This window comes from Phasianus colchicus, chromosome 3 (assembly GCF_987193195.1).
Source record: "Phasianus colchicus chromosome 3, bPhaCol1.hap1.1, whole genome shotgun sequence".
Taxonomy (NCBI): domain Eukaryota; kingdom Metazoa; phylum Chordata; class Aves; order Galliformes; family Phasianidae; genus Phasianus; species Phasianus colchicus.
In genome coordinates this window covers 62197846-62486203 of record NC_143438.1, presented here as the reverse complement: position 1 = coordinate 62486203, position 288358 = coordinate 62197846, and the positions used below count along the sequence as shown (strand labels likewise).

General features: G+C 39.7%; 2 protein-coding genes and 3 long non-coding RNA genes across 11 annotated transcripts in view; 3 read left to right on the top strand and 2 right to left on the bottom strand.

The window, feature by feature from the left end:
• Nucleotides 1-1653, top strand: part of LOC149918635 (uncharacterized) — a 5627-nt gene extending 3974 nt beyond the window's left edge. The window contains exon 3 of the long non-coding RNA XR_016465611.1: nt 1529-1653. This is a non-coding gene — a long non-coding RNA (uncharacterized LOC149918635). The remainder of the gene's footprint in view (nt 1-1528) is intronic.
• Nucleotides 1654-32286: 30633 nt separating this feature from the next.
• Nucleotides 32287-99360, top strand: SLCO5A1 (solute carrier organic anion transporter family member 5A1). Its single transcript, XM_031604814.2, has 9 exons — nt 32287-33287; nt 59932-60064; nt 64305-64531; nt 73387-73551; nt 77852-78050; nt 90166-90325; nt 93639-93880; nt 94780-94844; nt 96125-99360. The coding sequence occupies exons 1-9, from the start codon at nt 32360-32362 to the stop codon at nt 96568-96570; spliced, it is 2565 nt and encodes an 854-aa protein (XP_031460674.2). The 5' UTR covers nt 32287-32359; the 3' UTR covers nt 96571-99360.
• Nucleotides 99361-108002: 8642 nt separating this feature from the next.
• SULF1 (sulfatase 1) lies at nt 108003-233688 on the bottom strand. 6 transcript variants are annotated; one of them, XM_031604862.2, is made up of 24 exons: nt 233211-233688; nt 232063-232190; nt 212812-212882; nt 210524-210621; nt 174645-174704; nt 174142-174377; nt 168371-168610; nt 157053-157204; nt 154859-155028; nt 142961-143111; nt 141450-141625; nt 140537-140665; nt 140215-140271; nt 139122-139251; nt 124947-125163; nt 122191-122437; nt 120369-120465; nt 120189-120283; nt 119389-119454; nt 118754-118926; nt 116016-116158; nt 115753-115876; nt 114840-114873; nt 110426-110581 (listed from the first exon to the last, which is right to left on the bottom strand). In XM_031604862.2, exons 6-24 carry the CDS (start codon nt 174311-174313, stop codon nt 110551-110553), a joined length of 2604 nt encoding a protein of 867 aa, XP_031460722.1. In that variant the 5' UTR covers nt 174314-174377; nt 174645-174704; nt 210524-210621; nt 212812-212882; nt 232063-232190; nt 233211-233688; the 3' UTR covers nt 110426-110550. The 6 variants fall into 6 exon arrangements, with proteins under 6 accessions (XP_089993812.1, XP_089993811.1, XP_089993813.1 ...); XM_090137686.1 differs by lacking the exon at nt 114840-114873 and having other exon boundaries at nt 108003-110581; nt 174645-174806; nt 233211-233687; XM_090137685.1 differs by lacking the exon at nt 114840-114873 and having other exon boundaries at nt 108003-110581; nt 233211-233687.
• LOC116236245 (uncharacterized) lies at nt 216118-221229 on the top strand. Its single transcript, XR_004168515.2, has 3 exons — nt 216118-216201; nt 217857-218087; nt 220924-221229. It is a non-coding gene; the product is annotated as an uncharacterized LOC116236245 (long non-coding RNA).
• Nucleotides 233689-243091: 9403 nt separating the features above from the next.
• Nucleotides 243092-250530, bottom strand: LOC116236276 (uncharacterized). 2 transcript variants are annotated; one of them, XR_016465610.1, is made up of 4 exons: nt 250472-250529; nt 248364-248565; nt 247551-247663; nt 243092-245688 (listed from the first exon to the last, which is right to left on the bottom strand). It is a non-coding gene; the product is annotated as an uncharacterized LOC116236276 (long non-coding RNA). The 2 variants fall into 2 exon arrangements; XR_004168518.2 differs by lacking the exon at nt 248364-248565 and having other exon boundaries at nt 243093-245688; nt 250472-250530.
• Nucleotides 250531-288358: the final 37828 nt, after the last annotated feature.

The window sequence follows — 288358 nt, the reverse complement described above, 5'->3', positions numbered from 1 at the left end:
CAAAACTGTGTAAGCTGCATCAGGCAAAAGCAAAATGGGATGGGTCTCTCAGGGCAGTGAAGTGGCATAAATCACATTACGCCTGTTTTCCAATGGAGCTGTGACCATTTTCTGGTACTAATGCTCTTCTAAGTTTTGAGTAGCAGCCTCACTGCCTGTGTTGTAACTGTGGGTTAGCAGGGCTGAACCAGCTCTGACCTTGTGTGTCTGCTGAGGTGCTGTGGTGGCCAGGGACACAAAAGGCAGTTCTTCTACATGTTAATCACTATCCCATGATAATTCTTCTGGTCATTTTGATAGGATGCAGGTGAGTAGGTTTTAAAGGAATAATAAAAAAAGGGAGAGGGTCACAGTATACCAGACCAAAGTAAATATATTTTTATTCAAGTTCTCCTTCATATTTTAGGTGTGACAGTGTTCCTTTTTTTAATCTCTGTGTTTGCTCATTGTGCAGTTGCTGTATGCAGTGCTGTCTAGAGATGAATTTTTGTAGTGTCTCATCTGGTCCATCTTTTCCCTTGCCTATATTAGCCACTGGAGTCATCATGCTTAATTATTTAATGTTTGTAAAACTCTTCTGAGCTCTTTGAGGCACACAACATAATAATTACTTCAAGTCATGGCTGCTATGGTGTATGGTGTTTTTGTAAGCGTGTGTTTCTTGGTCTCTTGCTTGTCAGGACAACTAAAGATCAAATGAAACATTGTTTAGAAGACTGTAACCACAGTGCTTTGCTTATAATTAGTCAGCAAGTAACATTTCAGTGGGAAATGTCAAATTGTGCAAGATCTGACTTTTTGATATTAGAAAAGGAGACTGAAACCAACAGATTGTTTGGAGGATGTTGTCTGTCTGCGCTGCCCTGGGGTGATCTGCTTGATAAGGATTATCTGGTTGAACGTTAGATGGAAACTGGCTCAGTCTGCCAGGAAACCTGCCCCAGATTTGGCAGAGGTTCACTGAATATGAAGCGCTTCCAGATAAATGCTAGAGTGTGGGGTGTCTGTACCCATTCATACACTGGGCTGTGCTCCTCACCCCCCTACTTCCATTGCCTTCGGAGCTTATCTGACTGGAAAAGCACTGAGAACAGGAATAGAAATTACTCACTTTCCTGGTTCCATGAATTGAGATTTTATGAGCTGTCAAAATTCTCATAAAGTGATGTATTGTTACTGCCTATAAGATTTGAGAAAACTCTTTAAGAGAACCTCTCCCAGCTCCTCAACTCCTAGGGAGTTTTATGGTTCAGAGCCTATTCCTCAGATTGAGATATTTGCCTTAAGAGTCAGAGGCAGAAGAAGAGGCAGGCAGAGACACAGAACAATAAACTTCTCTTTCGTTCACAGGTTTAAAGTTCACAAGGACAAGCGAACAGTGGCACCTCTGGAAGTGCTTAATCCAAACGCAGAGGGGTCTTTGAGGCACATGTTAGTTATATTGGTATCAAACGACAATTCAGTTCCTGTGTTTCACAGCACAAATTTCGGTTGTGTCAGGTGTTAGCATGACCTTTCTGTCTTTTAGGTGACGTGATGTTGCCCTCTGCCGGTCATGCATGGAAATGCTTTATTTCATTGAGTCAAAGGAGCACAGACAACTGCTTATACGAGCCGAAGTCTATGTTGAGTTCCCCCCAAAATTAAAAGAACAACAATTATAAAACGCGTTTTTTTTTTTTTTTTAATTTCCTTGCCTTCTGGTTTATAAGTAAGTTTTCTGAGGTACTTCTCTATTTAAAAAAAAAAATCCCTCTAATTTTCATGGCAAAAGACCTTGTACTTACGGAGATCAGACCGCTTGTTTTGAAGAGCTGGGTTTGATAAAGAAAATTGAATCCTGAGACCTGCATTAAAACTGAAAAAAGAAAAAAAGAAGACAACATCATCCTCAATATTGAAAGATCCTAAGCTATGCTTTCATACTTGAGGTCACTTTGTCCCTGGTCATTTACTTCTCTGTCCTTTAGCACTGCACTGCAGAACATTGGATGTACTTTTTTCCCTTTTCTAGGCTATTTTTTGTATTTCATATGCACAACCAATAAGCAGCAGAAGCTATAGCAGCTTATTATTACCCAAAGTCCCATTTTTTTTTTTTAAAGAGGTTTTGAGAAAATACTGTAGGGAAAATTTCTGTTATTCCATATTATTAAATATGCCACTCTGGACTAGTGAAGATGAATTTTTGGTTTGTGTCTCACTTTTGTAGTATGTGTTTTAATTTAAATATTTGGTAACAAAAAGAACAATTTTTATCATTTTTCCTCACAGAGGTGGAATGAGTGTCCAGGCAAAGAGTATTGTTGCATACACTCAGATTTCTTCATCTGTGGCTGTTCTGTGCTACTGAGCAGTACTAGCTTGTTTCATATACTGCCAGACTTTGGATGAAGTATTAAGATCTCATATGCTTCCCTGATTAAAAATAAAAATAAAAATGAAAAGAGCTGATGTCTGAGAAGCCACAAGTTGGAATAGCCTTATTAGTGAGCTTTAATTGTATGAAAGGGCTTTTGAAACAGAAAATTCATCTGAAACCATTTCTTGAAGCAGTCTGTCAATGACACATTGCATTTGATTTTTCAGAAGCAAAGTGAACAATCCAATATGCTGTTTAGAAGAGGGAAATGAGCATCAGAAAAAACATTGTTAGCGATAATTTTAAGAGGAAAATTGTGATTGGCTCAAAAATGACAGAAGTCCTACAGGAAGACTTCTAGAGCCAGCAGAAAGAGGCCTCTGGTCATTCCTCTGTGGTTTAGCAGCACTGTGTAACTCTCCTGCCTCTCTGCAAACTCACCTGGCAGAGAGAGCCTGGGGGACTGCCCTGAGCACAGAGCTGTGAGCCTTCTGAGACACCCCCTGAAAAGAGTTTTGTTCTAAGGAAGCTGTTGTGAGCCACGCATATGTAGGGTGTCCGTGTCAATATGGAAGTAGGTAGGGAGATTTGACTCTGAAGTTAGAAAAGTAGAGAAAAAGAGGAGATTTTGAGATTTTGTTTCTTATCTTGTAATTTTCTTCATCCTATTCTTTCACTCCTAGCTCCAGAACATTGCACACGTTTAATGTGCAGTCAGGAGCTGGAGCCAGATATATGTTGCATTTGTTCAGAGCTGGAGGCAAACATGCATTGTGTCTATTCAGGAGCTGGGCTCTGTCATACTGGGCAGGATGTTCTTCCAGACAGCTTTCAAAGCCTCTGGGACTCTGATCTGCTAGTTCAAAGAAACTCATTTTGTTAATTATAGTAGAGCTTTATTTATTCTCTAGCAGAAAATGCAATGTTCTCATCATTAGAGTTGAATATATCATTCAAATGTGGAACTGGTAAATTACTTGGTGATTTAAATCTACTTTTGAGCCCACGTGTCTTCTCCTGTTAATGAGCTGGGAAAGACTTGGCCATCTCTCCTCCCAAATCCTTATTTCCAGAGCCAGAACTCATCCTGTCAATTGCCCTCAAACAGAGAACTGAAGATACACAGACACTGGTCATCATTTTTTACTTATACTTACTCATATAAAACTTGTCCTTCTCGCTGTCAGCCTGAGGAATTCCCACTGATGTTCATAGGCTTTTGGGACCAATGAAGTCCCTCAGAAGTGAATATCTGGAAAGATCTTTGCAGTGAGCCTTTTCACTGAGGCTTTGAGGGTTCATATGAACACAGATGTCCTATCACATGCTTGTGTGTATAACTTAAAGAGAGGTCTGCTGTTGACAAAGGTGATGTTCTCCACCTTTATCCTGCACGTGGGGAGCAATATCTCCACGCACCAGCACATTCTGTGGGTTGACCAGCTGGAAAACCACTTTGCAGAAAAGGAGCTGGCAGTCTTTATAGACACCAAGTTGTAAATGAGTCAGCAGCGTGCCCTTGTTGCTAAGAAAGCTAATTGTATGTGGGGATGCATTATGCAGTGTATTAGGTCAAGAGAAGTAATCTTTCCTCTCTACTCAGCATTGGTGAGGCCACAGCTGGAGTTCTGGGTCCATTTCAAGCCTTCCAAGCACTAGAGAGATATGGGCACCCTGATCTGGGTGTCTGCACTTGCAAGTGGACCCAGCAGTCCCTTCCAACCTCAACTATTCTGTGATTCTGTGGACATTCTCTGCTTAGAGCCATGAGAACTAGGATATGTTGTACCCTACGTAATTCTTCAGAAGTTTCAGTTTACCCAGAAACCATGGTTCAGCTTGTTTACTACACCCACCAATAACCATACTATTTTGAAGATGGCTGTGAGTATGGCAGCACTGCTTATTTCAGAGTTTGTTGTTAGGCATCTATGGTCTCTGAGACAGGAACTTAATAAATAACACTTTTGTAGAGTATTTACCTTAAAGAACATAAATAAATAAAAAATAAATAAAAAGATTTAGCTGGTCTGTCAATTATAATGTAAAATGCTTCATTATTTGCAGAACTTTTTCCATTAAACTCTTGAAAACTCTCAAGAGTCTCAGAGTAGATGCTCCTGACTGTGGCATTCATTAATTACAGATGGTCTCCTTTTCACACAGGTGAAGCAGAGTCACTGAACATCTACTTATATCCATTTTTTGTTGAAGATTAAGAGTTTAATTCTGTTTCTCCCCAGATCCAACTGAAGATTTTTTCACTTCCAGCTGATCCATGTGGTGTCACTTCAAGTACAACTTTGGTACATGCCTTAAGCTGAAACATAAATTCATTGGCTGACTAGAATGAATACCAGATATAGCTAAAATAGAAAGTGTTCGTATTCTTCAAGCATCAGATCAATATGTAGCTATTACAGTTCTGAGTAACTACTGCAAAATCTCCATTCATGATGCGTCTCCTAACCAAGAGATTTCTTCTTTGACTTTATTTATTTATTTATTCATTTATTTATTAATTTGTCTATTTGCTCATTTATTGTTTGTTTTAAATTCAGAGAGGTAAACTTGCAAGCAATTTCTCCAGGAACTCTTTCTATTTGGTATTATTGTCTCTATGACACCCTCTCTGTAAATTCAATCTTTTGAGATTGATACTTACAGGTAACTTTTATGTGGCAAACCTATCTATTTCAGGTAACAGCAGCAATCTGCTGTCCAAATGTTTGGCTGAGAGCTTTGTCAACGCTGCGTCGTAGCTGTGAAGATGATGTTCTCAGCTACATATTTCAGAACAGCAAAGATTTCTGGACCAGATTCTCAAACTCTCTTGATTGAATAAATGGCAAAATAAGATAGCAAATAGAATTGCATCTGATAGATGTTCTTGAATGATGTTTGTATCAGTCAAAATGCCAGGGTTTGCACATCTTTCAGGAGCAAGCAGAGACTGCAAACAGATGGTCCCAGCTGAGAGCAGCTGCTGGTTGTGTCAACATGTCCTTTCATGTCTTCTTAGTGTAGTACAGATAGTTCAAGTATTTGGTTGCAGGTACAACTGCAGCTGGGCTTGGAAGTTTATTGTTCTAATCTATTTAAAGATCATAATCGTTATTTCTTACCAGTCAGTCGGAAGAAAGGAAAGAAAGGACACCAACACTTTCTGAAATAGAGCAGAAAATTGAGGTCATTTTCTTCTTCCTGTCCTGTCCTCCTCCACCACAGCACACTCAAATGAGCAGAAGTGTTCATATTTCTTGAAGCTGGTCAGGTAAGAGTTGGAGCAAATGAACACAATAATGTAATGCATGAATGGAAAAGTAATAAAGTCTTGTATACAGATCACAGTAACGAATGCTACCTGCAGTCTAAATACAGAAAGAGGAAAGTTTTAGTAGGAGAAAACATTTCCATGGCTTTGAGTAATTTGCCTGTTCATATATAATGTATGTGTAACGAAAGAACTGATGTGGGCACTACACCCACAAACAGTGGATAACAGTTGTGATACAGTTATGTACACTTAGAACTAGGATCTCATAGAATATATTTGATGTACATACAGACTGAGAATTCTACGCTTCCACAACTCTATGTGCAAGCAGTGTGCAGTAAAGAGATATGACTTCCTGGGGTATCTTCAGGATCTTTTTTCTGACTTGCTGTCTTTGCTCATGAATGTAATTCTGCTCTGCTGTAAACCTGGACATCATGTCCTAGGAGAAATTCATTTCTATATTTCTGCTGTGCAAGTTTGACTTACATGACTTACAACAGCTGTAAAATAATTGTATAGATTTGTGATATAGATGAGTGTTTGGGACATGGCTTTCTTGTTTGGGATGATTGGATGTCTTGTGCAGGAACACAGAAAAATATTAGGAAAAATTTCTTCCCAGAAAATGAGGTGATGCACTGGAACAGACTGCCCAGGGAGGTGGTGGAGTCATCGTCCCTGGAGGTGTTCAAGAAACCTGTAGATGTGGCACTGAGGGACATGGTTAGAGGGCACGGTGGGGATGGGTTGACGTTTGGACTAGATGATCTCAGTGGTCTTTTCCAATTTACTCACTCTATGTTTCTGTGATTCTATGATTACCATATTTGTTCTGAAAAAGAAAGTAAGACAAAAGAACTGGATAGAAGCTCAAAATGGAAGAAGACTTCTCAGATCCTTTCCTTCTCTTTCTGTCTGAGAAATACAAACTTCAACTCAAAGTGTCAGATTATTTCCATTTTTGAAAACAAAGGAAGGGAATCAGTAAGGCATTCAGCTGCTCAGTTCTCATTGTGAAATGCAGTATATTTCAGTGGTGGACTCAGAACAAAAGGCCAGAGACTAGCCAAGAAAAGAGAAACTACAGGAAAAAAAAACTCTGTAGGCACTGTGGTGACTTCATTTCTGGATTTATCCTGGTGCGGACAGGAACAATCAGAGCAAGACATGAAATATGACATGTCCAGCTGGCACAACTGCTGTCTGTTTGGGCCTGTGATTCCCTCAGTTTTGCAAGATTATCAAGAGAAGGGTCTTGTCTCACCTAATTCTTTTCTTTCACTAAAAGTCAGACTGAGCATCTAGGCCCTACAATCAGAAGGAAGAGTCCCCATAGGGTGTACAACCCTATCTTAAATTGGCTGCCTAAAGTAAACTGAACTGCCTTCCCTAGGTGCCCATTTCTTTCCACTGAGTGAAAAAGGAATTTCACAAAACCAGCTCAGGTTGCATCCCTAATGTACAGGTGCACAAAATTAGATGAGTAAGATCCTACTGAGGTTGTCCAACAAAGCTAGGAAGAGACTGGGGTGCACAGAGGCATATTGCAGCAATTTCAAAACCTGCAGAATAAGTTGGCACACATTTGGTTAACTTCTGTGCCAGGAGAACCAGGTCCCTGATTACAGTCCAGCAGACAGTTAACTGCACTTTAAGTTCTTTCCTCGTTAATATTTCCAGAAGTAGGAAGTGTCGCCATAATGCTATTTTTTAATGCTGATTTAAATGATTTACAGTATTTACTGAGACTGCTTTGTCACTGCCATTATTGACCAGTGTTATATCTACCTCACTACCACTGCCCTTTAAAAGATCACAAAGGTTTTTATGAAAACAAGCTTTAAAAAGATTTTTGGAGAATGTTTTACTTTCCTTAATGCAGTCAGTTGAAAATACCCAGACTTCTCAGATGTGCTCATTTCTAATTTCCCCATTCTCCTCTCTCTTGCTGGGTCAGGGTAAGACTCGAGGCGAGTGCGTGTGCTGTGCAGGGTGGTCGGGGCTGTCAGCCCGGCTGTGTGACATGGTGAGAGGCCTTGCAGCAGTCAGATGTCAAGTGACAGCTGAGACATTTTGCTGGAAACTCTTTCCAAGAGGCTTTTGTGCATCTGATACACAATGAAACACAGGCTGCTGAGATTGAAATGTACGATGTCTCCATGTTTCCCCATTTTTCCTTTCTCAGGCAGAAACACATAAAGAAGGACAGGCAAATACGTGTACATGTTTGTTCATGCTCTGTGCTTCCCAGGTAATGATCCAGTCCAGAGGCTATAATTAAGAGGATGCACTACCTGCTTACCTCCTTAGAGACCATAAGAGAGTCTCATTATCTCTTTTTTCACCTGACAGATGAACACATCTCCTTTTTGCCCGTCAGTAATCAGGCAGACCAGGGCCTGATTACTGCAGCCCGCCTGTGATCAGGGTAAGGTGCAGCCACATAAAAAACTGGAGTTTCTCATATCACTGCAAACGCAGGATAAGACCCCTCAGGTCCATGTAGCTCCAAGTGATTTAGGACAAGGTCCTTGCTGACCTTGCAAGGGACAGAGATTTTTTTTTGCCTGTGCAGAACTTCACATGACAGCTTGGAGGGGTCTCTCCAGCCCTCACTAGCATGACTCAGTACTCCTGTGAGGCAGATGGCGGAAGTATCAGTCTCATCTCTGCCAGCCAGAGCAGCCAGCAAACCTGTGCGCAGGCAGCAGCTGCACCGAGGGAGGTCAGTAGGGGACTGCTTTCTGGAGCATAAGCCCTGGCACTCGGGACTTGCTCACAGGAATTGTAGTGTCTGATCTTGAAAATACAGTTGAAAGCGGACATGAGATGTATCTGTATCCACAGATAGAGCTGCTCAGATGCAGCATCACACGACCATGACTGTTCTACTTCTGTTCCTGGGCTGCCCAGTGCTAAACCAGTCCTTGTGTCTGTACCACTCCTGCATCTGGAGCCAGGAGCCTTCTGGATTAATCTGCCCTTGTTGAGGTGGGACAGGCTGGGTGGTGCAGGGTGCTCTTGGCTCACACCTTCTCCAGGGTCTCTGTAGAAGGCTAGGAGCCAGTCCTGGTGGCCCCAGCTATGCTGGGTAGGATGAGAAGATCTGCACACCATCTGAAGGAGATGTGAAGGCTGGTGGCTATGCGAGACTGTCTTGTTTGGGATGTATGCAGGGAGTGCACTTCGTTTTAACTTCTACCTGTACACCAGCTTGCAGAGAGCTGACCAGGAGTACCATTTTGTTCTGCTCACATTGTTTTGCCGTTTGACATGGGAGATGGGCACAAAATCCAGCTGAACTGGCACTGCAGGGCTTGTGTTTTATAGTTAAAAGCACTTGGTCATCACAGGACTGGATGTCAGTAAGCATAATGCACCAAAGCTGGTTTCAAAGAAGGCACTTGAGAGCAGAATCTGACCCTGTTTGTTTTCTCTGCCTTTTGCCTTTCAGGTACACAGTACAATGTAGTTACAAGGATGACTGCAATGTTGTGATGATACATTACTACCATTTGATTTATAATTAAGATGCTGTGACAGATTCCTTTCTTTTATAGTATTATTTCAAGAAAACAATGTCTATTTCTGTTGGTGTACTGCTCCTCAGTTTGATTCATTCCTTCTAGCCACAATTTTCAGAGCATCAGTTCTTGCTCTGACTGTCCCTGAGCAGAACTAAAAATCAGGACAGGCAGCTGTTACCAAATAATAGTCTTTTTAACACTGCAACTGCCATTCTTGGTTTAGTGAAGCATTGCAGACCATTGTATTTCAGCCTAAACTATCTTTCTTTGGAACATGGAATTTTTCTACTGGCCATCTCAAGGTGGAGTTCATAGTCATTCTTGTGACATTTATTCCAAAGGTTTCTATTGTGAATGAGACAGCTTCAGAAAGAGATCAGAGGCACTCTGCTGCCTATGATAAGAACAAGTATTTGTGTATTTTTTGCTTTTGTATAAATAAGGTCTTTGACTATATCTGTATACATGTGAAATCTTTAATGATAAAACATTGATACTGGGGGGTATGAAGACTAGAATAATAAAAAATTAATGGCTTTTGTAATTAAAGATTGTGTAAATCTTTTTTGATAAACACAGATTTCAGTTCCTAAATCTTCTTTGCTATTTTTCTTGCATCAGGTTGTTTAGGACCAGAAACAATCAAGTAGTCAATGTTATTCTCATCCAGAGCCTAAGAAATAATGAACTGGTTGGCATTTCTGAACAGAAAGGCATAGCATATTACAGAAGACTTTAACAATCACTAAATAATTGACAGTGATTTGGCTTGTTTGCCCATTGTTTTGAAGAGGTGCTGCAAAACCGTGCTATTGTTGATGATAATTTTGAAGTGGTTTGTCATCCAGCAGCTCTCTAGTGGCAATACCTCCAAGGTGACACTGGAAATAGCTTGATTGGATTTGGACAAACTGACTGCTAAAATCACAGCAGTACCCTGAGCTACCTGTTACAGGCTGCCCTTGCTGTGTTGAGTTCCTCTTTTCCAAAAGCTTTTCCTTCTGTTTCACGCCCAGGCTTGCAGCCAGAAGTCTCCAGTGCTGTGTATGTACAAGCCCAGGAGGAGATGGTGCCTGCCCTGGCTCTGCCCCATGTTGTCCCCAGGAGCCCACGCACATTGGCAGGGTAGCTCACCCTTGAATAACCTGTCATGGCTGCTTATTGCAGCAGAAAAAGAGGCAGCCCAGTGCCTACCTGATGGCAACAAGAGTACCCAGCAAAGCCCCCTGCTGCATTCAGTTACTGGTTTATTGGAGGCAGACTCCTGCCTGCAGTTTTGCAGTACAATTTTTGCTTATATCCTGCCTCAGCTCCCCAGGAGCAGCCAGGTTTATGGATACCCAAACTGATAGATGTCTGATACGCATTTTTTTAATAACTGTATCATAAAATATTCAGTAACCCCTACAACTGCAGCGCCTTGTCTCTAGCCATTACCCAGCATAATTCTCTGAGTAGCTGCCTCTCAGTGCCTGAGGGCTTAATTTAGAGTTCACTGAGGTGAGGAGGAACTTTCTCTTGGCTCTTGTGGGGCTGGATCTGGCCTGCAGGCCCAGATCCTTCAACGTCATGTTCCTACATGTGATCATTAAGGACTCTATGCATGACACATACGGAGGCATTCATTCTTACCATTATAACCTGTGGCCTTTCCAAATTTGAAAAAAATATCTCCAGAGTCTATTTCCTCATATATTACCTCAGTGGGAATTTGGTTATTTTTCCTCTGAGGATTGGGATAGGTAAGCACAGATAGAATCCTTGCTTGGGTATGGATAACATCTGATCTCAGATCTCGTCTGGGCATTCCAATGCAGTATCATGTCACGCAGTGTAGACCTATGAACTCCTCAGAGGTGCAGCACATCTGTTGACACGTCACATTTCAGCCTGCTTTGTCCATTACAGTCAGACAACCCCATGTTATGTGGTTGATGAAACATGCCAGAGCACCACAAAAGGCTCCTGCATAATCTGGAATACATACCAGGACTAACTCAGCTCAGAAGGCTGAGGAATGACTTTCATTGGTACAGAAAAAATTCCCAATTTGAAACTTGCCTGTTGAGTCTGTCTGCGTTATTTTCAGCTGTGAATTCTCTTTCTGCTTGGCTGCTCAATATCTTTAGAGCAGGTTCAGGGTAATGCAGTCACTGGCTTATTTGTGTCTTCCTTGATTATCGCAGCCAAAATGAATGCCTTCTGGAAGGTGTTCTTCCGGAGGATACCAGCACTCATCTAATCAGTCTTGCAAGCTCTTGTAGGGTACCTGCAGCCAGGCACAGAGAGGATGTAGGGTACCTGCAGCTACTAAACATTCTCTGCCCACTGCAGGAACAGTTTATCTCAAATGCTCTTCCTGGAAACGAGAGCAGCTCATAGCACCAGCCCAATTGCTCTTTGAGCAGCATCTCTGTGGAAGTGGCAAAATTCACTATTCAACAGTGTGCAATTAACACGCTTAATGACTATATTACTGTGTGCCACAGAACTGTTTCTCATTGGTTCTTGTGGGGAAGGTTGTATGACTTAACAGTGCATTGAGAGCCAAGAGCACAGGGTCAGAGCTGCAACGTGCAGCAGGTTAGAACGGCTGCAGAGTGGAGACAACTGGCTGCAGCTGTACTCAGCCGGATCTTGCTCTGCATTCCTGCATGTTACCTCCCAGCATTAATACAGCTTCTGTGTTTACTCAATATTTGGGCTACTTAAAGTCAAAGGGCCAGGTTTACAGCTTAATCGGTACAGATTCCATAAACTCAGTTGTGTTTGTACCACCTGACAGTCAAGCACTAAGGAATATATTTGAAGTATAACTTTGATCATTGCCTGCAGTCTGTACAAAAGCTATTTTTAACCACCAGACTGTGCTTTGAGCACAGGCTGGCCACCCAGCCTTGGTCACGGGAACTCAAAGCCCTGTTTCTGCTCTCCTTGCCCAATCCTTGTACTACTACACGTGCAGGAAAGAAGCCCTCTTAGGCTATCCTGCACTGTGTTTGTAGCCATGAGAAGTGCTCAGTGTCAAAGCCTGACATTCTCTGGAATTCCTGCCTTCAATATTCATCAAGCTGCCTCCTTTGGGAGGTTAAACTGGTAGGAAACTGTTGTCAGTTGTTTTCCAAAACATCAGTACCATTCACTGAATCAAATGAATCCATGTTTGAACCCAGCAGTCCAAATCCATTCTTTAATATCTCATCTTAGTTTTATATTCTTGGTTGCTATTTAAATGATTTCCTGTGTCAGAATGTTTTATTGCCAATGACACTGATTTTTAAATTCCATTAATTTTTGTTTTGAATGGAAAGGAAATCCTATGCAGATATGCTTAGGCACACATTTTAAGATTTCTAAGAACTTGCATATGGGGCTTTTAATAGAAAGAGTTGATCAGCCTTAGTTGTGAGTGTTGTTAATAGTGCAGTGAAGATATGAAACATTGTGAATGCAGCCACTGCACTGATTGTAGAGATGCTCAGATGCAGTAATCTGCCCAGAAAATGTGAATACACCATGCTATGTAGTAGTGACAGGAGAGATTACCACACCACCTTTTCTCCAGCATAATTCCTCATATGAATTTCTTCATTGGAACAAAAAAAATCCATCTGTATAATATAAGTACTTGACAAACCACATTTAATATTATTTTTGAGGAATTTTTTCATATATTATATCATATATTTAGTTCCTTCTCTGTCTCCAGACCTAACATTTTTCCTTTTCGTTTAAGAGGTTTCAGAGTGAATATCATTTACACCGATAATTGTTATACTGAGACCTGAAGTGGAGTGCCTTTGTGATGGGGAAGCACAGTGGGTGAAACTTATTTCTGATGTTCCCTAACACAGTAAAATCTCTGATTAATGAAATAACTTAGGTGTCAAGAATCTTTCCCCTGCATTTTATTAGAGGCTAAGCATTACACAGATTGTCTGATTAGGAGGAAAACAACACTCTATTTGAATTCCAGATAACACTTACAATAAAATCCCTGAGCAGAACAGCAGGGAAGGAAGATGACACACATCAAGTTAGACTGCAATGCTCCCTCAAAGGACCAGAGGGAGTTCAAAATTTATTTTCTTGCTTTGTTTATACTCACTGGCTTCCTGAGATAAGAGAAATACAAAATAAAGGATGAAAATGGAGGAACTTGCTGAGCAGGGGTCTGTTTGCTATGGCTGTGAATTTCCAAGGGACAGAGACGAAGCCGACACACCAGCGAGAGATTCATAATCTATTTGCTTACTTGACCTCTTTCCAACTCAGCATTCAGCTTTGCAGACCAGTGCCTAGCCATTTGCTTTGATTGATTTAATTTAGTCTGTTCCTTAAAAAAAACATCTAGCAGTAAGTCCATTCTCAAAGTAATCTAATAAAAATGATAAGAGCAGCCAGTTTACAGCCAAGCTGTCCTATCCTGAACTTCCTACCATCTAGTCTGAGGCAAAGAGAGGGACACTGTAAAAATGATTTTTATCAGGCTGCTAGTGTGTGGTGGGGACTGTTGAAAGCGGGGACCCTCTATGCAGAGGGAAGCTTTCCTTCGTAGGCATCAGGCTCCTATATGGGCTCATGCGAGGAGCCACTGAGGGAACCAGGGCTGTTTAGGTTGGAGCAAAGGAGGCTGAGGGGAGACCTAATATGAAAGGAATTTGCAGTGAGGAGGGTGATGGTCATTCTCTCATGTGACAATTGATAGAATGCAAGGAAATGGTCTGAAGTTGTACTGTGGGGGGTTAGATTGGTGATTAGGAAGAATTTCTTCAGGGAATGGGTAAGTGGGCATTGGAACAAGATGCCCATGGAGGCAGAGAAGTTCCCATCCCTTGAGGTATGTAAGAGACATGTGGATGTGAAGCTTGGGGACATGGCGTAGTGGTAGTGCTAGGTTGATGGTTAACTATAATGATCTTAAGGTTCTTTTCCAACCTAAATGATTCTGTGATATTTCAGTGAAGAGCAAGCACTTGGGAGGTAGATAGCACTGAAAATATTCATTATTGTGACAACATTTTTTCACTGTGACCTTTAAAATGTCCTGGGTAAAGGAAACAGGGAGGGAAGCATCCAGAATATGCAGTTTTTAAATCCTGATAACTATATGGCCACAGACAAAGCACAGTGGATGACTTTTGTTTTTTGCCCCCACTGTTTTAGTTTTGCCATCAGCTTTATGCTGGATGCAGAGCACGTGGCTCTTGGGGCACTGCTGAGGGATAATCTATTCCAGTGATACTAAAGAAAGTAATACTTCAGGCTGAGATTTTCTTCATTTGGTCTGATCTAGCTGTGCATTTTCTAGGAAGAAAATGCTAATTTTAAAAATTAATCAGCCTTGATTTGGGGATGCCTAACTTGTGGTAGCAGTGGAAGAACCAGAAAGCTATCAATTATTTCTATCTTTTCATCTGTTTGGATTTGTTTGAGTATATTAAGACTATCTGACTTGCTCGAGCCATCAGCACCACTACTAAGAAAATGAGTGAGAAGTGGAATCACAGCTCTTCCCATGCAAAGTTTGCCAGAGGCATCCTGTGTCATTTTGAACATTCTGAGCACATGCAAAATGGATGACTAATGCTCACAGTACAGGTTTTATTCCATTAGATTATGTCATCTCTAGTTTCAGTAGTTTCCCTAGAGGACCTCTTCATTTCTTTATATTTAAAGGGCATTTTTGCCTAAATGAACATTGTTACTTTACAGGTCTAGTCATAACTAGGAAAGACAAAGCATTAACAAGAATGGCAAATGAGGACATTTATTTCCTTTAAATAATGAATCCCTTTTGCTGATGTCTCTGATGGCAACCTCCTAAATGCAACCTACTGAAAAGCTATTGCACTGAGTTCGGGCACAGCCATATGTTAGGCAGAGCTCCTGAGAACCCTTGCAGATTGTTTCCTGTGATTTCACGCACAGATCAGTTTCTTCTGGGCTGCTTTGAAGCACACAAGATGTACTGTGCTGAGCTGTGTGCGGAAGGGAGACACAGCTGTCAGGGGCCAGGGGTTGCCTTTTAATTTAATCTTTCTTGCTCTAATTCACTGAAGTATGTTGTTTATGTTTGCATGGATGGGGGAATAACCTCATTTGTGTTCTGACTGTCACAGTGCAGCCTTTCTGCAGGGGGTGATTGCCTCTTGGTAGAGAGGCACCAGAGTCAGCAAAAAGTAGCCATTTTTAACATAAAAAGTAACATATATGTAAACAAAGAAGAGTCAGCCTTAACTCAGCTCTGTGATAACATGATAACCACCAAATTGTTATGATTGTATGGCTGGATTTCTTGTATCAGTTCCTTGTCTCTCGGTATCCTAGTTTATGTTGGATAAATACACTTGTCCCTTAATGTATTTTACCTGTGAATTATTGACTAGCACTTTCAACCTTAAATCCACTTAAGGATAGAATAGATTTCCAAAGTGACCATTATACTATCTTGTGTGTCTCCTTTATTACCCTCCAGACACTATATTACTTTTGTATATTTATATTTATGTACAGAGAAAGTATTTGAAAAAACCCTTGGCTGTGGACCCATGACTAAGCATCTTCTTATGATTGTTATCTGCTTTTCTCCTCCATTTCTTCTTGCCTCTTCATTGTATTCAACCTAAACCTGATTTGCTTTTTTTCCCCCTCCTTTTTTATTGACGTTTTTTCTTAAGAAGGAATTCTGCACATATTTAATGCCAAGCATCAGACACGAGATAGTAGCAGGTACAAAAATAAACTTGACACTTTTTATTCAGAGACAGATTAGGTAGCAACAGAGTTGTCACATTTTTCTGGTGAGGTAATTCCCCCTCCCACAGTCTCAGGCTCGATTATTTGGTCGATTTTTGTAAAAGAGTTCTGGTCACTACCAGTGTTTCCTAACCTTATACTAACTTGAATATAGTTCTGCTGCAGGGGGTGGTGGAGATTCATGATCCTTGAGGTCCCTTCCAACCTGGGTCATTCAGTGATTCTGTGTGATTCTGTGTTCTTTGTGGGCTGGCTTGAGAGTTTAGCCTCATCTCCATCTTGCTGTCCATCTTGCTTACAAGGGAACATGGCCTCACTGCAACACAACACCTGGTCTAGTGATTGGCAACCCTGCCCGTGGCAGGGGGGTTGAAACTAGATGATCTTTGAGGTCCTTTTCAACCCAGCCATTCTATGGTAAGCATATGAGCTTACCAGTGGGTTAACCTCTGTGCCAGCGGAGCTCTTTGCTGGGAATCCACCGACAGAGGCCTGAGGGCTATCATGCCTCTTGTTTATGCTTCTCCATAAATTGTTTTCCTTGCTGTAAATGTGAAATTATGTAAACCTCTGCCATTGATGACTGATTGTGCCTACTTTGGGAATGCTCTTAAGGGTACAAGGGGGTTTCCAAAGTTACCTCAAAGGAATGATATTTGGAAAGGAAAATAATATTTTCTTACATCATTTGCAACCACTGCAAATGGTTGTCTGAAGGTTTGCCTCCTAATTCATTCTTCTCCCTCACTCACAAAAGACCCCCAGATCTTTTAAATTGCTGCGCTGGCAACTGAGCCATTTGGATGACAATTTGATCTGTTTCTTTCTTCCCCTCCCCAGGCATTGTTAGGATCTGGATTTAGGCCTGTGTTCCTTAAATGGATAAAAATCGACACACTCAGCAACAGGCAAAAATGCATTTATAGATGGGTTAATCTCTTTGCCAGCTGAGTTTATTTTCAGGAAATCTCAGCTCTTTCCACTCTCCTGGATTTCAACATAGACAGCCCATGTAAATCTAGCAATATAAATCAGGTCAGCTCTGAGATTAGAGGTGTGGAAGCGAGACAAAGAAAATGAAATCAGTTCCTGTACACAACTGCCATGCTAATGACACAGTTACAAGGAGTCACTTTAATCCCAAGTGTTCTATGTGTTCTGCAAAAATGTGTTGAGTTGACCTGCCAGGATTTAAGATAAATCCACTGAAATGAAGTGAACCGTGGCCATTTATTTATTTATTTTTAAGTGGCAGATGTGAGAGCTTTTTTTTTTCTTTTTTCTTTTTTCTTTTTTTTTTTAAGCCCAAACTCATCTAAGTGCAGAGAGTTGAAATAAGAAGCTAAAACTATTCCAACTTTCTGGTATATAGCAGATTATCTGGTAGTACAAAATAATATAAAACTAAAAACTATGGCCAGAATAATTTTTTGAAACTAGATACATTTTAATTATAGCAGTGAAGAATGGAAGATAAACTAAACCTGTAATATTTCTGCAGTATGATCAGCATCACATAGGTTCAGGCTTCATTTGCCTGCAACAATTGTAATTCAGCATATGCAAACCTGCAAACAGGTTAGCTGGGCAGTTCTGTTCTGTAATGATTACAAACATGCATAATTAATATCTGGAAGAGAGAGAGTATTCTTGGTAAGAAGGTTTATTTTTAATTCTTTTCCAAGATCTTTTATTATGTAAGTGAAGGAATCCCAGATTGCTACTTCTAATTAAATCAGATATTTCTTCTGAGGTGTGCCTGTTAAATAACAGGACCAGAAAGCAGAGTGCCAAGGGCAAATTGTTGAACTTATTTTTAACCTCTTCATCACACTTGGTCCATCTTTCCTCAAATAGATCAGCCACTAATAGTAACAGCAACAAATTCCAAGTAACTCCTACTGCTTTGGATACTTGCTAATGTTCTTGTAGGTTCATTTTGGGTCAGACTGCCATTGAGTTTATAGAGAGAGCCCAGCTTCTTAACACTGATGGAGGATTTGTCCTGAAAATAATGAAGGCATGGAGACCTGGACCAGGATTTAAGCAAATACAACAGCACAGCACAAATGACAAACTCCCTGTAGGTATTTGAACCTTACTGGGTACTATCAGTGTTTACTCTATGTTTCATCAGGTGCATTTGTACTTCAATTGAAAATGCATTTCTGGGTTTTATTAACAGTGTTTGACTGATTCAGTGTAGCAGTGTAATGTGACATTGTACTGATGGTAGTTCTTGGGCTTACAGATTTTATGATTTTGGATAGTAATAAGATCAGAGAAAGAATGTGATGTTTGGCTGAAACAGGTGAATTAAATGGAAAAAATGAGGGGGAGTGGGAGGGAGAAGAGGATGATCAGATAATAACCAAATGAAGGAAGATTACATGGCAAGAGAATACTTAAATAATTAACTCCCTTTATCTAATAGGAGATTTCAGGAGGGGATCAAGCTTCCTGCCTCAGGATCTGGTTCTCTACTGGACGGGCACAAATGGCTTGGGAGAACCATGGGGTCACTTTGCTACAAGGCAAGAGATGTGCTTTGGGGTAAAGACCTGCTGCAATCACTGTGGTGCCAGCAAGGGAGAAGGGCAAGAGATTGTGGGACTAGGATGTGGGGCTGGGGAGATCAGAGGCTGCAGGGGGATTGTGAGCTGTGGTTGGATCCCTGTTCTGCAAAGGGAGAGAGCTGGGTTGGGCAAGTGGTAGAGGGGAGGATGGTGGCTTTGAGAAGGGATTGAGAAGGACTAAAGGGCAGCAGAAGGTATCAAAACTTGATCCCCCAGCCAGGAGGTCAGCAGAGGAGGAGGAGCTGTTGTGTAGGTCAGAGGAGCAAGGTGATGACATGGCAATATGGGAAACACATCATCAACAAGATTCACAGATCATCATTATCTATTCCAGCAGAAATACCAGCAAAACTTCTGGACAAACAATTAATTAATTGAAGGTGCATTTGAAGATAATGAGTATCACACACACACATTGTTCAGATGAATGTAGAAAATGATTATGGCTGGGGACAGGAGAAGAAATTAAGCTGAGCTTTTAATTTTAAAAGCAGCAGATATAGCCACAGGGAAATATTTGGGAAAGCTTACATTTTCATTTAGTTGTTTTGCTAAGGAACAGAAATCTTTTCTGATTTACATGAAATCAAATGACTATATGTGTACTTGTCTTTCTTCCTTTTTTCTTTTTTTCTTTCTTTTTCCTTTTATTTTTATTTTATTTTATTTTATTTTTTTACCCTTCCCCCTCCCCTCCCCCCCCAAGTTCTAAACTAATTGCATAGATTCTCAAGGAATTAATCAGATCTAGGACCTCAGGTCTACAGACTCTATTCAAGAAAACTACAGCATTACACTGTAGTTTTGTTTCCCTTGAGAACTAAGGCATGAAGGAGATGTCCTTAACTTCTCTGATTGCTGCTTATTGTCAAATCCCAAAGGGCAGCTGGATTAGGGCACCTTATTATGTTTCACGTACCTACCAAAAAGTATTTTGGAAATCTCTTCCTGTAGTCTGCTTTTAGCTTTCTCTGCTTTTATTTGAATGTGCAGCTTTCATTCATTTCTGTTATTTTAGAATGCTGTAGGTAGTGTTTTATAGTCATTGACCTCTCAAATATTAAGGCTATCAAATGTAGGGAATTTGAAGTGACTAAGTACAGGGAATGTTTTCTAACTCATGTATTTGTTCAGTGTCCAGAGGTACAAGAAAGGATGTAAAACTGAATGCTTGCATGTTTGTAAAGTTTTAGCAAAAATGATTAAGATCTTACTAATGCTCTGTTAGCTATGCTAGATGCAATACTGTGTTACACCATGATGCCTCTTTGATTGTATGAACAGCTGTGCTAAAATCTTGTTCTTTCACAGTCCATGCAAGTACCATGCAAGATGACTACTCTTCTTCTAGAGCTCAGAACTAACCCAAGTATTTCTCAGCATAGCTTTCTTTGCACAATGTAGATTTGCTCTGAAGGCCAGATTCAAGCCAGCTGGTTTGGCTGAACAAGAGAGGAGCACAGAGCTGTGTTACTGTGCCAAAGTTAGCAAGAGCAGTTTGTTGGCCCATGGTCCGCTCACAGTGCAAAGACCACATGCTGTGGGAGACAGACCTCCTTCTGCACACCTGCTAGATGAGTTCTGGCATCACTACAGGGCAATGGTACCAACCTCGTGGGAAGGCTGAGTGAGGAAAGGAATAGAGAAGGATAGCAGTGATGGAGAACATGAGCAAGGCCAGCACTAATCATTGCATTTTTTCAGTGACTTCCCTTAAGATCTCGACTAAATCTGAGCTGGAAAATATACCAGGTGTACAAGTTTCTACCTCTCATAACTAATAACCTAAATACTCTAAAATCTCTTATACAAGAGATGAATTGACCAGTACTAACACTGGAGGATGAGATATAGATGTAACATCTAGATAGTATGAAACAAATAACCAAAATATATATTCTCATCCATTTTAATTATGCATAAAATCCCACCAGCAATGAGTAAAACTCTTGTGAGCTCCTTCACTGCACTGAAGTTCTAGGTTTTTTCACACTGTAGTAACCTATTGTTCACTGAATGTCTATAAAGTAAAGAAAAAAAAGAGGCCTGGAAGACAGCCGTTGACTTCCCTCTGCATTTATTGAATATGGAGCTTAGTCAACCAACCCATCACAGATGTACACATTTTAGATAGTTACAGGTAGGTGAGCTGGGTTCCATGCATTGCTTTTAAAATCTCTTGGCCTGATACAGGGGGAAATAACCATTTTTTTCTCACAACCTTTAATAATTATATATATATAATATAATTATATATGTTTTTATATAATATAATTAATAATTAAAGAATAACAAGTTTTTCTTGCTCTATAGTGTCTGTCCCAGTCTTATCCAGTCAGTAGAGTTACATCTCTGTAACCTTGTTTCTGGAGACAAAACACAGTGTTTATGGCAGCAATATTGCAAAGGACATTGACACTGAAACTGGCAACTCAATGAAGTGGTGAAGGCCTTAATATGGAAATCTTTTGTCTTTTAGTATCCACACAGTTTTGTTCTGCATTTTGAGGTTTTAGGATTCATTAAGCTATTCCTTGCCGTATTCATCTGAGTCATTCTTCAGACTCGTTCCAGCATTCTGGTTTTGGTTAACAGTTATTAAGCATTATTAAGTTAGAACAGCTCTAATGGGAAAAATGACTATTTTGTTCTGGAAAATTGGAGAAGTTCTAACAGCTGTGAGTTTTCCCACGTTGAATCTGAGCATGGATAGCACAATCTGAAATGATGTTACCACCTTTAAAATCTGTCTCTCAGGAACATTGTTTCTTTTGCATTTTCATTATGGTTGCAAGCTACTATGTTTCCCCAATAGTTTATTTTAATAAGATGATACTTCTTTATGTTCAGTGAACAATAAACCTGATCTTTCCACTGTATCAACAATCTATGCTGAGAATAATTAAAGCTGTAATGCCAGAAAGAAGGGTAAGTGGGATAATCCAAACATCTGCTCTTCTTCACAAATGCAATGCAGAGATCCATAAACCCATCCAGGGAAACTCCATGCTGCTTCATACTTAAATTCAAATTAACTACCTGCAGAAGGGGATGTCTATCTGTTACTTATTGGAATGGTGGAGTTTCAAGGTTCTGAACAACGAGGCTCGGTACAAATTTCAGGTGAAACCATGGAAACAGCAGGAGCCTTTTTACTCAAAATAGAAACATCACGAATGACCTTTACATTTAAAAGCTGATGCTGCACGTTGTCATTGAGATGTGTGTAATGGGTATAATATCAAGTCCTCCCTTCCAAACCTGTTCCTGATCTTACAAGGAGGAATATTTGAAACCTGAGGAATCTCCTAATCTTCCTTTTTAATGATTGCAAGGTAGGGAAATCAGAAATACGTGGGAAGACCTGATAAGCTGTAAATGACAGCACTGGAACCTGAGAGAGAGGCACTCAGAGGGAGTAATTTGCACTTGAAGACTGAAGTTTGAATTCTGTGTGAAGATTCAGAGTATGAGAACTTCTCCCCTCAAGTAGTCACTTGTGAATGGCATTCTGCTGTCCTTGTGCAGTAAGACAATTGTTTTCTATCAAATTTGCTGTCTTTTTTTAAAGGTGCTTTCATTTCTGACAGAAGATAAGTAAATTCATTCTTTACCTTGTATCAGAATGCAGAAGAAAGCTCTGGGGGGCCCAGTCATGTGCTACTCGTACTTTTAAATTGTCTCACGGAGAAGCTTGCTTCCAGTAAAGACAAACAAGCTAACAGGGCCTGGGGGTGCCAAGATGAGCTCTCAGCTCCTGCTTTCTCCCTCCCACACATGTAGGGGTTTGACAGACCAGACTCTATGTCTCCAGGTATTCAGATAGAGCTGAAGACACTCCCAAGGAGGTTTCAGGTGCACGTAGATTTTTTGCTTCTCAGAAGACAAAAATGGGTAGAAGGAGACAACAAACTGGAGAATAAATGATTGATAATGGAAATACTACTTTTTGCTTTTGTTGGGCTAGGATTTTACTTTTTGCTTTTGGACAGCGTTTCACGTCCTGAGTGTAGCTAACACTTACAAAACCCTCTCTAAAGTCACTTCTGCCCCTACGTACAAATTCACAGAACACAACCCTGCATGTGTCAGTGGCATTTCTGTTTAGTGCTGAGCAGTGACTTAGCTAGCTCTGGGCACCATATAAGGCCAGAGCTGAAATGCCTCCTGCAGCTTGGTTTGCCTTCTCCAGTGGTTTTATACAGCTCCATTGAATTCACACTTTTTCTTTCAGCCTTCTTTTCAGCTCTTTCCCTTTATTTATGTGAAGTTTGACTGTTGTCTTTATGTATATGCATGTGCCTAAGAGCATGCTTGTGTGCAAATCAGTAATAATAGTTTTTACCACACTTCTCTTTTGCTTTGTTGAGTAACACTTGTACTTCTAGTAGAAATTTTAATACTTAAAGAAGTCTGCTGCCACTGCCCTTGAAGCTTTGCTTGCTTTGCCTTGCCCTTGTGCTGGGAGCAGCTCTTCCTTTAGGTGACAGATAGGAAGCCCATTTTTTGACATTTCACATCCAGCAGTGTCATGGCATGAACAGCAAAACAATAGCTTCAGGGACATTAGGGACAGACTAAAGAAGTCTGAGTAAAAATCTGCATTATGAGCACTGTTCTAGGCAGGATTTTCGTTTAAAAACTATTAGAGCTTACTTTAATATAACTTTTTTTGTTTGTTTGTTTGCTTTTTTTTTAAAGTAAACTCATTTAATTGTATTCATTGCAGGTTAATAATGTATGTTAAAAGTTGATACATAGCAACATTTCTTGTACAAACACATCTTCCGTTCCTGTTGACCAGAAGGGTTTCTGAGTAGTAACAAAAGCACTCAGAAATTCAAGTTTTGCATCTGCTCACAAGAGCAGCAGTCCCAGCAATGCCATACCTTACTATAAGAGCCATGAGGTCACACTGCAGTGTGCCCTTTAGCATTGTGCAGCAGGAAAACTGTGACATAGTCACCACCACTGAAACATGGTGGAACCACTCTCATGACTGCAGGGCTACAATCAGGGGTTCAGGGCCAGCATGTGTTTGTGAAAGGCAAGTCCTTCCTGACTAACCTGATCTCCTTCTGTAACCAGGTGACCCACCTGAGGGAAAGGCTGTGGATGCAGTCTGCCTAGACTTTAAGTAAAGCTTCTGACTCTGTCTCCAACAGTATTCTGCTGGAGAACTCGGCAGCCCATAGCTTTGGCAGCTGGCTGGATGGCCAGGCCAGAGAGAGGGGGTGAATGGAGTTAAATCCATCTGGTGACCAGTCATGAGTGGTGTTCCCATGGGTCAGTACTGGGGGACATCCTGTTTAATATCTTTATTGATGATCTGGATGAGGGGACTGAGTGCACCCTCAGTGAGTTTGCAGATGACACTGACTTGGGTGGAAGTGTTGATCTGCTTGAGGAAGGCTCTACAGAGAGATCTGGATAGGCTTCTCAATGGGCTGAGGCCAATTGTATGAGCTTTAATAAGACCAAGTGCCTAGTCCTGTATTTTGGTTACAAAAAAAAACCATGCATCACTATAGGGTTGGAGCAGAGTAGCTGGAAAGCTGTGTGGAGGAAAAGGATCTAGGGTTATTAGTTGACAGACAGCTAACATGAGCCAGCATTGTGCCCAGATGGCCAAGAGGTGTCAACAGTTAACAGTTAAACTCCCAGTGCCCCATATGATGTTATGATGTGGAATACCGAAAACCAAAAATCACAAAACCATGACAAGAGGTCTAATGGAATCTTAGCTTGTATCAGAAATAGCATAGTAAGCAGGAACAGGTAAGTAATTTTCCCTCTGTACTCAGCATCTCAAGTGCTCTGTTCAGTTTTGGGCCTCTCACTACACGAAAGACCAGGGAATGTCCAGAGAAGGGCAACGAAGCTGTGAGGGGTCTGGAGCACAGGCCTCGTGGGGAATGGTTGAGGGAACTGGGATTGTTTAGTCTGGAGAAGAGAAGGCTCAGGGAAGATGTAATTGCTCTCCACAATTACCTGAAAGGAGGGTGTGGCGAGGTGGGGGCTGATCTCTCATCTCCCAGGTAACAGTGACTGGACAACAGGTAATGGCCTCAAGTTCCACCAGTTGGATATTAGGAAAAAATTATTCTCAGAAAGAGTGCTCAGACATTGTAACAGTCTGCCCAGGGAGGTGGTGAAGTCATTGTCCCTGGAGGTGTTCAAGCAACATGTTCAAGATGTGGCACTGAGGGACAAGGTCAGTGTGCATGGTGATGATGTGTTTGTGGTTGGACTAGATGATCTTAGTGGTCTTTTCCAGCCTTAATAATTCTATGATTCTATGATTACACAGCACCTTGGTCTTAATGATCCCTACTGACATTTAGGACTAAGTCAACAATTAATACAAATAAATTTTTATTTTATTTTATTTTATTTTATTTATTTATTTTTTAAGAGAAGAAAAGATTACCGTCTGGGTAAAGGAAGGGTTTTGGTTGAGATGAATTGTGTCTCGGACCATCCTTGAGTCAAAAGCCTTCACACTGAGACCCTCAGCTTTTTGCAGGTGGCATTACTGGTCAGAATGACATTATTAATGACATTATTGCAGATATAACAGATCAAATTTACTGAGTAACGCAGGCAGGATCCAATTGTCAGCTGGTGTAAGTAAAGGATGGGGGCAGCTGGAACTTCCCTCCACAACAGTGTGGGAACTGTGTTTGCAAAAGACTGACTTGTGGTCCCTCAGCCCTTCTTGCAATTCCCCTTCTGACAATGTCTGGTCTAGTCAATATTTCTATTGAGTATATTCCATCTTCCTGATAAGATTTAACCTGTTGACTAACACTAACATGAGAACAGACCTTCCCCTGAATGTCATGACAGTATGTTTCTGATAAGTATCTGTGACCTTAGGCAGAAGAGTTGTACAGGGATTCTCTTGCTTATCTGATACAGAATGTTATCACTCAAGGAAGCACTGGCACAGTTACATTCCTCTTCTTGATAGCAGCAAGATCGCTGGATCACACTGGAGGCAGCAGGAGAGCCTGAAGTAGGAGATGAGGGCAGAAGAAAAAATGGGTCTGTACTTTTTCCCCTTTGGGAAGGTGTCCTCTCAGTCTGAGATATCTCCATCTGGCTTTCTTGACAGCATCCCTGCTAAGACAGGACCCACCAGCTCATTGACACCGCAGCTCTGTTCTGCTCTCTGTCACTTCAGCTCCAGTGCTACAAGCTTCCCCAGTTCCTACCCAACCCTTAGTGCCAGATTAAAGTTAGTGTTCACTACAAGTGAAGCTGTGTGAAACTGAAAATGAACCCTGAGCTGTGTTGCTTTTACCTTTGCTGGTGCATTGCACCATAATTGGCCACAAATGACCTGTCTTTTGCTTTTTTCCTTCTGGCGTGGTGTGAGGACAAGGTGATTCTGGCCCTTCTCTCACCCTAGAGGAGAACAGGTATCTCTATCTATGTAGTACCTTCTTCACTCAGGGACTTTGGGGCTCTGGTGCATTCCCTTTAAGTGCTAATAGAAAGCAGCATCTCATGCAATTGAGCTTTTTTAAGGCAGAAGAGCTGTGCAGCTCACAGTGCTAGTGCATAGTCTGTGTTTTACCACTTTAGAGAGCTACTGAACATCCCCAAATGCTTTACATCCTCCTGCACAGATGAGTGCCCCACCCTGTGTGCGGTTTCATCTCCTGTAGTAGAGTGGTCTTCAACAGAGTCTGGGAGGCTGCAGTAGTTTGAATTTCCCATTGGATTTCATGTTAAGCCCCCATGACTGCCTTGCCTGAATGCTTTCTTGGGTCACCAGCTGCAAGAGGCTACTGCATTCTGAAATAAGCTTCCAGAGTGCCCACATGAAAAACATGTTTTCAAGGATTAGAAGGTGAATAATGTTTCAGCATATGGTTCCTCTTAGAGCATTTCCTTTGGCTCTTTTTTCAGCCTTATAATAATAAATACATAACTTTGGGATAATTTTGCATGCATTCTTCTAAGAGGCCTGTGAGTTTTATTTGTATAGAGACCCTTAGGCTGTAAAATATGCCCTGCTGGGCAAAACATCCTTTCTATAAAAACAACAAAAACCTGCTCTTATATCTGGCCTAAATCTGTTTTGAACATTGGTACATATTCACCAGATGCTGTCCTGGCTTCTTTCTCTATCTCAGCTTTTTACACTGTGTCACTGCAGCCTCCATATTTGCCAATAGCCCACTGCATTCTTTCCTGGTTTTCATATTCTGGGTAGGAAATTTGGTTTAAGCGTGGGAGCTGTACAGTAGTCCCAGGGCTTTAAATGGGCTTTGCAATTCCAGATGTAGGGAGTAGAACTCTTATGAATTTTCTTAGGAGGAAATGTTTCACACAGAGGGTGGTGACACACTGGAACAGGTTGCCCAAGGAGGCTGTGGATGCCCCATCCCTGGAGGCATTCAAGGCCAGGCTGGATGTGGCTCTGGGCAGCCTGGTCTGGTGGTTGGTGACCCTGCACACAGCAGGGGGTTGAAACTAGATGATCATTGTGGTCCTTTTCAACCCAGGCCATTCTATGATTCTATGATTCTGTGATTATCTCAGATTATGGTTTTCCTTGTTTCAGTAGTTTTCTCCCTTTTCAGATCTGCTAAAAGAGGAGGAAGTTAACTTCTAACTTCTGTACAAGCAATTGAAGGACACTTTTAATGTTCTTAGATTTACCAAGTCATTGATATGAAATGTGTTTCATGTGAGTGTATTCTCATCACTCCTTCTCCTAGTAAATCCTGTATTGCGCTTATTTTTGCTACCTTTTACTATATCCATCTGCTTTCAATTCCTTTACTGCTACTCAGAAATCAAACTAGTCTATGATTTTTAAAGGCACTGCTCTGCACAAATGCTCTTTTCCTTTGTGTCAAGGCACAAGCACTGATTCCAGGCAGCACATTCAGAGACCTGCATGGTCCATAAAGATGGACCTGATGTGCCTGTGGACACACTGTGGATTAATTTAGATATTGGCAATGGAATCGATTTCTTTCTGTTTAATGGTGCATTATAGATTTGGTTGTAAAGCCCCCAAGTTTCTCACAGGATGAGTTCTGTGGTTGATGATGCTGGTGTTCAGGGAGTGCTGTGGTCACACCAGACTGAGAAGGATCCTGCTGTGGTATCAAGAGGAAGGGGAGATGATCCAGGAGCTTCCAGACATGTTTATGTTCCTCCACACTGACTTGGGGAGAGGATATTTTTACTTAATGGCATTCTTCCATGTTTCTTCTATTGTCGTGCTGATATTCTGTGATTTTGCCAGTGCAATTCCCCTGAGAGAAGCTAATGATCATGCAGGGGACAAAAACAATGAGCAAATGTTCTATTTTAATATGGAATTATGAATTTGGATATGGGCAAAGAATTCAAGCAGATTCAAACTTTAATTTTGATTTTGTCACTTACCATCTAAAACCAGCATAAAGGCATGTAAGTGTGGAAAGGAAAATAATGTTTAAGGATAGCTGAGGTCATAACGCATACATTAACTGAATATAAATACATCAGGTTCTACGTGAACACAGAATTATTGCCAAGAGGCTGTGGAAAGGTGACATTGAAATAAAGCAGCAGACACTGAGAAGCAAGATCCCTGTGAATGAGAGTGAGGAGGAAACCTGCTTCGGTCTTTGCTTGTGACTTTGATCCTGGGTTCAAAGAGTGCTTTCCACAGTTTCAAATGAATGTTTGCACCAGTTTAAAAGCAGGATGTAGTAAAGGAACTTTCAGAGAGAAAATGTGAACACCAAGAGTGAAATAGAGTAGAAAGGCTACATATAAGTCCCTTTGCCTCTCCCATTTATATTGTGTATCCCATGCCTGATACCACTGTGTCACTAGGACAAAAAGGTTTAAAACTAGGGGTTTTAGGAAATAACTGTAAGCACTAAATGTGCCTTTACATTCAAGGCATATATCACAGCACATCTTATTGGTGCTAGGATAACACAGCAGTGTATATTTTTCTATCAGAGTATCCTGGTGTTTAATAACACAGGTCAGAGGGAAGGTCCTCTCCCCTCCCTACTGCAGGTCTCAGACCAGGGGCTGCCTCCACAGAGGTGTTTCCTTTACTCTGTGATCTCCCTGCATCCCCCTCTGGCTTCTGCCCACCACACACCTCCTGGTACAGTCAGACATTGCAGCACTGGGAATTACAGCCCTTCTCTCCTTGTTCGTCATTTATCATTCATCAGGATGATCTCCAGAGATTCACAGCATGTAGAAAAGTAAAATGCACTTAGTTTCTTTCTTCTGCACTTTCCCTTCTTGCTTTTTTGAATTATAATTGTTTCATTTTATTATTTAAGCTCCTTGTGTTTAACAAACACCCGAGACATTTTACATTCAAATTTGTTTTTCTTCTTTGTGTACTCATATAGAACACGGACACAAACATTTGAATACTTTTGGTCCCATTTTCACAACGATTAAGAAAGTCCAAGACAGTGAATTTCCAGAGAGAGTCCAGAGGAGTGCCACAGAGATATTAGTGTCTTGGAGCATCTCCCATATGAGGGAAGGATGAGAGAACTGAGACTGCTCAGCCTGGAGAAGTCAAGTTTGAGGAGGAGTCTTATCAGTGCTTGTAAATATCAAACGTGCAGGAGTCAAATGGATGGGGCCAGGCTCTTTTCAGTAGTGTGCAGCGACAGAAGAAGGGGCAATGGGCACAAACCGGAACACAGGAAGCTCTCTAGAAATGTGAGGAATAGCTTCTTACCTTGAGGATGACAGAGCGCTGGAACAAGCTGCAGAGTTTCTGATGGAGCTATTCAAGACCCATCTGGACACTTTCCTGCACAATCTGAGTGTGGCTAAGCTCATTTCTCGTACTAAACAAGTTCTTTAGTTTAGAGTCTGCTGTCTGAAGTCTTGAAGAAAAATGGAGCTGCTCTCAGAGCTGCCCTCAGGGGCTTGATAGGACATAGTCTTGCTGAGGTTCCCTGAGGAGCCCTCACTTGTCCTCTCACTTTATGCTCCCAGTGCTTGCACTCCAGGAGGACCCACAACCCATTAGCCTCCTAATGCACATCCTGTTTTGCTTATTGCTTTATTAATATTGGGCTGAGAATGAAGAGCAGATGTTACCCAAAAATGGCAGCAGTGTTAGCGAAACAGGGAAGGAAGAAAAGCTGATTTATTGCATTTGTGGTATAGTGGCTAGTGCAAAACCTGGCTGCACATGTGAAATTCTGAAGGAGAAGCAGAACCATTGGCCCCCAGCACCTTCAGCAGGGCTCTTTATTCTCCTCATGGCCTGGGACAGACCAGGGTCCAACACCTCACCAGGCGTCAACAGCTCCCTGTGCCAGCAGAAGCATGTGACTCCCAAATCCATCATAGCCATAGCATGTGGCCTTTGGTCAGCCCACATCATTAACCTCACAAATGGAAACTATGTAGGTCACTCCAAAAGTAAGGTCTTCTATTTATTTCCATGATAACAACAATAGATACAAAGAGTAAAATAACACTATTTGATAGAGCAAATTCTCAGCTACAAAACACTGTTTTTCATAGTCACCACCATTAGCTGTGCATTTTTCCCAGTGATGAACAAGAGCCTGCATGCCGTGTTCTAAAAAAGTGCACCAGTGGAGGTGACCCACTGTCACTGTGGTCACTGCTGAAATGCACCACCCACCGCCTCACTGTGCTTACATCCACTGTTCCATCTCCAAAAATGTGTGTCAATTAAATCAATGGGTGTGATTTTTTCCACATGGAATAATTCAGTGACACACCTTTGCTTCACAAGCACTTCCATGTCAGATGCCATTCTGTCGAACTGCCTCTCTGCAGCCATCTGTCATACAGCAACAAAATGGCACACTGGCAGGAAGGTTCAATATCTACTGCCACACCACCAACATCCATCACTGTTATCGTGGGCAACATAATAAAATAGGAGGCATTACTCTCAGAGCATATTACTCTGTATATGCATGTATCAGTGATGGGTCAGGGACCTTGTGTAGAATGAAGCATTGAGATGTGATGGATCCTTGAGAAACGTCAGCATTAAAGGCCCAACATCTGCTGGACTCGGGGTACCCTATTAACAATAGAAGTGGGGTGAAAGCCTGGAAGGAAAAAGCACGGCTTGGGCTGTGCTGCATTTGAGGATGCTGAGTGCTATGTGGGCAGAAACAGCTACTGAGAACCAATCTAAAATAGACAATGGGATCTTATGGTCCTATTGACCGGGATTATGTGTAAGTAAATCAATCTAATGACTCGGTCTTAAACACTGCTTTTGTTTAGAGGAGAAACAAACCAAACTGAGATCCTGCTGCGCATCTGAAAAGCACCGGGTCTGATCTCTTCAGAAATGCATAGGATATGATTTTCGCACAATTCTTTAGGATTATTTTATGGTAAGGCTTAGGTCACAAAGAGGAACGTCTCAGTCAGTGCACCGTCTGTCAAGGCACAACACAGAATCACAGAATTGCCAGGGTTGGAGGGACCTCAAAGATCATGAATCTCCAACCCCCCTGCCACATGCAGGGCCACCAACCTTCCCACCTAATGCTACACCAGGCTGCCCAGGGCCCCATCTAATCTGGCCTTGAACACTTCCAGGGATAGGGCATCCACAACTTCTCTGGGCAACACACGTCACAGCGTGCAGGAGCTTTTAAACCAGAGGAAACGAAAAGCAAGTGTGACTGAGGACACGGCACACACCGGGAGGAGGGCACCTTGAACTGCGTTCCCCAGGTGTGCGTGTATCCCACTTTCGGGCTCACGCTGCAGACAGGACCCTGCACAGCGCGGGACGTCGGGTGCTTCTTTATTTCCCCTACGGAATCCCTTTGTTCTTTCCTCTCACTTCGCAGCATACGCTGTAGTTGGTGTATCGCCCTCCGCAGATTTCACCCCCTGACAAAGCACAGCGGAGCGCCCTCGGTGCCGCCCGGCGCCGCCTGAGGTGCCCTTTTGGCGGCGGGCCCGTCTCGCTCTCACAACGGGACGCGAAGCGGCAGCGGGGCGGAGGTAGCCGGGCAGCAGCCGGCATCGCGGCTCCGGGCCGAGCTGCGCTCGCGCCTGCGCTGCCCGGAGGCGGAGGCGGCCGAGGGGCACCGGGCGTGAGGCGCCGGCGGCGAGGGGCCGCGTTCCTCCCCTCCCGCCCCGAGTCGGAGACAAAGCGGACAAAGGAGCTCTCGCGCCCCACGCTCGGGTAGGCAGCGCTGGGCGGGCTCCGGGGGGGCACGGCTCCCGCCCGGCTTTGTTCCCCTTACCCCCGCCCGTGCCGCTCCCCCCCCGCCGGGTGTTTATTTCTGCGCGGTTATTTTTAGGCTCGAAAATAAAAAGCGTGGCACGGCGACCTTTGGCGTAGGGTCGCTCTCCGGGGACACGCCTGTGCCTTATGTAAACCCGTGGGGGCGGTGGGCGCTCCCGGTGTGCGGAAGGGGGGAGGGTGCAGAGCGCCGGGCGGTGCGCTGCTGACCGCCGCGTTGCTCTCCGTCCCGCAGCTCGGCGGCCCCCGGAGCTCCGTCACCGGCGGCGCGGAGGGAGAGAGATCTCGAGAGCCAGAGCGAGCGAGGAGGATGCGGGCGGCGGAGCGGCGGGCGGATGCCGAGCGCGGCCGCGCGGCGGAGGGAGTCGGGAGCCGCCGGCAGCGGGGCCGTCCCGGAGGGCGGGCGGCCCCTTGAGCGCGACCGAGGGAGGATGGAGCCAGAAGCGGCTCGGGCTGACACGTGCGGCCGCGGCTAGGGCCACCCCCGTCCCCTCCCTCCCTCCTCCCCTCCCCGCGATGCTGCACTCCCGCCGGCTCTTTCAGCGCGTTCGACGCGCGGCGGCGATGGAGCCGAGCGGGCGGCTGTGAGGCGCGGCGCGCAGCATGGCCTCGGCGGACGACGCGGCGCAGCAGCGTTGCCCCGGGGCGGAGCGGGCGGCGGCGGCGCGGTGCCGCAGCCTGCCGGCGATCGGCGGGGCGGCGCCCCGGGGCCGCGGGGCCGCGCTCGGCTCCCCCCTGGCGGCCGGGGGCGGCGGCGGTGCCTCGCCGAGCGCCGGCGCCCCGGCGGCTGCCGAGGACGGGCCGCGTGCAGCCGCCGCCGTCGGGACTGCCGGCACCCCGCCTGCCGCCGCCGCCGCCGCCGGCGGCATCGGGAGCTTCCCCCGGAGGACGGAGCCGGCGGCGGCCGGGAGAGGGGTGTTCCCCGGAGCCCCTCCGCCGCCGCTGCTGCTGGCGGGGCCGCCGGGCAGAGCGTGCCTTCGGGCCGTGTTGGCGGACTCGCGCTTCTTCCTGGTGTGCATGTGCTTCCTGACCTTCATCCAGTCCCTCATGGTCTCCGGCTACCTGAGCAGCGTCATCACCACCATCGAGCGGAGATACAGCCTGAAGAGCTCGGAGTCGGGGCTGCTGGTCAGCTGCTTCGACATCGGGAGCCTGGTGGTGGTGGTGTTCATCAGCTACTTCGGGGGGCGCGGGCGCAGGCCGCTCTGGCTGGCCGTCGGGGGCTTCTTCATCGCCCTGGGGGCCGCTCTCTTCTCCCTACCTCACTTCATCTCCCCGCCGTACCAGATCCAGGAACTGAACTCTTCTGTCAGCAACGAGGGCTTGTGCGTGACCGGCAACGGCACCTCCAAGGAGCAGTGGGACTCGCCGGCCTGCATCAAGGACTCCGGTGGGAACGATCACTCCCTCTATGTAGCTTTATTCATTTGTGCCCAAATTCTCATCGGCATGGGCTCCACACCTATCTATACCTTGGGACCAACCTACCTGGATGACAACGTCAAGAAAGAGAACGCCTCGCTTTACCTAGGTAAGGCATCTCTGGCTGAGCTCTGGGTTTCTGAGGTACCATCTGAAGGTGCTTCAACTCTGTGCCTTCTGAACAGCACCAGGTTGCCTTCCAAAGGAAACTTTCCAAATAAAATTGCCGTGCTTTCCTGTGATAAAATGCCCTCTCCCCTCCATCCCTTTTCTCGTGGGATGGTGACCAGCAGTGACAGGTGAAGCTCAGGCAGTGTGTAACTGTGGAGCAGAACATCAGAGAAGGTCGCCTTCCCCAGGGTAAGCAGGTGACTTCTGCAAGCAGTGCTACAGTTAGCTCAGCCCCTTCAAGAGTGTTCTTTTTGCTAATGCAGAAAAAATGCATTTCCAAATTTCGACCAGCGTGCTTTTCGTTTGGAGTAGTTACAATGCTGATGTTTTATCGATACTTTGACAGATTTTTACATGTTTTGTTTTACTTTCTCAGAAGTTATTTAGCAATGAATTTTGGCAAGCGTCAATAAATTATGTGGGTACTCAGTTGGAAAGAACTTGGATATAACAGTAAGTGACACCTTCAGGGTTAGAGCTCAGTTGTGTGTGGGAGCTTGAGGAACACCCCAAAGTTACAGCCCTCTGCACTGGAGTTTGGCAGGTACAGGAGGTGTTCCTATCATGCAAGAAAGGATTTTCTTGCTTAACTATGTACTGAACTTATTTGGGGATTGGAGATGATAGGGAACACTGTACATTTTTGATAGATGTGTGTAATACGAAGGAGGATTTGTTGTTCCCTGCGCTCTGCTGGTATCTTATGTGATTCTGTGAGAAATGAATCTCAGCCCTTTAAATCATTCTCAGATTAAGGGAGGCATTGATGGTGCTGGGAGAGCTGCTAAGTGGATGCTCAGCATTCCCATTGCCAGTTAATTTGCTGCATCTTTGCAATAACCTTGGAGGTAATCATTCCCCATAAAATAGACATTTATGACAGGAACTCACATGGTGTGAGTGTAATTACTTTGTTAAGCGAAAGTAATGATCCACATCGGTGTTTTTTCTTCCCTGTGACCTATTCATCAGCAACATGACTGCTCCCTGAACCATTTTAAAGTCAGTTCTATGTGTAGTGTCTTGAGAAAGCCCCGAGCGTTTTTGGGCTTCACAAGGAAGTGTAGGTATTAGCTGTGTTTTCTCTGCTGTTCTCACAGCACTGCTGATCTGCCTGGTGAAATATTCTATACAGCGTTTTCCTGCTCTCCCCAGCCTCTGAGAAAAGTGTGCTGGGATGGAAATTCAGCTTAGCCTGGAAGAACAAAGTGTCTCATTGCTGAGGTCCATAGCTGTAGCTTGGAGCAGCAGAGAGTGGGCTGAAGATTTTGGCAACAGGTAATTTCATACCATTCTTAAAAACAAGGGAAAAAGAGGGAATTGGCTGCAGGTGAGACATGAAGGGCAAAGGAGAGGAGTGGAGCGAGAGAGCCCTAATGAGGGGGTGGCAAGGTTATTGGAAATCCTCACTGCAGGAGAAACTGTGCTGCCATGAATTTCTGCTGGCACAGGAAGTCATGGCAAAGTGACTCAGGCAGCTTTTAATTGCTGCAGAAATCAGCCTTAAAGTTAGCAAAGGTAAAAGACACCAGCAACTGCTGGAAGGCTGTGGGTGAGCCGGGAGCCAGGCAATGAGTGCTGCTTTGATCTATACTGGGAATGCCCACATAGATGGGATGTTTGTGTGTAGCAAATGAGAAAAGTGAAGGTGAGATACTCAGCTGAAGTGTGAATGTGGGTTTTGTGCCAGCCATCTGATCTGTCCGCCAGGAAGCAAGTTAACATGAACACAAAGCACGTTTAAAAGATTCACCAGGATGTATCATTGCTTCCTGTCAGTTTTTATGCTATACAGTATTTAAGTGCAGGAGTAGGATCTGAGTGCTGTGGAAAGAAAAAAAAATAAAGATCACTGTTGGTCATGCTGGCATGAGCAACCTGTGCTTGGTGCTTCTCTGAGGTTCAGAATGTTTCAGTTCTTGAGGAGAGGCCTTCATAGGCAGTGGGCAGCCTGGCCAGGCATGGTGTGGACCATAGAGGCAAGTGTGTTGATTGCCGGGGCTCCGTGGCTGTGGATGTGTGTAGCCAAAAGCTAACCAGAAATCTTGGGCTGGGCTGCTTGGAGGTTTTGAAAAGAGAGCCTGTGAAAGCATTCCTTTCACACGAGGATGCTTCTCAGTGAAGATGGCTAATTTCAAACTAGAGGTATCCTCTAATGCAGAGTGTAAAGTCACCAGTGTGTTTTGTTGGAAATCAGGCTGGTACTGCATGCTGTGCTTTTTTAATTAAAACAGATTTAAATATTCAACTGAAAAACATTTGTTAGGAAGCATGCACATGATAAAAGTTCCATGGAGCTGCACAACTTGGGAGCACTTCAGCCCTTCCAGTTTGCCTGCTGACTGTTGGATAGTGAAGCCCCCTCAGCATCACTAATCCTGATGCTGCAAAAGTTCACCTTATGTGGATGTGGAGGCTATTTTATTTATTTTTCAAGTTAATCCAGCTCAGGGCTCGAGTGGCAATAGCATATCCTCTTAAGTGTAGGCATGCAAGCTCAATGCGGACAGCTGTTTTAACATTCCTGGCTGGAAGTCCTGCTCTAAAAAACATATTTGGTGCTTATACATAGTCTCTTGGCTGCCTGCACTCCAGTCCATCTGTCGGGGTGGCCAGGTGCCAGTTCGCAAGGTGGTATGTTGCTTTTAGTAGGACAAAGGTGCCAAGGGGACGCGTGTTGGGGCGCCTGCACGGCGATGTGTGAGCTCACTCCTGCGGGATGTTTCTCCCTTGTGAAGCTCGGGGTGCTCAGCCCCTTGGCCTGGCGGGGCTTTGATGCTACAGGGCTGACCTGGAGAAAATGCATGGCATCAGGCTTGGAAGCAAGCCGGGATTGTAGCAGGTGTCTGGAAAATGCAAGAACTGACTCCCTTAAACTGACTCCCATAGATAATGCAAAATGGAAGGTACACACCTTCTGTAGAAACTGCTGAATCACTAAATTATAGAATCATTGAATATCCCAAATTGGAAGGGGGCTCATGAGGATCATCGAGTCCAACTCCTCGTGGCTCCACACAGGACCACCCAAAAATCAGACCACAGAGTTGTCACTGTCTGCTCCTCAAATCTTGTCCCCTGGTGCTTGGCTGTAGGGTAGCATGCCCCAGCATGCAGCTTGTTCTTGAAGGTACACCAAGGTGAAAACCCTTCCAGTTCATTCAGAGTCAGATTAGACTTCTAAAGGCTTTTTGTACCCTGCCTCAAATTCTGAAACTTAAACACAGTGGTGTTTTTTTTTTTTGTTTTGTTTGTTTGTTTGTTTTTTTAGGGATCTGATAGTTTGTCTTGACTGTGAGGTCATTCTGCAATTGTATCGTGAACTGTAGGAGCTGTTCCTGGAATTAGCTGTGGCACTTGGAAGGTTTCATAGTGGCATTATGGTGCCTGAATAATTTTAAAATGTTTTACTTCTTTTGCAAGTGCCTATTGTAATAACAAAAGAATTTACTTTGAAAATTCATACATTAGAGGACAATATGGGAATTTACAGAAGTATTGCATTGATGAGAATATTTCAGCATTCAGAAACACCTGGCTTTCGCTGGTAACCTCCAGAAAGGAGTCTAGATGGATTAGTTGTTATGCTAAGGATGCTCTATTGTCTTATTCAAGAATGCTGTTAGCTGGTGATGATGGGTTATTAGCAAATGGCCTATGCAGATTTAGCAGAAGGTAGGCTTTCAGTAGTTTAGAGAACAAATGATAATTACAAAATGCAAACATAAAGCTTGTATGAGAAAACAGCAGAAAAAATGTATAGATGTGTGTAACTGAGGTTGGTGCAGATAATGGCATGAGAACTAGGGAACTAAAATCCTTTCCTGCCCTGGAAGAAGAATAAATATTTAGACGTGTTTCTAAAATACTTGGACTCCGTCTTTGTTTTCAGGAGGACCATTTGTGGATTGCTATTTCTAACATTAGCAGAAGAGTATCAAAGCTGAAATTGGCAAAAGTGCTCACCAGCGTTTTTTATTGCTCGCTGGATTTCCTGTTTAAAAGAGCAGTGTGCTCAGGTTATTCTCAGCTGCAGGATCGGTTTATCTGAGTGAAAACTACACCTTAGTTCATCCGTGGGCTGATGCTCAGAGCTGCCCATGAGCAGCTGTTTGCTTTGAGGGAGCAGGGCAGGCTGCAGCTGGGCACTGTGCTCTCAGTCCAATGCAGCCTCTCGGGGTGCAGCTGAGGGGGCTGCATGTAGGCATGGATCGGATTGAGCTCTGTTCCCACACAGATGATTTATTACTCGGAACACTGACTATTGTGCTTCTCTGGCATTTCTGTAACCTCCTTTATGTTAAAATGCTGATCAGGCAGCAGACACGGTTTGTAATAATTACTTGAAGTTCAGCTATGCAGTTTTATTACCTTATTCTACAGCTGAGGTGGGGCCCAGGAGCACGAAGCTCCCGGAAATACCAGCCTCAGTAGCTGTATTTGCTTAGACCTTCTAGGTCTGGGAGTGCCCCTTCTACCTGCTGGTGCTCAGGAATGCTGCTTGCTCAGAGCACAGCTCCTCTCTTGCCAGGAGAGTTCTGCCGCCGACCTGATTCTGGCAGACAAGTGTCTGGGCATGCAGAGCTCCCCAGAGAAGCCTGGAAACTTAGACATGAAAGCAGCCTTTGAGCACCGGCTTGTCTGTACCTTCTCCCAGGGACTGAAGGGTTGGGATCCAGTGTCTAGTTACCCTGTGGCTGGAAACTTTAGCTCCGTACACTGATTGTTTTGTAAAGAGTCCCTGTAATTGTTGCTGCTGCTGCAGGTGGGTTCGATTCGGAGTTGCCAGGGATACTTTCCCTTAACTCTTATGCAGTGGCCCCGGTACCTTGCCAAGCTTTGTGGCCATGTAAGCTGTAAGAGTGCTTATGCAGTCAAAGGGGAGGAGAATCTCATATAGGTGGGCAGACGGGGTTGCTCCGTCCCATCACACAGAGCTAAATAGCTTTCTGATTTGGCTGCATAAGGAGTGCAGGTGGGGTTGTAAACCAGGCTGCCAGCATCTCCAAGTTTTGATCAGGAAATTTTTAAAGCAGGTGAGTGGATTTCATCCACAGATTTTAAAGAAGCAGAAAAGTGACTCTGTCATGTGAGAATCTTTCTTTGGTTTCACACTTTGCTTTTAAACCTGTTCTAAGTCTTTCATCCTGATAACATTTTGAAAACCTTTATTAAGCATAGAAGGCATGAGCTCAGTTTTGATCTTCCCTTTTAAATTATTTTTACATTTCTTTTGAAAGCAGTCGAGTAGTAACCATGCAGAACCAGCTCCTGCTTCAGTCAGTTCCTCAGGCACTGCTGCCTTTACTGACGGGGGGTGCTCAAGGCCAGGTTGGATGGGGCCCTGGACAGCCTGATCTGACAGGTGGCAGCCCTGCCCACAGCAGGGGGTTGGGACTATGTCATCTCTAAGGTCCCTTCCAACCCATCTCATTCTGTGAGTCTATGAATCTGCAGTGGTTGGGGTGAGCTCGGCCTGTGGCTGCTGAGGGAACAAGCCACAAGCAATTGATGCTGTGTATGCTGAGGGCAGGACAGGCTGATGGCCTTCCTCCCTGTGAATCTCCCTTGGAGTTTGTTGGAGTTTCAGCTCCCAGCCCAAGGGTGCCTCTGCTAATCCATCCACAGCCCACAGAGGGGCCAGGACTGGCAGCTCTTGATGCAGAATGGAGATTGTCAGCCAGTCAGACCCGTGCCCCAGCCCCTCCTGAGAGCCCAGGAATAAAAAGGCCATTTCCCATGATGGGAAAGAATATGTCGAGTGTGCTGCAGCACAGAGAGGCATGCGCTATGTCTTGCTTCGTTGCTGAGTTTGTGCATCTGTTGTGCTGTCACAGGGCCAGAAATCCATGCACGCTGCTAGTGAGAGAGCTTGTGGACATGGGTCTTTCCTCCTCCCTTCAGCCTCTCCACAAGCTGAGAGGTGTGAGCACAGAGCTCTGGTGCTGCTATGTGCTGCTCCTGCACTTGGCAGTCTGCTCCCAAGCACCAGTTCTCACCTCCTGATTGGCACTGAGATGCATAACATGGTGGAAAACATCGCACTCCAGTGGGAATTCCATTGTGACTTGTCTGCTGGGGAATCTGGAGGAGATGCCATTAGGGAAAAAAACCAAACCATGGATACTTATACCTGTGATTTGAACAAGCTGATATGGAAATTATTGAAGGAAGATAAACGTTCCTGTGCTGTTCCACTATGCTTCTCCTCTCCATTTTCCTGTACACCTTGCTTTGCTTTTGTTGCTTTGTTGGGACATTTTTTGATCTCCATTTTCCCTCTGCCTGTGTTTATTGATTTTAAGGCTTGCTTCACCTTGCAATATGCACAAGACCTCAGCTGCAGATAGCTCTGCTCCTGGGGTCTGCGCCCATCAGTGCTTACAGGTCCGGAGTGACAGTTTTGGGAGTCTCAGCATTTTCTTAACAGCCATTGCTACTCTGGAACCAGCTGCCAGCTCTCCGCTTGTTTGAATTCAGTCAGCTATTTGTTAGACTAGTGACTACTTTCTATATTTATGAGTCTGTTTTCAGTGAATTTATTCTATTAGATAAAAGTAGATCCCATAGGGATTCTCCTTGTTGCATCCTTTCCTTTCTGGATTTGTTAAACTATATTCTCTGCTGGGCATGTCCTCTGGTGGATATTTGGCCAGGGCTTGGTGTTTGCTGTTATAGTTTATCACCGTGTTTTTCCCAGATCTACTTGGTGTTTTCCTTTGGGTTTCATGCAGGCACTTGGAGATGCCAGAGTGCTCCTGAAGCCAAGGGCTCTGAATTACACTTAGGTTCCCACTGCTCCTTTTCCTTTTTTTCAATCTCAGGTTGAAGTTTGAATACTGGACCTCCTCAGCAGTCCTTTAAAGAAATGTGTTTCTATGTAGATAAAACACGGCAGGTAGTGAAAGAGTTGTGAGCACATTGTGGAGGCTGCTTGACCTGTGATTACTCACACAAAATGTGCTAAGGAAGCCTCGTTTGTGTCCCAAGCATATCTGCAGAGGAAACACTCTGTAAGATATTATCTGAGGTTGCTATATAGCAAGCGTTCCTTGTCCTTAAAGAAAAATTGCTCTGTTCAGCTGAGCTGTTGTCTGGATAGGTTTTGCTGTATATTGGACAGCTCAAAACACTGTCTTTTCCATCAAAAGTCCCAAAGGAATGAGCTCAGAGCCTCACAGGTCAAATACAAGAGAAATTCATGAGGATGCTCCTTAGAGAAACCAGGAAATGTTAAAGAGAAGGGAGCGTTTCATGTTAGTGGCACAGGACTCATCATGCTATGATGGGAAGAGCTGGAGGTGATGCTGCCAGTGAGTACCAGAACATGGCTTACCCACCCCTGGTATCTCTGTATCAAAAGAGTAATCAGGAAAGTTTGCCATTTTCTGATTTTAATCTATTTTTATGTTTCTGCTCCTTACTTTATTCCAGCGAGGGAAAAAGAATTTTAGTAGCGATGCTGAAGTCAGCTGCAAGGAGACCACCAATTCCCATTTTAAGAGGTAAAAAAAAATCACTTACTATAGAAGACAGCAACAAAATTTTGCAGATTCTAAATTTTGTAAAACTGATGGGCAGTTTGCATCGACTTGATTTAATGCAGTTGCTGAGTGGTAGAAATAGTGAGGGTATCCCTAGAGAAATTGTGTAGTCATAGGGGAATAGAGATAATAACACAAGGTTTTGAGTCTGCAGTATGGTAGTGCTGATGCACACAAGCTGAGATATTTATCTGGTACATTGTGTAATTGGCCTAAAAATAGGAATTTCAGAAAATTAAGTTTCTTCTCTTAACGCATGACTGAACACAGAATGTGAGCCTTTGGGGTTGTCCACACAAATGGGTGTTACTTTGTTACCCACCTGCTTTATAATGAGAGGAACATTAGTTCTGTTCTACCCCCAGTGTAAAAGGTGCTCTGAACCCAGCACCGCATCACTGTAATGCAGTGTCTTACCATAAATAATTTTTAAGGCAGAGCTGAGGGATGAATTTGATGCAGTTGCAGTATTTTGGTATCTGGAAGCCCTGTGTATGTGTTGGTGTCATGGTACCTCTACAACTGAGCCTATGCAGAATTTCGGATAAAGACCTTTCTTCATTAGCATTGGCTTCTTTCTATACTTGATACATATTAGCAATTGATCTGTGGCACTGGGGTATGTGGTTTGTAGGCGTGGTAGTGATGGTTGGGCTAGATGATCTTGGTGGTCTTTTCTAACATCAATGATTCTATGATTTTTGCTTAGATTTGGGTGTTTTTTGTTCTTATTTGAGTTTATGGATAAGAGCTCCAGCTTTGGACATTCAGAAGCAAGTAGGACACAGCAAGCAGGGAGTCATTCCACCTTGAGTGGGGAAAAAGACCAAAAAAAGACTGGATAAAGGAACTGTGCCTGTGCTCTTGAGCTCAGCCTTTTGTGAGAAATGAGGTGAAAGTAATTGTCTGGTATTTGCCCAACCACCTAACATGAAAGGAGTTGAAAAAAACCTTCACACTTGTGCAAGAAGGGTTCTGTACGTTTGTGCCTTTTCAGCCTGTGGTAAGGTTAGGAGATTCAGTGTACAAGAGAAAAACAGAATAATATATGAAGTAATGTATTTGAAAGAGTTTCTACCCTGATTTAGTTAGAGCAGCTATTATTCCTTTGGTTAAATAGCACTATTTTCACTGGAAAATGGACTATTTGGGTAGGGTGAAAATGAACTGTTTATGATCTATATTTAACTTCCCTTTATTCCTCTTTTCATCCTTCTCTGCACCTCCGTTTTTGAACTTAAAACCTGCAGAAGAAGAGCATTAGGTGGACTGAAGCAGTGCAATGCTTTCAAGAAAACCCCATATTTTGTCTCTCAGAGTTATACTGTATTTCTAATACATCTCTTGAGGAAAAGATCAGGAAGAAATGTTGCAGTTTCGGGTGACATTCTCTCAGTATGTGAGAAATAACATTTCACTGTTTTGCTATCTGTGGGGTCAGAGCTGACGAGTTCCTCATAGGAGGAGAAGACATAACTGGCACAGACAGTGGGAGGACTGATGGATGGTCATGGTAGAAAAGTTTGATAGCCACAAGGTTTACATTAGCAGATAGACATCCTACACTGTGAGCCAGCTGCTTTTTGTTTGAATTGTGCCCGACAGTGAAAAATAAAGGTGTAGTATATTAGGAATGCAGTGAATTTCCTATGTCTACCTTAATAAAATGCTCAGATGGGTTTCTTTGTGGTCTGAATACAAAGATTTTCTGAAGTATGACTTTTGGGCTAAGCAACTCTTCTATAGCTGGATTAATGCCTGCTGTGTAGCCTGTCCAGGGATATTAGAAGAATTAGTAGTGTGGCATTAGAAGAGATGGTAGCATGGCTCTTGTGACTGTCAGAGTCCCTGGCTGCTCTTCAGATCGTTTTCTGCTGCTTGGGTACTGAATAGAAGGCGGACCATGAGAGGCAGAGTGGTTATTTTTGTATGCAGAGGACTGCAAAATAATACAACTCTGCCCTTAATTTAGGCGATATTGCATTCCCACTGAATTAAACCCCAAAGGCTTGTTGACTTCTTTGCTTTTCCCTCCCTCCATTTCTTTGGATCTTGGGGAGTGGACAGCTGGTTGCTTTGTGCTGTGGGAGCTGTGCCTTAGAGACTGTGTGTGTGGGAGGGATGTTACGAGGCAGTCTCTTAGCACAACCCCTTGGTTATGTGCTGTATATTCTTGTTATACACAGTGCCAAAATAGACAGTAATCCTCTTACGTGGGATTGTGAAGCAAGTAATAATAGAGCACAAGTCAGAGTCATCAGTTCAGGGCTCGTTTTTTGGCAAACGCATTTGTCATTTGTGTCTTCCAGATTCCTTGTTACTTCTTAATCTTTATATTAACTAAAGTCCTCTCTCCAGCTGAAAATATTAATGTTTCACAGTAGTAATGTCAGTTGCAATCAAGACCTTTCTATTCATGTTTCTAATTGGTGTGCTTGCTTTAAAAAGGCCACGGAGATTTTCATTTTTGTAATTCAGCTTATTTCCTAATGTAAGAAATTCAGCTGAAGAAAAAAACTAGATCACTTAGGTTGCATAAAACACTTCAGCTGCCTTCGGAGGCACCCTGAAAAGCCCTGAACACTCTGGATTCCTGTCTCCAAGCTGCTCATCTGATTTAGAACACATGAGGCTGGCTGCTGTGCAGCAGGGCCCAGGAGAAGTGTATACTGGGGGGAGAAGCAATTAGCTGTGCACCAAGGGGATTCAGAGCAGAAAGGAAGGGCTGGAGGCATTTAGTTAATATTAATGCTTTCGTGCTTCTGAAGGCCAGAGCCATGGTGAGTTCCTGCTGTCTTCTGCCCGTGGTTCTGAAGATTGGCGTCCAATGAACATTAGATTTAGAGAAGCTTTTGAGAAGAGTTAATAAATCGCTGCTAACTGTAGACACGTGCATCTTCCCTCTGAAGATAATGAGGCACACCTGATACTGAGTGGGAGCAGGAGCAGATCTGTAAAGCTTTTTCATTCTTGAACAGATAGCGTATCCTCTTGGAATTTTTGTACAAAATTTAATTAATCTGAAATAATGAAAATGCATGTGGTCTATTAAAAATTTATCTACTCACCAAGCCAGCTAGGGGAAAATAAAACAGGTGTCTTTTTCTATTGTGAAAACAATTTGGGAACTCATGTCAGTTCTCTTTATCTGGATTTGATGGCAGAAGTACTTTAGATGGAAAAATGTTGAGCTGTCATTTTGAAATGCGTTTTTACTGTTCATTTCTTGTTACTCATTTCAAATTTCTTCTGCTCTTAGTGTAAAATAGTCACGTCCCTGTCTGAGGACCACGGCTTTCCTCCTGTTTTCATCTAGTACCTTGTTCATGACATTTAGACGTTTAGGTTAGGCTAGAGAGAAAGAAATTTTCCATTTGCTCTCATTGGGAATGGCCTGTGACTTCAGGCTTCCCTATTCTGGCACTTTGTAATTATTTCCCTGATGGGTTTCAGAAGTGTGTGCTAATAAGAGGCAATCTGTGTTGAGTTGCTACCTGTGCAGTACATCCATTCTGTGTTGTACTCAGTATCACAGAGAATTTGTATAACTGTAAGGAATCATCCACAGGCTTCTCAGGGCTTTTCTGAGAGATTACCTATGTTTAGGTAACCCTGTGTCACCTCTTCTACTGATAAGCACTTACCTGTATTAACAGCTTTCTTGTTCAGTTTTGGGAGCAAACTTCTATATAAAATTGCTGTATTGTGCTAATTGTTTATTGCTAAATATATTCCAGTTCTGCATGTATTGTGATTAAAGTGCTCCTACTGCACTTTCCCAAATGGTCAAAGATTAACATGTCAAAACAGTTCATCTATACTTTCTCTAGGGAATAAATCAAAGTTCTGGATTAGAGTCACAATGTTTAATGATAACGTCGCAAGAAAAAAAGCTGAACAAAAACATTTGGATTTTCCTATTATGAATGGATTTTTAAGTGCATAGCACTTCATTTCCTTTGTCCTCAGGGACTCTCCATCTGAATGTTGTTAATACCGTGGTAATGGCTTACAGGTCTGGCCAATGAACATTAATGGTTGAATTCTGAATTATGGGCCCATCAGCCTTGTGCTAAATATTCCAAAGATAGGAGCCTGATGTGGTATCTCTGAATTGTTTCTCTTGTGGAGAAGAAAAGGCAAGCTGTTGGAATTTTCTGCACAGTTGAATGTGTGTGAAACTAAGAAGTAATATTTTTGTTTGGTTATTCAGCTGTATTTGCTGAAAACAAATGTCTGATTCTACTGTCATCTCTCTGCTAGTTTTTCACTGCAGTGTTTTGATCTTTCAGTTGCTAAGCTTTTCCCAGCAGTTTTAGTGTTTTAAAACCATGGTACTGTGTTACTCTCAGTTTTCTGTTTTGAAAGAAACAGTTGCCTGAGTGGTTTGTTATATGAGTTAGCAGATGGTGATTTAACTACATTTGATCCAAAAAGAGTTTTGGTTCTGTACGTCTGTCTCAGGCTCAGCAAAATCTCAGCAGAGCGCTTGCGAAGTGAGCAAAATAGTGCTAGCTGTAGTTGTGCTGCTGATGGAGCATGAAAATAGCAGCTGTGATGTGTTTGACAACAAATTCTGCAGATTAGGAGGTTAGAATTGAACCCTAGGTTGTGTGTTCTGTCAGTGTGCCATACATCACTGCTGCCACGTCAGTGTGTCTGGTGTCATGAGTTACTCCAGTGATGGGACGGGGCCACTGTGTGGTGGAGAAGAGGAAACCCCTACAAGAGGCATCTCAAAGTTCAGGTGTACTCCTTGAACTTAGTGTGCCATTTGTGACTCTGCCTTCGGTATGAGTGTTGCTGAGATGTGCTATTTGAAATAGCTGAGGAGCTTCACCTGTGTCCGAGGCAGCAGTAAGCTGAAGGTCTGCATGTCTCAGAAGTTGTGCAGACACCGTTTTTTGACTTGTGTTGTTATTCCTGATCTGTTAGTGTTCTTTCAGTGCACTGGCAGCAGTGATGGCAAAAGTAGGCTTGTGATGTTTGAATAATTTTTAAAATTTATTATAAATATGCAAATTAGATGATAGAAAGGAACATGTTGGATAGAATTATAGTATCATGAAGGTTGGAAAAGACCAATAATATCATCAGTCCTGCCAACAGCCCATCCCCACCATGCCCACTAAACCACACTGGTAAATGGTGACATTTTGGTATTTGATTATTTTACTTTTACATTATATCTTCAGTAGCAAAATAAATACATCTTAATAAATACTGGGAGTGCTGCATTGAGTCGATACTGAATTTATGCCGTTATAAAAAGATCTGATTACAATATAGTTTATTAAAATTGGACGGGGGATTACAGTTATGGTTAGGTATTACATAAACATAGAAATGTATTACATTTTTTGTATTTGCTCTTTGAAGGAGTACGAGATGCTGATTTTTTTTTTTTGGTCATTACTTTTACTCTTTTCCCCCTATCTGTAAACTGTGCTTTCATTTGTTTTGTGGGCAGATTTTCAGTCTGAATCTGAAAATTTAGTTAGGGATCCACCAGTATGCAAAGTCATCTCTCTTCTGTCACTTGTAAAATTCTGCCATAGAGTGGAAGGATGCCAAGTGGATTGTCACTGTGCTTGGAGCTGTGGCGACCACCAGTAACATTGTCTTGGTTATTGCAGGTGACTCTCCTGTGTCATTCTTTGATGACTTCCCTGTCAATCTCTCTGTCTGAGTAATTTAATAACTGAGCTTATTAAGATGTTCCAAGGAGCCTGAGTAAGTCAGAGACCCAACTTTCAATGAATTTCATGGGATTTAGGGCTCACATTTAATCTTCCGTGCAAACTTAAGCCTAACTTGTCTGTGCTAAACCGATTAAAGGTTGTGATAGTTTGCAGATTGCATGTGCGACGGTAATCGTCTTCCAGCAGAATCTTCCTGATGTAAATAACTCATGCAACCTGGAAAGCTACAGCTGGTCTTGAGCCCACCCATTGTGAGGCTTCTTCTAAAGGCTGAACTGATGGTCAGGAGCACCACATATTGAGCATGGGGCCAGCTCTGCTCCTTCTCTTACCTGGAGAAGGGCTTTGCAGATTTCTGGCGGTGGTTTGGTAAGGAAGCTAAAGAATTTTATTGGCTCTTGGAATCATTCTGTCCGAAGGATGATGACTGTGTCTGTAAAGTCCACTGTGATAGAGCTGAAAGGAGAGTATGTGGGGTAATTTCATGCTTTATTGGGCCAGAAAGGACTATCACGTTCAGTTGCTCTGACATCTGTTGAATTAGATTTCATTACAGTGCTATCCCTATGCAAAGCTCTGTATCCATAAAACCATTTAACTTAAAATGAACCTCTCACAGTTACAGACAGCCTGCCACCTCCCTAGGAAGATTGCTCCAACAGTTAATTATCCTGTTTAAAATGTTACTGCTACGGAGGTGTGCCTAAAGTTGGCTGAAAGTCATTTGTCCATAGCCTCTAGCCACTATGATTTTCATGTCTGTTTGTTAAGTGTGAGAGAATCTTTTACTAATGAAAAATAGCAACGTGCTTAATAATCTACTAATCTAAGTAGCTGAGAAACAAGACTGCCATGCTTTATTCTACTCAAAGAAAGAAGAAATAAACAGAATAATCAGATTTTATTAAAAAATACAGCTAAAATAAAAGCATATTGGCCAATTTTCCTCAAAACGTGTCAGCTGAGTAGTTATCTAAACAGTGAAAGTAATTAATGCTCATTATGAATTTTTCAGTTTTCCATCTATGGGCTTTTGAAACATCTTGGAAGGATTCTCGTAATAAAAGTCATTTTTTCTTGGAAACGCTAACATTGCAAATTAGTAACACTTCTGTCTTTTATTAACATATTAACATATCTTACTGTGACAGAGAATGAGCTCCAAATGGAGTCCTAAATCACAGTTATAGTTTATATCTTAAAAAGGAAGGCAGATGTAATTATAATAGTATCATTAAGGAGAACCTCTTGTAACAGTAATTACTTTTTCAGTGCTGCACTCAGTGTTTAAACAATGACATTTGGTTGAACCAATTAAAGTATTCTGATGCCTTTTTTTTTTTTTTCTGGCAAATTATTACGCAGTTAAATCTGATTTTTGGAATATGATTCAGTCGTTTTTTTTTTCATCTAGGTAAAATGATTTATATTTGATAAGGGTGAAACGTTTAACTTTTGATCCTTATGTGGTAATATAAACATTAAAATAGCATTAAAAAAAAATTTGACGCACAAATTCAAACCAACCCAAAATATGTAGAACACGTTATCTAGTAATAAAAACCACAGATATTTTCATTTTTTTAATTTGATTGTTGACTTTACATGTTGATATCTACTTTTCCCCATGAGATGAATATTCATTTCTTTGAGGATCCCAACTGAGCTGTGAGCAGTCTCACTTATTTATAGAATCAGTTAGTAACAAATTATGTTTCTGGTGGCCTTCTGTCTAAAGTAAAAAATATAAATTAATTTTCTTCCTTTCTTTCCTTCCTTCCTGCAAGATCACATTCCTCCTTTTTCTCTATGGTTCTGTGGGACTCCCATCTCTTTTTCCCTTCATTTCTTTCAGATCTCTGGCTATTCACATTCTTTGTTCTATCCAAGTTGACCATGGCCTTGTCAATAGCAACAACTTGTTGTTTCTGTGTCCAGTGTTATGGGACTGTCACAAGCATGTGAGGCACTTCGGGAACAGTTCATTTCTATGTGGGCACTCATTAGCTCAATATGGGGCAATTTTTGTAGGCATCTCTCCCTAGGCTGGGATGTCTGCACAAGGACGAAGATAACCCATTTGTCAACTAAGGATTATTTCCTGAGGCTGTTCAGCAAGGAGTGGAATGGCTGTTTCCACTCTGGCCAAGACTAAGGTTAAGGCTCCTGTGCAGGTTTTCAAAGTAGATCTTCAATATCACCCATTGGGTGGGACAGAACAGCACATGTTTGTGTCACAAGTCTTGTTAAAGTGATTCTTCATTAATTAAGGGTATTAGATCATGGTCTGGAGCAACTCTTTTCATTGAATCAATGTCAGGGCCTGAGAAACTCACAGCACTTCCAGTAGTTGGAGTTGCTTGTGGGTATACAGAAGTTTCTTCTGTTTTGCTGTCATAAGGCCATGTGGTACACACTCAGGCTTGGCATAGACTGGGTTCCCTGCAAAACTTGTTATTTAGATCACAGAATCACTGAGGTTGGAAAAGACCTATAAGATCATCCAGTCCAACCATCCACCTATCACCAATGGTTCTCACTAAACCATATCCCTCAGCAAATTAGGTCAAATTAGAACTGCAAGACTTGTTAGTTGGCTCTATGTTCTAGGCTCTGAATTGGCTATCTGGTGGTTGAAGATCTGGCTAAGCACCATCTCTTTATAGGTGGTTTTAATTCTCTTACCTGAATTCTAATAGAAATTGTGGTTAGAGCCATAAGAAGATTTTACTGTTGCGTGAAAGCCAAAAGCTTTTTGTTGTGGGTAGTGGTAGAGGAGACAACCTGAGATCTTCGTCATCCGTGTGCTGTTGGTGTGGAGACTGCTTGAATTGGATTTGCTTCTCACTCTTCTTAGTGCTGCAGTGAAAAACTCAGCTTAGTCCAAGCAGAACAGAGATGTGAAAGAACTCTCACTTTTGTCTTGTGATCCCTCTATGGAGTCATGGGAATGGAGAGAGACACATATCCAGAAACACGTATCCAAAACTTGGGTTTTGTTGCAGAAACAAATACTTCAGTGTAATTGAAGTTTTGTGATAATAATTAAACAGTGCTTCTTAAGAGAATAAAGGGTAATTTTTGATACTTCATAGATTTTCATGAAATGGTGGTGTTTTCCTTTAGCCAAAATAAGTAGCTTTCAGAATTTTTAACATATGGATGACAATCTTTTTTTTCAGAGTCTTCATTCTGTTATAATATTCCCAGTATGGTTTCAAATATGAGTATAGGGCTGTGCATTTTGCTTTCCCAATTGTTATTTAATACTATTTTATTCAGGGTATTGCAGATTTTGTCCTTTTGTGAATGTAGAAAAATAACTTCTTTAGCAACACAATGAACATTAATAAAGCTAACAAGGTCATCTGCAAATTACTGGAATAATATGCTTTTGCTTACAGGCAGATTTTCAGTCAGATATGAGTAATGAACTGTAATTCCTGTTGTTTCAGTTGAAAGATGAAAATGTAAGTACAATTTGCAAGGAAAACAAGAAAAAATGTTCTTTGCTATCTATTAGTAGAGGTAGCAGAGGGAAAAGCAATCACCAGGATTTTCAGTAATTAACCTGTGCCTCCTAGGCATAAACCAATTTTTGAAAGGAAATTAATTGTGAGAGAAAATGATTGAAATAATTTCCTTCCTTACATCTTTGTTCCACTGTCTTGCTGGTAGGACCAAAGAAAAATAAATGTACATAGAAATTCTTTGACTATCAACAGATAGTCAAATATTCTTTTCAGGGAATGTTTAGTCTTTCTCTCTTTCTTTCTCAGTTAATTTCCTAGGCACAAGAGGTCTGGTTTTTGCACAGTTCACAGAATTTGTGTCCTACTATGCAAATCTCAAACTTGCATGTCCTTATCTGATTTGTACACAAAAACCAGTAAAACCCATATGTGTTGACATTAAGTACTTAAGGTGCGTAGATTTTGCTAAGAAATTGGCAAGTATTCCTTGTTCTTCCTGGATGCATGATGTCATCTTCTCAAATCTGGTCCTATGCCTGAAAAAATCTCACCGGCCTTTTCTCCTCTGTTCCCAGTGGGAGTGAGTGCCCTCCCTGCCCAAAACAGGAAGACCTGAATGGTGTATTTGTGTCTGCTCACTCTGCCTGAATGTGATGTAAAGCTGTGACAGGTGCAAGTATTCTGAAATACTCCTCTGGGGTTCTAGTGATGTGGCTGTGCACCCAAGTTTTCTTGCTGCAATTTGAAGATCACGTAATTTGGAAATACTTCAATCTCTTACATTTATTTATTGGTGATCGATATGATAAGGTCTGCTTGCAGAGGCCAAATTTCAGCCGTCACAGTTTGTTCTTTTACAGTTATGAGAATCCAAAGAAGAGGAGGTGAGATGCAAATGAACAAGCCAGCCTCTCTCCACTACAGTTAGAAGTGTTGTTCAAGAAGGAAACTTTGTTTGAAGAGATTGGGATCAGCAGAGTCCATAAGCATGTACTTAAAGTTACTCTTGGGAATAGTCCTCAATGAAAATTAAATGTATATGCATGTGCATTCAGCTGCCAAACAATTAAAAAAACAAAGCAAAGCAATTAAAAAGCAGAGATGAGATATTCCCACTCGACATGGCTTAACAGAAACAATGACTATTAGTCAAGGAGCAGCTCCAATATCTCTTTAAGGCAGCTGACAGCTTCAGCGTCATTCCTGTTATTAAGAATGTAGCTGAGTAATACGGCAGAAGCGCCTGCCTGCCCCATGAGAGTAGCCCACTAATTTACAGAATTCTGCTTGAGTGAATAATGCTTTCACTAGCTTTGTGTTTGAATGAATGGGAAATAAGACAAATTATTTAAGAAGTTATGACTTGGACTTTGGAAATCAAAGTTTTAAAATGATTTGCAGCAGTAGTTTGGTTAGAATTTAGGCTAATAACTAAATATATGGTAGATCACTTTCTGTATGGAAATGTATGTTACTTCTATGACATTTCCTTGAAAGTAATTTTGAGATGCTGAGAGGTCAAGAATTTGGAAGGGACTTAGGAGGAACTCAGTAGGTATTTACAGAGTGGTTGATATCTTTGCCTAGTTTCACTGGTTTAAGGCATTCAAAGAAGAAAACATCTCAAGTAATGTGCTTTTATGAAACGTTGGAGTCTCGGAGCTCAAAGGTAGTGGTCATCTTGGGAGTCGTTATCTTATGTTTATGACTCAGCATACTGATAGAGATTTGATAAATTTGGAGGTGAGATGTGGAGGTTTCTGGTAACTGATTTCCATAAGAAAAACAGCTCAGAGCAAAGTTTTACATTTCAGTTCATCTTTTGAAATTCTCGTTGCATCCAGTACAAGTAGTCTGTGTATTTGTCTGAGAGCTAAATTTCAATAAAAGTGCATTTCCACATCAATATTTCCTACACATGGAATAAGACCTCAGAAGTTTAAGGAAGACTGTTTTGATTTTTCTCTTATTTATTCATTCAAGTAGCTGTTGACACTTCTGTTTTGTAAAAACATTTCTTTAGGGAACGTAAAGCGCCTAATACCTCTTAATCTGTGGAGAGAATGTCAGAGCATCTTTGTTTTCAATCTTGGTTCTGATCATGCAAGTAGAGACAAGCTCATCTTTGGTCACGCAAACCGTGTACGTCTGTGGGGCTTTCCATATGCTTAGAATCAGAGATAGCAGTGTGTGCTTTTGTAGTGCTGTCAACTGAAAAATTCTTCCCTTAAAAAAATTTGTTTAAAATCTGATAATGCATGCTATGGTTAATTATCTGATCCAAGATTTTTCTTGTGCATGATGTCTAAATTTGATTAACTTCATTGATTTCAAAACTGCACATGAAATTTCAGCTGTTTCCACTAAGCTCTTGCAGCAGATTTATCTGTCCTATGTTTACTTAATAACCACAAGTTGTGCTCGTACCAGCAAATGTTTGTTTATAGGTGAACATAAAGACAGAAAAGTCAGGTTTTGCAGAAAAAGAAAAGGTGTAGTATTTGTGTTTCTAAATGAAGCAGAGTTATCTCAAACAACAGGAGTCTGCAGTTGGCTCTTGAATTTCTACTTAATAGAAGTTTGAAGTTATTAGAAATAAGGAACTAAAGAAAACATTTTAAGCACTAGAGTAGTTTTTGTTGGGGCAGTCTTTTCTCAAGCCAGGCTTCCCTACTGCTGAAATAGCATGGCATAAATACAAGCCTTTATTCTTTGGTATTTTCAGTTTTTTTAAATTTTGCATCGGATGCACATAATCAGTAGTGTAATCTAATGAGTGCTGTGCTCTGTAGCACAGTGTGTGACATGGAGCAGCACTGCAGGGATGGCATGTGTGAGAGGTACACACGGGGATAGGCAGCTCATATTTGTGTGTTCAGATTGGGCTTATCTCCCTGTTTTGTGACACTGGGTTTGGATCCTGTGAAAATGACTGTACTCTTAAAATACAAAACATAAAACAGTTTAGAAATAAGAGCTTTATATGCTTCATAATGATGCTGTTTTGATACAAGTAACAAATACATGAGCAAAAAGTAAAAGTTTAAAGCTCTTCATCTGACATTGGCAAGTCATTAGGCATATTAGTATTTCATTTAACTTTCAGATTTTTTTAATGAAGTTGTGAGCTGGTCCATTCATTTAATTTTGTGTGGTAGGCATGTAAAATGGTGCCCTGGCTTTGCTGCTCTAAAAAGGGGTTTCTCAGATCTGTTGCATCTGCTTGCAAAAATATTAGCAAACGTTTTCTATACAAAGATCAAGTCAAGCTAGTGGAACAGCTTTCTTGCTCTGTTTATTATTTTGTGGAACCCTGGATCTGATAGACTTAAAGTTGTGGTAACACTAATACGTTTTGAAAGGAAATGATTTAAAGATTTGAACTTTACTTTGTTAGCTGATACACAACAATGCTTTGAGCATTTTTTTTTTCCTGAGCAAACAACCACATAAAAGAAAAAATCCTAAATCATGTATAGGTAGGATTGGCTGTGTTTTCATGAAGAAAAGAAGGAAGTGAACTGTGTGATTTCCTGACTTCAAGGCTTTTGTGAAGAATTCTTGGGTTCTGCTCATATGTACTCTGTTTACTTTCTTCAGGCTCAAAAGAGTGGTTAAAAGTCATGTTTTTTGGGTAACTTCTCTGTGGGTGAGTGTAGAACAGTGGAAATAAATGTGCCTTTTGACTGTGAGATCTTTGGAAGCTTTCCACTTGTTCCTTGCTACTTCATTGCTGCTACTGGGACGTAAGAGAGGTGGAGTGGTTCTGGGCTGAGGTTTGGACGTGTTCTCCATCCTGGCCTTTGCCTTCCAGCATTGTGCTGGGCTGAATTAGGACCTGCTCCCTACTGTGAAGGAATATCCTGCTGTTTATTTTTGCTGTGACAGCACAGCTCTTGTAGGAAACATGCTGGCAGTAGGAATCACAGAATGGCCAGGGTTGGAAGGGACCTCAAGGATCATGAATCTCCAACCTCCCTGCCACATGCAGGACCACCAACCTCCTCATTTAATGCTAGACCAGGCTGCCCAGGGCCCCATCCAATCTGGCCTTGAACACCTCCAGGAACGGGGCATCCACAACCTCTCTGGGCAGCCTGTTCCAGCACCTCACCACTCTCTCTGTAAAGAATTTCCCCCTGACGTCCAACCTAAAACTCCCCTCCCTCAATTTAAAACCATTTCCCCTTGTCCTGCAGTTATCTACCCTTTCAAAGAGTTGATTCCCCTCCTGTATATGGGCTCCCTTTAGGTACTGAAAGGCTGCAATGAGATTACTCTGCAGCCTTCTTTTCTCCAGGCTGAACAAGCCCAGCTCCCTCAGCCTGTCTTCACAGGGGAGGTGCTCCAGTCCCCTGATCATCTTCGTGGCCCTCCTCTAGACCCTCTCCAACAGTTCCCTGTCTTTTTAGTACTGGGGACTCCACACTTGGGCGCAATATTCCAGATGGGGCCTCACAAGAGAGGAAGGGGAGGATGCTACTGTATCATGACAGTGCTTCTTTTGCTTACACAATCATAGAATCCTTAAGGTTGGAAAAAACCACTAAGATCATCTAGTCCATCTGTCAGCCCTTCCCCACTGTGCCCACTAACCATGTTCCTCAGTGCCACATCTACACGTTTCTTGAACACCTCAGGGGCAGTGACTTCACCACTTCCTTGGGCAGCCTGTTCCAGTGCCTCACTACTTCTTCTGAGGAATTTTTCTTAATATCCCATCTGAACCTCGCCTGGCACAACTTAAGGCCATTACAAAAATCCCAGGCTGGAACAGATATCCCCTTGTAGTTCCCAGATATGGAACTACATATATGTAAATATTCAGCCCTCTGATTCTCCCAACACATAGACAATTCAGTCATATAAAGTTATCTTGTCATTTCTATTAAGGCTCATTCCTCTGCTTGTAAACAGGTAACCTATAAACACGGGCCTTTACTTAGGAATTCGTGAGTGTTTTCTTTTTGAGCCATTTTTATTCTTCCCTTGCTGTTCTTTCAGGATGAATGCTGTTCAGCAGGCAGAACACAGTTATTGCTTTGGGGAAGTAAATTGTACTCCTGGCCTTTCCACTCTGCTACATAACTGTAGGTGATTCATTTTATCCTTTGTATCTCTGTTTTCCAATCTACAGCTTCATTTTATGGTGGCAGTTAATCTTTTGGAGTAAAAATTTGAAATCTACAGATAAAAAAAAAAAGATTATATCTCTGTCTCACTAAAAAAGTATCCTGCAAAATGAAACAAAATTGCATTACTGTCCTGACAGGAAAAAAAAAATAGGCGTATGAAAAAAAAAAAAAAAGCAAACCAAAAACATCCCTCCAGAATGAGCACTGTATGTTTTGCAGGATTTTGCAAATTCTAAACTTTAATTGAAAGTAGAATAAAGTTCAAATTCTGCTTGCCTTACACATGTATGAAGTGGATGGTTGTACTGTGGTGATGTGCTGCCAAGACTGTAACAGTGGGGTCTTTCAGAAATGTTCCTCTCCATCCAGTGCTAAACTTTGTGTGGTGATGTTTGTGCACGCAGAGAACAGGCAAGGGACTGAGCAATATATTGCTTTGTTTTTACTTTTTAAACAAAGTAACTTGTCTAGAACCCAGGAGCCAGATGGCCTGGTGTAGACCACTAATGTGGACTTTCTGTTCATTTAGGCAGAACATGGTGCTTGCTACTTTTATTGGTGCTAGCAATTACTAACATGGAAAGGCACGGTTGAAGGGGTATGCATTTTATGATGCCACAGGGATATGTATCCTCATACTCGAAATGCATAGAGGCTGGTTGTCATTTGGTGCCATTGTAGGAGGAGAGGAAAGGGACTTTCCAAGTACTTTTATGACCTTTGCATATGTTTTTATTGTGTGAATAGATTGAAAAAATACCTTCGGTAACCATGTTGTTTTATGCGTGTACTGTAAGCACAGGGATTTTTAGACCCATAGAGGATTCAGTCCGTCTTACTGTAATCACAGTGGCTTTGCTACAATAGGGTCTCTGTAGATTCTTCCTCTCTGGAAGGAGAAAGTCCTATGATCAGAAGCAGTAGACAATATTTTTGTTTTGTCAGAATGGAAGTATTCATTGGAACATGTACTAGGATAAACTTTTCAATGGATAAAAATGATATTGCTTAATTCTCTTTTATTTGGTAGGTAAATTCTGTGTGTGATTCAATTACTGTTGTTCTGACTATCTTCTTCTCCCATCTAGAGTCTTGGCTGTGATACATGTCTGTGGCTAAACTAGCCATAGCCAGCTGTAAGTGGAAACTGTACGCCTAGACTGGGTGGTATGGTGTTGCACCTGACATAATGTGCCATGCCAGTGGTATACTCAGTGAGGCAGAGGATGTCCTCAGGTTAAAAAAAACCAAAACTTTGTGTTTGTGAAGAGAGTTCAATTTTGATGATGCCCTGGCTGAATCTATTTCCAGTTTAGTTTCCTCTGTGTATCATCTGGTAATATTGGTGGCCTGCTTGGGTGCATTGTCATGGAGTCTTTCAGGGCTCCAGAGCAGGCTGGCTGGCTGACTCCTGGAATCATAGAACCATTAAGGTTGGAAAAGACAACTAAGATTACCTAGTTAAACCATCAACCCATGCCCGCCATGCCACCAAACCACATTCTTTAGTGCCACGTCTACCTATTTCTTGTACACCTCCTGGAATGATTACTCCACATCCTCCCTGGGCAGCCTGTTCCAGTGTCTCACCACTCTTTCTAAGAAGAAATTTTTCCTAATATACAACCTGAACCTCCCCTGGCTCAACTTAAGGCCATACCTTGGATATAGCTTCATTTTCACAGCAAAGTTTAGCAGTTTGGGACAGATTTTGTCAAGTACCTCATTTTGAAATATCAAAATACTTTTTTTGCCACACTCCACCTTTAGTCCTATTTAGAAATCGGGATCAATTTACTACACCTAATATCTTGTCTTTGATTGTGACCATTATTAGGTACTGAAGAAGTTGTTGCAGTGGCTAAAATAGCAGTTATGAAACCCATGAGCTTATTGTTTCATTTATGCCCTGAGCCAGACGTGGGATATCCCTGTTTTCTGAAATATTTAGAATGTTGCATGTTATCTGTAAGCTGTATTTAAATAAATAAATAAATAAATAAATAAATAAATAGAGAAAGAAAGAAAGAAAACTTGAGCAGCAAAAAAAACCTTCTGAAATGGTTGGCAGCATCACCTCCACTAATGGAACGTAGTGTTCACTTATTTTTATCTTTAGTGCACAGAATTTCTGCTTATAAGAACAGCCTCTGAAGTTACCAGGTGTAACATAGCACAAGTGCTGAGTAGTGCTGCTGAGCCCAAGCAGCTGCTGCATTTTCCCTGTTTCAGTGGTGGACTTGAAGTTGAATAAATGCAGTGTAAGTATTTTTTCTGAATGCTGAAATGAATGGATTAGGTCACTCTTTTACTCCCTTTGTGTTTTCTCTCTGTAAACTTTTTAGAGACCTGAATTTACTGTACTTCATTGAATCAATTTTCTAAGAAAGTATTCATTGAACATAATTTATTACGATGTGTTTTTTTTTTTTTTCCCTCTCCTTATGACATGAATTATACAAATAACAGCTACTGTGCAGTTTAACCACTTACTGGTGGTAAATAGCGGTGTTATAATGTGTGATGGAGCATTTTACACATGCAAAGAATTGTTTGCAATCAAGGCAGAGGGGAACATGGCTGGAATAAATTTAAGTAGTGAACACAGTTCTGGAAACCATTAAGCAAAAAGGACCTTAGAGAAATCTAATTATTTCGAATTACAGCTTCGTAAAAATTGAAAATGTGATTTAGAAGGAGCAATTTAAAAGTAATAAATACATTTTGTAGACTGAAAAATACTTTTTATGCAGGCAGTTTACCTTTTGTAGCAGCTTTTGTGTCATTTTTTTTCTGCAATATAGGTCCTTGATAAACAGCCCCTTTTTACTCTTGAGATTATTCTCATCTTTCTCTTTTAAAACACGAGATGAAAATGTATGAGGTACTTTGGTCTAAGCAGGCAGATTTCCTGATTTTATTTATTTTGTCTGTGAGATATAATTTACTCTAAGTACTGTCAAGAAAGGTGGGCTTCTACAACTCCATTGTGCTCCCTCAGTGGCTGCAGCCCCAGGATTGTGCTTGCCTGATCGAAGGTGGGACCAAACAAGATGTGGTCTACCAGGGAGGCTGACTGCTCCACTGAAACCATGTGGAGGTGGAGATGCCAGAGCCAAGATGATCATTTTAGGTGATTAGATTGCCAGGTCTCTTTTGATGCGCTGCGTGTAGTGAGACTGCAGCACTTGTGTTGCTGTGCTGCTGGAGCTTGGGGTTTTTGTGGTACCTATGGGTACCACAGGCAAGTGTGCAGCAAAGATTGTCCCTTATAATCTATTGGATCTTTCATGCTTTCATGCATGGGATAAAAACATTCTAAAGGGGATGGGTGCTGCAGCATGCATTAAGGAGGGAAATAGATCATAGAATCACAGAATTTTCCAAATTGGAAGGGATCCATACGGAGCATCAAGTCCAGTTCCTGATTCCACACAGGACCACTCTGTGTCCACGGGTGGAGAATAGGAGAAAGGTCTTGTTTAGGGCTGTGATAACTGACCTTGGCTTAGTTCAAAAGTTGACTCGGGTTTTGCAGAAGTAGGAAAGGAAGGAAGCAAAATTGATGGAGCTTAAGGGCAAGACAACTGACAGACTTCAAATTATCTGCCATTCAAAAACTGGAAATGGAAACAGGAGTTCTAAATTTCACCGCTTGGATTCTTGTCAGCAAATAGCAGATGTTCTGTTGTCTCACGATTCTGTCTGCACTGAGAGATGCAGAAGGGTTTCCTGGTTCCCAGGCCCAGCTGGGGTTCAGCCCAACACCAAGATGAAACACATTTGTAGTCTGTTCCTGCCTCTGTCTCTTCCTTGTTCCTGACTGCACAGGCATGCAAGCAAACAGAAGCTGTGACGCTTTCTCAGAAATGCCCTGGTGTGGGTTTTTGAAGGATGAGGACTGGAGGCTCTCTGCAAAGAGTGTCTTGTAGAAGGCATTGCAGATAGGAGCCCACTCTGTTATTTCAAGTGATAAAGATTTTGCTTTCATCCAGCACTGAGATGGTGAAGGTGTTGTAAAATGAATGTCTGCATTGTTGCATGTGAGAATTTCTTTTTCATTTAACTAGCTTTTTAAATTAGGAAGTTTCTTTAATAATAACATTAGAATTTTAAATCTTTTGAACAAGGAAGGAGTCCTGTGGAAATATGGTATATGTGGTCTGTTGCTGTCAGTGTGTACAACAGGGCCAAGTTGGTGACTGCATGAATAAAAACTGTCATTCTGTCAGTCTCCAAAAATTGGAATATTTGATGTCTAAACTTTGGTTCTTTTAAATCCAGTATTAGTCTGATAGTAACTATTCTGGAATGTTGTACTTTGTGCTTTCCTGCCTTGTATAAGTTTTATCCATTGCTTTTTTGTTTGCGTACTGTTGATTATATTTTATGTTTCAAATTCTGTTTTTATTCAGAGAAGATACAAATGTTACAAATGTTGAAAAATATTGTCAAAACCATATATGCTTCCCATCCAAAATACCAAAATAGTGTACTTTTCCATCTGTAATCTGAAAATGTGCAGAAAACAGTAATGTTCTTATTAATACTTTGCTTTATGCAAAGCCTTTGAAGATTTTTGTTTGTTTGTTTCTTTGAAGGAAATTCTGGGTACAAAATTTTCTGCTTGATGAGACATCTTTTACTTTTGGATCCCTAATTTACATGTAAATGAGTAATTAAGTGTTCTTTATACTGATTTACAACTTGGATCTTTTGTTTCCTCAGCCATCATGTATGTCATGGGAGCACTCGGTCCTGCAGCTGGCTACTTACTGGGAGGACTTCTCATTGGTTTCTATGTTGATCCTAGGACAACTGTTTATATTGACCAGAATGATCCCCGATTCATTGGAAACTGGTAAGGGTCAAGCATTTTTCAGGGCTACTCTTGCCAGTAGGGAACTGAGGTAGCGTGGGCAACTGTATCCCTTGAGGGCATATTTAGGTCTACGGAAGGAGGTCAAGGAAGAAGAGAGAGATTTCTATTGATTATTGCATGCTAGGTCTTGACAGAAAGGAAATGCTTGCCACAGAAACATATGTGCACATTTAATGAAAAAATCTCCTGTTTTGGCTGTGCCAGGAGCTGCTCTGACTGACTTGCTGGATATGGACTGACAGCCCTCAGCACAGAAATAGCAGGACAGGATACTGCTATGTTTAGGAGACTTTTGAGATCACGGCTGCGTAGGGTTGAGTCTTTCCCAGTAGAGGCTGGATACATCCCTTCTTTGGCTTTCCAGCATGTCTTTGATAGGGTTTTTCTGATTCTTGACCCTGGTATGGTATAGAGTACAGTTTCATATCTGATGCACTGGATAAGTACTTATCACGATGACATTTCAGTCAGACCATATCTGCTTCTGTTTAACCTACAATGATCAATCTTCACAGTTTGGTATGAAAAATTCATTCTTTGGAGTGTGCCTAGACCTCTGAAGATTTATCACTGCTTTATCTGCCTTACTTAGCCCGAGAGCATTGATGCACGGGACTGTTTGGATGAATTTTCAGTGAGAGACAAAGAAACCTGAGTGCTTGGTTAACCTGAGCTGCTCTGTGCTCTCATTTATATCTCACAGAAAAGATCTGTGATGTGAATGTACTGCAGTGTTAAAGAAGCACTCTGGCTAATTTTGAATAAAAGATTTTAGACTAGCGCAAAAAATTATACATTTTTATTAAAATTCTTATGCTTCACGTGTGTCTAAGGATATCAGGATTAGCTACTTATCAAGCCATTTGCACCAATCTATGTTCTGCATCAGATGGACTACCACTGTTCTTGGTTTACAGCTGGGTTTGGCTACATTTATAAGAGAGATTAGCCAGAAAAATGCCTGTCCTTGCTCATGGATTACAAGTTCAGCTTCCCTTCCTCAGAAGAATGACTACCAGGATGGGTTCCAGATATCCTGCAAGAGTGGTTGTAGCCACTGAGCAGGAGTGGTGAGGGGTCACCTCATACAACCTGACCTGTTCTTAGGCTTTGAGAACATCTACTGTGCCAGATCTTGCAAGTAAGACAGAGTCCTGTTTGTACATTTGGAAGATGTTATGTTAAACCACTAAATGGATTTTATGTATCTCCAAGGCTTAATATCACTTGGACAGATATCTTGGTGATTTCAGTTTAGCAGAGGAGTGCCTGTAGAAGTGATACAAATAGGACTGAAGGAAGGGCAGGAAATCAGCTGTCATAGTTGTCATGTTCTGTCCTGCCCAGAAAAGTCAAAGTTTCCTTTTTCCCTCGTGCTTATTAAATCTGTGGATTAGCTATTGCTGAAGGGTGTTCCAGTATTATTCTTTTGGTTTTGGCACTCTATATTTTTTCTCTTAACTTTCTTAAGATTTTTGCCTGCTATCACATCTCTCATAATTAAGTTTCATGTGGTGGCTTCTAGTGATAGTTCAGTGGTTTCAGAGCATCTGTGCTTTATTTTTTTTTTCTTTCTTTCTTTTTTTTTTTTTTGAAAGCTTTATCTATTAAAATGACTCTAATGGTGTGCCTGCTAGTCCTTTGTCCCTTGCTACTTAGTGATTGCCTGGTTGCAGAGTGCTCTGGAAGTGTTGACTTTCATTCCATTGAAATCTATTTTCTGGGACTGTGACATTTTCTCCTTGCAGGGAAGTGCTGCGTAGCCAAGTTTATTTTTATTTATGTAATCTAACAATTTGAAATGTAAGAGTAGTCTAATGCTGACTTCAGAGAGCTGATATGCTTTTCAAAAGTAGGGTGCAGTTGAGATAAGGTAATGGCCAGTCATATTTGAGATTTCTCAACCTTGTCTTCTTTGAAGTGAATTAATGTCTTTGATTTTCATCTTTTCTTTATTACAGCTGCAAGGTTTCTCACTCTACTTATCACAGGGACCAGTGGAAAAATTCCACTATTAAAGCAGGTTATCTTTACAGACAAGATAGTAAGTAAAGCAGCTATGATATACGGCAACAAAAATTGCTCCAAGGTCTATTTTTTTTTACTTAAGCAGTTCCTTTCTAAGAAGTATTTTGCATGTATTCCGGATGGGCAACTTTATCTCATGTCAGACCTGATTAAGTAAGTGCTGCTTTTGGGTTATTTCTGATCTGTTGCTTCCTTGTTTTGCGCAGTTTGGGTTTACACACCTGGGATTTTGTAGGTGCTCTGGACTAAATTACAGGCCAGCTGTCTTTGTCATCGCATCAAATATTGAAAACTGCTTTTTATTCAAATATGGTAACTGGACATCTGTAAGAAATCATTTGTCATGTTGTTGTCTTTAAAAACTGCTAATGTGCTGTATAGAGATCTCGTTAGTTGTGGAGTAGCCCTTGGCTGTCTGTCAAGTGCTTTGAATCAACTTTTCTTTTGCTGACACTTTTCTGTTTGCCTAGTTCTGAATCTGTTTAATACTTGGAACTTCTCATATTGTCTTTCATCATCATTCCACGCAAGAAGTTTAAAGGAATTCCTTCAGCACTGTCTGGTCCTCCCTGAGTTTTAATTGCTTTTATCTGAGGTCTTTGGATTTCTGCAGATGCCTTTGAGGTATTCCACTACATATTTTCTTTGACTTTAGAACACAGGAAATCAAGGGCTTTTTAATTAATCTATAGATCCTATTCTGACCTCTCATTTTCTATTGTAGGTGTCTTTATTATTTTTGGCATACTCTTTTGTCTGTTTTCCAGTTCTTTGATACTTCTCCAGGAAGATGTGAAATGTAGACAGTGCACATAATTACATACAGTGCTGCATTTGTGACATCTCCAGCACTTGGTATGCTTCCATACAGATTGCTTTGGATTTCAATTTTATCTCATGATACATCACAAGGCCTTGTCTCCTTTGCTGTTTCCCCTCTGAGTGGCTTCAGATTTCTGCGTATTATTTCCACAGATCGTTTCTTTGATCAGTGCAGCTTCTGCCTTTGAGATCCTGGAAGGGGTGTTACTGCATTTTTACACATTCTACCAATTTATTCCCCATCTGATAGTGCTGATTGATCCTCCTGAAAGTCTGGTTTCTAGCCTATGTATTCTATTAGCTAAAATGAGTCAATAGAGGATTTTCTGTTTATGTAATATCAAAACTAGTGAAAGCTTTCAGTAACTTATATTTGCCTCAGAACAGCTCCTTGCACAATCTTTCTAACAAAAATGGTGTTACACGTGAAAGTTTGTTTGGTGTTTACCTTTGCATAACCATTACATATGCATATGAATTGACCTTTATTTAATGGTACAGTTTGTAATATCTTTGCATTGTGAAGGTGTTGCCAAACATTTCTGTTTATTGTGCAAGTAATCCTGTCTATCCTGGACTTCTAAATGTTTAAAATTTGCACAAACATTTAATTATTAGCCTCCTGGAATAGCTTCTTTTTTTAAGTGTAAATGATGTGCAAAAACATAACATTTCATCTATGTGCTGTGATACGATATCAAAGAACTTCAGACTTCTGTTGTTGAGCTTGGATGTTGGAGTAAAGTGGCTGAATTCAATGAATGTTCCAGGCACGAGTGCAGATTAGATTAGCGTCTGAGGAGAATCGCACTTTCAGGACATTGGAAGAACTCTGGGGGTGACTTCTGAGGAGCTTTTCATTGGAAAGAGAGAGAGCTGAACAGTCAGTGCAGTGAAAAGTAGGCACTGGAAAGCAGAACAGATTTAGCTCTGATATGTCAGTTTGGACATTATATCATGGTTAATGCCAAAGATAAATTTTTGTGTTCTCCAGAGGAATACTGTATTGCTTTATTGCAAATATCCAAGAAAGGCAAGGTAAAAGTGAACATCTCCTTCTCAGGATTTAGTACTGAATAATTATCAGAAGAAAAATATTCAGGAATTTGAAGCTGACCCTATTTCATAAATCACTTGGTGGTTGCTAGATAAATACCTTTATCAGTAGAAAAGCCAACAGAAGAGTCTTCTAATTAAGTGTTTTAACACAGTGAGTGATCCTCTCCACTCCATTAATTTACTCTAATTTCAGTGTTGTGTATTTTGCAAAGATGTCCTTCCAGCTAGTACAGTCTGTAATAATCACTTTGGTATATTTATTTCATGTAATGTATTACCTTTCATTTCTGTTCCTATCTTCTGGCATTAGGTGGAGTGGATTTCTTCTTTGTGCCATTGCAATGCTCCTTGTGATATTTCCAATGTTTACCTTTCCAAAAAAGCTTCCTCCTCGACATAAAAAAAAGAAAAAGAAAAAGAAAATGAACTCTGATGATGTTTCAAGTGATGATGAAGTCATGAAAGAGAAAACAAATAGCAAAATACAAGCAGACAGTGCAGTTCCTGCTTCTATGGGATTTGGAAAGAATGTTAAAGGTGAGGCTGTTTTTAAGTTTCATATGCTTTACATTTTGTGTACAGGTTCATCTTCTAGTGTTGTATGAAGTGTAATTGGAGGCAGAATTTTTACCTGCCGTATTTAATACTGTGTTTTGCTACTGATGGTCTTTTAAAGTTATGAAGTGCAGTTATGAGGGAAGGACATCCTTTTACCTACACTATTGAAGTGTTTACACACACTAATGACAAATAGGTGGTCTGTTTGCTATAGTTATATGACAAACAGGAAAATCATACAACTGTATGGCCTCCACTACCAGGCACATTTGTACACCTTACTGTTTGCAACTGTCATACTTGCTTAAGCTATCCTTCATACAAGAAAGACTCTTCTGAAGATTCAAAACAAGTAAAAAGAATTCTAGTGAGTTAAATTACTTTCATTTAAGCAAGTTAACTGGAGCAGGTTATTTTATTTCTTATGCATTTCCCGGCTGTTGTGTATTGCAGGCTGTTTATTTTCTAATGGCTAGGATGAATTAAGTCTGTGCTAATTCTGAAATGACACGAGTTGAAAAGGTTGACAAGCAACGTGATTTTTACTTTATTCAAAGAGTAAAACCTTAATGTGAAATTTAACAGACAGTAATAATGATTGATAAAATGCCATAGGAAGAAATGCAGTGTATTAAAAATGAATCAGTACAAAGCAAATAAATTAGAAATTTACAGTGTCATCATATTGAATAGTACTGGACAAGAATAAATGAACCTTAATGCCACTGTATTAATAATGTTGTTTTGCCCACCTTGACTTCCATTATACGTATGTTGGCTGTGCCATCTTTATGACATTCTGATGCAAATGGAACTAAGAGAAATCATGAAATTAATGTATCATTTGACATACAAAATCATTTGTATGCATTTAATGCATATGTATCATTGTTGCACTTGGGTTGGAACAGTCTGATATGTGGAGAAGGACTGAGGGATTCTGGTAGACAAAAAGCTTGATGTGAGCCAGCAATATGCATTTGTGGCCCGTAAGGCCAAAAGTATTCTGGGCTGCTTCAAAATAGAGGCAGCCAGCAGGGTGAGGGAGGTGATTGTCCCCCTCTACTCTGCCTTTGTGAGGCCCCATCTGGACTTATATTGCATCCAAGCCTGGGATCCTGAGCTGATGGAACAGGTCCATAGGAGGCACAGATCAGAGGACTGGAGCATCTTTCCCATGAAGAAAGGTTGAGGGAGCTGGGCTTGTTCAGTCTGGAGAAGGTGTTGAGGAGACCTCACTGTGGCCTTCCAGTACTTGAAGAAAACTTATAAACAGTGATAGGACAAGGGGGGAACAGTTCTAAACCAAAAGAGGAAAGATTTAGGTTAGATGTTATGAGAAAATTCTTTCCTTAGAGAGTGGTGAGGCAATGGAACAGACTACCCAGACAAGTTGTGGATGCCCCATCCCTGAAGGTGTTCAAGGCCAGGTTGAATGGGGCCCTGAGCAATGTCATCTGGTGGCTGGCAACTTTAAGGTCCCTTCTAACCCAAACCATTTTGTGTTTCTATGATTGACAGTTATTTTAATGGTAGGTTAATGATCACTCCTTATATTGAATGAACAAATCCTAGCAACACTCAAACTAGTGTAATTCTAATGTTTGCCCACATACATATTGGTTTACTTTATGTTGCATTTATATATATATACTCTCAGGGTAATTGAAGTTACTATTAGCTCCTATAGAAGTAAAAAGAAACGAGATGAGACTATAATTTGCTTATGATTATTGTATTAGCTTACAAATCAAAATCTTTTTAAGGCACAGAGTGAGTAAAGTAAATCTTCAGTATCAGAATTTCAGAACTACATTCTCCATTTGTCTTTTAGTGGTTCCTGGTCCAATAATCTGCGTAGAATGGCTCTAAAAGTGTTAGAAATGTGTGAAAAGCATGTTGTGTACTTCCTTCTTTAAAAATGGTATTCCCATATTATATACTAGTCCTTGTATATGTGATGTTTTCTCCTAAATCCATAAAGCTAGTTGTGTGGTTTTATTTTTTTCGTTTTTTTTCTTTCTTTTTTTCCCAATTCAATCTTAGAGGCTTTTGTCTATCAAAAGCATTTCTGGCTTTTGATGTTCACGATTTTCTCGCTAACCTAGGGAAATGGGAAACATATCAGTCCCTGATGGGCTGATGGGCTCCTCCTTAACAATTTCAGGTCACACAGCAGAGGGTCTGCTTCAGCCCGTTGCATGCATGGAACCGTTCAGCCTGTTCCGTGCATGGAAAAGATACAGGCTGTCAGTCAAACTCTGCATCTGGATGAGTTTGCTGATGTGGGTTCTCTATCTCTGAACATAGTTTCACCTTCCAGGTCATGTTGTATGTTCCTAAAGTGTGTATCAGCCTAAATGCATACCATACCTTCTACTAACAATATCCTTGGTTACAGTATTAATTATGCTACCAAATTAGAGCTCCTTTATATACAAAACATTCCATTTTTCTCTAAAGAAGAAACTTCAGAGTGTGGAACATTGAAAAACAGCATTGTATTCCACATGTCAGAAGGACACCAAGTGAGTCAAGATAACGCAGAGAAAAGAATTTTCCTATAAGCTGTTAATAGCTTTTCCATTAGGTGTTGTCATTTACCTTAGCAAAGAGAGTGTGCGGCAGGAGCGCGCTATCATTTAATTATTTTTCAAGTTTAAGTGGGCTTTATGGAATGACATCATGCCTCAAGCTTCTCAGTTGATGTAATTTCATTTATAATGGGAAGGAAAAATAATCACGTGTCAAAGTCATTTAGCATTGCTCCTTCTGAAATGCAGTGTTCAATTTCCCACTGAATTTCAGGGCTTTCTCTTTTTATAGAATGTTAGGCAAAAACTCCACTTAGGCAGTAGCCGGAAGACTGGTGATTTAGTAGGTCACATCTTCCATTCTCTACTAATACCTATCAGTGATGTGCTAGTCTGTCATGACAGAGGTCAGTGCCATTAACCTGTAAAATCTGTGCATCTTTGCTAGGAAGTCTCTCATGGAAGAAATTGTAATTTGATCTTCTGATTACCTGGAAAGCTTTGTCCTGCTGTAATTTCATGTCCTGTCCTAATTTCATGTAAATTAATTTGTTATGTGAATGAAAAGGAATTGAAAAGTTGCGATAGGAGAGGGCTATGGTTATTTTTCCTGAAGTGGACGCCAGGATAGACTGAAGATGTAGGACAAAATTGGTTCCTGCTGCAAGTGTCTTCCAACTTCAGTGACCTTGGCTTTATTTTGGTCCATAGACCTGGGATCCTGAGGCAGGTTTCAAAAGCGTTAAATAGGTTGTAAGAGGGGATTTTGTTTACTGAGAGAAATTGAGGTAGTATAAATAACATGAGATAGAGAAGATGTATGATAAAGAAGCCATAATTCAACCCCATACATGAAGATTAATCATGAATTTAAGCAAACAGAAACACTGTTGTCACTTATTACGTGGATACCCTTAGGGTTTTGTACCACGGAAACTCTCTGCAGTCCCTTTTACTTACCATTATAATGAAGCTTACTGTGCAATTGGGTAAAGGAGCAGTTTAAAGGAAGCAAGTCTGTATATTACTCATCTGAAATGTTCTGTTCCAAACTAAGAGGTGTTACTTCCATACATTTTCTACTTTTTAAATTTTAATTTTTCCCCCCAGTATATGTGTAAGTAAATCCATGTTATCTACAAGCCCAGCCCACGTGCAATCTTCCTGTCTTTTTGTGTCTTCTAGCTGTCATATGCCATACCCAGTCAGTCCCTACCAGGGCTTGAGACAGGATAATAATGCTTGTCAGGGTATCACCAAAGTTAAAAGAAATTCCTGGGGGATGTGAAGTGCTCAAGTGCTCCCCTGAGGAAACTAGCTGAGGTTTCTGCAGTGCACCAAGAGCAGTCAGAGAGAATCAGCACAAGAGGAGGGGATGCTGGGCTGTGTGCCCAGGTGAACCCTGTAAATGTCAGAGTTCAGGAGACCAAGGGCTGGGTTACCTGCCGTGCCACTCACCTTAAGCACGTCACTCCCCCTGCTGCTGGCTTGTGTCATCCTGGAGAACTCAAAATAGAAAATGTTGTTGCAGCCCCGTGCAGTGATGAATAGCGTTAGCTGGAGTTTGAGAAGCTGCTGGAAAGCAAGCGAAGAGTCATATGTGACTGAAAGGGTTAATTTCCATTCTGTTAAACAAAACCATGGATGTTTATAACACCAAGAGTATGGTGCTGTAGGAGTGGACATTTTATTCCCCTGGTTGTATCCACTCTATCACCTTTGGCAGTTAAAAGAACCGGGATAAAAAAAAAAAAATAAATTATGAAGGAGGTGAAGTTGGAATTAATGCTTTTCTTTAATTAAAATCTTGTTTCCATTCTTTCAGAGTTTTGCTTAGAGCAACATTTACAGATACTTCTATTGCTTGCAGATTTTTCATAGGCTTATCCATCAATCAAGTAGTGGTTCACCACACCAGTGAAAAAAAATGGATACTGACTAGAGATAACATATTTTCAAAGAGCAGGAGGGGAAGAAAAGTGCTACTAGACTCTCGAGTCCAGCAAGGCAGGTTCCAATTCATGTTTAGTTACATACTATGTTATTAAAAAAAAAGAAAAATGTTAAGATTTGAATTATTGCACAGTAGAGTAAGCGTATTTGCAGATATACTAAATGATTGTTTCAGTTTCAGGAATGTAATTGGTAGAGAGCTATTTGTTCAAATGACCGAATGAAGTTTGTTTCTACTACACACTTGCAAAAATGACAGATGGTTTTTGAAGGCCTCCTAAAAATCAGAGCTTGACAGGTTTAATAATGACCTTGAGATGAAAGAGTAGGCCTATAGCTAGTCACGCAAAAATAATTTGACATTGAAATGGTTTAAATGCATGATTGATTATATAGTACAAAGAGCCTTTAAAGATTTTATCTTTCTTGCTTCTTATTGGAATTAATGTGGTTGGAAGATGTGAGATTATTGTGCCTTTTTATCACAAGCTTCAGGAGTTCTGTTGCATAAGATTTTATTGTAATCATAAGAGGAAAACAGAGAAAACTGAATTCCGCGGAAGTATTTTTATTTGCCAGATTCTTGGTGTATAACAACTTTTCCTTATACGTTCAGGAATCGCAAAGAGCTTCAAGCCTGAGTTGCTGCAGGTGGTCTGTGTTAGTGCTGCATACAGGAATAATCTCTGTTTTATTTCCTGCCAGAAATTAAAATAATCAGAACTGTTCCCTGGAGATTCTTTTGCGTGAGTTTAAGAAAACTTGTGCTTATTCCAAGGCACTCTGAGTTTTATCTATTTAGCAGTACAAATCCATCTTAAATGTACTAATTAGTTTTCAAATTAGTAATGACCTTTAGGCTAGGTGCTTAGTACCCTGAAGAATATAAGTAGGAGTTAACAGAAAGCACAGCTTTACATCAGAATGCCAGAGCAGAATGTTCATTAGCTCTGCAGTTGTTTACCTAATTATTTCTTTAGTATCTTCAGACTGAAAATTCTAAACCATACATTCTCGTGAAGTTCAATTTTTCCAGGAAGAACTAAACTTTAGCAAGTATTATGGTCCTTTAAAATTATGGATTTAGAAAAAAATCTTGGACTTTAAGCTCTGGGCCAAAGACTTTCAGTTTCTGCGAAGACCACTAAGTTCATCATCATAATTAAATGACATTTCTCTCCGTGGTGTCCAATCTTCTGAAAGCTGCTGTTGTCTTTCTTCTGCATTTATCCAGCTCAAGTGAACAGCTCTCTGCTATACGAAGCCTTTTATCAGACTTACTCAAAGTCACTCTTCCACCAACAGTTAAGCTAGGTCATTATTATCAGGTTGAAACATGAAAGACTATTTTCTTCTTGAATATTTTTGGGTTGTTTGTAACAATTTTATTTTACATATATATCTTACACCATCCTAATAACCACAAACAACGTCCAGATATTGCAGTAGATGTCAGCATGGCTGAAACTAATACCATTCGTTCTTATTGAACAAGCACCTTCACTTTTGTAAAAAGTTTTCAGTAGTGTATCTTTTTTAAAATTTTATTTGCTACAATTTTGGCAGAGAAGATAGAACTGAAGAAACATCTGCTCTCTGTAACTACCTGATTAGAGGTTGTAGGGAGCTGGGGGTCGGCCTCTTCTCTTGCGTAACTGGTGTTAGAACTAGAGGGAATTACTTCAAGCTGTGCCAGGGGAGATTTAGGCTGGATGTTAGGAAATACTACTTCTCTGAAAGAGTGGCCAGGCACTGGAATGGGCTGCCAAGGGATGTGGTGGAGTCACCGACCCTGGAGGTGTTCAAGGAACGTTTGGATGTTGTATTGAAGGACATGGTTTAGTAAGAACTGTTGGTGATAGGTGGATGGTTGGACTGGATGATTGTGTAGGTCTTTTCCAACCTTACTGTTTCTGTGATTCTGTGAACAGAGATGTCTCGTCTATTTTCTACATCTGAAAACAGGGAAAATGTTATTCTTGCTGAGGCAGCACTGACGCACAAAAAAGCTGGTAGGGGCCAACATGGAGTCTTAGAAGATGTTTATTTGGTTTTTCTAAGCAAAATCTTTTCTCTTTTTGTTCTTCATTCCTCTTCATATGAGAGAAAAGACCTCATAGATGAAGATGTGTTTGTTTATGGGGAGGTATCCTGCATTTGTTAGCTCTGGTCTTGGTGCTGTAATGAACTGCCTCACTTAGCTTGTGGTTTCACTGCCACCATTTCTGTCATCTCATAGTGAGAGCTGAGTGCTGCTGCCTATGTTTCAAAACACTCAGTAGCTCAGTTTTCAGCAAAATCAATCCTGGCACTCTCTTTTGTGATTCCTTTCATCCAGTGGCAACAACACGATTATAACTACTTGCTGCTGTTTCGTGGGAATGGCGATCAGTCCCATGCCATGTCCCTAAGGAAATGCTGCAGCAGCTGTCCTGTGTCAGCCATTTTCTTAAACTGCATCATCTTGCCCCATGAGAGGCTTTGCAAAAGCATCTTGGCTCTTGTTTCTTTGGTTTCTTTTTGCATCTGTGCCCTCACTGGCTAATCCAACACAATCCAACCCCAAAATGAAAGCAAAATCTGGTGAGATTTGATGACGAATGCTTTTTTACACCTTTGATGTTTTTCTCTTTCATTTCCTCTTGAATAATGAGATTCATTTTGATCATCTGTATTTTGAGCTATATCTGATAATAAATACTGATAAAGTTTTATTTCGTTCTTGCTACTCTCATGCAGTTTCAGCTGATGTACAGCTGATTCACAAGCTTCCATATATTCACATTGATATTGTATTGTCACATACTTGTGTTTTCTTGGGTTTTTTTCTGTTCTACTATTGTAAACAGTGCTATAATAATTTAAAAAAAAAAAAGCAGTAAGTGGTTAAAAATGTTAAGATTCAAATACATGAATGCTTCTTAATAAGACTTATTTATTACTTATTTCCACCAAATTTAGTATTTTTCTTCATAGAGGCAGCAAGAGAGCATTTGACTACATTAAAATGATAAACTCTGTTTGCACAATGAAATCAGTATAATTTTTGACAACTGGCATAAGCTAAGACTGGATGCAATCAGACAACCGCAGTGCTAATTTGCAGTCTAACAAGTTTTGACGTGACAAGTCTAAACTCTGTTTGCTTTTATACGCATAACCTGCTGAAGTCCGTGGAGTAAGTGACACTGATTTGACTTGATGACTTTCAACATCAGTATCATTCTCACACAGAAGTTCTGCTGTTCTGCACTTATTCAGCTGTTTATTTCTAATGAATGGTTGTGTCACTGGGTTCAGTGGACTCTGGTTCAGGCAGTGTTCAGTTCTTGTGAAAAGTTAATGAAAAAACTCAAACTTTATTGGGCTGAATATACTTGTCTTGCTTGGACACAACATCTGATCTTAGCCCCAAGAGAAGAAAACCCAACCACTATTTAAAAATTATGCCATGTAATCTGAAAAAATTAACTCTTAAATAGAGTTATCATCATTTTGTGATGGTAACTTGATATCTCTATAGGGCTGCATTTAAAGTATTCAAGCGCTTCTTTTAATGACAGTCTGAATTTCATGGGGTTTTGATATTTGATTTGAGGGTAATTACAACAGCTATGAATGGTTTTTAAATTTAAGCTAATGATATGTGCTCATTTTTAATTGATTATTTTATCTCTTCTGGAACACTAGAGTTGTGTGAGTTCTAGAGTTGTACATATGTAATATACGTTGAGATTAATTGATACTGACATCATTTTCTCAGTATGCTTTGTGTGCATGCACTGCAAATATTTTTTAATCATGTTTAAAAATTTGTAATCTAAAATCTTTTGTTTTCCTTTTCAAATTATAATAATATTATCTCACTTTTCCAATGGTGGTCCTTTAAGCAGAGAGCTACAGAGGTGTATGGATTGTTTTTCCTCATGTGGAATGCAAAATTCAGTATTGTTTCAGTAGCAGGTTATGTGTTATCTCCTAGAAAATTTCAAAAGAAGACATCAGAATAATTCCTAATTTTCTACTTTTTCTTGCTGTTTTTCTCTGCTCTTTACTGTTACTTTGTAGGTCCTGTTTCTTCAGACAGTGTTGTTAAAACAGACCTCAGTTCTGTTTGTGAAAAATGGGACTGCAGCCCCAGGCAATGCAGTGAGATAGTGTAAGAACAAACAGCAAAGAGTGCAATGCGAAATATGCACTCTCCCTTCCGCTCAGCAAATGGAGCCAGATGCTAGCAAGCCATTATTTACAGTCCATCTCAAAGGAAATCAATTTGTTTTGTTCCAATTTGCTTTTGTTTTTCACTCATTATTTATAACATTCATTTGTAATTTTGTCATTTTATAGAGCTTCCACGGGCAGCTGTCAGGATCTTAAGCAACATGACATTCCTTTTTGTGAGTTTGTCATACACAGCTGAGAGTGCCATTGTTACAGCTTTTATTACCTTCATTCCCAAGTTCATCGAGTCACAGTTTGGCATCCCAGCATCCAATGCCAGCATCTACACTGGTAAGGCATTGCCAATGAGTGTAACATTGCAAGGGTTGTCGTTCTTTGGCTGATGAAGTAAATCAATATAGGAATGAACTGAAAACATGGCTTTTAGGAAAGGTGATTTGATCTATCTTGGTGCGCTGGTTTGGGTATTCAGGCTGCTCATTGATGTTTGCTATATTTTTTTTAGTAAAATGTCAACCAATTTAAATTGTTGGAAGGCTGTTTTGTGTGTGTGTGTGCAGACACTGACCTTTTATAATATGTTAATAGCCTGTAGGGGGAAAAAAAAAGGCAAGAAAAGCAAATTAGAAAACCCAGGAGCGTTACTGTGATGTGTGTGGCTTAAAAGGTCTTTTAAGTGTTGTTATTTGATGTGAATTTTACTTTCTTTTTGATCTTGAAAATATCCTAGCCTTTTTTTCTCCCTGGGGGCCATCTGTTTATCCACCCTGCCCTTCCCTTCCTCATCTCTGCCCCAGGTGCCTGTGCTCTTCTCCCCATGTCCCTGCCATCATGGAGCACACAGCGGCACGGCCTAGTCAGGATGGCTCCCCGGGCCCTGGTATTGCTGAGGCCCTGCTCTTGCAGTTATGCCACTTCCTCTCCTGCCACAGTGTACAGCTACATCCAATGCCTCCTTCAGCTTGAGAGCGTCGGTTCTGTAGCAAGGAGGGATGGCCTTCAGCAGCAGCTTCCCTAGAGGAAGGGGCCAAATTCTTGTTCAGAGTCATGCCTACGGCATGCAGATCATCACCCTTCTCTCCTAGCTACATCAGAGGCACTTGTCTCCATCTCTTCTTTTCCTTTTCTAAGCATCTTTTTGCCTTCTCCTTACTCATAGAATAGCTGTTCATTGCTAATTCTCTGCTCCTCCATTCTTTCAGATAATACGCCTGACAAGGTGCAGTGGGGTGGAGAGTGAGTTGTGGGAGTGTAGGTGAGGTGCAAGGAGAAGAAAAAAGGCAGCAAGAGAAAGGGGGGCAAGTCACTAAGTGGGAATCATTTGTCACCTACGGTTTGAGGAAAAAATGCAGAGTCTCTCTAGAGTGTATAGGAGAAGCATCAGAGAAGTACCACGAGTTGACTTCTGTTTGCAAGCTTGATGGAGTGAGGGCATGAAATCCCTTGTACATAAGGAGAAAATTTGATTGATGGAACCATGGTTCTATTGGAGTTGAGGCTATTTACAGATCCACAGGAGTTTGCTGTTTTTTAGGAAAATCTGGAAAAGGAAACTTGGAGATTCTGCATTAAATTATATTAGTTAATTTAATAAATAACATAACCAGTTTACAAAATTTTCTGGTTAACAGAAGGAGGACTTGCAAATTATTCATATATCTGCATCTGTATTTCATATATACGTTACCTTGCTGAATCCCCTTGTATGTGAACAGTAAGAGTTTTGTATTAGTTATTTTGCATGCCAGTGCATAAGCAGCAGTTTCTTAACTAAGTTTCAATTTATTTATATTTTTAAACAAACACAGCACTGACAGCAGCAAAAATTCTATGTGCCGAATTTCACATCTTGAACTTCTGCAGCTTGTGCTAAAATCTTGTCTTGTTTGTAGATGGGTTTAATTTTGACTTTAGGTTGGGTTGCAGATAGATATTAGATAAATACAAAAATATAAAAAAATTTATGTGCTTTGATAGAAGATATACTTGTGAAAAAGAGTTACAATTCAAGTAACTTGTAATTGGAAGAGCTGCTGTATTACAAAACCCTGCTCTGGTAACTTCTGCTAAAGTGAAGACAAATAGGTTGGATCTACCTTTAGGTCTAGGAAAGATGTAGGGTGTATCTCAAACAGAATCGCTTTGAAAATTGTCCATGCTATTCCCTTCGGAAGTACAGCTCTCTTAGTAGATATTGCAGTGTTTCTGTTACCAGACTATTAGTAACTGTTAAGATCATCTTTTGCCACTGTGGAAAGCCTCAAGTGTTGCAGTATACTGACAACAGCAAAAAGGACAAAGCCTGAAAATTGCTGACTGAAAGCTGATATTGCCTTGGAGCACTGTCTCCAGGAGATTTTTTGGCACATGCACAATTCCTGTAAGCCAAACTGTCATTATGAAATGAAGGAAAGTGCAGTGCAACGGCTTATATCAGATCTTAAGCTTTATTCCTCTAAATGGCTTTGAAAATGAAGAATGCCTGTCCTGATTAGATGTACATGCTTGGCTTTGCCCTGCAAGCTCTTCTGGAAGTGCACTGTAGTAGCAGCGTTCCTTTGACAGTATATCACTTCTGATTTCACATCCCCTGCGGAGGAGGAGAGGAGCGCAGGGATGAAGAATTTGAGCTTGAGGCAAAAGAACTTCTCAGGCTTCCTGACACACAGAGAGGAATGAGCGCTTCTGTCTGCTGCTAAATCTGCTCCTGCCCTTCAAGTTTCTCCCAGAGAAAGGTTTTTCCATCCTCTCTGCCAGTTTGTGTGGAGAAATATTTTTTTCTATGTCCTTTTTGTAGGTTTGCCTTTACTTTTTTGCCCTTCTGAATGAAAGGCAGCCTTGGTGGGCAGTTTATTCATGCTCATCTCCTCTTTTTTATGTTCTGTTCTTCATGGTATGGCAAAGGATGGCTGCAAACAGGAGCACAGAATAACTCATAATGGAAGACCCTCTCACTTAATTCCTCACAAAATACCTACATGCTCAATTTCGACAGGGTGCTAGATGCATATGATGTTGGTTCTAAGGAAAGGCTTTTCCAGTACATTCAAGAGAATAAGAAAGAAAATATAAATTCTGGTCCAAAAGACGTTAAGAACTCCAAGCTTTGTGAGGTGGAAGGAAAAATAAAAAAATTATATTCAATAATCCTATACCTGGCCTTAGTTCATGTAACTGGTGTAGCCAAATATTTGGTCCATGGAATTTGATTCATCTGACACAAGTGTTTTAGAAGACATCAGAAGTGATCCCAGTCTGTGTTTGGTGGGTACATGGGCTTCTCTGGTACATGCTTCTTATAGCAGGGCAGGCATGGCAGGCTTACACGTGAGTCCCCATTTTCATCTAAAGAGAAGATTTTCAGAGGCAGCAAAAGGATTGGCATGTCTTTCCCTTGTTCGTATTCAGTCATTGAAACTTGAGAGAGGTTACAGCTTTGAACTTTGTGAAAATAGTTTAATTCTCCTTGAAGGACTTAGAAATTTAAATTCTGCTCCTTTGAGAAAGACCGTTTTTGATTCTGTGAAGGGTTGTTATTAAGAATCTTCCTTATGAAATGACATTTTACTTTATAATGCCATTGGTGATGGAAGTATAATTCAGGTGGCAACTATTTTTACCTCTTATTTTTACTTTCACAATCTCAAAATTTTGATAAATGTAATGTCTCTTTCACCTTTAGACAAATTAGCAGAGAACAAGAATGCTTTGCAATATTATTAAAAATATTTTGACGTAATAGTTGCAGGCTTCTTTAGAAACAAGATAAATTCTTTAAGAATTTGTGTTATTAATGTAGCTCTTTCTCCTTAGACAATGCTGCTGAAGGTTATTCGAATTCTGTATTTATATGGAATACGTCTTTATTAACAAAGGTCTTATTTCTCTTGTGTTATTGGGAAGCAAAGCCAAGGAGAAGCTTGAAAGAAATTCTCTCACTTAACTATGCCTCTGGCCCTGTGAAGTAAGGACAGCCCTGTGACATACTGCCAGACAGCCACCAATTTAATGGACATGTATTTTGTAGCTTAAACTAACAGTGTTTGATTCTAGGATCTTAATTTCTTCATTCTTCATGTTTGATCAGTTGACACGTTGAGTGGTTGCGCTGAAATGAATGGGGCTACTTATGTAGGAAGGCGCTGATCCACTCGAGCCAAGTTACCACAATGCAGAGCTCTCAGCCAGCTGCGTGCATGTGCTGCCAGGTGGACAGGCTTCAGGGGTTCTGCCCTAGGTTAACATCTATGCTTTGCTGGACTTAATCATGAGAGTAGGAAGAGGAAGATGAACGTCCAAATTTGGATTTCACATTTTTAGTGATTAGGAGCAATGTGTATCCCTTATCTGCATGCTGAAGTAAATACAAAGCAATGTTTCTGCTTGTAAATACAATAGTTCTCTTATAATGCTTTGGCTGCTGGTAATATCATAAGGAAGCTTTTATTAATTCTTGGACAACACTCCAGAAAAGTCTGACTCAGTTTGCTAGCTAGTAGAGAATCAGACAATGGAGATCTTAGTGCAGCATTTGTAATCATCTAGTTAGGGAATTAAATAAATGTTATGTTATTATTTATGCTATTTCTGTAGGTCCTGTTTTAATGTCACTCAAATTTCTTCCTGGCAGGTGTAATAATTGTTCCAAGTGCTGGTGTTGGTATTGTCCTAGGTGGCTACATAATCAAAAAACTGAAACTCGGTGCAAGAGAGTCTGCAAAGCTGGCCATGATCTGCAGTGGTGTGTCTTTGCTGTGTTTTTCAACTCTCTTCATTGTTGGATGTGAAAGCATTAATCTAGGGGGAATAAATATACCTTATACGACTGGGTAAGTACCTTTGAATTACTGGAGTTTTCCAATAAACCTGGTGACAAAATGTAAAAAATGCTGATGGCTGATGTTCTGAAGAATCCGCAGAGTCAAAATGGGATATGGTATTAAGGTATGAACACATACTATGTGGCCCTTCTTTTTTACATCTGGTTTGTAATGAAGCCTATGCAATAACTCACCTTTCTGATGGATGGGAAAATATGTTAAAATAGACTTCAGCAATTTTCAAAGGAAAACACTAATATGCTGTATACATTGCTCAGAATTTAGTGTTTTGGAATGCTTTCTCTTTATGAAAATTGTGAAAATATTAAAGAGATTGTAATGTTTATTTCTGAATAGGTTTGTTCAATATCTTAGGTCTTCAGTCTTACGTGGGCATATGCTGTTGATTTTAGTAGTGTGCATTGCTTCTGAACCCCTTACGAGTTGTACAAACACCATCCATTGCTTGCCAGGGATGCTGACCTGATTATAACCTTTAAAAAAGACTGTCAGGAAAAATAAGATGTGGATGTGGGAAGATAGTGGGAGTGAGGGATTTAGGCTGTGACATCAAGAAAAAAAATAAGGATATTTGGAAAGTGTAATAAAAGTTGCGAGAATTTATTTCCCTAGAAAGTAGTTCCTAGGAATCCTGATCGTGAATGTTTTTCACTTTCTTATTAAGCACATTAATTTCTTGCTAAAATTCCTTTCTTCATATAGCTTAAAAACAGGAACAAACTAAGAATTTGAAGAGTGCAAACCTATCTGAAGCAATGTTTTTCACTTTGCTTCTACATCTGAGACAATGTTTGCCTGTTAAATATGACTATTTGTTGGGTATCAAAGTCATTTGAATATCTTGCTTTCAAAGTCCTCTCAGCTTTGTGTGTAACATTTTGAGGATTGGAAGAGACTAGGAGAAATATAGAGAAGGAAAATAAACGATCAGATGGACAAAAAAGAACTAACCTGGGGCAGTGAGGAAACCAAATGAAAAACAAAGAAGAAGAATGGGAAGCAAGGGAAGGAGGGAATAGGACAGTTTACACAAAGAATATTTTGCATTGCCTGTTGCTGTGTGTTACTGAGTTGTTGTCAAATGATAATAGCAGGGCAAGGAGCAAGAGAAAGCCATGAGTTGATAGAAAGCTTGTATGCTCATTTGTTTGGTTAATAACCTAGAGTGAAAGCTTGATGCCAAAGGGCTAGCTATGGAGTGGAGTAGCATCGATGATGAATCCTGGTCTGAGAATAGTGGGCTGAAGGAGAAAATGGGAATAGAAGGTGGTTAGAATGCCTTGATTGTCCATCTTCTGGTGATGTTTATTGACAGCTTGTGGGAGCAGATGAAGAAAGGAAAATTATTAAGAGATAAAATGTAAATTTTATTGTCCCCCCTCTACTCTTCACTCCTGATGCCCAATCTGGAGTACTGTGTCCAGGTCTGGGGTGCCAGCACAACAAAGATGTGGAGCTGATGGAACAGGTCCAGAAGAAGCAAAGATCAGAGGGCTACAGCGTCTCTCCTGTGAAGGAAGGCAGAGGGAGCTGGAGAATGCTCTGGGGAGACTTCATTGTGGCCTGCTAGTACTTAAAGGGAGCTTAAAGAGGAGAGACCAACTTTTTGAAGATAGTGACAAAACAAGGGGGAATTATTTTGAACAAAAAGAGAGGAGATTTAGATCAGTATTAGGAGAATTTTTTACTCAGAGGATGGTGAGGCATTAGAACAGTTTGTCCAGAGAAGCTGTGGGTGCCCCATCCCTGGAGGCATTCAGGGCCAGGTTGGATGGGGCCCTAGGCAGCTTGAGCTGGTGGGTGGCAGCCCTACCTGCAGGAAGGGGTTGTTAACTGTATGGTCTTTAAGGTCCCTTCCAACCCAAACCATTCTGTGATTCTCTGAAATTTTTTGTAACTATTAACTGAACTGTGGAACGTGAGAATGTCCCTGTCTGGTTGATGAAAAGGTTGCTGTTTTCTGCCAGTGAAAAGGTTATTTAGTTTAAATCTATTTCCAAATTAAAATCAGGTAAAGCTGTTGCTATTGGAACATTCAGATTAGAATTGTGAGTGCATCTAATTCATTTTTGTGGTAAACAATATTTACAATAAATATGAATTGAAACTGAAGTCTCTTCACAGCTGTTCTGCAAGTATAATCACATCAGTTCTTGACCACATTAATCTAATTCTTCTTACTGGTACAAAAGATGAGACATAATAATTACAAATTTTTGTGAAGTACTGATGTGTGTCAGGTCTTCAAAATCAGTATAAAAATTAGTGTGCTTAGACTAATGTCATCAGAAACTTAGAAGTGCCAGCATGTGATAAAGCAAGATTCACGTGTCTGAAGCCTCAGCCCTGTATAAGTTTTTTAGTGCAGAGATAAATAGGGGTTAAAGACGGTAATAAATAAGCAGCACTAATCATAAATTCATCTTGTAAATGTGATGTAACAAACATTCTCTTATTCATCATGGTCAATCATTTGATAGCTTCATATAATTTACTTAGTAAGGAAGTCTTCTACTCAAACATCAAAGAATGTAATTTTTATGTAGCAAAAAATCATGCTTTCATTTTGATTTAATAAAACACATACTTTGTTCTCTAGTTCCTGTGCTGTTCAGTGTACAGACATCAAAGCCAGTTCAGCATGCCTAGATGAGAAATGGGAAACACTACAGCTGTTTGTTTCAGGATAAATCATCTTCCACGATGCTCTGCCTTACCATGACTGTGCCAGTCTGATGTCTGGGCTACCTGCTCTGGCAGCAGCCTGAGGATCTCAACTGCACTGGGCAGTATAGACATACCATACAGCACAAACATATCATGTAGTCTTCTTTGGGCTAGTATGTTTAGTTCTACTTTCTTCTTGTCTTACATTTAAAAAAGTAGTTCTTTTCCTTTGAACTGAGACCAGCCAGTATAGAAGAGATAGATAACTTGGGTCTTAGTTAACACAGAAATATGTGCAAATCAGTACTCAAAGATGTAGGCAGTGATATGTCGTAATTCAGAATGTTTCATAACTCAGTATTTTTCTCACTGTACCAGCTCAGGGACCCTGGAGGTGCACATAGATTAGAATACATTCGCAAGAATTCTCTGCTTTTTTACGTTGGAGACAAGCAGTTTTTCTGTTGTTGGTGTGTCATCAGCAGTTCTGTTATCAGGAAGGTCAAGGACACCTCTGCTTTCTACATCTCAGCATTTCAGAATCTGTTGTTCAGTTCCTCAGCTTCGTCTCTGAAGGCGTGTTTGATATTTGATATAATGAGCCTTGTGCCAAGCTCTGCTGTCCAGCATTCCTTCTCTTGCATCATAATAAACATCTGAATGGGAAGTCCTAAATCAGTGAATGGTCTCTACTTGCACAGCACAGAAGTGCTTCCTGATGTTCAAATGGAACCTCCTGTGTTCCAGTTTGTGCCTATGGACTCTTGTCCTGGCATTGGTCACCATGGAAAGGACTCGGGTTCCACCCTCTTTGCACCCTCAGTTTGGATATATTTATACACTTTTGTGATCCCCACTGAGTCTTTTCTTCTCTGGAGTGAACAGCCCCAGCTCCTTCAGCCTCTCCTCACTGGAGAGGTGCTCCAGTCCCTTCATCACTTCATGACCTTTCACTGAAATCTCTCCAGTACATCCAAGTCCCTACTGTGCTGTGGAGCCCAGACCTAGACCCAGCACTCCAGGTGTGGTCTCACCATTGAAATAGCAGAGAACAGCTGCTTTGGTGGTTTGCAGACTTGTTCTTTCTATGTTTTGTGATATTAAGTAACTAAAACAAGCTCCTAGGGAGCTTACTCATAATGACAGATTCCTGGATTATTTCATTTTTATCTCTTGTATTTCTGGCATGTATTGAATCAAAAAAGTCCCCTTCTGATTGCTTTTTGTTGTTTTAGTATAATTAAAGTTTAATTAAAGCATGTAATTGAGTTATTGAGGCACTTATTGTAAGAAAAAAGAGAAATTCTTCCTCTTGTACCCTTTGTTTGTGTTTCTGTTACCCTTGTATCTCTTTCAGACCTATCAGATCTCTTAATTTAGAGTCAGTGACTAATTGGATCAGAACAATGACAACAAAGAAGGAATCCAACTAACGCAGTGAGAGGGTCCCTTGTTTGACAGCTACACAAAATTTGCTTCATTGCTGCAATTTCAGCTGCTTGCCAACTAGGAGCTGCAGATCTCTGCCTTTCAGAATGTCCTAGGCCTTAAAGCTTCGATACCAAACCAAAAACATTGCCACCAAGTTAACTCTTTTGATCATATAGCTCAATTTAGAGAAATTGTGAGAGATTTTCTTCTTTTGTTTGTATTTCCTTAGTGTACGGTAATGTTGGTTACTGCAGCAGTCCAAATAACATTAATAAAAGCATGTCCAAAGCAACTCTTTGTTTAGATGTCACCAAAAGATAGTCAGGCATTGGTTTTGTTTATCTTCATTTTATTTAGATTGTAGTTTCATGGATGAGGGTCCACCTTTTTCCAGTATGTGTGCATAGACTGCCAGCATAAGTGGGGTCCCAGTACAAGTCTGGATATCTGAAATCACAGCTCTAAAGATTCCAGACAGTATGTCCTGCCTTATTCTTTCCCTTTTCTTGCTTTATTCCAAAGCCACAAACCTTCCACAGAGTAATAGTTGTAGAGGTGAACAGAATTTAGACAATGTTAGGAACAAGAGTTGCTTTTTTTCCCTTTTTTTTCATCATCCTCATCTAAGAAAGTTCTTCTCTTCATTATCTTTGCTAGTACTGAGTCATGGAGACACAGAAAAGTCTCCCTGAGAAGGAAACAAATGCAGAAATTGAGTTTTATCCCAGTATGCATGTTTAGCAAACCTGAAGTTAAATGAAAAGAGCAGAGTCATTGCTTGTAATTGAAAGAATAGTTCAGGAAATGTGTCTTTTGGGGCTGGTCTCTGTGCGTATATGCACAGTTGCCTTTCCATGACAGATGCCTCTGGCAGCTCAGATGAAGCAGCACTGCGTGTTGACAACATCTGTGCCACTGACACAAGTGGGGCAGGTGTTTCTCATATATCCCATGTATCTATTGCAGTGGATGCACTGAAAGTAAGCTGCTTTTTTCATGGCCCAGCTCACGAGCAGGACTTAATAGCTCTGGTTCAATTTACTTAAGAACCTGCTTTTTCTGACCAGCGTGGGTAAATCTGTGATGTGCTGTGCAGCAATTCAGAGCTCACTGCTCTGTTTTCCTTTGGTGAAAGTAGGCAGCCTCCTAGTGTCAGAAGATGCTGGTTCAGCTTAGTGATGTAAAAATGTGTGCTTGTACTAGTGGGAGAGGTATTCACAGAAATCTGTTATAATGTGTGCTGCTATATAGCAGATGATACATGATGGAAATGGGGTTACATGCATATTTGTCAGTAGAGATTTCAAGTCTTCAGCATCTGTAGTCCTTCATTAGTTTCCCATCATTAAAAAGGAATGAACAGTGGATGAAGACTGAAGGTAATAAAGATGAAAAGAGGGACCCTTAAAAATGTCTACTGATGAGCTTTTGGAAATAGCTAATGGCTGATTTTTTTTTCTATTACATATTCTAGAGAGAATTAAAAAATTCTCTTTTTGTACAAGGCATTTGTTGTAAGCAGCAAAAAAAAAAGGCGAACAAATACCCAAAATAAACCATACTGTAATTTATTTGTACAAGAGGTGATGAAAGCTGGGGAGACGCAGCTTGCAGTAACTTGTTAGTAACTTGAACATACTTGCTTTGTGTATCTGTAAACTTAAATCTTCCTTCCGGCAAAGTAAAGAAGTCCCTAAGATTAAATTTTCACAGCACTCTCAGTTCAGTTTCCGGGTTCATGCTTCTAATTTCTTGCATGCTTGATTTCATTCACCTTTATTTTTAAGCTGATTTCCTAACCTGTGTGTCATACTAATGTTCAGCAATACAGTTCAAGCAAGTATACTATGTAATCAGAGCCACTGGGAAGCAGCCCAAAACTCATCCATTGCTGAGGCAGCTTTAATGAGAAGGGATAAGAGGTCAGAAGAATGCATTTCACAGATTGGGAAAGGCTGGAGAGGGGAACCTGAGCTTTGCTTTTCCTGGCAGCCTGAGATGCCCTTGGTCTTGTCCACGTGCTGGAGGCCAGGGCACCATCATGTGGGTTTCCTGTGCAGTTTGGGAAACTCTGCTTACCCCAAATATTTAGGCATCTGGGACATCCAGCTCAGCAGGCTGCCAATGAGCTTGTTGAACTCCAAAAATGCTGCTTCTCCTGTTTCTGTGATAAAATACTGTCACATCATTGCTGAAGTCAGTATGTTCACGAGAAATATTTTGGTGATTTGGATGTTTTCCACCAGACAAAAAGTTCTGGTGGGAAATTACTGGAAGAATCTGCCTGGTGGTGTACGACATGTTGCTGCGTATTGCTTTCTGAAATCTGGCGTGATATAATGAGACAAGTTTCAGCTGATAGCTGAGAAGGCAATAGAGCCAATATCAGTCCTTCATATTCAATTTCCTGCTCAAGCTGCAACATGTTTCTAAAACTGTACCTTGTTTGTTTATGGCATGAGGAAGAAAACACTCAGAAAGGCTTTGGTTAGCATCCAACTAGACCACAAAGTGCAAAGTAGCTCCAATAGCTAAATTTGTGGACCTGATTTGTGTAATCAGTAGACAGTCAATAAATATTTAAAAGCTACTTAGCAACATTAGATCAGCTGCAAAAGTGCACAGCTGGAACGACAAGCATATTCAGCAAAAGCAAATAGTGTTTAAATACATTAGAAATGAGTCAGGTGGAAGTTACTAAGCAGCTGTTGTACCGCTTAGCATCACTAATGATGGGAGGTGAGGTGACAAATAACATGGATAACAAGCATTATGTGTGGAGTTGTTCCTCAGCCAAGCCTCTGATCTATTTGGGTATGGAAGATAGGAGCAGAAGAACATCCTTTATTGTCCACAGTGTTGCTGGGAAACAGTAAGTTTGATGGTAGCTGTTTGCCTTTACAGCTGTTGTAGCTGAGTATTACAGAGCTAAGGTGAGCAAACAGCAGCCACAAAAACAGTTCAGATTCCTGTTGAACTCCCGTGTGGCTGAGGAGGTGCAAACATCCTCTGGATACCTACTGTTCTGTTTAGAGAAGACACTTGAGCTGGCTTGAAATAGCAGTGGCCTCTCTGTGGCACCATTGAGCAATACCAACAGCAGGGCAAACAAGGCAGCACAGTTAATCCAATATTGCACTGCAGTGCCTGGTGTGGATGTTATGCATACCAACATAATTCCCAGGGCAAGAGTTTTGCTTACAGCACATATGCTAATACCCGTGCCCTAATGGATCTCAGTACCTAGTTTGTGTTTAAAAGGGCCAAACTGCCTTTTTGGACAGAAGTTCAGGTCTTCTGGGTTGGGCTGCGCTCAGAACACAGGAGAGGGTAGGATGGTACCTGCAGCCCCCTTTACACTGATGTAAGAAGATGAAGATCATGTTCTTTTCCTGAAGTTGGAGATTTTCATTAATATATTTTAATGTCTGGGAAAAACCTTTTTTTTCACTGCTGCAGCCTCCCTATCATGTTCAACCTCTATCATGTTCAACCTTGCAGAAATTATCTCACTATTCATTGAAAACCGGCTTTTCATATCTTCTCAGTAGACTGTTGGATAAATGATGTAATAGAGGACACTGTTAGCTTCCAACTTTGGGGGGAGAGGGAAAGATCAAAAGCCAGGAAGAGGAAGGAGGGAAGCATTGTGTTACAGGGCTGTGCAGAGCTATCCTCCTGGCAGAGGATCCAGAAGCTGTGGGTGAAGGCCAAAGAGACTGAATGCTGGTAGAAAGTGGCACACGGAGTGCTCAGAGTAACCTTTCAAACTGACCTAATGATACACCGAAAAGTTCTGGTACTGTTCATTTCTGTAACAATAGCCATGACAAAAAAAAAGTTATCCAAAACTGCATTCTGAAAACACCACCTCTCTTCACTGTTCAGATACTGTAAGCTCTGACTACAAACCAAACCAGTGACAGTCCTGGTGCTCTCTTCTGAGCTTAAACCACATCTCCTGCTGTTCTGACCTGTAGAAGGTAAAGAAACATTTTCTTAGTGCAGTGACTGAAGAATGATGCTGGGACATGCGTGGAATATCCAAATTCTTTCCAAAACCCAGATAAAGCAAATTTTGTACTCACAAATCTCAGAATTTGTGCTTTTTCTGGATTAGTCGAATAAGCAATTGTTTTTTGTCCAGACTCCTGGAAATGCCCAAGCACAGGTTCTCATGCATTTTAAGATCTAGGGCAAGGAAATGGAGATGTTCAAGCTTCTGCAACTCAAAGATAGGAGGGAAGCATTTGAAATACATCCAAATCCACAAAGTTTATATGTATGTTCCCCAATAATACCTACTTGGATAACATTGACTACTATGCCTAACAGTTTTTGTGAAGATGGGAAATGTCTGATAGAGTGTTTTTGCTAGGAGATAAGAAAAGGAGATGAGTTGCTTACCTTCTGCAATTTACCTCTGGCCAGCAATTTTCGTAGACAGTACCTGACTCTGAATTCCTGATGTCTGCAAGAGCACCATAGCCATTGCATTGGTTCGGTCTTCTGGTCTCCATTCCTTTTGTGAAACTGAAGCTGTTTTGTAGCAATGGCCATATGATACAGGGGAAGAGAAAAGAAAAAATGAGGAATGGATAGAGGTACAGAAGAAGAATTAGAATGTAAGCTGGAAAAGAATCTAATTTTAAAACCTGCTGAAAGGAGAGTTCCTTTGGGAGAAGTGGCTTTGAGTCCTGGAGTCTGCTCCAGGTTTTGCTTACAAATATGGCAGTAAAAAATCACTGATAAGGAGACATGAATGGGATTGGTATTGAGTTCAGTTTCAGCAGGTAGAATGGAAAGAGACTCAAATTTGGAGTGCTGATAAAAATGCCAATGAGGAGGTATAAGTCTGAATCCCTTCAGGATGAGGAGGATCTTGAACCTCAGTGTTCCCAGCTCAGGCACTTCCGTAGCCAACAAAGAAAAGTAAGCTTTCTCCTTCAGGAGAGATTTTCTTATGAAGTGTCAGGGCGTGGGGCTCTTTCCCTTGCTTCTGCAAGCTTGGTCACTTATGTTAGGGAGCTCAGGATCAGCTCTGTTGAGTTGTTCTGATGAAAACTGGAGGTGAAGGCTTGCCCTGCCTTTCTTTTGAGTCTTTCTGATCAGGTCTTGCTGTCACTCCCAGTTCACCTTCCCTTGCAGAGCAGTCATGTTCCCTCAGTTCTGTGTTTTGAACTGTTGGAGGTCTTCAGAAGTGCCAACTATATTCATACCCCTTTGGTTTCACCACCTGGATGGCCTAAAAACTTTTAGGTTCAGATATTACAAACTACAACCTATAAAGTAAGTGGTTTCAAAATGACTTTCTGTCTTTAGAAGAGTTTCAGTTTTGTAGACTTACAAGATTTACACTAATGCACAGGAAAATGCTACTTAAGCATCACAGAAAACTATAGATTGCAGTTCTCAAAAACATAATAAAATTGTGGTTTTCCTCAGTAACTGGAGAAGCTGTAGTTGAAAACATCAACGTCAGCTGCTTTTTAGTTCTTGTTTGTTTAGAATAACCTTGTTTGGTGAAGACAGAGCGTGGGTGTGGAATTCTAGAATGTGGAATTCATTAAGCAGAAAGTTATTTAGGAAATAGGAACTGGAGTTGCCAGGCTCAGCCAAGGTTGCCACTTGCAAATAGATTGGTATGACTAAGATTTTTCAGGTAACTTTTACACTGGCTTAATGCCTTCATATTGCTGGCAGTATTTTAGAACCAGATGAAATTCCAAATGATTTGCAGAAAATTGAGTCAGCAATAAACCACACTGCAGAAGCTTGCTTTTCCACTTAGTAAATTAATTTAGCAACCTCAAACAAGACAGATATTATGGTAAGTCACTGGTTTCTGGTAGTAAAAATAGGTATGAATATAAAACAGACTATTTAAAAGTTAATGTCTGTTATATTTTGAATGTGTAATGACCACAAAAAATGACTTACATTTCAAGGTATGTCTGTATGATATATCTAAAGTGATCAGTTGTTTCCTTTTTGATCTAGCATATTCAGTAATATAGCATGAATAAAAGTTAAAATTTTGTGCCTATACCTTCAGAAACGTTGCAATGGATACCCTCATTTGTCATGCAGGAGTTAATGTTAAATGTGATTTATTTAGTTGCAATTACAAAATATCACTAGAGTTTGTAAATGTTTTTGCATTGGTCAAATGAACCCTGAAGTTTATATTTTTTTCAGGACCCTTCATATTTTCAATTTACAAGCAAAATAGCAGATGTAGGGGCAAAGCTCGAAGAGTCAGATTCAAAACAAGCAACATCTCATGTAGCAGACGGTAGGCTGCAGAACGGTTCTTGCTGTTAGATGTTGTGGGTGCAGAAGCTTAGTGTTAATGGGAGAAATATATCGGGTTTATGAACTAGAAGACTCCATCAGAAGAATGCAGTTTTATCATCACCTAATGAACAAGGAGGTTCTAGGAAAGGCAAACTGGACACCTTGCCTCCAGCACACTGGAACTCATATATGAACTCAATTTACAGAGTCTAATTGTTACAGTCTGTTTTTAGTTTATGAAGAAACAAATGAGTATCCATTTTATCTTTCTTTAACTTTATTTTTTAAATCTTTGTTAGTATATGACCAGGATCTGTATATGAATTTATGTAGGCGTTTTATTATTCTCTTTCAGTGAGGTTGATATGTCTGCTAATATTTTTCCTCATAGAATCACAGAATCCTTAGAATTGGAAGGAACCTTTAAAGGCCATCTAGTCCAACTCCCCTCCAATGTACAGGGACATCTACAGCTAGATCAGGTTGCTCAGAGCCCTGCCCAGCCTGATTTTGAATGTCTCCAAGAATTGGCATCCACCACATCTCCGGGCAACCTGTCCCAGTGCCTCACCATCCTCACTGTAAAAGACTTTCTCCTCCTCTGCTTTGCACTCCAAGTCCTCACCATACCCAGAAGCATTAAAATTCCCCTGCCACCATGGTCATTGCTTCAGGGCAGGAAGCAGCTGGGTCACTCTCCCAGTAGTTGCTCCCAGAGCTGGCAGTTTGAGAGTGACTTGGGAGTTGTTCTGGGCAGGGCTGGAATGATGTGGTGGACCAGGCAGCAGGTGGAGGAGTTGGTCACCATCCCACTTTGTGAACTGGAATCAAAACCTCTTTTTGTGCCATCTGACTGTCAGTTGTAAGCAGAGCTGCTTTCTAAAAGTAGCAAAAAGTAACATTTGACCAGTGTGCTGGTCTTCTGATGATGATGAATCTGTGATCTTATGAATATGGACTCTGCTTTTACAGCCTTTGCCACTTCTGGATTGAGCTGCCGTGGTAGCGGTGGTAAAGCAGGGCCACAATGGGATAATTTTTTTGGCAAACTCTTCATTCCGGGTGTGAGCTGCACACTGGAACTCACTGGTTCAGAGCTTATAGCCAAACTCTTTGTGAGAGAACTTAGAAAGTCGGGCTTTGGCAGTATCTTTGGGAAAATTCAGAAAAAAGGGAGATGGCATAGTGGTTGTTTTCAAGATGTTTAGTAATAGCATGGTGATCTTCCAGATGTAGAAGATCAGGGAGATTGTTGTATTTTTCAAGTGTGCATATCAGTTAAACAAGCATTGCCTTTCTGGAGCAGTTGTTGGTATGTTGGAAGAGATGGCTAATTAGTTCACATGATGCTCACGTCTCATCACTGGGCTCTTCACTACTAATCAACTGCAAATTGCTGCAGCTCACTTTGTATAAAATGTCTTAACTCTTAAAAGGAAAAATAAGGAGAATAAAATACAACTCTTACCCACACAAATGTACAAGGTTTAAACTTTGGAATTACTTTTATATTGTTCTTTCAGTTGTTGGCAGAGATATCTAAGGCTTTCATCTATGTAGTTCAAATCAAGCATATGACCTAGGGTTAATGCAGTCTTTCTGTAATCATCAAGTGTAAGTTCCAGTGTTAATGATTAGGATGTTTTCTCCTCTGAACAGCAGGATACCTGTGCTTGCTCTACTAGCGTGTTCTTTATTCTTTCTTCAGTCCCACTCTTGCCATGGCCCACAGGAATCTCACTGGGAGCTGTAACGTGAACTGTGGATGTAAAATTCATGAGTATGAGCCTGTCTGTGGATCAGATGGAATAACGTATTTTAATCCTTGCCTGGCTGGCTGCATCAATGGTGGAAACCATAGTACAGGGGTAAGTCCTTCACCCACCAACCTACAAACATGAGTGGCCCCTGACTGGAGCAGATTGAAGACTGCTCTGTTTCTAGAGCCAACATCTATCCTTGAAGCATGCAGTCTTTTCACAAGTTCATCAATATCATTTTTAATAGTAGTTGGGTATTTTGTTGTTGTTGTTGTTTCCTCTTTGAATGGAAGGAAGAACTTAACTCTTCAGGTAATTGGAAAATGTTTTAAATTCCTTTGTGAGTTTTATCATGGCCTGTTGAAAGCCACTGTTTTTTGTGCTGGGCTCCTTGTTTCACATAAGTGGTTGTACCACCTGCACCGGTGCATTGAAGATCTTTTGTTTGTGTTGGTAAATAAAGACTGCCAATTTATTCTGCTCTTGTAAAGCAGCTTTGCCATCATCCTGACCCTCTCTAGACCCCTTCATGGTATGTGATTACCTTTGAACTCATGTAACCAGAAACTAAAGGATGTTAATAATCCACTTTCTCTCTTGGATATGCATTACCCGTTACAGCCCAGTCTTCCAGTTATGCTGGGCTGGGGAAAGGCATCCTGCTGGTAAAGTTATACCATGGGAATCTTGCAGTATACTGGACTGAAAGGTACAATTTGACCCTGCTGATTTGCAGTTCTGAGCCAGCCTGTGAACAGGAGGGTAGTAGTTCCAGCACTTCCCTGTCTAAAGTTTGACTGGATAATGTTTCATAAATGCAGGTTCTTGTGTAGATTCCACTTAGAACAGACTTAGAACAGTGTTCTTGTTTGTTTTAATTTTAATTTAATTTTGCTTTTTATTTTGAATGTCTTCCTAGTTTGTAGTAGAAGTTCCTTTGGCTCAGTTGTGTAATCTTTGCTGCAATTTATCTGTTATCAAACAGACACTAATAATTCATTTAATAGGGAAGTATGTTGGTAATTTGTACTCTTTAACACAGATTTTGAAACACAGTATTTTCTACTATGGTTTAAGAGAAGATTCTTCATGGCCTGAAGGTAGACAATGGAAAATAGAATGAGTAGGAAAATACATTTCTTGATAAAATAATGTTTTATGTAGGATGCTTTTAGAAACGACTACAAGCCTCTGTCACTCTGTAGCACACAAAATGTTGCTAAGCTATACCATTGGTATTTAAGCTTATAAAATACAATGCTTTCAAAATTAGCCACTTAAAAATTGGAATTATGCAAAAGGATGCCCATGTGGAGTTCAGAACTGATTTATGTAAACTCCAGAATTTCTGTTGCATAAGATCTCTGTCTCAGTGCGCAAACTTGGTTTCTCTGATGATGAGCCAAGATTGTGTACTAAAGAAGACTGTTTTCTCTAGGAGGCCTATTTGAAAGCAACAAGGAGATTAAGATGAGGACTGTAAGAAGAAAACAAATACTTGCAATTTTAGACAGTGGAGAGTTACCTTGAAACAAAGAACCTAAGAAACTGGATTCTGTTATTGCTTCCATTCCTAAACGATACTGGGCAAGTCATTTAGACCAAATTTATTCCAGTTGGTCATTAATTTTTTATTCTTCATATTCTGGATGATCAGCATGAGCAGTAACCAGAAGTGTCATTTGCAGAAGCACTGAGTGCCTAAATCTTCATCTGATGGCAGAAAAAGTTGTGTTTAGGAAATGCTAAGTTGTATATAAGGAAAAATATTTTGGAAAAAAGGGATCTTGGTTCCCTTAAATTTGCCACTCACATTTTTGAATCTTTAGATTTGTTTCAGTTACTTAGCTACGAAATAGAGATAACACCATCAGTGTCTCATTCTCATCTCAGCTGTTTTGAAGATAAATTATACCTTTTTGAAAATGTTAAGCTATAATAATGAGTTTGATTAAAAAAAAAAAATCCATATGAAATATGAGCCACTCTATAGTAGAGTTCTGTTAGTGTGAGGAGAAAAATACTTGGGATCCTATTTTAAAAATGTGTAGTAAAATACTGGATAAATTCTCATTAGGATGTTCAGCTAAATCCCATGGAAAAAAAATAAAAATTAGGCAATGCCATAACACAACTGTGAGTAGGAGTATAAATTGAAGTTGACAGGCAACCCTAATTCGGTTATTTCCTGATGTCTAAGTGCTTAAATTTGCAATATTAAGATGGTCTTGTAATGTAGATTTTGTGCATTTGTGGTCCTACATTTATGAACGTGAACATAAAAATCAAAGCTTCTAATGTTACATGTGCCCTGATCTGCTTCCCTAACACAGGAATATTCTCATTCACCACACAAACTTCTGCCATTAAAAAACTGTAGTAGAAAAGATGTAACGGGAGGCTATTTCTGACCTAGCTTTTCCTCATATGGCTCAGATCATAGTACCCTTTGCCTCTGAAATGCCAGTTTACTACACAATCTTTTCATGCTATTTTCAACTTTTGTCTATTCAGGAATCCCTTGTGTCTTCCAGTATCACTATTTAACTCTGTTCACCTTATTCTCTGTTTTTACTCTTGTCCACATCCCATCCATATCCATACTCCACACTCAGCTGAAAGTTTCTGGGTTCCATGTGTGAAACACAGCTTTCTGCTCTTTATCCAAGTCTGGATAGGTTACCACAGAGATAGCAGAAGATACCTCCTGAAGATGACAGCGAACAGCCTGCCAAATAGGCAGAATATAGTATTGTCAGTTCTGCTTAAAGACTGTTTCCTCATAGTTTTGATAATATACTAGAATTAATCTTTTCCTCCAGCATCCTTCTCAGAAGTGATTGAATTGTTTCTGCAAAGTTTTCAAAAACTCTTATTTTTATAAATGCTCGCCTAACTGTTGCTTGCCTAACAACTGTTTATGAGGGTGGATAGCGATAGGACAAGGGAGAGTGGTTTTAAACTGAGACAGGGGAGGTTTAGGTTAGATATTAGGAGGAAATTTTTCACACGGAGGGAGGTGATGCACTGGAACAGGTTGCCCAAGGAGGCTGTGGGTGCCCCATCCCTGGAGGCATTTAAGGCCAGGCTGGATGCGGCTCTGGGCAGCCTGGTCTGCTGGTTGGCATGTAGCAGGGGGGTTGAAACTAGATGATCATTGTGGTCCTTTTCAACCCAGGCCATTCTGTGTTTCTATGGACTGGTGGAAGTCATGAGCAATGGCAAAGCAGATCTATTATGGGGTATTTGGGCCAACTTGGTAATCTTGACTGTATCTGGGGTCATGATGCTGGAGGCCATAGAAATCTGATTAGGAAGCAGTATTTGATGCCTGCTGAGAAGGTTACATAGGACACACCATGTCTTTCTCACAAGAGTTTTCATGTGGAAATGTTCTGTTTCCCATTTCCCCTCTGCCCAGGTAAGAAATTACACAGAGTGTGCCTGCGTCCAAAGCCGCCAGGTTATCACACCACCAACAGTGGGCCAGCGCAGCCAGCTCCGGCTGGTCATCGTCAAAACCTACCTGAATGAGAACGGCTATGCTGTTTCTGGGAAGTGCGATCGAACCTGCAACACACTTATCCCGTTCCTGATATTTCTCTTCATAGTGACCCTTATAACAGCGTGCGCCCAGCCGTCAGCAATCATAGTGACACTCAGGTAGGAACAAAGATATAGGCTCCTGTACGTATTTTTGCTGTGCTTGCTGTCACCAGTGTCTGTGTCAGAAGAATGTAGAATATTCACATGATAATGCACTTTGGGAAACAAGAAATGTCCAACAATTTCTAGACCACATAGAGAGAGAACAAATAAAAATGTACCACCTTGATATTCCACTGTCATTTGGATACCTCGGACTGTATTCCTTCTCTGACTTTTCCACCTGCACAGTAAGAACAATAATAACACATTGTCATTGTACTGCAGTTATGGAAAGGTAGATTGCAACCAGTGAACATCAGTACTGCAGAGAACTTCACTCTAGTGAGATACATAAGGGAAATATTCAGCAGAATTTGTAATGTTCATCAAGGAAGAGAATGCCTCCCTCGCACTAGTCCATGGAACAGTGATGCCAACCATCCCAAACCATGTACTGTGCACAGCGTGTTGGTCCAAGATTTGTGGCCCAAATTATTTCTCTGATTTTTCAGTTTCTGGCTGAGTGCTTGGCTTGAAAAGTTTGACTATTTGACTGCAGTTTTTCTGTTTGTTCTTTATCTTATATTCCACTGTCACTACAAGTTGCCTATCTGAATTTCAGATATCTTGGTTAAGATTAAAAAAATAATTTGTGATTTACTGAAGTTGTTTGTTGTGGCATTGTGAAATATCACTACTCTGCGTACAGTCCTTTGAAAGCTTGACTTTTTTTAAAAAAAAAACTATTGGAAGGAATCTCATATTGCTTATGTTGAAATGGAAGGATGTTTACATAGACTGTTTGGATGTTGACAAAAATGTATTACAGCTCAGAAAAAAAGCCAGGATGTAAAGTCAGAACTCTCCACAGTGACTATGACTAGTTTGTAAAGAAGTTTCTTTTTGTCTGCTAGGTCTGTGGAAGATGGGGAACGGCCCTTTGCACTAGGAATGCAGTTTGTTCTATTACGAACTCTTGGTAAGTCATGTAAGCTACTAAGCTTTCACAGAAACCACAGAGTTTCCAAAAGGTTTGTGATGTTTGCCTTAAATGTAACATCAAAGTAGTAAAATTCCATAAATATGCCACTAATGACCGGATTAATTGTATTAGGAACTTAAAATTAATAGCTTCTGAAAATGTTGTAACTGAGAATGTATTTAAAATATTTATTTTTATTATTGACTTTCTGGAATGATATTTTTGTCCCAGAAAGAGGTATTGTAACAGTTTCAAGTTTTATTTAAAAACCCTACCTGACATGATTTGGTTTTTGACAAACTAATATTTTCTTCTGACAACTATTGATAATTTCCTGATCCAGTTAGATGACACAGTAAGAACAACTTTGGTCTTCTAAACATTGTCCATAGCAGGATTGTGTCTGTCTTCAGTCCTTCTCCTCTCCTGTAAATAATATTGTGTATTTGAGGACAGAAACAAGAGTTACTTGGAAAAGAAGATGAAGTGCCAGTGCTCATCCTCTTGAACTCCTAAAATCCCAACTGGTCCTGGTGTTCAGCTACTACCAAATAGTATATAATCAATTGACTAAGCAATATAGTAGTGAAGAGAGCAAGCAATGACTATTCTAAGTGAGAACAAGAGGAAAGGCACTTGTGGCTGCATCTGGTCAGTAAAGTAAGAGTTTTCTTTGAGGAAGGCCCTTTCTGACTCATCTTAAAGGTGTCGTATTTCCAGGGAAAACAGAGCATTTAAGGGTCTGGCAGTTTTAGATGTTAAATTCTGTTTCTGAGGAAGATATCTTCAAAAGAGAAATTGAAACTCTAGTGGTCTTATCACTTCCATCCTTCTTCGGTAAGAGAAACGTTTTGCAATTTTTTGTGGCTTTTTCTCCTTAATCTAAAACAGCAATCTCCGCTCTTTCCCAGCTTATGGGTAATGGATGTTCAACAAGTAACACTGTGGAGATAACATCTCATTTTTTTTTTCCTGCTGATTTTATTTCCTGAGAGTGCTGGAGTTTCTTTGGGGGGACAGACAGTTCATGAGGAGCTGGCTGGGCTCTACAGAGTGGTGCAGTAGCTATTGTAAGGTGTTGCTGCGCTGTTTTTACTTTAACACTGTCACTTATGTGGTGTTCCTTAAGTGGGATAAGTACTGGTGGTGGGAAGAATAGAGGGGTAGAAATCTCGGAACTTCTTGACCTACACCTGTTTGGCTTACATACATAGTTTCTTTGGAAGTCTTCCTCTATCTGCTAACACGTATTAATTCTGTTGCTATTTTTATTTCAGCTTACATTCCCACTCCAATTTATTTTGGGGCTGTTATTGATACCACATGCATGCTTTGGCAACAGGATTGTGGCGTACAAGGATCTTGCTGGGAATACGATGTCACCTCATTTCGTTTTGTCTACTTTGGGTTGGCTGCTGCTCTCAAATTTGTAGGATTCTTTTTTATTTTTCTGGCCTGGTACTCCATTAAGTGTAAAGAAGAGCAACTACAGAGACAAAGATGGAGGGCTTCGCCAGTGAACACTGTGAGTGAGATGGTTGGCCAAGCTGGACTCCAACAAAACTATGCACGGACTAGATCCTGCCCTACCTTCAGTTCTCGAGGAGACATTGGTATGGCACAAGGAATGAACTGCATAGCACAGACATACCCTGGCCCCTTTTCAGAAGCAATAAATTCCTCAAATGAAAATGCATTGGAAGAAGTCACTGCTGAGATATAGACCCCTGGCTTGGTAATGTAATGTTTAGTTTTGTTGGTTGACTTAATTATGGCGCCTTGTAAAACACCTGTGCCTTCTATTTTTAATCTAAATGTAACACATGGTAAAACCAACAAAGCTTAATGCATACAACCATAGTATGTTCCTGAGGGCTGGATACCTCAAACCAACCCAAGTTCTTAATTCTCCCTTCCTGACAATGGAGTTTTAAAAATTGTGTTTGTAATTATTTCAGTTGTGTCCATTAAATGTCCATGCTCTATCTAATATCAGTGTAAGGGTGAGGAACAACAGAAGTCAGTGGAAGAGTGACAAAAACTCATATTGTTAATGTCTAGATGTCAAAAAAATGCTTAAATGTATCATCTTTCACATCTGCAAGTAATATTTTTAAGAGATGAGTAATTACTGTGAGTTCTGCTACAAAGCACAACTAAACTTGTTTAAACTATGCAACTTACTCGGATAATTGTATGTGCAGCAAATTATGTTTAAAGTTTGCTTTTAAAGACATAACTGCAAGTCAATTTGAAAGGGGCTATTTTCAGATATACATGTTAAAATAAAAAAGAACATAACATTTAAAGTACTGTTAATAACATGTTAAGCCATACAAAAGTTATGCATCAGGTAATGTTTTGCAAATGTTGAGACATAATATCTTTGTTCTGTCAAAATGTGCATTAATTTTCATTTGATAGGAAGCAGTCATTCTTCACAAAGTACACAGGCTAGGAGGGTATAGTGCTTGGAGTAAAAAAAGCACTTAAGTATTAATCTGTGATAACATTAAGGCATAGGAACCACGTACACATACCAAGTCAGATGTATTTCTGTAATGATATAGGTCACCTGGGTGGCCCTTATTAACACCAGATCCATTTTTTTTCCTGAAAAAGAAATTAACCAGCTATGGCTTATAGGAAATTCTTGGCTGTGCTTCAGAAGTGCATGCCAGATGAGTTCAGCTTTGGTGAGGGAACCTCTGGGGAGAGCTAATGGCCTCGTTTTGTTTCTTACTGCCTGTTTGGAGCCAGGGTGGCACATCTCTCCACGAGACCTAGCAGAGAAACCTTCAAGTGGACTGTGAGCATGTGGGCTGCCCCCATGCGCAGCATGAGGCCTTCATCCCAACTGCTGGCACCTCTGCGGTGCTTCTCCCTGGTGCTCCTGCCCTGGTTCTGCCTCTCCTGTTTCCTGCCTTGGAGCAGGCTGCTGGAACCACCCTGGAAGCTGTAGGTGTATGGTTTGTCCCACACGTGACCAGCCTACCTCAGCTTCATTTAAAGCTTTCTGTGAGGACAAAGGGCGAGTTGGCTCTCCTCCACCCATTCAGGGAAGAGCTAAGAATATAAATTGTCTGTGAGCAGGGACCCATGAGATGTGGTGTGGCCTTTACTTATTCTAAACTACTACGGTGTGTTTTCTCTCCTGCTCTGAGCATTTCATATATTGCTCTGGAGACTTTGTAGTGCCCTTCTTATGATGTACTAATGATGTCTCAGAGGGCAGGGAACGATTTCAGTGGACACGAGGAAATCAAAGCTGTATTTGCCCTGCAGGGAAAGCCTTACTAGTTTAGGAAATTAGAAGCATTAGAAGAACTCAATGATGGGTAGACTTGGATTTTGCTATGTGTGTAGCCTGCATGAAATCAAATAAGAGAAAGAAGAACTTTGGGAATGTAAGAAGGATTTTCTTTCTAGTTTAATTTTTAATTTACAATTTGTAAGATGATTAAACATATATGGAACCAAGTCCTCTTCCCCTTGAAATAAAAGGGAATACTCTCTTGGGCATCAGGATTTGCTTCTCCTTTGCTGATTGCCTTCCATCATCCCCTGTCTCTCCTTGACCAGCATGTGGCTTTACCCACTGGCTTGGTTCCCCTGCTCATTTCAGAATGTCTCAGTCCATTTATGTGACTTGTTATTCCATTCTCTGTGGCTGCAAAATACAGCATAGAGGAATGTCATTATAATCACCTTCTGCTTTTCTGTACATACTAATAGCTTTTTGGATTCAAGCCTCAGAATTTTTTTGTCTTATGCAGCTACTGGAAACGATATATCTGCAGTCAGTTTGTGCCACCTGGGATTTTAGCTTCTATACTTCTCATCCCAAGGAATACATTTCCTTGTCTCAGAGGTACTGGGTACAATTTATTTTTTACATAGGAGATCAGAATAGATGATAGAAATGTCTCCTCCTCCAGTGCTTCTTGCATCAAGAAATACATGTCATGACAAAATTTGAGGCAAAGTAGTAGGACGAAGTGTAATTGCAGCCCATCACCCATCCACTTTAATCAGTCATCCATTTTAATCCGCATGGGATGAGGTGAAAAGAGACAATCTTCAAATACCTCAGAAACAGAGCGTTTAGGGAATCATAAATGATATGATAAAGAGGCTGGAGATGAATCATCTGTCCTGATCTACTCTATTTCATGCCTTGTGTGCACGTCTTTTCCATACAAATATCAAGTGAGAGCAGCTTAGGCTTGTAGGATTGTCAGAAGCTACCACTGATCACAAAGAATGAGAGTGATGTAAGTGACACATCTGCAACTGCTGCAGCTTCTGAGCTGAGCGCAAGGGAATTCAGAGCTTGTCAGAATTGAGGATTTCTGTTTTTTAGGAAATCCTGACACCTCAGCTTCTAAAAGCATTTTTTTTTTAAATGTCTGAGAAACTGGAACATAGAAGGAAGGATATTCATTTCAGAAATACTGAAAAAGCTGTGTTTGCTTATCTTCTTGTAGCTTTTTAATTTTCATTTCAAAATTACATACTTCACAAAAACAACCTAAATATTCATTAGAGTTTTTTAATCTAGATAATTTTGTCAATGTATTTCTACCAAATCATTTAATTAAATCAACATCCTCCGAGGGAAAGAAAACACAGCCTCTGGCCAACTTTTGATTTATTCCTGAAGAAGACTTTATTATGATGAAGCTGTAACAGTCTAAACTAAGCCAATAAAGGCACCCTGGGTAAGAACAGTAACTCACCAGAGAAGTCATTTCTAGCCTTGTCAACAGTGACAGAAATATAGGCTGAAATCTGCTGAGCAAACACTATTTTCTGAGACTACTATTCAGAAGGAAGCAGAGTTGCCAGAGAAGATGTATGCAGTGATCCTAGTCACCATCAATGCGTGATGCTAAACTATTTCACAGAGGAAAAGCTTTACCTATTATCCAGCAAGGGTGATCATGCAGTTTTCCTGTCATGAAATCATCTGATCATAAAATGTAAAATTCCAAAGTCATTTCGGGTTTAGCTGTTTTAAGTTCTGCCATCCTCCACTCTCCCTGCAAACACTGTAGTTTGGTTAGCAGCAAACACAAAAACACATAAAGCAGGAGTCCTGCCCTCCTGCTCATCCACACAGTGCTATTGGTAGAATATCGAAGCCTTCTACCTACAGCTAACCAGCCAGGGAGAGTAGGGAGCAATGACACCTAGAGTTTAACTGCAAGTCTCCAGAGAGCCATGATGTCATAAGGACAGCCCAGTGTCCTCTTGCACAAGTTATTCCTGCTTCAGAATGAGGGACATGAGAGAAGTAGTTCCAGTACATAGACATGACTGAAGAGATCATCATTTCTTATCTAAGGTTTCTCATTTCTCTGTTTCCTTTAAATGGGAAGACTTTAGAAAAGGAGTATTGATAGCCTCAGGCATAGAAGCATGGCTTATGAACCACTTTATTCATATTGAGTGGTTCATATAGATCCCAGTGGATGTAGTCATGGCTGAAATAACTGTATTTCCATTACTAGGCTTAGCCCTGCATTCTTTTAGTCCTCTTCTCATAAGCATACTGAATGTAATATGGTATAATTTGGAACTGGTGGCATTTTATATATTTTCAGTACAGTATAAGCAGCTACGAAAAATAAGTTGAATATTCTGATGCAATTTAATTGAAAGCTTTTGATTCTTTGTCTAGTCTTAAAAAATGCATGTAATAATTTGCTGTTCTTCAGAACATGCAGCTAAGTGAATTAAGGGTGCAAATCTCCTTGCAGGAATTAGAAATGTAAGTTTGAAAGCCCTTAAATTAATCAGAAACACTTGAGTGTAGTGTTTTCAAAAATATGTTTGCTTTTTAAAAAAATATAGCTCATAAATTCATAGCATAACCATTCATTATGGCTCTTATCCAGCAGAACACTTAAGTACATGTCTAAATTTATATACTTAAGTGATGCACTTAAAAATAATGCGTGTATATAGGCACTGGACTGAATCCCATGTGCATTCAGAAAGAAGTTCCCTTACCCAAGGAGTAATTTCCATGCTGAGATGTTTTTTACCCATGGATTCAATGATCATCACCAGAAGAGCACAAAATGGCAGTCAGGTACTTCCCCATGGCATTCACATGTGGCTACTTCTATATCTGGCAATGGAGGAATGCTTTTTATTATTATTATTTTTTTTTTTTTAAATAAATGACAGTTCCATGTAGCAATGCTCAGCATTATAAACTGTAAAATTTTTACTATAATTCTTTACTAGAATTGTTAAGTTCTGGGTGAAGGTGATTTCGTCGTGAGGGACATTACTATTCTGCCTAGAGAAGCAGAGGGCATTCCAAGCATGTATACAGCAGGCAGTAGTTGTCTAGCTCCAGAACAAGAATCATCTCATCACCCTGGCTGATGGGACCCAACGTCACCTCATCCAGCCAGAGATGGTGAGTGTCTGATCATCTCAGATAATGGTTGCTTCCATATTCAAAATATTTTGCGAACTTGCTCAAATATATATTCTATATTTAGTTCATAAAGCACACCATTTCCATATTTTACTAATTAATTAGATATTTTGTGTGGATACAGAATAAATAAGGGCATATTTTTGACCTTAAAGCCAATGAAATCACTTGTAATGCTGTAGGTTTGGACTGTGCCCTTTCACAGGATTTGAACCTAGAGGTTTGAATGACACATTAGAACCTCATTGCTGTATGGAACTCCAGTGAGCACGACTGGGGAGAAGGGTCAGCACCTTCTGTACTATTCTTGCAGGTTCTTCCCAAATTGCCTGAATTTTTGCTGCCTTACTACTCTTTCTGTGTGAATAATACCACAGCACTTCATGTTGTTATACTGACATAAAACTGATTAAATAGGTCCAAAGTGTCTTATTGCTATTTTGGAGCCAGATTCTCAGCCTCAACATTCTGATAATGAGGCTGAAGAACTGGGCCTGTCCCTTATGTTGGATATTAACAAGCTGACACATTAGTGAGTACAGGTGAACCAAGTGACATAAAGTGCTTGTTTAGCTTTTATACTCTGGTCAGTGTTTAGTACTACTGTTTTCATGGATGAAAGACAAAATATTCCCTTAGCAAGTTTATCTTTGTTTTTTTTTCCCCTCAATAATCTTTCTTTTATAACAGCATAAGAAATGTCATGCTGCACTATCTGTGTCCCACAGCTGAAGCCATCCAGCTGTGACTGCTTTCCAGGAGTTTAAAACACCTAGACACAGAATTACATCAGTCTGAATTGGCAGAGCTTTGAACAGTGCTTGCTGGTTGTAAATTAAACCTGTGGTAATACATTTCAGGTTCTTCTCATGTTGGACTTGATTTTTGAGATATTTTTATCCTTTAGAGCGTTTAGAAGATGGACAGTTGATGTCATGATGCTAGATTAATTGTTTGGTATAGAATTAGGATTTTTATTTATCTTTTTCTTACATAACTTTTTAATGTCTAATTGAAAAAAGGTTATATGTAGGCATTTTCACTGAGTTGAAATGGGGAGCCTTCAGTGTGGGGACAGGTTATGACCAGAATTCACTTGATTCTTCTTCCTTATTTTGTTATGAATACATGTTATTACACTAATATATGCTATTATGTGGGCAAAGCTTTGAAAGTGTACCTGGTCCTCAGGAAGGAGATTTTCCCTATCCTTTCCACAGAGTGTGTAACATAAAGTAAGGATGACAGCTAGCAAGATCTATTTCCAACATCCATACCCACATGTAGTTAATACCTGTAGTTTTTAGCATAAGTTCATAAGTGTCCTGTCCTTCAGATAAGCTCCTTTAACTTAATCTAGCCATTCAACACAGGTTTAGCTGTGCAAGTTCAAAATAAGTAGGCCACTCTAAAAGTCATGCCTCCTATTTGTTTCCATGGAAATTACAACAGATACAAAATGTAAAACACTATTTTCAGCTGTCACTACCATTAGCTATGCGATTTCATCAATGATGAGCAAGAACCTTCACGCCATGCTCGTAATATTCTGCACCAGCAGGGACAACCACTGTGCTGGTCAGCAAAGCTGCAATGTACCACCCACCACTTCACTGTGCTCTCATCCTCTGTTTGGTCTCCATAAATGTTCAGTAAGCATCGGTCAATGCCAGGGGGTGCCATTTTTTCCATATGAATAAGATTTCACTCTATTGTTCCATATACACTTCCACCGTTGTGTCAGACTGCCCCTCTGCTGCTGTCACACAGCAACAACATGTAAAGAAATATTGGTGGCAAGGTTTGATTTCTGCTGCCATTCCACCAACATCAACCTCTGACATCAATATAATACAATAAGAGGCATTACTTTTGAAGCAGCCTTCATAGCTCCAATCTTTGCTTGTTTTTTTTTTTTTTTTTAATTTATTATAAAATAGAATAAATGCTTATTTGTTCACGTTCCATTTTACTCTTCTCCATTTCCTTATGTTTTCTATTTCAAGTTAGCTGTCACAATGTTATCCTGCAACAGAATTTTATTCATGATATAGAATAGCGGAAAAGCTGTGGAATTCATGAAGGGCTACAAAAAGCATTCAAGTATTGTTCAGCTCAAGGAAGAGTAACCTTGATAATCTTTGGATAAAAGGCTAAACAACATTATGGTGCTAATAGCTAGTGAATAGCTACGATGAGGTATTCACTATGACTTCAGTGACACATGCCAATGAGACAACAGCATGTGTTTTTGTTCTTAAAGTCTGGAGTTTCTCCAGCAAAATCGGTGTTCATAGTTCCTAGTGAGCCAATTCACATCTAGCTCTTCTGTCCTTTCAGGAGGGAGTATAGGATTTGGCCCAGCACTAGAAGCTAAAGTAGAAGTTTTATAGACCATGCAAATCTCCTGTAGGATTTATTTATCCCTTTGGAGAATGTTACTTTCTTTGGTGGCTTTCTTAAGCAGAAACTGAAAATAAATTCTATAGGAATGACAGGAAGTGATGGCACCTCTTAACCAAGCAACATTAGTAAGAGTTTGAATTAAATCGAGGATTCAGATCTGAGATATTAATGCTCTTTCATGAAATATCAGAAAGAGGGGGGTAGAACAGGAAGTTCTAGCTCCAGCAATGGAAAAAGCCAAATCTGGCCAACTTTCAAGAAAGCTAGAATGCACAACTGAGATTTTTGGTGTTTGAGTCTTTAAGACAACGTTTTGCCTTTCCATTTGAAACTGAAAGATAATTCTTTTATGTTATTGTACCTGTACTGCTCACTAGGAGGAGGTATGTGTATCTTATATGACATGATGAGGTACTCCTCAGAAATTTTACCTCTTTAGCAAAGGTACATTTGAAAACATGAGGGGAGATGTCAGTGCAAAAAGTTGGACAAAATACTTCAAAACTGTTTCTGTACAAAGAACAACAAAAACGAATGTGGAGTCACTGTGATCCATGTGTCAGTGAAGGCTTTCCTTCTAACAGACCTGCTCTGTTTCCCACTTGAGCAAATGGGAGTTTTGCTCTCGGCTGCGGTGCTTACCTCTACCAAATGATTTAAGCAGCAAGAAAATAATCTGGGTAGCGTGGCAGGAACATGGAGTGGGCACACTGCCTGTAACTGTTCCGTTTTTTAAAAAAAAAACTCATTATTAAGCAAACGTGTAGAGTATTAAGGACATTTGTAGAGTATGTCTGACTGTATGAGTGTGTGGGTGCTGTGCTGTGGTAAAAAGAGACTAATTGGTTTATGCTTTTTTTTTTTTTTGCATACTTTAGGGATTTTTAATTGATATTTATTTCTCAGCAGAGCTTAGGATAATTTTAAAGCTGTGTAACACATTGTTTCATGAAATCTATTGTCGGCATCTGTTGTAAACATGTGTTTACAAAGCAAACTCTTGAATACTTGATATTGGAAAATAAAAAGTAGCATATCAAGTGTGTTTTATTTCTGATGAGAAAAAAAAAGAAAAAAGAGAAAAAGCAAAAACTACCTGGATCAGTGTGTGATCAGTCAGGTGATGACGTATTCCATTTTTTAGTGCTCAGTCAGACAAAACCAAATCCCTCCACTGAATTCTATGAGCACTGAATCACAGCGAGGTATTGATTGTGTAGAAATAAACTGTAAAATTTCATCATCTCCTCTAGTAGTAAATTTGATTTATACTGGCTACATGCTAAGAAAAACAAATTTGTTCAAAGTTGATATTGGCAGAGTTGGAAAAATACATAGGATACAAGTCTGTGTGCATCTACACACAGCTCAATATGCCAGGGCATGAACCCAAGGACAGGGCTCCTGATGTCTGCAGTGCAGTACTTACTTCACTCCATGGCTCCGATTTAGTCCACACCAACCCATTTCCACGTGCTTTGTGGTGTAAGGCTACGCCACAGGGAACTCCCAAAAGGCAGAATTGGCTGAGACAGGGTGAGTTTCCCCATTCCTGATGCCCCTCAGCACTGCAGGCTGTGCATGTCAAGGACCATGTCCTCACACAGCACTACACGCCTGCAGCGTCCACCTCACTGACACACAGCAAAAGCTGCAGTGGGTGCAGCACATCCTTGTAGTATGGTGGACATTTAAAAATGAAAACAAATGGAAATTACATTTTGGGTCTATGAAAACACAGAACAGCCAAGAGGAGCCCCTGAGCTAAGTGCTGTACAACATGGATACGGCCCACACAGTCGTATAGCAGTGTGGCTAGTCAGTTTTGGAGCTCTTACAGCCTGGGCTCACTTCTTTTATGTAAAAGCACAGATATATCCACAGATGGCAACTCTGTGGTGTGCCCAGCACCTTGCAGGTTAAAGCCCTCAGGAAGTTCAGTCAATGCATTACCACTGGGGAGCGACTGCTTCACGGACAGGGGGACAAACCAGAGGGCCTCAGCCTTGTCTGATGCTGAACTTGCACTAAGAATTCTTCATTTTCATTTTCCAAAACATATAACCAGATTAAAAAGCATCTGGCAGAATGAATGTCTCCACTGTCCAACACCAGAACTGTTAAATGAAGGATAAAGTTGTCAATAGTTTTCTGGCACACAGAGGCTATTGCTGCTGGTTTAAAACTGAACAAACGAACAACCTGCACTGCTGTGCGGCTCTGCACTGACACCTGCTGCCTGAACCCCCAGCAGCTTCAGGTGGCTCAGGCTGTGAGTGCATCTCCCCAGACTGGACGTGGTTTTATGGTGACTCTGCAGCTTGTATCCTTCCTACTGCACTTTGGTTCTCACTGCAGACTGCTGTCAGAGCACCCCATCTGGATCGCTTTTGCTGAAACAAAAGGAGGGAATTTTATTACAGGATCACACCCATCAGGCACCAACAGCCCATGGGCACTCGGGCTGTGAGAACCATCCTGAGCCAATCCTCTCTGTGAATGGCTCATGGCCTCTCTGCTCAAGTCGCTCCACCACAAAAACTCTCTCGTGCTCCCTTCAGTGAGTGTCAGTGCAGACAGCACAGGTATCTAAGAGGTTTTGGAGATGCTGAGGCCTGCACTCTGAAAAACACTCTGTTCTCATGTAAACATAGAGAAATTCACATTTCTTGAGGATTTTAGGTAGTGGGAGGTGTCAGGAAGTGGCTCACGCAGTTCAGGCGTGTGAAGGCATTACTAGATACCTTCTTTAAAATCTCAGGGGAAACACTTCACCTAACTCTGACTATTAGAAGAGATGTGCAAGCCTTGAAGATATTCAGGCCCTTTCCAGAAAGTAGAAAATGACATCAGGCATTTCAGAGAAGACACGCCCTCCATTATTTTGCAGATGAGACAAAGCCAACCAAGCAGGTCCCTCTCTCAGGCCTCCCCATGCAAAGACCACTCACCCACAAGATCAGATTAGGGCATTTGTTTTCTTCCCTAGCCTGTCACTCTCCAGCACCTCTAAGAGGTTCCTGACAGTCACACCATGTGTTGCTCAGCACTTGACTATGTCAGCTATGGGATAAGAAGTACTGTACAGGAAGAAATGAGACTTCACTGGGACAGTCACAGACTGTCTAACAAGTTGCTTAGAATATCCACTTAGGGATGTGTTAGCTTTTGACACCCTGTCTTTGGGCTGGTTTTATAGTTGATACTTGTTTCCAGAGAGCAAGGACCAGAGCACAGTCCTCCCTGTACCTCTAAGCTCCAGGGAGTCTCTATTTTTTTTCAACACATTACTGTAAGAGAGCTGCAAAGAGGCTCCCGCATAAACTATCTGATAGTTTGGAAGGCAAGGCACTATTTTGGAAGAAGGAAGGTCGATCGCTTTTACACTGAGGAGGATGCAAACTCACATCTTCCATTTCGTATGTGAGTACTTCAAGCTGTCACATACACAGGAAGGACAGGAAGGGTAAATGGATGGACCATGCTTTTGCACTGTTCCCTTCTCTCTCTTTGCCAAAGCTTTAAGAGAGGAAAAAAGCACCTTGCTAAGCTGTGTCAAAGAAACACTCTGAGAATGGAGGGCACATATTTGTTATTGGATAATTCCCTACACAAAGACACAAGTAAGATGGATGTATAGGACTGTACTTAAGCTTGCCTTTGTCCCTCAAGTTGTCTCTGACTTACTGGCTCAGCTTCTTTTGAAATGTATCCTTGGAGATTTCAGTGTGCCTTCCAGAGGCAGGTATCTCTAGAATTGTCTACCCAGCACTGCCATGATAGATTTTTAAGCATTGAGGCTCTCCATCGGTCCCCTCTCATGATTCCCACATACAACCTCTGTAACTTCAAGACTGCAGGAGCAAAGGTATCCAAGCGCTGTGTAAATGAAAGAAGAGGTCAAAAAGTGCAGCTTCAGACACAGATTTTAACTTAAGGAGCTAACTGTATTCACATGCCACCAAGGACACACAGGGCACGTGAAAGACAACCTTTACCTTGAAGCCTACATTATTCTTCATAGTCCCCTGTGTGAGGAGATGCTCCTCCTCACAACAGATCTGTGGTCCATTATCAGTGGTCCAGTCTGTGTTGCGCCCAGCCTGTTGCACCTTGCTGCTGTAGGGAGGGATCAGGGGATGGCATGATGGGACACTGCTTTACTCCCATGAACCACAGTTCTGCAGCCTTGTGCCATGACTTCAGGGAAGAAAGGATCAGATGAATTGGGATTTAAAAAAATAAATCACAGAGGGTCTTAAACAAAAAAATATATATTATTCACAATCTCCAGGAATAATTTAAAACTAACAGAATGTAGTGTGTTATTTCATTACCCATTGCTTTCAGTGTGGATGGATTCTTAAAGCCAAAAACCTTAACATATTTTTAAAATAAATCTGAATTGCTAGGAAAGCTGGATCATCTGGACTTCTCTGAAGCAGGTAAAGTAAAACACTTTTTATTTCAAGAAATATTGCTTCTAGACTTTCCCGAAGCCAGAATTGTTCTATAAAAGTATCACAGAAATATTATACAAGATTTAAAAACACAGCTGGTATCCTAGTAACTTGAAACCTATGTACAAATAGCATCATTCATGACCATAAATACGTTTGTTCTATCAATCAGCCCATGACACATACATCAGATAAAGAGCTAGTTAATTTTAACATATGTACAGAGTCCATCAAAAAGACTGCTTTTTAAAATTAATAAAATCCTACTAAAACAATCTTGTTTTTAAAAAGTTTCAACTGAAAGTACAATGTGATGAACGTAAATTTAACCTGCAGTGCTTGCAATAGCCCAAAAACACTCACTACAGTAAACAAGACGTAACAGATAGGAAAACACTCCCAAGAATCGGATGCTATGGAATTACATCTGTTTGAGGTAATTCTCTTTTGGTGGTATTGTGCTAATTATTTTGAATTTATTAAAAAAAAAAAAAAAAATACTAAGTTTCTAGTAGTACAGATTTTCAAAGTTATTTTTTGTGTTATACTTTATAAAATTTAAAGTTTGGTAAAATTCAAGAAAAAACTTCAGAACAATACAACAAAAAATATCTAAGCTACTATTTTTTACCCCATGTGCCTTTTGCATCTAGAATAATGTAAATCTAACACGATTTTATCATTCCCTTTAATGACTGTTCAAAACAACAAGAAAAAACAAAGTCTCAAAATGAAAAGAATGCTTTTAAGATATCATTCAGGCTAATAAAGATCAGATCTTGTGACAAAAGTATATATGAGTTGATGTAAACCTTTCTACCGGTATCAGATAAAAAGAAAAGTCAAAAAAAACCTCATGTGTTTTTAATACTGACAGTATCATATATAGGGAAACAATCCAATTTAAACAAATCTTCCTGTAGTCAACAAGTATTAGCCATACCTTTCTGAGAGTAGATTTAATTAAATCAAAGTAACAAAAACATGCAATATTTTTGCTAGAATGATATTCAAACAGTCTGTTTCCACAATCCATGCTGATTATCTCTTTCCTGTCAATCTATTTATTGGTTTCACAATTACATTAATCAACGAACAAACTAAGAACAGGTAAGCTATTAGATTCATAAATGGTATGGCATACAGATTTTAAAAGTGCAACATCATTTTAGTTAAAAGTGTGGCATTAGGAATTTCCAGTGGTTAAAATAATTTATCAAAAATCCATTATGCAGACAGATCGGGTGGACTGAAACATTCATTCATGGTGGGATCATTTGGAAATGGAGAAAGTCACTTGAACATCCTCGTCAAAGAAATTATTTTAGCTTACAGAGAATGTGCTACTGCATTAGAAAGTTAACACTGTTTCCTTCCATTAAAAAGCTGGAAATCTTGCTTTCCAGTGTGGAGAATCACTGTGAAAGTATGTATGTATGTATGTGTGAATAAAATACACACAGACAAATACTGAACTGGTCTTAATTTAGCTGCAAATTCTATCTACAGTGAACATGGAATGTCAGTTGTCATGATGACCTTTATTAGTCTGCTAATAAGAAAAAGGAGAATGCATTTAATGATCTGCAACTTGGTCTAACCCAAGGAGAGTGGAGATGAGGCACTGCCTTCTATATTTAGGACTTGTGAAGTTTCCCCTTTAAGACTCTGTTCCGTTTTTTTCAAAAACATTTCTGTTTTCTGGGTACTGATGGATGAACCCCTCATGGATACATTTACAGCCTGATGAACAACAGGTTGATCAGACCTCACGGGAAGATACATTTGATCTCCAAATATGTCTCTCATAGCATCAGTGTCCTGATGAGTGTCTTTTTGAGGAATGCTGATGGGTTGTAGCATGAAGCCATGCCGGGATTCCAACTCTATCAAACCATTTCCACTGAAATCCATATCAAAACGGTCTGATTCTTTATCCTCCAGCCATTTTTCAGCTTGATTATTTCTCCAGTGTGCGTCATTCAAACTACTTTTTTCAGGAATATCGTTGTTTAATTCAAGTTTTCTCTCTTGACTTAAATTCATGGTGCTCAAAGCTAGGGATGCAAAGTCTGTTGGCACAATAAGCTCCAATTCTTCCCCAGTCAGGCCGCTCGCCTCTTCTGCAGAAGACATTTCCACTGAGGTTGACGTAGATGATTCATCTCCGTCCCTGTTGCTTTGAGCAGTGTTAGCCTCGTCTGATTTATTTTGCTGGTAGTAACTGTTCAGCAGTGCAAACATTCTATCTACATCCTTCAAGTAATTAGTCCAGTCAGCCAGACTAAGTCTATAGTTGTATCTGTGTTCATATACACTTTCATTCACTCTGTACAAGTCTTCCAGTCCTTGCCAGTTGATGTCACCAGTGAAATCGGGCAGGTTAGCCTTCCCATCCATCCCATAACTGTCCTCTGTTAAAAGAAAGAATACAGCCTAATGGTGAACACCAGCTTAAAGGTGCAAGCAAAGCTGCTGCGTGCATTTCTCCTCCCATTTCCTTGAAAGCACCACTATACATAGCATATATATCTCAAACTGGAAGATGCTCCACATCTTCAGTCATCTTGCTAATGATTGTGGCTGCAGGTGAGTCACAGCTGCTACAGAACACACAGCAGTGAAATCCCTGTTTTCTGCTGCATCCTTGGACTGAATAAAACAGGGCAGAATCTGCCCTAACGGGGCTTTGTGATGTCATTTATAGATCTTCCCTATGGTATTTCAAGGCATAAGACTTGCTTTAATGCATGACTAATCCATTTGCCTTTCCTAAACGTTCCACCAAATGACGCAACGAACAAACAATGGTTGAGTATAATAGATGGGACTAATTCTGAAAGCCATTACTGATGAGAACTTCAACAAAGTCCATAGGAATTTGATGTATAGCTTGAAATATAAGTTCAGCAAAGCAACTAGCCAAGTATTATTTAATAAATTATAGTCTAAGGTAGTTTCTATACCTGGCAAGCATTCACTTTAATTTACATGGAGCACAGAGAAGAAATAAAAACTGTAAGTTTGGTGTGGATTAAGTTATAGGACTTTACCACTTGGTAGGATATTGTTAAAATTTATATAGAATACCTCCTAAAGTTTTTATTTTTTATTAAAATATCTAAGGTTTATCAGACAATATATCTGAATAATGAACAATGGAACAACTACAGTGACTCAGGTCATCAAATATACTGTGAAATCCATTTTATGCTGACAAGTTACACTGAATACAATTATTTCATATAATTCACAGCACATCCAAATATTTTCCCTAAAAAATAGCCTACGAGGAAAAAATAATTAGGTAATGCAGAAGGCATTCAGGGAAAGTGGCAGACCTGTCCTCACAAAAGATCTCATAGGCAACATTTAGCAATTAATTCACTGGGAAGAGGGCCTCACTTGGCATGGCCATGAGCACCATATACATAAGTTAGATTATGAATAATTTGTTTCCTGAAACAAAAACAACAAAAAAAATTAAATACTACAGAGGTTTCAAGAAATAAGTCTTACTGTTCTAGTGTTCAGAAGAATAAAAGGCTCTAGAAATGAATATAGAAAAGAACGTATTTTTGAGGAATTTAACTAACTACACTACAAATGCTACAAATCTTCTGCTATGATTTGTATTGATAATTTCATATATCCCTATCTATCTGTCTGTCTGTCTGTCTGTCTATCTATCTCTTTATCTATTTAATTTGCCAAATATGAGTCTGTAGGAAAACAAACTTCCACAAGAACAGTCAGTGGTTAAAGTGGTTTGATATATTATGGTAGAAACTGAAACTAGAGCACTGCCATTTGATCATTAACAAGTCTGTGTATGAACCCGGGCAGTGTGGGGCAAATCAGAGTCCAGGATGTTGGCTTTTGGCCTGGAAGAATCTCTGCTGCCAGTTCAAGGATGACAGTATGAACAGTGGGGATATTTTGGGGCTGGTGAGAAGGAGCTGCTGTTCCTCATGAGCCTTGTAGCAGGGTGTTGGTGCTGTGCTGCAGAGAAATTAGATCAGCAAAGAGCTTGTTGCATTTCTACAAAGTAGCTCAAAGACCGAGACCATCATACTGATTCTAATCCTTTCCCCCCTAAACATTGCATTTTTTCTGCAGTCTCAGTTTCTCCGCTGATGACTGAGGAGTTTCACAGCTGAGAAGGCACTGGAAATGGTTGCGTGAACTTCATGTCCATAAGATAAAAATAACTTGTTTAAACACATGGAAAAGAGGTAACTTGTATTCATACATGTTAAACAAGTAGGAAAGCTAAATCTTAAGGTCCTAGAGCTGACTGTATGTTGGTCGACTGTGCAAGTCATCTCACAGCTTAATTCCACAACTTAGTAGTAAGCATGATGTTTTCCACTGAAATCAAAGTATATAGGAAGGAATGGAGAGGAGAGAAAAAGTTTTCTCCTGTAAGAAATCTCATTACAAAAAGGTCTGAAACAGAGAAGTGGAGATGAGTTGCATTTGAGTAACAGCATGTCAGTGGTTTTCTCTATCAATATTTGGGAATCACTCACCTATATCACAGACCCTAATGAGATAAAAAGTATTGCTAACTGTTCATAATAAAACATCTTCAGTTTTTTTTAAATCAAGTATTATCTAAACTTCATTGACTTGTTTCATTGACTCTGATTATGCCTTAGAGTCCCATGATGCTATCTGTGGCTGTGTTATCCCCAAACCAATTCAAGATGTGGTTGCATCTCCTCCTAAACTAAAGGCGAGTAGGTACAATCACCTCCGTGGTGACTTTGAAAATTGACAGACAAGGAGAAAAGAGGAGATTGTGATTCCTACATCCTGTAATTAACTACATATGCAGAGTCACGTTCTATCTGTTCAAGGACACAGGCGACACACATTCTTCCCTGCAGAAGCTTTCTCCCTTTGTATTAAGCAAATGGCACTATACTGACTTTTTTCCATACAGGTCTGTTGCCCAGTATTGTCCTTGCAAAACTTGTAGTGCTGTACTAACCCAGGACATTTTAAACTGGAAACAGATCTAAGTGGAGAATGGAGACTGATAAATATTTTTTGTTCATTTAAAAAGATGTTTTAGGAAAAAAAAAAAAAGAATCCCACCAGTATAGAGCTTGAACCCAGACATCCTTGTGTGCTGAGAAGCTGGCTGTCTGGAACAGAGGAATACTGCACAGAGCAATATCACTGGTGTCATACTATACTATTTATCCCAGTAGCATAACCTTTATTGACTTGGTCTTAGTAGTTAAAACATTTTCATTAACACACTGCATAATGATATATAACTTAAAGATTAATTCCGGGTGCTCTATTTCATGCAATCCTACAATTAAAAAATGCTATTTCTGTTATATCTGTAGTTAAAATTGGGAAGAACATCTTCTAATGGAACGCTTCCAATCATAATTACAGGGATTACTCTCTATCGTTGCTGTAACCAGCTCCCATCAGGCTGTAATAAGCAATGTGAACCACTGGGATATGACCAAACAAAAGCTTATCATTTTCTACATCCCCAAACCACACAAGTCTGAAAATGCAAAATTGACTGCGTGGAAAAAAAGCTGATTAATTTGGAGGTCTACAAAATGTTGAAGTCCATTATCTTAATTGTTTCCTGGCTGCTGGGAGCAGTGACAAGGCTCTTCTCAGAAGACTGAAGAAAAGTTTTCCATAGACTTCTATACTCCTTGGGCCCAGTTTACACCTCAGGCATGCTATGTATATTAGGACCAACTCCACAGCAGATGGAGATGAAAATGTATAAGACTGATATATAGGGTGGAGATATCAAGTCTAAATATGACAGCCCTCTAAACGTTTTCCCCTTAACAAAAACGCTTGCTGAACAGCAAGTGCAGTACTGTAAAGATCTGAGTCTCATGAGGCTTTTGCTTTATGACTGGTTCCTCCACCAGAAGGAGGAGCAGGCTGGGCTCAGCATGATAAATATGTAGGTACCGTAAGTATACTTGTTTTGCATATCTCAGGTTTGAGGATTAGGAATAAGACATCTCACTCACTGCCCTTCCTGAATTCAAATATTGCAACCTTTTAAGAATACTTGGTCTCATGTGTCAGATCTGGTCTGAAAGCATTGTTCCCTCTGCCCAAAGGAGCCTTATCTTTATGCCTTGCTTACAGTGATCTGGATGCTACGCACGTGCTGATCAAAATGAGCACTCTTTTGCTTAAAGCAATATGTCAATATTTTCTAAAGCCAGTGAGAAGGTTTTACTTTACTTCTGTATGTTTGATTAGGCTCCTCGTACACATATATTTCAGGAAGCTTTTTAAGCACAGTTGTTTTTCACTTAAAGAGCAGCTGTAAAGAGTTCCTAAATAAAAACAGAAAGAAAAAAAGAATGCAACAACAGGAAAACAACCCAAAAGAGGTTATTCTTTTTGTGTCATTTTCCCTGCATAAATATCTAAGAAACACAAGCATGGAATACTAGCCGGATGAAGTCTTGCTGTGACAATGAGCTACGTTAAATGCAGAATGGTAGGTCTCAAAAACAATGGCCAAGTTCAGTGTAGTTAGAAAATGCATGCATCAAAAGATATTTTGTGTGCAAGATGGCAGGATACAGACATTAGTTGAAATGGACTGGAATCATGCAATTATTTGGAAAGAAGCTGCTGAGGAGAATAAAAAAGTGTGGATACCTGTGTGGATCATAGCTTCCTCCATCTTTATTTCCTGATATAGGAAAATACAAGAGTAACTTTTGTTAGTGTTTAGAACTTGTAAAACCATTCACAATGTAGTTTTCCATGCACAGCATCTAATTCCTAAAAAGAAACATTCTGTGTTAAATAAAGACAGAGCTGCAGTCCAACAAAGATTTCCTGGAAGTTTTATATAAAAGGAATGAAAAACCACAGTTTTTCAAAAATAATAAAACCCCCAAATGATTAAAAAAGAGAAACATTCATAGCTGAAGAAAGAGACACAAAGATGCACAACATAAAATATGTAGAAGGGAATAATCCTGTAAAAAAAAAATCACAGTTTCAAACAACCAAATTTAAGTGCAATGAATTCCAGACTTATGAAGTATAAACACCACCTATTCTTGTATTCAGACACACTTGCAAAGAAATACTGCTTTCCTCATAAAAAAATAAACAAAGGGATAAATAGATATTTAGTCTTGGTTGTGGTATAGCACCTGAGATTGTTCATACAGGTAGACAGCAATCAGAAATAATACAGGATTTAATACCTCATCTGCTACTGTTAGGTAACACCTAACCAAGCATCCTCTGCAACAGAGAAAGGATCTATGGCTCTGAAAAAAAGATCTGCATATGCTTGTTACTGCTAAGTGCAAATAACATGATACACTTGCCAAAGAATTTCTGTCAACTGCTGTTTGTTGTCATTATCTGTCCAGAATAACTTGTGCAAACTTACAAAGAGATTTTCTGGCCATGCAGTTATGTGGATTGGTGTATTTGGATCATTCCACCTCATTAAGAGCAACACTTAAGAAAATCACACCTTAAGGATACAATTAAGGAGATGACAATAACCTAATAAAATGGAAATAAATACTCTTTTCTATTTTTCTTGTACCTGTTTCAAGTCCCTTAGGCCTTGGATTGCACTGCTTATAACCTTGACAACTTCGCAATTCCATTAACTGTACATGTAATTGATTTAAAATGCCTCTTTCCACTGTATGTACAGTATTCGTCAGCTGAGAACAAGAGAAACGGAGAGAAAAAAATACTTACTAACAGAAATAATAATAATAATAATAATAATAACAATAATACAGCAAAAGGCAACTAGAGGAGTTTAGTCTGCAATATTTTGAAATAGGGAAAGGGATTTACCTGATAGGGATCAGTGTTCATATCAAAATATTCCAAGAAGCCAGTTGCAAACTCACAAAAGAGAAAATTGTGGGTGTCATTCACTGTTCTCAAACACCAATAAGTGTTGTTATTTGAGCTTGTGCAAGCACAGAAAGATCCCACTGTAAGTAATGATAAAAGTCGTTAGTTTAGGTGAAAAATCATATGCTTGTTTCTTATTCTAGTGAATAAGTGAATTTCCCTTATACTAGTGAAATTTCTATAGATCTTCATGTACATATACTCCAGATTATTTAAAAGAAAAAACATCCTATATTTGAATAACATTAGATTCTCATCTAAAACAGGTCAAATGCTGCTAACATGCAAATTTATCATACAAATTTTTCAAATATATAGACAAATAGAGCAGAAGATGATAGTAAGTAACACAGTTACTGGGGCATATTCTGTTCTGATTTATATATAGCTTTTGGGATTAAGCAGAATTCAGACCTTAAAAATGACAAAACAAATCCTGATCCATATCAAATGAGACTCATTGGAATTGTGTGCTGTTTATAGGGGTTCTATTATTGCCATCAGTGGCTAAAATGGTACCATTAGTAGAGTCTCTGAGATGCAAGTACAACAGATAATTACAGAGGAAAGTCAAATTGTTAGTATAATAAATGACATGCATAGAAATGACACAGCAGTCAAGAAAGGGTGAGGCACTGTATGGGAAGAAGGCAGGTGGGAGATTTGGTAGTTTAGGATTTATGACTTCAGGGAATGGCATGGAGTTTTGCAGCAGGGTGATGGTCCTTGTGAGTTCCTTCGAATTTAGGCTATTCTACAGTTCTGTGATTGTTCTATGAAGAGATGGTTTAAAAACAGGCAACTTGTCTGGCACTTGAATGCAGGTATGATGGTAGAAGCAAGATGGAAAGTAAGACCAATGGATAAATCTTATTTTAAGTACTAGTTCTCTCCTACTGGCTTGATTCTCTCAAATGTAGCTACTTAACAATTATGTATTCTGAACTACATTTCCTGATGTTATTTATTTGGTACATAAATAAGAGAGAAATTGAATCACTCAGTTAAACCTCTGCTTAGAAACAGCCCCAGGTAACATAACTGGATTACGTGTTATTATTTTTCAACCTGGGGAAGCCTAGGACAGAATTCCACTCCTAGATCCAGGTGTCACACATGAGGTAGATGTCATTACAGAAAGTTAAGATCTTGTCAGTACACTCAAGTGGAGTCTGGACAACTCTTCCACTGACCAAGCGTAGACATACATTTTAGCATTATATTGCAAAAATACAATTAATCAGTATTTACATATTTTGTGCAATATGAAAATTTAAAATATGGTAGCAGGTGAACTTCCTTTGTTTTCTTCTCAATTAACGGAAGTTTAACCAAAAAACTATTCAGAGTCAACAGATATAGTTTCAGACATGACTACTAGGAGATTAGTTTTAGTAGGTATGCTTAACAAGATGTTCAAACCTTTTTCCAAAAATTTTTATGATTGTTTATAATCTCATTCTGCCAGCAAAAAGAGATATCTCAGAAAGGTCTTAAAACAAACTGTTAGAAAAGTTTTGCTTTAAAAGAATATCTTTTTAATTCCAATGATAAAATATTAATAATGTGTTTGATTTTCATTTAATTAGTTCTGTGATTTTTTGTAATAGTGTTCATATTTTAAATACACTTCACAAATCTAGTAATAGTATTAGCCCTTTTTATCCACGTAATCAGAATCAATACTTCAATTTGTTTTTGGTTATGAACTGTGTCATAGGGACATTCTTTTACCCCATGACTGTTAATGGAGCATTGCCAGGATGTACAGAAGGATAAGAATGCTTTTTATAACTGTTTGCTACTCCACAGTTAAAAAGCAATACCTCAGTCTAATAGTTCTTTAGAACAAAAATCATGCATATAACTGCTGTAGGAACATTTTAAAATGTAAAAACATACTAGCAAAAGTTCTACTGCTATCAAAACAAATTACTAAGTAAGAGAGAGCATCTTTCTTAAACTTAGTATGCCAAATTTTCTGCTTGGAGTCAGTTATGAAGTCTGCTCAAAAAGTAGTGTCTCCTATGTTATTATGCTGGCCCATAATGTAAGAGATGGATGTTGGTGTTATAGCAGTAGTGGCTGAACTCTCCCATCAGTATTCCATTACATTTTGTTTGTGTGACAGATGGCAGCAGAGGGGCAGTCTGACAAAATGGCGTCTGACGTGGAAGTGCGTGTGAAGCAAAGGTGTGTCACTGAATTCCTCCACGCGGAAAAAAATGGCACTCACTGATACACACTGACACTTGCTGAACATTTATGGAGACCAAAAAGCGGATGTGAGCACAGTGAAGCAGTGGGTGGTGCATTTCAGCAGTAGCGACTGCAACAGTGGGTACCTCTGGTTCAAATTATTACGAGCTTGGCATGGAGACTCTTGTTCTTTGATGGTGAAAATGCATAGTTAATGATGGTGATTATATTGAAAAATAGCGTTTTGTAGCTGAGAATTTGCTACATCAGTAATGCTGTTTTAATTTAATTTTAATTTCATATAAATATGTAACACAGAAACTACAAACATACTCCTGAATACTTCAGAAAAAGTGTGTGACAGCACTGCTAAGTGCTGTTCTTCCACATAATGACCTGATGGACTGCATGAGGTGAGAACTCTTGTACAACAGATGAGAACCTAGTTCACATCTGAACACAGAACTAAGACTTACAGTTCCAGAAAGGTGCAGTTTGCCAGTGGTTGTTGTCATGGGTAAAACACGTCAGTCCAGGAAGGCTACACTCATCCCCTTTCTTCTGGCGCTTTTTCCCCTTCCTTTCCTTCTTCCTTCTGCGATTCTCTTTGAATAGCTGCAGTTTGCTGTCTACCTCCTGTGCTGCTTCTCTGTTCAGAAAGAAAGTTGGACATGGCTGGTAGAACAGCTTCTATTTGGTTAATAACAGCAGTTTTTACCTCTATCTGACTTTTCTGAAGACTAGATGATGAGAATATGCCCTTTGGGAAGCTGATCTTTCCAGCTCAGCTTTCACCCCAGCAATTATGACAAAGTGTCTTCTTCAGCATCTAAGAGAAATGATGCACTTTAGATTTAACTGGGTCTCTTTAATGATTACCTAGTCTATCAATTTCAGAAATGGTTAATTTCTTCCATTTCTAGTTTTTTCAATATTATTCATAAACTTTCACATATATGACCAGAAGTACTGAAGGTGTCTTCCTCGAACTGGCTTTATGTGACCTTTTGTTTCCTTCATGTCTTCTCTTCTCCCCAAGAACCCAAGCCATTCTTGATGTTTCTCTATTACTAGAATGCTATCTGAGAGAGTGAGGATGATAAAAACTTACTTGAAGGGATGAAGATGGCTCTTGATTTTCTCTTGAGCCTTTACACCTTTCTCTTTGTTGTAATAGCTATAGGGAAAAATTTTAAAAATTACAGTCAGGAAACAATCCATTTTCAGAACAAAACCAAAACAGTAACATAGCATCTTTGACATTTTGTCATAACTACACAGAATGACTCATGATTTTCATTTCATTTAAAGAAGTTATGTCTGTGTGAATGAGCTGAAACTATAGCTATGTTTAATATGTTAGTAGAATACAAACATATTTATTCTTAAAATTTGTACATGCATCTTCTAAGAGTAGCTTCTACTCTTAAAAGTGATCTAACTAAAATTTGGATCTGGTAGTCCTTCATTTTCAGCATTCCTGAATTAAGATACGTACCCTGACACTTGAATGTGTCTCCAGAAATAGAACAACTTTGATTTCTTCCCAGGTCAATAGAGAAATAAGTTCCATCCAGGAGAGATACAGAGCACAAATATTTACACTCCTATTATGAATCAGCTTCCTTCCTTCCCTGCTTTGGAGATGACATCTCAATAGGCTAACTCTTGTCATAGTATCTATAGTAGTTATAAATATCAGTAGCTCTTATATTTTTTGTCTTCCATTTCAGAAAAAATAAGAAAAAACAAAAAACAACCCACAAAAAAAAAAAAAACAAAAAACAAACAAACAAACAAACAAACCAAAAGCAAACAAAAAAAAATCTCAAATCAAAAGAGGAAAACTTGAAAAATACATAAACCTTATCAATCAGTGTAGCTGCCAACACTGAATGTCATCTCTCTTACCTCTGTTTAGTACAATCACATTCATCTGGTTTTCTTCTTTTTAGGTGCCCTCTAACTTCCCTCAAGTTCTTGATTTTGTCCTGGAGAGCTTCAATCTGCAGAGATCATTGCTCAGTCAGATTTATTCTTTGAATAGGTAGCAGTGCAAAAACTACATTCAGGTTTTAAAGTATCTCTTACCTCCTTATCAATGTAAGCCTTGTGGTCCTTCCAGGCTCTGGCAGATTGGTACAGCTCCCTTTCACAGTGAATAGTGTCATTTGGAAGAATAAAACACCTAGATACAAATTGGAAACAGAAGGTCATTGGTTTCCCAACTGCCTACTCTTTTATTCTCTTTTTCCCATCATTTCTGATAATTTCTTTATAAATAACCTCGAGAATGTCTTCTCATGCTGACAACAGTATAATTGTCTGCTTAAATCTGTTTCTCTTCAAAATCCATCAATCCATTCCTCATCCATGACACACGCTCTAACACATGCTCTGTGCATGCTAAGCAAAGAAGCTGTGAGATTCTTAATCCAATCAGAAATGAGACCATAATGGAATTAAAATCTATTCAGAATGAAAAGTCTTGTTAACAAAATGTACTCATTTAGCCACCAGCTCTGAGAAATATATTCCTTTTGTCCCATGAATGAGACACATCATCTGAGCATGAAAAATAGTTAAAAATACCATACAAATATAATCACTGAGTAAAGAAGATGCATATAATTAATAAATATAAGGATAACAAGGAACAAAGTTAGAGCAAAATGTTCAAAGATGTGGTTAAAAAAAAAAAAAAAAAGAATGTTCACATAATAAAGTGGTGCAATGACAAAAATATTCATACCAATGTTTGAAAAAATGGTGCTATCAAGAAACAAAATAACCAGAAGACCAAGGATGTGGAAGAAGAATCCAACAGACAACGGCCTGGACTTCCAAAGTCTCTAAGCTGACAAACAGAACATGCATAAATATGGGAATATTCCTATCTTATAGACATAGTCTTCCTTGGGCCCTGCTCCATCATAACCCTTCTTTAAATTTTTGAGAAAAGCAGAAGGATTTAAATGCTTATCTCTTCTCAACTTCTTCCATTATAGTTTTTTTTTTTTTTTTTTTTTTCCCACTTACAGAACTGGAATTCTGAAAGCAGTATTTAGTAGAAGTTAAAATCCTCTATAGGGAAATAGTCATTTTTCCAAAAAACCACCTAAGGCTTTATTAATGTCATGGAAATGATAATGTAAAGATAGGTAATTTTTACTTGTTCAAAATTAACATCTATGTGATTCTTGATGTTTCTGGAAAAAAAAAAAAAAAAAAAAAGAGAAATGCTACTTATATTTCAAATATGATAGAGGTTAAAATAAGAATTTTTTGCCTTTGTTTGCCTGACTTCAGATAAATCATATTACCACTTTTAAGAGAAAAAGATTTTGAAATTGTTGCCTTTTCATTTAAATTTAGTTAAGATTAAAAATTAAAAATGAATTGAAATTTCTAGGATGGAAAAATGTTGGGTCTCTTCAGGGATATATGAGTATAAAGAAGCTTAGTTAATGCTAATTTTTTTGCAAACAACTAAGTCATAAGAAAGATGGTGTAGCTGATCTAATGTGTCCTCACTTGGAGCAGGATTTCAGTCATATAAAATTTAGGCCTCTATGCTAACCTAGTTGCCCAGCCTTTATAATGAACAGCAGGAGTTTCTGCTTCATGGGGTGATTAATCCATCACAAGATACATATTTTGATGTGAAGGATGAGTTCTCCCTCTAGAGTTGCCTGCTCCTCAGAGATAAAAACAAAGCTTGACACTTCTCCCTTCAATGCACATATTACAATTGCATGATTCCACCTAAAACAAGCACAACTCGAGCATATCTAAAATTGTCTGCAACAACAATTATAAGTTCTTTAATACAGGAACTATAAAACAGTAAAAAACTGAAAGACTGAAATCAGAAAAAGAATCTAAAGGAAATAAGTAGAAAAAGCAATCGTACTTGTGTGTCACTCTGACAGAACTGGGTTGACCTATAGCATCAGTGCCATCAGCAACCATCGTGTCACCAGGAGCACCACCAGTTTCCTCTGCTTTTTTGTCATTTTCAGCATTGTGACGTTTGGTGATACTTCTGGTCTTTAGCACCTGCAGTTCTTCCTCTTCCAGGTTTATGTCATATATTTCACCTTCAAATTCCACAGACAAGGATCGGGTTTGGCGAGTGTGAACAAAACGTGGTTTGTATTCTGCAGAAGAAAGAAACATCCACAGCTGCATATACACATGAACATGACTCTTGCTCTAAACACCTAGCATATTCCAAAGAGCAAGAAGGCTGTTCAATATTAACAGCTTACTTTTCTTCTGTGGCTTTGCAGAAACTTATTTCATTATCTTTGATTAGATCAGGGCCCACCCTCTCATCAGTAGCATGAAATTCTGAATGCTCTGAATTTTGCATTTCATGCTAGACTGGTCTTATGCCACAGTTAGCATCTATACTTCCAAACAAAATCAGTATCTCAAAAATCAGGTATCTAGAATGCAACACTCAAAAAACCCAGAAACTACATGGTTAGAACTCCATTAGAAAATTAAGCCATTCTGTGTTGTGAAACAATGTCACCACCTGTAAATTGGCATGTATCATAAATTTGACTTATGCTTCCTAATTAAAATTACTTTTTTAAAAGGATCCTTTAAAAAGGCAAGAATCTGACATATATCAGTGCATACACTTGTGCATATATATACATATATATATACAAACTCTGACACACACACATTTCATCCGTATCTATGAATACAAATTTTAGTCCTCCAAAACCTTGCTGTGTTGTAGAGTTAAAGTGAGCTCTGTTTTCCATTTGTTGCATCCATGCTGAGCACACTTTTTGTTACCTAACTGCATTCTATGCAAGAGAATAAAGTGAGAGCTCTGGGAGAGTACTGCCTTTAGCATTTAGGATAGATTTTACTGCAGCTTTTTTTTTTCTAGGGCCTTTGAGAGATTCATACTGAGCCAGAAAAGGCAAGAATCTTTTGAAAGTGCAGATAGTGAATCTCATTCAACTTTTTACTCAAACAATCCTATCCTCCTAAACTGTTTCAGTGGTTGCCTGCTGTCAGGTAAGAAAAAAAAAAAAAGCCTTCCCAGTCAGTGAAAAACCATAGTTCCAAAGTACCTTTCTGCTTTATATAAATCATTAATGAAACAGTGAAGAAAGATTCACAGGATCAGATGGGAGAAATTCTGGCATTGTAACAGTGTCCGACTTAATTAAGTGACTAAAAATTTTTGGAGTACAAAAGCATCTTATCCAAGTGTCATCTGGAGGTCTGAACCAGTCGTTCCCTTGATAATGTCTCATCACCATGACTCTCTGTTTGTCTCAGATGCACAGTAAGGGAATTTTGAGGAGGAGAATGAGAGGCATTAAAGAGGATTGAAAATGTTGTAAATGTTGTAAAGCATAACAAATAGCTTTTTTTCTGATGTCCCCTTCATATGCTCTCAACAAGTTGTTTGCCCCTTTCCCATCTCTCCACATTCTCTCTCCAAGGCACTGCCCCTAATTGCAATCCCCATCCAACCCTTGCTGGTACCCTGGCAACCCTTCTCTTTCCAAGCTAAAGGTAGGAATCTCCCCTTGAAATTATCACTTGGGGGAACATTGACCAGTTTGAGGATCACTCCGGTAGTCGGTGACATGGAGACTTTTCAGAGGTCTGCCTGGGCACACTATGAATTTTCTTAGATCATACTGAACAAACAGAATAAACTATATCAAGGCAGCATTTAGTCTGAGCAATGAGAACTCAAGACGGACAATGCTGTGGTTGAATGTACAAAGAATACCAAGGATTCTTGTTCACTTGCAGAGTATGGCCGGCTTTAAATCAGGAAATATTTTGAATTATACTGCCATTTTCTTATTTCATAGACATCTGTGCAGCATCTTCTAGCTTTTGCATTTCTTATGACTCAACAATCTTCCTATTTTAGAGGCTTATCTCTATTTCATTCTCTGCTCTAGTATTCTGAACAGAGGACAGGAACATACAACCTGTTCCTGAGCAAAGCCCCTGAAATCCAGGTTTACTTTTATTGTTATGGCTACAGAAGCTCACTTTCATCATGGGGCAGACAGATTAAAATACTTGTTCTATTTAAAATAGTGTCTTCTTAAACAGGCTTTTGCGGTATAAATCCTTAGCAGAGACTAGTCCAAATACTGCTGTCTTAAAGCCTTCTTGTGCATTCCTTTCAGACCACGCTCCACTAGAGGACACTGCAATCTAATCTGTTTCCTTGCAGCACTCCCAGTACAGCCTGGAAGCTGCAGCTATGCAAAAATTCATTCTGCCAGCAGTCATGGCCTTTCAGTGCCTTGTGTAGAAGAGGTCTTAGGGATACCATCAGACAGCATTTGAATTTGGTATTAATGATGCAAGGAAACGCTTTGACTGTCTTAGCAAATAAAGGTACTGGTTCAACTGCAGATGACACCAGGTACGTGTCTGACCAGTGCGATAGGTGGCACCAATGCATCACCACCACAGCCAACCTGACCAGTATTCTTTACTGCTGTGCAGGGATAACTTTGGTTCTAATCGTTTTTGTTATTACAGAGGCATTTATGTAGAACCCAGCTGCCAATTACATTGTATTCATTGTATGCTGAGGATAAAACCAACCCTGTGAACCTTTACCCCTGTTCTTTACCCCAGCATACAGGAGGTCTGAACACTTACTTTGCGTACTGGGGTTTCTCAGAAACTGTCTTTGATTTTTTCTTTGGGTCCTGCTGTTTCGGAAATCAGTGTCTCCACAGTTACAGTCCTTATCTTTACCGCTGTATCCCCGGGAGTGGATGCTGCGGGTCCTTTTCCTGATGGCCAGGATGTCGCTGGATACCTTGCACTTGTGAATTCGAAGCTTGCCAGAGGCATCTTCTGTGCACTGCCACTTCTGCAAGAGAGGGACAGAAAGAGACATGTGAGGATGATTTCCCAGCTGCCTTCCAAACCCCTGCTGCTCTCAGATGGATTGCAAAAGATGACAAGCAAATTTCTTTCAAAACTAAGTGGTCTCTTAAAGAACAAACTGAGGTGGGAAACATTTTAAGGGACTAAATTTGCTCACATCCTTCTCAACATCTCTCTCAAACTAGGCAAACATAAGCTTGAATGAAATAGCCGTGAAACTGCATAAAGAAAACACAACTCAGCCAAAAATGATGTATAAATCAAGAGTATCTAGACTAAACACATCCATGAAAGAAGCAAGTAAAAAGTCTTAATTTACTGAGCCATGGAATACAGCTGTCAGAACTGTTTTCACCAAGACTCTTTTACCCTTTGAAAAAACAAACTTTGCCTCTTTGTTCTGCAACTCGGAATTTCTACCATGATTCACAGGAAAATAAAAAATCTCCACAGATGAAGAAGAACTGGTTCAACTGTGGGGTTCCTTGGAAAAGAGAAGGACAAATCATGGATGTGATTTACACAAAAATACTATGACACTAAGAGCATGTAACTTATTTCCATACCAGAGGCCAGAGTTAGGAACTACACCCTAACACATCCCTACAAACCATGCCACTCAGACCTGAAAATACTGCTGACTATTCATATGAGAAGCCTGAAAGCATAACTTCCCCAGACCCCTCACTCCCAGCAAGTGGAATCAGTGCAACAAACACTCCCAGAAAAGAGCAAAGGGAAAAACCTCAGGGACAGCAAATAAATAAATAAGCTTGGATAAACTCCTTTGGATTCGTAAGTCTTGAGATTTGTATCAGGCTGGTGAGAAAACAGTGCAGTCTGGAAGGAGTACCTGTACAACACTGTACATGTGCTGAATATAAGAGCAAGTGAGGGAGAATGAGAGGAAACAGAGATTTTTCCAGCTTGTCTGCACAATATCTGACTGACTTGATTATCAACGTGACTGAATCCAGATGGAAGAACCCAGGTGGATTTTTCCAGTGGATCCCACTGTCTCCACATTTCAAATAAGAAAGAAACAGAGACTTTAATTTCCTCTCCACACTGAACTGTGTGGTTTTTTTTCTTTGTTTTTTTTTCTTTTTTTATTTTAATGGATAGGTGGTGACAGATTGGCACTCTTTTGCCCATGTCCAAAGCTTGCCATATGTGGCTGCAGGTAAATAGCTGGCATGCATAAAACATTGCACATGCTAGGAAGCCTGTGATTCCAAGCAAGCTGTAGCCCAGTAAGAGAACTAGAAATAGCTACATTTACTTATAATACAACTACTACCCAGTGAGCTTTGTTCACTTACAAAGCCACAATAAAAAGACTGCATACAAAGTTATTAAGTTTGGCTGGATAGGGTTGCAACAGCAACAGCAACCACCTCTACTTGTTCAGATTTTTACAGGCCCTTGTTCTTTGCTGGTGAAACTGCATAGGTAGTGGTGATGATTATGTTGAAAAATAGTGTTTTATAGCTAAGAATTTGCTCAATCAATGTTACTGTGCTCATCATATCTGTCGTAGTTTCCATGAAAATAAATAGGAGGCGTTACTTTCAGAGCAACCTACATACATCTGGCCCAAGACAATTCCTCTTCATTCAGCGCAGCCCATGCAAACCAAAAGGTTTAACAATCCATGCTATACGGTGTCCTTTTTTGGTTCCCATGAATGGACAGCCTTAGGTTTTTCTTTCCTCATTAATAATGGCAAGACAGCTAGATGCTGGTCTTAATGAAGTTCCCAACTCAGTTTTTGAAATGAACACTAATATCAGAGCAGACATATTTCAGTAAGTCTCTTCCATTAGCTAATGACTGCTCTGGACTCTTTTGGTGGTGCTGTCAAGCTGACTGAAGAATGAAGAAAGAAAACAGCCTCAGGTAGATTTGCTGACCTGATAACCTGAGAAGTGAGTTGATGTGGTTGCACACAATAGAAAACAACTTCTGACTTACACATAGCAGTCACTTCAAAGAATAGGAAGGAGGAGAGGTAAAATTAATTATCAAGCATATACTTACAGTACCTCCACTCATATAACTGTTTGGGGCTTTCTGCGGTGCTTTTAATGGCAGAAGTATTTCTCAATTAAACACTGAAATATTGGCTCTGACCCACAGCCCTGTGAAAGCACACTTTGGCTGAGTGCAGCCTGAGCTAAAAGATGGATCCCAAACTGAGAAGGCTTGCTTGTGGTTCAGTGTGCCTTTGATCGCAGAACACCAAACCACGTTTAAATGGGCCTGCAGCCGTCTGACTGCCATCTGAGGAATTATAGTCAGGCCCAGACTTTCAGAATAAACCTACACCTACAAGTGACAAGGGGACTTTCTACAAGCAAAGGCGTCTGAGAGCTGTAACATTTTCAAGACTTTATTCTGCAACAGCAAGTGCACTCTCCTATCTCAAAAAGACAAACTTGCTACAGGATAAGAAGTGAGTGCCCCGTTATAATTCCTGTGTTTTTTGGGTATCTTACATTTATAAACATACAGCACTAGTTCTTAATGAGTCTCAAAAGCACCATTTGAAAGTAAAATAAGTATTTTCTTTGTCTAACATTAATTATAGCAAGAAGTTCCAAGAGTGGCTTCAATAGCCATTTAGATCATTTTTAAGAGTATTATGACTAACATTGAAACAAGACTCCCTGTGTCTAATATGAGCCAATAACAGTTCTCTGTTTAAAACAGGGATTAAATGTGATTCAGTTTTCCTTTTTTTTTTTTTTAAACTTTTAAATGTGTCATTATAAAGATGCTTCAGAGTTCTGAGATGGAATTTTTAGACTAACTTTCCTGAAACCTAGCCCATGTCAGCGTAATCATGAATTGAACTTGCATTATGCAGTAAGACATACTGATTCTTCTGCTCATCTTTAGACCTATAAATGCATTAATACACATAAAAAAAGATTCTGAAAGATGTGCTGTCCCTTTCCAGCCTACCTTCCTTCCTATTGTGAATACCAAACTATTCTTTGAAATCCAGAAGTATAAGGTTTGGTTTCTGAGTCTTTATTTTTTCTTTGTAAAAACTAAACTGAACAAAAATAAACTAAAACATTGCCACATATAAAAGCTAAGTATGTCTCCATTGACTTTTAATTTACATATGTTTTCTTATTCTCCCCAAATTTACTTTTCTTCCTGTGTTGATATTCCACAAAACATCCAAGCTGATCTGGAAATTCACTGCTGCCACAGGAATAAGGGATGGTCGCTGCTTCTGGCTGCATGCTGACTTAGGTTCTATCAGTAAGGGACAAGAGGACTAACTCAGAATTGATAAACAAAGCAAAAAAACCTCCACCCTATTGGGAAAGAAAAAGCAAGACCCTGCCATTTGACTGCAACAAGCTGTTATATCCTTTCAGTCACGTTATGAAACTTAACATGTGTCAGCCCTTTTTCCTGACTCATCTTTTCCTTCTTCCTTCTTTCTTCTCATTTCAACACCTGCCTCCCAGCAATGATTTTGCTCCTGCCTCATCTGTCCACCTTCAGCTTTCCTTCTGCCTCAATTTATTTTCAGAGGGGAAGTAAAGGTGGAAAAGCAACTTGCAGCAGCATTTTGGAGGATATAAAGGTTTAAAAGGACAGAGCATCACTTTAGGAGCTCAAGGTCCTTTCATCTCTGCCCAACATGAAGTTTGAATGCATAAGGACGGATGTCTGCTGCTTTATGGGAAGGCTCACATGGACTGCAGTAGGACAGCAGTAGGAGCTTTGCCTCTGGTGATGTCATTAGCATGACACATTTTCATCTGGGGCTAGAAATCTGCCCTTATAAAGTCATTTCAAAGGCAAAGAGGAGTAAACGGACTGATTAAAAGTATTATTTGTACTGGGTCATTTTGCTTTGCATTGCAGCTGGCACAGTTCCACCTGTGACTTCAGCTACATGAGAAAGTCAACAGCAAATGTTTCACTAGCTACCTTGGGTTCCAACTTCCTGATATCCACAGCCTTAAAGTCAAGTGAATTTACTTCATTACGAAACATACTTCAGGCATAAAAATATAAATTCAGCATGAGTCATTGTGCTGTGCAGCACTATGAATATCCACTTAAGCAGGAATTCAAATCAACATTGTTTAACTAACAGACTGTCACAATTTTGAGAGAGTTGATTCACATAGAGGGGAAATTAATTAGAGAATTCATGAAAGGTGTCCTAACGGTAGGCAAGTTAAGGATCTTGATAAAATGTAATTACTCCGTATTTGCAGCATACTCTTCAGTGTAAAATAGCTTGTCAGACTTGATCACAAAGCTATGAAACTCTGAAAAACGTGATCGGAAACACAACACAAAGACAATATTTGTACAGATGCTTTTTCATTTCAGTAACGAATGACTGACTTGAGTATTATTACTCATCCTAGGGAAGGAAAAGGAAGACTTCATGAACTTAAACGTGCCACCAAGATCAGATTTTTCTTTTTTTCCCCTGATTAAAAATATACGATTTAAGTTGGAAAAGGATTTAGATGAAAAGACATGGCTGTTATGCCTGTATGTGTGTACCACTTTCCTCTGTTAGCAATAAGCAGACCTGCCTGAGTGTCAGGGAACCTGATGTGACAATATCAGCGAAGGAGGGTGGGTTTGGGTGTGCTGCTGCAACAAGAACTGTGACATACAAAAAGTCCCTCTCGTGCAACATGCTGAGAAGTGCCTTGTAGTTAGCTGGCTGTGGTAAATAGTACAGATAAGCAGCAGTTTACTTCTGCTGAACTGGACCTGAACACTGAGAAACCTTTGTGGCGTAAGGCCATGTCCTCTGTGCACACTCGCAGTGTGGTCATAAACCTTGGTTCTGACCTAGGTTCCTACGTGACCCTGGAAATGTGATTGAGTTGTCACATTTAGACAGTGTTTGAATATTGCAAGCAAGTGCAGCTGTTTCACCAGGACAGTGTGCCAGATTTGTTCAGGGTATTTGGAACTGCTGCTTTTTTTGTGGAATAAAAATCTCATTTTAGAAGTGGTCTGACGCCACCCATTCGGGCAGATCCTGCTATCTTCGCCACTCCCTCATAATTGGACTGCCTTTTGTGGAACTCCCAGATCCAGAATATGTTCAAACATAATTTTTTATATATGGGCTTACTCTCTGAGAAAGTCTTTTGGAAAAGTGCAACGTTCAACAGATAGAAAAGCAATTTGTTCTGTAAGAATTGATGTAATACAAGGGGGAGAGTGTAGGATCAACTTAGAAACACATTCAGTTAAACACACAGGGACAGTACTGGAGGAGGTAAGAAGAATGAAGAAATTAAGCATTGTATAACAGAAATAATGATGTGAAATTTGCCAATTTCCACCGATCTCACAGTTTTTAAGAAACAGAAGAATGAGATAATATCTTAGCAGGTTTCCAGATTATACAATGTTGTATTCGTGACGTCCAGATATGATTGATTTTAAACATCATGGCTCTAGCAGTTTTCAATTTTATAAAAAATGCATGGAACGCAGTGTCAGATCTAGAAGTGTGGGCATTTAGGTCAACATATCAAACACATCACCTCCACAGCATTCTCTGCAAAATCCATTATCTTGTCTGTGGCAGCAGTTCAACATCAACAGACTTCTGTTGTTATTCAATAAATGTCTACTGCCAGGTGCAAGCATATCGATGACACTCAAAGATAAATCTAGCCATTCAACTATAAATAGGAATGTCAATAGCAATGGGTTCTTCCTGGGTCATACACATTTAATTTGCAGAGGACTTAATTTATGCTGTATTTCACTGGGTACTTCGGTACAGAAACAAAGGAGTACCATGGAAAGTGTTAAAAAGGATTCCTGAATCATCTGTTTTTTTTTTTTTTTTTTTTTTGTATAAATGCTTTTAGTACATAAAATTGCTTCTTAGGGTGCCATTTGACCAAGAAGTCCTTCTGTTAGGGAACACCGATAAGATGGCAGCAAAAACATTAAACACACTTGTGCTGTGAAAGAGATGAAGACGGTGAAAGGAAGATCTTCACAGACTGAGATATCTCTGGATTTTATCTAGATAGAACTGGTGCTCCAGATTCCAAATCACTTAGACTTGAAAAAGATCTGTTTCTGGAAAGAACAGTCTCTGTTCACTAGGAAGCTTAAATATTTAGGTTGAAATACAAAATGCCATTCTTTGAAGAATTCTCTTTGGAGATAAAGGAACTTATCTTCATTTTTGGTTCTATGTCGTAAGCAGGATGAGACTTTAACAAGGGACATCATAATTTATCCTAAAAAATTTATATAATTTTCCTAAGAATTCTTGAGCAACAAAATAGCAGGCTTGTTTCTGTCAACTATGAGAGATGATTCTGCAGGGTCTAAACTGAGCAATAGTTGCAAGAGCTGTTCGTGAAAAGACTGAAGTATATATTTAGTATTAAACACATAACTGGTCCCAAACACATACGCTTCCAGTTAAGCTTGCCTGTAGATGGTCTTCCGAATGATGTCAAGATAAGCCGGTACCGGTGTGCAAAGGGTAAGAAGAGCTGGCCTTGAACTGATGTTCTGGTAAAAAAGTTGATGGGATTAGCTGTTGCTGCCTTAAACCCAAACAAACATTGCTTCTATGAAGAAAAAGCTATTTTCTTTCTTTTATTAATCTACGCTGTCTTGGCTCCTAATATTTCTCTTTAGCAATGCTGTAAGAAGTTCTGTTTGAATAGCTGCAATATGATAGAAAATGGAGAAACAAGATGAGGCAGAAAGCAGCTTATGGAATAGCAATACGTTAATGCACTCCTGCACGCTCATGACCAGTGCCTTTCTATTCCTGTAATCGTCAGGAGGTTGTTCTGAAAGCAGGAGGATCAATGAGTGATGTTTATGTGCCATATCATAATTTTAGTTGGGTTTTAGTGGGTGCTTGGGGTCTGGCTGTCAGTTCCTGGCCAGCCATCTGACACTTCTGTCCAGCTCTTACCGGCTTATGTGTTTTTATTCATACTCTGCAGCTGGTCATAAAGCTGACCTTTACAAATGTATGGTCTGTGATATTTATTTTATGAGAACATAGATACTTGAGCCAAACCAGACTACACCTAATAAGCCACATTCTAATTTCCTTTACAATATTATCTGTAAGCTGATTGATGGCATGTATTCCTTCACTATTACAGACATGCTCATACCAAACATTGATATGATAACATGATAAATATAAATATGAATAATAAAATTCAGTACTTATGCTAGATTTTTAAATAGTGAAGGATATGTGAAGAATGAGGTCTGTACAGACTATATAACATGTTGTTTGGATCACAGCCAGAAGAATCTTGCACGTTTACCACAGAGCTGATGCTCAGATTCAGCAGCATGTCTCCGGTGACTACCTGTAAAGACTTAAATGACTGTAAAATACATTGAGACTTAATCTAACTAAAATTTCATTGTACAGTCTTCAGGCGTATTCTCCAGGCAGACATTATTTGTTTAGGGCAGCACAGGGATACATTTCCTTGGGAAGACATCCAATATTCCACATTTCTAATACTGAGGTGAATAAAAAGAAGAGCACAAGGAAGGTCAGTGACTGTGGAATAACATCTATAGCTGAGTTTGGGTTCATGGGCATGCGCTTCATACAAACATGTATAGCACATCACATTTTTCCATTCTGTCCACTGTCAGTGCTCATCTGAGCTGGCAGTAGACTACAGATCTTTACAAGTTTCAGACCTTTGGTGTTTACAAACTGGAAGGTACCGGAGAGCAGATGGTCAGAGATGTATGCCCATAAAACAAACAGACCTGAGTCTGAGTTTGGTTGCTGAGTCATGCAACCTAAGCTGAAATTTTAAACACAAAGCTTCACAGTCTTCATTTGGAGAGGGTGTTTTCTTTTTTCTTTTTTTTTTTTTCCTCCCTCTTGGGAAAATTTTACAATAAAGTTGTGGTTTGTGTAATTTTTACAAGAGGAAAAAAAAGTATCTTTGGCTATGGTCTCGATACTGATTATAAATAATAGATTGAGTAGTGCATTGGAGACTGCAGACCTATCAGCACAAGATCTAAAAAGGCAACTGCTATCCAAGAAACAGCATTAGGTCCCAAGAGTCAAAATCATACCTGAGGAAAATTCCTATGACTCAGATGCTGGAGAAAAAGAATAAATACTGATGAATTAACTCAACTTTCTAATTACATGTTTATGTAAGGAAAGGGAGAAAGAAAAAGCATAAATGAAAACACCATTAACATGCTCTTATTTGATATTTGCTAAGTATCCATAAGATTTTGGATCTAAGAAGATGGAGTGGGTTCAACAAAAATAACCTGCCAGAGGATTTAAGAGCAGCTTGCCTCTAACCCTCCTAAACTAACATATATTCTCATCTCAGCTTGTTTCAGTGGAAATCTGAGAGGAGATCTGTGTCACGATAAGGCTACATTAATCTAGAGAAACCTTTGTTACATGCTATTATTTCTGGTCTCCTGGAAAACCAATAAAATTTTAGTTAAAAATTTGCATCAATTGATTCCCATTTTGAAACAATAGTGTGGGTAACAATGATGCAGATGAATAGGTATTTCTGTAACGTGTACCTTATTAAAGTAAAACTGAGAGGGGAAATATGTATTAATGTACATAAAAAAAAAAAAAAAGAACTTGCATACCATTTAAGCAACAAAAACCATCAATAGCACTACTAAAACAACTGAGCTCAATCAGGTGACCTCAGTAAGTTACATCACATAACCCAGTGACAAATCTGGCTTACAAACTAAGACGGAAACCATGGTTCCTATCATAATTTCTTGAAGATCTCTCTGGGATGTGAAGCAGAGACTGCAAAGGAAACTCTTACCCCAACCCAAGCTCCAGAGCTGAGCAGAGCCCATGCTGCTGCTGCTCCCTGTGCAGTGGGAGTGACTCTGGCCAGTGTGGAACAGGATCAGCTGTGATGTCACTGAGCACAGGTCAACAACTGGGTTTGGGCAGAAGCCAAAAGCCAATTTGTTTCTGAATATGGCAGGTGACCCTTATCTCATGGACAAGACAGACAAAATTTATAGCACTTCCCAGGTTATGAAACTGAGGAGGACAAGGATAACAAAAATCCTCAAGCCTAGGAATTAAGCAAGAAAAAAGATCTGGAGCACGTGCAATCACTGGAAGGAACATCTGGAGGTCATTTAGTCCAACCTCCTCCTCAAAGCAGGAACGACTTTATTAGGTTTTGCAAATATCGCTGGATGGACCTTCCACAGCCTTTTGGGCAACCTGCTCTAGTGCTTAATCACTCTTATAGTAACATTTTTTTCCATACACCTACTCAGAATTTCCCTTGCTGCAACTTGACCACTGCTTATAGCCCTTTTGCTGTGCACTTCCAAGAAGTGCCTGGGTCTGTCTTCTCTCTAACTAGCTATTAGTTAGTTGAAGGCAGCAATTAGATCCCCCTTGCCTCTGGTGAAATAAGCCACTGCCCCTCCTGACCATCTCCAGGGTCCTCTACTGGATGAAATCCAGATTAACAGAGGTCCCAACCCAAATGCACACCGAGTAGAGGCAAGTGATCATTTCCCATGACCCATTAGTTCTATTCTTGCTAATGCAACTCTGTATGCATGGTTCTCCCTTCTGCAAGGAATCATGGTTGGCTCAAGTTAAAGACCAGCTGAATGTGACTCAAAAGTGAGCATATCTGTGCAGTCATATACATCACATTTCTGCTATGCTCTTGAGAATGTGACAACTTTTGGGAACCATTCTCCCATAAAGAGGATTATGAAAATAGCAAGGTGAGGATGGTCTACAATGAAAATGAGCCAATCTATGAATCTCCGAAAAAAAAAAAAAACCACAATAAAAATAGTTTAACTGTATTTTGCATGTGCATTTTATAACTATGTTTTCTTAAAGAAATTAAGTTTCTGTTTTGTAAGCAAAAACCTTGCTGATTTGCAGCTAACTGTACTCCATAGCCAAAATTTATTCTCTTTTTTAGACATAATTATGAAACAATTACAGAAATTACAAAGATGTTCAGTATTCTCTTTTTTTCCTTTTTTTGTTTAGCCACATTTGAGTAAACATTGGAAATTGAAATTGAAAAAAAAATATTGAAATTCTGAAATTTTCCATTTAAAAAGTGTCTTAACTATTTCAGGTTACTTACTTAATAGAAAACAAATTAAAACAATTGTTTTCCTGAAGATGTGATAGCTAGCAGGTCCCAGGATCACACCTCATTTTAAAACAAGAAAAACATTTTTTATTTTTCAACTCCCAATTGCATTCTCTATTCCAAATGAGCGGGATATTGAATAAAGGTAACATGAAGAACGTGCTCTCAATATACTAGACAGTGCATTAATTTGCACTGTTTTAGTTCTTTATAGTTCCAGACGTTTAGCAGCGACTCCCCAGTGACTAATAATTGCATTCTTTAAAAATCTGTCAGCAATCACATATTTTGAAGGTGATTTTAATTTAAATGATTTTAAGTGCAACTGAATAGTGTAAATGTAGGGAGTATTAGCAACTATCATACATTAAAATTAAGGTATTTTTCTACATATGCACCTATGTAATTGATATTAAAGATACAAAACTCAAAACACAAAATTAATTGAAATTAAGTTTGACAAACAAATATTACCTCCTTTTCTTTTCCAAGATGTGCAAAACAAGTAGATGAAATCTGTTGGAGAAACCTATTAAATGATGATCCCTCAGTATTAAACAATGGAAACCATCTGGGCTAACGTGAAATCATTTGGTCCATTAACTTTTAATTTTCTTCAAGAATTTTTCTAAGTGGAAAAATTTTGCAGACACTTATTTCACACTGCAATGCCTCACTGAAGGTTATGTTATTCCACTGCTGCTCTTTAGATCCACATCCAGTTTATTCTTCACTGTTTTGCCCTTGAGTATTGTGTGTAGCCAGTCCCTGCAGGAGAAGCTGCCCATGCTTCACAAGGTTGGAATGGGAATGAATGGGGCGTGAGATCCATGGGTTGTGCACCATGGATTGAATGAGCCCAGAGGACACCAGGAGGATGTACTAATGCATCTCAGGATGCTCTGTATGCAGGTGTGCTGAACACTGGTATCCCTGCAGGATGCCTTCAGGATGTTAGAAGGATCAGGGACAACTCTGCTGTCTTTGCTTAGGAACATAATTCATATGCACTAAAGGCTAGATCTGAAAGTTTCTCATAAGAAGATCACTTTGACCTTATCTTTTACTCAGCCGTAAGGGCTGGCTGCTGGGCTCTGAGAAGTCAAAGTATCTTCTGCATCTAGAAGTCCCATAGGTGGAAAAGCTGGTATTAAGCACCACTGCACTTGTCAGCTCTTTGTAAGTTCAAAGCCTTCCCCTTCCTCTGCTTTTGGATCAGAGGTGAGTCCCCAGCACAGGACATAAAGCCAAGTCTGCCACTGGGGACTGGGAGCTGGGTTACGGGCAATGCTCCCATCTGCTTCAGTTGTGATACCTTGTCAGGACACTTAACCTCATCTATTCACATGTGGAAAAGAAAAGTTATTACAAACCTGGATTTTGGCATAAGAGGTAGTAAATGTAAGAAATAATTGCAAAAAAAAAAAATTTAGTATTTTAAAACTAAACATTTTAGCGTCTAGCAGTCTAAATGACTCCACTGATCTTCTCTGGTTTTTATAAAAATATTCAGTCTTTCAGATTTAATCTCTGTTTACAATGGCAATGTTTGAACTCCTGAAAACTTTGCCCTTGGGTGAGACTGCGATCTTGTGCACACTCCCTTAAAAGTGGCTGAGTTTTAGGAGCATGTGTGAGGTGGGAACTGTGGCAGAGAAATGGACCACAGATGTGCCAGCCAAAACATATTCCCATCCAATCTGGGATTAATGGAGATTTACCGTAACACTACGCTCTAATGAGTGACAAGAGCAAGGTGAGGAAGGAGCACGTCTGTAAGCGCACAAGCTCTCCAGAGTGCCTTTAGGTTTCTTTTACAGGGCTCTACCTGCCCTGGGTGAAGCTCCGTGGGTGGCTGCAGATGCAAGCACTGCACAGTAAGGCTTTATACTCCCTTCAAAACAGTAGGTCGGTATTTCAGTGCCAGGCCTACAGCTGGCTGCAATGGTCTGAGAAAACATCTGAGGGGAAAGCGTGAGTGCCTGCCTGGGAGAGATCGCCTTGCACTCCTCAGGAGAGGTGTACAGAGATGGGGACGGGGGTGAAGACAGCACGGTGTGATGGTGCCCATGGGCCCTGCCTGCACTAGTCAGAGATGGAGTCAGTGGGAAGGCATCCCATCTGATTCTTCCCCAGAAAATTCAGCTTCATACACTGCTATGGATACAGTATTAATTGAGAGTCAGCTGAACAAAATTTGGGGTATGGCTCACTTTTTCTTAATTTCATAGAGTTACTTAGGTTGGAAAAGACCCTTAAGCTGATGACAACCTACCATCAACATAGCACCACCACTAAAACATGCCCCTTAGCACCGTGTCTACACATTCAGATTGGATATTAGGAAAAATTTCTTCTCAGAAGGAGTGCTGAAGCATTGGAACAGGCTGGCCAGGGAAGTGGTGAAGTCACAGTTTGTGGAGGTGTTCAAGAAAAACAGATATGTCACACTGAAGGCCATGGGTCAGTGGGCATAGTGGTGATGGGCTGACAGTTGGACTAGATGATCTTAGTGGTCTTTTCCAAGCTTAATGATTCTATGATCTCTTAAATACCACCAGGATTGGGAATTCCATCATTTCCCTGGGCAGCCTGTCTCAATCTATGTTCCAAAGGCTTTCTTCATTCTTTCCATGAAGAAATTATTCCTAATTATACAGTCTAAACCTACCAAGGTGCAACCTGAAGCCATTTCACATCCTATCACTTGTCACCTGAGAAAAAGCACTGACTCCTACCTTGCTACAATCTTCTTTCAGGTAGCTGCAGAGAGCAATGAGGTCTCCCCTTCAGCCTCTTCTGGATTAAACAACCTCAGTTCCCTCTGCTGCTCCTCATATTTCTTGTTTTCTAGTCCCTTCACCAGCTTTGTTGCTCTTCTGTGAACATGTTCCAGCACCTTAACATCTTCCTTGAAGTGAGGGGCCCAAAACTGAACACAGTACTTGAGGTGCAGCCTCACCAGTGCCAAGTACAGGGGCACAACCACTTACCTACTTCTGCTGGCCACAGTTTCTGACACAAGCCAGGATGTCACTGGACTTCTTAGCCACCTGGGCACACTGCTGGATCACATACAGCTGGCTGTCAACTAACACACTCAGGTTCTTTTCTGCTGGGCAGCTTTCCAGACACTCTTCTCTGTGCCTATATCATTGCATTAGGTTGTTGTGACCCAAGTACAAGACCAGGCATTTAGCCTTGTTGAATGTTATACAATTGGACTCAGGGCATAAATCCAAGCTATCCAGATCCCTCTGTAGGGCCTTTCTATTCTCATGCAGATCAGCACTCCTTCCCAACTTGTGTCATCTGCAAACTTACTGAGGGTGTACTCAATCTCCTCAGAAAAACTATTGATAAAAATATTAATTAAAACCTACTTCAAACAAAAATGCCCCCTCTCCCTCCCATTTAGTTCATTTCCCATATAAGCACTATAGAGCTGCTGGTATTGGTGTACTACTCAAGCAACAACACCACTTATTTTATGAGCAGGCATTTATATCTGTGTATCAGCATCAAGCATCATGCTGAAAATATTAAAGCTACAGGAATAAGAAGTAACATTTGAATATGAATCACTGTCTGATTCTTTACAGTAATCTTAAATAGTAAATATTTCCAAGGAAGGGGACCCTTCCACTAAAGGAGTTTAGATAAATATTAAAGCACAATGATTGCTAAGGATCCAAAAGACATATTCTTGAATTTGTTTTTACATGTATTTCCTTGGGGCACACAGAGGACTACAATTGCTGTCACTTACCTGTCCTGGTTGTTCACAGGCTGTCTGGTACCTTGCTTGTTGGCATAATTCTTTTACCCTCTCGTATTTTGGCAGTTGATTAGATTGCTGAGTGTTTTTATTAGCTTCCTCTTTCTTGCGTAGAAATTTGCTTTAAAAAAAAAAAGTTGAATATTTAATATACATTCTTCCAAACTCTGGAGATGATGAATTTAACTGGAAAAACAAAGCTAATTGGAAACTAAATGTCTTCAAAGGAAGAAAATCCCCACATTTCTGCTAAAGACCTTAAATGACAAAAAGTCATGTAGTGAAAAAAAGGCTCACTTGATTTTCTGGAATTTACCTGAAGAGAAATAAAAGCTAATGAAATATGTTTAACTGATAAAGTTCAGCAGCATTCACAAATAAATGTACGTTCCTTCACAAAGGACAACACTGTGAAGCAGTATTTATCTAGCTGAAAAGCCCTGCTGAATAGACTATGGGGCTTCCACACTCATTCAGCACAGTGTATCTAATATGCGCTGTTTTGTAGTACTCACAGAAGAGTTTCTTAATCTGAAAAACCATAAAATATCACAAGGAAATTGCTGAGAATTTTTTTAAACACAGAAAATTTTCACAACAGGAATTGTCAAGGTGAGAGAGTAAGGAAGTATTAGAGGAAAGAGTAATTATAGTCATAAATCTCATTTACATGATGATGAGCTAGAACAGAAATGAAGAATGCTTCTAATCTATGGTGGAAAATACAAAATCAGTTGATAAAAGGATATTGCACAGCTGGATATGAAACAGAGAATTGGAAAGAAATGAGTCAGATGATGACATAAGTGGTCACAAGTACAATGCTAAAGGAGGAGGAGGTATAGGCTAGGAGAGCTGCCAGAAAAACATGCTTTCAAACTTCTTAGGGGGCAGGGACCTCACAGCACAGCAGTATGCACAGCCAGTGGTAGGAAATGAAGAAACAAGTAGGTCTGTAAGTTTGCTTGCAAAATTTACAACTTCTCTGACCATAAAGGGAAAGAAGAGAGGGCAAAAAAGGGAAAACAAAAGAGTGTTCCTACCAGGCAGGCTCTCCCAAAACTCTCTCACCCCTAATAATTACCCTCTTTCCACCAGGAATGTGTCACGCCAGATTTTGGTCTTCTTGTTTGTTCGAAATCTGAAAACAAAATAATAATATTTACTGCTGACACCCATATACAGAACTGCTAGTGTAAACCATTAATTTTTTAAAGCACACCCCTCTGCTTATGTATACCTGCAGTTTTATAGATGTACTATTTAAGAGGGCTTTCAAATGAGAAAGATGTGGTTGCAAGCTTGACACATCTTATTTTCATCACATCTCTTTTTCCACTCTGTTGTTGATTTACTTAGGTGTTTTCTCCTGAATTGGCAAAAAAACCCACAAGCCTGAGACTCACCTATTTCCTGGTCTCTCCAAGTCTAGAAGCTTTAGGACAGATTTGCCATCCATATCTGGAGGTGTGTCAAGTCCTGCAATATCCAGAATTGTTGGTGCAAGATCAATATTCAGAACTATCTGAGGCACTCTGCGAATCAAGAGGAAAGGTCACAGTGTCATATGTTCAATATGGAAGTCTTCACATTGTCTCAGAATTAGAAAGGTAATTAATGTTTACCAGGGCTTTGAAGATGTAAAGCTCTACACAAGAGCTATGTTTAGAAACCCCTCTTTAAAGTCTACAACTGTGAGAGTAAGAGGTCAATACTGCAGAATATCATTTGAAAGAAAAAGCTAAGCACAATAAAAGGAAGAGGGGCAACTGCCATGTGATACTTTTCTGCTTGACAAAGAAGGCATACAGCCAGCCAGCTATTCTGCTGCAGAAGATGAACAGTAAAGATAAGCGTCTACTTTTTAAAGGCAAACCCAAAACCTTTACGGTAACCTTCAGGGCAAACCCTTCCCTCTTTACAGTAGGGGTGATGGAGTACTGGAACAGGTTGCCCAAAGAGGCTGTGGAGTCTCCTTCCATGCAGATATTCAAGACCTATCTAGATGCCTACCTGTGTGACCTATTGTAGGGTACCTGCTTTAGCAGGGGGGTTGGACTTGAAGATCTCTTGAGGGTCCTTCCCCTGTGATTCTGTGAAACCTAGCCTTACAGCAGTTATAGGTTATACAGTTTTCCCCTCTACATTATAACTTATTAATAATATGCAAAGTGAAAGACATTACTGTTTTTTAGGAGTCACTGTTCTGCAGTCATAGGGTATCCATTACGAAATGAAGCTAGACAGAGTGATAATTACAAGTACTCAGAAAAATTTTACATTAGGTAACAGCTTTACTAAAGACATAAGAGAACATACACTGATCCTGGCTCCACACTTGGACCACGAATAAAGAAAGGAACTCGAATATCAAAGTCATATGGCATTGACTTCCCCTTGACCAGTCCAAACTGCCCAATATGGTAACCATGGTCAGCAGTGTAAATAATGTAGGTATTCTCCAGCTCTCCCATTTCTGCAAGCATTTGGTATAACTGAAATAGAGCACAGGGAAAACTTTAAACATGGCAAAATGTGATTTCTGCATAATCATGTAAAACAATTATTTTACTATTTTAGAATCAAAGAATCAAGCATGGCATCAATGAAATTACTGAAACTGACATTTTGGGAATGGGCATTTTTACATCTTGTCTCTACTATGCTGATGAAAACATTCACTTAGAAGTTCAACTTCACATTTCACAGAGGGGAGTTTGCTCTGAAGACAGAGAAGAAACCCAGATAATTATAATGCCAAAATATGGTACTACTAATGTAGTTGCATTAGTGTGTCCGAAGTGAATGTATACTGAAACACAGCTTGGGAAAAAAGCTCTGCTACAGCTTTAGGGTAAATGTTATTCAGATTTGATTTACTGTGTTAGTCTACAGCTTTCCCATTCTTTACAGTTGTGGGCTGGGGAAAAGGCTGTAAATTTTTATTAAAGTTTGAAGAAATCTCTCCAGGGGAAGAACTTTGGTCACGGTGCTTGAATTTTGAACAAAAAGTCATGCAAACTATAACTAACAGATCATGTATCATATTACCTATAATTAGCAGTACACTGCATTGTGTAACTTCTGCAAACATGAGAGACTGTCACCTGTGTTGATGTGATTTGCCAATTCCCAAATTTCAGATGAAGGACTAACTGCGAAGGGACGGTGTGAAATGAAGTTACCATCTGCATCTATCCATGAGAATACAAAGGTGATGCATCTTTTGTTTACACCAGTCTTTATAATAGCCCACTGACTTTTCCATTATTAAAAAAAAAACAAAAAACCACCATTTTACTCACTCACCAATTAAAAGATGCAAGGAAGAGTTTGACACTACACTGAGAAGAATATAACCAGAATTAATTAGGTCTAGGAATATGTAGTGTAATTCTTTGCATCCCAGGGACTTTCCCCTTGCTGTGATTGGTGAAGGTAAGGAAAGAATTTGCTTAATTTTGTTACTGACTAGTAAGAATGACTAAATAGGGCCTAAGAAGAAAGCTGGAGAGGAACTTCTTTTTACAGGGCATGTAGTGATAGGATAGGAGATAATAGTTCTAAACAGAGAGAGTGTAGATTTAGATTAGATAGGAGGACATCCTTTACTATGAAGGTAGTGAGGCAATGGAACAGGTTGCCCGGGGAAGTTGTGGATGCTGCATCCCTAGAAGTGTTCAAGGCCAGGCTGGAGTTTTGGGCAATATGGTTTAGTAGAAAATGTTCCTGCTCATGGGAGAGGTGTTGAAGCTAGGTGGTATTTAGGTTCTTTCTAACCTAAGCCATTCTATGATTTTGAAGTATTCACAGCAGTTTTTTGAACTCACTCTTTCCATAGAGTCATCAACTGACATCAGGGTCTGAAGTCTCTTGCGTTGCAGGACGTTTGTAAACTCCATGTGGATAGGCAGCATGGGCCCCGTGTACTGCATGATCCAGTGCTTATCCATGTTTGGTGCGTAGTTATAGCTGGGGGTGCTGGGAGAAAGAGAAAGAAACTGAGCACTTGTGCAGTACCATAGCCATCAGGAAAGTAGGAACTTGTTTAATACAGCAACAGTCAACAAATGGTTAAATCACACATTATATGTGGTAGCTAGTATTCCTAATGGAAAATGTCAAACATCACTTCAGCGGCTTCCAATGCTTTACTTGTCTTCTGAGATTCTTTTCAGGCTCTAAGAATGCTAGCAGATCCACGTTATTATCTGGGATATAGAAAGACATATTTGTCAAAAGAATCTGTAATATTTATCTAAATGATGCATCCCATAAAGATGAGCAGAAAAATGAAATCAGAAATCCAAGATGGCTTCTGCTTAGTATGAACGTAAATTGTTTTGATGCTTCCAGTGAGAAAACTACCTTCATATAAGTTAAAAGAAACTCACAAGAAATATAGTTTCCTGTGAGATAAAGAATTTCAGTAGCCAGTGATAAGAACAGCAAGACCAGAGTTATCAGTTTTTAAGATGCTGTGAAACCATTAATTTTTTCCCCTCCCATCATCAAAGGCATATACAGGCATGGAAAGGACCCTAAGCATAACCTCAGAGAGCTGGCTGCTTGTGTGCAAGGTCAGGTCTGAGACGAGGCAGAGTTGCAACTGGTTCTTGTAACTTCAGATCCACGTTGAGCCTCCATCACTCACCCTTGGTTCTCACCTGAGATACATCTCAGTGATGCCCCTTAATATGGCTGGTGTGCAAATTCCACCCACACTGAAATGATGTACAAAACAGAGTGTACTGCCAGAGTAACATCAACTAACAAGACTGAACTAATACTGCTGCCAATACCAGTGCTGAGGAGGAGTATGGCACAGAGTTCTAATCAATCAAATAATACTGCTTTAAAAGTTTGCACCAACATTAAAGGGAAGGTTTAAGAGGGCTGTTCTAACCACAAACCTGTGAATTGTTAAAAAAGAGCAAATAAGAGTCAAGAATATCTTCCTATAAATATCACCTCTGAAGAAAAGGTACATCAAAAACCATGTGAAAAAAATTGCTATACAAATGTAGATGGTGCAGAAGCTCTCCATCAATCCTCTTCTCATTTTTAGTATACAAGACAATTAAAAGGTGAACAGAAACTAAACAAAACTCGAGAGGCTAGAAAGGTGGGCCCGGGTGAACCTGATGAGGTTCAACACTGCAAAGTGCAGAGTTTTGCACTTGGGCCGGAGGAATCCCAGGCATCCCTACAGACTGGAAGGAGAGGTCCTTGAGAGCAGCCCTGTGGAGAAGGACCTGGGGGTCTTGGTAGACGAAAAACTTAACATGAGCCAGCAGTGTGCCCTTGCGGCTCGGAAGGCAAATGGGATCCTGGGCTCCATCAGAAGAGGGGTGGCCAGCAGGGACAGAGAGGTGATTGTTCCCCTCTACTCTGCTCTTGTGAGGCCCCATCTGGAATACTGCGTCCAGGTCTGGAGCCCCCAGTACAAGAAAGACAGGGAGCTGTTGGAGAGGGTCCAGAGGAGGGCCACAAAGATGATCAGGGGACTGGAGCACCTCCCCTATGAGGACAGGCTGAGGGAGCTGGGCTTGTTCAGCCTGGAGAAAAGAAGGCTGCGGGGTGACCTCATTGCAGCCTTTCAGTACATAAAGGGAGCCTACAAAGAGGAGGGGAATCAACTCTTTGAAAGGGTGAGTGACAGCAGGACAAGGGGAAATGGTTTTAAGCTGAGGGAAGGGAGATATAGGTTGGATGTCAGGGGGAAATTCTTTACGGAGAGAGTGGTGAGGTACTGGAACAGGCTGCCCAGGGAGGTTGTGGATGCCCCGTCCCTGGAGGTGTTCAAAGCCAGATTGGATGGGGCCCTGGGCAGCCTGGTCTAGCATTAGGTGGAATGGTGGTGGCCCTGCATGTGGCAGGGGGGTTGGAGATTCATGATCCTTGAGGTCCCTTCCAACCCTGGCAATTCTGTGATTCTGTGATTCTGTGAAAATCTATGTCCTGTGATTTCTTTTACCTATGTATGACTGTTTTCCTTCTCTACCACTTGCAAAATCTAGGCTTTGCTTTTTCTGATGAGGTTTCTCAGTTTTAATTTTTCTGCATTTCTAATAATGCACTGCAGTATGTAATGCATATATTGTAGCACTACTTTTGAAAAATAAATGTAAAATGCAAATGAAGAAATGCTGTTGTATTATTAACTTGAATTGATTCCTATGGTTCTAATTTCAGCTTATAGTAGAAATATTGTTAATAAGTCTTTACATCATGATAATTTTACAATGTGCATTACATTAAGCCTTTTTTTTTTTCCTACAGAAATATTTATGTGCAGCTTGTTGTCCTTTCATAAGAGGTAGCATTGACCAATATCAGAACATTGTACATTGAAAACCACAGCCTTCCACCACGCCTTGATTTAGCTGTCACTTTTTTTCTGTTGTACACAGACATGGAATGGTGGATGCAATTATCTTTCAATATATGTAAGTAATAAAACTTATTTACATATATATATTATTAAAACATTAAAAAAAAAAAAAAAGCAACTAAACCATAAATCTAGGGAGTTGGACACCAATGGTTTAGTGAGCATGTAGTGATAGGTTGATGACCAGACTTGATCTTAGAGTTCTTTTTCATAACAATTCTATTCAATTTTCTAATTTAATTTTCTTAACAATTATGATTCTATGATCTTTTTGTTTTTGCTATAGTTTATTTAACATACAACCAGGTATTCTGAGCATAAAAATTGACTGAATGGACAGCATAACGCACTGATAATCAAGTACAGTAAAAAATGGACTCCACGCTTTAAATGGAGACCACTTTGAGAATTTAGGTGGCATCTGAGTAATACGTAAGTCTCTAGCATGACCAGCTGATTTTGACTGACCTACTTAGGCACCAGCATCAAGTGAGAACAGGAATGAGGCAATAGTATCATAGGATTTGTGAAAACTTCCTTGAAACTAGGAAGTATGGAGAGGTTAGCTCCCTACAGAACAAACACAGTTCTAAACTGGAAGTTCTTTTCTGGAAATTCTTATAATTCAAGGTTGAAAGTCAAAATCTTGGCATTTCTCACAGAAGTCTCATTTTTTAAAGGAATGTTTATACTTCTGCAAAATTAATGAACTTGAGCCCAAGAGCACAGCCCTCTAGGTTGTCAGCTAGCCCCTAACAGTAGCAGAAGGAGCCTTAAACCTTGAAGAAACAAGTCTTAGGAGCTCTATTCACCTATCAGGTATTAGGTAAGGACACAGAAGACAGAAAGTAAGAGTGTTTCCAGTGCAGTTTTCTCTGTTTCTTTGGAAGTTTGTCAAATGAGGTATTTTCCCATTAAAGTGCTCAGTCCTGATTAATCAGCATTTTCCAGCAAAATGAAGCTTTTTTTCTTTTTTTTCTCTCTTTTTTCCTCAGCAGACTCCCGTCCTGAGTGCTCCTGCTGAGGAGGGATGAGGTGGCTGTGAGCTGCACTCAGCCTGCTGCTGTGCCAGGAAGGAGAGCCAGCTGCTGAAGCAGGCTCAAGTCTCATGTTCCCAGACCACTGTCAGAAGCCTCCTCCACTTAATGGATAGTCTTTAAAAGCAGCACTCAGGGGTTTAGCAGGGCAGTTAAAACCTTTCACAGACACTTTCCAAATGCATTCTGAATTTTCTGGGTGAGAAATGCAGTAGGCAGAAAGTGAACACAATTTTCCTCCCGAACAATTCTTGCAACAGGGCATTCTGTGGATTATTTAATGCTGGGAACCAATGGGGAAAGGTGAGATAGGGGTCCTAAATGGAGGGGAAAGTGTAATAGGGAAGATGCAGAAAGGAACTCAGAAGCCCCATAACCAGTCTGTGTTCTTTACACATCCTTGAGTTTTGTACCATACAAAAGTCCATCAGAAAGCTACTTCTTGACAGGTGTCAGATCTGACATCATTCTCTGATTTGTCTACTTTTTTTTTCTTTTCCCCAAAAAACAAACAGAAATGAACTCTGAGGAGAACACTGCTTGTTTCTGAGAACCATTCCAAACAGACAGACCCCTTCTGTGTCAGTGATAACTGTTTATCATGACATTTTTTTTCTGAAGCAGTTGGTGATATCAGCTAAAAGTTCGGCTGTTAGAAGCCTTTGAAAGTGATCATGGGAAAGTCTGTCACTATTTCTACTCTTCCATTTTTGGGAAAGGCTTTGCTCTGTACTGATAAGTACTGCTGTAAAATAGAACATACATCTGCATTTATTCGACTCTTCAGTACTGGGAATATCTGGTTGAAAGCATCTGCCGTCTTCTACTGCCTTTTGTTGGCCATGGAGGCTATCTTATCTTGAGCCCACTTGTTGATCCATGACCAGAAGACTGTGCTAGGTACCTTCATTATTTTCAGCTTCTCCATGGCCTCCAAGTCTGTCAAGGAGCTGCCACTCATCTGCCTGTCAGCTTTCGGTACTACACTGCTTTGGTGCAGTGTCTGATTTCAAGGTCACTCTTGCCAGTAGATCAGCAAATAGAAAAGCACTTCTTTAACTTCTGAGTGTGTGCCCAAGAAATGCGTGAGAGTTCATTTTACATGTAAGAAAAATATATAACAAGAGGAAGTGCACCCCTTCATGTAAGTCAGTTCAAAATGACCTACAACATACTACATGAATATTAAATCCATAGAAAGGGTAAAGATTGATAAAGCAGATTACTGAATTAAAAAGGTACAGTACTTGCCCCTCACATGGGCTATAGTAGCCTGGGTAAATTTAGACAACTCACTTACTACACAGAGACTTTTGGCTCTCCATGACAGATCTGTTCTGGCAGTGTGCAGAACAGTGGAAGATGTCAGATTCGTAAGATTTCAAACTCAAACTGCTAATTTAACCAACAAAAAATCCCAAAAGCTTAACAGAAACAAATACTGAAACCAGTCAGGTCCTTTCTCATAGGGACTTTCTCAGTAAAACAATTCACCCTGAGACCTCGTGATCATTTACTTATGTGAATAAATAAACAGAGAAATCATCCCATTTTATGTATACATCTGCAAAAATACACAATCATAAACTAGCATTAGCCTTCTCTAGCATTAGATTACCTTCTCTTCAGAAAAGGGATGACTTCTGTCATTTGAGTTCTGTAAGCACTTCATATTTCTGCATCGATGTATATTGTTTTATTAACGCCACATCATGGTAATGCATTCAGTCTCTATCTGCTACCTGTTAGACTGCAGTAGGATGCAAAGGATGATAACAACATGTTCTGCAGGTGATGGAAGGAGTGAATATTTATAAACACTAGTGCACTTCTTTATTTGAAGAAAGATTCATTATGAAATCTACCATTTATTTATCTATAAGCATCAGTTCAAGTAGATACCTCAAGTTATGATGAGAGAAAAATAATTATATTGACATTCAGCTTTGTGGTCTGAATCCCAGAAGTCTAAATAACATTCAGTTTCATGAACAATCAGGATTTCCTTTCACAACTCTTGATTACTCTTACTGACAACCCATTTACTACGCTTGTATATTTAAATTTGAACTTCAAAATAGAAAAAGTGTCTTAGCCATTTCAAGGGTACCTCAATAACTTCAGGTTATGAAAGAAATAAACTAGTGGATGCTTGCACATGAGGACAAACTAAAATGGGATCCTAGCACAGCAAATCATTCAGAAATGAATCACACTAACTTCTGCTAGTAAATGAATGGCCTTTTGTGTGATTTTCAACAAAACAAATGCAAGAAAGGCCTTCTGATAATTGTTAGTACCAAAAAGCTGTTTTACATATTCAGAAAAGAATGGAAGATTCAGCTTGGCTAATGCTGTTTACACAGTTGTGGTGTCTACGTGGAAAAGAAACACAGTTCAGTACAGCACATTTTAGTACCTCCCAGAATTAAGTGCAACTACAAATTAAGATTTTTTTTTTTTTCCTTAAAAGTTACATCTATATGTACACTTCTATTACAGGTGGGTTAATACGGGAAGAAGCAAACATACCTGGAAACATTTGTTCAATCACTCATACTCAGAATCTGTGTTTGCCCCTATTTACAACCTCCTAATTCCCTCCTGTTTTTATTCAACAAAAGAAAATTATGTCCACAAAAATACTGCCTAAAAATGCCGCTTGTGAATACTTCCATAGAGTTCTCAGGGGTCTGTATCCCAAAAGTGCCTGGCTAATTTTCTGTTTGGATTGGGAGCCCTCCAGTTAGAGAAAATAGCACAGTACTTATATGCCTCGGGACCATTTTGCATTTAATAAAAATAAAAGTAAACATCATTTTAAAATAATACCTATGGTAAAACTGATGGTAAAAAATGAGTAGCTTCTGTACAAAATTAGCACCTATATTACTCTTTAAAATGTGACTTGCAAACATTGCATAAACAGTCATGCTCCTTCAGAAAAAAACAGTAAGCAATCAAAGGAAGCAAATATTTTATTTGCAGTTAACGCAGACTTCCTGAAGAAGCCTAAACCTGAAGAACAGGTTTAGACATTGTTCTTGGAAAGGAAGTCTAGGTTCTGTCAAAATTAGTCCACAAACTACGAACAGTGGCATGGTTGATATTAATACGGAGTTGAATTTCCCCATTCTGAGTGCATTTTAAAAGGGGAATCTTTTAAAACTAAGAATATTTCTATACATGGGGATGAGTTGAAAAAGTTTCACTCCTAAAGTGTAACATACTGCTGAATTTCAGAATAAAGTAGAAAAAGATGTTACTCATTAAACATAACACCTTTTTATTTTAGGAAGCATCACTTTGAGGTATCGTTAATTGTACATCTAGAATCTTTCTGCATCTCTAAATCACAATGTTTCTTCTGATAGGAAAAGGGGGAATGGTTTCAAACTAAGACAAAGGAGATTTAGGTTAGATATTAAGAGGAAGTTTTTCACACAGAGGGTGGTGACACGCTGGAACAGGTTGTCCAAGGAGGTTGTGGATGCCCCATCCCTGGAGGCATTCCAGGCCAGGCTGGATGTGGCTCTGGGCAGCCTGGTCTGGTTTGGTGACCCTGCACATAGCAGGGGGGTTAAAACTAGTGGTCCTTTTCAACCTAGGCCATTCTATGATCCTATGATTCTATGATTCTATGATTCTATGATTCTAGTCATGTTTAAAGTCACACTTCCAGTGATGTTTGAGATGATTCTGATTACTTATCTCTAAGTCAGCAGTCCAAGCAGGCTTAAGGCTATCACTGACAATAGACACTGATGAGTCAAAATTTATTACTGCTGCAAATGTATGAGGCCACTCTGGTGGGTGTCCACATCACAAGAAAAAATGTCATGGCTAGCAGATGTTTGAGATTCATCCCTGGCAGCAAGAGAGCAACCTGAATGTGTGGCCATTTTATACCCCAAATTCACAATTAAGATTGTTTTGGGATCAGGAAGTTCAATAGCATTGCTGTTTATACTTTACTGCTGCAAATGTACTGCTATGACCAGGCCTGTGTGTTCAGCACCTTTCATGCTACATATATTCGAACAATGAAAGCTTCTTCATTTGCCTTTTCTCACATTGTCTTGGGAAGCTTTCTAGTCTCATCCCAGATAGCATTTCAAGCTGCTTTTTCTAAGACCTTTAGCCTGCCAATAGGATTACTTCCTGGTAATCATAAAATTATGATTGTCAGTCCTCCTGCCAGCCTGCAAGCAGTGCTTCAGATTTCCATTTTTTACATTCTTCAGTAAATCTGCCTCCTGCAGACTTCTGCTTCTAATGTTTGTTTACTTCACAGCTTATAAATGGCTTAGGTTGGCTTCACAATTCCCCTAAGACTGGTTCACCCTAGAAGGTAAAGGGAAGTTAAAGTGCCAGAGGCCCTGAGCGTAACAGAGAAATTCAGGCTTTCATTAGAGCATCCTTTGAGCCAGAGCTTTCCTGCTCAGTTTTGTGATGAAACAAGACTGCCCTATAATAGCAGCCAGGGACACCTGGAGAGCCAACTCCTGTGTCATAGCATCACATCTAACAACAGTATTTCCAAGGTCTAGCAACTTCGCTACGCAACAGATGATGTTCATTACCACAGAAAAAAATCTAGACACTGCTTTCATCTCACACACCTTCTCCAGTACCAGTTGTTTCCACCTAAATCATTTCTGAGTATAGTTAGAGTATATGTGTTAGTATGGTTTGTTTTCAGAAAATGTACTCATTATGGTAGACAGCAGCCAGCAGCCAAACTTTTAGAAACATTTTTAACTGTCAGAAATAGGAATGTTTTAAGGTGAGTACAGCCAGGATGTTTGGAGTGATAAGAGATGCTTAAAAGCAATAGAGAGTTCCTGTTGCTTCCATTATAATAAAGTTTATGTTTCATCTTAAAGTGGAGCTAATGAGAATTAACAGGGATCATTTAAAATTAATGTTTAAACAGTGCACACATCATTACGTTTTTTGTCCTTGTAAGGCTTTGTATACCACTCTAGTGAGCAGCTTATACTGAGGAGATAGGACTATAAGGTAATGATGGTATGTAAGTCTTCCTTTCCTTTTTGCTTTGATTTTTTTTTTTTCATAAATATTATTTTTGTTCATAGCATTATTCTCTGCTGCACATACTTGATTTTCTTCTCTCTGTGTTGCTGCATGGGCAAGAGACCAACAGACGCCAGCAGTAAGGGCAGAACTCTCCCTGAACTGGAATATTTCCTGCCATAGCCACTCCCCTCTGCATATGTGCAAATGGAAAACATTTTCCAACAAAACTTTTTTTTGTTGTTTCTTTGGTTTGGTTTTAATTTATAAAGGCAATAGTTCAATCAAATGATAGGCGCTTCATGAGCAAAGAAATGTCAAATAATATAAGGGCCTACTTCAGTTACTGTTCTTTTAAGAAAAACTTCCTCTCACATGTGGTTGTCAGGCTATCTTAATTCTTGGTTTGTAGGTATAACCTTCCATCTCAGTTTGTAAAGCCAGCAAGCAGCTTTTGACCTGGTTTCCCTTCTTTGTTGGAGGTAGGCGTTACAGTAACATGATATAGCAACTACATTTTTAAAAACAAAATCCAAGGTCAGATGGCTGTCACCCAAGGTCAGGAAAAAGAAAAAAAAAAAGATGCAAATGGTACTTGACCACCAAGGAAGAAAACCTAAGGGTTAAACGTTCAAATTACACAAACCTTGGCAGGAAAGATTTTATTGTTCTTCTGTTGTTTTCACAGGGAGCACTGAGTACGTCTGTGTGAACTTCTTATATCTTTTAGTCGGACCATATTACTAATGTTTTTGGCAGAAAAAACAATTATTTGGTATCTTCAGCCACCCAAATTAGCCTTTTACCTTTGATTTGTCTCATTTCTTTGGCTGCAGACTGAACTCTAACACGCTGCCAGTCAGTGCACTAAGAAACAAAAAGCAAACCGGCAAGTCTCTCTTGAGGTTGCTAGAAAAGAAATTCTTTGCAAGAAGGCTGCCGAGAAACCAGCAACAGCAGAAGGTAACAAGAAGCACAGCTGATTCTCATATTTTGGGCTGTTTCACAAATAGCCCAGCAGAACAACGTATCTAGCCTCCAGGAGTCCATGCAAATAAAAAGCAATTTAAACAGGTACTCAGATGAGACTAAACCTGAGAAAACACAGCTAGGACCTTTAGTTCATCTTTTGAAGTGATGTGTGACTTGTAATAATGTGGAGAGGTCGCTAAACTTTTGGAGATTGGGAGAAGCTATAAAAAAGCAGGCTGAAAACACCGAGCAGCAGAAAGTTCCAAGAGCATGATAAACTGATGCAGGCTTATACAAGCACTCTTTTATCAGAAGACAGCTACCACAGAGTCTAAAATGAGCTGCATGACCTCAGGAGATGTTGGGTGAGACACAATGATGTGCTTTTCTTCCAGCCCCGGTCCCCACTGCTAAGTGGAAACAGTTTGAATCCAACTCCTCTTTATGATGGATTGTCTCCCAGCAAAGAGGATGGCTTGCCTGAGGGCAGGCAATCTGTGCCATGAAATGGCCAACAATCTGTTGAACAGAACAAGAACAAATAGATTATAACTCTCTTGCTATGAAAAGAGGTGACTGAAAGAAGACATGGGAGGGCTCTTTTAAATTTGAGGAAGTGAATATTCATTATGCCTCATAGGATGTAGGGAATACATAGTGGCATGAACAAGCCCCAGGTTTGAAAGAGCTGAAAAGACACTGCTTTGTCCCTGCATCATGGGGTGACACCACAGAACTGGCCACCACACCATGGTAGAGCTGCCACCACAGATCAAAGAGAGATCAGACTGACACAAAGAGGATGGGAAGCGGTGATCTGGATGCTTCACCTCATGGATGGTTTTCAGAAGCTGTAAAAATAGGAAGAAAGAATCTCATTTTTCTTTTTTTTCTGAAGCATTCCCTGCTGCCTACAGCTGGAGCACTTAATTCAGGATACTGAAAAAGATTTTTCATACAATCCAGTATGACAATTTTCATGTTTTTAAGTCCTATTTTATCTTTAGAACATAACATATTGATAATAATTCTAAGGGTTGATTACTAAAGAACCAGCTGCCCTTTCAAGCAAATATTTACAAACTAAAGTATCATTCTTATCACTTCTATACACAGGTATGAATTACACCGATTATCAAAGTAACTCCAAAACATGACTGGCTGGTTTGCACTACCTGCAGAATCTAGTCTCAGGAATGTGGTAATACTGAGAATGTAAGATCAGGAAAGTAGAGCTAAGAAAGTAAAGTCAGGGAAAATGGCATCTCTAGACAGTAGCAGACAGTAGGAGGCCAAAAAATCCCCCAAATTAACAAATACTTAACCATGTGCCATGAACAGAAAATGTCTTTTTGGCCTCAACAGTGACCAATTTATGCATGCAGCTTATGAAGTAACTGCTACTCCTTGCAATTTTAAACCAGTTAATGTAACAACAAATAACATCCTTGCATGTGAGCCACTTCAGCATTCAAAATGCAATGTATAAAGTAAGGGATGAAGCTGATTCCTCTTCATTTCCAGAGGTTAAATCAATGCATGGTCTGGCTAAAATATTTATTTTCTTTGATTTCTGTGTTGAAAGAGCACAATGACTTTGTTTAATCACGAATAGGAAGAGCAGTCCACATGCTCAAAGTAGACAGAAAAGCGTCTCCAACACCTCACTGTGAGAGAAAGGACCCAGAATATTGAAGATATAAAGCAAGTTGTGGAATCAAACATTAGCCTCAGCTTTTTACCTGGAGTTGGCCTTAGTTCTGGAAACAAAGCAAAGAGGGCTTTTTACTATTATTATTATTATAGTATAATCACAAGGGAAGATTAAACATGTTATTTAAAAATCCAGTCTGATAGGTTGTTTTGGGAACCTGCCAGTAGCTAGTCTATAAACAAATCTGGTGCACTTGAAAACTACAAAAGTGTGTTTTTACTCTCAGTGCATTCAGTAAGTCTGAGCCCAGGAAGTGCATATCTTAGAGGAATGCTAAGGAAGTAGTATCTTTCCAACAGATCCTGACCTGTGTCTACATATTTTCAGGGTATTGTAAGAAGCTGCCCTTACAAAGCCAAATACTGACCTTTTAATCTCTCACAACTTCCCAGGAGGAAAAGAGCTTCTCTCTGTTTTAATAATGGTCAGAGCTGTCAGTCTCCTTCCCAGAAGGCGCAGACATGGCCAAAGCAACAAGCAAACATCTGTTGCTTACTGCAGGTTTCCTATACTTTCATTCTCTGTTCATGCAATGTCTCCATACCCAGGCAGGCAGCCTGTGACTGTCACTTACATATGCTGCGAAGCGTTGGGGTACAGCTCTGAGAACTGCGGGGCCGAATCCTCGGGGCCGTGAGGCGCAGCGTGGCTGATGACCATCATTATGGGCCTATGAGGATATATCCTCTTGGACATTCTGAAGTAATTAATGCTCTCATTAGTGATTAGGTCTGTGAAGTAGTCCTGTAACACACGATTAATGTAAAGCAAAAGTTACAAAGTGAATGATCAATTAGATCACATACTGTCATGTTATTATGTTATTTTCAAGTCCTCATTAAAGAGCAGATCAGGAAGTAAAAACAGCCCATCAAAGAGATGTGTGACTCTAAGAGCATAGGGGAGACTGAGCAGTAATTACTTTCTTAAGTAGGCAATACCACGTAAAATAAGACTGTATTTTGCAAATCAGATACAATAGAATGCATTCAATATGACAAACAGATTTTGTAATATAATGCTAAGCATCCTTTAGAATGACAGACTATACAGACAAAGGTATGTTTCTTGACTTTCATAGACAAAATACTTTCACAAAGTAGTAGCTCCCAACTGCAAGAAATCATTCACCCTTTCATTGGTTTTCTATTCACACCTAAATTTCTTGCATGCTCCTTGTTCAGAGTACACTTTTGTGTATGTACAAACTGGCACAAGCTAAAATAAGCAACATACTACAAAAACATTTATCAGAGAAAGTGCAAACACAAATGCAGGGAGCAGTTGAATTCCTGCAGGCTGTGCTCTTTTAATTGTATAACCTAAGCAGTGCAGCTGCTGAGATTAAGGTTGTGACTTGCTAATAAACTGGCTTAACCCACAGCCAAGGTGGCAAATGGAAGCATACGAGGGGAAGGGAGGAAATGGAAGTAAGAAAAAAAGATGAAAACTTAAATTAAACCACCTGCCACCTTGGAGCATTCATTGTTGGCCTGGAGGTCTAGTGTGAGCTTCATTGAGAAAGTGCTGAGACAATGTTTGTAATTTCAAGCACTTCCAGGCATGACTAATCATATGTTGTGGATTCACGGCCCCAAACAGCTGCAAAAGCAGAGCCCGAGGGACAAGGTCTGTGTCGCATGTCGGTGCTCGGACAAGGCAGCCAGCTGTGACCTCCCTGCTCGCCTGCTCCCTGCCCCCTGCTCCTCTCCTGGGGCACGCTTGGAGCAAAGGCGCTGGCCCTGACTGTTACAGTCCCTGCAAGGGCATGGAAGCGGCAGCCAGCGACCCTTTGGTTTGCAAAATGGGTAATGATAGCAGGGCTCTGTGGTTCTGATAATTTTTGGTTTTGTGGCCTGCTCGAATGAAATGTCTGTATGACTTCTCTCCCAAAGCATCCTCTCCCCTCCTGTTTCCCTGTTTATTCTAGCTACATACACAGGGTGTGTAAGGAATGCCTAACTAACCAATACTCTTTCTTTTCCGTTTTTTTTTTCTTTTAACTCTATATAAATATGTAATCAGTATCATGTAATTTCTACGGGTGGGGAAATCAGAAACAGGCATCGCAAGCTTCCAATAAAATCTCATTACATGGGTCAGAAACCACAGCTGCAACATCTGTATCATCTTCCGTGAGCCTACAGTCTGAGGAAATTCCAGATTGCTTTCTGCAGGCTGGAAAGTCTGCGCCCTGCACTCCTCAGTCTTTTTGAGACGCTTCATGGCAGCAGGCAGGTCACCTTGGCATACTTTCCAAACTTTGTCAAGAGCACAAACAAGTCCCAAGTTTTCCAATGGCTGTGCTCTTGTGCTTATCTATTCTCCTAGTCATATCTGGAGTCGGACACCACAGACGCACAACGTATCTTTTTTACACTGTATAATGGGAAACAGCATTAACTAAGGTTTCTGATGTGGGTAATAGCTGACAATGCACAGTTAACTTTAAAGTTCAGTCGTGCAAAACATGCAGTTATTTGAAAAAAAGTTCTTTCTTTACTATTTGCTTCTACCACAGAATCAGCGGTTTCTAGCAGAGAGAAAGAGAGGGAGGAATCAACTGCACTGAAAAGCCTTTGGAAATCTTCTTCCGTCCTGTAGTTAAAATCCTCACACAGAAATTAATAAAAATGCCCTGGAGAGAAAAATGACATCTCAATTTCTTGGCTGCAGATGGTTAATTAATTAATTATCCGGTTAATTAATTATCTGAAAGCGATTTTTATATGGATTAATGCCGTGACATTTATAGGTCTGGAAAATACCTTTGCATAATCAAATCCATGCTTCTCTTTGTTACCATTGCGAGAAATGGTGTAATTATAGAAGCGAGAGTTCTTCACTAATCCAACCCACTCTCTCCACCCAGGAGGGATGTAGCTGCCATTGTATTCATTGAGGTATTTCCCAAAAAAAGCTGTGAAGGTAATAAAAAAAAAAACACAAAAGAAACACAAACACATGAGGCTTTGCAATCCGAGACTTTTAGTCTGAGTCAAAAGCATGCATGAATGAGTCAGAGTCACTCTATCAAAAAATGTTGGTTTTATATCTAAGAGGGCTTTGAAATTAAAATAAATTATTTCCAGAATTTTTATAATTCTACCATTTATCTGCCATTCTTGGAATCTAGCACTGATGTGAGTTTTTTTCTTTTAGAATTTATATGGTTTCCACTTGAAATCGGAATAAAAATTCAGTCCCCACAGGAAACATCTGAGAAACACATCTTTTGGTTTTAAGCAAATCCTATGATGTTTTAACTTTTGAAAGTCTGGGTTTGGCAACCTGGCTGCAAGTTCTGGTTTGATGAAAGCTCTGGGAAGCCTGGATCTCCATCCTGCTGGGCCCTGCCTGGGTAGAGCAAGAGGGAATCCCTGCTCTGCTTGGCTGCCAAAACTTCTCTAAGGCAGAAATAGCAGGCAGTGTCTTGGAGAGGTCAGCTACCTCTACCTGGTCTTCAAAACTTAGGTGTATTTCCATTAGGTAAAGATGACAAGGCACAACCCTCTCAGACCAAAGCTTTCAGAAACTGTCATCTGTCATCATGCCCAGCAAGTGTTCCCACAAACTCTTCCTGAAGAAGACTCTAATGTGACAGAAGAAAAACAGTCTCACAACGCAGTAAACTTCCAACTATTGCTTATGCCAATGATATGCAGGCATCAAGAACTCGCCAACTGGCCTTGGAAGCATGGATTAACCCTGGGACCCTGGCAAAAGAAGCACTATTGCTGCTTTTTAGTTGCGTATGTACTGTCCTTGCCCAAGATAAAGATGTTAGTTTGGAAGGCTCTGCTCTGCTTTACTTCTGCATGGGCAGAAGTAGTGACACATCATCTGACTCTACCTGCAAATTTGTTTATGGGGACTTTGTTGGCTCCATCTCAGCTACAGCAATGCTGCACATGGTGGAGTGACTGACTAACCCTCCTGCTTGCAATTTTAATTTTCTTAAAGTGTCCAAGCCCTTGGAAGGTCTTACCTGAAGAGAAATAAATGACAGAAACCAATCCCTTTGCAAGGACAGAGCTGTGTGTCAGACACCCATCCTGCTGCAGCCCCGGCCATCCCAGCCTGCCCAGCCCTGCTGCCAGGCTGCCCACAGACAGCTCCTGCCCAGCATCACTTCCTTGGCTGGGATCCGAGACACACGTCAGACACCCTTACATGTTTCCTACTTAGGAAATGAAGTCACTTTGGAAAACCTCGCATTCAACCTAGACGCATTCAATGTAACCAAGAAAAGCACATTTGCGGAAGGGCTTCAATAATTCAGATCTGATTGATGTGGGTATGGTGAACTCCTTCCTGGGAAAACTGGTGGAAAAATGAAGATATTCATAATTAAAAGTTTCTTGAGGCAACATAACTATGGGGCAATCGAATTTTTTAACTGCCAAATGTCACTAACCAGAGGTTATAGTCATATATAAGGTTTCTTTCCTATACCACGTGGAATGCGACATATAAACAAGTCCTGCAGACATTAGCCCAGACCTTCAGTTCATCCTCCCACAGCCTGTAAGAAAGCAACCTAGCCTCTATCCTTTTTTCCTCTGGGGCCAACCATAAGTCAAGAAGCTTGAGGTGAAGAGGGTAACTGCGGGGAGGGAATATGTGCCCAGTCCATTGCCTCCCGGAATGGAAACCATTCCTTTCCTTTAAGGCAGCCAAACTGTGTCAAACTCTCAGGGAGTTGGATGTTCAGGGAATGTGTAAGGATAAAGGCTGAAATATTGTGGGAAAAGAAGCCACAGAAAGAGTAGAAGGGAAAGAGAAGTTAAAGACAGACAACAGTGAAGAATAATAGAATGAGCATACTGAGCCAAACAAAATCAAGGACAGTCTGTGGTTCAGGGAAGATTTGAGGCCAATCCTCCTGAATGCCATCCCAGATCCACCACCTCCATGATCTTGAGGAAGCTCTATGTGCTGCATTCATCTGTAAAGACCTCTGCCAACCTGCCTCCCACAAAGATCAGAGACTCTCAAGCTGTAAAATGAAAGTTGTGGCAATTTATCATGTAGAATGGTTTGACAGTCCCACCTATAACTAACACTGACTAATACTGAGACCTGAACACTGCTATTTACAGGTTTGCTAAACTTCAGACAGTAGTGATGATAGTTTCCGTGCTATCTGAGTCAGGCTGGATTTTGCTACATGGAAACATGTAGCATGACTACATTTTAGCCAAACAGTCCTTCAATTTCCAAGAAAAAGGCTAGAGAAAGATAAATGAGTTCGTCCATTTAAAACTCTTTGGCAGGCATTTTTTTTTTGAGAAGCTCTAGTGTCTCTAGGTTTTGAGGTAGTGCCTTTGTAAGTAACAGAGGTGGCTATGAAAATCTGTCCCAGAATGGCCAGGCTCTAGAAAAAGCTGTAGCATACAGATGTGATCAAGAAAGACATAGCTTCTCAGCTTAATGTCACCATGGGTTGTTCTTTTGTGGACTTGAGAAAATCCTCAGAGTTTGCATTTTGACCCTAAAACAGTCAGCTTCTTTCTTTCCTGCTCTCTTCTGATATTCAGGCATTACTTGAGAGAAAGCCACCAGCATAAAATGCAGAGATGAAAAGTCCCGGAGCATAGGGATGGGAAAAGATAAATTGAATTTAGAAAGGGAAGGGAGGCTTGGAGCTGCTAGGGGGCAATTCATCTTGGAATTTCCTTACTTTAGATTACTTAATTTTGAAACTTTAACAATGTTTTGTTAGCTCCCCCTTGGCCTCCTGAACCCCATATTTTCAGCATGTTATGAGACTTCAGACTGACAGACTGAACCATTCACCTCTGTGTTGGCAATGATTTAGCATTTAATCATGAAAATAATCTGAGAAATGTCAAGTTTTAAGCAGCTCCTTGAGTGACAGTTTGCAGAAATAGATGTTTCGCTCTGTTGTGGAATAAAGCAGTTCCCATGTCAAACACATAGTAAAGACCTGAATACTTGTAGAAGCAGCAGTAGCTGTGATAATGGATCACATTTGCCAAATTGCTTTAACCAAGGGAGGTTTGCTGGTCAAAAGCTCAGGAGGATATAAGTAATTACACATATGATGGGAAAAGCCAGGTTTTTACTAAAACACAAGAGTTCAGTCATTTCACCATGGGGTTTTCTAAGTACCACTGAGAACTGGATAGGGGAAGCAAGTCAGAGCTGGAGCTCAGTGCCAGTGGTTAGTGCCTGGGTCTTCACACTCTGAATTAAGACAAGTGCCTGAGTAAAAGGGAAAGCACAGTAGCATCCACGAGGACAAAGAGTAATCAGAAGTAATCACTATGGGTGTCCTACAGGTTTTTTTCTTAGCCAAAGGGTAAGAACAATTAGAGGGATATAGAATGTGTCATGGGACTGCTCAGGAGCTTACACTGTGATAAGCAAATGTTCTTTCTGGATCCTCACATGCTTGGCTTATAAAGTCAACCCACATCCTTAACTGAGCTGTAGCTTGGCACTTGCTGAACTGCCCAAGTCTGAGTACAGACTGCAAATATTCTGCTTTAGAAGTTACTTATTCTCAGCAGTTCTAGAGTTTAGGAAGCCATTCTTGCTTCCAATTAATAAAACAGAGATTATGACTCAATAGGTAAAAGCCTCATTAAAAAGCAATGCTATTTCCAGGGACATCTTTTCATTATTGTGTGTAATGGCCCCCACAGGGATAACAGGAAAGATAAATGCCAATTTTTGCATTTTAATTAGACTGATTTTGTCTGTATTCTGGCAGTTTTGCTAGCTGTTCCCAGGACACATAGTTACTTTTTAATCACATGTAGAGTAACTTTGTATATCAAAATAATTGCATTCTGTGTGAACATGTTCAATTAAGTTTATGCAAATGATGCATGGCATGGGGAACAGTTGTACGGGCATCTATATGTCTCAGGAGTGGCTGCAGAATATATATGTCTGGTGGCTAATTTGAATAGATTCCTTAATACAGTTTTTTGTTTTCCTTTTAGTAATTAGCTAATGAGTCCTGAACTGGACTGAGATCGTCAGGGGGGCTGCAATTGGCAACAAGAATTTGACCCAGGGGATCTCTAGAATTTGAAGCCAGGATTCTTACAGCTTAATGTGATGCAAATTCTCACAATTCCCAGCAGTTAATTTCCCAGCACTTAATACAAGCATGTATGACTAATGTTTACAGCATTACACAACAGAAGTAGGCCCCTATCTCCTGTCAGCATTAGTGAATTAGCATACAGGTGAACTGGGCTGTGACTACAGGAGGCACATCTCTGCACTTCCATGGATCAAAGGACATACATTGTGCTCCTATACCCCTGTTATTTGTTTAAGTTTATGGGAATGTTCCTGATTTAAAACAAAACCAAGCCTTTGGAAAGGCATGCTGCTGTAAGGTTTAGTCACCATGACCCAGACAAGAGCTTTAAGCAGACAGCCCACTTCCTTTAACAAAGTCAGGAAACGATTTACAAGAGTTACAAAGCACTGTTTACATGACATTTCAGTGCTGACACACAGTGACTATGTGCTTTTGGGGACAGAGCCCAACAAAACTCCAGCTTCCGGATTATTCCAGTAAATTTCTCCTTGCTTTCTTCCCATTATGCAAATGATAGCTTCAAAATTGGGAAGTTTGATTTTTCCCATCTGCTGAATGATTGTAAAGCATTAAGATATCACATCATTAAACTGAAGAAAGTCAGTTCAGTATTCCAGTCCTCCTCAGGGAATGAAAAAAGAATGTCTCAACAATTATGTGAGGAAACTGAGGCACCGAGAGGTTAACCTCCAGCTAGGCCTAAGTCATGCAGGCAGCCTGTGGCATTGCCAAGAATATTATTCAGATCTCTCAGTTCCCTGTCTTGGAAATTAACCACAGCAGAAAACCTCAGGTTTTCTATTGTTCTCTGGTTTTGTGGGTCTTTCCCAGTTGCTGTCAGGTTTACCCTTGTAACCAGAAAGAGCATTAAAGGTTTTATAACTCAGGAGTTGCAAAAGGCATTAGGCTATAACTTGATATATCAATCGTTAGCCTGGGTGACGTCTTTAACAAAGCTTGTATTATGGGCCAACCTGGTAGCACTTTCCAATACTGATGTTGTCTGACACTTTTCATTATAAGAACCTGTTTTCAGTTGCTTATAAGTCTCTCATACTCGGACAGAAATTTTCCACACTGGATGTCTGCCTCAGGCTGAATTTTTTGAAACTTCTTAGCCTGAACAGTAGCCACCTTTGAGAACCACAGTAATGGAATTACATATAACATCTGAAAAAAATTATGTGGGCTTTCATTTGATAGTACTTCCACACTCTGCAATGAGAACACGAATTCTGTCAAAGACGTGATGGACTTTTTGTCAAGGAGGCATCTTTTATCGTCTTAGTAAACCCTGTCCATATTTTTGCTCAGTTCTGAAAAGAAGACTGCAGTTTGCACGGGAACCTTGGGGCATTCCCTGTCCACCTGCAACTGGTGTCAGCGGGCGGGAGAAAGTTGATTGAAATGCAGAGGGCAAGAGGTGAGCAGATAAGGACATGCAGTTTGGGGAAGAGCCCCAGGGGTGCTAGCAAAGGAACTGAGTGAGGGGAAAAGGCAGGGGAGGCTCAGGGGCCCCGGACAGGGGATGTGAAGCAAGAAACTAGAAAACTAGTGGAGAAAGGGAAAAGAAGGTGACTGACAAGGAAGGGGGGTGAGAGAAACTGATTTGCTGAGTGGACTGGGAAAGGAGATTGCTAATGGCAAGTGGTGGGAATAAGATGTGTCTGTCAGGATTGAGTAGACACCAGGCGGAAAAAAAGGGTGGAACAACTTGTTGACAGATAGGCTGGGGGACAAGGCTCAGAGAGGGGATCAGGAGGCACTGCAGGGCCTGCAGGCCTGAACATGTGCATCGCGGGAAGAGAGATTAAATGTTTGGACATCGGGAGTACACAACAATGCCTGAGTCTCACCAGTATCTTCTTTTCAGTAGCATTGGAACCATCTCACCATGTATGTGAACAAACCTCACTCTGCTTACTCAGCAAAAACACAGCAGAGTTTTGCAGAGAGGATCTGAGAACTCCATCCTTACCGATCTGGATGTTAGCATCTCACCTCCTGCTAGAGGTCTATCTTCTTTTTCAACAGAGAAAAATTAACCTTTCAAAAAGTGATATGTTATAATACATTTCTGTCATGTGGCCACATGAACAGGACAGATGGATTAGTTGCACACACAATGTTCTACCCAGATTTTCTGAAAGGAAAAACTTGAATGTGTAGCCTCACTAAAAAGCTTTTATTGTATGGTTTTCTGCACAAGATTTAGTAGTGCGGAGTTCTGTTTTAAGCGTGAGTAGGCAAATATGCTGTAGCTTTTGATGAAGTCCCGAAACAAAAAAAGTCTCACTTCAAATGTATTCATAAATAGAATAAAAAAATCTTGCTCATTATTCCCTTCAGCCTTTTCTCTCATCCATATTTCACTTTTTCTAGACTATTTGAATATATTTGGCATATTTCACTTTTACTTGAACATTTCTCAACTTGACTGAAAGTGTAATTTTATTCTGACATGTATAAGCATATTTTAAAGTATTTCAATTATTAACAATTTAAATGATGTTTGATGCTCCCCAGCCTCTTTTATACCAATTAAAGAAGAACCTAAAGTATGGGATTCTCTCTCCCTTTCTTTATTTTTACTTTAGAAATAAATAGAAATCAACTCCCTGTGTACTCATTCCCACCTGTGTATCACATCCTGACGCCCTCTCTGTTTTGCAGTGGTGTATGAGGCAGGATACAAATTAGGCCACTGAAACGATGCAAATTAAAAATAGTGTATGCTGGCAATCAATTGTACTGTAAGGCTACAGTTTCCTGTTTCCACACATGCTTTGCCTCCAGAGGAAATGTATAATCTATCTACACCTTCAGAAGGTGTCATTTCTGCACCTTTTTCAAAGATTTACTTGTCCAGTGTGTCAAAGTGGAATGATGTACAGTTTAAATACTCCTTCTTCAAACTGCTTAGCCTTCAATCTCATCACCTCAGCATTTTATTAGTTAGACCATTACACTAAGAAAGGTGTAACAATTGACAGATGTCAACTGACATACAACAGATGCTGATATAAACTGTTGAAAATATTAGCTAGATGTCAAGTAAAGGACCATTTCTGTTCATCATGACACAGTATTCTGTGAACCAGTGTCAGCAACATCTTGTCCAGCCACTTCTTGAGTTTTGAGTTTTACAAACATGAGTATTTAGAAACTAGCATCCATGTTGCTTAACTTTGGTATTTTGTCATTTCTGTCTTATAAAAGGCTGAGAATGCCATCAGGACAGTTGCATGCATGACCCCTAAATCTTATGCTGATCAGTTGACTCTTTTGAGCAAAGATAAAATATTGGGAAATATGTCCTCATAAAGACAATTAAACAAATTAGTAAGCAAATAATTGCCTAATTTGGTGATCTTTGGTCTTTCAAGTAGAATTGTGTAAGAGGAGAGCCTGATCCTGAGTTTGGCCTGTTGAGGCAGTCAGCGATTGTGGAACCAGAGCAGACTCCTTATCTGCCCTGCATGACTACACTGGCTATGAAGAGTTAAGAGGAGAGAGCGTTAGAAGGCAATCATTTTCTAAAGTAACGCTTAGCAGAGAGAGTTCTGAATGCATATTTACGCTAAATCAAGAGCGAAAATTTAGAAGTATATTTCTCTTCAGATATTCAAAAGGGCGAAACTTCAGCTGATAAAAATCAGCTGATAAAATCCTACAGCATACAAAGGATTGACACGTTTCAAAGCAATAAAATAACCGTTATATTTATGTCTCCTAGATATTGGCCACCACTAGAAAGGCCTAAACAAAACTTCTAACTCCTGCATCTAATAATCTTGCAAATAAAATTTCTGAATCTAAATAGCTGATGGGATGTTTCCTGACCTTAAAACTACAAGATGAAAGAAAACATGTCAAGCTTTTCTGACAATTTCTATGAAATTTGAAAGTAATTACAGTGACCCTCTTTCTTTCTCTATATGAACAGCTGAAGTCTATCTAATAATAACAAATGTTTCATCTCTGAAGTTCTCCAGAGTTGCTTTGTTTTCTCTTTCTACCTATTCTGTGTGTCTTCTCCTTCTATTTTCTACTGTTAGTCGGCATTCCACAAGTAGTAGTTTAATTTCACCAAGTTTGTGGACTTTTCAAAGTCAAGAAGCTGTGCAGCTGACTCACTTCTGCTTTAGAATAGAGCTTGTGACTAAGGAAAATGATAAAAATTGCAGCATCATTAATTATTTTTGGATTTTTTTAAAGATAATTAGAAGCACAAGTAATTTTGGTTTGGCAGTGATGTTACTGAATATTGTCTGCCCTGTTCCCACACAGCACTGTTCCTGCCTGTGATTTAGCACTGATGTTTTAAACAAAGGATGTTCCCAGGAAATGTAACATCTCCATTAGGTCACTTCAGAGTAGAACAGAAGTAGAACAGTAGAAGAGAAAAAGGAAAGAAAAAATATCTGTTTTTTGTCAGGTTTTCCCAGTGGGCTCTAATTATGACTGCAGTTTATTACAGCACATTTCAGACCTCTCTTTAAATGGACTGCTGTTCTTGCTTGGAGTCCTCGTGGCTTTAGCAGGACTCTCCTCATAAGCAGCCTGCCCTTGTGTGATCAATTGCAGCATAGAGGGTTTAGTTAAGGCTGAGGCAGGTTTAGACAGCAAATGCTTTATAGATGTTGGAAACTATCTGGTGTGAACAGAAGTAAGAACATTATATAAACAATCTGCCATTCCCTTATTGCCACTGGCTTATATAATTATTTGACCTTGTGCAAAATGTGAGAGCTAAATCCTCATCATTTCAAACAGAGAACCAAATTCAATTGTCTCAACTGCTGTATTGCACTGGGGTTCTCCAAACTTGTTCCTTTTAAGGTTGGCCACCAAACAGCAAGTGGCATTTGGCCCTCTGAGGTGGATACTGATTTACTGATTTACCTGCAGCTTCAGCACAGAGTCATGACGAGCCCATGTGTCGTGTAGTCACCCCTTCTCCCTAGCTGCCTCTTTCCTACTCCCAATTATTTTTGACTTCCAGGTATTCTTGAATCATTACAGTTTTATTAAACCTTCTAGCTGTGAAATGTAAATTATTAGTTGGTTAGTGGACTTTTGATGACTCTTTAATGAGGCAACACTGTCCTTGAAAAATGTATCATAAGTTCAGCTGTTAATTAAGCTGCCACTTCAAAAAATAGTTGAGAGGTAATTGGAAAGTGGGCTCATCTTATAAGGAGTAAATTAGTAAGTTCTTTAGGGCCACATTACTATGGGGTCAAACAATGTACTATGGTCAGAAACAGAGTTTCATTAATGTATTTTCATTTTCCATGTTGTTTTTCTCTGTCCTGCCCTTTGTTAAAACTCAACTGCCCTGCTTGTTCTAGGACTTGTGTACTTGTGTTCCCTCAGTTTGTTTTTGGAAAGGCTTTTTTTTTTTTTTTTAACCATTTTGTTCTTTTCCATTTAATAGAATCAATCTTGCATTTAGTAGACATCTCCACGTCTTCATAATTCACAGTGGCGCATATTCACCCAAGCAGAGCATTTAGCCCCAGAAGGGCAGAGGGCTACTGACAGCAAAGTCAACTGTAGCTGTCCAGTTTATGCAGGAGGCATTCAATTCTGCAAGGGTTAGATGACAAGTCAATAAGATACTGAACTTTTTAAAGAGCAAGAAAGGTAGATTCCACATGAAGGGGACACTAAGCAGAAAGGTTTTAGGGTCATTTCAGCACCTTTTCTAGCAATGGCTGTCAATTTGCTCTCCCCTCTCTTTTTCTCTTCAAAAGCCTTGGTTGCTGACCCTTACTCGGGTTTAGCCATGCTGTACTCTGACAGCAAGTCCACAGAAATCAGGTCTGTAGAGACTGGAATATTATTCAGTGCATGTGTTGGGCTCAGAGAAGATAAATATTTGTTTGTTTTAGCTTTTTAAACAGGATGCAGCTCTCCAGAACTACGGAGAGAGAAAGAAAGAGTGAGTTGTCTGTGCAGTGAAGAAATGATGGCAAACAGGCAGATAAATGTGAGCAGCATTAAGAGAATTAGCACAAGCAGACAGTGTGGAGACATTAGCCTGCTATATGTTTTGAAAGCAATCTGTTCTTGTGCCTAAACCACTGATAGGGAAAACTTCTTCCCTACCAACTACATTGTAAAGAACACAGTTGGCACTGAGATCTGTGTCTATGTGGTCCTGTAAAGGAGAGTCTTTGTAGTCAAACGATGCTTCTGGACAAATTGCACCCTGTTGACCTCGCAACCTTTCCGTACCTTGGGAAGGGGAAGTCAGGCTGGAGCCTAATGTGTCTGCAGATTGAATCTTAGGTGATAGGTGATGCATAAATGAATCAGGTTTTACATCAAGCTGAAGCACAGATGCAGGGAATAAGAAGAGTTCTTTGTAGGCTGGACAGGGATCTTCTGACTACGGAAAACCACCAGGAATTTACAAGAAAACTATCAAATCTTATTGGTGCACAGCAGAACAATCCTTCTTAAAGGCATGTTTCTATTCATTCTCAGAAAATGCAAATGAAATATCGCCCTGTGGCAAACTTTAAATTATAGCATTCACCTTGTTTCACTCCCATGACAGACACTTTGCTCCTGTGAGGTCTTTGGCACCAGTCCCTCGGCTGGCCTTGACACCTTCCCCCAGAACTGTTAGCAGCTGTCCACAAGCAGGCCATAACACTGACCATAATCATGGCTTCAACTGCCAGTTCAGACCCACAATGCCACGAAAATGCACCTCTTTCTCACTAGGTGTAACTGCATAACAGCATATTTCGCACCTGGGACATCTGAGCATGAAAATATGCTGCTCCATTACAAAAAAGGTTCTTCATATGGCTGTTAGCTCCCAATCTGTACCAGTAAGTCATGCTACCCTCCCTCCCCACAACACTAAACCCCTCTCTATAAACCGAATTCTGAACAGTAGTCACCTCCTTTTAGATGGTGATTCAAGACCCCATATTCAACATCCATCACCATTACTTGAACATAGAGTTAGTGTTTGCCTCTTACCTGTTCGGTACCCAGTGTTATTCAGATACACGGCGAAAGTGCGTGGCTCATGAGTGGCCTGCCAGGAGGGAGAAGAGCAGTTTTCATTGTTGGTATATATGTTGTGGTTGTGCACATACTTCCCAGTCAGCATGGAGGAACGCGATGGGCAGCACATTGGGGTGGTTACGAAGGCATTGATGAAGGATGCTCCTCCATTCTCCATAATCCGTCTGGTTTTGTTCATCACTTGTAAGGACCCTGCAATAGGTGGAACTGATTATCACTCTGTTGATAAAAGCAGCTGGAACGTACTGGATGCTATTTTGTCATTAAAAGCAGAGTATCAGCGATGACCTTTCTTTCAGACATCAGTCTCTATTACTCCATAACTTGGGTAATTTTAGAAGAAAATATAAAATCTTTTTTTATATCGATGAAAAATATTTTTTAGAATCCAGAAAGGCTTTTTTTCCCCTCAGGCTTCAAAACAAAGCAGAAGTGCAGACTAATCTAGAAATATAGCATTAGAACTTTAGAACTATATCAAATTTATAGGTCAACTGTTCTTCAAACACTGCTCTAGGAAACAGTATTTCATACAGACTGCATCAATGTGTCAGTAAAATACGTAAAATTCTGAGGCTGCTAATGAATCTATTACAATTCCTTCTCCTTTATCAGATAATCAGAGAGAGAGAGAGAGAGAGAGGGTGGAAAGAGGGAAGGAGGAAGGGAAGGAAGGACTAGATGGTTGGGAAGGGAAAGAGAGAATTTGGAAGTGATCTTCCTAAGAGGAAGTTTCTCTGGACTCAGGATCAGCATGGTTGGCTCCAAAACTAATACACTGTGCTCAAAATTAGATTTTGGAGATGAATGTGCATGCAAAAAGTATTTGCAAAATTCAGCACCTTTCTCAAGAAACTCTTCCATTCTCAACACACTTTTGCATTGATCCAATTTAAATTTTGGTTATCCAAAAGGGCAGAGATTGAAGGGTGAGTGTGAACGATGGGTATGTCAGTATGCAGCCAGGAAATGTGAATTTTAATACTTAGACAATTTTGGCTCTAAAAAGACAATTCTGGAATTCTACTTTCTTTTTTTTTTTTTTTTCCTTTGGTTTTACAGTTCATTTTTTATAATTGACAGCGGTCAGCTTACATGTAAAATTAAAATTAAAAGCATTGATTCCATGGATAGAATAAGAGTTTATCTTGATGGTTGTGCTTGGATCACTTAAAAAACAACAGAGTTTTAAAACCACAAAAGAAATATCTCTAAAAACACAGAACTGCCAACAAGTTCATCTTTAGATGTAAGCAGTAAAATCTTATGAAGATTAGCTGTTAGCTAATGTTCAGCATGCTCTGTTTTGATTTTGGGCTGAAGAGTCAGTGGTGAGTGTGAAATCCTTTACATCACAATTGTTTTTATTAAAAAAAAAAGAGGAAGAGGCAGTTCTTGAAATGGTTTATGTTTCTCGAGGGATGTGGTTAGCAGGCATGGTGGTGGTGACTAGATGATCTTAGTGGTCTTTTCCAACCTTAATAGATTCCATGATTCTATGATTGTTGAGTATTTCCTGGGGCAGTAACAATACCTGTGTCTTTAAGGATACATTCAGCACCCTGAGCAGAGATAGCCAAAGATTCATTTTGGATTCTTCCTCTTTCAGAGTCTTTCTTTTCTAAATACAGAGCATTTGCATTTGTGCAAATGAACTCAGTACAGATAAAAACCATATATTTAGAGATACAGAGAACTAAGAGTGATTGAGAGCTCCCTGAGCATGAAAGGTCTTCCATTTGTATGAGCGGGAGTGTTTCACTCAGTTGTTAAATTATAATCAAATGAGAGATGTTTCTCATTCTACATGCCTTTGTTTTGGACACATGATTGGCTTTTTCTTTCCCCCCCTCTTTTTTTTTCTTTCTTTTTTTTTTTAATAGCTCAGACATTTTTGAAATGTCAGTTTATGATAGAGCTCAGCTGCAAAGTGCTTGTAGGTGTTTGGATGGGAGTGCACTGCTGTGCTACTCTAATGCACAGTAGCAGCAGCAGGGCCACTGTGCACTTTCATGCCTTTCTGCATTGGAGATGAATAGTTGTTAGAGCGATTCCTCAGTCCTCTGCTTGGTCAGCCCTCTTCTCTTGCAAACCTGCTGTTTATGAGTAAGTTTTTCCTCCAGGTATGCACTTACTGACACTGATAATAGATTTAGCCCCTCTGGAAATTCTGAAACAGACACTTCAAAGCAGGTGAGACTTCCTCATTTGGAAAACAAAACATAAGCAGGAGATAAAACTTGTTCATAGAAGTTATAATCCTTTGCTGTCTGTAGCTCTCCTCACAGCTTGTGCTCTCTACCATCTGGCCCACAGTCTTCGGGGCACACACATTCAGGCACTGTCTGACAGCAGGATGCTCGCGCTCTACATGACCAAGTGGGAAGCACCTGAAGGGAACCAGATAACTGGGAACAGCCATTTTGGACACAGAAGTGAGCAAGTTTTGTCAAACACAAAATTCAGTGTCACTTCTCCAACTATTTTCCTCATACGTTGAGAAATGTGTGGTAACCAAGGTTTCATAAAGAGTAGTAAAGCTGGTATGGATTTTCACCCATATGTATCACAGGTGGGCATCTATACAGTGGGACAGCTAAAACCATCTTGTCTTAATTTGTTTGAAAGCAAGGCAACTGGAAGGTGATGGACTCTTGAAAATCTCAGAACATATCTTCATTTTTTCAGCTTACATTTTTTAGTGCTTTGAAATTTCTAATGAAGCTGGAAAGGAAATCAGACAAATTATGCCTCATATGATGTGGTCAGCTGTGATCTCTTCACCAACAGCTGAAGGCAAAGGATCCATTTATATGTATGTATATACAGACAGAAATCCATCCATTTATATGTATGTATATATAGTTAGAAATCCATTTATTTGGATTTTGTTGGATGGTGCAATAAGCTGTAAACAAGTGGGCAGAGGTAGTTATCTTATTTTAGTTCTTTGGAATTTTCCCCCCACTTTTTTAAGCTTTTTCATACTTCTCCAATATCTCAAAGGGCTCTTAGTTAGGAATACTGGAATTACCAAAGTATTCATTAGTTTTGACTCCTTTTTGACATTACACAAAAAACTGTTCACTGTCAGGATTTTGTGAATTACTGTGGAGTCATGGCGTGTGGGACTGATATGTAGAAGTACATAGGAGAAAGAAGTGATGTAGAAGCTTGAGGACTGAGGAAGTGGTTAAAGACGAGCATAAAGTTGGAAATCCCTATCCTCATTACTGGAATATAGACCTGACCTCAGTGGAAGCTGGGGCCATTGCCTTAAGGAGCAGCAATACACTCCACTCCAGGGGTGCAGTGGCTCCTGGCTCCTGTGGAACCTGGTGCTTTGTCTTGAGGCAAATTGCATCGATGTGCCAGTCTTGAGCCAAATATGAGTTTGCCTCAGTGTCAGGCAGTTCTGCCTCTTCTTTCAGAATCTTGGTGGGGGCTAGAAAGTACACAGAGGTCCAATTTGACCAATCAGTTCCCAGCCCTGGGACCAAAATTCCTGCTGATTTTTCTCAAGAGCTGTGGACAGACTGCTTCATACTGGTTAAGCCACCATCTTCAAGCTGATCAGTAATACCCTTCCTCTGTACCACATTCCTCCCAGCATGTATAAGAAATGACTGGAGTTGTGGAGAAATTTGGGGGTTTTATCTGATAAGTTGTATGAGACAGCAGGTCTGCTAAACTTCTTTGTATTCAGAATGCAGAACTCAGGGGGACAGTACAGATCAATATGTCAGCCTGCTTTGAGCACTAACTAAATGCAAGTTCTCAGGTTCCTGCAAATTTTACTTAGGATAATTCCCCTCTATATTATTTGCACTCATTTTGGTTCAATGCCTACACATGCTCTGGAGACAAATCTTTCTTGATTGAAGTCTGTAGTGCACCTTATATGCTTTTATGTTCAAGCATTCATTTAGAACTGCTTTTAGAAATGTTCATGCTGGGAATATAAGAGCAAATAACCCATATCAAGAGACTTTCAGTCTTGTAAGTTTTGGATCATCGTGCCCTAAGCTTTATTCTGTTTGTGGCATAAAGTGTTACTTCCCATTAACCTCTGGGAAACTTGAGATTTTTTCTCAGGAATCACAAAAGGGCAAGGAGATAATTCACACATGGAAAACAGTATGGCTTTGTTTTTCAAATAAGCAGAATGATTTATTAGTAGAAGTGCAAATAATGCAGTACAGTAAGTCTTGGGGCTGAATCCTGTTTCCTGTGGAATGATCTATGAAAAGGGGAAACCTGTGTCTTCATTCAATGCAGTGGGAATGCATGTATGTCCAGGCTATTGCTCAACTGCTTGTTAATAAGAGCCAGAGCCTCTGTGAGCATCCAGTGCGGCTTTCAAAGAGAGGAGCTCCACAAAATGAACAAAGTGGCTTGCCACATCCTTCCTGCTCTTTCACCACTTGCACACCCTCTCGCAAGACTGAAGACAGCTCATTGGTAACACTGTTCAGAGACGTGTGTCTGCTGACCTACCTTCCCTAGCGCCCTGGAGAACGCAGGCTCTTTCTGACCACAAAAAGGAAGACGTGACTTGACCCTTTTAGTGAAATTTTCAGAACGACTCTATCCAGAAGAAATGCATTCCTATTGTAATAGCTGTATTTTAGGCCAAAAATAGAGCCAGGAACAGCCATTCATTATGCAGCACAGCCAAACAGAGCAGACGTTTGAAAGAGCGAGAAATGAAATAGATAAGATGTACTCAGATCTCAGGGCCTGCTTGTGGAGCTGTGGGGGATAGCTGCTAAGTCAAAGGATTAACCCTCAGTCACAAAATACAATTTATTAGTTGTATTCTCACCATGCGTAAATTATTATTGTATAGTGACAAATACAAAAATGCCAATTAGTCATGAGTTTCCGGGGCTGCTTTTAGATCTAGGCCACCTTTTGTCTACAGGTTTCTGGCTGAATGTATGTGATCTTAGAAGAAATGAATTATTTTGTTACAGATGTTTTACGAGAGAAGCATTTTGATTTTTCAACCTATATGGCATTTTGTTTAAAAATCTACCTTACTTTTATTAAAAGCATGCCTTTCATTTAAAAATCCTAAGAATGTAAGATTTCATTTCATATTGATTTGCCATTTTTTCACCTTTTTGATCCTACCTTCCATCCCCAAAACTAAAATATTTGCTTGGGGGTAACCTAAAATGATCCTCTTTCTCTCCTTAATTTTTCACTTCAGGCAGTGAATGAAAAATCAGTTATATGCATAACCATTTTAATGTCTTTCTAACTTACTTAATAGAAAACATTCAAAGGTCTCCTGAAACATCATCCAAGTCTTTTAACATTTTCCAACCTAAGAATAAATATGTGAAAAATCATTCCTGGCTGAAATACCCAGGTTGTGCTCACATATTTAGTAAACTGGTGAAAGCAAAACTATCTTACTGTTATAAATGGACCATAGTTCTAATAGTTTTCAATTTCAAATATTGTAATAATTCACATAAAAATTAATCTTATGTGTCCTTTTACAGCTGATTTTGACAAGCATGTATTTCCAAAAGTCTGGAGTTAAACCTTATAAATACTATTAAATAATATTTGTTAACTCATTTTCCAAATCCATCCCACATTCTGATATTGTTTCAGAACCAGTACTTTCTCTGAATTTAAAGTACTTGCCTGGCAGAAATTACTAAAAGACACATGAGGAAATGAAGTAGCAAATAAGAATTTTTTCTCACCTAGCTCCACGTCTTGGTCATCTGTGAGCACAAGGATGATATTTGGTCTGATATTTTTTCGCTCCTGCTGCACACGGCCTCTGAACCTCAGGGACTTGAGAGTGGAAGAATGACTTGTCAGCAGTTCAGTACTGAGCACTGCCAAGAGGAGTGCAAACCAGGAGGTCTTCATAGTATTTCCAGTATTTCAATGAAAAAAAACAATTCAGAAGTGCCTGAACTCTAGTTTTCAAGACCTGCAAGGAGGAAAAGAAATTCTGTTCAAGCAATAATTAAACTTCCAGTCACACAGTGAGAAGATGATACTCAGGGAAGTCAAACCTGACACATACTGTCTGACATGACTATAAGCCATATTGTTGAATAGGAGCTTTAATCTATCATTTTCTAAGAATAAACTAGGTCCTTCTGCAACTACACTTTCTCCTGGTATATTCCTCACAGTGCTCCTTCTCCTACACCCCATGCTTCTTTTTATGCAGCATGTTCCGTACAATCAGTACCTGGGCACAGTACAAAATCGCTGAGATGCAGACGTGTTCAGAACATCTGTAGGAGGAGCCCTGCAAGAAGGAGAAAGCAGAAGGTCTGTCAGTCAAAGACCTCAGCGCTGTGCCTGTGCTTCAAAGTCTCCAGAACTGTTCAGTACAGCTTCTTCCTCTGTCCTGAAATAGAAGAATAAAAAAAAAAATTTGCATTCCCCTCAGCTCACCAGCTTAATTTAATACCATACATACCCATGCAGCGATTAGATGGCACCTTGGCTGCTAGAGATCAAGGACATATGCATCCTGTCATCAAACACAGGTGCTTTTGCAACATTTATAGGCAGCCTGAGATTCTGCAAATAAGAGTTAATTCCAGCTTATGGCACCTGGCAAGCAATAAAGCTATTTTAGCTTAACTCACCTGCACGAGCGGCTAAACCCTTACAAAGCAGAGAGGAGAGCAAGCCTGTCATTTGCAATCTGCACTGGATCACAACGTGAAAAGTCATCTTCTCTCTGACAAGAAAGCTCATATTAAGTGACAGTCCAGATGATCTTACCCAGCATTGTGAAGAAGCGTAACTGTCCCTCAATCAATCAGCAGCGGACCCACGTGCCTCATCCATAATGCACAGTAGTCCTGGCACAGCCTTGTCCTTGATACTCCGTTTCCAGACTCGGCTGGATGTGTTACTGGAGCCCCCTCTCCATGCCTGTCAGTCACACAGCCTTGCTTTTGTAAGACCCAATGCAAGCACACAGGCTTGCCTTCGCTGCAGCAGATTTAAACCTGCAGCTGAGAATGACTGATTGGCCTGGGGAGAAATGGGCAGCCACTCATTGAACATTTTTTGCATTACTGAGAGAAGCACTGCAAAACTGTCCCGTTACACAATGCAAGGGAGGGAATTTCTGGGGGCAAAAGGGAAGGGGTGGGAAAGAAACAGTGGAGTCAAGCCTGCTCCCTCTAAGATACTGACCTGCCACATACATAATGTTGGGGCTACAGATGAAGCACAGTGACATCAGTCAGTAAAAAACCCCCACCACCACCCAAGTCTAAGAACACTCAAGAAGTCTGCTTATGGGGAAGGCTGCACGGGAACTGGGGTGGACATGATATAATTAGACTGGAGCACCATGCAAAAGATCTGTGCTCCCAAGCTGAGTTGTGTATTTAGACAAAAAACATTAACAATAAACCTACAACTAAGTGCAAAGAGTGTAACAAAAGCAACACAGAAAAAAAAAAAAGAAAAAAAGAAGTCCAATCACTCACCTAGAAATATGTTAATAGGAAGGTGCTCTAAATTTCAGGGAAGAAGCCATAGGAGAGGGAGGGGAAGGGATCTGGTATCGGACTGCTAGGAAAAGGATTGTGTTCTTGTTTTCACATACACCTTTTATTTTAAGCTTCACAAGCTAAACAGTTTCATGCTTCTCACTCTGGCAGGCTGTAATTACACCAGAAGAGTGCGAATGTCTTTAAAAGGAAAATCCAAGTGTCTGATGCAGAGAGATCCTGTCCTTCATTGTCTCTGCTCCATCAAACATTGCAGCTTCTGACGAGCACTGTAGCACTGCAAAGCCAATATCGGGCTGGGCATTGAAAATTACATGCCATTTGGATGATTACACAACACTCAGGTAAGCAGACTGGAAGTCTGTCATTAGTCCAGACTGACTATTAAAAATACTTCAGTTTTCCTGTATCTTGTTCTAAGCTGAGCACAGAAGCCAACAAAAGCACTGGAGAACAAGATTACTGAAGAATTAAGCATTCTTCTGACAGACACCAGACACTCTTGGTGCAAAGGAGAAGTATGACTTCTCTACGTCTGATCTTTAAATAGCAAAACTTTGACTCACCTCACAAAGAGTGAAAGGATACCTTAAGTGAGACTCAATGTTTAGTTTCTTACATCAGTTGTACTGTACAGCAAACTTTTTTCAGACAATGTTGACCCAGAAAGTGCAGTCATCCTGACTGCACTGAGCAAACATTGGCACCAACGTGTTTGAATAATCCCCCATGGTATGAAACTGCAAGTTCCTGACAATTACACCTTAGTGCTAATAAAATTCACGCTAACGCAAATTAAAATTGACAAGCATTATTCATTTTACCCTCTTTGTGATGTGCTGGTTTTTATAAAAAATCATTTAGCTTTAGATTTTTTGAGCAAGCCAGGGCTATCTTAATTCTTTTATGGAAAAAGCATGAAGAGTTTCTTTTATCTAAAACTAGTTTTTTCCCCTTGATGGATAAAGGAAACGATAAAGACATATGTATGAAATTAGTTAACCAAGTTTCATTGAATTGTTCTTGCACACAAGCACAGTAATACCACCTTTTGTCACTCATAATAATTTCTTTTTTACATAAGACAAATCTTTATTCGGAAATATTCTTTGAGAACCTGCTCTCTTACAGTTCTAGAAGGAAATGAAGTAAAGAAAACTGTCAAAATACAGCCATGACAGGGAAGACAAGGCTGCAATGTTTGTGTTGGATACTGTCTGATAGTCTACAAGTGTCCCTACAGACACTGTAATTTGTCTTGGGAAACAGACAAAAATACGAGAAATTATAAAAGAGACCTTTTCAAATTCACATGCGGATGTAAACATACCAAATATTGTGTAGTGTTCAGAAATCAAGACTGCAATAGGAAATGTTTTCCTTGAGCAGAATTTACAAATACTGACTATAACTTCTATACATATGCTATTTTACAGATAAAAGTTACATTTTTCCAAAAGATTGTACCTTTGACAACTGAAACATTGTCAGCAAATAAATGAAACCAGAGCAGCAGGAAATCCAGAGAGACTATTTTTCCTCATCTGGATGTAATTTTTATTTTACAGTCACTTGTCCCCCCCCCTGCCCCCCAACCCTCCCAGAAGCACAAATTCATAGTTTGTACTCACCTTTAATGGGACAGAATCTGAAAACTTGGTTCTTTAGTTGGTTCTATGTTGCTAGTATTATAACAAGCAGTTCAAGGACTCGTTGGCATGGAGAATTAATTACCCGTGAAACTGGAATTACACTGGCAAAGAAGGGCCACTTTTTGTCAGTGGAATAAAAACTAGGAGGACTTTATTTCAAGGTCTCTTCAGTGACCAGGAGGAAAAGTGAAAGATAGAATAATATCTTTTGAAACTAGCTGTAGATTTTATATTCATTTTAGTCAAGAAGTGTTTAAGGGTTTTTTTTTTTTTTTTTTGTATTTAATTTGGAACACAAAAAATGACAGTCTATTTTAAAAAAAGATCATTTTCACTTTGAAAATCCACATTGTTTTGACATGCCCATATTTTACTGTGCTCACCCAAAATGCCACTTAGTGTTTGGCCAATAAAAATCTGTCCAAGATCATGCATTTTGTTTATTAAACAAAGTTACTGAATATCCTTAAGTGTATTTCTCCATTATAAGCTTCAAAGCTGTGTGGACTTCATTATGTTTCAAACATTTCAAATGTGGCCTCCACATATCCTTGTATTGAGAATCTGCCTTACATGAACAGATTTCTTTCTTGTTTGTAAATCTGAAGGCAAATGTGGGGATAATGAGCATGGCTTCTGGATGTATAGCTGTCCCCAAGACCATGACATACACAGTGCTCCAGACCAGTAATGCACAACCAAGTGGTAGCAAAGGGCTGATAACTTTATCTTCCCTACACCACATTTCTGGTGTTTTCTTACAACTGTGAAGAGGACGGCACATGATCCAAAGTCACAGTTAAAGTCTTACAAACAAAAATGGATCTACTCTGGACAAGGAAAGACATATTAATAATAAGACTAAAATATACTGTGGATTGTGGAGCTGAGAACTAGAATTCAAATTTTAGTTCCCCTTATGTTAGAAATATATATGCCCAGAAAATTATGAATGTGAGGTATAACAGTGATCCCAAACAAAGCAACTCCTACTGTGATGGCAATTTTATAGTTAAGTGCTTTGTTCTTCATTACTATCCAGTATCCTATTGATTATTACGCTGTACTTAAGTTTCCCTGATTCCACAAATTGTCCTTGTTGTATATAACTAAGATGTATTCCATATATAAATGTTTTGATACTTTGGAGATTTTTGAGATTTGCAGACAAATGTTAGAAACTTGGATGAACATTATCAAAAACATGGAAAAAAAAGCAGGAGATCTTATCATTGCACATGATAAATTGTCTTATGCCTTTTATGCAAAAGACTATTTTGGATAATTTTTTTTTTTTGTGTGTGTGTGTAAATAAATGGATAAAAAAGTCTTCAAAGACACAGAATGCTAAACATCAATCATGACAAGTGTATGATCATTCTTTCCTGATCCCAAGCAGAAGAGTACTATCATCATATGTATTTTATGTATGATCAGTTGACTTTACAGTTTTATCTTTAATGAAGATTTTTGACAGGAATATATCCCTAGAGTTCTCTGTTTCCTTAAAACCAGAATTTCAACAAGAAAAGTAGAAGAGCAATTCACAGCAAAAAGAATCCTGAATATCCAGAAAAGGCAGAGAAAGGAAGGGTGCATGTAATACACTGTAAGCTTGGTGCCACCCTCCTGCTGCTGCCAGATGGGGGACCACAAAGATGATTGGAGGGCTGGAGCATATCTCCTATGAAGAAAGGCTGAGGGAACTTCTATAGCTTGGAGAAGAGAGGGCTTGGTGAGACTTCACTGTGACCTTCCAGTACTTGAGGGGAACTTATAAGCAGGAGGGGGATCAAATTCTTATACAGTCTGAATGTGACAGGACAAGGGGGAATGTCTTAAAACTAAAGGAGATGAAATTTAGGTTAGATGTCTGAAAAAAATACTTATTCAGAGGGTGGTGAGGTGCTGGCATAGCTGCCCAGAGAAGCTGTTGATGCCCCATCTTTGGAGGTGCTGAAGGCCAGGTTGGATGGTGCCTGATGCAGTGGTCAGCAGCCCTGCCCGTGGCAGGGGGGATGGAGCTTAATGATCATTATTTAAGGTTCCTTCCAACATAAGCCATTCTGTGATATGATATGGTATTGACAGTGTTTTATAGTTTCCAATATGACTTTGGTGCTTAGTAACATTAGTGGGCACCTGGTCTGGTGCATTTGAAAAACTGGTGAAACTGTTCATAGGGCCAGATATCTTCATCATATGCATCATGTTAAATGGATTTGGCTTCACCTACCAATGTCCTCACAAAGGTCAGGATCAGTGGTTTATTCCTGTCACTTTCAGTTCTTTGCTTGAAAGTGAAACATGTCCATCTAGAAATCCTGCTGCACTCAAGAATGTTTTGCCTATGTAGGAACTTCAAGGTGAAAAGGAGTGAAGAGGGTTTTCTCAACCACATATGTACAGCTTCTCAGAATCTTTGATGTTTATGTCTAAGGGCGGAAGGACTTCTCAAACTCTGACATAGTGATATCATGACAGATAGGCAGTTAGTTAACAACAGAATCCAACAAAACACAACAAAATCACAAAATTAGTAATTTCATGATGATTGTACAGACAGATTGAAATTACGTAATAAATTTTCAGGGAAGTGACACCAAAGCAACCTAGCAGTTCAGAAATCTCTTTTAAAATCATATGGCCTGGATGACTAGAGGGTTGTAACGCTCCACAACAACAATAAGGCTAACAACTCTCAATTACACCAACACAGTGAAGTCCTTAAGTGGAAAAAGCTGTTGACAGATGACTGTTTTGAGTTTAGTAACGTTAATGCTTTTATCACATCTTACACTTCTATCTTCTATTTAAAAGGAAAACACTGCAATCTCAGGCTACCAGGCACAAAAGCGTAAGTCTGCAGGCCAGTTTCCTGTGGGAATATCGAGCCTGCAGCCATGGGAAACACATTTATGTACAGCAGAAGTCAGGAAAAAAACAGTATCTACCATCTCTTATGAAAGGTTAATCCTCTAATCTTAGTTGTAAAGTATAGGATTTACAGTGAATACAAAGAATGCAGTTCCTCTCTAGGTCTAATCTATTATCAATTATCTATTGGATTTCCAACACACTTTATTAATCAATCAGTTATCTGCTCAACTTCTAAATGTAATCTGTGTATTGTAATGATGTATCTTTGGTGCCTCAGGCTAAATTAATTTAAAGTAACTATAATTTAAAGTAATTGCAGGCAGGGAGAATCATAACCTTATATTATTGTTAAGTTTTTGCATTGTTAATTTCACAAACACAGACAGGAAAGGAAAAAGCCTGCAGTGACTTGAAAGTCTAATGCACACTTTCTAACCTACTTTTATAATTTTGTACAGGTTGAGGGATATTCTTAGTAGGTAAAAGTTTCCGCACTTCATATGTCAAACAGCAAACTTCAATAACATTTTAAAAATACATAACTGTAGAACAAATTAACTGTCTTTGAGAAAAGGAAAATACGTCGTCTATTTTAATGCTGTTAATATGGTTAAAAAACATTAAAGCAAATAAAAATATTTTTATATTAACCTCAAATCTGTGAACGAGTTTTAAAAGAAAATTCTCACATACTTCTTGGCAAAAAAAGAATGTCTCCTGTTAATTTACAAGCTTCTAATAATACACAGTTTCTCAAATCTATTTCTCACCATCTGATTTACTTTATTTTAGAATTTCATATTTCAACACAACCAAGAAGTGCACTTGTCATGCAAAAGAGGCTGGTATAATTGAGCCCCACAAGTAAGATCAGCCATTCATGAAAGCTGGTCACCAGAGGCCATTTCAAACAATGCACATTTCAAAGTAATCTAACGTAATCCCTTTTCTCTACTGATTTGGTTTCCAGGCAGTCCTAAGCACATGTGTGCAGCAAACAGGAGGCTTATTAAAACCTGATGTTATATTGGAAGTTATAATGCCATTGCCTTGTGATTGAATTCCATGTCTGAGAGTCTTCAAAGAGATGGAAAAAAAAAAATCAATTAAATTTATATGCTTATTAAACATGAGTGTCATGATACGTGCAGTTTATTAGCACTTGCTAAATAATTAAGACCAAGAAAGATAATTAGATGTGCACTAGGCTCCAAACAGGCTTCTGGTATCAGGTTTTCTTAACCTTTAAAGAAAGTGGCTTTCCAGCTACCAGGTAGTATAATTGCTAAAAGACTCTAAGTATATTTCAACTATAAAGAGTAACCTTTGTGTATGAAGGAATTTAAGGTAATTTTAAAATTCCTTTTAAAAACCACATCTCTTTGCTATATCCCCGCTCAGCTCAACAGTGTGGGCCATTATGAAAACATGCTGTACAATAACATACTGACGATTCAGTGATCCAGTAAGTAGTCTTGCACTGGGAGATCATATCACAGAGGTGAACAACAGCAACACAGTTTGCACGTTTCTTTAAGTTCCCTTTTACGTCCACAGGACTTAGAAAGCATGCAAAGAACAGCTTTTCCTGCCTCATTTAGATAGACTACTCTTGAAATTCAAAAAAGTTGCTTCTTAGGTGCATTTATGTCTCCTCAAAAATCTGCAACGCTCTTTGAAATAGGGATTTTTTTGCTTTTTTATTTGGTGAACAGTTTGTTTTCCTAATGGACACAATTAACCTTAATATGAATATGTCATCTTTAGCACAGAGTATCTATGGATCCACTTACGTATGAGAAGACAGAGAACATGGCAATTTCCTTGTCATAACATACACAGCTCCCCTGCTGTAAGGACAAGTTAAGGTAGGTTGTGCTGTAACCACAGTAAGGACTGAAGCATGAAGAAATGGCAGTGCGAAGCTACACAAGCTGTGCATTTAAACACATAGCAGCACCTGTACTCTTAGGAGAGAATCTCAGATGTACTTTTACTGATAACACAGATGCCTGGGCCTTTCACAGACACCATGGGGATTTAGGTAGCTGCCATCCAATGGATACTCAGGAAAACTGGGCTGTTCCTGTAGATGAAGAAAAACTTACTCTATTATACTAAAGTACAGAAAGCAAACTTGCTTGTGCATCAGTACTTTGTGTACTTACAGTCACAACAAGAGTGCTATATGCACATATACACACTACAGACTGCATACGGTATCTGCTGAGTTTCTCTTTCACTTCCAGCTCTGGTGACAAATTCTCATATATTTTAGTTTTTTGGATTAGTCCCACTATATTCAAACTGAATTTATCTGGAATACTAAGATTGACTCAATGGGTCAGGTCCTGAGTACTCTCTTTTAAGGAAGACCTTCCTCATTAGGTCACTTCTTTCTGTCAAGTGGCTTTTCCAGTCCTGTCAAATGAAGCTGTACCTTCACTGATTTACATGCAAAAATACCTTAACAGACCAACAGATGTGTTTTCAAACAAGTTCCTCCTTAACAAACCTATACAATAAAGAAACCAGCACAGTAATAGCAGTAAACAATCAAACCAAACAAAACAATGCTACAAAAACAGATGCTTCATATCCTCTTCTGTGAAAACTAGTCAGTGAGGAAGTTGCACTGACTTAAGACTGAGAAGCACTCCACCCTCGCATCAAACTTATTTTTATTCACTTTTGTGATCAGGAGCCCCCGGTATTCTCCAAGCTGTGCTCCTTATGGAGTGCAAAGCATAGCACCAGTCCAGGAACATGGGGTCTTTTGCCAGCTTATCCCAATAGGCCTTGCAATCCCTTTTGCCTGCTGTCACCTTGCTGTTCCACTGTCCCCACTCGAGCACACACCTGGGCGTGCTTTACAGGCATTCCCAGAGGGACCTGTGGCTGACCCACTGCTAGGAAGACCAGAAGGTGATCTTCATGTAGTAGCTTCACCCCCATATTAGGAGCATTTCAGTAGCTATGTTCTACCAGGTGAAAAAAATTGTCACAGGAATGACAGCAATGATGAGTAAGGAATACAACTGGTGGATTTCAGAATCAAGATTTTCAAAGCAGCACCCAAGTCCTTAGGTCCTGATACACATGTTCTGCTGTGCTAAATAAATATACCTACTGGGTTGAATGGAACCGCTCACCTTCTTAAACCACTCTCTTGTGGATTCTTCAGTAAACCCCTGGCATGGGGATTCTTTAAGGTCTTTGCTGAATATTTCAAAATAAGCTAACCAGTACTGGTACTCGAGAAAAGACCAAACGGAAGCTTCTAGATACTAAATTCCATCTGAAAACTAGTATTTCTATTTTAAAAAAAGCTTGAAATAAGAATCACACTTTCCTGTTCAAGGACAGAATATGCTATATACAGCTTATCTGCCTGTGGAATACCAATTCACTCAGCCTGCATTCTGGAAATCTGCTCTCAAAGAGTTGTTTGAAAATAATCTTCAGCCTGAGATCTAAGAGACTCAAAAATGACTTGCTGAAATTATTCTGTGAATAACTTTATCTCAGAAAATATTTTGAAAAGGTAGCGCATATAAATGTGCTTTCATTTTCTAAGTGAAAATGCCTGTGGAAAGACTTTCTTCATCTTTCAAGTGCGCATACAGGTACTTTCAGATTCACAGTCCTGGATTCTGTAGATGAGAGCAGTTTTAAAGCATGGAAGCTGATGATAATACATTCAAGCACACATATTTCTATTTCCAGTGCTCTTCTTGTTATTTTTTAGCAGTAAAGAGACATGATTTTATATAATCATTATAGAAGATATACATCTTTCTTTATAGACAGTAAATTGCAAGCCTGCTTATGAGCCAAGATTCTACTAAGATGCCTGACACAGCACAGACGGAATTATTTTCTCCAGCAGTGATGGAGTGGGCAGACAACCTTATGTTCCAGCACCTGACTGTGCATTATGCAGATCAAGGGAAGACCGGAATGGAAATTCATAATAGTTAGGTAGAAAGCTTCTGAATTCTGAACAAGAATGGTAAGGGCCAGGATATACCAGAATTACTCCCAGTGATGAAGAGGTGATAGAAAGGCAAAGACTGAATGACAATGCTTTCCTTCATCTTGTTTAGGAAGGAATTTGTGAAGCATCTCAGTTTACAGTGATTGTTGGAGATTATCAATGCTTGCTTCACTGGACTTCTTTTTTTTTTTTTCTAAATGTAAATGAGATGTTCTTATATAAAAAGTATCTCATAAACTGCATTTCTCTCTTACATCAATGACCTGATTCAGGAACGCTCAGACCAGCCTATAGATAATCCACTTCTTTGTCCTTAGTGGGCTCAGCTGTGAGGTCAGATGAGGCTGCTCACAGCTTTACCAACTCAAGGCACAAAAACCCCCAAGGATGGACACTGCCCAAATGCTCTCGAGCCCTGTTCCGCTGCTTGACTGTCCTGAGGGTGATTTTTTTTCCTTTATATCCAATCTGAACTTTTGTTTAACTTACGTCCATTGCCTCTTTCCCTCCTGGAATGCATAACTGTCAAGGACTGGTCTCTGTCTTCTCAATTTGGGTATCTGGGGGCTGCTGTAAGCCCGCTGGTGCTACCTCTGCTCCCTTATGAACAATCCTATTCCCATAGCATCTTCATACCGGTCAAGTACTCCAACCTCCAGCCATCTTGAGGGCCCTCTGATGAACACAGATCACCACTGATTTCTTTCCTACACTGAGGGCCCAGAACTGGACACATCATAACAGACACCACCTAACAAACCACAGAACCTTTCCTTCTAATCTAAATGAATCACTGAAGATTTTCAAATAATCTGATAGACTGGAATAATGACTTTTCTATTTCTAATTATTTCTCAGTTTTCAGGATCAAGAATGGAGAATGCCATAGAAAATGCTGCTTTTGCTATAGTTACAGGCTTATCAAAATCCAGAAGGTAGCAACAGACTAGTAGGCTGTTTTCTGAAAGACACAGGCAAGTCCCAGAATTCATCATTCACCAAATCACACTTGCGTCTCTCATTACGAACAAGTCTAAGAGCCTTCCTACTGACTTTTCATTGCACTTACTTCATCACTGTACACTGCTTTTAAGAAATCTCCAGCATTTTCTCTTGCATTAAAAGATCTGAAATGTTAAGGGTTAAATTTTGCTCCTTGGTTATGGGAATTAGCCAAAATTTCGGGCTTTATATGAACTGGGGAGCTTTACGACATTATTACTTAAATGGTCATTACTTCAACAGAACAATGAAAGCTGATTTTAGACATTTTTGTTTTATTTTGTTCAGTTAATAAAGCTGAGTGATTAATGGAGCTAACATTTGAAAAAAAAAGTGCAACTTTGTATATCAGAAAAGAGAGTTGAAATCCCCTCTGCTCAAGGCCCCATGTAAATGTAAAGAGCACAGCTGGAATGAAACAAATGATCTGACTGGTTTCTGATGTGCTGGGTGGTGTAAATGGTTCACACTAACCACACTGCACACTCATAATATAGGAGCTAATTCATCTGCCATGAATACATTCCTGTGTATGTTGTCCTTTAAAATAAACAAGCAAAAATGAGTAATTTATCAGGAGATAAATGCTTGTTTTTCCAGTGGGATGCCTTCTATCCCATATGGCTGATTTTAAAGTCTAAGTCTAGGTAGCCTAAATCATCTATTACACCAGATGAAACTCGTACTGCTTTAAAATATGGGTTTTCAAATCTTTAGCACTGTCAACAAGTTCCAATTGTTCTTGAAAATATCACTCAAGTTGGTTAGTAGTTTCTTAGAAGATTATAAAATCCTAAGTACGCTGCTGCAGATGGTGTAAAATGACAATTTTCCAAAGCCTCTATTTACAAAGACATTGCATTTGCAGGAAGTCTTTATCTTTAAAATTAATAATGTTGTAACCACAATAAAGCAGTTTTACAGGAAAGGTCTGGAAAAATATTAATCATATCCAGCCTTATATATAGTAAGCTCTACCAATGCTTTTTGTTTCTTAATACTCTAAAATTTATAAAAAAAACAGATTATTCTTGAAGACATCATTGTGATCTACTCACATCACAGTGATTAATGTATTTCTCAGAGGTTTTTTTTTATTTATAAGAGCATAAAGTTATTAATTTGCATTTCCATAGACTCTTCTACTTAGTAAGGGTTACTTATGTAGGCATCTCTGATCATAAGCTCTTACTAATACTATACTTTGAGATGCAGGTTTCATAGACTAACAGACACTCCACTGAACTTCCCTCCAAAATTAAGGGTGTTTTCCATGGCTTACAGTGAAAAACAAACAATATCTCTTGGGCAGAATATTCAGAAAAACTCTACAGGGAAGTTGTGGCATAATTTTTCCTGTTTTCTGCCCATTTTCTTTTGTGGTAGAAGAATTCTACTCTAAAAATTAACATATAAAGGACTTCCACATAAAAAATGCTCTATCATTTGTATGTCCTGATACAGTATCTGGAAATTGCAACTTACTCCTAGGGAAAAGCATGAATACAATTTGAAAAAAGAACCCACAACACTTACTGTGGTAGTGTTAAACAGACAGCAATGCATCAATCTTCAAAGCTACAGAAGGGAGAATAACCTGAAAATGCAACACCGTCTTCCTATCTCTGTTCTGTACTTTATGCAATCTTGTAACGTGCTTTAATAAAATTCCCAACTCTCCTCAGTATTTCCTTTAAAACTCCAGTGCTTTCAAGCAGACAATATGCCATAAATCCACTCCTGAGACCTGCAGGGTGGGGATGACAGCACCCATACAGTACGTACCATAATCTACCTCTCTGCTGACTGCTCGTGTTACCCCACCTTCTTATTTTTCCACTTTACCAAAGGCTCTTAGAATCTTACCTCTTCCCTGGCTGGTAAAGTACCCTTACGATATAGATGTGGTAAAATTTAGACAAAAATACATTACAGGACATTGAGAGAGAAAGGATGTGAAATGAAAAATGCATTATACTAACATGTCATATGGCACCTGATTATGTTTCCATTATCTCCCACGTTTAAAACTCTGTTGACCTCTGGTCAGAGGCATTTATCTTAACACTGCGACTATTTGTAGGATCCTTTCACATTTCTCTCCGTGATTTTCTCTCCTGCAACTAGGTCTTTAACTATTATATTGAGTTACATATTCATCTTTCCACATGATAGAGCTGGGAAACAGATAAAGCGAAATGTTAGCACTGGCAATGTGTTTCCTATGGTTTCTAATGTAATTTTTATGTATCTGCAAATGAAATCCTCCCGTGTTTCAAGTAACACCTATAACCACATTTTCAGGGCACAGCACAGGCCAATGGCTCCCTGTGGGCCATGGCTGGGGCCTGTGGTTGGGCCTGGCTCAGTGAGGCCCGTGGCAGGGCAGGAGTGGAGAGTGGGGAGTTGAGGACTGACCCTGCTTGCAGCCTCAATGGGGCAGGAGCTGACAGTGTTGGGGGTCCTGGGCTGCTGGTAGGGTGGAGGAGCCCTAGGAATAGGCAGAACTGAGGGAACCTCATGGCCGTGACAACAGCAACACCATCAGTTGTAAATTAGATGATGCTCAGTACCTACATGAAAAAGTATCTATCTGTCTGAATGAGAATGAAACCCATTATCTATAAACGCAGAAACGCTGCCCGAAGAGTTGCAGTGGACAAATACATTTCACCAGGAAAATGTTCCCGATAAATCAACAGAATTGGTTATTATATGGGGAAGGGAGTAAATGAAAAGAAACAGAAATTACAATACAGTAAACTGGAGCACGTCACAAGTCATCACCTAAAAAAGTATGGTAAAAAAGGGAATCTTTACTATAAATTATGCTATCTTCTGTGATTTAATATTCAGTTCAGTGGTCTATACAAAAATATATCACTTGCAACAATCGAATGATACAGGTTTTAGCTTACAGGTGAGGACACAGCAGGAAGGCAATCTTAGGAAGCAAATAACCATAACCAAATAGCAAAGAGCTTTTGCTAATGCGTTTTCTTTTTAGCGTGAAATTGCTTAAAACCAAGGCAACTGACTGACTAGTGTGAATCATATGCATCTCCTAGACAGTGTGATAAATGTCACAAGTTAGTATCTAATACCTGCCTAAGGCTTATTGCTGAAAAGCTGCTCCTTCTGCCATCTGTTTGGAAAATATCCTGTTGAATAAGACTTTCAGACAAATTTTGAATGTGTTATTTGCAAACTGTTTGTTGGATATAGTACTTTCAGTATTTCTGCATGTTCTACAGAACATCTTTCATCTAAGTTCCCTAATTCATTGAGTGAACAATTAACTAATTGAGTATCACTAGTGCCAAATAAGTAATACTGAAAATGAAACAAAGAAAGATCATCTCAACTATTCTTTCTGCTCTGCCTAGACATGAGGTTCAGATGTAAAACCTTAGCTTTTCAATCTGAAAATGAATTTCAGTACAATTTTTATGATGTGGAAAGAAAACAAAAAAATACTACTAGGGTTTGTTTTCATTGGGGAAAAAAAAAAAAAAAAAAAAGAATCCATGAAAGCTGAACTGTCATCCTCTAGCCAGCTCTACATTTAATGCAAGGCACACTGCAGATCTCCACAATATTAAATGACAACAGTCATAAGTACAAGGCCCCACTAATAACCCTATTGTATTACAGTAGTGGTTGTTATGCCAGAAGGACTTTCCAAAACTAACACCATTCTGCAGTTTATTATGAATGATGACATGTCGAGCTAGGCTGGACAATGAGCCTGGATCTTAATGATCATCCAGGTAAGCCTCTTTAAAGATATATTTCTGTATGTTTTCATTCATCAGCCTTGCATCAGAGCTATGGCTGCCATAAACTTAATTAAACTCTTTACTTGCAGACTGATCACATCCTATTCAAAATGTATTAAGGCAAATGATAAGCCTACAGTGCCATACTGGGTCAACGTTCAAAGTAAAATTATAGTTTCACTGAAATCTTTTTATACTGTAGGAGTGTAAGACTGTATTTTTTCAATAATGTATACAGGTACATGTTAGGAGCTAAGTAAGGGAACTGGAAAAGATCTACTAATCTGTTTTATGTTTTTGTTGTTGTTGTCTTTTTTGCCAGAGACATGAATGCTATCAGTTAAGAGATTTAACAGTAGTCTTGATATTTCAGTCCACTGCTGGCATATGCTAGACCCAGGTAAGATGTTCTCTACTCTCCATCATTACTCAAGTACCGTTCCAGTTCCTTAAAAGGAGAAAGGGAGCTTATAGTGGCTGTCAGCATAGAGGCAAGTTTACTTAGCAGGAAGGAAAGCATAATATAGAAGGAATGATCCTGGAATTACTAATCTAGTGAGAAGATTGTTGCGTCATTTTCTCAAGTCTTTTAATTGTAATATATGGAAATTGCAATAAAAGGAAACTTAAATGATCTACTAAGCAAGGTTTTCTCTCCTTTCACAGCCAACTATCACCATTGCTATTTTGTGCTGACAATGAAGAATCTCTCTATCACTATTGGAAATTGTTCTGTACCTTGAAATAACCAGTGCTTAAAACAATTATATTAATCTTACTATCTGGCTTTCTCAGAAAGAGTGTTGACAGTTGAAGATGGGATACAGCTATTAAAAAGCTTGCAGCCTCCTTTATTTACCAAAGTGTCCTGAACTCTGCAGTTTTTCTCTGATGCACAGTGATTATGCATTTAGTTAATATTTCCTGCCTCTTCCATTCCTCGGAGAAAATCACATAATGCAAACACATCAAAGCTGTTGGCTATTCAGAATTAGTAAGTGATCACCCTGTGGAGGGTCTCTCAGTTTATGAATACTTCTAATAAGGCAATAAGTAGGAATATTCTCAATGTGTAATTGCTTACTCCTCCTCTCAGCAGGTTTTTCTTTACTTAATCATCAGCAAAATGTTCCATGTAAATCACAAAACAGTCTAGTTGTTTGATCATTCTGTTTCTTTGTGTTGGCCCTTTGATATTTAACCTCTCATTTCAAACAGCTTTACAAGGATGCTTTCCAGAGAAACAGTATGTCTCATTTGATGCTATATTAATCAATTGAAGAAAACATGTATGTTGCTAGGTTTGCAGTAAGTGTATGCATGTGAAAGCAGGCACAATCTTGATTCACAATGAATTCCTTTTGCAACAGACCAAGAGCCCTTCATCTTTATTGACCTAGGGAGCAGGTCAGATATGATGGCTGCTACAACAAAGACTTTGAATACAAAAATCTTTTTGCAGTCACACCAGCTAATCAGTTTGAAAATCTCAATTTTATTTGGCTTTAAAATACTTCAAGATAACAGCACAATAAGTCTGACATACTATAAAAAAGGCTAGCACTTAATCTTTTCCAAGCCATGACAGACATGCAAACTAACATCTTGACTGGAGATGGTAAGCCTTTTGACAAACTCTGAGTATCATCTGACCGGCTAACTAAAGCAACAACTAACTTCAGAAGAAAGTAAGTTCACTACCAGGTAAACAAACCACTTGTGTCTCTGTTAAAAAGAAAAGACAAAAAGAGTCCTTTTGGTAAGCAATAGGCTATGTTGTCCCTGTTTTGCACTGCATTGTTCACAGTCCTGGACAGTTGTAGAAAGCTCAATGAACATTTCTCCCTTCACCCAGCTTGGGAGCAAGCTAGGAAACTGCATGCTACTATGGCACATTCACCTGTTATTTTCTGCCATCACATACGTGGTGAACTGTGTGCAAGAGGTTCCTTAATTACCTAGATTCATGTAAAGAGCAGAAACTTTCTTTAGGTGACAACAAAAGAAGGATAAAATTTTCATAGCTTTTTGCCTGTTATCTTATCCAGCCTAACATGAAGAATAAAACTTCTAAGGATACAGTAATGCAAAATGAGTAGTCTTACACATGTATCTGCTTTACAAGGGAGGTAAATAGCTAATAATGTTTAAAATAAAAATAAAATTTTATCAGAGTTTCAAAAGAAGAAAAACCTAACAAAATGAATACTCTTTTCAACAACAGAAAAAGGTCTCTTACCCACAACTGCTCAGGTATTAAGGTATATGTGGCAAAGATTAGGAGGATCTTAGTTACTATCCTGTTCCACGGGATGAAACGGAGCATTTAACTGCTTTGCTCCCAGTGTTCTTGAATAAAAATCCAATACTTTGTTAATATTTATCCCTTTTTCCTCTAACCATGCTATACATACTCTCTTTCGAACTTGCAGAAAAACCAGCAATTATCACATCAAAGTTCATCAGTCCACCAGGGAAACTTCAATCCTTAACTGGTGGAGAATTGCTGCAGCTTTTGCAAACAGATCAGGCCAGCAAGTGTTTTCCCTCCTCCCTTCCCTCCTGTGATTCTTGTTGGTTTTATATAATCAGCTTAGAAGACCTCCTAGTTTTCCTGTGATGCCATACACTATCCTAGACATCAAAAAGATTTTTATACTGCTGTTATTTTTATACAGGGGAAATAAAAGAATAACAATGATTCAACCATGCTGCACAATATATCCAGTCTGAAAAAGTCTGAAGAATTAAATCTTTCCTTAAATTTCCTGAAAGCTCAATTCTGAAGTTATTGGCAAAATTCTTACTTCAATAGTATCAGAAGAATTCAAGAAAGAAGGTGAGCAGTGCAGAAGAAAATGAGAAATGTTAAAGTTACTGAACATTAGAAAAACTGAGAACCACTGTAAAATGAAGAGCTCTGCTCCTACCAATAGCAGGAACATTAAATGAAAAAGGTATGAGTCGAGTCCCCAAGATAAATCTAGAAATAGGTTTCAAAATAATGATATTCTTAAACAATAATAAATGCTCCATTCATGTTACTTATCTTTTGGAGTCATAACTTTTATGGTTGTACATCTTGAAAGTTTTTTTGGCAATCAGTAGACCTAAAGAAAATTTCTTTTTCTTCCAAATGAGAGATAAGTTTTCCTAGAATCATATGGTGCCAAAATAGAGATGTCTGATAAAGCAGAGAGAACTGGCAATACTAAAATTATGTTTTCTTCAGAGTTGAAGAAGGAAGTGTTCTGATGACATAAAATGGGAAGGGCATCACATTCATCTGTGTTGCTAGCCTCACTAGAGAATAGATGACCAAACATCATTAATTCTGAGTGTATTACTTATTTTGGCTCCTGTACCTTTGCACAATGAATTGATTTAGGTATGTAGGAATCTTGATGCTAATCAAAACATGGCTTCAGTGTCATGTAGCCTGCTAGTGTGGGCAGGTTACCTCCACTAAAACAAAGTATCATTCAGTGCTTAAAAAAATCATTAAAATAAATTAACAAATTTGGCAGGAATGTCAGGGAATACTGCTCCATTTTGTCTGAAGTATCATTTCTTCCTGACTGCTATTTCTGGCTCTGATCCTCTGCAGAACTCTTGTGGCCAAGTCCTATTAAATAAGAGTCTTTCCTGCTATATATACCAAGCCTTCACAGTATCGTAAAAACAAACCCCAATATTTTTATTCAGCTTAATGTTTTAATGTCATTAGTTGATTTTATTTAATCATTTAATCCATATTCCCCAGTGCCTCCTTTAAAAAGAGAGTAGGAGTAGGGAACAAGCCTATGTACTGAGCCAAGACAGGCATAAGTTTCTGAAGCATGGTTTTCATTTTGATAGTGCTACAAATTTCTAATTCTATGTTTCTCTTTAATACAATAAGCTGTTCTCAGGTTTAATACGGTGGGGTCACATCTGGAAAGCCAGAGAACCATACAAAGCTGAAATTTTAGTCCTTCTCCCCAGCTCTCCTTATGAAGGGGTGAACAGGTAAGACCTTCCTGAATGACAGACTCTTACCATGCACTACACTGGGTGATCATTTTGGAGAAGAACCCTCTCTTGTACTCATTTTGACAGGGCAGACCAGGAGAAGAGGGAGACAGAAGTACTGTTTCTTCTCCCAGTAACAGAAAGTTCTGCTGTTCTCCTGCTGTGTGCAGGCAAGATTGAGAACACTGGTACCACTGCTACACCTTGACATAACTCAATGGCCTTAAGTTACTTGCACACCCTGGTAATACAGGGTTCCTTACGTTACTAATTTTATGTAAATTCAGTAATGTTCTTTACTGTGCTTTCATTTTTCAGCACTTATTCCTCATTGTTCAAGATTCAATGTGGTTGGCCTAGAAAAGCAAACTCAAGAATTAACAACATTTTTTTTTAGAAGTGGACTTTGTTAAAAAGTGGCTTGACATATTGAACAGCTGGTTTGTTCAAATAGATAATACAAGTGAACATTTGCGCTTGGGTTCAGAACATGAATATTCGCAGAACAAAATACAGAGTACTGAGGAATTTTGCCTAAGGCTATGGAATGAATGAACTGAATCATCCTCTGAAAAAGTGAAATTTATTCAACTTGGAACTAAGCATGTAAAATACAGAAACCAATCAGTATAATATAGAAAATAAGTTGGCATCCGAGCTGTGAAATGTTATTATATTTTTGTTTTATGATTAGTATATTTCCCTGCTCATGTTACACAGGTAGCTCTGAAAGTAAAGCCTCCTATTACTTTCTGTGGAAACTACAACTGATCCTAAGAACACAATAACACTATTTGATAGAGCAAAGTCTCAGCTACAAAATGCGATTTTTCAGTGTGCTGCCCAGGGTTGTGGTGGAGTCACCATCCCTGGCAGTGTTCAAGAAATGTTTAGATGTTGTACTGAGGGTGTAGTGGAAATATGGGTGGTAGGTGGACAGTTGGACTGGATGATCTTAAAAGGTCTTTTTCAACCTCTGTGATTCTATGACTCTATAGTCACCACCATTAGTTATGCATTTTTACCAGCAATGAACAAGAGCCTGCATGCCACACTGTTATGCTTTTATGATTTTTGATTACCAGTATTCCACATCATAACATCATGTAGTGCACTGGGAGTTAAAGAGTTAATGCTCCAGTTCCAGGTACCTGTCTGGAAGAGAAGAACAACTACATACCCCAGAGGACTTTGTGTTCAGAGAGGGGATATATGCTTTGTGGATCACCTGACCTTCCCTTTTCCTTTTTCCGTCTCTCTCTCATCCCTGCTGCTCAACCTGATGTACGTCTCACAATAGCATTATGGTGAGGCCTTTCCACTTTTCAGACACTTTCTCTCATTATATTTATTAGCTTTAATTAGCTTTAATTCTAATTATACTGTATTATAGTGTGTTGTCTTGCATTCCAATACCGTATTTAGTAAATTAGTTTGTTTCTCCTCAGATCGTTGCTGCTGCTCTTAATTATTTTGGGGTCCCCTGCATCCCCTTTCCAGAGATGCAAAATTGTGAATCCCTCCACCCCGCTCATCACAGAACCAGGTCAAACCAGCCCATAAACCGTTGACACACCCTTGCAACAATCTGCACCAGAGTAGGTGACCCACTGTCACTGCTGTCACTGTTACCACCAGGACAGTGTCACAGGTCTGTCATGCAAAAGTCAAGTACACTGAACTACCCTGAAGTTCAATACTTACAGGTGAAAATAACAGTGGAGATTATTAAGGCAATTTTTAAGGTTTCTGTTATAAACACAGCAACACCATTCCTCTCGGATAAAAACCCACTATCAGGACTAAAGTCTTTGTCCCATCAACACTCAGGTTCAGCAATATAGCATGCATGGTTATGTGCTGTTAGAAACACGTAACGGATTTCCAAGATGCTACAGAACACTGCACTATAAAAAGTTTACTAGATAGCAGTGATGCTCAAATAAAAGTTGCTCTGGTTTGGATTTAGTCATAAGCACTGGTTTTCATCTACAGAGAAACAGTTCTGAGCATTGTACCCAACAGATCATCTCTTTCCATGAACTATAATTCAAAGTGGGGACACCTTGAAGCCTGGCCCATTAGTGTGAAACTGAATGTTAGCTGGAAGACAGTAGATGAGTTTACCTGCAGGACACTCAAAATGTCTCTGAAACTTTAGGGAGAGGTGAAAGCTTATTAAAGAGAGATTATTAAAGAGAGGCAGTATGTTTGTGGCCCAGTGGTTTTTGCAGCTTGGATTGCCTTCTTCCAATGGGCTGAGGAAATTCAGTCAAATAATACAGCATCTGAAAAGTTGGATTACACTGCAGGAAGGGCAGAGATTGTAAAAAATTTATTTTAAAAATTATTAATTTTAATGAATTTATTGTATGCCTATAAGCTTGCACAATCAGAATATAAAAAAGAAATACTCTCAATACTTCATCTGAGGTACAATATTCTTACTTATCGCCTTCAGGCACAGCATATGGTAAGACTGCTGCTTGTCTAGATACAAGGTCATGATTAACTGATGATTAATTAGTTTAACTTAACTGTCATCAAGTTTACTACTCTCATAAGTAATTTTTTAAATGAATTAGATTGTGTAGACAAACTTGGGCAATTATTGACATAGTTCAAATAATTCAACACTTCTAGCAGAAATGCTCAAAGAAATACAAGCAAACTGAAGTCTTACCAAATGTCCCAATTTTCCCTGGGGTCACATGCAACAGATTTTTTTGACTCCACAGAGCTTTCAGAATCTGTTCCACATGGCATGTCTTTTGTCCTTGTTTTGATAAGAAAAGATTAAGGGACCTGCCCAGGCAAATAACAAGACATGATTGAAACTACCTGCATTTACTGGAGTTCCCAATGCATTCAACAGACAATACGAACAGTAGTTTGCTTCCCACTTTAATCAGTATCTTAATTTTGTCCCTGTTGACATTAAGTGTTCAGTCAGAACCTTGTCTACAGTTACAGTCTATATTTTCTATATGAGATTGTTACCATCTGGGTCAACAGGGCTGTATGCTATCAAACACATGCACATGCACAAATGGCTGCACTCCAGTGATAAACAGAACCATTCTAATATCGCTCTTACCTACCTTTCAAATTGTGAAGCTTAATTAATTTATATTTTTAGAGAGTTCTTGTTGATGAGTTGCTACAGAAATTAAAAATACTTGTAATCCATTGAAGATTGTTGCTTCAGCACAAGTAAGATACTTTATTTGCTATGTTTTCTTTAATTATGTTTCAGGCTTGTCTGTTGATGTTAGTTTTCCACTGTCTGACAACATGCTAGAGGCTTTTGGATTTAATTTATACATAAGTTAATGTCACATTTTTGGAACGTCCATTTCTTCAAGTAAGATTTTTTAAAAGAAAATTATAATAAAAAATGAATATGCAGTCATAAAGAAATTGGTGGAATATCCCAAAAGTTTGTTGTCCAGAATTCTCTGCCTTTTGTGAAGGCAAAATCATGGGCAGATAAAAATAACTTCATTTGGAAGTATCTCTATCAGGTATGCAAAAAGAATGCTTCAACAGCTGCAGTTTTCACAGCCATTATAAACTCTGACATTTTAAAAAATCTGAAGCTAAGCTTTCAAGAAAGTACATGTATATTAATGTTAAAGGTTTAGAGAAAATGAAAGAATCAGTGCTGGAAGACTATTTCATATTATAGGTGTATAAAGAGCTGCCCATGTCAATAAGGACAGCATCTGTCTAGGGATCTTGGAAAATCATGATGTGAAGAGATGGATACCCTTAAAGTAAATATCTTATTGGGAAATATATATATAAATCCTGATAAACTTAAGTAAGCACACAGCCTCAATCTGTGTCTATCCAGAGTGGATTTTGGAACATGTTGGCTGATCTGACTGAATACCGGTCTGTGCCATTCCTCATAGTACCTCAGAAAGACTCAGCAGTCAAAACAAGAAAACTGAGCAGGCTATCTGAAAACTTGTGGCACTGTGCCTCCTCTAATAAACCACAAACTCTCCTCTAGAAAAAGTGACCACAGTGCAGAAGCAAAAGCTTCACTCTGTTTGTCACTTCCCAGCCATAGAGTTGCCACCAATGCCAGCTCCACTCTGGGCTTGGCAGAGCCAACATGAGTTCAAATTAACAAATCCCAGCTGGATGCAGGCTGACACCATTGAGATCCTCTGTGTTTTCCAGGGAACTAAATTACCATGGAGATAGATACAATTCATATAGACTTATTAGCTCCAGCCCCGTGTAATGCAAAAGCAGCTGTACTGATTATGGAGTTGAGATGCCCCTAGAAGCAGTGTAGCCACATTCATGTGACTGTGAGCATCAGCTAACATCTCTGGCATGAATAATCTGTAACACATGGATAATCAAGTGCTGACTTTATCCTGCTTCTATATGGGTGCACAATCAACATGTCTAGTGAGGCAGTGCTGTGATGGAAGAATTTAAGAGCTCTTATCCAAATCCAAAAGAAATTAAAACTCTTCTTTATTTCTGTGCTGTCAGCAACCTGTTTTGCACAGAACAAACAAGACGGGATCCTATTAAGAGAGTCAGATTCACCTGCACACAGGAGAAATCACAAAAATCTACAAATCACTTCAGGTCTATTTTGATAATTTGTCAGTTATTCTTAGATCTTAGCCTGATCCTCTCTAATGGCATGAATGCATCTCGGAGGACTCCACTCTGCTTAATGCTAAACAACTTCTGAAAGTGATGAGTGCTCCTACTTTTGCGGTACTAATCACTATTGAAATTATTTGGACTCCACAGGACTGGCTCTCTCACTTCTGGTTTTAATAGTTTTATTGGAAACAAGTGTAACTGACATGTAATGCTTAATGGAAGTTACTGATACTGAACTGTTACTGAGCACCCTGAATATTCTAATCGTAAGAAAGATAGTTTAAAGTTACTTAGCTCATGAGTGCAGTTATATATCCCTTTTGCAATAGGTAAATGCAAATAAAAGTAAATTAGCCATACAACGGCTTTCAATTAAACCCGAGCATCGCATAACAGAACAGGGTTCAACTTTCATTCACATTACAATTACAGCAGTGCTAATCCAATCATAGTCTGTACTACATACATACATCTACATGTGCTTGGATAACTATACTGTGTGGAATTTATCTGCACCTAGACACTTAGATTTAATTTTCAGAATTTCAGTGTCACCACATGAGGCAGGTGTCTAAGTTTCCATCACAGTTTGTGCAGTCTGGGGAACCTGGGAATGTATTTAACAGTCCACATGCAGCTTCTCCAAGGTCCATCTTGGCAGTATTATCTTGAATGCTATTGCCTATACTGGGGGACCAGATATTCACATACTGGCATCTACAGAAAATCATAGAATCATCTAAGTTGGAAAATACCATCCACCTGATCTACTGAGTCCTACCACTAAGCCCTTACTGCCATGTCCATGTCTTCAAAATACCCCCAGGGATGGAGACTCTCCTGTGCAGCCCATTCCAATGCCCAATTATCCTCTCTGTGAAGTAAGTCTTTCTCTCCAATCTAATCTTCCCCTGGCGCAACTTTACATCATTTCCTTATGTCCTATCACTTATCACCTGAGAAATGAGACCAACACCCTCCTTGCTGATGAGGTCACTGGTGCTTCTGAGCTTTTCTAACATCTTTAACTGAAAATGCATTGAAAAGATGAAATTCAGAAGAGTTTTAAGAAGTCCAACTAACTTTACATACATGGACTAAAATCTCACTGGTGCTACTTGCTCCTTCGACTTGAACTTAAAGGTATAATTATCATACAGCTACAAGAAAGAACAAAGAAAGAGGACAAATGAGTCACACTGTGGAGGGTTTCTTAAATTGTCACGATTTCCCAGCTTATGCCTGATGAGTCAGCAATCACGGCAAAACAAGGTTAGAGATTAAATCAGTATCTTTATCTACAGACACACGCATATACATACAATATTTACTTTCCTATACATTCATTTAAAACTCGCTGCATATATTTCCTCACAAGGGTAGAAAATGCTTATGAATGCCCTAAAATATACAGTTGGGAAGAAAAAAAGTTATATTTATGCTCAGAAGCATCAATTGCAATCCTTAATTTTAACAACATAATCCAACGTAATACTGCTGCCTTTGGAAGAATGACATTGAAATAAGACACCACTTGCAACACATAAGATAGCCGCTTATTGCTTTTCCTCATGCTTTAGCAAAGCCGTGCCTGAGTATTTATTGCTACTGTGAGGGGAAAAACTGGCACAATTTTGGCTTGTAACATCTTTTTTTTTTTTTTTTTTTTTTGCCTGTAATGCTTTTTTGCTTTCTCCTGAAGCTTAATATACCATCACACTCAACAGTGTCCTGTTCTCCTTCCTCTGTTCAGCTGTACAAGCAAGCTAGGGAAGCTGTCCAGATCCTAAATTTTGCTATGAAGAACCTAGAGGCAAACTATATTGGATTTTCAGATCATATTTCATCTCATCCCCCATCTGTCTTCTTCACATCTTCCACAGTTTTCTCTGAAGATGAAAAGGCAATGGGAAGAGAAATAAAAGGAAAAATGCTTGGGAAAGTGCTTAAAGTTAAGGAAACTTTGATAAAATATGAGAGGAAAGGGAAAAGGGAGGGAGTGAAACAAATGGCACAGATGTGAGAAAGATGTGAGAAAGATGTGAGAAAAGCATGACCATGCACAAGTCTGCACTGATCAGTTTAATCAGGGTCAATTAAACCCCTCCATGGACATCTCTGGAAGAAGTGATGTGTGAACAAATGAACAAACTCAAACAATACTCAGGTCACTACAGCATGAAGTAATGTGCTTTTCAGCAAGCATACAACAAATCCCATCAGTGCCCTTTCAGAGAAATGTAGGAGCTTAACATCAGAACAGCAATTAATATTATCCATATCTACCATGCTGCACAGTTTAAGATACCTGAAGTTCCTTGGAGACCTAATGCTTGGCTTCTGGCTCTGCTCAGTTGTCACCCTGTCTTTGTTGCACTAATTGCTTAAGATCCTGCCTTTAAGTTAAAGCTGTTTGGGAGATGCAAAACAGGCATTAAGTCTCGAGAGAAGCCCAATTTGTGAGGCACACCTTGGCTATGGAAAATTCACAGGAAGTTGGGGATCCATCAGGAAACTGGAGATGTGAAACTTAAGCCTTCCTCACCCTGATGACATTTGGAGCTTCAACTCCAGCCGCAGGAGAGTTCCTCTGTCACTGGGCAATGGTGGCAAAAGGTTCCATTTCTTGGGAAAGCTGTCATGAAAAAGATCCACATGCAGGAGAGGAAGAGTAGGAGAGGGGCTTGGTTCTGCAGGTTAGATCACTGAATGGGGGGACAGAGGGCTGGCATTTTTGAGACCTTTCTGCTTTTTATCATGTGGCAGTTTGGGGATAAATATATAAGCATTCTGGCAGGAAACACTGAGAGAGAGAACATGACTTCAGCCTCAAAATTCTGTTTCTCAGAGAAGCCTAACTGTAACCTTGACCTGGGCTTCTGCATCTGTATGTGACACACACCTGGAGTATCCATCCCTTTGTCATCCATAAGCTGTTTCCAGTTCCCATTTCTCATATCCCAGTCTAGGAGAAACAGACTCCCACACAGGTTGTAGATGTCTGATAATACTTATCAAATTCTATTCCCAGAGTGTCATAACAGTAATTGTCTTTGTTGGCTAAGAGAACAAAACTTTCCTCTTCAGTATTCATTCCCACTAAAATATACAGGAGAAGCCATGTTTAGTCTGTGAATCTTTGGGAAATGTCAAACTCCCATCTGAACAGCTTAATGCATTTTTCTGATTGCCTGTTAATGATGACTTACAGCATTGTATAAATCTTGGTATTGTTACATGACTTGGTTATGTCACTCAACAACCTGTGAAGGAGGCAGGAAAATGGCACTTCAGTCCTGCTCCTGAGTTTCAGTTATTTGACCAGGATTCCTTTCTGAGCACCCATGTTTGCTAGGTTTCACAGAGACTATTGTTTTTTTGTAACTGCAGTTGTAAGGCTAGTTTGGCCCACTATAAGTAAATATATTTAAACAAAAAATGTGTGCAACGGTCTATCCCCTTAAAATACATAAATGATTCTTTCAATTTTTCTTTATGATCAAGAAGAAATTTGCTAGATAGGTAAAGTCAGCTTCAAAATTGTTTGCTATTTAGCTCAAGGCATAAAAATTCCTTTGGGAGATCTGAACTAAATGAAGCTATAGATTTCAGAGCTGGAGGTTTAATAATTCCCTCTGCTGTATGCTCAAAGGCACAGAGCCCTCTTGGGCAGAGCCTACAGTTTGCCAAATCCACTGAATGAATGCTAAAAAGACCCTGATCTACTCAAACACAGAAACAACTTGTCATTACTTGCACTGTCAATACCTGAAAACGTGTGACCTTTGCTGCTGGCAAAGTAACATCTTACAGCCCAAAGGTACATTAAATGAGCTTAACGGAGAATCACTTTGACACTAACATTAATCTAGGGCATGTGGACTTAGGAGAATCACAAATCTTCTTTTATAGCTTTAAGCAGGTCAAATATCTCCCTTTATAGAAACAGCATCTGAGTTCATATAGCTTAAGAAAATATCCATTATTTAAAATAAACATATCTTAAGATATATACAAGATATTTTAATTAAGTAGCTACATTCTACTCTGCTTACTTTTTCTCTGGTGTTTTAGCAGTGCATATAATTCCATTCCTTACTAAAATTTGTTTATTTTGCTAGAACCAATAATATTCCATATCCCAAAAATGGCTGCATTTCAATGACAAGTGAAATGATCCCTCTTATCTTCTCTGTGTAGTCAATGTATCTTCACTGCATGAAGATATATTTAAAACTGTTATTTAGATAGAAGCCATGCACTTTTCAAGTTTGTAGTTGAAAGATTTTGTTGCTATTCATTCATCAAGAATGCACATGTTGTCCTGCAAATGAAAAGTCAATATGCAATGTGACACCTTCCCCCATTCAGCAAATCTTTGCTTAGTGAATAACGAAGTACAAACTGACTCCAATAGTAAAAAACAGACAGAAAAGAAAGAAGGAAAGAAGGGAGGGAGGAAAGGAGAGGATGAGGGAGGGAGAGAAGAAGGGAGGGATGGAGGGAGGGAGGAAGCTAGGAAGGAAAGAAGGAAGAAGGGAAAAAGGTAAAAAGAGAAAAAGAGAAAAAGAAAGAATAGAAACTAAGAGAAAGAAGTCTTTTTTTTCCCTGTTATCTCTTTCTGGCAAATAATATTAACAATATTAACAAGATTTTAAACCATGTGCTTTAATTTAATTGTTAATTAAATTCCTCTCAGATACACTGGAGCAAGTCCTTTAAAGGTAAATGGTTTGTTCAGAAGTTATAATGGTGATATCTAAAGAAAAATCTCTAATATGGTCTTTACTACTAGTGATTTATAAGATGCAAGTTGTGTTTGTGAACTTGCTTGTCAGACTGCATGAGCTACATATCTAACTTTAATACGTTCACTGTGACAATCACGAATCATAGAAAATATGGGAACTGTATGATATTGGTCTTGTGCTAGAGCAGCACTTTAATAAAAAAATCACCAGAATTTCTTCAAAAGTTTCAAACCTCAGTGAGAACAGTTCTATCTTTGAAATGTTCCCAAGCAAGAAGCTCCGAGTGTCCCTGCTTGAGCAGAAGGATTCGACCAGATGGCCTCCAGAGATTCCTTCCAACCTCAGTCATTCTGTGATTCTGTTCCTGCACTGGAACAGATCCACTCAGCTCCCTGTCATCACCTTCTCTCCCAAAAAACACCCAGTAATCACCACTCAGCTGCTTATTCTAATTAATACTCTTTGAGTTAATTGTTAGATATTTGTTGCTATTGTATTTTGATTATGCTTCATCTTCAGTTCTGTACCATATTTCCTTATTTTTCCCCACTCTGTATTGGTTGTGTGATACGATATTCAGACTGCTCTCAGCAGAGCAACAACAGCAAATTTCAGTGCATCCTCAGTCCAAGAATCAGACTGATACAACAGCACTTGGTAGTGACTAGAAATCACAGGAAAATGATAAAAATAGCCATTTCCCCATTGCAAATACTTTCATAAAGTTAAAAATTCATCATGATACAGCTGGGTACCTTGAGGTGTAAATGCCATCTGTGTTCTGAGTACCACAATAGAATGCAGTCTTGCTAGAATATTAAATGTGATCTTAGCACAGGGCTCCACAAACAATATCTTCCACTTCTCTTGCATCATGGCCACTTGTTGGGCAATTTATAAATTTATCTAAATCACAACCTAAATTCAAAGTCCATGTTTCCACAGAAAAACTGTATTTCCACATTGTTTCTGGTATTCTAGATAATATCAGTGGTTATGCAGAGTTTTAAATACTCAAGAATACACAATGTAGACGATTCTTTACTTGGCCCTACTTACAGTATGAAAAGTTAAGAGGAAGGTCTGCTGCCTGAAGGAAAAGTTAATGTGTGAAAGAATCTGAAAATTCTAGTGAAGAATGTTTTTGTTTCAGATACAACTACTGTGCCATCATATCTTTATTTGCTTTTAATTAGTTGCATGGTTGAACATCGTTACTCAGTCATGTCTCTGGCTATTTATAAATTATAGAATTTATGGCTATAAAGACTTGTTTTGTTAATCAGTGGTCGTATTTTATTGCCTTAGTCATCTTAATTTACATCTAATGGGATTTCAGTATCCCACAGAAGCTCTGGACCTGATCATGTAAGGGTCTGATAACACCTTCAGTGGGAAGCAGAATGACCTGTAACTTCCAGGACTGGTTCCTAAAGATAAACATGCCCATAGTTTGACAGCTTCTGAGGCATGAAGCCTGGGATTTCTCTATGGCATTTCTGGGAATCCCATCACTGCATTATCCAAGTGCTCCTTAATCTTAAGTGTGTATTTCCATAGCTCTCCTGTGACATGGTGGAGTGATCTTTTCCCTGCAGCACTGACTTCAGGTCTGTCATATGGGAAGTGTTGTCTGGAGGAAGGAATTGTGACTAAATTCCTCCAAATACTAGGTCAATAAACTAACTAGTGCACCAGCTTTCTCACTGCAGCATAACACAAAAGGGGTCAAGAATGGGGTGATCACTCTTACAGAATCTCTCACGTACATCTCATCTCTCATTTGTACACACTTCAATATATTAAAAGCTGCAAAACATTATGGAAACCCATCAGTTTTTTCTTCCACTTGAGAAATGAAATGTAAAAGATAGCTGATTTTTTTTCCCCAGACATAATACTGTCCATACTTGCAGTGTATTTTTAGGTGTGAGCCTGTACTTCACTCTTCTCAGAGAGGTAGTGCACTGGCACAGGCTGCCCAGGGAGGTGGTGGAGTAATCATCCCTGGAGGCATTCAAGAGACATGTATATGTGGCACTGTGGGACATGGTCAGTGGGCAATATTGGTGGTAGGTGGACAGTTGGAATGAATGATCTTAGAGGTCTTTTCCAATCAAAATGATTCTATAATTCTACACATAATGTGATCACTTGTCAGGAGAAAAACCTATGAGACACAAAAGGCCATTTTTCACTCATTCTGGGAACACCTGAGGATGCAGTAGGGAAAACAATTACAACTTACGGCAACAGTGAGCAAAGAAACATTGCAGTAGATCTGTAAATCTGGAGGGCAACAACAAATGCTGGAAAGTCTTCCCATTAGTGTTTCTTGGCCCTGATTCAGTAAGCTACTTCACTGCTATGTCAATAGCACATATACAATGTATAAACACATGTCCAAGTGCTTTTCTCACTGCAAGTAGATTTAAGCTGTTGCAGATATGCCATTTTTTTTCCTAGATGACTAAAAAAAGTAAAGAAATGTTAATCTTAGCTGTATATGTAACTCAGAAAACATGTATAGTATTACTGTATCTCACTACTGATGTCACATTATGCAGCTCTGTTTGTTTGCACAGTTTTGATTTAGCTGTTTTCCTTTTGTCTTTTTCGTCTTACTACATAATGCCAGGAAGAAGTTTTCCTTGTGGTATTCTTTTTTTCCATTCTCTGACTATATCATTACAATCTTAATGATGCTATTGGTCTACTTCCTAATAAAGACATTTTGGATTTTGCAAGGAAAACAGTAAGACACTTCTGGATCAAGTTACTGGCAGAAGAAATGTGTGGCTGAAAAAAATTTGCAGTCTTCTTAAACATCCATCTGAATGGAAATATTTGGAAGAAGTAGAGGAAATAATGTCACATACAATTCTTTTATAAACTCTACTTTAAAAACATTCCTTGTGTGCAATACTAAAATTATTTTTATCAGACTACATGTGTTGTATTTTGTTGCCCTTGAATAGCACCAGTTTTCCACTGAAGCATAATACAAGTGATATTGGTTAGGAAGGAAGTGAGCTGGCTCTTACAGGAGAAAAACACCGTCTAAATGTGGGAACACCACCTAAATGTCCATAAATACTTCCAGAGACTGGCATTTTGAAAGCTTGACCTTGAACTCTTAACAGTACACTTACATGAAAGTTCCTGCCTTCAGTTTGGCTCAGGCTAGGATAGAAGTTTTTTGGATATATATATATATTTTTGCCTGTCTCTCTTCTACTGAGCATACTCTCAGTATACCAGTCACCTAACTGCTGACTGCATACTCCTCATTAAGGCATGCAGTGCAGAGAAACATGCTGGTAAGAAATGCAGTGAAGCAACTTAATCAGCAGCTGAGAATCCCTTTCACTAAGTAGCAGGAGGAAATGAAGGAGAAAAACTTCATGCTTCATCTTTGGAGCTCTACTGGTGTGGACTAATTTAATAGGGATGAGCAGCCACAGGGGCAAACAAGTGCCTGTTGCTTCATATAAGTGATGTGTTAGGCTATGGATATACAAGTGAATCCCAGAATCTTCACACTCACATCTTCTAAAGCAAAGAATCCAAGTACATGACTTTCTACTGTGCTGATATACTGCAGAAAACTCCTTCTGGATGTTAATTGATTGTGTATATTAAAAAAAAAACATATAAATGGTTCAAGTGTGAGAAGGAAAGGTAAGCAAATGGGAAGGGCACTCACTAAGCCAGGTCAGAAGTGTGCTGTGGGCAAGAAAGTCACAAAAAAAAAAAAAAAAGAGGAAACAAAGGGGCAAAGTTGTGTCTCCTTGGTCTATCTCATTTTATCTACTACCTCTATTAAAAGACATTTACACTATTGCATTTAGGGGGAAAACCCCTTATCTTTCAGCTAATAATCCCTTACTACATAATCTTCTTTTTCAAACAGAAACTTGACAGCATGAGAGAAAAAAGGAAAATGAATCAATTTTGTTTCTGAAGTGGAATATACTAATGAGCTAGAACAGAGATCACTAATGGCAGAATTCGTTTAGGAGATGCAGTGAATAATACTTAAGCACATGCTTCCTAGTAGAAAAACTGTGTGGGTACAAGTCTGAACGTGTATGCATATGAACAGAGGCATATGACGCAGAGATGTACTTCTGAAGTGTTGGAAGAGTCTTTCCATGGGATTTCCTAACTTCTGACAGGTATTTCTTGTAGTCTTTTAAGAGTATAATTAAAAACAAACAAACAAACAAACAAACAAACAAAAAACAAAACACCTTTAAACAAGGGGGTGAAAACCATGACAAGATCCTGGCTAGAGAAAGGCTGCCTGATTCAGCATGATGTGGCTGTATCCTGCGTAGAAAACAAATAAAACTGAAGTATCAGAACACAGAAGCAGGAACTCTAAAAAATAAAATTAAATTAAAAAATAATAATAATAAAAAAAAACATTTTTAAAAAATGTAGTTCTGCTGTAAACCTTTCAGGAAGATGCTCAGCAATTCCTCCTGCTGATAGACCACTGACATGGTTCAGTTTACATGCAGTGAAATGAAGGGTGATTTACAAAACCTGTTACTAGCACTTACTGTATGCCCGTGTTTCCTATCAACCTACTGCCTGTGGGGATCCTCTGAGTTATTCCGTGTCACTCATCTGACTGTTCAGTGAGCTACTGCAAGATATTCTACTTGGAGGCACCAATGGTCAGTGCAGGACTCTGGAGAACTCAGATCACACAGTCTACCCCTCCTCAACCCTCTTATTTGTAAAGAAATGCCATAACACAAGCATCTTTAGTTTTTTGCTTCAAGATCAAACTCGTTTAATACTAAATGAAATCAGTTTTTCAAGCTCTTACACTTGATAAACTGGGATCCAAAAACCTGTTTGGAGTTGGGGCTGGGATAAATATATGTGCACTAATGAAACTACATTTCTAAAAGACCTAACCCCAAGGGTTAAGTTCTGTTCAACTTAATTAGCTGAAGTTGGCTTTTGGAATGTCAGCAGATAATGTGCCAGGAAAGTCTTTGCACTAAGAGTGTCATTAATAGATTATATACATAAGAGACATGATTTTTAAGCTTCAGGTCAAAAAGCCGCCTTTTTATTTTTCTTGGAACTTTCCAGCTATTTTGTACATGGTACAAGTGATAACACTTTATTTCATAATAAATATTCTGAAGGCATTTCTGATGCAGACAAATACAAATTACATTTATGCATACTTCACAGTTACAGTTTCATTGTATGAGATTCCATGACCCTAAATCTGTAGAAAAGAAAGTTATGTTTATAAGATTTCCTTGAGAAATGACTCTACAAAAGTGCATGATGTAGTCAATGAAGATTGAAAGTCTAAATTTTCAGGTTAGATAAACACTACCCAAGCTTTTTCTAAAAAATATTAACCATTGGATCTACAAAAAATTGCTGGGAAACCATCCAATAAAAAGTCTTTGTTTGTGCTTCCTGCCTTTGGTAGACTGGAAACAACACCAAAATGATCACTCTTCATTTCACTCAATAGAACTAGAAGGCATTGCAAATAATAATCCAATTCATTCTCTCCAATAAAAGGTCATTCTTTTGCTGAACATGAGCCAGCAGAGTGCTCTTACAGCCCAGAAAGCCAACAGTAACCTGGGCTGCATCGAAGGAGGGGCGGTCAGCAGGATGAGGGAGGTGATTGTTCCCCTCTGCTCTGCCCCTCTGAGGCCCCATTTGGAGTACTCAGTCCAGGCTGATGCCTCCAACTCAGGAAGAACATGGACCTATTTGTGCCAGCCCAGTGGAAGGCCACGAAGATGATCAGTGGGCTGGAGCACCTCTCTTATGAAGAATGGCTGAGTGAGCTGGGCTTGTTCAGTTTGGAGAACAACCTGAGGAGACCTCATTGTGGCCTTCCCTTAAAGAGTACTCATCAGCAGGAGGGAGACTGACTTTTTACACAGTCTAATAGTGATGGAACAAGGGGGAAATGCTTTAAACTAAAAGAGATGAAATTTAGATTAGATGTTAGGAAGAAATTCTTTACTTAGAGAGCGGTGAGGCTCTGGCACAGCTGCCCAGAGAAGCTGTAGTGCCCTATCCCTGGAAGCATTCAAGGCCAGGTTGGATGGGGTCCTGAGCATCCTGAGCTGGTGGGTGGCAGTCCTGCCCATGGCAGGGGGTTGGAATTAGGGAATCTTTAAGGACCCTTCCAACCCAAGACATTCTATAGTTCTGTGATATGATCTAAATCATTACATGTAATTTCCACTTCGACAGGAACGCAAAGCATGCATTTTCTTGGCCCTACTCTGGTTAACCTATTTACAAGCAATCTAGAAAAAATGTACTTCTAGATAAATTTGACAGATAACATTGAGCTGGAACTGGAGATAATGGCTAGATAGATGGTACAAGACAGCCAGAATTTAATTTTCTGATAAACTGTATGCAAGAAAACAACACATGCATTATATGAGACCAATATGCATCCATAGACCTGGAGGGAAAATAAAGCAGACAGACCATGCCTCCAGGAATACGCCTTTACTCTGGAAGCTATTGCTCTGATAAGGATTTGGCAAATACTTTATTGAAAAATTTGAAAATAATATTCTTTTTGATTTGAAAGGTACATCCTACTTCAAACAGGGGACTCCTTCAGTGTATATTATGCAAGAGAGTAACTAGATAACTAAATAAATTCTACTGACTATATAAAAGACTACTATTTAAATTTGCAAAATACATAATAAAAACCACAAGTCTCCTAGTGCAAAAAGTATTACAATATAATTTTGAAAGATACGACTCCTTTTAAAAGAATAATCAGATTAGTAAGCAAACTAATTGATGAAATAATCTTACATTCATTCTAATTGCTACAAAAATTATCTGAAGATCTGGCAACTTAAGTATTATGTAATTCAAATACACCGTGAGCTTACATGTCAAACGTCTGTTTACAAACAAAAATTCCATATGAAGACTTGCATGGGAAATAAACTTGATGAATACCAGATGTCTTTCATTACTAGCAATGTCTTAATTTTAAATCCAAATTTATCTCCACCCCATATATACCTGCTATTAAATCATATTCGCAAATTGTTTAAACATAAATGTTCCATGCAAATGAGGTGACAGAATATAATATAGGCAAGTGAAAAAACGAATCTCAGAGTATTTTATATTACTGCTCTGTGCTCTGTCATGTGGCTTTTTATTCTTCTTTGTTGAGATATATGATCTGATACTTTTAGGCTTGTGCCATAACTCTCATATCACAAAGCCACCACAGAACCTGCAGTGGCTGCCTAATTCCACCTAAAAGTCAGCCAGGCCTTGAAAGCACATCACTGTGCACATCTTTTAGAACTACTTTGTCAGAGTCACACAAGACAGCTTGCTTAGTGCTTTTCTTTACCATGACCAGCTGCATGTAGCGAGATTAGCTTTGAGTTTTCATAGTTATCAGGTTTACATAAACAAGGGAAAATTCCAAGACATTACTTTTTGCTTAATGTGTATCTTTCCCTGCGTTTTTATCATGATAGAACTCAAGTCTATAAAATATTCCTCTTAGTAAAGTCAAGAAAGGCACATATTTTGTTTACAGGATATTACTCAACAAACTTAAAACATACAGTTTTTCTGGATGTTTTAAAAGTAGAAAGTTAATAGTAGCAAACTTTGGATTGAGAAGCTATCTGTACAATCATTTACTTCCTCATGAAAATGCTAAGGGTCCTTGGGTTAGCCTTGAGTCTTTAAAGTTTGGCAGAATAGAAGCTCCAGAAGATTTACTACAGCTTAATTATTGACCTGACATAATACTTAGGCCATGCAGCATATGCTGATGGCTTGTTTGGTTTAAATAATTACTGAGTAAGCATTTTATTTTCATACCTTTGAAGATTTCCTGAAGTTAATGTGCCTTGGTTAATTTTCATAGCACTGGACACAAGTCTATATTTCTTGCTCAGTGAATTTATTGTAGGCAACACCTGAAAAAATGGGAAAAAAAATTAATGTTTCCAGCTGCTAGGAATCACAAGTTTTAGTTGTAACACAAGCTCTCTTCATACTAGATTTTGAATTTTTTTGCAAAACTGAACTCGTTTATTCCTATTTATGTTGCTGAATCACCATGCAGAACTAAGTTTACCCATATCTAGCTTGATTACAGAACTCTCTTGGCTAGAAAAAGCCTTTAAGATCATTAAGACAATCATCCTGACATGCCAAATCCCATCACTAAACCATGTTCCTCAGTGCCATGTCCACATGTTTCTAAAATACCTCCAGGGCATGGGCACATTACAAGTCAGCAAGATACCACATTTAAAATAACAGAAACATTAAAGAACATACTTTAATGTATAAGGATACTGACTATCTTGTGTATTGTTTCCTATTAAATACTTATCAATACAGACCTGCATTATATTTTATTTAGCTGTAAACACAAAATGTAACTGCTTTTCTTTTATATATTCCCCATGGCAAAACTCTATCACTCTATCAAATTTAAAAGAATTGTATCTCACCAAGTTTATTGATTGACTAGAAGTATTTTTACAATTCCAGCCCCAGATGCAATGGATAGTTCAAATGGCTAGGTGTTCATCTCCACTGAATACTCTAAGTTGTCAGGATATTTTCTGAGAATATTTGTAGTATTTTAACAGAATTTTCAGCTCTGGAGATAGTTTTTTTAGGCTTTTTAATTTGTTCATTCAACTCTTCGTTATTTTTCTAAATGGAGTTACTATTAAAATCACCTATAAATTAGCACAAACTAATCTGTCTTGTCTTCAGGCAACTGAAGTGTAACTACCTGCATCTATGTCAACTTAAATTCTTTATTCATCTTCTTCATTTGACAAGAACCATATGCTTCGTATCTCCTTCCTCATCAGACTTGAGCAGCTATCAAAATGCAGGATGTCACAGTGACTCTGCTCAGGAGAAAAGTTCCAATGATGGTAAAAGATCTTTGTTTTGTTTATATTATGGAAACATTTTGCTCACATCAGCTATAGTTTCACATTCCTTTAGCCATGGCTAATTGCAAGCTTTCGAGGACTGTGGTTAAGGTGAGTCTGGTGAAGGATCAAGCATTAGCCCTGCTTGCCAAAATCATATCACTAAATGGCAAAAAGATTGGCCTTCAGGTGAGTCAGTTCTGTCATCTGACTGCCTTCCCTGTCATACTGCTACCTGAGCAGTCACAGAAAAGGAGCAGAACTGGGGGCCATTACCCTGGCAGTCAGTGTGCACATCACCAAACCCTCACCTCAGACATGAAGACACTAAAACCATCAGACAGGGTTTTCCTGCCTGCGCCAGCTCAGTGGCTGAAATGATCTCTCTATCCTTCATTGTTTCTTCTGTTGTGAAGCTTGCTTCCCTCTCAGTCTGTCTACTCCCTTTTTCAGGACCTCTCTCCATCCAGCACCCTTCTGGGAAGGGCTGGCAAGAGCCTGGCTGCCTAACGTTTGCATGCTCTTGAACAGCCCTGCGTTCTGACGCCGGTTTTGGAACAAGCATGCTTTACTGTTTCCTAGAGGCATTTGATAAGGGCAGTGGCTAGCAAGTCTATCTGTTTCGAGGATAATGAACACAGATTCTTCATTTGCAAACTTCTCAAAGGTCAAAAATAACCTGATTAGGAACTTGTACAGACACCAGCACTTGAAACAATGAATATATGGGAGGAGCATTATTTCATTCACAACTGGGTGCCTGTGACCATAGAAAGAGGAAAAAAAGAAGCCCCGGGGAAAACTGGGGCACTTATAGCTATAGGTTCTGAGGGACAGTGTGAAATAAACAAACAAATAAATAAAGAATCCTCTCTTCAACAAACCCAAAACAGAGATAACATAAATTGAGGAACCTGAAATGCTTGCATTTCTAACATGCTGCTACAAAATGAAATGTAACCTTTGCTGCTCTAGTGCAGAACAGGTCAGTACAGTGGCACACACAGCACCTTGCAGTGGACTCATTGTATGAGTGAATTGGAAAGGACTCCGAATTTTAAAGCACCAGCTCTTAGGCAGCCAAGACTGTGAAGATCTGGAGAAGTTTAAATAAAAAGCTGCCAGCATTTGGGAACTTAAAAAATTACCTCATAGTTATTATTATGCAATAAATAAGTACTTGCAATATTACAGTCCTCTAAATCTTACCTTTGTCTTATGCAAGAAAGATATATTGTCATTGTTTTTCCACTCTTCTCCAGATCAGTCCTTTTTTTTGGCTGTAATAAATAAAACAATAAAAAGTTATGACAGTTTCTAAGCAATAAATAACTTGCATTTATCTGTACATTATTTCTAGGGATATATCCCAGCACACTAAGAAAGATATTGCCCAAAGTATTGGATTTAGAGCTGTCCCATAAGTCTCACAAGGAACGTTGCCTCCAACCCCAGCAGGGCAGGGTTACAGCAAAGTACATTTCCAATGCAATTTTCTTAATTTATCAACAGTTCTCTCATACTGCTAATGCAGAGTGTATAGTATCCACAGAGGGCAGTAGCTCTAAATCTGCTTCTGCAGGTGCAAAGCAGAAATCCAGCAGGACTTATATAGATTCCAGCCAGCAAGTTCAGTTAAGCCTGCTTCCTAATAAATCAAAAAGCAAACCAATGTTCTGTTAGGTTTTCAAGTCAGTAGTGGCTATGAAAACCAATAGGCCTTCTGGGATCTCACCTTGAAAACTTAAACCCAGAATCTAGATTGAACATTCTTAAACATACAGCAAAAACACATTGGTATGAAATAATTGGAGAGGTGAAAAATAATGTTATTGTCATATCACCTAATATGGTTTTTTTGGCTCTGCTTCTTGCAGAGATTGGTCTCTCCAGTAATAAGTAATAAGGTACTTTCTGATGATCAGGTCCAATTTTTTAGTGATGATGTAATAGCTGGATAAGCTGACTGAAAGGTTTTTTTGTGATTCTCACTAGCTACCATTGAACCTTTTGCTCCTCAGAACCACGACACAAAGTTATGAGCAACTAATGAAAATATGCCTTTCACTGTGGTATTCTCAGTACTCTCTTCTTGGGCATGCATATTGCAAGGGCCAAGAAGCCAGGAATTAAACAAAACACTCTTACGGACAATCCCACTCGCACAACTTATCTGTCCCAATGGCCACATAAGCTCTCCTTTGACTTTGCCTCAGAGGAATCAGCAAAGCCCTGATGACATTTGGAGCAGCAGTTGGGATGAGTGAGTGGAGTGGGACCCTTCCACAGGAGTGGTTGAATGCACATTAGAGTATTTTTTTTTTTCCCTCCCTTGGCAAAATCTCTGATATAACAAAAGGACAAGAAGGCACAACTCAAAAGGTTTTTTCACGTAATGTATTAGAAACCAAGTGCGAAGCATATGATGCAATGAAAGATAAGCCATCGGTCTTCAGAGGATCTCAAGAAAGGCTGTGTGTGTAAACACTAGAAGATAATTAATAAAATTTTTCCTTTAATTTTGAAACATACATAAAACATTATTATGCTCTGAAACAGTGACTTACAGTAATTACACAGAGGGGAGGACTGTGATGCACAGGCCATATTTCTAACTTCAGTAATGTAACTGCAAATCCCACTAAAAAGATGACTGCGTGTTAGTACCAAAAGACAGATTTTGGCCCTTACCTTGCTACAAAATAAGAATATTTTTTCAAATTTTTGTTGTCATTATGGGAAATAAACTGGGTAAAGAAGTTGTGGAAGGAAAGTGCCTTGAAATGGTCAAGAATGTAACAGCAAAGAAAACAAATTATAAAGATGAAAATAAGCTAATGAATAAAACAATGCTTAGAACAGTAAATTAAACAGAGAGAAGATTCTTAAAAAAATATACCTTTTCATGAACAATAAGCTGACTGCATGTGTACAACTAAAGCTCTGATTCCGATTCTGTTCAAAATATTTCTTTTCATTGCAAGAGAGCCATTAATTTTCTGCCTTGTCTTTCTTGTTCACTCCTGCCAACACTAGCTTCATGTGATAATAAAGCAAAACCAAGAATCACTTAGTAGCACCAAACAGAATGAATCATTAGCGTTAGGAACTTCTTTATCTACACATACAGAAGGGTAAAAATAATGACTAGTGAAGGAGAGTGACAATGAAATAACGCATTGCGCAACATATGGAAGGATGAATCCAACAGCACTGCAATAAACAGAAATCTTTCCATTTACTCTAGTGGGCATTGAACTAGCCTGCTAAAGAGCAGAAAAAGACACATGGAGATGGTAGCTTTGTACTATCGTCAAAGTTTCCAGATCTCTGTTTTTCACATTTAAGAACATATGAAAATATGATACTTTCCAGAAGGTGCACAAAAGAGTTTGTTATGATTTAATGTCAGAGAAGATACTGTGCCATAATTTTATTCTACCGAAAACAGATCTATTATTTTCTTTAAATGCTGCTGTGTTTAAAAAAATTCAGGATATTTTCATTTTTCATGAATTTTCTTGTTCAAGTTTCTGTGTGCTGGTTACTATTCAGACTGCACACAGCCTTACCCAGGAACCTTGCCACAGCACATTTCCAACCTGGGGTAAAGATGGAGACTTAACAGCATCACACAATAAGAAAGGCTTACAGCGTACTGTAATGCAGGAATGGTATTTATAGTTCTTCCTTTGAACAGATACTGCTGGTCTATGTATCATTTACGAATTTTGAGGGGTGTAGGTGTATGTGTGACAGTGAGAGAAATCCTTCCTGTATAACACAGATAACACATAGAACATAAAAGGGTTTACTACATGCAGAAATTTTTGCATACCTTGAAGATACTGATGATAAAGAGTTTTCCAAATAATCCCCAAAGTGGCAAAATATGACAACTGAGTAACATGGCCTGGGGCTTAAATGATCTTATTTAAGCTCACAAAAGAAGCACAGCCACAAAACCTCCAAGGAAGACCCAGGGGACTCTGGGGAGTGTTGTATGTGATTCACATCTCTGAGTCACTCCTGAACTTACATACTCAGCTTGATGCCAGAAGCGTGATCTTTCTGACAAAATGAAAATACTAGACCCACATATGTCAACAGATTCAGCCATTTGTGAGTTCCTTACTTCTTCAGACCAACATTCTATAGAAAATGTCCTTATGCAGCAGATTCCCATTTCACCTTGAAACAGCTTTATTCCAGTGAAGAGTACAGTGATTTCCGTTTGTATAAAGTGCTTTTGCATTTTTGGTATTTAAGTATTCTATACAAACGTTACAAGTACAAGATGATTGATTGCAGTTTTAACTAACCAAAGGTAGAACAACATGGAAAATGTTTTGGTGGTTAACTTTGCAAATGCCAATAAATGGACAAGAGAATCCAATTCTGACTATTTTTGCTGGATGTTCTGTAGGAATGGGCACCATATGGATTAAGAAGTATTTTTGAATAAGCTAATGGAACTACAGCACCATTATTAACACATAAGAAAGCTCTGGAACATGCAAAGCTCTCCCACCGTTTGGTACTGCTGTCACAGTGTCCAGCCTTGCTCATCACAGATTCAGAAGGCAGAGCAATGAAAAGGTACAAAATGCCCACAACTTACGAACTTCAAGTGACTTCACCACTCATGCAGCAGTAATGCCATAAACAGCGGAAAAATCTATTGTTAAAAAACCCCAAAAGATCAGATTTGCAGATCAGTACAACATTTATTTCTATTTGCAGAATGCAGATGGTTAAATCTGAGCTCATGGGTTTGTAATGGTCATAACTCAGAGGGATTATCTCAGCAGACTAATTTCCAAAGGACTTTATCACTTACTGCTAAGGAGTCATTAAAAAATCCCCGACACCGATAAGGTGAATGTGAAGGGGCAATTCAGCACCAGAATGATAAAATGTATCCCTGAACACACATCTTTTGGTGGGGAACAATGCAGAAGAAAATCACTTGGTGTCATTGTTTTGAATGGTATGAAATACTATTTTTATAAGTCATGAGCAAAACCCTTAAATTAAATGAAAATAACCAGCATACATTTCTCCTTTTCTGAGATGACACATTATGAAAATTTATTTTTTCATGGTTTCAGTGGATATGACTAAAAAATTCAAAAATTTGATCCACCATCAATTTGAGAAACTATGTCAGCCTGAGGCATGAGGCTATTTTGCTACAATGTAGAAATCCACCATCTAAAGGTTCCAATTTGGCTTCAAGTGCTTAGTAAACTAGCTTAAAAATGAATAAAACTCTCACATTTGAAAAGAAGAAAGGACAAATTCTGCTTCTAAGTAGAAAGGCAAGCTAAAATTTGGTCATTAAACATAGTGAAGTAAACTAGAAAAAAAGCCTAAAGATTAGGTGATAAAAATGCAATAAAATCAATCAATCAAACAATCTAGTAAGGTATTAATTCAGCTCTGATACAGCAAGTCACTTTCATTCAATTTTCAACTATTCCCACTTGGATTTACTCAGAAAGTTTGATTGAGTAAGTGTGCCAGTAGAAGCATAGCGGCCTACAGGAAAGCACTGGCACAGCTGCCTAGGGAAGCTGTGATGCCCTATTCCCTGGTGCTCAAGGCCAGGCTGGATGGGGCCCTGGGCAGCCTGAGCTGGTGGCAGCCCTGCCCATGGCAGGAGGTTGGGACTGGATGGTCTCTGAGGTCCCTTCCAACCCAAACTATTCTGTGAGTGTATGATTATTTTCCCATGATAACTATTCCAACAGAACTAATCAGTAAGAAAAATGGAAGAAAATATGGATCTTAGAATGAGCAAAAGCTGGCAGAATCTGCTTGAAATAGATTGAATCTGACAGGCACTTATTCCTCCAAAACAGGTTTTATTCAAACTGCTATAAGTCCCCAAGCTGTAAGGTACACCTATGTGGTCAATAGTGTATCTATCGCAGTTTAAGTATTTGGAAGATTCTGGCAGGCCCAACACAGATCTAAATTGTTAACTGGTACTGAAAATACATGAAGTGGGAGGTTGAACAGGAAATTTCTTTAAATGACCTGATGTGGGTTAATGAGCCCCAAATGATGTATGTGCTTTCTTAGATGATAAAACAAGAGCATCTTCTTTTGTCTCACTGTTTCAGCATATTTGTTTTTTCAGCAGCCCAATAAAACCTATTGTTAGCAAGAAACACAAACTGTACACAAGGTTGCTCCAGACAGAAAAATAACTCAGAGGTTTCATAAAACAGGCTTTTCTTATATTTCAGCACTTAACATAACAAAAGTTACTGTGACTTGAAACCTGACTACTTCTTATCTTCTGAACAGAAATAATGTCACTACATTCAATGAATCAAAAAACAAGATGACCTTAACCAAAATATTTAAGGAGAATTTAGGGAAGTCAAACAACTCAAGGCAAAGAAGAAGGCAAGGAATGCATTTGCTGGAAACTGCTTTTCTGACTTCAAAAAAGAAAGAAAGAAAAAAAATAATAGGTAATTAACCTTTTGTGTTATCTTGGTAGTTTTGTTTGTTTGCCTGTTTGTTTTTTAAATAAGAAACATGGAACTCATTCCATACACACAACTAAGCTCTGCTTTCTGTTAAGGGTTGCAGTACCACTGAAGTCTGGAGCAGAGCTGTTGTGCTTTTATTTCCCCTATCTTCTTTTTTCCTTCTAACGGGTTGAAATGTGACCAAAGAGCAGCACGAATGTAAACTAAAAAGATAATTTTCACATAACAACCCTCCCAGTGCTTAGGGGATAACACACACATACAAACACATTTGCTTGCATCTGATTCAAGATGTGAAAAAGAAATAAGGCAAATTTATGAGAAATTTTTCTGAAATTGAAAACATACTTAAAAACTCTCCTATGTATTTGTTTTGTTTAGACTAATTAAGACTTCTGCTTTATGTTACCACAAAAGACACTGAACATTTGCAACACATTTACTGAGGTTAAAAGAATTATGGGATGAATTTGTATCTATTACACCATTATCTTTAAGCAACAGTATTTTAGTAATGAGTTGGAATTGTTTTTGCAGTCAAAGAGGTGACTTGTCAGTCCATACAGATTTTACATCCTCAATTGAGAATACTAAAAAATATTGTTTCTCAGTAAAAAAAAAAATTGAAATATTATATTACTATAATTGCAAAGCTGGATTAAATAACAGTAGCAGGAAATGTACTTACTTATGGATCAGCTGAATTCTACAGCTTGCACAGTTTCTCTCATATCTGTGTAATGTGTTAGATTGTCCTTATCATAAATTGAAAGAAAATATGTTCAAAAGAGTGAAAACTAAGTTTAGTACTCTACCACTGGGTACACAGGGATTTGCTTCTCTTGTCACAACTCCTCCACACCCCCTTCCAGACTCGGAGAGAACAAACATTCACTTCCCTTATTAAAAACATGATGGTGGAACTAGCTCTTACTAACACAATATTTTTCCATGTCCTACTCACAAAGTCTAAATTACATTAGAGTCAAGCTTCAACTACAATAAGCCTTCTTTTCCGAGAAGAGGTTTTTCAATATACATCTAGTTTTTCTAGCAATCTGAAGAAATATGAAAGTTCATGGTTAAAAAAGATACTTTAGATCCTAAAATAAATCCTTAAGTCTAGTTTCTTTCATTCACATTTTGTACTGTACATTGTTAACTTCTGCTGAAACATGAAGGCTGGAAAATGGGAATCAGCACTCTTCCCTTAATATTACATTATGGAGAACAGCATGATATCATGATACCAGTAGAGCTTAAGACTCTGGTACACAATTTTTGGCAATTCATACTCCATTAATTTAAGAAGTTAGCTCTTCCAGCTGTTCCACAGTCCAATCTCTGGCCAAGGTTACAGGCCCTCTAGCAGAGAAAGCAGAGTGGGAGGTCTGTTCCAATGGCAGAGCTCCCCAGTGTTTCTTGTTTATAGCCTAACATACTAACTACCCTTTAAATATGGCTACTTTGATTTACATCAACATGCAGAACTATGGATTGGTATGATTGAGGAGTTGCCATGGAGCACATTCAGCCTTATTTGCAATGGGACCTCTAATCTCCAGGAGATTAATGGGACAACAGCTGGGAGGGGTGTTTTTGAAACTTCCCCTAGGCATCAGAGGTGATGGATCAGTGCAAAATGAGGATCAGTGTCAAGCCTCCAAATTGCAAATGAGGAATCTAAGCCTGAGTTTCAGAGCCATCTAGCCTAATGAGCAAACAGTAGGCCTAACGTAGCTAGCAAGAAGGAAACCTCTGCCTTCTCGAACCTTGGGTGCCTAAATTATCCTGCTGAGGAATAGACAACTCATTCTCTTGAGGACGTCCTAAGAGATGCCCAATTATTATCTGGCCAAAGTTCTTTGGTTGAAAAAGCATGTTTACAGAAACAATACATCCTCCAGTTTAGGGAGGTCATGCATGTCTGTTCTAGGGTAGTACCTTAACTACACAGCTACAAAGATGAGTACAAGATGATGAACAAGTGAACAAGAGTGAATCAAAACTGAATCAAACCATATTTTCTGGCAACTCAATTCAGTGAAATAGTCAAAAATAGCAAGAGTGTAATCAGGTTTTAAGAAGTAAGTGTTTTGAAGCTCAGGTGACTTTGAATATTTATAATACTCAACCTTATACAAGTATCAGAAACAAGTTTTCCTTTTTGCCCCACACCTTCAAAAACCCATGAAAGGTCCCTTCCCCTTAGTCCCTCACACTGTGAAACTCTGGCAAACATAGCTCAGATCTGGACTGAGCATCAGGAAATATGTATTCCACTCTAAACTAGAGTGGAATACATATTTCAAGAACTAACTGAAGGGTGCAGGTGGTCACCTCACATGCATAATGTATGAGTCAGCAGTTGATCTCACAAGTCAAATAACCTTCTCACTAAATAAGCAATTCAAATATTTTTTTCCAAAACTATGACAGGAGAAATTAAAATTATATTTCCTAAAATACTACCATAGATTGATAGAAGTGATATATTGCTAGATGAAAGCTTGGCACTGAGCAAAGTTAATGTTCAGTGCCACTCATGAAATTCTTAAACTTGGCCAGCAGGGAGCTTTCTAAGAGGATACATATGAGCAAACTAGGGTAGAAATCCCAGGCTAACTGGGTAATGAAATTACCTGGAACAATCACCGAGATATGGTTGCCTTGGGTTTTGTAGATTTCAAGTTCATAAATTACATCTACTTAGCACTTTATCTTGCAACAAACAGAATTTAAAAATAGCCGTATAAGGATAATACATGCATGAATGAAAAGTACATTGAACAAAAATTGGATTTTATTTAATTAGCAGTTCTAAAGCTACAGAGGCACATAGGAACCACCACTACTGAAAATCAACAATGAAGTTGTGGGAGTCACTTCAAGATGATGAGAAAAGACAGCATTGCCAGTGCTGCCAAAGAGCAGTAAAGAACTCAGAGGGAACAATACTACTGATGAGAAGAGATGCAAAATCCTAAGGGTTTATTTTCAGGGCTCCAGTCCATGGTCTGTAGTCATTTGAAACTGATTTATTTCAGGAATCACAAGGTTCAGTTAGATTTTTTTCAAACTTCCGTGAAGGACATTAACAATCCAAATCTGAAAATAAAGCCTAAACTCAAAAATCCTTTGTGGTTTTAGCTTACACCTATTAAATAGTAGTTTTCAGCACTGTTGGTTGGGCTACACAGAACCCCATTGAATTGGAAGTAGATTTTTTTGAAAGAGATCTTCTTATAGGTGTCTCCTGCAACAGACCTAGACTGGCCAATAATAGGAAGAGGACTATCCCTTATGTATATATTTTGGAAAAATATTTGTCCTGCAGCTCCTTATGACTGAAAGAACTATTGAAATGTGAGTTAGGAACAACTACATACAGAGGGACAAATTACTAACTGGAAGGTAGAGTCACTTTCACATATTTTTGTAAATACCCAGTCTACTCAGAGCCACTGAGAACCCAACCTTAAAACAAAAATCAAGAATAAAACTGAATCCAAAGCACAATAATGAAAAAAACATCCTGAATGCACCAAGTGTTTAAGCAAAACAAGCAATCGTCTTTAAAGGAGAAGGAGGTATAAAAACTGTTATGGCATTTGAGGACAACACCAAATGGGGGATGCAGTGGATCTCATTGAGAGGGCTAACGAATGCACTTGAGCATCTCTATTCAGATTATTCATGGGAGAACATAGGGCTAAAATAGTGATTGCACTCTACGAGGGAAAAAGTGGCATGATTAAATTGAGAATTAAACCAATATAAAATTTGAGGTTGAAGAATGGCTTTCATTCAGCTCTTACCACTGTCTCTGCATGCTGTCAAGCAGAATTTGCTGTGGCATAACAAATGGAGACATCTCAAACTAAAATAATTTGCAATAGGTACTACTGGCATGAGGGCAAGAGAGAGATTTAGACCTCACTCTTTCCCTCTCAAGAGTCTGACAGCTGAAGAATACGACAACCTTTCCATTAAAGGCAGCAGTGCCCTGAGGACATCGATCCTCTGAAGCTCTTTCACAGGCATACTGCCAAAGGATTTTGAAGCAAGCGGGACAGGCAAACAGCATCCTCAGTAGTTGAAAACAATCTGTCTCACCCCATGTATGTTACAGCAGGCACAAAAGGTGCCCTGATACAGATGAAAAATGTGGCAACGTTTCTAGGTTTTTGCAGAAGCAATGAAATCTATGTTCATACAGTGCAAATGTAAGAATTCTTTACATCTGTTCTTAATACCAATAAGGAAAATGCTTGCAAGAAACCCATTAACCAAACTGAGCTTTGCTGCTGAGATTTGTTCAGTGCTTGCAACAGAACTGGCAAAATCATCACTAGCAAAATAGAGCTAGAGACATGAGAGATGAAGGCTTGATACTTCATCATTATTGCCATGAGCTATTCATTTCAGTTTAACAATTTTGATTCAGGAAAACTGAATGTCCATAGCAGAGAATGTAAACCTGAACTATGGAAAGTCTTTCTGCTTAAGCTAGAAAGATTGCAGCCAAAATTTTTCCCACTTAACTTTCACCAAGGAAAAGGTCTAAAATGTAAAATATTAAGCTCACATTCTTTCAGCTTTAATTCATTAAAACTATTCCACATTTTCATTTAAAACAGCTCCCTGACAGCACTGAGCATAAGGACTTTAAGTAGGAGAAACAAAAATAAGAGAATAAATGGAAAACAGTGTATGTACTGTATACAAAATGAATACAAATATGAAGGATGCAAGAGAAACAGCAGAAGTAATACCTCCAGCCTTTGCAAATCACATAACGTGTGTGCCCAAGGCAATCTTCCATCCCATGTACTGTAAACTGAACAGTTCCCAGGGTGTATATGGCTTTAGCCATAGTAGAAGACGTTTATTTTACAAGGCTTCTAAGGAGGAAAGAATTTTCTTCCAGCACTACAAAAAAGTAGGACTGAAATCAAGGTATTTAGCTGTAGCTCCAAATTACCGATAAAACAGACTAGTTCCTCTTTAAAACTATCAGCTACCCATGTTCATTACAGCAGCTAAAAGGTAGGTATTACACAGTAAGATCTAGTACATGGTAAATGCCTTGAAGTGTTTGATTATGCAACACTTGCACTCAGGATATCTTCTGAAAGAAGAAATAGGTATACCTCAACTCAATATATCCAGTGTGCAAGAAGCTGACAAACTACCAAGGGGAGAGTATGGGTTTTCCTTCCATCTTCTACTTGACAAATTGGGTTAATATTCCCTGGAGGGATCTACCAGCCATGATTCAAATTCCAACTTTGTCTATTTTAGAAGTTGCCTATTCATACAGACTCATTGGAGATGCTTTTATCTGTAGGCTCAGAATGGCAATTTTTGCCCACTTGAAATTTTATCCTCCACTATACAATAACATAGTTCCTATAAAGTGTAGATGCCAATGATTCATGACAAAGCAGGGCAAAATCTTCTTCAAACAATGAGTGGCCCACGCAGAGCTTTGAAGATAAGGACAGAGACAAGGGCTCCTCATTCCATGCCAGATGTGACTCAGCAAGGTGTCTGGAAGACTGAGATGAGGCGTTCTTGGTGATGTGCACTGCCCAGTGTTATGCTCTCATCCAAACTAACTGCAATAGCTTTTTTAAAGATGAGTTGTTTGACAGCAAGGTATGACTTCAAAAACACCGGGACCCATAAATACCCAGACGCATTACTGAGATCAATTCCAAACTGAAAAGCCCAGCACATTCTTCTGTTGCAGGCTAGGGAAGTGGCAGTTCTGGCAGCTGTAGGTGGCTGAATACTAAAAAACCCCAGTGAATAGCTCACAGCTACTAGATTCAACACACTGGTGCTCCACGTTTGTGTTTCTTTTCTGCTGTCGTGGTAGCACCGGTGTTCAGTTAAGGCTTTGGAGTAGAGCAGTATTAGTGCAATAAATGTAAAACATGTTGCTCAGCGTCTGAACTGTCTCTGACTGAAGGGCAAATATTCCTTTGGCAAATTAAAGGGCTGCTCTGCACTGTACTTTGCACCAGAACCCTAGAACTGTGTACATGCACTTCCACTAGCAATCAGCAGGAGAGGAGAGAAGTAGACAGTTCTCAGGAGAAGCATTACTCATCCTGGAGTTGCTGGTGCAGAAAATGTAGAAAACAGCTATACCAGGGCACAAGGGAGAAGCAGCACCAAGTCAGCAGTGTGGTACACTCCTGAGTATGATCACAGAATCAGTCAGCACACAGGGATGTGTTCAGACTCCTCAGCATGTGATTACCTCCAACAACTCCATAGGTTTCTGATACTAATCAATGATTCTTTTATGTCACACCAAAGGAGAAATACACAAAGCACATGTGGTTTTCTCACGCTACTCATGCTGCACAGCTGCCAGAATGGTGGTGAATTCTCCAGGCTTAAATATGTGCCCCTAACATTGTCAAAATGGACAGTCTCATGATATACTTGTACAACATCCAAGACAGCATGGACTTCAGTTCTAGCTAACGAGGCCCTTCTTTTACCTAGTTTTTCCAGTCCACCCTGGCAACACCCAAAAGGATTCACAGGATTTGACAGACAGCTTTTTATATGGAAAGTACCCACAGAATGCAACACTAAAATGAGTTCCTGTAACATGGACCTGTTTGTTGAGATACAGTTATACTACATTAGAAGAATTCTCCTCCATTCTCCTCTATTCTTCATACCAAGAAGATCAAGAAACTAACTCAGCAACCTTTTGCTTTTAGAAATGGAGTTTGCAGAGCAGCAGAGTATAGGAAATCTTGCTCTGTGAGCCTATATGCCAGCAATAGATTGAAGTTTACAGTGAGATAAGAAATGCTGACCTTCTACAGATACAGAGATAAAAGAAACTACTGGAATGCCTGGAAGATAAACATGGGTTAGCTTCAGAACATTTTTACTGGTCTAACTATGGTAACGGTCTCCCTAAATCCTACACAACTGTGGCCAAACAGATAATGTTACAGTCTCAGTTCATAAATTGGCTCTAGATGTAAAATAGATTACAACAATCCAAGGTAAATTCATGTGTTTTATGAGAGATACATTCACAAATTCAGATGTTACAGCTATTTTATTCACTAAAATAGTGAGGAATGACACCAGGGGAATTTTTGCTAAAAATGACTGAGTAGCTTGACTTAATGCATACTTTCTTATCGCTAGCAAGTTACCAAAACCCAAATACTACTCTAAAATCTGCTATCATTAGTATTTCTGCAGTCCTTGGAAAAAGCAACAGTTAAAAGGTATCCTGTGTTGATTATTTACAGCATGTTCTGTTTACTATTGCACTACTGTTTTTTAATTTTTGACTAGCATGCCTTAAAGCAGTCAAGTCAGTGGGTGGTAACCCTCAAAAGAGTAAGCATAGCTACATCCAGAAATATGGATACAGGGCCTTTTAAGATTTTCATTGTCTTTCTTCCATTTTTTGTCCCACATCAGGCAAAGATATAAGACCTGTAAGACCATCTACTATTCCTCATGATACCATTAGTGCTTGCAGGCCCCAGTAACATGTCTGATTCCCCTCAACTTCATCCATCCCACAGTCTTCGGTCATTCCTTTAAGTAACAATAGTGGGCAATTTTTTAAACATTTTTCTGCAACCTTAATAATTTATAAAGTAAAAGCTGCACATTTTTCTTGTCAGCATAGCCCATTACAGAAGCTGATGACACCTTGGATAAGTTCTGAGTTCCATTGCTGTGGCCAGTAAATCAGAGAATCATTTGAGTTGGAAGGAACCTTTAAAGGCCACTTAGTCCAACTCTCCTGCAATGAACAGCGAGTTCTATCATGTTGCTCAACGTCCTGTCCAGACCTTGAAGGTCTCCAGGGATGGGGTATCCACCACATCTCCAGACAACATGCTCCAGGGCCTCACCTCACTCTTATTGTAAAGATCTTCTTCCCCATATTCAGTCTTTACTCTTTTAGTTTGAAATCACTTCCCCTTGTGCTGTGACAACAGACTCTGCTAAGGAATACTCAATATCATTTATCTAAATTGAGTGTCATAGATTCTTTAAGTGATTCACAGTTCCTGCTGTTCAAATGAGAGACTTATTTCATGCTTTCTTCTGTGGAAAGTGTAGTGTATGAGACACCCTGAAGAAATACTGTAGGAATTATACCACAGCTGTTTCAAACACAGACAATGTTTATCCATATTATCACTCACCTGTGGATCAACCAACTAACTCAAGGTGATATCAAGTCCCTCCAGCTTAAGCTCCTAAGCAATCCTGGTAAAAATAAGTGGGCAAGCTCCATTCCCTCCACATACAATGGAAAGAAGCAGGTGTCTTTGAAGGTTTCTAAAAGGAAATCCTGTCAGCCTAACTGAAATGCCTAAAGGCCTTTCAGAGGGACTCTACTCACTGATTAGAGAGAGTGCCTGCCTTTAGGTGGCTGCTTTATAAGTATTTAACATTCAGAAGCACCTCAAATGCCCTAGCCATGCACACTGGATCCCCCCCTCAGCATCTCATTAATCCTTTTAAAGCAGTACTTAGGCAAGTGTTTGCATTTATTTGCCCTTTTATCCATATACTTCGTATTAATTTCTCTCCGAAGATTATTTGTCTATTTAAAATGTCAAAAAAATGTAAGCAGGGTCTTTCTATCTTCTGAGTCACTCTGCAGCAATTTTCTGCAAAATGAATATGGTTTCATTAAAAGCATGCACATCAAGCCTTCTGCACATCACCATGCTGGCACATGTCTGTTATCAGGCATTCTCCCACAGTCAGATGCAGTGTCCCAGTACACAGAGTGAGAGTCACCAGGTATGGTCTCACACCCCTCAAGTTTCTGCCCTTCACCCCAAGCCACCAGCTTCTGCTTGGATGCTGAGCTGTCTGCTTGCTGAGCTGAATCAGCTCACCAAACCAGCAGCAAAAGCAGTTTCCCAATGATTCAGTGAGCTCATGGGGTGGTGAGTCAGGCGCCAGACCTGGCACAAAGGAGGAGAAGGGAACACACACCTGCAGGCAGAGGATGGGAGAATTGAGGATGGCTTTCTCCAGGGCAACAAGCGTAGACAAGGAGCCTCGCCCTCTGCTGCGATAAAACCTCTGTACCAAATGGGAATTATCAGACAAATGATCAGAAATACCAAGGGGAATTTGATTACGGCAAACCTCAGGTAATTTTTTTAATCACCATGCATAATGAACACAAACCCACTTTGTTCACATAGCAAGATTTGGGATTCCTGTTAATTTTCTCCGCTTTTCTGGAGCTGCGTGCATGTCAGCTTCCTCAGCAACTGCAGGGATTAAATTTAAAAATCAGAAAGGAGAGATGTGAACTTCTCAAGTAAGATCTTAACCCTAACACTCGACGCTTTACAAAGGAGGCTAAATATCACGAGCCTACTGATTAAAGTCAGGGAACTTGGCAGTTCTGCAGACATTTATGGGCTCGGTAACACACTTTTCTCTTTGTAAGTGAAAACAGACAAAACAGTGCACACGCTAGAATAATGAACATCTCGGCGCATTGCAATTACAATACTGGAACAGACCACTGTTCTGTTTTTATGGATGCTTTTCAGAAAAACAATCCCTCTTTTCAGCTCCCTGTTATATTTATTCTCCAGAACTCTTGTGCCAAAGGTTTCCCCGTTTTCTCTGTGGGTTTTCCAAACAGACTTCACCTCCTGGGAAGCACCACAAAAATACAGCTGCTGTGGACCAGCATCTCTCCTTGGTAGGATGCAGTAGAGTCACATCATAGAGAAATGGCAACATGGAATGCCATAATTATTCTAAAACAACATCAGGAGAAATTTTTTTTTTAAACCAAACATGAAATGATTGATTTTCAGTGTTTTGCTTTCATTTAGAATCTCTGTGAATTATTCTGTGAAAAATCTAGCACTGCTCTACTAAACAGCACAGAACCACAGTCTAGCAATCTTCCAGAATAAGCAATGGTATTATCACACTGGTCTGTGACAAATGTGGTGGAAAAAAACAGTTTCAAGTTTCACCTGTACTACTGTCTCTGTAGGGAAAAATAACAATTACAAGATAACAGTGAGTCAATTTTTTGCTATAAAATAATTCAAAGCAAAATGTTAAGAAAGTAGTGAAGAACTCCTGGCTAAAGAGCTCATCTATTACTGAAATGTTTCACTGGAATCAATCTGCCAGTGATGGCTAAGACCAGGAAGGCTCAAAGCTCCAACACTGATAGAGCACTCACTGCAAGAAAAACTTCACCAAAGCTTTTAAACAGTTTCTGAAAGGGGAAATTAAAGTTCTGGGAAATAACTGATACCAAAACAGCTGTGGGCTCTGCACAAACCAAAAGGTGAATTGAATACTACTTTTCCTCAGAAAATAAAGGTCATATGACACCAAAAATTAAAAAGGAATTCATCTTACCAGGGAAAGATCTTAGGCTCTCAAAAGGATTATAATGACATGCCTAAAAGATGTTAAAATGATTCTGCTACAGGATAAAAGCTGTCTGGTTTGGCAATTCAGACATTATTGTGCTGCACTCTGAGGTAACACCGGTGGAGGCATTAGGAGTTGTTCCATTTTAGGGTGTCCTACAAGCATACACTGTATGCTATCTACTGTGCACCACTTGCCAAGACTAAGCAGAGAGCGACTCTGATCATATGGAAACAGAGAAGGTAGGGAAAGCCTAGATAAGAATGTGTTGCAGCAAAAAAAGTGAAAGATGAAAAAAAAAAAGGCAGTGGGGAAGCAAATAATAGGTTGCTGTCCAGCTGTGAAGGCAGAGAATGATGGTTTAGGACTTGTTTAAGGAAGAAACAAGCTGACTTGCTGCCACTGCAGGAGCACAACGAAAGATGGGTGTCATCTCCCATCTCCTGCTGTGTTTCATACTTGTAGCTGTGGAGGTCCACAGGTAACTGCATCGCAGAGATGTGTGACTCAATGGAATACTCACCATGTACATCCACCCCTGACACCCAGCTCTGTAGCTCTGTGTTTGAGGTGCTGAGAAAATATAACACGGGAGAAGCTGCTGCAGGGTGACATGCACGTCACGTAGCTCTGTGTGAGCTGCACCATTCAGTGCCTTTAATCTCACATCCTCAAAACCTCCTCAGATAGTGGTTAAAATTTAAACAGGCCTTCCGAAAACACACTCATGATCCCATTATCGGTATCATGGATGGGATTACAATGAGGGTGGCAATGGTGGATAATTTTTAGGACTGATCTTGTATCACCAGCAGGAGTGGCCACTAATTGGATTCTGTCTGTGTCACTGCAGAGCTGTCACGGGACCCCCTTCTCTGTTGAAGGCTGCGGCTCTCAGGGCACTCAGAAAGGCTCTTTCTCAATTGTTATCACATCAGTCTGCCTTCCCACTCAAACACAAATCCCCAAAGCCCTTTCTAAAGTGGAGGAAATCATGGAGGCCAGTGCTCTCATCACACCCAGACCAATGTCTGGCCTTCCCGGATGAGAGCGAGCCTGCTGTTACACAGCACTCGAACTGCACGAACCAACACCTAACACCAAATGAGGCACGTAAGTTAAACAAAGCTAGATAATCAACTGCAAACCACCAAATAGGCCGCAATAAAGTGACCTCGGTAGAACAGAATTTGGAAATCTTTCAAAACAATTTTTTCCATCTCTATTTAACATCCACCGAATGGGGCGGGCTTTTCTAATGTCTTCCACATTTGGAAATGCTGTCCCTCACATCACAACGTTTTTAATAAACTGTTTTTATCAGTTCCAATTACTATAATTTTCACACTGATCCTTGCCATCTCTGGGACACTTCAGGCTCCCTACATGTATTTATCCCTAACGACCTCTCATCTAGCCTACTTTCTGAAGATGTATTCACATGCCATTTGGAAACTTACCTTTTTTTTTTTTTTTAAAGGTTATATTACACCAATCATAATTATATTTTTTCTTTTGAAACTGAGACAAATTCAGTGAAAAGCCAAAAAGCCATGCCAAGCAGGAGAAACTGAAGTCGTGCAATACAACAGAACAAGCTCACCCACCTTGATTATAACGTGCTAAGAAGAGGAAGCCCCTGACAAGCAATAAACTGACACATAATTAAGACAATTCAGAGCAGAACACACTCAGACTGGAAAACGTTTTCTTGAGCTCTGTCTCACTGTTTGGAGCAGTGGGGGAAAAAAAAGGTGTCACTTAAACTATGAAGATGATCAATACCAATCTGGTCACCAGTACCCACAGCAGGGGACTGGAGCTCCATGATCTTTAAGGCCCCCCCCCAACCTCAGCCAATCTATGATGCTGTGATTCCACTATCTGGGAGTGGAGGGGATACGTGGGGGAAAAACAAACCCACCACATTTTGTGCAGTGCAGATTCCCTCACATCACAAACGCAGTTGATAGTACAGACATGCCTGGTATGTTCAGCATTCCCTATCAAACAGAGATGAATTAGCCACAACAAGAACATCTTACAGCTTTCATGCAGTGGCTTATGGATTTTTTTTGTTCCCCTGGAATTTCTAACTTTGAGCTTATCACGGATGTCCTGAAGTCGCACCGGTCTCAGATCTCTCCCTCAGATTACTTTTATCTCACCGTGAGGAACATCTCTGAGAGTTTTGAACACTTTTACAGCTGCCGGGATGCTAATGGGAACTTCATGTGTGTACCCAGCACAAGTGCTCTCAGGGAAGAAAAAAAAAGCCAATGTCAAAGGCAGGTATGTAGAAGTCACCATAAATATGTCTTTGAATGTTTACCATCTGGAACAGTAGATTACATTTTGACAAGAAGCTGGACTGCCCTGTGGGCATTGTCTTTTAAACAGCCCCATCATTATAAGGAAGGAAAAACATGATTTGCTGTTCCTAGTTCTCGGTAGAATTTTCTGGCAGTGCTAGAGAAACTTTGTTGTTGGGTTATTTTTTCTTATTGAAGCATTTACATGATGGGCACATGCAGTTAGACACTCAGTTTCTGGAAAAAATACGTTTTCCTATAGATTATATGATCTATGGCCTGATAGTGCCCATAGAGAGGGCTTTGACAGCACAGGCTGAACATCTCACAGCACTGCAGTGCTCACCTTATTCTGCTTGGATGGCTGAAGCACTGTGTGCTGCAGCTGGCTTATGGGCTTCTCACAGACAGGCTGGGAAGAGGGAAACATGGTCCAGGGCCTCACCTCACTCTTATTGTAAAGATCTTCTTCCCCATATTCAGTCTTTACTCTTTTAGTTTGAAATCACTTCCCCTTGTGCTGTGACAACAGACTCTGCTAAGGAATACTCAATATCATTTATCTAAATTGAGTGTCATAGATTCTTTAAGTGATTCACAGTTCCTGCTGTTCAAATGAGAGACTTATTTCATGCTTTCTTCTGTGGAAAGTGTAGTGTATGAGACACCCTGAAGAAATACTGTAGGAATTATACCACAGCTGTTTCAATGCACATGGCATAAAAGGCTTTAATGCAGAGTCACAGAGAGGGGGCTTGGTTGGTTGTTTTTCAGGTTTTTTTTTTTTTTTTTTTTTTTTTTTTAAGCTTGTAAAGTTTTCATCACTTTTTCCAGTGATAACGAGTAGACTGAGAAAAAAATCAAAATGGTCAAGTTTTTTGCACATAAGTATTGATCTAGTCATGCAGCCTCATTAAGGATTTAAATTATTGTTTGGAACTGCTGTGGGTGTCTTCTGTGGCTACTCGCTTACCAAAGAGTGCATCTGAATATACAGACTAAGATCAATCTGTAAAGGGGCCAAAGAGAAAAAGTTGGTTTGAGACAAAACTCCATGTGCAACTTGAAACACGGTTTTATGGGCATCGCTACACAGCTGAATGCCAAAATCCCAAAGCACCAGCTATAAATCCCCTTGCTCAGCCTACTGCACAGATCTCATTTCAGCACACATTATATACAGCATTATTTATAGAAAATCTCACCTGTAAGCGGTGAGGAGAGTGTGAGATTTCCTTCACAAGTAGGAGGCCAGTAACTCATAGGCACACAGGTATGTGCGAGTCAGTGTGAAGATCTGTTACAGCGCGAAGAAACAAATCAGGTTGTTGCTCTGCACAGGAAGACACAGACACAGTACATTATTTATCTTAAAAGACAAAAAGCCCATCCTCTAGTAATTCAGAGTAAAGCAACGAGAGCATCCTAACACTCTAAAAGTTGACATAGTCCAGGGATAGCATTTCTGACTTCTCGCCTCAGTTGCTGGGCTTCCCCTGTGCAGACATCAATGAACTTAGCAGTTAATTTCAATGAAAATGATAGCAGAGTGCTTCCCTAACTAAATTCTCATTGCATTTCTCCCCCTCTCCCTTCTCAAACATCATTTTTTCCCCTTATATTTAATTAACACTGCAGGTTGCTTGTTAAGAATCCATACAGTGAGACTTTAATGATCCATTCTAGGGATGCTACTTAGTTTGCAATGACTTGTAAAACTTCCACAGACAAATCTGCAAATGAATTACATCCATCTGCCCTGCTGCAGCATTACCCTGTGCGCTGCCTTCTCCTTACTTTCCCGATTTTCTTCCGACTTTACGCCCATGTGGAAACCAAACCGACCAGGAGAAACCCCCGCCAGCTCTCTATAAAGGACTCCTCAAACTTTACAGACATCTCAAACGCACTTTCCAAACACTCTGCCTCGCAGCTGAGCCTCAGACGGGCTGCTGCCCTGCTCGAATATCTCCAAGCCGAACAAACCCTAAGTTGCAATCCATCTCTCCCCCCACTCCCCTACCGCCCGACCTCGCAGCACCGGGGGTCCGCACGTGTGTGCGGGAAGAGCAGAGCTCCGGGACAGCTTTCACAACGCGCACCTTCCGCAGCGGGACCCGGGCGTGAGCTCTGCGGGCAGCGAGCATCGGGCTGTGCGAGCTGCTATCTGTCAGCCGCACAACAGCAGCACTGAGAAGGCAGCACAACTGGCTCTGACAAGTGTGCCGTGCTAGCATTCCTCCAAGGGAAGGAGAAAGGAAAAGAGAGAAGGGAAAAAAAAAAAAAAAAAAAAAGGAAGAAAGAAAGAAAGGGGGAAAAAAAAAAAAAAAGCAGGAGGTGCGTGTTACTTTACCTGAATAAAGTGTGGGGTTTTTATTTCCCCTCTGAGCTGCTGGATTGAGTTCCTCCCTCTTCTTCCCCAAAGCTAGGTGGTTCTTCGTTTGCTCGCAGCTCCCACTTGGGGAAGACCACACAGCTCCAGCCGGGCTGCCTCTCTGCCCTAATCCCCACTCGAGTGTGATGACACACACTAACCCCAACCATCTGTTGAAACACGTCCTCAAGCACTCAGCACAGTGGTGTGTCAAGGCGGGCTGCCCAATCCGATCGCTGGGGCTGGGTGGCTCTTAAGGAGCTGGAGGCAGAGACAAGGGCTGGAACTATAGGGCTGAGAACTCTTTAGCGAAGTAACCTGAGATTTGGAGAAAGGGCTGCTATTGAAGAAAGCAGCAGAAGGGGGAGGTACTAGCGGGAAGGTGGAGGAGCGGATTAGCCCGGTGGCCGCTCGTGTTCCTGCTCGCGACACCCGGTTTTCCCAAGGGACCGCCGGGACCTCCTCGCAGTGGGATGCACAAGGGCAGCACTGCAATCTCTCTCTCTCTCTTTTTTTTTTTTTCTTTTTCTTTTTCTTTTTACAGCGGGTCTATTGAGGGCAATCTCCTCCGAGCTAAAAGAGATAAAAGACGCGGTCCGAGATCCCGATCAACTGCTGCCGCGGGCGGCGTTCGCGCTGCAATGTCACATCTGCATCTCCAAATCCCCGCTCCGTACCGCGCCGCGATCCCTCCAACCTTCCTGGGGGAAAGGCTGAAGGAAAACCGGGGGGCGAAGGGGGGGGCGGGGGGGGGGAGGGAATCCAAAGGACAAATATTTATCCTCCTACAAGGAGACCTGCAGATCCTTACCGCAAACCCACTCTTCCCCCAGTGCAAATAAAGGCGCTTCCAGGCGTGCCCAGCAGCACACTCGGGGCTGCTGCTGTGACAGCTCCGGCCGCCGCGTCGCGCCCCGCTCCGTTCCGCTGCTCCCTGAGCCCTCCCCGCTGTCGGCCCCGCGGAACCTCCTGCGATCGTCCCCCACCAAATTCCCCCCCCCCCCCCCCCCAAACTGAGTCTGGGGGCTCCTCGGCAGTCTGGGCCGTACCTCAGTTTCCCTCGGTTACAGAGAAAGTACTATTGCACCTTCCTCCCCTCAGGAGGACAGCGCCAGGAAAAATACACTAATTCGCAGAAGATGTCCAGGAAGGATAGATAAGCGACGCAGAAAAGCTGCTAAGTGCCAAAGAAACAGTTCTTTCCTTTCCCCTCCCTGTAACAGGATAGCACGGAAGAGAGACTTAAAATCTCAAGGGTTTTTACCTCATTACCAAGTGCCTGACTTGACACTTGCATTAAATCTACATTTCACATTATGACAGATGTTGTGTTTTCTTTGAACTGAAAGGGAGGAACGTCATTTTGGCATTGGAAGTTACTTCAAAAGTGTTAACATCCAACTCGAAGGTTTGCAATCGTGAAAAGATGAACTCCATTCAGCTATATGAAAGCCATATGAGAGCCCTGAAACATTGATTTGGCTTTCTTGGTCCTTAATATGTTACACAAGGCTATTTCTGAAACGCTGGTAATCGCTTAATAAAAAGTGAGATTAAAGGGCCATGGTTTATGCCCAGTGAACAGTTATCAGAGCTGAGCTGCAGAAGAAAGAAGGAAAAGAAGAAACTATAGACACAATTCCATTTGCTCAGATTCTTCCCAAAAGTGATTATGTGGTGTCTGATTCAGCCTATTAAACTGAAACTGCTTTCACAGATGTTGAATATGCACTCAAACACTACTCCCTGATCTGCTAATTTCACATAAATAAGCAACCAAACAATATTTTTAATAGTAGTAGGCAGTGAGGGGTAGGGATGCAACTACTGTCCCTGGGGTATTATAAGATTCTTAACGTTGCCAATGATATCTTCAGGACAAGGATTTGGTTTGATTTTCTTTCATTCTAGCAGATTGCATTCTGTAAACAGGCTGGATAGCCTCACACATTTGGAAAGCTCTGGAGACATTATTAAACCAGTTTGCATTCTCTTTAACTGTACTTCTTACCACTATTATATCAGTAACTTAGTATTAAAAATGCATAGCAGTTAGATGCAGAATATCAAGAAGCCAAAACAAATTGTGCTGCATCATCCTGTGTACTGAATCACTGCCCAATGTGCTGCTCAGCTTCAGGCTTCTGTCTGATGTTGGTGAGATGGGAAGCACACTGAACAGGGTTGAACTCTGCTTCTAACCGCCATAAAAGACAGTTATGTGCAGTACAATTGCAGTGTGTGTATACCTACACAATTTTGTGTACCACATCTGTGTAGAAATACACATCAGTGAGATACTCAACACTCATATGAGGTACAAGTCCTGTTGTTTTTTCTTCTTCTTTTTTTTTTTTTTAAATGCCTGAGTAAATCAGGCACGCCTCTGCTGATGCCTGTCAAGTCACAGTAGTGTAAAATTGACGTGGTTAAAAGGAACCCTGATTGTGTGTTTTGTACACAGAGACACATGCGTGCACACACTTCTCTTCAAAGGCTCTTCATCAAGTCTAAATACAAACTTTCATCTCCCAAACCAAAGTTAGCAATAGTCCTCAAACACTGGGTACGATCATGTTCTCACATAAAAGCTACCGCTGATGTTGCGGGATCATTTAACTGCTACTCTATGACTGCAGCCAGATTTAGTTTGCTGCGACAGCTTAAAGCAGACTTTTCTGCTACTTCTCTCTCCAGACTGCCATCTGCAAAGAGTTTAGAATCTAAAAGCTGAGAAGAAAGCTGCACTGGAAGGGCTGTACCTGGGGTACTGTTAAAAGAGCGCACCGTAGAAACACATTCTCAAGGTGACTCTTGGACCTGCGAACTCCTCCTGGGGTCAGGCTGACTCCTCACAGATAAGACTTGTGACTAACTGAATAATGTGCTCTCGCCACAGTTAACGTGTCCCTTACTTGCTGGCTCCAGAAAGTTTCCTTGGGAGCCAGCAGACATTGTTAAGCCAGGGCACCGTGCTTCTCTCTCATACTGTATGGCTTAACCCCAGCACCTTTCCTCCAGGACAGATGGCTTTGGCAGCTTGGTTTTGCATCTGTGCAGACATATGCAGACACATTCACACGTGCGTTTCTGCTCAGAACCTTAGGTAACTCTTAGCTGACAATTCCAGCTCTTAAAAGTAAAATTGAAGGGAATCTTTTCACGGTTCTTGCAGTACCTGCAGTCTACCTCTGCTACCAATATGAATAAAATCTGCTTTTTGATTTCCTTGAATCAGCATAAGCCCACTTGGGACTCAATTTTTGAAGTGTTTATATAGGAGCAGGAAAGGTCTATAAATGCATAGACAAGCCCACAGGCAAATTCTAGTTACGCAGTGGCTCACACTGATAATGTATCAGTGAGATAATTGGATAATATATTGGTGAGATACAGTAAAAATAGACTGAAAAAACATATTAATATGGAATTACCTCTCAAAAGATCCAGGCAAATGGCAGATTCAAAGAAACAAAAAGACATGTATCCTCACACAGTGCACAGTTAAATCTTGGAACTTCTTGCTGCAGGATGCAGTGGAGGAAAGTGTTCCAGTATTCAAGTGATTGAGCAAGTTCATGAAAAAAAACCCTTTACTCACAGCAATTAAGTATGAACACAGAACTTTTGGTACATAGAATCCCTGAATTGCTTGGAGAGGATTCTGGCCAAGTATCATTCTGTGCTTGTCCTGTTCTCCCAAGCATCTACTGCTTTCCACTGGTGGAAAGTGCCAAGCCTAGTATGCCCGTGATTTAGTGTGGTACAGATGTTCATGCTTTCTTATAAGAATTTGGCCATTGGAAGTTTTGGGTCTCATCACAGGAATAGTATAAGAGAGATGAATTCCTTTGAAGAACTTCTGCCAAAATTTTTAAAGGTTGGCTCATAAATCCATATTCAGGAACTGAAATAAAAATGGTCTGATCAGAATTATTGACTATACAACAGCTGCTACTAGAGTTAGCAGTTAATTTTACTTCTCTCCATATGCACGCATTCTAAAGCCAGACGTGGGTTTGTGCAAAATTTGGGTGCTAAATCCAAAAGTTTATTCTGTACAAAAGGCCATTCAGCTATTTCCTAACCTGGAGCCACCTAAATTCCACAGACACATGGCCTTTTAAATGCATTCCCCAAGCACCTTCATGAATTCCCCATGCTGAAAGCCACTGCCAAAGACCAAGGAAGATTCAAGTGCCTGGCATTCCTTTGCTTACAGAGCCTAATGAAGCAATCCAGGAGACTCACTCTGCACCAACCAAAATAGAAGTGTGGCTGCTAGTTCATGCATTTGAGATCAATTTCTATATTTTCTGGGTTTAAATTATTTGAAATGTGGATATACACATGTATTCCCTCCATGAGTCCCTACATATGCTAGGTTCAAAAAGACTATGTGAGAAATGCCATTAGGGTGTAGTTCCAGACTCACAATTACTTACCCATGGATAGCTGTTATGGGAAAGAAGAGTCTATCCTGCTCAAGTTTTTGAAGAGAACAGTCCTCCAACTTTCCTGCAACAGAATGGGATAGTATGGAAGTTAGATCCAAACACAATTTACCTCAGGTCCACAATGCTAATTACCCCTAAGGCGAACTATTTTTGAAAGAGAGAGAGAGCATGCAGGAGAGATGGACAATAGTTTATTGCAGGGCTTTACAATTTCTCATATTGTTGTCTCCACTGTTGCTTGCCCACTGAAGAATACTGATGGCTGCAATGATCAGCCGCCCGAAATTTGTGCAACTTCCTTTACATATCTTCCCAATATACTCATCTTCCTCAGTCAGTCTTTATTCTAAGTTAACTCCATTATTAGTACTTACATAGAAGTAATTTAGTAATAAGCAATAATGAAAAAATGACATCCTTCTTGACCTATCAAGAGAGCCAGTTAAACTTAATTTTTTTTTTATATATCCCAAAATAAAAACAAGAAGAAGGAAAAATAAGCAACAAAAAAAAAAACACAACCCAAAAACAAATGAAAACCCCACATATTTGTAATGTCATACTTAGGGAAAAGAAAACAAAACCAGCAATATTTTTCCAAGCAAGAGCCTAATTTGACAATTTAATGCACTGAGAAACTGTTGTTCATCTCTTCTCAGCTGCCAACTGGCCAAGAGTTACAACTCCAGCACAGTAAACAAGTGATCAGTGAGTCTGGGAAGGGCTCAGCACACCAGACACTCGGAAAATAGAGGCAAATAAAGCAGGAAAATCAACAGACATAAGCCAGTCAGTACAAGGTAGGTGATCCCATGTTCAGTACTAGTGAAAGCGCTAAGGGGAGAGCATATACAGAGTCTACAAGGCTTTAAAGTGTGAGAACCCAGCAAGCAATATGCTCTCAGAACTTGTGCTGACTTCAGGTTTTTGGATAGAGTTCAATTTCATTACTGAAAAAAATGTGAGGTAAACCATCCAATACTTAATAAAAATTGAAAAAAAAGCCAACAATTTAGAAGCCAGAATCTCTCTGAGCTTTTCCTGTTCCTTATTAACAAACTGATGACCAATGGTCATCTTCAGGTCCTTCCCTCTTACTCTTTGCCCTTATTTTCCCAAGACTTCCAACTTGATAAAACTACATTCACGAAGAATGAAGAACTTGGATGACTCCAGGGTTAAACTCACCATACTCAGTAAAACTTCTGTGACGAAGAATCAATGTTACTGTTTCCCCCTATGAATAGGCTTCTAATATTGCACATAATTAAAGCACCGTTTGCCTAAAAAAACAACTACGTTCATGATGGCATTCTGGACAGAGCGTGGGAATACATATAATTTAACATACAGAGTCATTTTTTCCTAGCAACTCAAGGAAGCAACAGACCCTGTAGCCCTTTTGTTTTTATAACAACAAAGCATCAAGCAAATTCCATAACACTTTGGGAAAATGCTTCATTTAATCACTTTCTCTCTCATCTCAAACATAACGTTGATAACATTTAAGAGCAAAAAGACAGGGCACAGTACAAGACAACTTATACCTCTGTTGAGCCATTTTTTAAAGCAGCAAGGCCCACTCAGCCTTTCTATCCTCACTGAAGAGAAAACAGATAGATATGCTTAGGTTTCTTATATATAATTATTGTCAGCATTGCACTTGCTACTACAATTATCAAGGAAATTGGCATCTGAGCAGCTACAAGTGGCAAACTAATACAGCTGTGATAGCTAGCAAACTTACTTGTTTTCTTGTCCTTAAATCTTGAAGTAGTTTGAGCGCTCTAGGTAAGCATGTACAAAAATCATAATATAGCCCTTGAAATAGCATTTGTCATGTGGGGTACTGCATTTACTGGAGCTGAGTTTTTCTGGTGTTGTCAGGAGTAGTACTGGTACCTTGTCCTACGTGTAGGAAAAGATTAAATGCTAACGTTCAGCCATAAAAAAGGATATGTATGAAAATATCGATAATACCAGCACACAGAACTAAGTACATAAGATAAATCATATGCATTCATAAGAGTATTTATATTGTTTTATATCCCAATTCTTATTGTCAAACCTTAATTAAGGATATTATAGACTGAAAATACGAAAAACATAATGCAGTCGTATAGAACCATGAACTTTAGGTAACAATTCAAATACAGCCAGTCACTTCAGGAGGAAAGAAAAAAAAAGAAGTTAATGTGTTTATCCCACCAACCTAAGTCACTTGTCATTTCCTTTCTGTGTGATAAAAGCCTAAAATATACTAAGTCTAAAGCCTCTGGTTCACGTCTCGTGTCAGTTAAAAAGCTTCATTGTAGAGAAAACTGAAAAAGCGAAGACAGAGTGAAACTGAAATGTGATACTGAGAAAGACCAAGAGGGAACCGTTAACGTGGGGTGCGGAGTTGCTGGAAGACATCATGATTACATTGCAGGTGAGAGCAATCCCTCTAGATCTGTAAGAAGTCCCAACAGCAGGTGTGGGTATCGATGTTGACATGGGGCTTCAATGATAAAGAGAAGAGAGATGTCATTTCTTTCCAAAGCAAGGCCAGTTTTAGGCAGGTACGAGTGATGCCATCTGAGGAGCTTACTGAGCAGTACCTTGTTCAGCTGTCTATAACTGTGTTCACTGTCTACAACTCTGTTGTCCCAGGGTTGAAAAATGGGTAGGCAAAATTCAGTGTTATAGAAGTGGCAGAAAGATGAGGAGTGTGGAGGGGGGAAAAAAAAAAAAAGGCATGGTGCTTTAGAGAGCAAGAGAATATTAGTCAATTTCAGGAAAGCAAAAGACATTGAGGACACTCAAGAGGTAAGCTGGGCAACTCTTGGTGGAGAAGGGTTTTTGAGGAGTTGAATGTTCTTTTCAAGGCAAGGTTCTATGGGAATAGCTGCAGGAAGGGGGTCCTAGCAGAGTCTGATGCATTTGGGGAAGGTTTTGATTAAGAAACAGAGTTTGAAAACAAGGCATTATCTGGCACTGTCTGCTGGCTGTAGCATTTCTGAGGCCCCTTCTGAAAGCCCTGCCTTTTTACTCTTACTCTTCAACTCCTGCAGTGCAGGAAAACCTTGTTTCCCATCCTTATGGCATCCCCTGTTCTCTCTCTGTACCTATGGCTCTACCCCACTGCCCTTTAACATAGCAGCCATTCTCTCTGCCTCTATTTAAGCAGTCCCTTGGCACTTCCCAGACTGTTGCAACTAAAGGGAAAGGGACACAGAAGAGCTGAATGGGGCAGGATGGAATTGCACAAAATGGAAGTCTGGCTGGAAAAGAGTCTGTTGTTCCTGATGCCACCACATGATCCTGAGTAGTCTTTCAACCACTTATTTTCTCTTCAGCTCTCTGTTAAAGCAAAACCTACTGCAGTAGCAAGGGGAAATTCCCAATAGATAATCCCATCTGCTGTCCTTATGCTGACACTTACCAAAACCTATTCTTATGGCAAATATAATTATTATTTACTCTCAGTGGTAACTTAGGGCACTGAATCCTTTCCAAGCTTGTGTAAGTGAGGGAGAATTTTTAAAGGACTGGAGCAGGAAGTTGTAATATTTGCCTGACTGTTTTATTTTGTTTTTATTTAAATTCCACATTTGGTTGAAGGGAGGGAAAAATATTTTTTCTCTGCCTTTATTCTGGTACTGATCAGTGGTAAGATGGAACCAGTATAAAAGGCAGAGCCATTCTTACTTCTGCTCAGTCCTGGGGAATTTGGAATAATTTTTATGGTTTGCTCATTCTCCTTCCAAGGCTGTACACAGTTCTAAAAAGAGGATAGAAATACCATTTTGCAACCAGTTTCGAAATTTGTTTTCATTCCACATTTTATTAAATCCAATGCTTTTCTAATACTTTCTTCAGGCTGAATATTGTCAGAATGTTACTTTTACAATGAAAAATCAGAATTCACAAACGATTTGAAGTAAAGGCAGTTGTCTGACAGGTAGTCCAATAACTGACTCCACAGAAGCAGCTTGTGGATTCACCTCAACTGCAGATGCAGCCTCAGAGTGCAGGTTCACATGCAGCATAAACCACATTGCTATTATAAATGGCAATTCATTTTTTTCCTTTGCTCTGCTCCATCAGTTTCCTGCTGACTGCTTTACATAAATATTAGCAGATCTTATTTTCTTCTTCTTTTAACCATTTGAAGAAAATGAGGTCTTATCAGCTATGGAAATAGTTGGAAAGCTATGGAAAGCAGGTGCTTACACAAGAAATGGCTCAGTAATGTACAGCCAAGGGAGAGAAGGAGGAAAATAGTTCTTTCAGAGACAGCCTCCTCTTAAGTGGGCTGAAGTTGATCTTAAATTGGAACTTACACACACACTAGGCAAATTGGGCTGGGGAAGCTTAACAGCTACTATCTGCTGAAGGATGGCACTAAAGAGAAAAAGTACTCCAGTGATGAGCAATTCTACTAAAGATGAGACCTGTCACTGAGATGCTGAATTACCTCAAGAGGCAATCAATAAGACAGGCACTGTTACGGGACACTAGCCCAGGTGTCAGTCTCATCAACAATAAAGAAGTTTTCAGTGGACTTCTTTTCCTGTAGTGATAGACTGAGGTTAGTGTCTTTGCCATATTTATTTGAGAGACATGAGGGGCTGATCTTTCTGGAATAGCCTAACCCAGGAACAACACAGACAGCATTGGCTTATGCTGGAGATGTACTCTGCCAGCAAGCGCCCTCTGAAAACTTCTTTGCAGGAAGGACAACATGGTATCTTCCAGATATATTAATAGAGAAGGTTTAAAACGTGTTTTTAAACCTGGGTACACTCACTACTCGATATTTGAGTTTGCTCTATATGTGGTAACAATGGACTATATGAGCTTTTTGAGAAGATAAAATAATTATATGTTATTCATATGTTTGTATATTTGTACACACACATAGGAGTCTATCTTTTACTGCCTTTAAGGGTTTCCCTTTCAGTTGAGAGTTTCTGAGAAAACAAAGCATGTTTTGTCATTTCAGAAGCAGGTGAATACTTCAACTAAGCTTTGTGCTGTTCGTTTGGACCAAAAAAACCAACCATTTCACTGAGATGGACCAAACACATCTTTCTACAAAATACCATTTCACACAAACAAATCCACAGTTAGATTCTAAGAGAGCAGTACCAGAAACATACTTTGCAGTATGATGACTGATTAATAGCTGTCACAGCTCATAATAACACAGATATGCCAGCAAACCACATATTAAAGCTAACAGTCAGTCTTGATCCCTGTTTGTTTCATGCTTTAAAGTAAAAACCCCAGAAGTGAAAAAAAAACAACAAACCCAAAACCTTTTTTTGGAAACAATTTAATCTGAAGAACTGATCTGTTCTTCTGTGATCTTACTTCAGTTTAAGAAAATCCAGAGGTTTCATCGCTGAGTTACAGTAATTGTTGATGTGTCATTGTTCATTTTAGCAATAAACTTTTCCACTTGTAGTTAGTCACTTATTAAAATAAAAAATTGGTGATTTTTAATGGAGACAGCATAGTTTCCAGCAGATTTTTTCCCATTCGAGTTTTATTCCCGAAATTAGCACAAGGGAAGGCAGCTTGTGTTAACTCTTTCTTATGCTAAACAGCCCTTGTTAGTTTAACAGAACAAAAGCTGTGATTGTAAGTGCAAATATGTGTGAGAATCTAGAGTCAAAGCACATTGGTGGCTTTTTTCTGAATGACTTGCTTTGGTGCAAGTTTCCAAATAAAGATTTAATTGCGCCCACTTGCATCAATTACAATATCAAAGCACAGAAGTTATAAAAACAGAAGGTGCATACACAATGGCTATTTCACAGTCTGTTTTGAAAACAGATTAAACACAGTTATAATGATCATTTCTTCAAAAGAGTTTAGAGATTATCAGAAACAGAGCAGACTGTGGATTTTAATTGAAAACTCAGTCTGAAATCATTCTGTCCTTCCACCCTGGCTTGATCTCCTTCGTGGCATTCAACAGAATAGCTAATGAGTGGTTTTAACAGAGGGAGATTTCTAACCAGGAGACACATTCAGTTGCAACACCCAGCTCCTAATTTTGCAGTGCCTCTGGTAGCTGATCTCATTTTCTGAACTTGTGCTTCGATGCAGCAGTGCTTAGCACCTGTACCTATAACTTAGCAATTCATTCTAAGAACACAGGCGTTGTTCACAGGCCATTCAGGTTTGAAAATAACTATCTGTAAAATTCCAAAGAGAAGTCTGGCTCCCATTTATATGGAAGCCCTTTGTGACTCTGACATTTCAATCTTTCTCTCAGGAGGATTGAATAAAAAATTAAAAAAAAAAACAACAACAAGAACAGAGCACCTTTTTATATTTTCAATATTAACAGTCACAAAGATCTTTGTTTAAACCTCACAGATTCCCTGGAAAGTTTGCTTATGCCTATTGTATGACATAGTACAGATTGAAAAGAAATGATATCAGCGATACTTTTGAGAAATGGGGGCCTAAATTTAAACCTCACAAAAAATACATTTGATTAATACAGCTCTAGAGTTATTGGATGAAGACATGAATATATCTAAGCTCCATAATATATCGGTTTGTATAAAGTCAGGAATATACTGAAGAACGTGGAGAAAGTTGCAGTGATGAAGACAGAGAATATGCCTTTATGAATGTAAAATGTCTAATAGATAAGATTATTTCATCTTTTTTACACATTTTCTGAAGGTCTTTATTTCTACAAAAGAATGATTTTACAGGAAAAGGCCATCCATAAAAGATTTGGTTTTTTTTTTAAGACTGTTTTATTGGAGTTTGATTCCTATCATCTTAGTGGCAACCCTGCCAACAGGAACGGATTGTAAGTGGATGATCCTTAGAGTCCCTTCCAACCTAAGCTGTTCTATGACTTTTTCATGATTTTTCCAAAGCAGCTGTCACTGCTGAGAGTGCTTCACATCCTTGTGTGTGCCCCAGGTGTCGTCCACAGTGTGACTCCTTTGACTCCTCCTTAACACACAAAGACCCCAACACCAGTGTGGTGCATACCACTGCTTTGCTCAGTGGTGCCACGGCTCCTATTTTCCTGCATTTGAGGTGAAACCCAGGAAAATGAGCAAGCGCTACCTGCAGTGATTGTCTCATGCTGGGATGGGAGAGAAGGATACATTATCTCCCAGAACCTTTCAGCTGCTCAGAAACTCTCTGCTTACCTGGAACCCCACTCCTGGGGTGCCACAGCTCAAAGAATGTGAAAGCCATTCCTTGTATCCACATAGCATTGCACTGAGTTTTGTTCTGCAAAGAGTTTGTACCAGCATTTTTGAAGCATAAAGACCTTTTGGAGGAATTGCTGCCTCTTAAATCTACTTGGCTCTTTGCTCTCCTAAATCTCAAACATGAATTCTAGCAGTGGTTTAAATCATAGCAAATTTCTCTGAGGGGATTAAGCATTTTAATCATGCTGACATGAAAAATATCCAGTGATATATCCATTGCATAATCAAGAATAAAAGTTAAAATCTTCTAAAAATATTAGTTAATTTGGAGTATCAAGGACACCAGCTAAGGACACAGAGGGATTAGCAGTTGCTGCCAAAGATAGCAAGGTGGCCAATTCAAACACATTACAAAGCCTTCCAAAAAAGTAAAAAACCACTGTGGTTTTACATCAGATCGTATTTCCCTGTGGTTCTGTCAGTGTCTTTTTTTTATTTTATTATTGCAAGCAGCCTCGGAAACAAATTTAGAAATCATCTACATCTCACAGAAGTTCAAGAGCTGGTCTGACAGGACTGGTGATGGACGTCCACACCACAGTCCCTGTAGGGCTGCTCTGCATCCTCTGTTAGGCAGAGCAGGCAGCTGGGCTGCGTGGGGAGTGAGCTTCCTCTCTCCACACATTGGGCTGCTGGGAAGGCTGGCAGGCAAGCTCTCATGTGCATGGGGCTGGAGCTGCGGAGTCATTTGTTTGTGATAGACTTATCTCTGGTGGCTCTCTTAGGTTGCCATCACCATGGAGTCCACAGCAGGGTCAGCTCCTGAACCAGTAGGAGTGAAGGCCTTGTTAACACTGAGATCATGAATTGCCACTTTTCCCCCCCCCCCACTTTCATACCCTCCCCAAAGCATCTTGCTGTTATTTTTCCTTCCTGGAGATGCATCTGCTTGAGCCTTGAAATAATAAACAGACTGTAGGAGAAGGATACACTGGCATAGAGAGGAGATGATTGAGTAACTCGGAAATCTTTGAACAGAAGGTCAGAATGTCACATGATGTTGTCTATTTGTTTTAATTACCTGGTATTATGGGGCCAAGATGTTTGAAAGTCAAATGAGTGTAATGAGACTTTAAAAAAATCTACATTTGGATGGATAAATAAACAGCATATTTTTCAAGAGTGCCAAATACTGCTGCTGTCTCCACCTTCTATGAGATGAGCAAAGAGCTTCCAAGAGAAGTTAACTTGTCAAACAAGAGAGTGGCTCTGGTGAGCCTGAAATGCAGCGCATCAGAAGTGGGGACAGGAACTAGATTTGGGAAAGACCCTTTGGGAAAGACAAGAGTCCCAAAATTTATGCCTGCACATTTCCAGCAAGTGCAGTGAGAGCTATGTTTTTTCTCCATAAGTAACACCTGATTACTTCTTAAAGCATATCATTAACAAAATCTGAAGGAAAACTATCCAAATTAATGAAGGCTATTGGCAGAAGTCTGAGAACATTTTTGGAGCTGTGGCAGAATAGTCATGAACACAGAGACTTTTTGTGAACCGAGCAGTGAAGCTGATCTCAGAGCCAGAAGAGAGAGGTGCTACAGTCTAAAACAAATGGCAGAGCCTCTCTCATTTTACACATTCAGGGATAAGCCCAGCAGGTCTGTGCGGGCACACAGCTGGGAGCTTTGCTCTGAATTCACACCAGTGCCACGCAGCAGAATTAGAATTGCAGCCTCTGGGGAACGGTGCTCTTTTGGTCAAAGTATTTTACAGATAGTTGCCAGGAACTGAAATCCAGTGGAAACAGCAGTTCCCAAACTAGGACTTAGCCTCTGGGAAAGAAGCGGGTGGGGGAGATGGGGGGAGGCACAAGAGGTGCTGTCAGGGCTGCAAGGAAAGATGAGAGGCTGTAATTTTGAATGTTGTATGGGTGGGTTTGGGAGGAGAGGGGGAGAGAAGGGTCATGAAAGGTAGAGTTCACTTGGGAGAGGGGCACAGGAAAAACAGTTTGGGAAATGCTGCAGCAGAAGCCTCTTTTTTTTTTTTTTCCACGTCCCCTCTTTTCCATTGTTGCTTCTTGAACAAAAGCAGCCCATGCAAAGACAAAGACTTAAATCTAAAAGCCTTGCCACATATTTCCTCATCTTAGTATCAAATATCTCCTGCGATATTTACAATTGTTATACCATAAATAGAAATGCTTGAAGACAGAGCTCATTTCCTAGTTTCTCAGAAAATGACATCCTCTTCCTCCTTGCCAATTTCCCACATCTTTCCATGCTTAGTGCTGGTGGCCTGCGCTTCCCCACCATTGTCACAGTTATTCTCTTTTCCAGCAGCCATGGCCTCACATTCTGTAACCTTTGCCCTTTCATTCGTCCAGAGCCAAAATGCTACCTTTAGAAAACTAATGTACCAGAGAAAATGGAAGTACGAGGCTGGACAACACAATCTGCTATTATCTTGCTTTGTTTTTTTTTTTTTTTTCCAAGGTTTATTTTTTAGAATTCACCTGTGAATTTTAATGCAGGAAAGGTTTTCTCAAGGAACCAGAGCATCTGACGACTTGAGATCTCCTTGCCAGCACAATCTCTTGCACATTCCCTTTAAAACGGAACCTCTACCTACCAACTTGGAAAATTTGAGGCAGAGCAAATATCTACTGAAGAAGAAGAGTACTTTACCTGCAGGTTTCTTTGAAGTCTTCTTGTTACTATTAGAAATTTCAGTGCATTATCTTCCCATCCTCAAAATCAGCTTTCGGCTGACACAAGAGCGCTTCACCTTCTTTTTGATCCTACAAGTGAAGCCATGTGGAAATGATTGAGAGTGACGTCATGATTTCAGCATTATGATTTAAATCTGGGATCAAGCAGGAGGAGGGGAAAAAAATTACACGCATCCATGATTACTGTGTTCAGGCCATTCAAACGCAGGCTTAAAAAAAATAAAGTCTTGTCTCAGTGAATATGAAAAGTGCCATGGGATCTTTTAAATAAGAAGTATTACTTGCTTCATATACACAGGCAAAATTTTGGCACCTTGCTCAGTCTTTCATTGTTTATGCAACTTTTTGATTACTGTTGTCAGTAACAGAGGTAACAGAATTACAGTGGTGCTGTATGTAAATAAGTTTTGACCTTTCTGAAGGAGAAGCACGTATTTCCATAAGTACCAGGCTCTTCCAGCCTCTCAAGTTGAGCACCTGGAGCATGAAACACTCGAAACCACTGAGTTTAAAATACTCAATTATTATCAATCATAGTAAAATTTAGGTAAATGTATGGAAGGTGACCTTTTTTAGCAAGGCTACTGACACACAGAAAAACATACAGGATAGACAAAAACCATACAAGGGTTAGAGAAATTGGCTTTCAGGGAGAAACTGAAGGAAATTAAGGAATGCTTAGTTCATTAAAAAGGAGACTAAGAAGGGATGGGACAATTTGTCATCAGGAAAGAGTTCCTTAGTTTCCTAGAATAATTAAAAGCAGTACGGGAGGCTGATGCCACAAACTGGCAAGGTGGAACATATGGATCTTCTGAGCTGATGTAATTTGACATTGGAAGTCACTACAAACAAAATGCTGAATCATCTTCTCGTGTCATGAAGTAGATGAGTGGTCCTTTTCAGAAGACTTGATGTAGGCAGTCTTGGGTTCTGCTCTGTGTGATTTGCTGCATTCAGTTCAGGAGAAGCTGGCAAAAATGTGATCCACATTCAGGATTAGTAGTTCACTTCAAATTGTATAAATCTAAGAAGGCCTTGCAATATTTTTTATTTCCATTAATTTCATTTTTAGTAGCTCATGGGAATATGAAGATGAGTTTTCCTATAAGAGGCCTGTGACAATGTGAGAAGTGAAATTAGAGGATAGAACAGAAAAATTAGAGCAGAAATAAAAGCGAGCTGGGAACTAGAGAGACAATACAGTTCTTTGAGCTTTCTAGCAAGATGTTAGATACGTAAGTTTTCTTATGTAGGAGATGCCTTCTACCACCAATAAATAATGATCATCTCTAACCACTGATTTAACACTAAAGTTCTTACCCAAAATATGTAAATATGTAAGTGAGGACCTAGATTCATATACGCTTTCTAACTTGCAGTCTTCATTAAGTCTCTCTTACACCACACATGCACAAAACATCAGCAAATAAAGGAACGAGACAAGAACTTTCAACCCCAAGGCTCATTTCAGCGTTTAAGCTTCTTCTTGCACCTCCAGGGATATTCACGTCAGTGTCTTAATAGAACAAAGACAGCCATCTACATGCCTGAAAACACGTGTGCTCAAACTAAGGAAACCATGCATGAACTAGTATAGGAGTTTATGTATTTACAGAGGGAAAAAGTGGAGTAGTTCTGTATTGTACAGCACAATTCTCATTCCACAGTTAATGTGGAATCACCACATGAGCATCACCATGATCAGTTCAAGCAAACAAAAATTATCAAAAAGACAAGTTTATCACAAAATAATGATATGACTTTGGAAGTATCTGCTGTACTTGTTCATAGCTGATACAGTTGCTCAGATGTTTATGCACAAGATACTGCCAACACCCAAGGAATTTACAGTTAAGACCCTGGTGAATCCATTTGATTGTGAGTACTATACTATCTTCCTACAATGTGATATTAAAGAAGTACATCCACTGAGATGCGAACCTTCTGAAAGCAGTGTTTCCAAGAACAGTGACTTGGGAAGAGTCACACAATAAGCACAAGTTCTTAAAAATTAATGTATGTATTATACATGATGTATGCAAAATGACGTGCAGATATTTACACTGGTCTCACATTCTACCAAATATTCATGCACAAGTTTACCTTCAGAAGAAAAAAAAAAAACAAGTAACAACAATAATAAGGAAAGATTAACAAAGATTACAGTGTTTAGATGGTTATATATATAAAATCACCAATTCTATTTAACCAATAAACTTTAAAAAACAAGTAAACTGTTAATTGAATTGATTCTCTTTAAAAAATTGTTCTCAGTGGTACAAAATGGCAAAGAGCCACTGCTTACCGTAACAGTGAATACCTGTCCCACAACTTTCATATTATGCTGTTAAATATAATCTCCTTGAGAACTCAGATTACTGGCTAAGCAATGACCTGGAGGGGAATCTATCTAGGAGATACTGACCTGAAGGAGACACAAAGCTGTTTCCACCAACCAAGGGTTTCCAGGACAGGGGTAGAGAGGTGGCAGCTTCAGGTAGAAACCTGCAGGCTGGAGCTGCAGCAGGTCCAGCTCAGAGTACATGATGCATACCTCCCACTTGCAGTTATCTTAGTGCTCCTAGATAGAGAGCTGACAACCTGCCAGTCAACAGAGCCAACAGCTGGCTGGTGACTGAGTTTCCTTTTTATTCTTTGCTGAACAAGGAGAGACACTTGTCTTGTTGGAGTTGCAGTAACCTGCAGTGATCCTTTCCATACAGCTTGCCCAACACAGAACACATACTGTGTGTAAATGCTTCTATACAATGTTGTATAATCAATGAATATACAGATGCTATAATTATGAAATACACAAGAGAGTTTGGCTAAGCAGGTTATTATAACAAAAAGAGAATAAATAAGAGTGCTTACCCTTGTCTTGGGCTCACTGCAAAACTCCAAAGGATGGATCTCTTTCTGGAGATCCTCCCTAACTGGTAGTCAGCTCTTAAATGGCGTCTAGGAGAGGTGGAGCCAGGCTCCACCCCTTCCAGCAGCACAGGTGAATTGCCTTCACCTGTGCTCCCAAGGCTGACTCATTGCTTGTCTCAGGTGATCAATCAGAGGTTCAGGCTGTGATTCAGCAGTTCCCATACAAATGTGAAGTTTTCTGGAAGCCTAAATCCAGATCTTTGTTTGCACCAATTTTAAGTCATTACAATGGCCCCCAAGTTTCCTCCCTCCCTTCCTGATCTACCCTGGCTTTCTTTCTTAAGCATCCCAGACATTATAGCTTTGATGGATCCACCCAGTCCCTGGGCTGTAGCTCCCAGTGCTTAATTGCTGTAGCAATTTAACTTGAGCCATATACTTTCTGAGACAGCAATTCCATACGCATTCAAAGTGATCTAGTGAAAGGGATCTCTCTGAACTGAGACATTGACTTCAATGAGGATCTCGCTTGCGTATGCACAACAGAACTGCACTATTAACTGCTGATAAAGGAATGGCTCTTTGAAACATGTTGTGTTCTTTGATTTTTTTTTTTTTTTAAGAAGGAAGTTAAAAGAAGGAAAAAGAACATTTAGGTTCAGTGATCAAGTACTCAGAGCACTTAGAAATACTCACATTAATGTGTCATTTAATAAAGTATAGTTTACACACACGTTCAAGACTATAGCTGGGAATATAAAAGAGAATCCTGAGCTCAGATTGCACAGATTATCATTCTGGCTAGAGCCGCTGACCAGAGGTTTTATGTGGTTTCAGATGTTTTAGTTGAATCTACATGGAATTTTTTGCCCATTTTTTTGAAAGAAGGTGAATTGAAAAACTGACATGTTGGAAATCTATAGCAGAGAAGTGTTTCCAACTTTCTCAGGGAAATACAGTAGGATATCATGGCCTGTGTAGACTAGCTACAAACAGATGGAGAAGATGTTAACATATTATGATGGTTATTTGTTTGCTAGTCAGTGAGGGAATGATTACACTCTTCCATTTTTAAAATCACTCTTCTATCCCCATGACCTCCTATAAATCTCATTCATCTACACCTGTTTTACATGTTTACTCCTGGCTCTTTCAAAAACTGCAGCTATCTATATTAATGAGGTTGTTTCTTCTTTTTTCCCCTGTTCTATAGCAAACAAAATGTTAAATACTTGCACAAACTGTTTCAAGTCCAATAAATATTAAATAACGTCACAGGAGACCTGTACATCTCTGGGAAGGTCTGTGATCAACCGAGCTGACATACCAGAAATGCATGAGCATGGAGCACAATCAGCAAACTGGAATTTTTTTGCAGCTCTGTAATTTTAAAATATATATACTTTAGCCAATTGTAGATAGGCAAAAGGATGTCAAGGACTACATTCTTGTACTTTATTGCTAAGTTTTTACTCTTATTGGGAATATTGTATTTTGTATAAATAATTAAACATCCAAGCAAAAGCAAAACTGATTTTAAAGCCCCAGTGGTTATCACATCCCTGGTCTGTTGTTCAGAGCTCTGTTTCAAACTGGAAAACAAAGCGATTTTTAATTTAGATTGTAGGTAAATGATGTAACCAACAGGCTTGTCTCACATTTCCATGAAAACAAATGTTTTGTTTGCTCCAATGTCAATCTAGCAAATAAATATTCACTGAAGAGAAAACAACATTTCTTGGCCATGTGTAGCCTTGAGAAGTGTGGCTTTTATAAATACAAAGGATACAGGCTTGTATTAATAGAAATACTTGGAAATAATTCTTGTCATCTTAACGGAAGAAGCAAGCAACCTTTACTACTTAGATGGAAGAAGATCTAAATTAAAATCCTTGTTTCATAAACATTTTTGTTTCTGGGGCTTTAATCAGCTGCTGTTAATCATGATTTCTTTTGTATTTTTTTTCTCCATTTTACTTACATTTTACTGTCATACACATCAAGATTAAAAATTTGTTTTAATAGATCAGTACTCTGTAGTGAACTAAGATAACAAAACACTAAACAATTGCCATCTGTGTTTGTTCCATGTATGAGAAGAGGTTTTTAAACCAACATTCTTCTAATTCAAGGGAAATTCTCACCTTAAAACAATTTCCTGGCACTCTCAGAGATTCAGGCATATCTATGATGACATATAGAATAACAGTGGCTACTCATCCTCTTTTCTCTTTTGGACACACATAGATGGCATCTGGGATACTTGGCTATTTATCCCATTTTTCCCTCTTTATGGAGCCACCTGTATAAGAGGGAAATCAAGAGCAATGGTCGCCTGAGAGATGACTGTGTTGTGTGCAATGTCACTGTCACTGTGCATCTTGGGGACAGGCCCAGCTAAGCCCTTACCACACCTGGGTTTGTCACCTGATGTCAAACACAGAGAGAAGCAGACCTTTGTAATGGGAATCCACTAGTCCTGCACGTCTTATTTGAAGTAAAACTCTATAAATGTTGGGGGAGGAGAGAAAGGAGGTGAAGGGAGAGAGAGAAAATGAATGTTATAGTTCCCCTATCTGTTTTACTATTTGTTTCATGAGAAAAGATGCTAAACCACAAGTCACTCGATTTTATAAGTTTTGTACCACGCATTACTTTGGGGAAACTACTGAGAGACCTAGAAGCTTTTGGGAATAACAGCATAAGCTGAAAAATGGTTGGTGTGTTTATGCCATGTCTTATAACTGACCACTAATTCCATAAATTAGTTTGTAGTTAATTCTCTCTTTGTATGTGTTCAGTGGGCTGCTGAGTCAAATATTTTACTGACTTTACTGACTTCAATTTGTGACAAGTACACCAGTCAAATACCGTGGTGATGTGCATTAAATGAGTTACAATGATTGAGTTATACAGTCTTCCCAATGGACTGCTAATAAAAAAAACTTTATACCTCACAAACCATCATAACTCTGTACATGCCACATGAAATAAGGTATTAAAATGTTTTAGAGAGCTTTAAATTTTTTATTGGTACTTTTTTTGGTATTGCTCTACCTATAAAGCTGGACTTTCTTAATTAGTAAAGGCCTATACTTAGGGGGAAAAAAAAAAAGAAAAATGTCTGGGAAATACTGGACCTTTAAATTTTAGGTATTCCAGCTCTAGTAGTTTTTGTTTGTCATACAGTTAAAGTATGCTTAGTTCAACTGGTCATTTGTCCTAGGCAGAACGTTCATAAAGATTAGCTATTATATTAATTTGCTAGGGTTTTTTTTGTTTCGTTTTATTTTTTATTTAGCTTCAAAGTGAAATTAAGTGCTTGGTTTGGAGGAATTATTTTATTTTTTCCAGAGATCTTGCTGCTCATTAAAAGATCACTACAGGCAGAAAAGTCATGAGCTATTCTACACATCTATATATTCTATATACATATTCTATTCTACACATTCACTCAGAACACTCACAGCTGCAGATGGATGGGTCAGCAACATTCTTGTCAGAAAACTTTCCTCATGAAAAGAAGTAGTTGGACATTCCAATTAATTTAAAACTCACAAAGGAGCATATGAGTCCTATGTACCAGAACAATCAGGCAGTCATATTTTTTGCAAATGCATCTTTTCCTCCTCTGTTAGTTTGTGCTTGAACAAAACACACAAGGCCTGCACACTTCCAAATGAAGTCTAGAGCCATAGACATCTATGACAGAGTTATATGGAGTTTAACCTTTTCTTGCAATTTAATTTTTCTACCCTGGCAGGTATGGAAATTGCAACAGATAGATTTCTTAATTAGGGCATATACCATCCCCTAAAGTGCATGACTCTGGACACTTCTATAAAACAGCCTTTGCTTTACAGGTAGAGTGGAAGGAGAAGGGGGGCAAATAGAGGTGCCAGACCTTGCTGAGGTAGCAGCTGACTGAGGCTGTCTGCCAATTAATGGGACTTCTCACTGAAAGACTCTAACTTCACTAGCGTGTTGTTATAGTAGCATCCCTTGGTTCCAATCCCAAGCAGCTGAGTCTCAGCTGTGCTTTTTCAGGTATTGATGATATAACTTAGATTATAGTCACATAATGGTGTTTCACCATTACCTCTGTTGTTTCCCCCATGGAGTCAGATACCTACCATGGTCCCACTAACAACTACTCATTTTCCTCTTTCCTTCTGTGCACAAGTTATTTCTTTCAGCTAAACTAGGTAGGCAAATTCACGTGAATAGAAAAAGGTGCAGTGCACCCTTTCTGCTTCCCTCTGTGGAGAGCAGCAGAAGACTGCTCCTGCACCTGCTTCTTGCTCATCTTTAGAGCTGAGATGTTCCAGAGACTCCAAAGTGCTGCCCAGGCTTCCCAACAGTGTACTGGTCAGGAGACATCCACAAAAACATTGAGGATGATTTCTTGCTTAGGGTCCACAGCAGTGCAAACTACCATAGAAAAAGTTATTAGGACAGTGGGAGTAGGACTTTAAACAGGCCCATCTAAGGCTACATCTGCATTGCAGCTGGAGGTCTGACTGCAGAATACCAAATAAGCTCAAAGTCACTGGTGAGAGGGGGATGGTGTTTGCTGCAGCAATGAAGCACCAGGACTTTGCCTATTCAGCTGCTGTCAGCAGTACTTCAGTGTTACCAAGATCTGAGATTAACTCTAGTTCTAACACACGTTATGTAGCTCTGATTGTATCAGTGGACAGTAATTAAATGACCTGAAAGTGGCTTAGCATGGCCTACTGCTCTCTGAATATCTTTGTAGGAAAAGGGAACCAGAAAGATTTCCGTGGGGGTTATGATGGTAACTAGCCATATTTTTCACACATCACATGTATGAAGAAAAAGGATCATCAGTCTATTTGAATCCTATCAAATCCTTAAGATCCCACAATATTTTATCCTTGCACGTAAATCTTAATACCCAAAAATCAGGGCCTGCAAAGAAACAGCACACAATCACTTGGGTAACTGATGGTATAAGAAAAGAAGCAAAGCACTTTTAATAGATACTGAAATATCACAATGTATTTTTAAGATTTGATGACTAGGCCAAAGGGATGTCATTATAATCTCTCTATCCAGGACACCACACTCTGGTCCCTGCTTACGTGCTACACTTTCACAGGATGTAAATATGATTTGAAACATCTGCATCACACTTGTGGATTGTATGTAAGACTTTTACAGCTCTCTGTATGCATACATATCATGCAGTTCAGATGTTTTCCCCTGCAGTCTCTTCCAGGGACCATCTTTAAGTCAGAATGTGAAAAGAAGAATATGGAAGCAAAATTTCACTTTTCTTTATCACAGATTCAAATTACTCAGCTTTTTTTTTTTTTTTTTTTTTTTTTTTTGACAAAAAAGTAGCTATTATTAAAGGATAAGTGTTCCCAACACAGCATCAGCTTTCTGAAAGGCTTTTTTAGCAGTCAGTTAAGCTGAGCAGAGTGCTGTGCAGGTGCCCTTCTCTGCCTCCAGCACACATTCAGGATGGGGTTCCACACACTGAGCTGATACCACCTCCTGCTTGCTCTCCTTATCCCCCATACCTTCCACTGTCTGTCCTGTTACAGTTGGTGTCACAGTTGGAAAGATTATCGTGGTGAAATGGAAAGAAACAGACAGGGAAGGAATGGTCACCTGTGGTCACCTGCATCTGAAGATCTAGGTTTGGAAGAAAGACTCCACAGAGATCTCCAGAAAGAGAACCTGCCCCAATGGCAGTCAGCCCTTAAATGGGGTCTAGGAGTGGTGCAGCCAAGCTCCACCCCTTCTGGTTACACAGGTGAATTTTCTTCACTTGTGCTCCCACGGCTGACTCAGTGCTTGTCTCAGGTGATCAACCAGTGGTTCAGGCCATGACTCAACAATTTCCCTTCTTCTTTCCCTTCCTTGTCTCTTTCCTTCCTCTCCCACTTGCCCTGTGGCAGGGCCCATTAGCTGAGCCATTTTACTCACCAAATGCAGAAAAGAAATAAAATAATAGAATCGTTAAGGTTGGAAACACCTCTAAGATCATCTTGTCCAACAGTCAGCCCATCCCCATCATGCCCACAAATCCATGTCCCCCCACTGCCACATTTACATGTTTCTAGAACACCTCCAGGGATGGTGACTCCACTCCCCCCCTGGACAGACTATTCCAGTGCCTCACCACTCTTTCATAGAATAATTTTTTTCCTAATATTCAATTGTAATTGCCCATGGCTTCACTGCCTTTCCTGTTGGCTTGGGGAGGTGAACTGGCTCATGGTAGAGGCTGCCAAAATGCAGTGCTAGGAGAACGTTGCAGAGGAAGATCAGTGGCATAGGAGCAGGACTTTCCCCCTGGGTAGTGGTGAGAAGTTTTCACCTAGCTCCATGCCTTTGGTTCTCTCTTCATCATGTAGTTCTGCATTTTGCATACCTTATGTTCCAATTTATTTACTAGCAAAAAATCTCAGTTTCAATAGGTAGCTGCTAACTAAAGCTACCTTCTGAGTGTCCAGGAAGCAGCAACATTTCACAGTGTTCCCTCTGGAATCATTAGACAGTTCACAGTGGCTCCATGGAACAATAATAGTATCTAACAAAACATCACAGATTTCTAAGCGCACACCTGGGAGCAATTATGTCAACCTTCCTTTCTCAGTTTCCTCCACATGCCAAGCTGCTTTTCTGTTAGTTGCCAGTATCGTGCATACAGCAGGTGATGAGCCCACCATTACTTTCCAGTTTTAACTCTGGAAATTCAAAATGATCACTGCCATTGTTGAATATCAGTAAAGTGAGAAACCAAGCAGGAAAATCTAAATGAATTCCTTCTAAATTCCTAATTATATATTTAACTGCACATATGAAGGAGGCAAAACTATAGGTAGCAGATTTCAAGGCATATATTCATAAATTCCAAACCTGATCCTAGAACAGCTTTGCTATATCCTGTCGACAGCCCTACTCTTGCAGAATGATTATTCTTTTTGTTATCTTCCTTGCAAGTTTCTTTCACAAAGTGAAAAAAATATTTTAATCAATTTACAGTGTGGAGTGTTTACTACGTGTAGATACATACTATGATAAAATCCCAAATGGAGAAAATTTAATTTTGAAATCTTTTGTTAGAGTATATTTTAGAGGAATGCAACCAGACTGCCGCAGTTTTATTAACAAGATGGGTAAAAGTTTGATAGCCAACTGCAGAGTGAGTTCAGCACTTTTCAGGTAGCCCATGCTAGGATGCACATATACTTGGACACCCCAGAATCTGCAGGTGTTCTGTGATTCTGTCCTAAAGACCCACTTCATGCAAGATTGCCTTTCCTGCATTAGACAAACATACTGTCTTTCTTCAGCCTAAAGGCTGGAGTATTTGGAGATCCTGTTGACATTTTGGGCTTTGCCCGTCACTGGCATACTCCCATGGTGAAGCTGTCAGGATGGCTCTGACCTTCTGTCGAGCTCCTCAGAGGAACCACCAGCTAAGTGGGCAGCACTGACAGATGTGCACTCATGTGGATCTCGCAAACTTAAGAACTATTTTTGCCTTTTTATTTTTAATACCCACAAACCTGAAAGAAGTGAGCTGGAAACTAAACAGCCTTCTTCATTAAGAGGTTATACTTCATAAAAGTATGGAAATAGGAGTATACACAATTGGATATCTTAGCTCATAATACCACACACATTAGCTCAAAGTTGAGAGCATCAATAAAATTATTGTGCATTAAAATAATCTAACTGCTTCCTTCTTTTCTTTTAACATCTGTCCTGCAGTAAAGTACCTCACCTCAAGACAATCTTCTTTCTCACATGGACCAGCATATTTGCTGGGAGGACGGAGCCACTCAGCGGAAGAGAAAGCAGTACCAAGAACCACAGCCAGCTTAAACATATTTGTATATTTGCATATTCAGACAGAGAAAGGAATGGAATGCATTCCCCCTGCCCCCCTTTTCGGTGGCTGTCATTTTGAGCATGGCTAGAGGTAGGATGAGGTTAAAAGTTCAGGAATGAGAGAGAAAACAGAACAACACCGTGTGCACTCACTGTAATGGGGACAAGTGGCGAAACCCCCTCCCCAGCCTTCCTCTGCTCCCAAGTATTGCCATATGCAGCACTTACCGCAAGCAGTCGCCTATACCGTGTGGGTGTGATTACAGTTCCTTTCTCAGCCAGGAGCGTAGTAGGACAGTCCCAAGCCCAGGCAGGCAGCTCTGCTTGCTGCACGCTTTGCTGGATGGATGAGACCTGGCACTTCCAATTAGGGCACTCACACAAAGCATGGCTGGCTGTGGAATTGCCATGCAGCCCAGCTCCTAGGGCAGCTGGCTCCGACAGCGCTGCTTGCCTGGCACGGCAACTCCAAGGTAAGGATTGTGCTCCCTGCCCTGTACTTCAGTGAAATTACCACTGGAAAATCTATATGTGTTTTTTTGGTATGCACTCTCTTCCTCACAGGGAAGTGAAGAGCAGGATTTCTGTACAGCAACATATACAGCGGGAAGGGGTTGCTGTTTTCTCCCAGGATGGTGAGCTGCCGTCAGAAAGCAGGCTCAGAATCCTGAAATAGCAGGGGCAAGTAACACCCATCAGCTGGCAGCCAGCAGGGAAGTGCCCGCCTGGAGAGACAGCGGCTATTTGAGGGATCCACTTCTATTTAGTCTGGGTTAGGCTCATCCTTCATTCTGATAAGGACAGAGCAAATTTAATAATTCTCATCAAAAATGACAAATGATGTGCACAGCAAATTTTGTTTGTGGCTGAATGACATTGAAGCACAGGATTAGACAGATTATCCTGCCCCAGATTTGCCAGTCTTGAGTTTTCTAAGGTTAGAAATAAAGCAATCAGCACACATCGGCAGCAAGGGAGGCAGAGCACAGGCTCTGTGTGCTCCTGAGCTTTAGCATTCCAACTTCCAAAAGCACAAAGAGCAACCCCAGAGATCCCTGTCTTTTCTTTCTGCTAATGTGTAATTTCTCATTCCAGGTGGGGATTTCTATACTATGTTCATTCAATGACTGGATGTAATCCTTATCACAAAACCTTCCAGTGTAACATTGTCACTACTACCAGTCAAATCTTCTTGCAGCTTTGAAGAAATCAGCTCTGGACTCATGAATATTGCCAGCTTTGCAGATCGCTGTAAGGAGCCTCACAGACTAGGTAAACCTGCTAAAAATAATTTGATCACTTCCATCTCATGGTCCCCACCTGCAACGGACCACATTTCAGTGGGCATTTTATCTGTTGCACAGCCCGCAGACTTCTTTACCACAGTGGGGAATCTGCCAGCATTTTTTCTTTTCAGTTGATATTATTGAGGGTTTTGTTCATTGATAAGAGGAGATTTGCTGTACTGAAATAACAACAGAAAGCTTCTAACAGGTGCTGTGATAATTGTTCCTTCTAGCAAAGTTCTAATTCATATGATAATCTGTCATCATCTGGCACTGTGCTCTAACTGATTTTTAATGCCATATTGATCTCAGCTTCTATAATTGGCCTCTTCAGAGAGAGGGCAATTGCAGGTTTTATTTCTTTTACCCTCTTTTACTAACTTGTATACACTGCCATGGAATTTAACTCTGGAGAACCTCAAAAAAAAAAAAAAAAAGAAGAAGAAGAAGAATCTACACTTCTGGGCGTAAGTAAAGCACAGTCAACTTGCATTTGCTCTCAAAGTACTTGTGTAAGCTAAGAATTCTTAATTGAAAAAGGGAATAATGAAATTCAATCATTGTAATTTGCCTCTCTTAAAAAAGTAATGATTTAATTACTTCACACAAAAGGTGCCACTTCTCATAATATCTCAGCTGGGAAAAAAAAAAAAAAAGAAGAAGAATTTCTAAGAAAGAAAAAGGAAAAGAAAATATGGGAAAAGAGAGAGAAAGGAAAAGAGAGAGAAGATGCCAGCAGGCTTTTGTGCTTATCATTTTGAATTGTTTTATTCTAACTATATAAACTAGCAGCTAGAGGCACAGTAGCTAACCTAATCAGGATGTATGGTGCTTCATTACCCTCATCATCCTTGTATCATCTGAAAACAGAACTAAAAGGTTACTGTGAATATGGGAAATGGCAAGCCTTTTCTCTCACCGGACTTACCAAAATCATAAGAGTAATTAAAAAGGGTTGTAAAAGCACGTAGCTAGTTCTTTGCACATGGATGGGGGAGAGGGAAGAACGTGAGGCCATTCCCTAGCTAAACTGCCGGATGGATTCCTTCCAGAGCTAAGCTTGCGATTACATTAATCATGCACACTGAAGCTAATGCTATACATTACACTTGAGGGTTTCAATAGAGGTTTAGAGCTATAAAGATGGGAAACAGTTCCCAATATTTAGCCCACCGCTAATAGAAAGAAAGAACAGGAAAATGATTACTGAAACAGCTAGATGGCTGTACGTTGAGGAAATACCGAGTGAGCAATTACCAGATTGTAACTGATGTGACCATTACTCTCTTCTATAGGCCCTTTTGAGCACATCTTTTGCACCTGGCACTTCAGCAAAACAGCAGCTGAAAGAGGACTGGGTAACTTGCCCATAATAGCCTGCTCCCTGCCTTCAGCAGCAAGTGGCCACTTCAGCGGCTGCAGATGTTAGTATAAGAATGGACACCGCTAGGTACCATTCTTTAGTTGCAGTGCCAGGATCCTTGTAGTCAACAGCTTGAGCTCTTCAATTCATGATACAGGCTTTATGTTACAAGGTCTCAAGGAAACACTGATAGCTTCTGCTTCAGATGCACATGTGAATAATGTGGTGGTTGAGAAGGTCACATGTATGTCCTGCATTTGCTTACAGTAAAGACCTTCATTGTGTTTTGCTGATGCAGTCTATCTGAATCAATATGCATGTCAGCTGTGTAGCTTGCTGAATGCTGAACAGAGAAAAAGAAACCTATGTTATAACTGGTTCTCATTAAACTGCTAAACGGAATACTAAAAGGTAGCTCCAAATCAGGTGCATTTAATAAAGCCATATTTGAATTGGCACACACAGGGTTCCCATATGTTTTTCAGTTTCCTAGTGTTGCAAGCTTATCATCTATATTACTTATGCTTAAATGTTACTTCACTCCAATAAAAACAGGCATCATTTACAATTTCTATCAAACGTTACTCAGTAAGGCCATGGCTAGGTTCATTAGCTGCTGTCTGTAGGCTGCATAGCACACCCCTTGAATTCACTATACCTTGGAAAGTGATTTATGCCCTTAGATTAGATACGGGTTTGGAGGATTAAAACAAACAGAGGCATGAACAGGGGATTTGCTGTAGAAGATACATTTTTAGTTAGAATAGAAATAAACAGAGTACTCATTCACCACAGTTTGCATTACTTGCTTACTCTGCAGAAGTCCCCGAAAATAAATTCCAGTGAGGCAGTTCATTAGTACAAAGCTGCACACTGAAGAAAGCAGGGTGATGTGAACTGTTGTGGAAAAGTGTTTTCCTGGTTCTACAGTGCAAGTCCTTTAGGGGAAGACAACAGGGAGAGCTCTCCAGCAAGTCTTTTTGGCCTCCTGTGGGCTTCCTGCCACAAGAGCCTGCTGTAGGAGGGGAGGGAGGCTGTCAGCCTTTCAGTTCCAGCCGTTCCTGGCTCCTCACATCCACTGTTATGACTCAGGCAAGGGCAAGTCCCAACTCCAGCACTGATCCCATAACAGATTGGTATCCCAGCAAGACTGCATAGCATGCATTCATACCCAGACTGCCAAAACTAACCTTGGCCATAGGAATTTGATGTCCTCGCAACTCTAGAGACATTGCATTCCTTAGATATGATAGATCTGTTGAAATACAAATAGAAGCTTTACAGGAGATTCGCCTCAAACTATCTTTCGTGTTCAGAGTCATAGCAGCCACTCCTTAGATTTGGGACTTCACAATACATCCATAGTGCTTTGTTTGGTTGCTTACATGGAAACATAACAGTAGGAAATGATTTTATGTAATTTAGTATGAGAAAAAGAGCAAAGGAGCCAGCACTGTGATCATCCAGCAGTCCAGACCACCATCAGCTCAAAATACCATAATACAAAGAACAGAATTTGTCCAACTCCACTTTGCAGCAGCATCAAAGTGCAACAGGTTTCAATCTTGCTCCTTTTCAGGTTATGAAAACGTAATAACTTATTGGAAAAAATAATCTTATTTTTAATCAATAATCATGCCTCTGGTAAGATAAATTTATGCTTGCAAAGGCTTCAACAGATGTTTTTCATTGTAATGGCTGAGATCCAGAATCTTTTTACATTCTTATTTTTTTTCCTCAAACTGAAATAACACAAGAGGTTACTCTTTTTTTTTTTTTTTTTTTTTTTTTTTGGTGTGAGAAGGAAGTGGATGCATGTAGGAAAAAAAGAGCCCTCTAAACAGGAAGAATAAATCAGAAATACCACAAAATGGGATAAACTCAAATTTTCTGAGTGATGCAGACATTTGGAAATAAAAGCCATCTGAAACAGTAATTTAAAAAACATCACAAGTTCTTTTGAAGTGAATTTCTCAACGAGGAAAGTAACTTTGGCTCAAGGAAGGTGCAGTGGCACCATGAAGCTCATGCAAGTTTCCCAAATACTTCAGAAACCCATATAAACTCATCCAAGCCAAAAAGGAAAACATAAAATAAGATATTTGACTCACAAAGTAGCCACTAAAATGTCAGCTGGCTACAGAGAGTTCCACCTGCCAAGACTGAAATCTAGGACAAAGATCCCAGAGAGTTCAAAATCCTGTAATCCTGACTCAGACCAAAGCTCTATTAACTCTCTAAAACTTCTTCAAAAATGAGAGAAAATACTTATACTATACAATGAGACCAGAGAGTTAAATGATTTTTTAATGAAAATAACGTGCCTGAGGAAGATACTAGGCTTTCAATCCCACAAAATAGAAGGCAGCTACAGCTGTGGCAAGAGTAGGATTTGCTTATTCAACAACCTGCCTTGACCTGAGGCCAGGACAATGAGTTGAGTCTCCCTGTATGCTTAAACCCTTGGCTCTGATGCTTTGGTAGCCAGTAAGGGTGCTAATTAGAGTCAACTGCCATGTTGAGACGTGACTGAGAGACGTACTGAGAGACCAGCTTCATTTTAACAAGAGCATTGCACAGAAATAAGTTTTGGTTGGTTTGGTTAAATTACTTGATTAAAATTTGAGCTGATAATTTACAAGGAATAGATGCTGTATCTGCTGCCAGTCCACCAAACCATCCAGCTTTACACAAGAACAAATTTATGTAATGGCTGAGGCTCAGTACTGACTGAAATAAGGGTATTCATTTCACTCCAAATGTAAATGAATAACATAGTAGTCACAAAGTAGTGTGCCTGTATGCTGATTTGGCATTACACGTGTGCTGAAACAATGTGGTGTGCCATGGGAACAATATTCATCATAAATCAATGAGACTCACATCTACTGGGCACCAGAATTGAGATATAGGACTCAGAAGCAGTTCAAACTGTGTAGAATTACTAATGGGAGGGATATGCAAAGGGAAATGGATGGGAAATAGTGAAGAAGGGGAAAAGAGCAGAAAAGAAGCAAGGAGAGAGTGAGGGAAGGATGAACAGTATCCTGTATGTTCTTTTTACTGTTCCTTTTTCATCACTGGACAACTTGCACTTTTTTTTTTTTTGGCACCCAAACTGTGCAATAAAACAGGGAACAGCTTGGAGGCCTTATAGGCCTTTAATGATCAGTCACACCTGATGGGTAACAAGCATTCAGGTCAGTTCTGAACCAAGTCGAGAGACCTCTATGGAATTTCCATCTGCTCACTGCAAACAGCTTCAGGGGAATTTGGCTGCCAAATATACTTGAATCCATAGTATTATAGCTGAACCAAGTGCAAAGTGTGAGTTTTCTAGAGCTAGTTTCCTGCAGCAATCATATCCCAAGCGATAAAATACAGTAAGGCAAACAGTAAGGCAAACAGTCACAGGGGATTAAAGATACTGCAAACGTGGGTCAAAACAGTGAACAGCTATGATGTAAGACTGGTAGCTAGACACAGGCATGGCTTTACCAGGTGGCCAAGGCAGTCCAGTTGCAACTCATTTTATCAGGCACTCTTGCATTGCAAAAAGCCAAGGAGAGCTGCAAGGCTCTGCCACTCCCCTCTATAAACTGAGGCAATCCCTGCAGTGTTTATTATTGCACTGTGTGAGACTGGAGGGGACCAGCAAACAATGGTATATGGTACCACCTAACAGGTTCCAGATTATCCAATAGCTTGTAAGTGGGCATGAGGGAGCAATGCAGAAGTTCTGCAAATTGTCACCATACTTTTCAGACGTTTATAAGCTCTCAGGTGTTGATCAGAGTAGTTTATTTATATACTGTGTACGCAGTGTTAAGGCCCTCAGCACTAACAGGGAACAGAAGGCAGCATTTTTTGCGATTTTGTTTGATTTTTCTCAGACTTGCTACTACTTTTACTGAGCAGTTTTTGATATTTTAGTAAAAACGTTTGCTGAAGTCACTTTTGAACAGACTTCCTCATTTTGAAGGTCTACAGACAGCTTCAGCATAGGCATTTGTCTCATCATGACATATAAATGCACTTGAATTTTCAAAGTACTCCCTGTTATATCTTATAAGGCTTGCCAGAGCAGGAAACAGTAACATTCTGCATAAGGTACGGATATGGGAGATCTTCACTGTGAGCAAGCTGTACAATTTCACCACTTTTTTTTTTTTTTTTTTGGTGCACATATCACCTTCATTTTGTTTCTAACACCAGTAGAATCTACTTAGCTCTGTATTCAAATCACATTTAAATTAAGTGGCACAGTTTCTGAAAATATTCCTTCACAACATACTGAAGAGATGCTTATAATTGATGTGGTAAGTGTAAATTTATTACAATTATTCACCTATTTGATCAACATCCACCCACATACCATCACTCTTTCCTGGAAGCTTCATCTACATATACTTTGATAAACACATTAAAACCACAAAACAGTGTCATGTTTTGCTCCAGTGCTAAAGCTCTTCATTTCTGTGCTGCTGTAGCAAATTGTAGAATTAAAATGGCCAAGCACAGGCTTTCAAAGACCATCCGAAAGTTAAACATGCACTAAAACCCATCACCATCACTGACAAAAACAGTGAGAGCTATGAAGACTTTCATGACAACAGATAAAGATTAATTACAGAGAGCCATATGAAAACAAACAAACAAACAAAAAACCTCTTTCCCATTGGTATATAAACCCTTAACAATTTTTTTTCAGAACCTTTTCTGAAAGCAGAGAGGATGGAATCTCCAGAAGAAGTGTGCCTGTCTAGTAGGGTATCCTTACCAGCATAAGCCTGAGGAGGTTACCTTTGATTAATCAGAGAACTTTTCCAAGCCAGCCTCAAACTCATACAGTATTTAGCTCCTGCTAGGCTCATCAGAGGACAAAGGCTGGATTAAAAGACAGATTTTCTAGCAACCTGTTTGAATTAGACAAATCTGGGTTAAAACATGCCCGATGCTAATCACAAGCTTTCAGTTTAAGTGAGTATTGGAAAAGGCATATGCCTCAGCACACAGAAAAGTGCTCGCTGTTAGAGCCAAGCTAGGAAACATTTCAGTGCTGTCTTATTCCATACATTCCAGACCTTCCTGCCATCCCACAGCCTAAGCACTCACATGGATTCACAGAACCAGGTGTAAGAAAGATCCCGCAGGATTCCTTACTAGATTCTGCACAGCACAAGCTCTCCTGTATGAGAGTGGACGTGAGCTCCCTGCACTCCCACAGGTGGTATTAGCCACCTCTGATAGAAGAGAGGATAAGAAGAAACTCATTTGAATTTAATTATGTTAACTGGGGAACCCGTGTACTTCATTCAAGATTTCAGCAGCTGTATAAATTAGGTGTTACAAAAGAATTCAGTGACTAACTTTGAATCTACTGTCCTTCAACAAAGAGAGATTTGCTTATCAGAGACACACTGCCATTTGTTGGAGAACACTATAAAAAGATAAGAATTCAGTATTTCAAAGCCCGCTTGTAGCATCTTCATAAAAAAACTGCCAATCATCCAGTAAAGTTCAGGCATCCTCTTCAGATCAGAGTTGACACAAAATTAACAGTTGGTTCATCTTCCTTCACCAAACAAACTGATGCACTACAGCTGTCTGGTAGCAACTTCCTGGGTCATCAGCTTAGTCACCTGTTCACGGATTATGAAATCTCTGTATGTGTACATTATCCCTAAAATCAGATGTTTTCCTCCTCTGCTCCCCGCTCCCCATTTCACTGCAATAGAAAATCCATTCCAGAAGCGAATTGCTTAGGTTTACACCAGACCTATTCATGTAAGACAGAAAGTGAAGAAGCATAAGTAACAGTTAGATCAGCCTTCAAGCACACAAAGTTACGATGCTGGCTGTTGGGACCTACAAGGTAAGATAGGCCAACTGTTGTGCACAAAATAACTGAAAACACTGAAATTCCTTCTCTTGCCTCTCTCACACAGTATTTTCATAAAGGTCACTGCACAGATGAAATGCAGGATCTAGTTTTACATTTCCACTGTGGGACAAAGTTTATTGAAGTCTCACAGGAATCCATGAGTCTCTGAAACCATCCCAGGAGCAATCAGTAGCACGTTCCAGAGAAAATCTACTTACCTCCTGGCTACATCATTTCAATTTGAGGAACAGATGGTATGATCCTTTAGGAAAATGGAGATAGATGGGCCAACACAAATTAAATCATTTGTAGCTATTTATCTGATGGGAATTGAAGCCCTGAGCTGGTGTTGCTTTTTCCTGAGGTGGCAGTGGTAGCAGCAGATGTGAACGTGAGGAGATGAGACACCAAGACCAGAAGGCTGAGAGGTACAGCTCCTTCACAGCAAGCTTGTATGGTGCTGATCAGGAGACATTAGCCTGTTCATGAAGCATAGATGTCAAAGGAGAGAGTTAGGTAAGAGTGGTGATGCTAACAGAAGAGTAGAAAGTCCTCTGTTAGAGCACCTTTCAGGAGTTATCCACTACCAGAGTTTTGCTGATCTTTTTTTCTGGATTCATGCCCATAACCACAGCACCTGAGAAATCACCCCTTCCTCCTGTGACCAGGCAAAATGCAGTTCACTCATTTGTTTAACAGAGGCTTGGCAACAGATTTTGTGATATAATTATTTCAGTTCCTACTGTTTAACAAATCGGTCTCCCTGAGAAACTTGCATTGAACAAGGTGGAGGTTCTGAGCTCTGTCTCCATGTCCAATGACCTCTGCAGAACTGGTCTTTAGCACCATGCCAGGTTTTTGCTATAAAAGAGAGGCTCCTATCCCTTTTTCCTGGCAAGACACAGCGTAAGTACAGGTATGGGCTCAGATTTTGGGGGTAGTTGTTTTATGACTGTCACGCTCCTTCAGAGCTAAGTACTCTTGCAGAGAGTTGCAAAAACACAGCTATGCTCTTGCAGTGAACAAACACACGTCTGAGTTTGAGGCTGCTGGTTTGACAGAATCACTGTGGTTCTGTGTTCATGTGCCCATGGGAAAGGTGATTTGGGGAGACACACTACATCAAGTCCTTTCTCCTTTGCTTTGGGAGCTTTCTCTTTCTGCCTGCAAACCTGATAAAAGGGGAAGGAAAATACAAGGGGCAGAGCCAGGTTTCTCCTAATCATTCTCATTCCTGTCCCCACTTGTATGGAGAGCTAAAAAAACTTGGGAAAAAAAAAAAAAGAGAGAGAGAGAGAAACAAAAGAAAAGAAAGAGAAGAAGAAGAAAAGCAGTTGTCTGCTCTCCACAGCAGGAATCGCAGTGTGAACAGCTACTGAGTGACTGAGTAAGAGGAGGTTGGGCTTAGCTGCCTTTATTCCTCTGTGCATGTGGCTAACAACAAAGGCCATATGCCCTGATCCTATACATCTTTGGTCTTTTAAGCAGACTTCAGCATGCAAGTAGCTCTATTAAGCATTATTAATTATTAAAGCATATGGCTGTAAAGATAAAAATAAGAAATATCAGTCCTGTAATTAAAACATCTATAAAGCTAATTCCTTAGACAATTTTGGAGACAGGAATACAGGATAGATTAATAGCCTGTTTTGGTGGATGAGTTATTTGCAAGGCACTGTTGATTTCTGCACGAGCATTCATTTTTCACAGAGATGAACAAAAAAAGTTTAGAATAATACCTGTCAAACTATGAGCTTATCTGTGAATTGTTCATTTTGACCATTCACTGTCAATGACACAAGATTTGTCCCATGATATATTTTCTGCTACCTCAATGGGTGAGATGGTTTTATACAAGAAAAACAGCTGATGAGGACTAGAACAGGTCTGTGAATGCCACCAAATGAACTGCTATTCAGTGAAAGACATGAGGCAGATTCTGCTCCTATTACTCTTGTATTTCTAAGGGACTATTCAATGTAAGATTGATCAAGTTGTCAGTTACAAATGACATCAAACAAAAACCCGTGTGGCTTATTGATGAGTTTATTTGCAATGCTGTGTCTTCTGTTTTTCACTCTTGCTGCACAGCCAGGCATGGTGAAATTGCCTGACATAATGAAGCCAATTCTTTATTTGCCGCTATCATAATCTGGTACTAAGCAATTTCATATACTTTTACAAATAAAGCTGCAAGGTATAGTTTGTTTCCCATTATTCCTTCTTGGAAACAGCAGAAGTCTGCATGCCTCTTACAACTCAGCCTTAGAACTGAGTGACAGAAATGTCTAATATGATATTTTTCATTTACAAAAAAAAAAAAAAAGAAAAAAGAAAAAAAAAAAAGATAGTGGCTCAAGAAACGAAACCCTGAAGTAGAAAAGTATTTTTATTCCATATATGTATTTGGACACTGACATCTCAGATGATCAGCAAAACTGGTTGTTCAAAGTACTGATCTAATTGGTGAAAAGGAAACAAAAGGCAGTGGTATTTCTTCTTATCCTCGCACTTGAAGAAAACTGCTCACTTTGATAGAAAGTGATAGAAAGTGAAGAAGACAGAGACCTTAACATTTCCATAGAAGTAAATGATGAAAATGCAAATGCTGTTTTAAAACGTGCCTCAAATTTTGGCAGACAACACAGCTGGGACCCCTTCAGTTCATTCTGTTAACTAACCTCATCAGGTTGAAATCTAGCCCTTTCCCATAAGCACCAGGCTTTTGTAGTGTTTTCTCAACCCACAGCCAGAGCCCAGCTGACTGAGTGCTTGCATATGCATCAACCGAACAAGGCATCCTTCCCTGTCTGGTCCTGAAAGCCCCAAACACTAAAGTGAAGGGGAACCTTTTAAAGCAGGGTTTTAATTAGCAGCCATTGTTCCTAGACTGGCAGGACAGGCAGAAAGACTCTCCAATTTGACAACTGCAATCACAGTGGGAATCTAACTTTGCAATTGAATCAATCTGCAAAATCCAGAGGGCTTGTACACTGAAAATAAAATAAAATAAAATAAAAAGCTTTTTCCTTTTTCCAGGGCATTAATTACAATGGTGCACACTGTTATGTTTAAGGGTCTGTGAGCATTTATCTCATATATTTTTAAGAGGAAAATAGAGTCATAAAAAATCCACTACAGAATGAGACCTGGTCATACAAGTCTAAACATAAAAGTGAAATTCAGCATTAAGTCTACCACTTGATCTTTAACTTGCAGCATCTGCACTACAGATGGCTATTTCTGAAGATGTCTGAAATGGCTAACTGGGAAAAGGGGATTTCAGGAGGAAGATATTCTTTGACTTTACTAGTCTTGGCATATATTAGGTAGGGGTTTAGGTTTTAACAGAGATTCCTCCACTTTCAGTTGAGAGGTGCACATTTGATGATGCATTACATGGCTTCAGGAAAACCATGCTGAATACTCTAGGTAAGAACTGGAGTACTGGAGGCTGTCTTTTCAAATGTGAACAGGTAAAACCTGACTTTTCTGTGGTTCTGCACTAGCCTAGGCACAGCTCTCCTCCAGCCATTCTTCTGGCAGGCAGGGAATTCACCTCATCATATTAACTACTGAAATTTCTGCAGAGAGCTTCTCCCTGCTTCTTCATGAAGAAAAAAGATGTATACATTTGACTCATACTTAAAAAAAGATGAAAAATATCCATAGACATGAAAGCAAATTGTATTCAAGCTCATTTCACAGTATCATCTATTTTATGGCTATACAGAGAAAGCAAACATTTCTGTTTAAATAGAAAGAATGTAAGAAATAATATCACAAAATCACAGAATTGCCAGGGTTGGAAGGGACCTCAAGGATCATGAATCTCCAAATGACAATATGAAATAACATCTCACCTCACTATAGGTATGGTTTTGAAAGGATAATTCTGTGTATTGTTTTTATTTCTTTGCTATATTTTAAGAGCCAGAGATACTCTATTTCATATGAAAGGAAGTTGTGAATGTCCCCTCCCTGGAGGCATTCAAGGCCAGGCTGGATGGGGCTGTGAGCAACCTGGTCTAGAGAGAGGTGTCTCTGCCTATAGCAGGGGGCTGGAACTACATGATCTTAAAGGTCCCTTCCAATCCAAACCATTCTGTGAATCTATGCACTCTGTGTATAGATCTATGCAATCTGTGTACCACATTAGGACAGATCCAAGACGGTCACTATAACTCATAGGCAAGAGGAGAGTCCAAGCAGAAACTGTTAGGTTAAACTTCAGAGTGAATAAAATAATGTAAAATACCAAAATAAAAGATAGTGAGGAATAAAAAAAAATGTTCTTCAAAATCTATTTTATGTTAATTTAAGCAGTCAGTTCTATGAGGAATTGCCTCTATTTTCACTGCCAAAAATACAATAAAGTTTTCTTATCAGCACAGGTTTTCTTACTGACAGCAGCTGAAATTCCCTGACATCAAGATGGGGGAGCAGTGAAAAGGCCCTCTCGGAGAAACAGACATATTTATGGACTCTTTTCAGCTGCCTAGAATCTGAGCTGAATGAAAACATAGATGTAGCCAGGAGCAATTTGTGAGCTACATGCAAAGCAAACCTCCTGCTGATTTGAAGAACACTTTTTTAATTGCATGTTAAATATATCTTAAAAGTCCATGAAAGCTGGCAAGGCAAGCTTACAGAAGCTGAGAAGTATCAAAAGTAAAAGGGTGTAAGTAAAAGCTAATATCCATAGCAAAATCAGCTTCTGTGTGAAAATGCATACTATTTTTTTTTCTCCATTCCTCTCTCATTCAACGCAAAGGACAGGCAGAGTTCAAATAATGAGCAGCTATGTAATATTTGTGCCTGCAGGCCTTATTTACTATACACAATTCATATCCTGCTCTGAAGACAGAGTTATTAAATTCCTCACAAACTTTTTCATGGCTCTACTCACAGCACTGCATCTAAAAGGCTTTGCATACAAAATGAATTTATTTTTCTGAGCATGTTTCTGAGGACAGGGACACATTGCAAGAGGCAAGTGTTACTCTCATTTCATAGGGAGGGAACTGGAGGTCAAAAGGCCAGAGGTATTTGAAACATGCAGTTTAAGCAACTAGGACCTGATATTTTAAAAAATATTTCACATTAAGAAGTAACTTTGTTTACTTCAGCTCCAAGAGTGAGGTTTTTTTTCTACAAAACTGCCCACATTCTTCCAGAAAGGCATTCAAAAAATGAGTAACCATCTGAAAAAATTTGGCTTCACAGAATGGCCAAAAATCACAGAGCAACCCAAAATTTAACCACAAGGTGCCTATTCCCTTTCTTGCTATCCTGCCAGATTTCCCCTTAGCAAACAAAGGAGCCCGACAGACAACAGTGCCTTTACTTATTTCTCAGAAAGGCTTAGCTTTCTGTGCAGGAAGGATGATATCCTGTGGGATAACAGGAAGCAGCATCATCTGCATCTACCCTAAATCTGGGAACCAAACTTCTGCACAGTCAATACAGAGAAGTAAGTGCCTTTAAAGAACAATTCCATATGCCTCAGTGTGGTGGCCAACATCAGACAGTGTGACTATCCCTGGACACTCCTATGAGCCCATTGAATCTGAGGAATATGGGGAGATATAGGCAACGTGGCAGGATATTGTGTATGGGAGAAAGAAGCTGTGTAGGCAAACTACCTGGCACATTTTGTATTTCTTTTCTTAGCTTAGCAATATTATATTCTTCCAACCTGCTACTTAAAAGGGAAAACACCTCGGGAATTTACTCACAAAACTCTTTTGATTGAAAAAAGAAGGCTCTCCTGTTCTGATTTCAAATCCTGTGCTGAACATCCCTGGAGCTGGAAAGCTTAGTGCCATCACAATTATTTCTGTTATTCTGTGAGTATGGGAAACTGGCTGTTGCTATGGGATTTGCACTAGCTGGCACATGAGCAATTGTGCGAGGGGGTGTAACAGGTCTTCTCTGCCTGCAGACAAGTGAGACTTAGGTGGACTGTGATCTTTTCTCTGGAGAAAACTCTGATGAGGCACACACAGACTTCTGTGTATTCCCTTCCATCTCCTCCACCCTGAATCCCAATGAGGCCCAGTTACCTTAAACCCAAATCACTTTTCTACAGTAATTCCTCTTAGAATCATAGTCATTAAGGTTGGAAAAGACTAACGTCAAGATCAACCCATTACCAGCACCCCATCATGTCCAGTAACCACATCCTTCAGTGCCACATCCACTGTTTCTTGAACTATTTAGGGACAGTGACTCCACCACCTCCCTGGGCAGCCTGTTCCAATGCCTCACCACTCTTTCTGAGAAAATTTTTTTCCTAATATTGAACCTGAATCTCCCCTGGCACAACTTAAAACCATTCCTTCTCATCTTATCACTAGTTACCTGTGAGAAAAGGCCGACCCCCATCTCTCTACAAGCTCCTTTCAGGTGGTTGTAGAGAGTGACAAGGTCTCCTCTGTGTCTCCTCCTTTCCAACTATTCTTTTCCAACTGATCTCTTTGTTTCATTCCTGTAAACATTTCTTTGTACTTTTTCTGTGGCAACTCAAATGTGCAAACTTTGTTTCTCTTGCACTCAAATACAACACCTTTTTTTTCCATGTTGACAGGACTGGGCAGAAAATCCTTGCAGGCATAGCTTAAGCAGACTTGATAGCCTGAACAGCCTAAAACAGGCTATTTCAGCAACAGGACACATCCAACTCACACGTAAAAATATTCTTTGGGAACAGAGCTGCCAAAAGCTTACAAAGTTTCAACTCAGAGTGTTCAAACTACAATTTTAAAAGGCTTAAAAATTGGCCCGATTTGTGCAACAGAATAAGAGGGTATTTTTCTGACACAGGGCTAGCATGAGTCACTCTTACCTTGTGTCAGAAGTGTGTGTTCTCTTGAATTATGCAAGATGGGCTTATTATACAGGGGTAACTGAGGGATACTTACTTCAAAATGTCCTTCATGTGAAGCACAATTATTGCAGCAAGGTAGTCAAATTTCAGCTAAAGAACAACCGACCTGTAAAGTCTGATAGTTAGGACATAGCTCTAGAAAATAAGATATCTGTGTTAAAAACCTCGGGCAGATTAGAAAGTTGATTCTAGCATTCCAGTTCTGGAAGAAAGACCTGGAAGGCTCTCTGTTAAAATCACAACAAAAAAGGAACATTACTAGCCTTTGCCTTCCTTAATATTTACCTTAATTGATATTCATTTTGTTGAAAACCTTCCACAATTAAGAGCTTTAAAAAATAATAATGCTCAAAACCTGGCATTTTTTGGGTTACCTTCAGACCAAAACCCAATGTTTTATTTCTTTTCTTTTACCTCAGTTCCCAGTCAATTTGAATCTTGAGGATTCCTATGATTGCTCACAGTAGGTGGCATCTGGTTGAAAACCTGGCTTGTATGGCACACAAGAGACTTGAACAGCAATTCCATTGAACCTGATTTGGAAAATGGATTCAAGTTAATAGTTGAGAACCTTAACAAACACAGGGGTTGAGAGAATTTTGTAGAGAGCAAATACTTCAGGCAAAAAAATGTTAAAAGCCTATCTTTTGTATGAAAACAGTATCCTTGGAAAGTCTTTGGAAAATGTTTGAGCAATCCGAATAACTACCCTTGTAAAATATGCTGTACATCACACTTTCATTCCTGAAACACAAATGTACCTCTCTTCTTTGTTTTATTTTTAATTAAATAGAATTTTCCTACCACATTGTCCAAAGGGAAATCACTTAATGCTCCTGCTTCTCCTTTGAGAGAAAAATGGTTAAGGAATTTGTCATTTTTAGCTCTCTTTTACCGTAGATGGCAACACACAGTTTTACAAGTCAAGGTCACATTTAGCTAGTTGTCATGGTGAAAGAAAACATAAGGGAAATTGGACATATTGCATTTAGTTTGGCTTTCTGGGAGAAGTAACACACAAGAAACCTTGTCATGAAGAGGCTACGCTGAGCCAACCTTTGGTACCTTAACAGTCATCTTTTTGGTGCTCACATCCAAACAGAGAAATGAAGCTTTTCTTCTGCTCAGCTATAAATCAATACCACCAATGTATTCCTTAAGAAAATTGTTAACAAATTATATTAATGCCTGACCAGTCAATAGGAGAATTTCCATTTCAATTATCCACGGAGAAATAGGAATTGCTTTTGAAAAGTATTCAGAACAAATCTGAAGTTGCACATTGCAACCATTTTCAAGATAAATATTTCAGCAGACGTAACTGTCTTAGTGCTAAACATTTTATGGGAAAAATAATTACATACGTATCTATGAGCTCTTAGTGACTACTTTCTCCAAAGTAGAAATTGACAGAAACTGACAAACTTGTGGAAAATGCAATTTCAAAGCAAACCTTTCTTCTAAATATCTTCAAAGTGTACTAAGAAAAGCTTCCTTAGCAAAGCAGCTGAGCTATGGTAGATGATGTTCCCCCAGAGAAACTCTTTGGTTAACTGCTTGCTATATGAACAAATTAAAAAGCTGGCCTGGAGATTGCGGGAGTAGCAGTATGAGGAAAGGGCAGAGATAAGAATCAGCTGAGGAAACACCAATATATGGCTGATGTTTGATCTTTCTCTAGAGCCTAAAAACCATTTGAAGACATCTTAAATTAGAAAGCAAGACAGTCTGAACTATCATGAATAAAGTGGATGAAAAGAACATGTTGCTGAAAAAAGAAGTGTGCTGCAGTTCACAATAAAATCCTTTCCACCTGGGATATTTTGGGTGGCAATGATGTAATCCTGATTGCTAGTCAAAGCTCCTAATTCCTACCCTAAATCCAACTTAGAATCATACAAGGCATTTGACTGTATTCTGACCCAGACAAGAGTACAACCACTTCCTACAGAGGGTCTGTAAGAAAGAAGGGGACAGACTCTTTAGCAGAGAGTCTTTAGCAGAGTCTGTGGTGACAGGATTATGGGGAAGGGTTTAAAACTAAAAGAGGGGAGATTTAGTCTGGATATAAGGAAGAAGTCTCTTACAATAAGGGTGGTGAGATGCTGGAACAGTATGCCTAGAGAGGTGGTGGATGTCCCGTCTTTGGAGACATTCAAGTTCAGTGGTCGGGCTGGGTAGGACTCTGAGCAGCCTGAGCTGTAGGTGTCCCTAATCACTGCAGCGGATTTGGACTAGATGACCCCTATGGGTACCTTCCTACTAAAACAATTCTATGATTCTGTGATTCAGTAACTGTCTGAAGTTCTATGATTCTCTTTCCTCTGTCCTAGCTCATCCTATAGCAGCTGCTACACAAGTTTTCTCAGTCTGGATTCAAAACTTTCCATCAACAATCTGGTTGTATTGATTGAAAAACACAGTAGCAATGTCACTACTATGGCCTGCTCTTTTTGAAAAGGGAGAGAGGTCCCAGGAAAGAAAGACGATCATTTATTTGCTGTTAGGCAATGAAAAAAAATCAGAACTAAAAGAATATCAATCAAACAAACAAAAAACACCCATAAAGCTAACAGCTGTATAGCTACTTCAGGTTATGACCACTGACAGATTTTCAGTTTTACAAGTACGTTAGGAGCGTTCCCCCTCACTTTCCAAGTCAGCTGCTGCCTTTGCGGACCACTATGTCCTGTTATTTGCTTCCTGGTCAGACAAACTCTGTCAAAATTGACCCAACTGTCTACAGTTGCTCCAGGACCTTATGCTCACAAGCCTAAATAGGAGACACTGATTTTTTGGCCATGTACTTTCTTTCCAAGCTCTCCCATATTCCCTCCTTCCCCATGAAGGAGCACATTCCATCCCTGTGAGTAGGATCCATCCTCCACCATTTAAGAAAAACTGATTTAAAGTATAAGCTTACCTAATACCTATGTAAGTGCATGGTAGGGATAAAAGGCCCCAGATTACAGTGAGTGCTTCTTAAAAAAAAAGTCTCAGTATTATTCTATAGGGCAAAGCAGGGAATGAAGACAGAAACTGCACAGAAAAGCTAAAAAAAAATCCGCCCAATTTTACAATAAGACTGATTCATAAAGTACTACTTTCTAAAACAGGCTCAAAATTATGTATCCAGTTTAGTATTTCTATGCAGATGTGAAGAATCCCATTTTTGTCTCTGAGAGCTAGGAGTGTCATGGCTGACCCATGACTAAAATGGCTGAGCATCCGGAGAGATGCTGCAAAGAATGAGTACATCTAAACAATTGCATCTAGAGGCTCCAGAGCATCCTCATTGGAAAAAAAAAAAAAAAAAAAAAAAAAAGAATGAGAACAAGGATTTCTACAAGTAGTGGCAAAGTTCTTACTAATGTGTGCAGACAGTCTCACAGGCAGTAACAAGTTTGTTGCACTGCTTTCTGACAGGGGAAATGGTTTTAAGTTGAAGGAGGGAAGATTTAGGCTAGATGTCAGGGGAAGTTCTTTACTATGAGAGTGGTGAGGTGCTGGAACAGGCTGCCCAGAGAGGTTGTGGATGCCCCGTCCCTGGTGGTGTTCAAGGCCAGATTGGATGGGGCCCTGGGCATCCTGGTCTAGTATTAAATGGGGAGGTTGGTGGCCCTGCCTGTGGTGGGGGGGTTGGAAATTCATGATCCTTGATCTATCTTCCAACCTGGGCCATTCTGTGATTCTGTGATTCTGTGACAGCTCATGCCAGACCCATTTCTAAATGAAAAAAAGTAGTTAAGAGGAGAGAGAAAGTAGCCTAGCAAACTACAGCAAGAATTCATGTTACACTTGCAATGCATTCTATCCTAAGCTGCTCAAAAGTTAGAAAGAACGTCTGTCACATCGTCCTATACTATATGATTGCTCAGAGAGAAACTATTTCTGATGTATAAATACAGTGGACAGCCCAATAGCTGCTGCTGGAAACAGATAAATCAACCTTTTGCTTTGGGGATACTGTCTGTACCAAGAATCAGGATTGGGGTGTATCAGGATCCTTTATTTTGTGCCTCGCATATGTAATTCTGCGTATCTACCTCCTTAATTCACTATTGCAGAAAGTGTAGGAAAAAGAATCCAGCACACAGCTACAGCAATTCATTTCTACTATGCTACAGAAATCCCAGCTCTTTCTGTGTTTTTCATTATGCTGAAATTATGTCAGAGCAGCAACAGAAAAATCATTACAAGTCTGCCCACGTGGTATTCAGGCAAAGGCATAGATTCTGCTAGGACAGTATATTTCAGGTGTTTAAGTGTGACAACACAACATAGCCCCAGTATTAATTGCACCTCAGAAGGGACTATTTCTTCCAGCAGCTGCAAAAAGAGATAGTTAAACCTAGTTAGCTAAATCCCAACTTTACTTTGTGCGTTAATAAAGGACATGGTATAGCTGTCAGACAGTAATTCTTCCTTCTCGGAATCAATACAGCATAAATTGCCCAATACCAGGGCTCCACAGGGGAAAGTGTTTATAGGTGAAGTGTGAGATCAGTGCTCAGATAACTTCCATCTTTCATTCCAGCAATACTATTTCTGTATTGTAATTTGAACTATAGGTCAGGGAAGGTATCTCAAAATATCATCAAGGGAAAAAAAGTGAGAGAATCTGTGTTGAATTGCAGCTGAGATAGACTTTGTGGAAGAGCCGGGAGCACAAGGATAACATAAGCAATGAATCAGAGCACAGGGCAGGGAGCACATGTCAGGGAGAAACAAGGAGCATCCAGAAAAAGGCTGCAAAAGCAGTAGCAGATGTATTGAGATTAAATGTATGCATGCAAAGAAATTAAAGTATGTAACTTGTTCCTAAAGCAGACACCTCAAACACTTGGTGATAAATAATCTTCCTTGAGAGGGGATCTATCTGATTACATTAGCATGAAGCTTAAATCCAATTACTATTTCAATTAATAATTTGAAAATAGAAGGTATTGTAGGTAACATTCGCATGCAACACCACTGTTGGCACATATAAATGAAGATAGAATGCATACATAAAATTCTCTCTCTTGTTTGATAAGCCAAGCTTTTCAGACAAAATGGATGTAAGTTTTGGCTATTGCAGACCTAGAAACCTAGGGCATGCAGCTGAACAGCATTTTGAAATGTATTTTAACTAGCATCTTGAAGAGCAACCACTCTGAAATGATTCAGGGTCAAAGCGGGCAAGCAACAGAACATGTTTCCACTAAGATTCTGCAGCAAAAGTGTTAATACAAACTGTGGATGTTCAAATGTAGGAAAAATGGGTGATGGCTTCATTTTTCTCTATAGCAGGGATGAATGCATTAAAAAGCTGGATACATTTGAAAAAATCAGTGCTCTTAAAAACAGTGTCACTGAATTGTTCAAGTCCTGTAGAAAATATCCTATTATGAGGACTTAAGGAGTTCAACAGGTATAGGCCATTAAAAATGAAATTCAGAATCAGACTACAGTGCATAAGGGCATTTATGAGAAGAAAATTGAGGGTCATTTGACAGCCAAGGAAAGTATGATAAAGACTGAAAGCTGAAGCCACATCAATTTGTGTGAGAAATTAGGCACTTTTCATACAGAATAGGTGATCTCTTGTTTCTCTGAAACAAGAAATATTAGGAACTTCTGTTGTCTGAAATCCTCATGTCAGAACTGTGGTTTTTAAAATAACCCTTGTTTCTTTGTATTTTTAATTTTTCATTTCTTTTTTTTTTTTTTTTTTTGGAGGGGTTATGGTTTTGACAACTTACAGACTTGTGTTGTTATGCATATAATGTTATGGACTAAGTCTAGAAGAAACAAAACAAGTCGTTTTTGTGGATAAACTGAAATATGATACACTTTGCCAAAGCCCAAAAATGAGAAAATGGCACTTCAGTTTAAAACTGAAGGAAGATGGATTTGATTCAAAGCTATAAAGTTTCTGGCAACTTGAATAGCATCTTCTTTTCCATGCACTGCTTTACCAACGTGCTTTGTGTAGTTCTATTCACCTCATAGGTAATGCTGTGAAATTTCACAGCTTTGATCTACATGTCTAATAAGACAATGAAATAATCACTCTGTAATTTAAAGTCTGTAGATCTATCAACATAGTCTTATTAACAAGAGAACTTTGCATGATGTTCACCTGCTGCAGTTTAACGTATCCTCTTTTTTCTACTAATAATCAACGAGTATATTCCCTCAATTAAAAAAATGTCATTTTTATCTTTAGCAGAAAAACCACATCCATTCATGCATTAACTACTCAAATGAATTTGAATAAAAATATAGCTTTATCTTTAAAATAGCATCCCAAAGTCTTCTTTTGATGATTCCCTGTCTTCCCCAAAAGTGACATGAATTGTGATCCTGGTAGTGTGCATTAGTCTTTCAACGACACTGTATCCTTTGAAGCAAAAATAGCCAACAAAAGCATCATCAGAGTTGTGGGTATCCTGGCAGCAAATGCTGATGATTCTCATGAGAAATGTTCTTAGGAACCTGAAAAGCAACAGGAAGAATTTGGAAGTTGGGGGAGGCAAGGCTGAGCACTTGGCAAAGTCCTCTTTTTGTACTTAAATTCTGTTCTTCAAGATACCCCTCTGTGAGACAATGCAGGCGTCAGACTTCACTGTCTATTATTGGAAAACTGTGCTGCCTAATCTGTATAGGCAAAGGACAGAGCAGAGTCACGGAGTTTCTATGGAGATGGGAATTGGTGAGGAAGTGCATTTTCTCCCAATTCATCCCGTCTTCCTGATCTTATAAGGGGCCATTATAACCATTTATCTCCCTATGGAGAAATGATGATGTCTTTGGGAGTAATTGCAAAAGCAAGGATATGCAGGGCCAAAGATGAGGATATCTGATGTATTTACACCAAATCCAGCATTTCAAAGGATAATTCACAGCAATTTTTTGTTCTTAAACCTGACAGTACATGCCTGACACAGATAAGCTTGCAGGCTGATTTTGATGGGAAATGCAAATTCAGTAAGAGGTAATAAGCATGTAGGGCAGTAAGCATGTCCCAAATAGCAGTGCACCTACTTGATACTAACCTGCAATCAAACAATTGCATACTGCTCAAACTTCACAGAGTAAGTATCTTGTCTACCACAGGCTGTCTGCAAGCCCAGGGGACTGCTCAAATGGCTTTAGTTACCACTGGGACACACAAGCAGGCAAGTTAGATGTGCTTTACACCATCTTTCGTTCACCTGAGAGATGCCCTGGACATTTCAGATAAATTCTCTGCTTTCAGAGAGCACTGGTATATTCAAACTCTGTTCACCTCCATGTTCACTCTTCTTCCAGTGAAACTGTCTTAGGAGGAGAAATTTCTAACTGGAAAAGGAAATTGTTTGCAGGAAGAGAGAGTTACAAAGCTGGAATTTTCTTTTTAAAGCCAGTTGTTTGGCTGCTGTTACTCTGTGTTGGTTTGAGACTGCTCCTTTATCTACACATGTATCTTTTGTGAGGCTATAGGACCGGGGAGAGGAGTTAAAACAAATTGTGATGGAGCCATCAAAGAGAAACATATATCTGGCTTCAATTTAGCCCAGTTAAGGGACATAATATATATGGTAGGTGACACCTGCTTACAAGGGCTTGTAAAGAAATATGTTTTCTAATTTGTATTCTTACGTAAAAGAAGTTTTTCCTTCAAATCTTCAAGGACCAGATGTTTGTGCAGGCTTCATAGTGGGAATGCTTTGCTGTCCTCCCAGTGGGGAGCTGGGTGTCACCTGTACTGCAAAGGCACCACCACTGCCAGGTTCTGCGGGTGATTTGTGCATTGAGAGCAGATTCTGATATGCATCTGAAGCTAAGCTTGATTTATCTCATAAAAGAGGTTTTTTCCAGGACTACACTCCAGGAGGTACAGGGAGGCCAGGGGAGGAGGCCAACAGAATTACTCTCACTGGAGCTTAGTGAAGGCAAAAGGCCATAGAATAAAACAAGTTCCTCAAAAAACAAAAGGAGTTGGGGGTAGAAATTTCCCTAAAGCCATGTAAATCCTGAGGAAAGCACTGTGTATGTGTATGTATATATCTCACAGTGACAAATAACCCGATCAGAGTAGTTTCTTCTGAGCTTATTCTTAACTTGCAGATCTCCTTTGGTTTCAACCTTTTGCAGTTTTTGTTTAATTTCTGATAGAAGTTGGATTGTAAAAGTCATATTTAGAAAATGCAAAATAAACAACATATATTCCAAGGGATAAAATTTCATAACTTAATTTGGTATATAGGAAAAACAAAATTATAGAGTATTCAGCTCACAGTAGTTTCAACTAATACTTTGCTCCTATTTTCAGTAAAACAGATCCTTTTGTTAATAAAGACAAGCATTTATGTACTGACACAGTTTCAAAACAAAATGGTTACTAACATACATAGCAAATTGCCTTATACTTACTTATTAAAATATTTCTCTTTTTTGGATCTACTTACCTCAGATTTTTAGAATGACTGAAGTTTTTCTGAGTTAGATCTCTTCCTTTCTTTTCTTACTGGTAAAGCAGAAATACTGCAATACAGTGATTTGTTTGCCAGATCCATTCTTCCTTCCTCCCTTTTCCCCAAAACCCAATCCCTCAGTTTGCTTGCCAGAACAATTCAGGAACCACGTTTTCCTTGTGCAGTGTGTATCACCTCAGCATTTTGTGCTTATACACATTGTGCAAACTTAAAAATGTCAAGTAAAAATACCATTGGAATTTTTGTGTGTGCGTGTGTGTGAAACACTGTCAGCAGACTTAAACTCATTAAAAGTTATGCAAACATCAGCAGGTTAAGAGTAGAAAAAGAATAGGAAGAAAAACGTGGTTTCCAGGAGATACAGATTGTATCTGAGTCTTTTTCAGCACTTCAGGAGAGCTGCAGCTGTGGGGCAACCTGGTCCCCTATCATTGGCAGGAGGTAATGGAAGAACTTAAAGGTAGAGAAATCCAGAATGGGACAGAAGATCAATGCTGGGGTGTGCAGAGCTGTATGATAGTGCCTATTAATGCTTATATTAAATGATACAGTAACTATGCAGAACAACCTAACTCATTATGACAGATTTCAGTATACACATGGCTCACCGCCTTCTAGCTCTCACATGAAATACTGAAAAAAAGACTAATGCTGGATATTGACACAGCAGCCAAAACATATGTCACTAATCCAAACTTTTATAATCAGATTGAAGGAGCTGGAGAGTGTAATAATAACTGTTACTGCCAATAATTTCTTCATGGTGTGACACTAGATAAGCCAAAGCAATAACAATTTTTCTAATCTGCCTGCAAGAATTATCAGTGGAAAAAAAAAAACAAAAAACACACAACTAAACCAGTCCAAACTCCAGTCTGACTGAAGATGTATGACATGTGAAAACATACAGTAAATAAGCCAAACTCTGCTATGCACGACCAAGTGCAATAAATTTGACACTTCTTAACTATACGTGTAAATCTGTGTAATGAGAGCTAAATGTCATCATGTTCTGCATTTCTGCTAAAGTGTCAGTTTTAGAAGACAGAGTAGCTCATCCTTTTGTGATGAGCAAATTCTTCAGGCAGCTGCCCTTTATGCTCCTCCAACTCCACAAGACTGGAGAAGGATTTATAAGAACCAGCAAAGACCAGCAAAAAGAGCAGATCCAAGGAGGGACTGACACTCTGAACATGACTCACTTTTCCATCAAACCTTCTATCTGACAGCTTTCTTGTTTCTGCAGTCAGCAAGAGCTTCAGGAGAAAACCACTGGACTTTCTGAGACCATGTTACCATGGAGAGTAACACCAGATCTACAAGCAGCAAAGATCTGACCAAGAAAAGTCAGACAACCACACTTTGGGAACATGTGATCTGGCATTTATGCTGACTCTGTGCCAGTGCTGAGACAACAGACTGAAGTTGTTTCAGTGCAAAAGCTGGATGGCTGGGGGAAGATGATACTGAAGCTGGCATAAAGCCAATCAATATAAAGCTAAATTACCAACATTCAAAAAAATATATAGTTGAATTTGCAGAATAATTTCTTACTGTGTCAGCATTTTGCCTCATGTGGCTTTGGTGCTTTTGATCCAGTAGTGGGAGCCCTGAAGCAGGATTTGCTGTGTTCTTGAACAACTGCCCAAAGTTGCAGAGCACCTAGCAAAATGAAGCTTACCTTAGTTTGCTCCTTAGGCACTTTTGGAAAGTTCAGTATTTTATTAAATTGTAATAGTAGTAATAATACTAATAATTACTGTGTGCATGAAGCCAACAGCCATTCAGGTGGTGCCTAAGTTACAGAAAATAACAAGAGGAAACATAATCAACTTGAACCGCTCTCTGATTCCTGGAGGGGAAGGCTTCTACTTCCAGCACTGTGGTGGAGAAGGCAGAAAAGTCTCTGTGGCTTTATGGATGCCTGAGCATCTGCTGCCTGCCACCACTCTTGCAAAGAGCGGGGCCGCCCTCAGGTGGAACTTCCCAGACCACGTATTGCTTGAGATCACCCTTACACAGAATAGTTCCTGGAAATGATCAGGAAAATGAAGGTGGAAGATTTCTCCCTGTCTGGAGCTGTTTCATCACCCAGACATACTCTTGATGAAAACATTGCTGTCATTCAATATGCATTGAAATCTTATAAAATGCTCCAAACATTGCACAACAGGAAGAAACTTGAACTGGTATCCTTGGAAGATTAGCTGGACCAACGATGCTGTACTCAGAAATGTGGTTTCTGAGTAGGTGACAGGGCATCATGCCATTTTTGGCCGTCAGGATTTGACTTTTGTGGTCTGAATACACAGCCAGCCATGTGGCTTATTGCTATCAGAATGCCTGCTCTTCTCCAGACTGCTGTGCCCAGGGTCTCCAGCAGAGCTGCACCCACACTGTCCTGCAAGGGCTGCAACATACCTCTGACATAGTAGAGCTGTCGTCCTCATGGCCTACAGCTGGGGCACAATAAGCAGCAGTGTCAGCAAAGAGACCTTGACAGAGAGCCAAGTCTCCTTTGGCCGTTCAAACAATATTTCAACAGTGGGGGAAAAAAATAAAGAAAGAAAGAAGAATGGACATGCTGTAGCCCAAATTCTACAAGCCTAATCTGGTACTGCGTCAAAGTTATCACATAGTGTTGAAGGCAAATGGGCTTAACTGTTCTCGGCATATAAAAATCAGGCCTTTTCTATGACTCAGATGTGAGTTGCTTAACCACAGAGCCCAGAATCCATGACAGCTCAAGCACAGTCAGTTTTTATACGTCTGAGTTCTTAGACGACAGAGACTTGGCTGCGTTGTGCTGTGGGTAAAATTAATTGTAGTCCCTCAACATCTTAACCTCACTGAGGGATAACCTCTTGGAGGAGGGCAAAGCAGGGGACTTGAAAGAATCAGTTGAGGCACAGCTCAGAGCCACAACAAATTCTTACCAACCACAGAGCTTTTTCCAGGAGATACCTGTGTCTGGACCGTGGTGTGGAGTACAATGGGATTTAATAAGTCCCATTAAAACTGGCAGACAGCCCTTCTCCTAGAGAGAGGCCATATATTTAAGAACTATGCAAAATATTATGCAGCTTGCATGTGACCAAATTCTTTATAGAGGAAAATCCTTAGGACTGTGTTAAATTAAATAGGATTATGGCTTTCACTAATCTGTAGCCAGTGTGACCATACAAGGGTATTAGTTTGATAATATTTAAGGACTTAGCTCTACAGCAGCAGCGATCAGCTGTCTAATCTCAGCGACTGAGTTGTCGGTGAAAATGTTAACTATTAAAGAGACTGTTATTTACAGTGCTTGAATTAAACATGTGACATTCACCAGCTGGCAAATTAAGTGCAAGAAAGTTATGCATAGGTCAAGGCATATTTTGCCTTTTGCAATATGTAGAAACAAGCAAATCATGTGGATGTGACCTAGGTGGGCAGTTCCTGAACCTTGCTCCTCTGAAGCCATGGGTGATGTTCTCATCAGTATCAATGGGAATGGAGACAAATCAGTGTCATGACACCAGAAACCTCACCACTATGTGTAAAGCTTTTTCACTCAGTGGCACAAATAAATTGTTATTTGATAACTATGCAGTATAGGATGGCATCTAAGCCAAATTGTAAATCTGGCATTTGTTTACCAGGAATTACTCAGGTAGTGCTATTTAAATGCTACAGCTGCCTCCAGTTGCTGAAAACAGACATGACTGAGATAACTCCATGGTGTACACTATCAAACACTGACACTTTAATGGCAGTCTCTCTGAAAAAGCAAACATAACTCTTTCAGAGTCCATTTCTGCACAGACACATGCACACATGTATATAAATAAATATATACTCAACTGGAAAACATCAGGAGCCTTCTTTCACTTAATACAGTAATGCAATATGAAAAACATTCGAAGAAAAAAAAGGATCTAAGCCCCAGTTCAGTCCTGAAATTTTCCCACTGATTTCACTGAAACAAGTATTTTCATTTCCTGTATTGGAAAAGTTATTTCAGTAAATGGATGGCAATCAGACTATATAAAAACCCTAATATTGCATCCTTAACTATTTTGTACGCACAGAATTTTTTTAATAAAATAAAACTGATAGTCAGCTTGCTCAATTCTGACTTTTACTCTGAGATTAGATTATATGAAAACGACACCTTTTCCATTATCACCCTGTTAGAATATTCAGATTATGTCTTTTTATGGGGAGGGAAAATATATTTTTAGCACTTCAACTGCATATTCCACAGTCAGCGCAGCTAAAACACAGCAATAGGCTTAGCGTCTTTTCACAACTTCAGTGTTAAAAAACTCTATCTAAAAGCTACATTTTTTACAGATTTATATCAGAGAATCATAGAATCCTTAGAGTTGGAAAGGACCTTTAAAGGTCATCCAGTCCAGCTCCCCTGCAGTGAACAGGGACATCCACAGCTGGATTAGGTTGCTCAGAACCTGGTCCAACCTCATCTTGAAAGTCAGTTGAAAGTTTGTCAGTCCATCCTACAGAGTATAACTGTTGTGCAAGTGTAGTAGAACATAATGATCTAAAAATTAAGTAAGATTGCAGCCTAGGCTGAAGAATTATCACCAATAAGAATACACAGCAAAACATGCAGCGGGTTGATTCCTACTCCCAGACGTGGCTTGGAGAGCGGCCATGACAATATATCCTTTATGTTTTAAACCAGAGGGGAGTCAGGGACAGACGCAGCCCTGTGTACCCTCCACATTCCTTACACTAATGTATAATCAATGAATATACAGGTGTTATAATTAAGAAATACACAAGAGAATTTGGCTAAGCAAGTTATTACACCAAAAAAGAATAGACAGAGGGCTTACCCTTGTCTTAGGCACACTGAAAAAGTCTGGTAGTCAGCTCTTAAATGGGGTCTAGGAGAAGCAGAACCAAGCTCCACTCCTTTCGGCAGCAGGGTGAATTGCCTTCATCTGTGCTCCAAGGGCTGACTCATCAGGTGATCAATCAGAGGTTCAGGCCGTGATTCAGCAGTTCCCATATAACTAGGCCCATTCTTTCCATAGTCCTATGAAGACAAACATTAACCATCCTGTTGCACCAAAATCTCCATATGTGTAAGGCTATGTAATATGGACAGGAAAGACAAGAAATCCAAAGCAACCTTACTTGGGCACCACCGGCAACTTCTTCAAGAAGATTCCCTGCAGTGGAGGGTCATTATTATTTTTTTTTTTTTTATCACCTCAGTGATGCACACTATTAGAAGATCTTTTATGTACAAATATGGTCCATCTGGTTACTCTCCACGTATTTCATAATTTTACATCAGACTTAATGATTAAAAGCCAATTTCTTTGTTTTGCTGTTCTACACAATTTTATTAGCATCTTATCTCCTCAGCTGAGTTTGTTGTTTGCAGTGTGACTGCGTAACCCAGATTAAATACTTAAGTAATTTCTTAGGTTACCCCAGCTGATTCTTTTCTTCCCTAGTTAACCATCCAGCATTTTAAACAAAAGGGGTTAAAGAACTTCAAGCATGAGTTGGAGTCCTACCAAATTTCCTTAGACAGTTTCTCCCAGAATCAACAGGAACACTGTTTATGCTTCCTCAAGCTTTCAGTATACTTTCCAGATGGATGTTTTGGGATCCCAGCTTTGTAAACAAAATCATCCAACTGAAGTGAGTGTCTGGACAAGTTCTTCATCATACCCTGAAGCCACCTGAACTTATGGCAATTCCCAAGGATTCATAAAGCAACACCAACAATAGTGCTCTTCTCTAGAAGAAATACAAGGGGTGTCTGCTTTTGTCTCACCATATTAAATTCAGGGAAATATTTGTCATTTACTGTAGAATTTTAAGCAAGAAATACTTTATGATCACATCTACAACAGCAATATCAAATAGCTAAATGCTATCCAACATTTCATTTAAAAAAGGAATCAGAAAACTCTTTGGAAACCCATTAAAGCTCATGGCACTACAATTTAAACATGAAGACATGCTTTCTAAAGGCCTGATCCTGACTTGTATAAGAGAAGCATCTGTTATCCAATCTAAATTACCACAGCACTGACAGTGACATTAGTGGGGGTTGTTTCCAGAGCTGCGTGCCAAAGATGTGAGAAAGAACCACGGACAGGAAG

Bases quoted from the DNA above. Each gene is read 5' to 3' on its own strand.
- SLCO5A1 (XM_031604814.2), top strand. From the start codon at position 32,360: ATGGCCTCGGCGGACGACGCGGCGCAGCAGCGTTGCCCCGGGGCGGAG. The intron at 90,326-93,638 runs GTAAGTCCTTCA...CCCTCTGCCCAG, and splicing joins GTGGAAACCATAGTACAGGG to GTAAGAAATTACACAGAGTG. The intron at 94,845-96,124 runs GTAAGTCATGTA...TTTTTATTTCAG, and splicing joins TGTTCTATTACGAACTCTTG to CTTACATTCCCACTCCAATT.
- SULF1 (XM_090137686.1), bottom strand. From the start codon at position 174,313: ATGAAGACCTCCTGGTTTGCACTCCTCTTGGCAGTGCTCAGTACTGAA. The intron at 140,666-141,449 runs GTATGTTCTCTT...CTTGATTCGCAG, and splicing joins AGTGTGGAGCCAGGATCAGT to AGTGCCTCAGATAGTTCTGA. The intron at 118,927-119,388 runs GTAAGTTTTTAT...CTTTCTGAACAG, and splicing joins AGCCATCTTCATCCCTTCAA to AGAAGCAGCACAGGAGGTAG.